General features: G+C 42.6%; 8 protein-coding genes across 8 annotated transcripts in view; 5 read left to right on the top strand and 3 right to left on the bottom strand.

Moving 5' to 3' along the window:
- Nucleotides 1–57,957, top strand: part of ank3a (ankyrin 3a) — a 145,236-nt gene extending 87,279 nt beyond the window's left edge. Inside the window, exons 8-46 of the mRNA XM_038960615.1 lie at nucleotides 1–33; nucleotides 649–747; nucleotides 980–1,177; nucleotides 3,754–3,852; nucleotides 4,063–4,161; nucleotides 4,552–4,650; nucleotides 4,775–4,972; nucleotides 8,147–8,245; nucleotides 9,441–9,539; nucleotides 13,155–13,352; nucleotides 14,055–14,153; nucleotides 14,898–14,996; nucleotides 15,299–15,397; nucleotides 15,779–15,874; nucleotides 16,797–16,881; nucleotides 17,098–17,154; nucleotides 21,045–21,168; nucleotides 26,813–26,915; nucleotides 28,559–28,665; nucleotides 30,433–30,657; nucleotides 30,786–30,940; nucleotides 31,081–31,292; nucleotides 31,575–31,782; nucleotides 31,968–32,064; nucleotides 32,749–32,977; nucleotides 33,095–33,220; nucleotides 33,638–33,760; nucleotides 34,267–34,296; nucleotides 35,364–35,445; nucleotides 36,397–43,512; nucleotides 44,426–44,500; nucleotides 45,968–46,099; nucleotides 47,976–48,119; nucleotides 52,297–52,387; nucleotides 52,653–52,839; nucleotides 53,715–53,798; nucleotides 53,987–54,109; nucleotides 55,052–55,137; nucleotides 56,015–57,957. The exon at nucleotides 1–33 is cut by the window's left edge and continues 66 nt beyond it. Of these exons, the coding sequence (XP_038816543.1) occupies nucleotides 1–33; nucleotides 649–747; nucleotides 980–1,177; nucleotides 3,754–3,852; nucleotides 4,063–4,161; nucleotides 4,552–4,650; nucleotides 4,775–4,972; nucleotides 8,147–8,245; nucleotides 9,441–9,539; nucleotides 13,155–13,352; nucleotides 14,055–14,153; nucleotides 14,898–14,996; nucleotides 15,299–15,397; nucleotides 15,779–15,874; nucleotides 16,797–16,881; nucleotides 17,098–17,154; nucleotides 21,045–21,168; nucleotides 26,813–26,915; nucleotides 28,559–28,665; nucleotides 30,433–30,657; nucleotides 30,786–30,940; nucleotides 31,081–31,292; nucleotides 31,575–31,782; nucleotides 31,968–32,064; nucleotides 32,749–32,977; nucleotides 33,095–33,220; nucleotides 33,638–33,760; nucleotides 34,267–34,296; nucleotides 35,364–35,445; nucleotides 36,397–43,512; nucleotides 44,426–44,500; nucleotides 45,968–46,099; nucleotides 47,976–48,119; nucleotides 52,297–52,387; nucleotides 52,653–52,839; nucleotides 53,715–53,798; nucleotides 53,987–54,109; nucleotides 55,052–55,117 (11,595 nt within the window). The 3' untranslated portion in view covers nucleotides 55,118–55,137; nucleotides 56,015–57,957. The remainder of the gene's footprint in view (nucleotides 34–648; nucleotides 748–979; nucleotides 1,178–3,753; nucleotides 3,853–4,062; nucleotides 4,162–4,551; nucleotides 4,651–4,774; nucleotides 4,973–8,146; nucleotides 8,246–9,440; nucleotides 9,540–13,154; nucleotides 13,353–14,054; nucleotides 14,154–14,897; nucleotides 14,997–15,298; nucleotides 15,398–15,778; nucleotides 15,875–16,796; nucleotides 16,882–17,097; nucleotides 17,155–21,044; nucleotides 21,169–26,812; nucleotides 26,916–28,558; nucleotides 28,666–30,432; nucleotides 30,658–30,785; nucleotides 30,941–31,080; nucleotides 31,293–31,574; nucleotides 31,783–31,967; nucleotides 32,065–32,748; nucleotides 32,978–33,094; nucleotides 33,221–33,637; nucleotides 33,761–34,266; nucleotides 34,297–35,363; nucleotides 35,446–36,396; nucleotides 43,513–44,425; nucleotides 44,501–45,967; nucleotides 46,100–47,975; nucleotides 48,120–52,296; nucleotides 52,388–52,652; nucleotides 52,840–53,714; nucleotides 53,799–53,986; nucleotides 54,110–55,051; nucleotides 55,138–56,014) is intronic.
- A 6,226-nt stretch (nucleotides 57,958–64,183) lies between these two features.
- On the top strand, nucleotides 64,184–81,068 carry LOC120017689 (coiled-coil domain-containing protein 6-like). The gene is made up of 9 exons (XM_038960614.1): nucleotides 64,184–64,499; nucleotides 65,566–65,715; nucleotides 67,081–67,209; nucleotides 71,547–71,650; nucleotides 71,880–72,040; nucleotides 73,798–73,954; nucleotides 74,188–74,288; nucleotides 76,466–76,587; nucleotides 80,104–81,068. Exons 1-9 carry the CDS (start codon nucleotides 64,245–64,247, stop codon nucleotides 80,290–80,292), a joined length of 1,368 nt encoding a protein of 455 aa, XP_038816542.1. The 5' UTR covers nucleotides 64,184–64,244; the 3' UTR covers nucleotides 80,293–81,068.
- Nucleotides 81,069–91,102: 10,034 nt separating this feature from the next.
- Nucleotides 91,103–100,589, top strand: LOC120017947 (monocarboxylate transporter 9-like). The gene is made up of 6 exons (XM_038960906.1): nucleotides 91,103–91,291; nucleotides 93,269–93,493; nucleotides 95,499–95,642; nucleotides 97,615–97,710; nucleotides 98,109–98,972; nucleotides 99,250–100,589. Exons 2-6 carry the CDS (start codon nucleotides 93,289–93,291, stop codon nucleotides 99,432–99,434), a joined length of 1,494 nt encoding a protein of 497 aa, XP_038816834.1. The 5' UTR covers nucleotides 91,103–91,291; nucleotides 93,269–93,288; the 3' UTR covers nucleotides 99,435–100,589.
- Nucleotides 100,590–101,687: 1,098 nt separating this feature from the next.
- Nucleotides 101,688–106,606, top strand: LOC120017688 (protein FAM13A-like). The gene is made up of 4 exons (XM_038960613.1): nucleotides 101,688–101,903; nucleotides 103,765–103,948; nucleotides 104,126–104,335; nucleotides 106,268–106,606. The coding sequence occupies exons 1-4, from the start codon at nucleotides 101,874–101,876 to the stop codon at nucleotides 106,450–106,452; spliced, it is 609 nt and encodes a 202-aa protein (XP_038816541.1). The 5' UTR covers nucleotides 101,688–101,873; the 3' UTR covers nucleotides 106,453–106,606.
- Nucleotides 106,607–142,484: 35,878 nt separating this feature from the next.
- Nucleotides 142,485–159,709, top strand: LOC120017686 (protein FAM13C-like). The gene is made up of 14 exons (XM_038960610.1): nucleotides 142,485–143,369; nucleotides 143,619–143,754; nucleotides 144,674–144,765; nucleotides 146,661–146,712; nucleotides 147,829–148,000; nucleotides 153,438–153,651; nucleotides 153,788–153,929; nucleotides 154,907–154,988; nucleotides 155,215–155,423; nucleotides 157,495–157,578; nucleotides 157,706–157,813; nucleotides 157,924–158,126; nucleotides 158,254–158,355; nucleotides 158,752–159,709. The coding sequence occupies exons 2-14, from the start codon at nucleotides 143,725–143,727 to the stop codon at nucleotides 158,873–158,875; spliced, it is 1,614 nt and encodes a 537-aa protein (XP_038816538.1). The 5' UTR covers nucleotides 142,485–143,369; nucleotides 143,619–143,724; the 3' UTR covers nucleotides 158,876–159,709.
- Nucleotides 158,473–176,807, bottom strand: LOC120017687 (phytanoyl-CoA hydroxylase-interacting protein-like). Its single transcript, XM_038960611.1, has 5 exons — nucleotides 176,579–176,807; nucleotides 164,872–165,068; nucleotides 163,037–163,211; nucleotides 162,780–162,897; nucleotides 158,473–161,266 (listed from the first exon to the last, which is right to left on the bottom strand). The coding sequence occupies exons 1-5, from the start codon at nucleotides 176,682–176,684 to the stop codon at nucleotides 160,720–160,722; spliced, it is 1,143 nt and encodes a 380-aa protein (XP_038816539.1). The 5' UTR covers nucleotides 176,685–176,807; the 3' UTR covers nucleotides 158,473–160,719.
- Nucleotides 176,808–187,102: 10,295 nt separating this feature from the next.
- Nucleotides 187,103–263,538, bottom strand: LOC120017685 (protein bicaudal C homolog 1-A-like). The gene is made up of 21 exons (XM_038960609.1): nucleotides 263,164–263,538; nucleotides 237,712–237,758; nucleotides 227,472–227,541; nucleotides 221,517–221,596; nucleotides 219,145–219,306; nucleotides 215,144–215,197; nucleotides 211,896–212,078; nucleotides 208,597–208,848; nucleotides 207,691–207,822; nucleotides 206,411–206,600; nucleotides 205,493–205,636; nucleotides 205,168–205,355; nucleotides 204,904–205,045; nucleotides 203,786–203,957; nucleotides 203,318–203,477; nucleotides 203,150–203,189; nucleotides 202,873–203,045; nucleotides 202,484–202,646; nucleotides 201,203–201,366; nucleotides 200,290–200,404; nucleotides 187,103–190,142 (listed from the first exon to the last, which is right to left on the bottom strand). Exons 1-21 carry the CDS (start codon nucleotides 263,354–263,356, stop codon nucleotides 190,015–190,017), a joined length of 2,952 nt encoding a protein of 983 aa, XP_038816537.1. The 5' UTR covers nucleotides 263,357–263,538; the 3' UTR covers nucleotides 187,103–190,014.
- Nucleotides 263,539–267,404: 3,866 nt separating this feature from the next.
- On the bottom strand, nucleotides 267,405–270,717 carry LOC120017683 (ubiquitin-conjugating enzyme E2 D4-like). Its single transcript, XM_038960608.1, has 7 exons — nucleotides 270,428–270,717; nucleotides 269,247–269,310; nucleotides 269,028–269,059; nucleotides 268,597–268,674; nucleotides 268,372–268,477; nucleotides 268,087–268,180; nucleotides 267,405–267,822 (listed from the first exon to the last, which is right to left on the bottom strand). Exons 1-7 carry the CDS (start codon nucleotides 270,449–270,451, stop codon nucleotides 267,777–267,779), a joined length of 444 nt encoding a protein of 147 aa, XP_038816536.1. The 5' UTR covers nucleotides 270,452–270,717; the 3' UTR covers nucleotides 267,405–267,776.
- Between the last annotated feature and the right edge of the window lie 17,641 nt (nucleotides 270,718–288,358).

Below are 288,358 nucleotides of genomic sequence, written 5' to 3'. Positions count from 1 at the left end.
GACAGAGGATCCAAAATAGATGCCAAGACCAAGGTGAGTGCCTTCACAGAATTAAATGCAGGTTAGCATTTATTGAGATTACTCATGTACTGGATGCAGCTCTGCAGAGTGGTCATTAGCTGGCACAGCCACAAAGTCATACAATCTGATTTTAAACCTGACCGTACCCTTAACCCTTACCGCACAGCTAACCCTGATGCCTAACCCTACCCTTAAATTAAAACCAAAAAGCACATTTTTGTTTTTATGAATTTGAACAATAAAGCCAATTTTGACTTTGCAGCTGGCCCATCTAGAGGAAATCTCTCAGTTCTGCCTCCAGGGCAAGACTCATGACAATAAACGTCAACCTGCAAATGAAATACAGCACTGTGTATATATGTCTATATGAGGGCCTTCCCTTCTATATGAGGCCTACAGGACTTGTTGTTAGTGGTAGCAGTAGGCATGTTGTCATGTATATACCTAACTACCTAACATGCACTACTTTGTCATTGTTATATTTTTTAACTCTGTTCTATTACAGTATGTATGCGTTCACTTAAATATTATCAAGATATGCGCTTTTCTGCATTCAGTCCATAGTGGGCTGAATGTTTCATAAGCTCCACCGCTCTGTGTTCTTATTGACTGTGTTGTTGTGTGTAGGACGGACTGACACCTCTTCACTGTGGAGCAAGGAGCGGTCATGAACAAGTGGTTGAGATCCTGCTGGACCGCGGAGCCCCCATTCTGTCCAAGACAAAGGTAGCGCCTTCTCTTAACATATACTTGGTTACTAAAATGATAACACTTGCATCTACCTTATTGTTAAACACATGTTCATCCAGGTAACATTTGCAGAGCATTGATCTAAAGTTGTGTTTGCAAATATCTCCTACCACTGATAGAATTGTGATTGTCACAGAACATTGCTGTAGTCTAACATTTTCAGCTGCTACAGAACATTGACATACCATTATGTCTGTAACCCTTTCAGAACGGGCTGTCCCCCCTGCACATGGCCACTCAGGGCGACCACATCAACTGTGTCCAGCTCCTCCTTCAGAACGATGTCCCCGTTGATGATGTCACCAACGACTACCTGACAGCGTTACACGTGGCCGCCCACTGTGGACACTACAAAGTGGCCAAACTCATAGTGGACAAAAAGGCCAACCCTAACGCTAAAGCACTGGTGAGAAAGGGGTGGAGAGAAAGTCAGGGTGTACAAGTTCAAAATACTATTGTCCATTTTAGTTAGAAATTGACATTTATAGACAGCATAATAAATAGAGCACCACCGTAAGTGTTAGTTAAAAAGCAGCTTTCAGTGCCACATGACACCGGTCCACATTTCAGTGGTCTCCTTTTGTTTGCTATTTAGCTGTGTAATTGCTGTGGGTAATCTTTCATAGCAGCATTTCCGTGCACACAGAATCGTGAAACTGCGACCTGAGAGGTGGGAGAAGGTGGGACGGATTCTTCCCGTCATTCTGCTGACTGCTCTTGTTTATTGTTCCAGGAGTTGTCTGTTTGTGTCCTCAGCCCCTGGGTGGGGTCGGCAACTGTCTTTTTCTTCAGCCAGGCTCACTTCCTGACTGCAGTAACTTCCCCTTTTCATACTGATAAAAGTCATCAGAGCTGTGACAATGCACGTCCGTCCTTCAGTACTGTACCATTCACAACAATTCTTAGATTCTTAGAGCTCGCATTATTCTAAAATTGATTACATTTTTTTTTAAATGTCATCAATCTACACACAATACCCCATAATGACAAAACGAAAACAGGTTAAAAAAAATTACGTATTTACATTAGTATTCGGACCCTTTGCTATGAGACTCGAAATTGAGCTCAGGTGCATCCTGTTTCCATTGATCATCCTTGAGATGTTTCTACAACTTGATTGGAGTCCACCTGTGGTAAATTCAGTTAATTTGACAGGATTTGGTAAGGCACACACCTGTCTATATAAGGTCCCACAGTTGTCAGAGCAAAAACCAAGCCATGAGGTCGAAGGAATTGTCCGTAGAACTCCGAGACAGGATTGTGTCGAGGCACAGATCTGGGGAAGGGTACCAAAACATTTCTGCAGCATTGACAGTCCCCAAGAACACAGTGACCTCCTCCATTCTTAAATAGAAGAAGTTGAAGTTTGGAACCACCAAGACTCTTCCTAGAGCTGGCCACCCGGCCAAACTTAGCAATCGGGGAAGAAGGGCCTTGGTCAGGGAGGTGACCAAGAACCCGATGGTCACTCTGACAGAGCTCCAGAGTTCCTCTGTGGAAATGGGAGAACCTTCCAGAAGGACAACCATCTCTGCAGCACTTCACCAATCAGGCCTTTATGGTAGAGTGGCCAACCAACTCAATGCACCATAGTACACATGTTAATCAGAAGCTCTGCTTGGGCAGTCCCAGCAGTTGTCTTGTATACGGCTATACACAGACAAGTTATATTTGCATGATTTAGTAAATTAATTAATCATTACCGTTTTGTTTCATTCATTTGACTGACCAATACTGGTTCATAACATTTGACAAACCAACACCTCACGAGGCTTCTCCTCTCTAAGCTGAGACCTTGAAACTGAGATATCTTTCGTTCTCAAAACAAGGTCTGGGCGTACTGCCAAATTGCAGATACTGATAAGTGAGGATTTGTTAAATCAGTCACTTGCATGAACACAGAATTTGATTATTAGAACACCACATGAATTGAACACAGAAATTAGTTATAAGAAAAGCACAAACATCAAAATTCCATTACAGGCATGTGGCAGCCTGCTTGGAGTTTGCCAAAAGGCATCTAAAGGACTCTCAGACCATGAGAAACAAAAATATGCTCCAGAGCACTCAGGACCTCAGACTGGGACGAAGGTTCACCTTCCAACAGGACAACGACCCTAAGCACACAGCCAAGACTACGCAGGAGTGGCTTCGTGACAAGTCTCTGAATGTCCTTGAGTGGCCCAGCCAGAGCCCGATCGAACATCTCTGGAGAGGCCTGAAAATAGCTGTGCAGCGACGCTCCCCATCCAACCTGACAGAGCTTCAGAGAATCTGCAGAGAAGAATGGGAGATACTCCCCAAATACAGGTGTGCCAAGCTTGTAGCGTCATACCCAAGAAGACTCGAGGCTGTAATTATTGCCAAAGGTTCTTCAACAAAGTACTGAGTAATGGGTTTGAATACTTATGTAAATGTAATTATTTTTATTTTTATACATTTGCAAAAATGTCTAAAAACCTGTTTTTGCCTTGTCATTATGGGGTATTGTGTGTAGATTGATGAGGACATGTTTTTATTTAATCCATTTTAGAATAAGGCTGTAATGAAACAAAATGTGGAAAAAGGGAAAGGGTCTGAATACTTTCCGAATGCACTGTACATACTCCCTTCAAATGGCTTAGGTTTGATAATCTGCAGAGCTACGTTGTGTGTGTTTGAGAGTGTATGTGTGCGCGCCTGTGTGTATGTGTGTGTGTTTTGAGAGAAAAGACTGTCTTGGCACACATCACTAAGTATGTTGTCATGCTTTGTGGTGACTGAAACCATGGGTGTGGTGACTGAGGTTTACTGGCAAGAAGAAACTGTGTGGACCGTTGTAACACTATTGGGGCATAAAACTCAGTTAGGTTAACAATAAGATGTTCCTCTATCACATGTTTATACTACAGAAAAAATAGGGGTAAAAGGAAACTGCTGTTTTCCTTAGAAACTAAAACCTGTGCCAAAATACCTGAGGAGTTGAGTGGTTTTTGTTTATAGAACGGCTTCACCCCGCTTCACATCGCCTGCAAGAAGAACCGCTCCAAAGTGATGGAGCTGCTGCTGAAACACGGAGCATCGATCCAGGCTGTGACAGAGGTACTCTAGGGTTAGAGGGCTGGGCTGTGCCTGGGGTAACACAGGGCGTTAGGGGTAGGAAGAACAGACTGGGCTGGGAACGTCAAAGATCATAGACAATGAATCATTTTGTTTAGGTACAGCTGTGTGTTTCCCTTACTCTAAGACATACTGTAGGTACAGCTGAACCCAGGCTATTGATTGTTGACTATCATTGTGATTTTCTTGCAGTCTGGACTCACTCCTATTCACGTGGCAGCTTTCATGGGACATGAGAACATTGTCAACTCACTGACGCATCACGGCGCTTCGCCCAACACCACCAACGTGGTAGGTGTTACACTACACTCAGCTCTTCAGAAGTTAAACCCCAAACAATTAGCTAGTCAAAATAGAGTAATACATACCATGCAGGTTACGTGTGTGTGTGTGTGTGTGTGTGTGTGTGTGTGTGTGTGTGTGTGTGTGTGTGTGTGTGTGTTTTACTATCCTAGTGGGGACCAGAAGTCCTCACAAGGATAGTAAAACAAGAACAATTCGGACAAGTGGGGACATTTCGCCTGTCCTCGTAAGGAAAAAGGCAATTTTAGGGTTAGGGGTTTGGGGTTAAAGCTATGGTTAAGATTAGTTTTAGGGTGAGGGAAAATAGGATTTTGAATGGGAATCAATTGTTTGGTCCCCACAAGGATAGTAAAACAAACGTGTGTGTGTGTTTTCCAGAGGGGCGAGACAGCGCTGCACATGGCAGCCCGGGCGGGTCAGGCGGACGTGGTGCGATACCTGCTGCAGAATGGAGCTAAGGTGGAGACTAAGGCCAAGGTGAGCAGAGGTTAGGGGTCAGGGAGTCCTTCGTTGTCTAACTGGGCTGTGAAACGATGTGGTGTCACTTTTTTTACATTGTGAAGTGAATAGACAGAGTATAATAGTGTTTGTCTCCCTCCAGGACGACCAGACGGCGCTGCACATCTCCAGCCGGCTGGGGAAGGCCGACATCGTCCAGCAGCTGCTGCAGAGGGGGGCTTCTGCTAACGCTGCCACCACGTCAGGCTACACACCCCTCCACCTGGCTGCCCGCGAAGGGCACGAGGACGTAGCCGCCATGCTGCTGGACCAGGGTGCATCGCTGTCAGCCTCCACTAAGGTCAGTGTGATTGAGTTAGGGTCCAACCAGAAAATGAAAAGCCAGCACTCACAAATAAAGAATTACATGTATTATTATCAGTTCAACCATGGTGGTTTAGTCAGTTGATGATCAGCAGAGTCAGGCTAAGGACAGTGTGGATTGCACATTACTACTATTGATTGGAGAATAATAGTAATTTGAAGTTGCTGTTCCTCACCACTGGTGTTTCTTGTTCATTTCCTAAACCTTATCAGGATGAAAATGACATGGAAGCTAATTTCCTTGCGCTTCCACACACATAATTGAGCTACAGATGTAGGATCTTATTTTGACCTATATTGTTACAGACAAATAATCCTGCAGCAACAGGGTTTGAACATTTAGTCCATAATGTTGCTTGATCGGTGGTTAGGCTATTAGCTGGCCAAAAACAGTCTACATGAAAAGTGCAATACTGTTAATATAACCATGTGTTAGTATGGGTTTTCAGTGAATTTATGTAAATCACAAAGCTCATGCGGTGCAGGAAAATTCTCACCAACAAAAGAGTGATCAAATTAAGATCCTACATCTGTATGATCTTCTTGAAGGTCAAAGAAGAGTGTTTCGTAGACTTTGGGGAATTGGTGTGTGCGCATGTATAATGTGGCAGTGTATATTGCAGAAGGATGTCCTTGAAGGTGACACCCTGTCAGAGGAATAGATTAATGAAGGGTAAACCCCACTGTGCCTCTATCTCTCTCTCGCTCTCTCTCTCTCTCTCTCGCCCACTCTCTCTCACACCCTGTCTGTCTGTCTGTCTGTCTGTCTGTCTGTCGGTCGGTCTGTCGGTCGGTCGGTCGGTCGGTCGGTCGGTCGGTCGGTCGGTCGGTCGGTCTGTCTGTCTGTCTGTCTGTCTGTCTGTCTGTCTGTCTGTCTGTCTGTCTGTCTGTCTGTCTGTCTGTCTGTCTGTCTGTCTGTCTGTCTGTCTGTCGGTCGGTCGGTCGGTCGGTCGGTCGGTCGGTCGGTCGGTCGGTCGGTCGGTCGGTCGGTCGGTCGGTCGGTCGGTCGGTCGGTCGGTCGGTCGGTCGGTCGGTCGGTCGGTCGGTCTGTCGGTCTGTCGGTCTGTCTGTCTGTCTGTCTGTCTGTCTGTCTGTCTGTCTGTCTGTCTGTCTGTCTGTCTGTCTGTCTGTCTGTCTGTCTGTCTGTCTGTCTGTCTGTCTGTCTGTCTGTCTGTCTGTCTGTCTGTCTGTCTGTCTGTCTGTCTGTCTGTCTGTCTGTCTGTCTGTCTGTCTGTCTGTCTGTCTGTCTGTCTGTCTGTCTGTCTGTCTGTCTGTCTGTCTGTCTGTCTGTCTGTCTGTCTGTCTGTCTGTCTGTCTGTCTGTCTGTCTGTCGGTCGGTCGGTCGGTCGGTCGGTCGGTCGGTCGGTCGGTCGGTCGGTCGGTCGGTCGGTCGGTCGGTCGGTCGGTCGGTCGGTCGGTCGGTCGGTCGGTCGGTCGGTCGGTCGGTCGGTCGGTCGGTCGGTCGGTCGGTCGGTCGGTCGGTCGGTCGGTCGGTCGGTCGGTCGGTCGGTCGGTCGGTCGGTCGGTCGGTCGGTCGGTCGGTCGGTCGGTCGGTCGGTCGGTCGGTCGGTCGGTCGGTCGGTCGGTCGGTCGGTCGGTCGGTCGGTCGGTCGGTCGGTCGGTCGGTCGGTCGGTCGGTCGGTCGGTCTGTCTGTCTGTCTGTCTGTCTGTCTGTCGGTCTGTCTGTCTGTCTGTCTGTCTGTCTGTCTGTCTGTCTGTCTGTCTGTCTGTCTGTCTGTCTGTCTGTCTGTCTGTCTGTCTGTCTGTCTGTCTGTCTGTCTGTCTGTCTGTCTGTCTGTCTGTCTGTCTGTCTGTCTGTCTGTCTGTCTGTCTGTCTGTCTGTCTGTCTGTCTGTCTGTCTGTCTGTCTGTCTGTCTGTCTGTCTGTCTGTCTGTCTGTCTGTCTGTCTGTCTGTCTGTCTGTCTGTCTGTCTGTCTGTCTGTCTGTCTGTCTGTCTGTCTGTCTGTCTGTCTGTCTGTCTGTCTGTCTGTCTGTCTGTCTGTCTGCTGTCTGTCTGTCTGTCTGTCTGTCTGTTCTGTCTGTCTGTCTGTCTGTCTGTCTGTCTGTCTGTCTGTCTGTCTGTCTGTCTGTCTGTCTGTCTGTCTGTCTGTCTGTCTGTCTGTCTGTCTGTCTGTCTGTCTGTCTCTAAAACACACACTGTATATGAGGGGACAGTACCTTAGACAGCTGTCCAGAGAGATGACGTCAGGTCACAGCTGTCCAGTTGGTTGGCTGTGTTGGTACTGCACAGTACAGTGACTGCAGAGAGCACCAAACCGAACACACAGTCATTTTGTTCCATTTGGCTTTGTCAGTGTAACAACTTGTTTTAACAATAACACCATGGAGGATCGGAGGATCCTCTTTGGACCAAGAAGTAGAATACCTTTGGAGATGTTAGAAAATAAACAATGGCATCTGAAGAAAAGTTGGCCAAAACGGGATATCAAAATCACATGGCAGTATGGAGCGTGAATTACGACATAAGGACAATTAGGCCAAACGTTGCTGTGTGTGAAATGGGAGTTATCTGTGGGAGTTCCACATCACTCTGGAAAATATGACCTAATGTCTTAAAATACTTTTCCTAACACAGAGGGACTTAACAAAGAGGGACGCCAAGATTAACATGATCACGTTATGCGCTATCCTTTTATAGATGAGGAATAGGATATGAGAAACAGACCCAGTGACATATTCTCTCAGGGTGAAACATCCCACTGAGCAAGACAAACACCTTGTCCACCCACTATACTTTCTTTCACATGGCCATGAAGATAAAGTGAACGAGACCCTACTCTAAGATTATTTAACAGTGTCCCGTCCCGTCCTTTCCTGTTATTGAAAGGTTTGCAACGTTGCACAACCTTACACATCTTGAACGCTCTCAGCTCTCCTTTATAACAGATAGTGCTATCAGTTAGGTTAGAGCTACCCGGGATCCTTGGGATGTCCCTAACCTAAACCCTAATCTTAACCATAACCCTTACCTAACCTGAACCTTAACCGTTTTAAATTTAAACTTCAATGGGATGATGTCAGAGTTGGATGTCCCAAGAATCCCATTTAGACTTTTCCCTGTCAGTTAGGTTGTTCTCTGTTCTCCCTGGCTGTCTCAAGTTGATGATGTGTCTCCTGATGTCTTCTACAGAAAGGGTTCAGTCCTCTTCACGTGGCAGCCAAGTATGGGAAGATGGAAGTGGCCAGCCTGCTTCTTCAGAAGAGAGCAGCTCCGGATGCAGCTGGAAAGGTGGGATGTGGGAAGACGGCAACTCTTGAAATCCAATAACATTCGCTTGGCCATAGAATTAGAGTTGCTTCTAGTTCTATGAGATTGGTTGTGATGTTTGAGACAATATCATTCATTCTAATAGAGTGAGTGAAATAGTAGAGCTCCACCCTCCCCTCTCCTCTCTCTCTTCCACTCTCTCCTCCCCTCTCCCCTCCCCTCCACTCTTCCCTCCCCTCCTCTCTCCCCCTCCCCTCCCCTCTACTCTCCCTCCCCTCCTCTCCACTCTCCCCTCCCCCCTTTGTTCGAATGGATGTCATACGTCATCCTGTGGGCCTTTGGCCTCCTTTCCTAGTCTCATCCCCGTCCCTCTGAAAAGGAACAGAACACTACTGAAGATAGAATGTAGGAGCTGCAGCTGGACTGAGGGAAATCACGACTTCTCTCAAGATGGCACAGCTTGCAGATGCTTTTCCTCCACTAAAACATTATGGCATGCACTCGTTCACCCTCTTCTAAGACACACAGATGCGTACAGACAGACACATACACACACAAACACACACACACACACACACACACACACACACACACACACACACACACACACACACACACACACACACACACACACACACACACACACACACACACACACACACACACACACACACACACACACACACACATCATACTTATGAGGAGCCTACTGGTACTAATTATGTGTCAGATCAGTGTCTGTGTCCGTGTCCAGCCATCTGAAAGTGCTTAACATAATGGCAAGCAGGTATGGTAATGAAGAGGAGGAGACTCCTAAAAATACATGTTTGTGGTTTAACAGTTCTCGGTGGTGTCACACTAAAACAAGTCCCCATCTGATGGTGTATCCAAACTGCAGCAAAATAATATGCAGGCTGTCAGGCACACACAATAACATAATTCGGTTTCCAGGGTGCCTATGTCACTAGAAATAAAAAAAATTGTAGAAAATATTTCTGTTGAAGTGTTCTGCATTTTGCTAGTTGTGTGGATGCGCTGTAGATGGGCTTAATTCAGCGTTGTGTGCTCATTGGTGTCATGCTTAAACTGATTCCCATCTGATTGGGTCCCATCGGCTCCATAGCTTTCCCTCCTGTTTTGTTTATGTTCTGGCTTCCTCCCTTGTGCTTTGGTGTTTGGGCTCCTTCTAACGTTGTGTTGTTTGTGTGTGTTTTAGAGTGGGCTAACTCCACTGCATGTAGCTGCTCACTACGATAATCAGAGAGTGGCTCTACTGCTTCTGGATCAGGGAGCATCGCCCCACGCCGCCGCCAAGGTACTTCACTCGGACACACACACAGTGTCATACACCGTGTGTCACACACACACACCAGATCAGGCATAATGTGACTAGTATCATACTGGTTTGGGTTTATTGATCTGATTAAAGCAGGCATGAGGTAGATTTTTGACCTTTTGGCCCATAGTACCAGCTGATAAACATTACGGTACCAGCTGATAACACACTGATTAACCATTAACTCATGTGTGTCTCTTATATGCTTTTTCTTTGTCTCTTGTCCTTGGCCTGTTTGGATTGGCTTAACTCTAAAGACAATTACTTTTTACTGAAGTGTGTACATCCTGTTTTAACCAACGAGGATGAGAGCAGAACAGGAGAGGATAGAAGTGATTTAACTTTCATTGCTGTCTTTCAAAGAAGAACCATGGATGTACTGTAGACTAGCCTAGTATGTGGTAGTGTGTCATAGGATTCAGTGCTCGTGTGTGATAGGATTCAGTGCTCGTGTGTGATAGGATTCAGTGCTCGTGTGTGAAAGGATTCAGTGCTCGTGTGTGATAGGATTCAGTGCTCGTGTGTGATAGGATTCAGTGCTCGTGTTTGATAGGATTCAGTGTTCGTGTGTGATAGGATTCAGTGTTCGTGTGTGATAGGATTCAGTGCCCGTGTCTGATAGGATTCAGTGCCCGTGTGTGATAGGATTCAGTGCTCGTGTGAAAGGATTCAGTGTTCGTGTGTGATAGGATTCAGTGCTCGTGTGTGAAAGGATTCAGTGCTCGTGTGTGAAAGGATTCCGTGCTCGTGTGTGATAGGATTCAGTGCTCGTGTGTGATAGGATTCAGTGCTCGTGTGTGATAGGATTCAGTGCTCGTGTGTGATAGGACTCAGTGCTAAGTCGACTGCTTCATACTGCTTTTTTGTCATGACTGTCACAGGCTTCTGTGTGGTCCAATAGAAAAGCATGGTAACTTAGTTACTGCTGTTGTTGAACCGCATAACAATCAGACAAAGCTCTAAATGTGCCAGAGTGGACCATGCCCAGTGACTAGGGTCACCTTGTTGTTGGCTTGCGGTCTTACAGGCCCTGTTGTAGTGTTGAAATAATGCTCAGGTTGTCCAATCACATCCAATAAAAATGTCTTGAAATGGGAAACATTGAAACCTTGTAAAATCAATCTCCCCCCCACCCCCTCTCTCCTTCTATAAAGTTATGTTTGCAGGCTACAGTCGGTGTCTCTTGTCTACTTTCAGTGTGCCAGTGTTTTGGAAATAAACTAAATCTTCTCTTTGAGGCCTAGGCTTGGTGAGATGTGGAGATGCAGAGTTATAAGTCACATGACAGGAAACAGTCGATGTCTTTCACAGCTGCCTGTCCCTTTGTCTTCAGTCATGACAGACAGACAGACGGACAGAGACAGACGGACAGAGACAGACGGACGGACAGAGAAGGACAGAGACAGACGGACAGACAGAGAAGGACAGAGACAGACAGACGGACAGAGACAGACAGACGGACAGAGACAGACAGACGGACGGACAGAGACAGACAGACAGACGGACGGACAGAGACAGACAGACAGACGGACGGACAGAGACAGACAGACAGACGGACAGAGACAGACAGACAGACGGACAGAGACAGACAGACAGACGGACAGAGACAGACAGACAGACGGACAGAGACAGACAGACAGACGGACAGAGACAGACAGACAGACGGACAGAGACAGACAGACGGACAGACGGGCAGAGACAGACAGACGGGCAGAGACAGACAGACAGACGGACAGAGACAGACAGACAGACAGACGGACAGAGACAGACAGACAGACGGACAGACGGGCAGAGACAGACAGACGGGCAGAGACAGACAGACGGGCAGAGACAGACAGACGGGCAGAGACAGACAGACGGGCAGAGACAGACAGACGGGCAGAGATAGACGGACAGAGACGGACGGCAAGATGGAAAACTGGAAAATTATACTGTCTGGAAAAGCTTTGTCAATGACCCAAAACAGTCATAGAATATAAAATCTGGTGTAATGCATGAAATCGTACTGTGTCAACTGTGGTATGATATGCTTGTTATCAAGGTATGAACTAATATTACAGAGGAATGGCTAAAGGCACATTTTCCCTGTTCTGGACTCCTTGCTCTGAGTTACCTTATTTCTTATATGACAGTTGAAGTAGGTGTCAAGAGCTTGTCTTGCTTTTCCACATCTGCCTACTGCCTCTACCCATGGTCTCAGCTTTGTAGAGATTTCTTAGGAGCAGTTATGCATTAAAGCTGTTAAAAATAATGTTTTAATCCCACAGGACTATTACACCCCCCCCAAACCCCACCGCCCTGCACCCCCAGGACTATTACACCCCCACTGCCCTGCATCCCAGGACTTTTACACCCCCTACCGCCCTGCACACCCAGGACTATTACACCCCCACTGCCCTGCATCCCAGGACTTTTACACCCCCTACCACCCTGCACACCCAGGACTATTACACCCCCACTGCCCTGCATCCCAGGACTTTTACATGTCCACTGCCCTGCATCCCATGACTTTTACACCCCCAATGCCCTGCATCCCAGGACTTTTACACCCCCACCACCCTGCATCCCAGGACTATTACACCCCCACTGCCCTGCATCCCAGGACTTTTAGACCCCCTACCACCCTGCAGACCCAGGACTTTTACATGTCCACCGCCCTGCATCCCATGACTTTTACACCCTCAATGCTCTGCATCCCAGGACTTTTACACCCCACTGCCCTGCATCCCAGGACTATTACACCCCACTGCCCTGCATCCCAGGACTATTACACCCCCACCCCCCTGCATCCCAGGACTATTACACCCCACTGCCCTGCATCCCAGGACTATTACACCCCCACCGCCCTGCATCCCAGGACTATTACACCCCCACCGCCCTGCATCCCAGGACTATTACACCCCCACTGCCCTGCATCCCAGGACTATTACACCCCACTGCCCTGCATCCCAGGACTATTACACCCCCACCCCCCTGCATCCCAGGACTATTACACCCCACTGCCCTGCATCCCAGGACTATTACACCCCACTGCCCTGCATCCCAGGACTATTACACCCCCACTGCCCTGCATCCCAGGACTATTACACCCCCAATGCCCTGCATCCCAGGACTATTACACCCCCACTGCCCTGCATCCCAGGACTATTACACCCCCACTGCCCTGCATCCCAGGACTATTCATGGAGTTAAAGCCCCACTGTAGTGTCATACCGCCAGTGGAGCGCCACTAAAGATCCTCTCCAGGGAAACCCTTTGGGAATGTTAGGATGGATCCGGCTTTAACACCCAACCAAAGACTCTCTTTCTGCCTGCCTGGGACTTTTGTTGTTTAGTAGTGTGTGTCCAGTGAAGGGAGAAGAGGGTGAAACATGTTGTTTCTGTTAACCAAGGCCTTAAGCTAAACCATGCAACTAGCTAAGACTATGGGATGTTTACAGTGTACTGTGTGTTATCATCTCTTTATCTAGAACCCTAATGAGGTCCCATACACATACATATCTGTAAAAATAATAGTAGTAGAATAGACTAGACTAGAATAGAGGACACATAGAGTGCTGAATACATTTTCTCTGTGTCTCTCTCTCCTCTCAGAATGGCTACACACCCCTCCACATAGCTGCCAAGAAGAACCAGATGGACATCGGGACCACCCTACTGGAGTACGGGGCGGACACCAACGCTGTGACCCGCCAGGGCATCAGCCCTGTTCACCTGGCTGCACAGGAGGGCAGTGTGGACCTGGTCTCTCTGCTGCTCACCAAGAACGCCAGCGTCAACATGGGCAACAAGGTAACACACACACACACTGTGTATACACAGCACAAACGGTTCACTGTACTGTGTTCACACTACATTCACATAAACACATACACACACGCACACACCACAAACACACACTCTCACCTGGCCTCACAGGAGGGTTAACTTATGTGGAAATTATAATTGTATAACTCATAGGCCTTAAGACCATACATCATCAACACTGAAACTAACACACTCATACAGAATACTACTGTTCACATACACACATGCACAACCACAGACACATGTGTTACCAAAGGCGCATACACACACACCAATGGCCAGGCTGACTTAAGCCCACTGATATGAGCCTAGAGGGCCTGTGTCATCCTAATGAGTTGAAGGCAGATGACACTTCTCTGTATAGCGCCGTCTGTAGCATGGCGAATCAGACCACAGCTGAGTCTCTCATTTTCAAAAGGAGTTCAAAAGGAGCCGCTGGATTTACCAAGTCCTTTAAAAACAACCTCCTAGCTAGCTAACTATCCCTGTGACTCTTTCAAAACAACCTCCTATCTAGCTAACTATCCCTGTGACTGTAAAAACAACCTCCTATCTAGCTAACTATCCCTGTGACTCTTTAAAAACAAATATGAATAAAGAGCCATTGCTTTGACAAAGCTATGATACCCCCCCGGCATGGAAAATGAATTCTAAATGTGTGTGTGCGATTGCGCGTATCTCTTTCAGAGCGGTCTCACACCTCTCCACTTAGCGGCGCAGGAGGACAAAGTCAACGTGGCGGAAGTCCTGCTCAACCAGGGGGCGGACGTCGACCCCTCGACAAAGGTGAAGGTCACGCTGTTTCCACGGCAACCACAGGGAACAGACTGTACAGACTATCACAGTGAAAGACTGTGGGACAGAGAGATGCCCTTGATTTCAACTCTCCTTATCAATGATAGACCAGGGGTTGTATATGGTTAATTCATGTGTTTAGAATAGTGATAAAGACCCACAACACAATGAAGTTACAGACATAATGTATTGATGTTACGTGTGTGTATCTATTGTCTCCACCATTCTATACACTGGTCGATAAAATGTTGAAGGAAAGATAAACACCTGCTCCCACACACACTTGGCTGCAGCACTGTGTTCTCAGGTGTGGGATGAATAAAGGATTAGAAGACACCTGAGTGGCAGGTGTTTGTGTCTGTATGTGCGTCACTACCAGTAACCTCCCCTGCTTGATGCAGCAGACTGCCCATCGGCTGCTCACGTTCACTAGACAGGGACACAGACAGAGAGAGATCTGCAGTAGCACAAGGTTACACACTGTGTTGTGCTGGCAGCACACTGGTTTACAGCCAAGGCTGTTCATTCATTCATATTTTCTCTCAGGTGTCTCTATTAGAGAAGTGTTATGAAGTTCTTGTTGTATAATAGGATTTTTGTGTCACACTTGTGTAAATGTAATGTTAGTTACTTCCTGGTCACACAAGGGCTGTGATGTCACAGGACGAGAAGTAACAAGCTCACATCTTCCTTTCTTCTCTCTCTCTCTCGGTCCCTTGCCCTTGGGTAAAACAGATGGGATACACTCCGCTGCATGTGGCTTGTCACTATGGCAACGTCAAGATGGCAGACTTCCTCATACAGAACCAGGCCAGAGTTGATGACAAAACAAAGGTAAACAACTGAAAGTCTGTCCCATGTGGTGTTCATGTGAGCTGAGCTTATTTACCTTTGTCAGTTTGTGTGTTTCTCGCTGGCTCTCGCTAGCACTCTCTTTGTTTTGGTACCACTCCCTCCTTCCCTCTGTCCCTCACTCCCTCTCTCCCTCCGTCACTCTCTTGCTATCCTCCTGTTTATATTTTCTCCTTCATGTTTTCACTTTGCACCTCCTTTCCCCACTCCCCTCAATTTCTCTCCATCTCGTTCTTCCTCTCACTATCATCCCTCCCTCCTGTTCTCTCTGTCGCTGTCTGCAGAACGGCTACACGCCCCTCCACCAGGCGGCGCAGCAGGGCCACACCCACATCATCAACCTACTGCTGCAGCACGGAGCCTCTGCCAATCAGCTGACCGTGGTGAGTGAGGCATGATGGGAAAACCTGCTGTCTCAGCAGCTCTCTTCCAGAGGCCTGGATCAGCAGGGCTACACAGAGCAGCAGGACACATACAATAGTATACAGTACATACATAGTAATGGACACACAGACACAGACACACACACACACACACACACACACACACACACACACACACACACACACACTAAAAACAGACTTCTACACAGAAACACACACACATACATATACAGTATCATTGTACATTCACAAAGCACAGAAATACACACCCACACACAGCACTAAATACACCCCCACATACAGCACTAATGTTGCCACACTAACAAAGTAAAAACAAACACATATTACAACCTACATAATTTCTTTCCCCCCTCTTCGCAGAACGGGAGCACAGCCTTGTCCATCGCCTGTCGTCTTGGTTACATCTCAGTGGTGGACACTCTCAGGCCAGTGACTGATGAGAATCTGAACTCTGTGGTAAGACGCCATGTATGTCTCTCTGTCTGTCTGTCATTGGTCTGTATATTTATGTTTCTGTAGGTTTGTTTGTCTGTCTGTCTGCCTGCTCGTCTATGTATTTTCATGTGGACCAGTGGGGCCTAGCCCCAATGTTACAGCTTGTCTTTGTCCAGTGAATATTGCTTCTGGCGCTCAATTTGACTGTAACTCATGAAATGGAGAGTCCACTCACCTGGCATGAACACAGGCCTTTATCTCAACTGACACCGCAGCGGTGGAAGACTTGATTTGTGTTCCATTGCTGTACAGGTAGTAGGTGTTGATCACAGGTTCACACACCCAAACAGTAGGCCGGGTACCACTCTTGAGGCAGTTTGCAGTACATAGCATGCTGATCTCTGCTTGTGTGTTATGGTGACGCAAAGCAAACGGTCGATTTTCATTCCTAGTGGTTGAAAAAACATGCCAATCCAGACTAGTGGTCTGTCTCCATGTACAGTATGTGTTTCTGTCATCTGACCATGTGCTTGCAGTTCACTGACCTTGTGTGTGTATCTGTGTGTGGGGATCTGAAAGTACATAGTAAATGAATAAACAGTTGTTTATTCCTCTGATGACATGTGGCCGAATCCTAACATGAGGTGTGCACATTGTGTACAACTCAAACCATGACATCACTGGATGAGTTACTGTATGCGTATCTCAAATTAGTACTTGGCCCTGAAACGGTATACAAGAGTAACTGCATGTGATTCCAGGAATGTTCTCTCACATGCTTAACTGTGTGAAAAGCCCAGGTTGAATATCTTGTTGCTCCTCAAATAGATCTGTCGACGTGTCAGGAGGGATTTAATAATAGTGACACCCAGGGCCAATCAGGGGCCACTGGGCACAGTAAGCATTCATCTGCATTATTCATGTCGGACTCTTTTATCAACAGACTGCGACAGAAAAACACAAAATGAACATCCCCGAGACCATGAACGAGTTTCTGGACATGTCTGACGATGAAGGTATGAGTATAAGTGGTTGATATGACTGTATCAAAACTTCGCTTATAACCTAAGCCGTGCATTACCCCATAAGCTGACAGTGAGTTGACCGATTGGGGTTAACCTGTGTTTTGTGTATTCAAGGCATGTGATTCATATAGTATGCGTTGCTGCATCTCATATTAGTGAAAGTGTGCCATTTGATGCCTTATTAATATTCCATTAACTGTATGTATTCAAATCACACAGCTAAGGCTAATGCGCCGGAAATTCTCAATGACGACTGTATTTCAGATGTTGACGAAGGTATTTGCCCCATTTTTCTACGCAGTAGTTTTGTTTTTGTTTCACTCTTTTCACGTAACCCCATTCCTTCACCTGCACCTCACCTGTTGGAAAGCTAACCATCTCACCATCATTGCTGATACGCTGCTTCACTGACTGTCCGCTGTTGCTAGGAGTTTGTCTGGCAATCTGGAACACGCTAGCCAGAACCCACCTCTTTCTCTCTGCTTCCTACACTGAAATGCAGCTTTCTCTGAGTATCTTGTTTGATCCACATATCAGTAGTTGATGTCACCAAATGTAAATCAGCAGAGAATGTAAGTCTCGGACACAAATTACATTTGTGTTTGAGCTTTTGGACTTTTATTTAGCTTGCGATAAGATACTGTTTGTTTGGTGTGATTTATCCACAGTCATTCTGGTTACACTGCATGTAGCTAAGTATTCAAGCCCTAGAGCAATTTGTGCTTTGAGGGACAGGCCTTCCTTTTACATGTTGTTTTTATTTTTACATATTAGTCATTTAGCAGACACTCTTATCCAGAGCGTCTTACAGTTAGTGCATCTTAAGACAGCTAGGCGGGACAACCACATATCATAGTCATAGTAAGTACATGTTCCTTCAGTAAAGTAGCTATCAGCAATGTCAGAGCTAGAAAAGGGGAAAAAAGTGAGAGTGTCAGTTCACAAGCCTTTTTTGGGGGGGGGGGGGGTTCTGTGGGGTTATTGAAGAGACTCTTTGAAGAGATAGGGTTTCTGGTGTTTTCAGAAGATGGGCTTCCTACTGTAGTAAAGCTGAGTCTCTCCACATTCATTATGGTGCTTTTAACTTTGTTGCCAAAATACCATGCATGGTAGTTACATGGTATTTCAATATCTTGGGTAAAGATAGAGTAATAAATTACTATACATTACTTGTAACTACACAGTTACACTACTTGTAACTAGTAAAGTGTGTGGGACAAGTGTTGCTACAGGTTACCGATCTCAAGTTGCACTCTTTTGCTGGCTGTTTGAATACCAATGTATGAGTAGTTGTCAGGAAAAACTTTGTTATTCATTGCTTCAAAAACACTGGGTGACAACTGAAATGCACTGAAAAAAAGTGAAATCTAAGCTAGCCTAAATAGCTTATATTGAGTGATAATTCGTTTTTTTCTTACCAAGCTAAATTATCCAATGTCATTGGCTGTTAAAAAATTAAATATTATCTTAAAAAAGGCTTAATACAAGAAATGTATCTTATTTCAAGATATTTTTCAAGATATTTTACCTTAATATCTTTTTTTATTTTTTATTTAACCTTTTTAACTAGGCGGGACAATAAGACAATATAAGATATTTAGTCTTGCTTAGATTTCACTTTTTTGCAGTGCATTTCAGTTGTCACCCAGTGTTTCGGAAGCAGTTAACGGACACTACTGTAAAATGGATACATTTGTCCATGGAGTGTTGCTTAGGTAACTGTAGAGAGGGGTGTGGAGTTTCTGTGTCAGATGATACTGTTGGACTCAACAAGTTCCACACACTCACCTGCTGACTGATCAGAGATGGTGCTTACTGTGTCTACATCAGGGCTGATAAACACACACTGCAATGATTACTGCTCTCCATGTTCAATGCTTTCCACATTGTAATGGCCTCTCATACAATACTGTAATGCTATAATCAAATTGGTAACAAATAGTTTACCTCATGTCAGCTGTTGTGGTTATCCTCACAGTTTACTACATTGCTATATGGCCTTAGGTGTAAGATTGACAGAGGCAGATATGGTCCCGTGTGGCTCAGTTGGTAACGCATGGCGCTTGCAATGCCAGGGTTGTGGGTTCGATTCCCATGGGGGACCAGTACATAAAAGCACAAAAATGTATGCACGCACTACTGTAAATGGCTCTGGATAAGAGCATCTGCTAAATGATAAAACATGTAATGTAAACTCTATGCTGAAAACCTATCCTCTGGGAATGTGTCATTGACAGTCTTACTGAATAATGGTGTTACATCTGACCATGCATTACACCAGTAATCTGTCCACAGTGCATGCCATCTCTCAGTCGCCTTATGGAGGGCAATCCAATTGGCCATGACAGGTCACTCCTGTCCTGCTGTAGTCAGAGTGCAGTGGCACGCTGATCCCACTAAGCATTCCTTAGATCACCATGTCTAAAAGAGATCACTAGTCATGATTTCAGAGGAGTAATGGTTTATGGAGGTATATGTAGGCTACTTTCTTTGAGAGACAAAAAGATGAACCAATTATCCATTTTGGGGGGCAGTTTTGGTCCACCCATTTGGATTGCAGCCAGTTTTCCACTGTCCTCCCCCCTCCCCAGGAAAAAACCTAGTGGGTTGTTCTTCAAAGACTCTTTCTCAGTTCAGTCTCCCCAAACTGTTTATCCTGTGTCCTAAAATAAGTATTTGTTTACATTCTGGATTACACTCAGATTACTGCGCAACAGACAAACCACAAACATTATTCAAACGCGACCTCTCTATCCCTCTGCCACTGTGTTTTCGTTGCAATTCAGATTGAATTGACGAAGATGCTATCCGGACTGGTGAACTTTCTCTCCAAATCCAATGATATGAGCTTTAGCTGAGCCGAAAAGCAAAGAAACCTCTTATCGCGAATTTAAATGGCTTCTACTTTTACTTTTTCGCTCAGGGATGTGCTCTACCCGGAAAACTCCGCATAGTTTAAACTTTGTTTGCAGCAAGAGACGGAACGGCAGCGGTGCAGCCAGTCCCTGCACTAGCAACAATTGCAGCAGTTACAGTAGGCTTTCGGACAGACCCTGGCTGGAAGGACAGACAAACGGGACAGTTCGATTTCGAGTTCTTTCAGCCGCAACCACATGAATGGATTGTAATTTTTTTACGCCTCTCGTCTCTCTCTGGATGTATTGGTGGGAGTTAACTGTTCTGCAGATAATTGGAAAATAAAGACAAACACGGGAATATAATAAGAGTGTTGACGGACATGGCTGTTTTTCTATGTAAGTCATAAAGGCCATATTTATGGAGAAGTGTTGTCGAATGGAGGTGATACAGGGAACTGGTGCATAAATTTCGTACGCAATCGAGTTATTGTAGGCTACAGTGTAGCTGAGGCGGGAGAGAGCCGTGTGAGTGAGAGAGAGCTGGGAGAGGGAGAAGAGAATCGCTTGCTTGCTATGACGTACAGTATAGCCTTCAGTACTGCATTGGCTTTGAAAAACATTACTCACCTTTGACGTTCTACAGTCAGTGTGTGAAAGCGAGCGTGTTTGAAGGAACCAGTGTTGCAATGTAGCAAAGAGCTGTAACGACATTGTAGCCCATCCGAGCAAAAGTGCGGCATTATCTGAGGTACTGGGGCTGCCGGGGGAGGGGCTGCGGTGGAAGATTGATGTGTTGCAGGCTGGGGTCGGTCAGAAGGGGGAAAGGGGATACATTGTCGCGGCAAGGATTGCTGTTTTTTTTCACCTTGATAATCTAGGTGCTCTTGCTGCTTGAGTTCTGCTAGCGTTTAATTACACCCAGCGCTTTTTGGCTTGAGTGTCAATACAAACTGCGTTTGGTTTTACTGGACAGAAGAGCTATGCTGCAAGTAGCTTTTGTCTATCTCCAAGCTAGTGGACTTCGTTAGCCTATGAATAGATTGTAACGGATTTATTACCATGTCATTCATTTCAAGTAGCCTAGACCTATGAGTGTTGATGCTGCTATTTAGCTTCACTATAGCCCAATGAGTAGCCTACCAACTGAGCATAGGGCCTAGTACTCTGGCCCACTAGTTATCAGAGTGACACTGATTAATTATCCGAGGCCTGTTATAATGAAGTGGTGGTAAGATTTTTCTAGGAGTACTGCAACACTCTTCTTGCTCGGATTGCCTTTGAAGTAATGATTGGGGACTTTTCCACCAGGTGAGGATGCAATGACCGGCGACACTGACAAATATCTGCGGCCCCAGGACCTCAAGGAGCTGGGGGACGACTCTCTTCCACAGGAGGGCTACATGGGGTTCAGCATAGGAGTCCGCTCAGCGAGGTATGTGACACTATTATGACATTATATGCTCTTGACCGCGATGTCATGTTTGGCATTGCCAGTGCGTTTGTTTATCCTATACACACAGGTTTAAGATGTGCTGATATGTTGATGATACTGTATGGGAGCAGTGAAATTGTAAGAAGTTGTGGTGAGTTAAGTGTCCTTCATAGAAACATATGTTATGAAGATGTAATAGATATGTTATTACCACTTGGTTCAGCATGGCATCATGATTCAGCAGTTTGAGTATTTTACGGGCCATAGAATGACTATTGATCAACGTCACTGATACCTACACGTATACATATTGCCTTTGGTCAGATATGTATACGTTTTTGCCCACTACAGTATTCAAAGAGAGGATGACCAGCTGTAGGCTAAGAGTTGAGTACCCAGTAGAAAACTGGCAAGCTTGGGAGAAAATACATAATCACATTAGATGAGTATTGTATAACCCACAGCACATCATTGGCCATCTATTGTGGAGCCCCTGACAGCTGGCAAATGCATGGGGAGGGTCGACTGACTAAAAACAACGACGGTGTCAGGCAGCAGCACACTATGGGGGAAAAACTGCCTAAAACAGAACCACTGTTTTACAAATCAAGAAAGAGGAGTTAGATCAGATTTTAGGCTATAATGGATGGTGTGAGTTGTTTAACACATCATTTCAATATGAAGCGTGAACTCATTTCAGCTGTTCCTGGTTTGATGAATCAAGTCCGGGTGTTTGAATAAGGCTGTGTCACTTTTATCATCTCTAGAGAAGCTTTCGGAAGTTCATGTCACCAATTCCCAAAGCCATGTGACAAATGTATTGACGGCTGCTTAGTCAGTAAAAGTTAGTGATGATGTCTAAATCAAGGACTTTCTCTGATAACGTTTTGCATCTATAAACTATGTTACCATGTACTATCCTGTATACTGTGCTATGATACACCTGTGTCATTATGCTGTTATTTGAATCGCAAAGTAAACTGGTTGAATATGTGTGGTGAAAAGATATTGCTGACATGATTCTTTGCAGTCCTGGAAATGTTCTGCTTTTGTATTGATTGGTTAATGTATGGTACCGAGCAGCTGCTTTCTTTTCCCCTTACCTTTCTGTTCATGACATTGGCCTTGCATGGTTTGCTCTCGGACTGGGCCACACACTAGTCTATACACACACACACATACATTCGTAAACTATTCAGACCCCTTCTCTTTTTCTACATTTTGTTACGTTACAGCCTTATTCTAAAATGGATTAAATAAATAAAAAATGTACATAAGTATTTAACCCCTTTGCTATGAGACTCAAAATTGAGCTCAGGTGCATCCTGTTTCCATTGATCATCCTTGAGATGTTTCTACAACTTGATTGGAGTCATTGGACATGATTTGGAAAGGCACACACCTGTCTATATAAGGTCCCACAGTTGACAGTGCATGTCAGAGCAAAAACCAAGCCATGAGGTCGAAGGAATTGTCCGTAGAGCGCCGAGACAGGATTGTGTTGAGGCACACATATGGGGAACAGTACCCAAAAAATGTCTGGAGCCTCCATCATTCTTAAATGGAAGAAGTTTGAAACCACCAAGACTCTTCCTAGAGCTGGCCGCCCGGCCAAACTGCGCAATCGGGGGAGAAGGGCCAAGAACCCGATGGTCACTCTGACAGAGCTCCAGAGATCCTCTGTGGAGATGGGAGAACCTTCCAGAGGGACAACAATCTCTGCAACACTCCACCAATCAGGTCTTTATTGTAGAGTGGCCAGACGGAAGCCACTCCTCAGTTAAGGCACATGAAAGCCCGCTTGGAGTTTGCAAAAAGGCACCTAAAGGACTCTCAGACAATGAGAAACAAGATTTTCTGGTCTGATGAAACCAAGATTGAACCCTTTGGCCTGAATGCCAAGCGTCACGTCTGAAGGAAACCTGGCACCATCCCTACGGTGAAGTATGGTGGTGGCAGCATCATGTTGTGGGGATGTTTTTCAGTGGCAGGGACTGGGACACTAGTCAGGATCGAGGGAAAGTTGAATGGAGCAAAGTACAGAGAGATCCTTGATGAATACCTGCCCCAGAGCGCTCAGGACCTCAGACTGGGGCCAAGGTTCACCTTCCAACAGGACAACAACCCTAAGCACACAGCCAAGACAACGCAGGAGTGGCTTCGGGACAAGTCTCTGAATGTCCTTGAGTGGCCCAGCCAGAGCCCGGACTTGAACCCAATCGAACATCTCTGGAGAGACCTGAAAGTAGCTCCCCATCCAACCTGACAGAGGTTGAGAGGATCTGCAGAGAAGAATGGGAGAAACTCTCCAAATACAGGTGTGCCAAGCTTGTAGCGTCATATCCAAGAAGACGATGCTGTAATAGCTGCCAAAGGTGCTTAAACAAAGTACTGAGTAAATAGTCTGAATACTTGTGTAAATGTGATATTTCATTTTTCTATATATTTTTTTTTATAAATGTGCAAAAATTTCTAAAAGCTGTTTTTGCTTTGTCATTATGGGGTATTGTGTGTTGATTGATGATGGGGGGGGGGGGGGGGGGGGGACAATTTAATCAATTTTAGAATAAGGCTGTTTACGTAACAAAATGTGCAGAAAGTCAAAGGGTCTGAATACTTTCCGAATGCAGACACACTTTCCGACACAGACACAGAAAGAAAAGAAAGAAAGACTATAAGCCCAGGCTTGGAGCATACCCCATGCAAAAGCAGAGCATCGATGTCACATGAAAATAAAAACACCTCTCTGCTTGGACGTTTTCAAAATGCTTTGCTCTTCACCACTCTCTTCTACTTTCCTTTTTTTTCTTTCTTGCACTCTCTGTTTCTCACTCTAGCCCTAGGATCAGGTAAGAGCAGAAAGCACATTTCACCAAACATATTTCCCTCCCCTGACTCATCCTCTGTGCGTTGTGACTCCATGAACCATAGTCAGTCTTTCTGGTATACTTTCTCTGAGTTTTTTGGTGACTTTATTTGGGAAACCTTTTTCGAGCTCACTAATATTTTTCATCACCTTATTTTCTCATCAGTCAATATAAACCCCTCATCATTTGCAAATAAACCAAGTAATATTTAATACAAGTTATGAATAGAGTACATGAGAAAATGAATGTGACTGTTTTGTGTTATGTCTTAATAATAGCAGGTGCTTTGGTTAGAGTTGATTAACCCATATTTTTGTACGGTGTGGTTCAAGGTGACACCCTCCCCCTTTATAATTTCTTTGAAGGTGTCACTTTATGTAACTTCCAGGGATCAATATGTTTCAGTCCATTTTCAATCAGTATCAATCAAACAGTACTGCAGTATTGCTTACAAAGGGATTGGAGATATTATAATCCTTAAAATTACCCATTCTGGTATGCAGAGATGGAAACCTCAAGGCCTCAATGGCTTGTTGTCTAAAAATCCCGCATTGACCTATCTGACAGACACGTGCACACACACACACACACTTTACCTTGGATCTATCTGATGATTGACAGAGCAATCATCCGCACAACCAACTCTTTAAACTGACACAGATAGGCAAATGTTAACTTTCTTTCCAGATCAAATAACACTGCTTCATCTTAAAATGTAGGCTATGTGGAGAGACAGTAAGAGTGAAATAGAGATGGTGAGAGAAAGCAGAATGCATTGAGGGAAATAGGCATGGCAGTGTTTAGAATAGCAACGAGGGAAGGGGTGAGGGACAGAGGCAGATTGATCAAAGCCACTGAGAGGCATGAAATGGTACAGAAAGAAGCCGGAAGGAGAGGGTAAGGGAGTAGGGAGGGAGGGAGTGAAGGAAAAGAGAGGAGACTTCTGGTAAGTGCACCCGTGAAAATGTAACTGTGAAGCAACTCTGCACAAATAAAACAAAATGGAATTGAATTGGCAAGAGAAAGATTGGCGGAGAGGAGGAAAGAGATGGAGGGGTAATAAAGAGGGAGGGAGGAGAATTGTGAAGAGCAAACACAGGCAGCAACACAGAGAGAGTAGGCAAAGCAGGTTTGGGATGCCAGACCATTCAGGCTGAGTGGAGTTGCTTAGAAACTTCAGCTGCAGTGCTGAATAAAGGGCTTCTCTCTGTGCTGAATAGCATGCTCACTCAAACACGCTGAGCTCTGCGTTTTTGCTCTCCCTTTCTCCACACACACACGCGCGCACACACACACAGTTCATACGCATGGGCACACACACACACACACACACACATACACAGTGCAGTCCCACACTCGTGACTAGGTTAAACACACATTTATTCTAAAAGAACATGGCTACATTGTTTAAAGGCCCAGTGCAATCAAAAACGTGTTTTATATATATTTCCACACTATGAGGTTGTAATAGTTCTCTGAAATTGTGGAAATTATGATAATGCTCTTTTAGTGTAAGAGCTGTTTGAAAGACCACTTGAAATTTCTGCCTGTTTTGGTCGGACGGAGTTTTGGCCTGCCTGGTGACATAACCAGGCGGTAAATTAGTTAATAGACCAATATGAAAGAGTTCCAAACCTCTCTGTCAATAACAGCTAGTTTTTCACTCAGATGTATTTTTATACACCCAGACGACTCTCAGAATTTTTCTTCTCCCACTCAGACCACTCCCAGACATTCCTAACAAAATTCTTGATATAGAAATTGCTCTTGGCTAACAAGCTATTTTTGTTACTGTTTGACCATTTTAATTAAAAACAATCACATTAAGGTACTTAATTGTTAACCAGAAAGGATTTTATAGTTGGATTTTTTTTTTTAAACGGCTGCGTTGGACCTTTAAAACAATCAAGTAAGAAGAGTTTGAGAAAAAGCCAAAGGGTGCAACCAACTGCATTCAGTCAGTATGTCTGCAACACCAGGAACACATCACAGCACAGCTGAATGCAGTAAGACAGAGAGGACCATCATCTCTGTAGCACCCAAACTAACACAGATAAATAGTACACATTTGGTGGGTGCTTATATTTGTCATATTTCACACGTGCAGATGTGTTTTATTACGGATGTGTGAATTGCCTGCCGCCCTACCTGCCAATCCCAAGTCATTTGAGAATTTAAAGACACAGAACTTTGCCCATCCTAAAACGAATATTTAATTGAATGAGCTACATTACTTTAACTGAATACGAAATAGGATACTTCAAAGTAGTTTGAGATTATTTTTAGGGACCGTTACAACTAAATCTTTATTTAATAACCATAACGAATCTGGATGTTTTAGTTATTGAATTGAGTTAGTTCCATACTCTATGTAGTGTATAGTTACCACCTTATTGTTTGTTAGTAGATCAAAAGTGATTCTTCATCCAGTTCCTCTCTGAAACATCTAGTCAGGCTCTATTTGACCTCTTATGTCTGTGTTCGTGATAAACAGACACACCTACAACTCCTTTATCTCTCTCTCGCTGTCTCTCTCTGTTAAAACTGACTGACCTCACTCTCATTTCCATCTCTGAATAACTCCTACCTATCCGTCTATCCCCAGCTGTGGGACTCTAATCTTGCTCTGCACTATATACGGTACGTTGTACGGTGCGATTCAGTTCCCTGGAGGTTGCATGTAGTAATGGATTTGTTTTACTTTTGCTTTTCTTTTGGTTTGGGCCTGCTGTTCATTGTCACCCGCTGTGTTGCGTGGTAACATTTAAACACCCCAGCCTCCGCTCCTTCAGTTCGGATAGGTCTAACACCCTCAACCGCAGCTCCTACGCGCGAGACAGCATGATGATAGAGGAGATCCTCGCCCCGACCAAGGACACGGTACGTCCTCCTAACATTCCTTTACCCCTTTCTTGTATCTCTTTTTCTGTGGTCTCTCTCTCGGTTTCTCTGTGCCTGTCTCTTTCGCCTCTCTTCTCCTTGCTCTGTTTCTGGGTATTGCATGAAACGATTAACATTTTTATGTGAACTCTGAGATGGGGTCAATGATGGATTTAGCCTCCCCCTGGATTGTGGTAACAGTTTATTTCCAGTGCCTATTTTGGGCTTTTTTGTTAGTTTGGTTTATGTTGGACACTTGTAGTGCTGTGTCCATGTAGGACATTTTCTGTAAGAGTTGTTTCAAACTTCCCTGTGGCCACTGAAGGTTTCCAGCTGCCTTGGGAAAACCAAACAGCAGTGTCCTGATTTGTCTTGTTTTGGTGATCACTGTGCAGGATCTAAAACAGGAACATTAACCTGATGTACCATAAATAATATTGCCAACTTCACTGACATAATGTTCAACAAACAAATTCCCAGGATTCGTGACTATAGAAAGCGAAAATATGCACAACTTCCATTACCTCTCTTGCAATGTAAGCAAAGATGTTGGGTCAAAGAGGAGCCTTGTATTGGAATGCGTGTAAATCTTGTTTTCTCAAATAGTAAAACATTTGTTTCCTCAAACTTGGTCGTAAAAACTGATTAAAGCGACGTGTCCTGTGCTTTTTCCACGGCTTGAGGCATCATAGAACGCTCTGTCGTTTATCTGTTTCATTATGATGATCACATGTTGCATTCTTGGTGTTTTGTGATGTTTGTGGCACAATCAGATCTACTTATCAGAAGTAAGGTTGTCTTTATGAAACATTAAAAGGCCACTCTTTGCTAAAGACAATCTTGTGGTAAAAGCTACTGCAACATCTTCTCCATGTATGAGTTGTTAGCCAATGACTGCCCACTGGGCACACATTGGTTGAATTGAAGTTGTTTCCATGTCATTTCAATGAAATTACGTTGAACCAATGTGGAATAGACAACGTGTGCCCAGTGGGTAGGGACTGGTAGAAAAATCTCAAGGCTCTTCAAGTCCCATTTGTGATTTCTCATCTACCCTCTAAAGCTTCAGAGTGTCTGTAAAGACCTTTCCTACTTGATTGACCCTCTCAATAAGGTATATGATGACATCAATACAGGGTTACCTCGCTCTGCTCATGCTCTATGACCATCTCTCTGGTTTCAATCATGTTTGTTTGTTTGAGCTCTGAAATTCCCATTCCATTCATTGGTCCTCATCTCAGTGAGGTAAATAGTTGTTTATTTTCCCATGCGACTTCTGGTCACTGTAAATTCCCATGATTCATTTTTATACAAACAAATTATTGTTTCATTTGGACTTTTGTCACTTGTTGTGGTTAAATGGATAATCATATTTAGCATGTTTCATTGAAGTGATGTTGAATGTTTTAGATGACAATAACATGTTTCTGTGAGACTGTATGAGTCCTGTTAGATCACTTCTCTGTAGGCGTAAGGTGTTTTATTCTCTTATTGTGTGTTAGAAATGTAGACGGTCACAAAAGGTATCACTTCTTCTGTCTGTCTGTAGATCAGTGAGTGTCACCGTCAGGTTAGGTCGTAAACCATTAAGTCTCCTTCATAACTCACCCATTGACCCTCCTCCTGCATGTGCTTTTTCACAGCACCTGGCTGTAACTCGGGACTACGATGCAGAGTGTCTGAGGCGCTACAGCTGGACCCCAGACACAATAGATCACAGTAACACTGTGTCCAGCCCCATTCACTCAGGGTAAGAACCAGGCCTCTGCCAGCCAGTCTGACACCCAGCCACAGTTAGCTCTAGCCATGCCAGACTACAGCTAATCCAGACACAGGAGAATGTTACTCTTCATACTCCATTTCACCAGCCCAAGAAAGACCCAGCTAGCAGTTGTCTGCAGTGAAATACTGTTATGAGGTTTTCCTTTCTGCAGTCTGTTGTGAAATTTTCATTTGCTGAGCCACAGGGATGAATAGTAATGGACTTGCACTGTAGACTACATGATTTAGTCTTATTGGAAATGTACTTGACAGTCCAATGTCCTGCCCTGGGCTCAGTACAGATGGAAGATATCGTGTTTAGGGTTTTGTCAGGGCTCATGTACTGGAGTTGAGTGAAAAGATGACATCTTCCTTTCTAGTTGCTTTAATTTGAATACCAGCTAGGCCAATCGCTGTTGTAAAAGTGAACTTTGGTCTTTCAAATGAACCCTGCAGTGTTTGCTTAGAATTTCATGTGAAGTGCATATGATGAAGTGTATGTGCAGGAATCAGTCTTGTCCTTTTTGTTATACAATCCTTTTTCTGTTATCTGTTATGCCATAAGCATTTATTCATTTCTGCCCCTTCCAATGCCCTCCATTTTTCCATTTCAGTCTCACCCTTTTCATCCTTTCCTTTGCCTTACATGACGAAATACATCAGACCCTGAAAAACTAAATTGATTGTGCTGTATTACTAAATCTAGTTTTTTGCCTCCTGCACTGTTTTGGTTTTTATTTTGCAGCTTGTCCTCCCCGCTCCCTCAGTATGACTCCAGGTGATGATTGTGTCTGGTGATGTCACCGTGATGTCACAGTTTCCACTATTTCCTCTTTGCTCTCCGTGCTCGTGTCATCTGTGCGGTCTGGTCTCTCATCTGCGCTGTGTAGCTGTAGTACTAGTGATGTGTTTGGGATTTTCTCACTAAGGTGCCTCTGACATTGCATATATGGATGAAGCCCCTCAAATATATGAGCAGGCCTGCCGAGTGAACACAGACGATGCCGAGCCTAGGCAAACATACAGTACTATGTAGACAGTCAAATACACCACTGCACTGTACATAACATTGTGTATGGTGTTAGGTTAGAGACTATTCCTGTAACAACTCAGCCAGATCAGCCATGTATAGTATCTTTATTATAGTGCCTTTATCTTAGGTAAGGTTTTATGGCTTTATTGCACCTAAACAGCTGGCATACTATACGAGGCATTTCACTTTAGCATTCCCTTGTTTCCTCTACTAATAGCTTACTACTACCAGTGCCAGTTTCCACAATTCATGGGATGCCCAAACTGCATTTATTTATTAGAATGGAACACGTCATGTATTAAACACATTCTTTCATTTGTGAATTAATTTACTTTCTACTTGGGGTGAAACATTTGTGAAGGTGTTTAATATCAGTCACTAATCACTGCTTCAGAGGGATTGATCTTGGCAGGAAACTCCCCTTTACCCTCTATTACATCACCTCTTAGTTCTTTACAGATTCAGTGTCTTAAAGGTTGTTCTAAGACATTGTTAAGTGTCAGAGGTGAGACCTGCCAAGTTTGAGAATTCGAAGCACCATATCCTATCTCTGTCTCTCTCTCTCTCTTGTATTTTCTTTCTACTATCTCTCTTTTCGGAGTGTTTGGGTGTAAGGTGGTCACAGCATGGGATTCGTCCGTCTCACGTGTCAGTGGTTATTGCCTCTCTCTCTTTTCCCGCTTCCCACTTCCTGGTCTAATATTTGTATTTCTGCGCCGGCAGATTCCTGGTCAGCTTCATGGTGGATGCCCGTGGGGGTTCCATGAGAGGAAGTCGAAGCAACGGCATGCGTATCATCATCCCGCCCCGGAAGTGCACGGCTCCCACCCGCATCACCTGCCGCCTGGCCAAGAGGCACAAACTGGCCTACCCCCCACCCATGGTGGAGGGAGAGGGCCTGGTCAGCCGGCTGGTGGAGGTCGGCCCCGCAGGAGCCCAGTTTCTGGGGTAGGTTTTTCCTTTCCCTTCCCGAAGCCACGGAACTCTATTTAATTTTTGCTCTTTGAATGTGAAGATCCACCATTTTGGCTCTATGGGGGCTCTGAACTCGCTCTGGGTGTTCTGCTCCATTCTAGACCTGTGATCGTGGAGATTCCTCATTTCGGCTCCATGAGGGGAAAGGAGAGGGAGCTGATCGTGCTGAGGAGCGACAACGGTGACACATGGAAGGAGCACCAGTACGACTGCCATCCAAGTGACATCACAGACATTCTCAACGGGATGGACGAAGGTACGTTACACACAGGTCAACATTGCTAATATAATTGAATACCCTCTCTGACACATCCAGTCATTCCTTCGTCATTCACACATACATAACTTATTGAATATCCTTCATCCATCTATGTTTGGTAATGTGTTTTCCAACAGAACTGGACAGCAATGCTGAGCTGGAGAAGAAGCGTATCTGTCGGATCATCACCAGGGACTTCCCCCAGTACTTTGCGGTGGTGTCCAGGATCAAGCAGGAGAGTAACCACATGGGTCCAGAGGGTGGGACTCTGACCAGCCTGACCGTGCCCATGGTCCAGGCCTCCTTCCCACAGGGGGCGCTCACCAAAAAGATACGCGTTGGCCTGCAGGTCTGAACATCAAGTCAATCAGTTAGCTGTACTGTTTAGGAACTCCTTTAGTCTCTGTTTTGTGTTATGCTTTAAGCTTTGACCTAATTTCCCAACGTTTTGGCTAAGAGCATGGTTTTGATTCATGATGAATTGGCTACTTTCATTCTATTGCAATTTCTTTACATGACATTCTTGTAAACGATAATGTTTTTTCTCAGTACTACATGTATTATGCTAATTAAAACAAATGAGAGAACATTGATTCACTTCTTTCATCCCTCGTTTCCCCCTTCCCTTCAGGCTCAGCCCGTCCCAGATGACATGGTGAGGAATCTCCTCGGCAACAGGGCCACCTTCAGCCCTATCGTTACCGTGGAGCCCAGGAGGAGGAAGTTCCACAAGCCCATTACCATGACGATCCCTGTACCGCCCCGATCGGCAGAGGGCCACCCCAGTGGACCCAGGGGAGACTCCACCCCCTGCCTGCGCCTCCTCTGCAGCATCACAGGCAAGTCCATGTTCTGAACAACCTCTGTGGCTGAGAACATACCTCCATTGAAATTGGTTCAGACCTTCAATGATAACAAGGTTCACTCCTACTTGGAGACAGGATGGGAGGACAGGGTTTGCAGTAGGTGGAAAAGAGGCTAACCAGGGATGGGGATTTGTCTTTTCTCGTGGTTTTCCATCCAGGTGGAACATCTCCTGCCCAGTGGGAGGACATAACAGGGACCACTCCGCTGTCCTTCGTCACAGACTGTGTTTCCTTCACCACAAACGTGTCGGCCAGGTAAGGCCGTGCTTTCTCACATGCTCCCAACCAGTTAACACACTACCCAGGTATTGATTTACCTCGCTAACAAGTCCTAACTAAGTGGCCACAGTGAATTCTGGGTTACTGTAAATAAGGTCCTGTGAATTCTAACAGGATGGGAAGCATATGGCCAGTGTAGAACCTGATATTACCAGAGAGCACTGCTTGGCTTTAGTCAGTAGATTCTTTTAGTCATGTGCCTCAGCACTTTTCAATGTCAGACCAAACTGATATGATTTACACCTTAGACCTTCATTGAGAGGGTTGCTAGGCTGCAGAATGTCCTCTGATTTGATAAACATGGAGATTTTAAATATGTAGTGACTATTTTTGTGCGAGCTGGTGAAGATATTTTAGAGCATAGAATGGAGGTGAACATTTCAGCTCAGAGCAATATACTATCACCCATCTAAACATTACGTGCCATTTGATGTAGTAAGCACCAATTCTTCTTACTCCAAGAGTAAGTTATAATACTCTGTTGAAAGTGTAGCCATCCGCTCATTGGCAAGTCTGTGGATTTAGGTCAGTAGTTATCAACAACGTTTTGTGAAGCTTTTTTATGCATTATAATGTTTATGGCCCCATCAACCTTGCCAAAAAGACACTGGTTGGCTTCAACATATTAAGCGTTGCCCTCTGTTTCTTCCTTACCTTCAGGTTCTGGCTTGCAGACTGTCACCAGATTCCTGAGACGGTCGGTCTGGCCTCTCAGCTATACCGGGAGCTGATCTGTGTGCCGTATCTGGCCAAGTTTGTGGTGTTTGCCAAGATGAACGATCCTGTGGAGTCACGCCTCCGCTGCTTCTGCATGACGGACGATAAGGTGGACAAGACTCTGGAACAACAGGAGAACTTTGAAGAGGTGGCCAGGAGCAAAGACATTGAGGTGGGTCTGACTTGCACCAACACACTCGTCTGCACACATAAACAAAATATGTTGACACAGGTCACAGATACATGGTTTATCTGAATTGACATGCTCTTGTTGATAATGATTTTACAGGTCTTGGAGGGCAAGCCTATCCATGTGGATTGCTATGGCAACTTATCTCCTCTTATCAAGAGTGGGCAGCAGCTGATCTTCAACTTTTTCTCTTTCAAAGAGAATCGGCTTCCTTTCAATGTGAAGGTAGCGTCACATTTTCCTCCTCTTCTTATATGTAATAAGGTCACACTTTTCTATTATAGAGGTATGCCAGAGTTTGATCGTCCTTCAAACCTACTGACATGTTGTAAGCTCTAATGCTCATTTCCATTTTTAGCACGTATTACTTTTTTAAGCACCAAAAAAAGAATGTCAGTCTACTCTAGGGCTGTTCAATGTCGGTCCTGGAGGGCCGAACCACGTAAGGTTTTAATCCTCTCCTTCTAATCAGGGACTGATTCAGACCTGGGACAACACATGAGTGCAATTAACTTCCAGGTAGAAACAACAAACAGAAGTGTCCCTCCAGGACAATAATTGAATAGCCCTGATCTACTCTATTGTATATCTTGTATAGAAATCAATTAATGTTTTTATTGGACATGTGTTGTTGATCCTTAGGTCAGAGACATGGGCCAAGAACCATGTGGTCGACTCTCATTTTTGAAAGAGCCGAAAACCACTAAAGGTCTTCCACAGACTGCCATATGCAATTTGAATATCACACTGCCAACTCATAAGAAGGTAGGTGGATATTTGAATGATATCTTCTCTGGGCCATATCATGTCATCCTCATGTAAATGAATTGAATGACCGAGTACAGTAACAGCAGCGATGCCAGAGTGGAGAGGTTGACCTCCGTTTGGTTAGAATGCCTGCTGCTTGTGTCTTTTATTGCCAATGCCAATTATATTCCCCCACAAAACACACATTCAGTCATACACATGATATTCCTCATTTGCCTGGCTCAAATTGTGGGAGAGTAATAGACCTACATTATGGAGGCATTTCTCTATGTGGTGTTCAAAAACTCTGAATTACATTGCTGTGCTTTTTGCTGCTTTTCTGGATCTTTGGTGGGCTGTGGACTATTTCATTCTATGGTTTTGTCCAAGCCCATATGGTTTGCTGCCCTCAGCTTCTACATTTTCATTTCCTGATGTTTATTTCCAACCACACCCATTATAAACCACCCGCTGTCATTGTGTCATCTTTCCCCTTCTCTGCAATGCATCTTGGGAACAAACAGGACATGATCGAGTCTGATCCTGATGATGAGGTAAACACATGATTGTTCATCGCATGGACTGCTTTGAGGTTTTTCCGTTGCTTTATTATTGTGAACGCTAGCATCAAAAGTGTATATGAATGTATGGTGATTATTGTTATTTGACTGATGATATATAGAGGCTTCTGCAGCCGATATGGATCTATATCATTGCTTAGAAGTCAAGTGACTTTGTGTAATGCATGAATGACAGTTCAATTCAACGGGTTTCATTATTATTGTCCTCATCCCAAGCCAAGTGGAGCAATTTGTGTACCACACCCTGGCTTATTTTCCATATCTTTCTTTCCATATGTGTTCAGTAGGTAAGGCTAGTAGGAAACACCATCCCTCCACACTATTTTCAGAGAGCGTGACATACAGTACATGTGCTTTCGGAATGGCAGATAGAGGATAAACCGCGCCGTAGTGCATAGTACTCCAGCTTAGTTGTGGTTTCAGCCATCTTCTGCCAGTGTTTTGTTCACACCTATACAAGACCAATGAGTTATTTGTTGCATGAGGAAAACTCAACATAACCTAGTCAGCAAAAGATGACATGAATGTTTCATGTTTTATAGCTATAGCTCAGAGTGTTTTCCTTCATTTACATTACGTCTCATGATCTCAAAAGAACATTCATCCATGACTAATGGAGTGAGTCCTCTTTAAGTCATTTATTTTAGAGATCAGGTGCATTCTTAGTGTCAGCTTGTGGACATCTCACCAGAGTTCTCCAAATCTAATAATCACATATTGCATGTGTTTCTTCAAAATTAGAGAGATAAATACACTTTAAATCGCACCACCAATGTCACACTTAATCTATCCAATCAGAGGAAAGCATGGATATTTTAGTCATCAGCCGAAGGTGACATACAACACAGTCACCTGCAGTGCCTACTATCTCAACAACATGGACTTCAGAAAATATAAATGCATCATCTTGATTTTATTTCAAAACCACAAAATGGGAGAAATTCTGGCAGTAGTGTGGAAAAGGGGAAGATACCTTTTTGGCCTTTAAATCCAATCTATATTTTATGTTAAAACATCTTTTGTTGTTTTTGTTGTTGCAGACTGAAAAACCAGACCGACGTCATACCTTTGCCTCCTTAGCTTTGCGTAAGCGCTACAGCTATCTGACCGACCCTGCAGCGAGTGAGTTTAACATTTTTACTTTCATAAATCTTCAATTGATGCAAAATATCAGTAACGTTGTACAACTTCATATGCAGTGTAAGATATTGCCTTTATGATATATCCATACATCCATAGTGTAGAATTATGAGCACTTTGCATACTGTCATCATAGACGTCATGATTCATATCCATCCACGACAACACTTGCATGGTTTACTGTGTCTTATACTTTGCAGACCCTCTCCATTTTGTGAAATTTATTTTCCTGTTTTTTGTTGTCTCATCACATTTGTGGGAAAACAACTGGCATTGCAACATCCAAATGTTAATTTATTAATTTTGAAATAGATTTTGAACCGTCAAATTAAATGATTGTCTTGTATCTTTTTCTTTCTTTTGAAGAACAGCTCACTCTTATGGGCTTTGCGATTGTTCAGGGCCTTCTTTCATTTTGTGTGAACCAATCAATAAGTGAACCCTTGAGACAGTTATTGCACCAATAATCTACCAAAAGGATTGTGGGATCATTTTTGGCATTTTTGGCATTGAAAACATATGATCATGAAGTGCACCAAGCATATAAAAGGCACTGTAGCAAAAAGGCAAACAGACAAAGCACATCGAAAGTCACACATGGTTAGAATGGTTGTTGTTGTTGTCTTGGTACATTTCTAATATTTTCTTCTCCGCTGTTAGCTATCTCAAGCATTTCGTTGCCTCATATGCTTCATCATGTGTTATCTTGTATCTTTTCTATTTATGACAGATCATTGACCTCGAAAAATCACTTTTCATCCAACCTTTGTTTAGATAGTAATTGACATTGCATAAATTCACCATTGTATTATTCTTACTGCTTTGATTAATATTGGCCTACTGACGCCAACTTTCTCTCTCTGGTTTTTCTGTTTTATTATTTCAATTATTTTTTGTTGGATTTATGTTCAATCTTTGGTTTGGTTATTCAAGAAACAACTGATCGGAGCTCGCAGAGAACACAGCCTACTGGCTACGCTTACAAACCTGTCTTTTCAACGAGATCTTATCAGGCGTGGTCGGCTGTTCCTGTCTCCGTCCCTGAGCAAGCCAAGTCTGGGTTCGGTTCCCACTCCAGTTCATCGTCCAACACGCCCAATGCCTCTCCACTGAAGTCCGTGTGGTCCATCACCTCGGCGTCCCCCATCAAGTCCAACATAGGCGGCTCACCGGCTCATTCCATCAAGTCAGTCAGCGACGTAGCATCCTCCATCAGGTCGTACAGGACAATTTCATCCCCAATTAAGACTGTAGTTCAGCAGACCCCGTACCCAGTTCAGGTCACCCCCAGTCTCCTGTCATCGCCAGTCAGAAGCGTTCCAGACCCCGTTTCCATCAAGGGACTGGTAGCATTGTCTTCTAGAACCTCTCCCATCACCACTGGTGTGGGGTGTCTGCTAGAGAGGTCATCAATCGCCATGAGCCCACCTGCTTCCCCCAAATCCTCACTGAACATGTACAGTTCAACTCTGCCATTCAAGGGTGTCATGGTGGGCACTGGCACCACAGCATCGTCCTCTCCTATAAAAACTGTTCCTGGCCTCTCCTCTGTCCGGTCCACTGCAGACCCCTTAAGTCTATTTTCCTCCCTTTCCTCACCAATTAAATCCAACACTCCTCCTAGTGCTGCAGCTCTGATCAATGGAACAGTATCCCCTACAAAGTACCGCTCCTCCTCGCCCACGTCCCTACTCTCCAGCAGCTTACAGGAGAGGATACAGGCAACCACCAATGCAGCAACGACGAGTGTAAATGCAGCCTTTGACGAGGTTGAAAAGACTTTCAATTCCTGCTCTGCCTCTGGATATGGCACTCTGAAGTCCATGTCCTCCTCAGCGTCATCATCTTACCAATCCATAAGATCCTCAGCCTCTAGTTCCCTATATGCCACTCTAAGGTCCCCACCAAACTCTACCACCACTGTCACATCTGGCACCATAACGGTCCCAGTGTATTCAGTTATAAATGTGTTGCCAGAGCCCCAATTTAAAAAGCTCCCTGAAGTGTCAACACCAGCTGCTGCCCTCTCATCCTCTCGAAAAACTATGCCTGCTGAGACAAACTCAGCCCAGTCTTCCTTTGCCAGAACTCTGTCACCTGTCAAATCCCCCTTATTTATGCCCCCGACTGCCCTGAAATCCACCACCTCATCCCCGCTGTCCTCCAGCCAAGAGATACTGAAGGACGTGGCAGAAATGAAAGAGGACTTGATACGGATGTCTAACATCTTGCAAACAGAACCAAGTTCAGCCTCCAAAGGTTTCCAGTCTGACTCTCCCAAAGAGGCTAAAATAGAGGACGAGGAGCCTTGCAGAATTGTAGAGAAAGTTAAACAGGACCTGGTCAAAGTTAGTGAGATACTGACAAAGGATACGGTCAAGGATAGCAAGACGGCTATTAAAATGAATAAAACAGATGAGGCACAGTGCTCTAAACAAGCACCAGTGGATCCCCAGCCAAGCAACTGGAGTTATCCACCAAGATATGAAACAGTGGTTCCTCAAATCAAAACTAAGACAATACCTATACCAGACAGAGATTTTAATCTATTGAAGGTAGTAGACTACTTGACAAATGACATTGGCAGTGGCTCTATCTCAAAAACTGCAGATGCAAAGCATAGATCCGATGAGGTTAGAAGGGAAGGAGAGGAGAAACAAAAACGAATGCTTAAACCTGAGCACAAGCTGAAAATGCCACCCCCAAACATGCGGTCCTCTGCCTCAGAAAAGGAGCTCTGTAAACTAGCAGATGTGCTATTTGGGCCTGATGCCATGTTAGAATCTCCAGATGACATCTCACATGACCAGGACAAGAGTCCCCTCTCAGACAGTGGCTTTGAGACGAGGAGTGAAAGGACACCCTCTGCCCCACAGAGTGCGGAAGGCATGGGACCCAAGGCACTTTTCCAGGATATTCCACCAGTAATCACGGAGACAAGGACTGAGGTTGTTCGTGTTATTAGGAGTTATGAGTCTCCTGAAGATAACAAGCAACCAATGATGGAGGATACAAGGGCAGTTCGATACACTGATGCAGAACCCAAAGGTCTGAATGCATCCAATGTGGACCAAACTAAATCATTTCAGATGAAAATCAGCCCGGACGATGACTCAATAGGCAAGAGCATGCGTGTGAAGGAAGAGACCCACATCACGACTACCACACGAATGGTGTACCACAAACCACAGAGTAAAGAGAATACATCCGAGAGGATGGAAGAATCAATGTCAGTGCATGATATCATGAAAGCTTTCCAGTCAGGCAGGGATCCCTCCAGAGAACTTGCTGGACTGTTTGAGCACAGGGCTGGCAATGATGACACATCGCAGAGGGATATAAACTCAAAGCCCAAAGTTGAAAGAATAATCGAGGTTCATATTGAAAAGGGCAACAAAACTGAACCAACTGAGGTTATCATCCGGGAAACAAAAAATGACCCAGAGAAGGAGATGTACTTCTACCAAGGGAACAGTGGACTGTCACGACAGGGAGAAGAGGAGCCTGAAGAATCGCTCCCCTGTTACCTAGAGTCTTCCAGAGTAAACACGCCCATGTCACAGGAAGACGACAGTCGTCCAAGCTCTGCACAGCTCATGGCAGATGACTCGTACAAAGCCCTGAAGCTTCTCAGCCAGCAGTCAGTGGAATATAATGATGATGAATCATCAGAACTCAGAGGGGAGTCCTACAACTTTGCAGACAAAATGCTTCTCTCTGAGAAACCAGACTCTTCTCACTCTGACACCGAGGAGTATTTGAGGGACAGGTCTCATTTTCACTCCCCAGATAGGAGTAGTTATAGTCAGGAACGGTCTAGTGGATCAAGGCAAGAATATATTTTGAGGTCATCAAACATTGACAAATCAGGTCAAATTGCCAATGTAGATGATAACTTTGACAAACTAACATTATTGCAGTATTCCTCAGAACCTGGTAGCCCAAAGCACTCTGTTTGGATGCGTGTCACTGATGACAGACAGAACCAGAATAGAGAAAAGCTAATATATGAAGACAGAGTAGACAGAACTGTTAAGGAAGCAGAGGAAAAGCTTAGTGAAGTCTCTCAGTTTTTTCGTGATAAGACAGAGAAACTGAACGATGAGCTCTCATCCCCTGAGAAGAAGTCCCGCAGGTCAGACTTTAGGGAAACACGATCTGGGCCTAGCTCTACGCACAGCAGTCCTGAAAGATCAACCTATAAGAATGGGAGCAGTGGTGAGGAATGTAGAGAACGTTTCAGGGACAGGTTTGGCTCCAATGATAGAAAATGTGCTAGTTTACCGAGCAGCCCAGAGAGGAGAGTGTTACTACAGTATAATGATGACAATAGAAAACCAGGTGATGGCACTTCACAGGGTAATGCAGGTGACGCCTCTAAACCATTTGAAATGTCATCCTCCAAAGTCAGCGCTGTTAGGCTAAAATTTGAACAAGAGGCTCAGAAGCAAGAAAAGGGTCCACAATGGGGACAAACATCAAATGCCCCAGTAAGAAAACTCCAGGAAAGTACGCTGCCTGTGTATCAAGTCTTTGCTGGCTCAGATATCCCCAAATCACCAGACAGTCCAGGAAGTACCAGGAAAGTTATAGATAGTGAGGTTAGAGGATCTAGTGGACCAAGCCCCAGTGCTAATAGGTATATATGCTCATCTCCTAAACACGACACAAACGGAAATGAACATGAAGAAAAAAAGTCCTTCAAAACTTGGGAATGTCATGGAAATGGAAACTATAAACCCCAAGTGTCAAAACTAGCTCACACGTTAGTTCAAGATGCGCATGGCAATGACAGAAATTCACAAAGAGAACTGCAGGGCTTTAGAGATGGAATAACCAGTAAAGAAGAGACAACCAAGAAAACTATTTACACAGAGTTTGTGGTTCGAGAAAACCCAAATAGTAGTGATGTACGTACCGGTAGTCTAAAAAAAAACTCGGAATCGCAAATTCCTGTTAGAATGCCGTGTAGTTTCTCAGAGAATCATCAATCCACATCATTAAAGTTAGATACCTCTGTTAAACTGTGTGAAAGGGCAGGATCACAAATACCTACTTTAGCTAGAAATCGGTTACATGGCAGCTCTGAAGCCAACAAATCTACAAACGACTCATCAGTAGAAAAATCCTCAGATTCTTATGATAGTAGTCAGTCAACTGTAGTATGTAATGGTATAGATAGCGACCAAGTAGAATACTTGGAAAACATAACCCCTGTAGTTGTCACTGAGGGTTTCAAAGACATCAAACCATTGCCAGTTTATGTAAGCATCCAAGTGGGCAAGCAATATGAAAAAGAAACATCTGGGCTGCTGGGAACGTACCAAAAAATAGTGAGTCACGAGAGCCGAACAGTGCACGAGACACGGGGAGCATTTTATACTGTCAAACAAAAACAGCCCCCATCTCCTCAAGGCAGCCCAGAGGATGACACTCTAGAGCAAGTCACTTTCATGGACAGCTCTGGCAAGAGTCCTGTTACTCCTGAGACACCAAGCTCTGAGGAGGTGAGCCTTGCCTCCAGAAAGACAGATTCCGTGATTGGATATATGCCCGGCATGCCCAGTCCAATAGCAGAGGAGTCTGAGGAAGACGAAGGAAAGACCTTCATCTACAGGGAGTCTCTGCCAGAGAAAACCAAGCCTGCCTCATCAGAACCCTCCAACAGAAACCAGGAAACATTGAAACAACCCAAAGAGAAACGAGTCGCTTACATTGAGTTTCCCCCACCTCCGCCTTTAGAGGCAGAGCATTCTGACCCTGAGAAGAGGGGGTCTTGTGCCTCCTCAGAGGCTGAGACAGAGATGATGGAGGTGAACCTCCAAGAGGAGCATGATCAGCACCTCCTTGCAGAGCCCATCATCAGGGTTCAGCCTCCGTCTCCAATTCCCCCTGGAGCAGATGACAGCAACTCTAGCGATGATGAGTCTATCTTCCATCCCATCCCCAACAAAAAGTACACCTTCAAGATGAAGGAGAAGGAGGAAGGAGAGAAGCGTCTGAAACCCAAAAAGCCTGAGAGGAACGGAAACAACAAGGAGCCAGGTACTAATGGCGTTGTAAAAGCAGAGGAGGAAGACTTGGAGCAAAATGACCAGTCAATCACAGACTGCTCCATAGCCACAACTGAGTTCTCTCATGACACAGATGCTACTGAAATAGACTCTCTCGATGGCTATGACCTTCAAGATGAGGATGATGGGTTGAGTGAACAAGACCCTAAGACATCCAGCCTGTCCAATGACGGCAAGACATGTGATCGTTCCTTTAGTCAATCAAAGCTTGAAGTCATAGAGGAGGAGAAAACACCAAGTGAGGATGGAGGGGATAATGGGAAAGCAAACTCAGATCAAAACATTGGAGATGAAAAAGACTACACTCTCGAAGGAAGACATCCAGATAGACAGGGCGATAGACAAGGCTTTGCAGATAACTTCTTTGGCTATCAACTCGAAGAGGAGTTAAACTCTACCTTCAAAACTGTCGCCACGAAAGGCTTAGACTTTGACCCCTGGTCAAGCAAAGGGGGTGAAGGAGTTTTTGATGCCAAAGCGAAAGAAGAAGATCCCAAGCCTTTCGGCTTGTCTGTGGATGACAAGTCGCAAGCCACCACTCCAGACACTACCCCTGCTAGAACCCCGACTGACGAGAGCACACCGACTAGCGAGCCTAACCCTTTCCCCTTCCACGAGGGGAAGATGTTTGAGATGACGCGCAGTGGTGCAATTGACATGAGCAAGCGGGACTTTGTTGAAGAGAGACTTCAATTTTTCCAGATTGGTGAGCATTCCTCTGATGGGAAATCAGGGGACAAGGGGAGAGGGGGTAAGAGTCCGGGGGTAGTTACCTCTCAGTCAAAAACAGGGGAGAGGGGTGAAGGGGTGAAGGTAGAGACTGCCACAGACAGCAGCACATCAGCAAAGTGCAGCCCTGCACAGACTGGCACTGGCTGTAGCGATGCTCCTTCTGGTGTCACTGTAGCCGAGACCACATCTTCATGCACCATTACGGCCTCTAAAGTTGACCCCAAATTACGCACCCCCATTAAGATGGGAATAGCCGTCTCCATTACAGTGAAAAAAGACTCTGGGGATCTCAAAGAATGTAAGGCAGAGAGGTCAGAAAGTCAGATGGCAGAGTACATTAACTTGGAAGACCAGTCAGCGGAGAGTCAGTCTAGCAGATACACAGACCCAAAGCTGTCAGAAAGAAGAGATTACCCTGCAGAGAACTGCAATAACAACAATAACCTTGAGTCCTCAAGCGTGCAGGCTAACTATATACAGTGTGGCAGTGTTGTGTTTAATTTGCAGTCGTCTTCTGAACCCACACTTCAGAAAGCCAGTAGGATTGAAGCTTTGTTCTGTAGTGACTCTGTAGAGAGAGTAGAAGAAAGCAGTGTTCAGGCTGAACAAAGAGAAAGTGAAGCCATCAAGGAAGATGAGACAAAGCAGCAAAAGTCTAGGCTGCCTGTCAAAGCGCCAGGGTGGTCTTTTCGTACACAAGGCACAGCAATAGGGAAGCAAAAACCCAAACAGGTTGTCAAGGCTGAGGTCAGGAGAAGAGCAGAGCCTGTCATTGCCAAAGTAGAGCCCAGGTCTAGAATCCCAATCAAAGATATTAAAAAGAGCAGCACAACCAGCACCCCAATATCAGTGCAGGTAACAGCTCAGTCTACCAGGGAGAGAGTAGCCATACAGTTACCCTCCAGGTTCTCCATTAAAAACAGATCTCAGGTTAGCTCGGCAGGTGAGACAAGTAGGGAAAACGGCAGCGAGGTTTGTAAACGCACCATCGAGTACTTTAAGGGCATTAGCGGGGAGACGCTAAAGCTGGCCGACCGCCTGTCAGATGAAGAGAAAAAGACACAGGGAGAACAGTCCGAGGAAGACAGCACCTCCAGGAGCACCTCTCTGTCGGCCCCCTCTCAGCCCTCCCGCTCGTCGAGGTCTGGTAGAGGCTCGAGAGCTGAGGCCGGGGCCTTGTCCGTAAGGGCTAAGGTCGACAGGGCCTCCGGCAGTGAAAGGAGCAGGAGGAGTAGGCGGACTGGTGGGAAGGAGGGCAGTCAGGTTGCGGGGCCTCGGGCGCCCCCCGTCGCGGAGATCAAGCCTAGTTTGTAAAACTTTCACACTTGTTAAAACCTTAGTTGCATGAAGTCGTTGTGATTGATTGCCTGTGGCGTGTTTATTCTCTTAAAATAGTAGCCGTCATTCTGTCATCGTCATCTATGTACTGTGTACTGTACTTGTCCTTGTCAGACTCTCCTCCTTCTAGCCCCAACCCCTTAGTTGTCAGATACCTCAGCATGCCAGAGTAGTGACTGGTGCACTGGCACAGCCAGTTTCTTGTTGACGGCTACTGAGTCTGTCTATCTGTCTGTCTGTGCAGGGTGGCTACTGAAAACAGCAGTTGTAGTTTATTCTATTTCATGTTCAAGTTGTGTCACTGAGCTAATTAGCCTTAGCAAAAACACAAAGGTTGTCCGCATGTGTACTGTCTAGTCCCATTAAGAACTGTGAGTCCACTAGAGCTCCTACGAGTACATGACTCTTTTGACCGATGTTTTTAATTTATTTTGTTTGTATAGTTCTTATGACAATTACTGCCTGCTTTGAGGATACATATTCACAAACATTCACAGAGCACCTGTGTCCAAATAACACACTGTAGTCCGTCATATTGTGTTTAGTCTGCCTTTTCTTGCCATTCTGGAAACCAAATCTGAAGTGTTGTCAGCCTAACCAACCCATTGAGTAATACAATTCACATTCACAGTAAACCTGTTGATTAAACATGTCTATATCAAACCCAGAGGAGAGGCTGCAGAACACTCCGTATGAATTTATATCATTTGGAAAATTCCACGCTTGGCCAGAAAAGGAAAGAGTCCTCTGTACTCCAATTTCAGTCAGTAGAAAAGATACTGAACAGTGTTGATTAATAGATGTTCTCTGCCCTTCAGGTCCTCAGAGTCCCTGTGAGCGAACAGACCTGCGGATGGCCATCGTGGCTGACCACCTGGGACTTAGCTGGACTGGTAAGGAAATGGTGCTCCCTGGTCTTAGTGCCATCTGGCTTCATGGCCCTCTATCCTCCTGCTTTCCCCTCTCTCAAGAAACCAACACTGTATTATTGTGAGGAAACAGTGCCCTCTTCAGAGTGACACTTCCTGCACTGCTGCTCTGCATACTTGTGTTTATTTTATTTTTATTTCACCTTTATTTAACTAGGTAGACCAGTTGAGAACAAGTTCTCATTTACAACTGGCCAAGATAAAGCGAAGCAGTGTGACAAAAACAACAACACAGAGTTACACATAAACGTACAGTCAATAACACAAGAAAATAAATAAAGATCTATGTACAGTGTGTGCAAATGTAGAAGAGTAGGGAGGTCGGCAATAAATAGGCCATAGAGGCGAAAATAATTACAATTTAGCATTAATACTGGAGTGATATATGTGCAGATGATGATGTGCAAGTAGAGATACTGGGGTGCAAAAGAGCAAGAGGGTATGTAATAATATGGGGATGAGGTAGTCGGGTGTGCTATTTACAGATGGGCTGTGTACAGGTACAGTGATCGGTAAGCTGTTCTGACAGCTGATGCTTAAAGTTAGAGAGTGAGATATAAGACTCCAGCTTCAGAGATTTTTGCAATTTGTTCCAGTCATTGGCAGCAGAGAACTGTAAGGAAAGGCGGCCAAAGGAAGTGGGGATGACCAGTGCAATATACCTGCTGGAGTGAGTGCTACGGGTGGGTGTTGCTATGGTGACCAGTGAGCTGAGATAAGGCGGAGCTTTACGTAGCAAAGACTTATAGATGACCTGGAGCCAGTGAGTTTGGCGACGGATATGTAGTGAGAGCCAGCCAACAAGAGCATAGAGGTCACAGTGGTGGGTAATATATGGGGCTTTGGTGATAAAACGGATGGCACTGTGATAGACTACACATCCAGTTTGCTGAGTAGAGTGTTGGGGCTATTTTGTAAATGACATCGCCGAAGTCAAGGATCGGCATGAGTGAAGCATGAGTGAAGGAGGCTTTGTTGCGAAATAGGAAGCTGATTCTAGATTTAATTTTGGATTGGAGATGCTTAATGTGAGTCTGGAAGGAGAGTTTACAGTCTAACCAGACACCTAGGTATTTGTAGTTGTCCACATATTCTAGGTCAGAACCGTTCAGAGTAGTGATGCTAGTCGGGCGGGAGGGTGCGGGCAGCAATCGGTTGAAGAGCATGCACTTAGTTTTACTAGCGTTTAAAAGCAGTTGGAGGCCAAGGAAGGAGTGTTGTATGGCGTTGAAGCTTGTTTCGAGGTTTGTTAGCACCGTGTGCAAAGAAGGGCCAGAAGTATACAGAATGGTGTCGTCTGCGTAGAGGTGGATTAGAGAATCACCAGCAGCAAGTGCGACATCATTGATATTTACAGAGAAAAGTAAGTATGATATAGAAATGGATGTCTTGAACTGATGTGATGTAATGTGCTTTTTGATGTGTTTGCAGAGCTAGCTCGGGAAATGGACTTTTCTGTCGACGAGATCAACCACATCCGAGTGGAGAACCCCAACTCCCTGACGGCGCAGAGCTTCATGCTACTAAAGAAATGGGTCAGCCGGGACGGTAAAAACGCAACGAGTGAGTGTCCCTCTTTCTCCCAAAAGTATTTATACCCCCTGTGGCTTTCTATTAACAGTTATTATATCACATGTCTCACTTTATTGCACTTGTATGATTGTGTACCACAGAGCTTCACAACCCGGTTTCATTCCACTCTCCTTCTGAACTCTCTCTCTCCAGCTTAATTTGTACCTGTGAAGGTTTCATAGTAAATTACATTCTGAGATGACTTACAGTACCAGTCAAAAGTTTGGACACACCTACTCATTCAAGGGTTATTTTTAATTTGTATTCTTTTCTATATTGTAGAATAATAGTGAAGACATCCAAACTATGAAATAACACATATAGAATCATGTAGTAACCAAAAAAGTGTTAAACAAATAACATTTTATTTTAGATTCTTTAAAGTAGCCACCGTTTGCCTTGATGAAAGCCTGTCACTCTCTTGGCATTCTCTCAACCAGCGTCATGAGGAATGCTTTTCCAACAGTCTTGAAGGAGTTCCCACATATGCGGAGCACTTGTTGACTGCTTTACCTTCACTCTGTGGTCCAACTCATCCCAAACCATCTCAATTGGGTTGAGGTTGGGTGATTGTGGAGGCCAGGTCATCTGATGCAGCACTCCATCACTCTCCTTCTTGGTCAAATAGCCCTTGCACAGCCTGTAGGTGTGTTGGGTCATTGTCCTGTTGAAAAACAAATGATAGTCCCAGTAAGGGCAAATCAGATGGGATGGCATATCGCTGTAGAATGCTGTGGTAGCCATGCTAGTTAAGTGTGCCTTGAATTATAAATAAATCACCAACACCATCACACCTGCTCCTCCATGGTTCACGGTGGGAACCACACATGTGGAGATCATCCGTTCACCTACTCTGTGTCTCACAAAGACATGCCGATTGGAACCAAAAATCTCAAATTTGATCTCATCAGACCGAAGGACAGATTTTCACAGATCTAATGTCCATTGCTCATGTTTCTTGGCCCAAGCAAGTCTCTTCTTATTATTGGTGTCCTTTAGTAGTGGTTTCTTTGCAGCAATTCGACCATGAAGGCCTGATTCACGCAGTCTCCTCTGAACAATTGATGTTGAGATGTCTGTTACTTGAACTCTGAAGCATTTATTTGGGCTGGAATCTGAGGTGCAGTTAACTCTAATGAACTTATCCTCTGCAGCAGAGATAACTCTGGGTATTCCTTTCCTGTGGCAGTCCGCATGAGACACAGTTTCATCATAGCGCTTGATGGTTTTTGCGACTGCACTTGAAGAAGCTTGAAAAGTTCTTGAGATTTTCCAGATTGACTGACCTTCATGTCTTAAACTAATGATGCTGTCGTTTCTCTTTGCATCTCAAATATAAAATATATTTTGATCCGTTGAACATTTTTTTGGTTACATGATTCCATATGTGTTATTTCATAGTTTTGATGTCTTCACTATTATTCTACGATGTAGAAAATAGTAAAAATAAAGAAAAACAGTTGAATGAGTAGGTGTGTCCAAACTTTTTACTGGTACTGTGTGTAGAAGCAGAATGGCCTCTATGTTTATTAAGATTCCTAGTGCAGCTGTCTTTCAGCTGCATATGAAGTCACCTGTCCTTGTCATGCTCCAGCAGTCTTTTAGAACTACTAAGTACATTATGTTCAGTACAGGAAAATTTGACCTATTTTCCTGGTACAAGAGAAGAGGACAACGGCAATCCTCTTTCCATCTTCACACACTGCAGTATGATAGTAAACTATTTATATTGATTACCTCGCAAGAGTTAAGACAATGAAAACATCTGGATTAACGACCAGTGCGTATTGTACAAACAACTGCCATATTGTACAACAGTGTCTTGTCTTTGTTTGACTGACTTCCTGGTTGTCTGTTTCTCTTACAGCGGATGCCTTAACTGGAGTGCTGACCAAAGTCAATCGGATGGATATTGTGACTTTACTGGAGGGGCCGATATTTGACTATGGTAACATTTCAGGCACGAGAAGTTTTGCCGATGATAACGCTGTTTACCTGGATCAGGCTGATGGTAAAGTTTAGCTCCATCTAGCTGACCTCTTACCTCTGCTGCCACTCTTTTTTTTTTTGCATTAGAACTGTAGCAAAAATAAGAACAAATTGCCTGGCTATACTATTGAATGCAATTTGCCTATAGAGACTACAGTACCCTATCTTAGATAGGGTGATGTCTGACCCTTCGTTTTATGGCTTTATTTCCAGCTTGAGTATGCCCATTTTCTGACATGCACTCAAATGAGTGTGAGGAAATGTTAGCATGCAGAGTACCATGGGTTCACTTTTAACCTAGTCAATTCAGGAAATTGATTATAATTCACGTTATGAAATGACTGGGTTACTATTAAATTGACACCAACCCTGATGATGAAGGTAGCATGTCAAACCCAAAACGTTTCTAAAGAGGTCTTAATTGACATGACCCGATCACCACTTTGATATTATTTAAGCCCTCTAAAAATCTAATTGCATTTGTGCATGAAGGGTTTTGAAAGATGAATTGATGACAAACACTAAAACAATCCATGATGCTAACCAGTTGCATTCTGTAAGACACTGTTTTTACCTGATTACCTTGTACCTTTAACAGGACACTACTGTATAAACCCTTTGTTCCCTAATGCATGCAGTAGCCATAGACTCAACCGTCTGAACTCATCTATACCTCTAGATCTGTTTACTTCTCTAGTCTCCAGTACCTCCAGTTCCTCTGAGCCGTCCCTGGATAGAATGACAGAGCTTCCTCTGTGAAACCAGACTACCTTCCTCCCCTCATGCTCTCGTCCATCGCCACAGCCCAACCTCCAGGGCAGCTTATAACAGCTCTTAAGCGCTTATTAAGAGTCTTGTGCTGTCATCTCTGCTCTTCCCAATCCCTTTCCCTTCCCTGTTTCCTAATCTCTCAAAATCACCTCTGTCCTCTCATTCATAATTGTCTTGTGTTGCTAACACGTTTTTGTATTTTGTTTGATTTTTTTGTATGTCTTTGTTTCTCTTTAATCGTCTTGTTTCCTCGCCTGTAGCATGCTTCGTTGTTCCTGAGAGCTCCTCCATCTCTTCATTCCCAGTTTCTCCCTCGATTGAGAATCATTCCCTCAACCCTGATTCCCCCTTGGTCTTACTAAGTCTACACCCCCACATCGTCCATTATCTCCCAGCCGATCCCCAAGTTAATGGTCCTCTGTCTTACTCATGGACCTCACACCTTTACCCCCGTCCCCACCGCCTGATCCAGCAACCTCTCCTCTTCCATGTCTCCTTCTCGACCCCCAGTCTTCAACTCTTCAACCCACTGGGGACCCCAGTCAACCCACACACCTGTCCTCTACTCCTATACCCCAGCTAATTCCCTCATTTCCTGCTCAGTCACCAAGTTTTAAACCTACTGGGGACGCCACAGCCCTCTCCTCTACTCCCACCCCCTAGCTGTCTCCCGATGTGACCCCATGCCGGTCCCAATTTCCCCTTTCGTCCCACCCCATCTCCTTTGCCGTCCTCCCCCTAATATCAGCTGCATGGTCTCACTGCCCTAGTCCTGGCCCTACCTCCCCTCCCATCCATTCCCAGTCCCCCTTTCCTGTGTGTCAGTGTCCCTGTGTGTCTCCCGTACCTTCTCTGTACGCCTATGTAGATATTCCATAACAAATTATCTTCTCCTCTCCCTTGGGATGGCATCGACCTCTCTATCCTGGAAATATGAATCTAGGCCCCCTCACCCTCTCCTCTCTTCTTTTATCTTTCTGTGTGAGCATGACTGAACACACACTCAAATCTCAACTAGTAAAACCCACTCATCGCACATATGCAAAATCGTATTCCTGGCATGCCTCACATACACTACCGTTCAAAAGTTTGCGGTCACTTAGACATTTCCTTTTTTTTGAAAGAAAATCAAATTTTTTGACCATTAAAATAACATCAAATTAATCAGAAATACAGTGTATACATTGTTAATGTTGTAAATGACTATTGTAGCTGGAAACGGCTGATTTGTTATGGAATATCTACATAGGCGTACAGAGGCCCATTATCAGCAACCATCACTCCTGTGTTCCAATGGCAGGTTGCGTTAGCTAATCCAAGTTTATAATTTTAAAAGACTAATTGATCTTTAGAAAACCCTTTTGCAATTGTGTTAGCACAGCTGAAAACTGTTGTTCTGATTAAAGATGCAATAAAACTGGCCTTCTTTAGAAATTGCCAAGAAACTGAAGATCTGGTACAACGCTGCGTACTACTCCCTTCACAGAACGGCGCAAACTGTCTCTAACCAGAATAGAAAGTGGAGTGGGAGCTGCCAGTTGAGGGCTTGTGAGGCGTCTGTTTCTCAAACTAGACACTCTAATGTACTTGTCCTCTTGCTCAGTTGTGCACTGGGGCCTCCCACTCCACTTTCTATTCTGGTTAGAGACCGTTTGCGCTGTTCTGTGAAGGGAGTAGTACACAGCATTGTACCAGATCTTCACTTTATTTCTCAGAACAAGAATAGACTGACGAGTTTCAGGAGAAAGTCCTTTATTTCTGTCCATTTTGAGCCTGTAATCGAACCCACAAATGCTGGTGCTCCAGATACTCAACTCATCTAAAGAAGGCCAGTTTTATTTCTTCTTTAAATCAGCACAACCATTTTCATCTGTGCTAACATAATTGCAAAAGGGTTTTCTAATGATCAATTAGCCTTTTAAAATGATAAACTTGGATAAGCTAACACAACGTGCCAATGGAACACGAGCGATGGTTGCTGATAATGGGCCTCTGTACGCATATGTAGATATTCCATAAAAAATTGTAATTTACAACATTAACAATGTCTATACTATTTCTGATCAATTTGATGATTTTTAATGGACAAAAAAATTTGCTTTTCTTTCAAAAACAAGGACATTTCTAAGAGTCCCCAAACTTTTGAACGGTAGTGTATATCATTTATTTATGTTTTCTTATCTCATCTCAAAGGCTGCATATGAATCCATCCCTTTAACAGAAGAAAATAAACTTGTGATTAAACTGTTCAAAGCTGCCACGGACATAAGTATTGATCGTTTTTGTCCGTGTAAATATAATTTGTTTTATCACAACTTTACCTTGAATTTCTCTAAGATAGCTCTCAATTGAATCAAAAGTGCTGAATATTGTGCTGGTGATTTGTGACACCAGTGTCCCCTCTGAGTGTTACCACAATTAGTGGGTGTTTTTCGTTGCATGCTCTATTGTCCGTCTCTGTGCATTTGTCCATGTCACTCAGTCCATGTGGTGTGTGTTTTATGTGGGATTTCTTGTGTCAAGTGCTTCCATGTGCTTATATCATCTCCCAACAGATTATCACAGCATCCTAGCGGAGCTGCAGTCCCCAGTCCAACTGCACTCTGACCCTCCCTTCACGGAGCTCCACTCTGAACCCCCTACCCTCACCATCGACCCCACCCCTGTCCAGCTCCACCCACACCCCCCTACCCTCATCCTCACCCAGTCTGAGCCCTGGACTGGCCACATGGAGCCTAGTGTGGACCTTGACACCTCCACTAGAACCACCCTTAGGCCCTGGGAGCTGTCCCTGTCCATTCACACCCTTCACTTAGATCCCACCGCTGCCACCAACACAGGAATGGCTGAAGGTGACCAGGTGCTGATGGTACAAGTGGAAGAAGAGAAAAAAGAAGTGGACATAAGCCTCCAACAGCAGGAGGACAGCAGACAGACAGGGGCATCAGTGGTGGTGGCTGAGGGGGAGGCTGAGGAGGTCGTAAAGGGAGGTAGTGAAGAAGGGGTAGAGATGGATGAGATGGGTGAAATGGCAGAAGAGGGGGATAAAGTGGTAGAAGCAAAGATCGGGGCTAAGGTGGTGGAGGGGGGTAAGGTAGCGGAAGAGGGGGCTATGGTGAGGGTGGAGGGGGCTAAGGTGGGGATGGAGGGGGGTAAGGCAGTAGAGAATGGGGCTGAAGTGGTGGAAGAGGGGGGTGCATATCTCTCCCCCCAGGCCTGGGCTGAGGCGTTGGGGGAGCAGGGTGTGTCTGGTTCCACCGAGGAAGAGGATGAAGACGAGAAGACAGAAGATAAGTTAAAGTCGCTATTGGAGGATATTCATTTGGAGGAAGGCTCAGAGGAGGAGGACGAGGAAATGACGGAGGCCAGGGTTCAGGAGATTCTTAGTCAGGTGCAACAGGCAGAAAAAGACGTGTGTTCACTTCCAGGTTGGCATAGTGACACATCCAGCGTCAACGTGGAGCCGCCCACACCCGGCCGCAGTGTGAGCTCAGACCTGCTAGACCGCCAGGAAAATAGGTACACAAAACTAAATTATTCCATCACAGTTATGGATTAAGGATAAATACACTTTCATGTAAATCTACAACAGGGATTTAATATCTTCGCCTCAGTCTTTCTGCCTTCGTCACAATTTATTCATTCAATTTGATACCAATCCCATCCTATTCTCAATCTAACTCTTTATCTTAATCAATGTTGATCTCAATCATAATCCTAAACCATTCATCTGAATTTTAATCTCAGTCTCAAATGTACCCTTTTTCCTAATCTCTCCCCACAGCCAGGAGAACTCCAGTGACTCCATCACCTCTTCCTCTAGAGGGGAGCTAGCGAGGTCTAGGCACAATGGCGAAAACACGGAGCTACCACCTCAGGACGGGTCACTTCCTGTATTGCAGGACTCAGCCAATGGAAGAACTGGACGTGGGAAGGAAGAAGGCACGCTTGTATCTGAGAGGAAAGTCCAGGTAATTGCAAAGACTATGCAAAATAGTGTACTGTAAATGTTTTTTTTAGAATGTGTGTTTACTACAGTGAATACTGCTCATCAGGTGGATCGCTGCTCCCTTTTTACAGTGACACATGAAGTGGATGTCTATACTTTCAAATCAACTGTAAATTTAACTGGAACAATTTTTCCAGATGTGACATTGTTTATTTTTGTAGGTGTTAGAAGATCCTTGGGATTGTGTGAAGCAAAAACTATTCTCTACCACCTACGTATTTTGTGTTTCCATCCCCTTCTCACTGTATGTAATGTTACTTAACTGCATTCATCAGCAGCATTTTAGTGAGTCCGGCTCTGACGAGGAACGGACTGTCACCACCAGGGTGTTTCGGCGCCGGGTCATTCTTAAGGTACCCTACTGAGACTGGGTGAAGTTTGGTTTAGGTTGGCGGTAGATAGTTCATCTGACTTTGCCTCCTGGTGTGCAGTGGACTGGTGTGGCTCGCTTAACTGACAGCAAGCGGTGGGAGTTAAAGGAAACGTCTGAAATGTGTGATTGCGAACAGTGTGTGTACAGTGTTTGAATGGTGTGCGTGCGAGCGTGTTAGTGTGTCCTGGCCTGGTAACCTGCTTTCATGGCTTGACTTTAATCAAGGAACATTCTGTGTCTCACTGTTGCCTCTGTGATGCCATTTAAAGGGACACTTCACTTTCATTTTGATTTTGCTTGAGTCAACAACTCTTGGGGAATTCAAAGATATTCTGTCTTCTCTAGAGGTTTGCTTGCAGTTTGATGGTGCTGGTGATGTAAAGTGTGTTAATGGTTTGCTGTTACACTGGCTGAGATGAATTTGGACCAGTTCTGATTGTAGTCCTAACCATGAACACTTACAGGGAGAACAGGCAAAGAATATTCCGGGCGAATCAGTGACAGAAGAACAGTTTACTGATGAAGACGGTAACATCATCACTAGAAAAGTAACTATCTGCCACTGCCTTCACTCTGATTCACCGTCTTCCTAAAAACACACCTCTGAATTATCATACCCACCTCCTCTAAACTCTCCTCCCAAAATGACCTATACCCTATCTTTGTGTTTGTGCGTGTATCTCGGTCATACTCTCTCCTTCTTGACCATGATCACTATCTCCGCCCCATTTCCCAGGTCATCAGAAAGGTCATCCGTCGGGTGTCCACGCCCACGCCTGACGACCAGGGCGGGGACAGGGGGAGTTGGGACCGAGGAGACCCCTGGCCCTGCCCTTTCTTACTGGAGGAGGAGTTAGAGGTTGGCATGACGACGGAATAGGCTTCATAGAGAGTTGCTCCAGGGGTGGGTTCTAGGGTTCTGAGCCTGAACAGAAAACAGGCGGGTCAGAACCTTTGGACCTTTAACTCAGTATGGGGTGTTGTGATCTGATGTGGAGTGCTGCGGCCAATGCTACCAGTGTGTGTATGTCTGTTTTGAGTGTCTGTGTGTTTGTGCGTCTGTGTGTGTGCATGCAATGGGTGCTCAGTGACTAGGATGTTGCCCCAGCTATTGTTGCAGGTTGACATGTATTGTCATGAGTCTTGTCCTGGAGGCAGAACTGAGCAACTTCCCTGTAGATAAGCCAGCTGCGAAGTCCAAATTGTCTGTATTGTAAAAATGTATGGGGATAAAATTAGCTTTTTGGTCTTAATTTAAGATTAGGGTTAGGCATTAGGGTTACCAGTGTGGTTAGGGTAAGGTTTAAAATCAGATTTTATGACTTTGTGGCTGTGCCAGCTAGTGACCACTCTGTAGTGCTGACTTCAGGGCAAGATTCATGATGTTAACTATTGTTAACAGCTATTGTTTGTGGCCCACATTCAATTGGAGAACTGATTGTTCTGACATGAACCAGGTGCACACTGCCCTGACACTTTATTTTTTCTTGTTTCTGGTGATATAACTCCTCTGGGCTATTCTTTTATTTCCAGGAATTTGCCTCTAGGACACATGCCTCCAGTATGTTGTGTGCTTTCACTTCATGGTATCCTGCTAACTGTGTGTAATGCTAACATTTGCTTCTATGGTGGGGTTTACTGCTTTCAGGTTGATGGTTTCAGGTTGCTATTGTTACAACATCTCACCTCTGGTCTAGCTGCACTCGGGTTGCTGTTTCAGGTTGCTGTGTTGGGTTTCTGCTTGTCAGGATAGGGTTCTGAGATTGGCTTTGCCTCACTCGTATGTGTATGTGTGTTTCAGCAAGGAGATGGAGCTAAAAGCAGGAAGGAGGAGAGGAGGTCGGGAGAAAAGAAGCTTCAATCGTAGGGGTAGCTGTGCTCCACCAGGTACTTTACCAAGTAAAGTGCTTTAATCCCCCCACTTCTCTAATAAAATCATAATTTTTATACCCCACACTGTTCAGTGGTAGTGCTCAATATTTTCTGATCCATTCCATGTACATGTGTAAACCTGGTGCAGCTCTGCTCCGTTTCACTATACTTGTTCTGTTTTCTTCTGCACTGTTCTCCACTCTACATTCCTGCACTGATTAATGTACTTCATTCTACTCCAAATAGTACACACACACAAGCAGACCTTCATGTTTCCAACTGAAAGTCTGACTCTTGTCTGTTTTGATTCTGGCTGCGTTTTGTCCTGTCAGCTGTGTGGGTGACTAGTCACAAAGGGAACGTGGATGATGTTCAAAACACACCTATTGTCACACAGATACTCTCTCTAACTCTCTCTTTGTCCATTAAATCCCCCCCACAGGCCAGCTCATAGACAGCCCATTGTGTGGGAATTACATTACAAAGAGAAGTGGCTATCTGATTGGTTACTGTTAATCCCTGTAAGGTGTTGTTAACTATTTGCATCAGTGAATTATTCAGTTTAAGCAAACCTGAGTAAAAAGAGTAGTGGCACTCTAATGAACTGTGGCTCAACTGGTGGTTTCCATGACAACCAGGGTGACCATGACAATTGTAGCCCACAGACCTCTTGATGCACTCTAGCATCGTCGAGTGATTGCTCCCGTAGATTTGTGGGTGGCTTGCAAAATGGAACTTGTAAAAGTCAGCAAACTGAATTTGTAAAAACTAAGGGACTCGTAAGCATTAGTGAATGCATGGGCTATGTCCTCTATAATGGCTCCCTTCTTTCAAACAGCTGCCCAAAATGCTGCCAATATCTGATATATTGTAATATTTTCTTAATTTTCAGGTGTGCAGGAATTCTTCTCATCTGTTTCCAGGGCAGAAAGTTACAAACTGAAAAACTCAAGAAATTTCAGCCAGGACTTGATCCGTCTGATTTCAATATGAGCATGAAAAACTCACTCCCTGTCAATTGAGGGACCTGGAAGGTTCTCACCGTGGAATCTGAATTCTAATTGTATGGCTCTCACATCCTGTGGTCTATGGACCAGGAGAATTCTGCTTCCTGTTTGTGACTCGTAACGTGCCATTGGTGTCGTGAGAGCTTTTGAGGAGCATTGTGGTGACAACAAAAAGGACTCCATCACAGAAAAACTACAGGTGCAACTGAACATACACCTGTGACCAAAGATGGCGCAAAAGCTCAATTCTAGTAGTAGGAGAAAGAAAATCAACAAAATTACACAAAAACTAGAGGAACACTTCTGATCCACCTCCAACACTCGCCTTATAGTTTTTTCTTGGACCCATAAATGTCAGGTTGTAAATTGCTGTGGGGTTTGTTTTCCTTTTTAAAACTAAAAATAATACACGGCTTTTTCCTGTATATAAATTACAATGTGTACAATAAAAAAAAAGATGAGTTACAGGATGATAATGCACAGGAGAGAACTTTACAAGTGCTTTCAACATTATTATCAAAATGGTTCCACTTTTAAGGAAGATTTGAGTGTAACTTCACACGTTCTTGTATAATTCATTATTATAACAGGTATAATGTTTGTATATGAAAAAAGCTGGTTAGATTTTAACAGAGGACATTTCCAGAAAATCTTCTGCGAATTTAAGTGATTCCTAAAAAGGGGATGTATCTAATTCTGCAAAAGCAGAGTACTCATATTTTCATGCATGCCGTTCACATTATTTTAAGTACAATTTTTACAAGTTTGCAAACACTGTATTAAAATGAGAATTAAAACCCTTTATCTGTGTACACATATAGTCCTTACATTTGTCACCAGTTTTATATTTGAAATGAAAAAAATACCATAAAAGCATTTATTGTGTCGGGGGACTAGGAACAGTATGAAGAAAATTTGTTCTATAGCTTCTTGAGGGTTTAATGTAGTCTACCGTTTGTCTATGTAAAACTGAACGGCAGCTTCTGCAGGCATTAGCATAAATGCTATGAGAAAGAAGTTATCTGAATGTATATGCTAGTAGACTGGCTCGCCGTAAAACTATAACTGTATTGTGTGTATTGGCTATAAGGTGTAGAGTTCTCTGTACGCTGTAAGACTGTTTGTAATCATTTTAGCAGTGTGTCATTTGGTTTTATGAAGGCTGCTGTGGTTTTAAAGAAAAGGTGTAATTTCCTTTTGGGCTTTGGTGAAGTACTTCCTTAAATTTAATCTACTCACATAAAGACATAAGACATTATTTGATTGTAGCTCTTAATAGAATATGTATGACAAAAACACTGGATGGTCAAACGATTATTTAAGCATCAAATGAATTGTGTGATCTTTCTTGGCTTGAGAATCTGTATGCAGTGTCTAACTAGCATTCATTTGATAGCTCATTGGCGATTACTTTGCATTAGATCTTCTCTTTGTATTGGTTTGACTAGAGGCCCATGTAGTTCAAGTGTGGTGTTATTCTGGTGTGAAGGCTCAGACTTAGTGTGATGATGTTTATGCTGTGGACATGACAACCATGTAAAGGACTTTTTTTTTTGACAAGTGAAGTCATTTAGGGTATTGTATCATATCTCCCATCCTACATGTCAATCAGGGGGTAGAGGCTAATTTGATCAATTTTGTTTGATATGTGTTTTCACTTGAGCTAATTTTTTGATGTACAATTCTTACTAACAGAGTGAAGCCATTGAAATGTAACTATTCTAGCACTTTGGTTATTCAAAGTCTTCTTTTAGAGGCTATAGCAGTAATGACGCCACCACAATGTTTCAATTTAAAAACAAAATAACAAAATAAAAATGCATTGATTTTGCAATCAGTTGTTTCTGTTTTATCTTTGTGTTTGTTTATGTGATGTTGAATCTCTTATGTTTGGAAGAAATTCCAATGGATTGAGAAATGTTTAGGCTAAGGGATAAGAGGTTGGCAGATCAAGTCAAATTTTATTGGTCACATACACGTTTATCTATGATGTAATGTATGATTGAACAATTAGCTGGACACAAGAAGAGGTAGTATATCAACAATAACAAAATTACATTTTCAAGAATTGAAATCTTCTATAAAGTGTCTTTCGAAGCCTCGTTTATACAACACCACAGTGAGAACCTGCTATTAGCACATTCATTATCCTTTTAAAGAAGTTAGCCTAAATGCAGAAAAAATTGCAAAATTCAGTAGCTAAGCCAGAGATTAACTCTTAAACTATCATAGCCTTGGCTAGGTGGGGTGGGTTCTCAGGCTATAGTCTTTTCAGATCTACAAAACCCAAGAAGCCATCAAGAAGTGTCTATTATATAGGGAAGGGCTGGAGGGAGTTTCCACTATTGTTAAATCCATGCGAGAAAGTGTGGCAGTGCACACTTTGGGAGAAGGGTGGAAAATCGGGACTAGGAGTTTATTTAAAATGTTGTCGCAGACATGACTGGTAAGATGATATAAGGGGTCATATTCAATCAAACCCACACTGCAGAAACATACTGTTCATGTATTGTGCCTTTTTGTTAGACTACTGTTGGATAAAGCTAAACATCAGTGGTTTTGGTTCCCCCCAGTAATATTGTCCACTTAATTGCAATATACTACATATTTACTGTTCTTTATATACTTTTCTGTATCCTATGGCATCAATGAGCATTAGCACAAAATAAGACTGAGCTAGCTCTTCTTCTTCAATGAGATTTAATGGCGGTTGGCATCGAATAAATGTTGCATTACCGCCACCCACTAGACTGGAGTATAACTCCCTTATACTTTGCTTATTTTTTTTATATCAACACATTTTTTTGTAATACAACAAATACTCTACCATCTAACACTACATTAATAGTAAATACAGTACTCCACTATATAAATCTATTTAGTCCTACTTCAGGCCAACAGCCTGAAAGGATGAGACACCACAACTCTTCTGATGTCAAGTCTCGCACACCCAAATACCTCTCTGCAGCTGCCACCACAACCTCTATTTTCTGCGACTTAAGTTCCATCCCTGCAGTACAGTTGATAACCATTGCTATAAATGCCAAAAATCCAATATTACTTAAACATATATCACTTGTTGGTTTATCCCTATGTACTGGATACTCACACCACTCCTCTCAGGATCCCTCCCCCTTGACCCATCTTCCTCTATTTTCTTCACTGCCTCAGCATATGACAACTTCTGCTCTACTCTAACCCTGGAAACCTCAACCTGCCTCTCTTGCACTGGAGATTTCTGATCCCCAGCCCCATGGGCACCTCTACAATTAACACATACCACTACTTTCCCCAATGCTACACATTCCTTTGTCTCATTCCCTTCTGCACACTTCTCACACCTAGGAACCTCCCTCCTACACACTGTAGCCACATGCCCAAAAGCTTGACACCTGTAACAACGTAATGTAGTCGGCACAAAAGCTCGTACAGGATAACTTATACAGGTGAAGTCGGAAGTTTACATACACTTAGGTTGGAGTCATTAAAACTCGTTTTTCAACCACTCCACACATTTCTTGTTAATTAACAAACTATAGTTTTGGCAAGTCGGTCAGGACATCTACTTTGTGCATGACACAAGTAATTTTTCCAACAATTGTTTACAGACAGATTATTTCACTTATAATTCACTGTATCACAATTTCAGTGGGTCAGAAGTTTACATACACTAAGTTGACTGTGCCTTTAAACAGCTTGGACAATTCCAGAAAATGATGTCATGGCTTTAGAAGCTTCTGATAGACTAATTGACATCACTTGAGTCAATTGGAGGTGTACCTGTGGATGTATTTCAAGGCCTACCTTCAAGCCCTCTTTGCTTGACAATATGGGAAAATCAAAAGAAATCAGCCAAGACCTCAGAAAAAACATTGTAGACCTCCACAAGTCTGGTTCATCCTTGGGGGCAATTTCCAAACACCTGAAGGTACCACGTTCATCTGTACAAACAATATGCCGCAAGTATAAACACCATGGGACCACGCAGCCGTCATACCGCACAGGAAGGAGATGCATTCTGTCTCCTAGAGATGAACGTACTTTGGTGTGAAAAGTTCAAATCAATCCCAGAACAACAGCAAAGGACCTTGTGAAGATGCTGGAGGAAACAGGTACAAAAGTATCTATATCCACAGTAAAACGAGTCCTATATCGACATAACCAGAAAGGCCGCTCAGTAAGGAAGAAGCCACTGCTCCTACGGTTTGCAACTGCACATGGGGACAAAGATCGTACTTTTTGAGAAATGTCCTCTGGTCTGATGAAACAAAAATAGAATTGTTTGGCCATAATGACCAGCGTTATGTTTGGAGGAAAAAGGGGGAGGCTTGCAAGCCAAAGAATACCATCCCAACCGTGAAGCACGGGGGTGGCAGCATCATGTTGTGGGGGTGCTTTGCTGCAGGAGGGACTGGTGCACTTCACAAAATAGATGGCATCATGAGGGAGGAAAATGATGTGGATATATTGAAGCAACATCTCAAGACATCAGTCAGGAAGTTAAAGCTTGGTCGCAAATGGGTCTTCCAAATGGACAATGACCCCAAGCATACTTCCAAAGTTGTGGCAAAATGGCTTCAGGACAACAAAGTCAAGGTATTGGAGTGGCCATCACAAAGCCCTGACCTCAATCCTATAGAAAATTTGTGGGCAGAACTGAAAAAACGTGTGCGAGCAAGGAGTTCTACAAACCTGACTCGGTTACACCAGCTCTGTCAGGCGGAATGGGCCAAAATTCACCCAACTTATTGTGGGAAGCTTGTGGAAGGCTACCTGAAACATTTGACCCAAGTTAAACAATTTAAAGACAATGCTACTGTAATATTTGTGTTGTGGAGAAATGACCAGGCAGGAGACGGGAGTACAGTTAAATTTCGTTTAGTCAAAACCTCTCGTGCTCTACAGTTCCCGGCACAATAGTGCGCATGTGCATTTCCTATTAGGTGTAGTAACGTAACACTGTCGTAATACATCACTGCTTAGTAACAGCATAGTAACTAATATAAACAGATGTAGATCCCAGATACTACACTCCTCCCCCATAGTGTTTAACTCCCAGAGAACAAGGTAAATATGTTAGGGAACTACTAATGCCATATCTGAACAATGCATTCTTAAACATTTTTCAACTACTGGGTTGAAGCAGACTTTTCAGAGCCCAGCACAAATCCAGGGGATTATTCTGCCCCGAAGATGGAGTTTGTGTCCTAATAACTAACCCAGGTAATGTCCCTTTTCTTTCCTTTTATCTAGGACATATTAAAGTGTTTGTTTGTTTTACTGTCTGTTACCTCCTTAAACAGCTCAACTCACAGGTCAAGCTTTTGAGGTGCCCTTCGCTGTCGAATAGGATATCTCCGCTCCTCCTGGGCTTCCGGTGGTGGGCCAGGTTCGGGTGGAAGGTCAGGCTCTGTCTCTCCCGTACGTCCACAGTCAGGAGAATAGTCCTGGGGGTCGTTATTGTTCTTGTTCTCTCGGCATGTCTCTGCTGGGGCATTGGACCGTAGCAGATGATCCACATGACCGTTGACCTGGCGATGACCAATTTGGACTTGGTAAGTCAAAGGTCCTCTGCGTCTCAGATCACACCTGAGTTCCACAGGCGCTTGGGGTGTCTGAAATCACGTACCATCACCCTCTCTCCCTCTTTGAATTCTCTGACAGTCTTTGAGTGTCTGTCATGAGCTTTCTTCTGCTGTAGCTGGTGCTTTGCCACAGTGCTTGACAAGTCTGGTTTCAACAATGTCAGGCGGGTACATGGTTGGTGTCTCAGAAACAGTTCAGCTGGTGTGCATTCCGTTATTGTGTGTGGTGTGTTACGGTAAGTAAACAGGAACCGGGGAAGCTAGTTCAGGCCTTCTTAAAGGTTTGCATGGCTCTCTCCGCTGCTCCGTTTGATGCCGATTGGTAAAGTGCTGACAGGATGTGCCTTACTCCATTGTTCTTGAGAAACATTTCAAAATCGTTTGACGTGAAAGGAGGGTCATTGTCCGATACGAGCTCCTTGACTAGTCCAACGGATGTGAACAGGTGTCTGAGAAGATTGATGGTCTTCTCAGCTGTGGTCAGTTGAGTAGGGAACACTTCCATCCACTTGGAAAGGACATCGACGACAACAAGGAAATGTTGCTTGTCAATCTCGGCGTAATCCACATGGATGCGTTCCCAAGGTGTAGCAGCCCAGGACCATGGATGAAGAGGTGCAGCAGCAGGCTTGTTGCGAACAGCTTCACAAGGTGAGCAGTGGCCAACATGCTGTTGAATGTCCTGATCCAGTCCAGGCCACCACAGATAACTGCGAGCGAGTGCTTTCATTCGAGTGATCCCTGGATGTCCCTCATGCAGGTCAGATAGCAGTCTCCTCTGGAATTTTTGAGGTACCACCACCCTTGATCCCCACAGAACACATCCTTGATCAGTGGACAACTGGTCTTTCTTGTCGATGAATGGACGAAGGTTACCGTCATTTACGAAGGTTGGCCAACCGCCTAATGTTAAATCCAAGACTTTGGAAAGCACTGGGTCTTTCCTCGTTTCCTCTGCTATGTCTGAAGCAGATATGGGCAGTTCGTCAATGAGAGAGATCTGGAGGACTGCTCTATTATCTTCACTGTCTGAGTCACTATTGCATGGTACTCTTGATAGTGCATCTGCATTTGCGTGATCACTGGATCGTCTGTACTCAATCTCGTAGTCGTAGGCTAACAATATCAGAGCCCAACGTTGCATTCGAAGTGCAGCAAGGGTTGGTATAGCTGATTTTGGTCCAAGGATGGCCAACAGAGGCTTGTGATCTGTCAGCAGTTGGAACTTCCTTCCGTAGAGGTATTTGTGAAACTTCTTCACTCCGAATATTATGCTCAGGGCTTCCTTCTCAATTTGAGCATAATTTGTCTCACTTGGTGACAGAGTCCGTGATGCAAATGCAATAGGGTGTTCTTCACCTGACGATAGAACATGTGAGAGGACAGCTCCTACTCCGTATGGAGATGCATCACACGCGAGTCTCAGCTTCATCTATGTGTTGTAGTGGGCAAGCCACTTGCTCTTTAGCAGACGCTGTTTGCAAGTCTTGAATGCTTCTTCGCATTGTGGGGACCAATTCCACTTTGTATCGGCCTGCAGCAGTTGGTGAAGCGGATGCAACAATGTGGACAAGTTTGCCACAAACTTTCCGTAATAGTTCAGCACTACTTAGACCCTCTCTGCCTATCCTCTCCCCTCCATTCCTCCTCCCTACTCGAAGTATAACTCTTCTCATGATAATACTGCACTTCTCCTGACATACATCTTCTTCTTGCCTTGTCAAGGGACGCCATTTAACCAGCTGTCACAATCTCCGTACAATCAACATGAACCCCTCGGGATGAAGCGCTTGCATCCCACCTGTAAAGCAGCTGCTTTGTCTTGATGTTCTTCTTTATCAATATCTACCACAACGCTTTTCCATTTCAAACAAGCGCGCTTTGTTTTTCCACAGAGCTATCTCCACAAGGTGACGCTATTTTAACACGCGTGTGGTTGAAACCCAGAGCAAGGTCACACCAAAGATATAACTAACCAGATAGTTCATCTGTGTCGTTTTCAATGGGAGCAAATTACGCATAGCGAGCGGAACAAACAAGTATGTGGGCAGAGCCAAGCACGAGCTAGCTAGCGAAATCCTATTGGTGCGTTCTAGCATGAATTTGCATATTTCCGTTAGAGAACGACTTCTCTGTGAAGTGCGCGTGTGCAGTAACTAAATTCACCCTTGCACTCCTTGCAATTAAAACTTTTTTTTGTCAAGGGATCACGTCTACAAAACGTAGTGTACTCTGTTCGTAACATATTTTAGTTTTGCGACAGAAACTGTATTGAAATCGGGCTTTTGTTCGATGAGAAAATCAGCAGACACTCAGTCCAGTTCCATCTCAGTCACTGCCGGCTACTGGGCTTCATCTCCTCGCCATATTTGGTGGGGAGTGGAAATTCCATACGGATGCTTCAGATTTATACATCCGGTGAAACATCTTGCTCCATGTTCAGTCTTTGGTCACACCACACAGAATGTTCGTAGGCTGATGTACTACAAACACTGCAGATCCCGTCTCCTCCACACTGTCGCACACAGCTATGGCGGACAGTGCAAGCGAGAGCGACACCGACGGAGCAGGGAGTAGCTCGGTTACCCCGATGTCATCCTCAGCCTCAAATTCGAGCAAGCCGGGAGTAGTCATTTCACAGTTTCGATTAGAGGAGTTAACGAACAGACTAGCCTCACTACAACAAGAGAACAAAGTTCTTAAAATTGAGCTAGAGACGTTCAAACTCAAGTGCAAGGCGCTACAGGAGGAGAATAGGGACCTGCGTAAAGCTAGCGTCACCATTGTGAGTAACTGTTGTTTTTTTGTTGTTGATTAGCCTAGCTAGCTAGCTGACATGAGCTACATTTAAAAAATGCATCTAGACATGTACTTTAAACGTACGAAATTGCAACTAGGTTAACAAACTAATGTTAATTAACTAACTAGTAGCGAAATAAAGGCAACGGACGTAGCTAGCCATGTTAAGAAGCTAGCATTAGTTCGCTTAGAGTGATAGCGTAGCTAGATGGTTAACTAGCTAACCTAAATGTTAGCTAGCCCGTTATGTTTTGGTGTTGCTAGCTAGTTAGCCAATGCCAGGTTCATTTGCTAATACCAATCGATCCATTTGAACAGTCAGTGGTGACCAAGAAGTTGACGTTTGTATCAAACGTTAGTTAACAATTTATTTATTTTTTATTAACTGAATCCTTTGCTGAGGCTTGGTGTTTCCGTTGTTTTTGTGCTTAACTTTACAGCTAACCCTTGACACAACTGTTGAATTTATAATAAATCATTACATACAGTAGCTATGTAGCTTAGTTGAACAACACCTACTCTGCCTGTCCAATGCATCGGTATGACTAGCATGGTTTTGATTTAATTTCTCCTTGTTCCCCTGTTTTGCGCCCCCCACCACCCCCCTTTCTGTCTCTTATTTCGTAACTATGACTATTGACAGTAAAACACAAAATAGCTCGTTCCTCACTCCTTCAGTTACTGCAATGGGCTACTGCTTGAGTCATTGGGGGGGGGGGGGGGGGGGGGGGGGGGGCGGACTAACTGCTTCCTCCAATGCAGCAAACCAGCACCGTGTTATTCCTTGTTTTTACACAGATGCTACTGCAGTCAATTAAAAGTCTTTAACAATAGGAATACCATATTTTAGCACAGATACAGCTGTGAGCTCTCCCGAGCAGTGTGGTAGAGGTTGACATTAGATTGGCAATGACATGGTGCCATTGTTACCCATTCCAACATTTTTGAAGCATCTCTTAACACAATTAAGACATGTTTTATTCAGTGAGCCATCTTGCTGTGAATGCTGCACTCATCTTTTCTGTAAATGTTACCTTTCTCTGTGACTGCAGCAAGCCAGGGCTGAGCAGGAGGAGGAGTTCATCAGCAACACCCTGTTCAAGAAGATCCAGGCCCTGCAGAAGGAGAAGGAGACCCTCGCTGTCAACTATGAGAAAGAGGAGGAATTTCTCACAAATGAACTGTCAAGAAAACTCATGCAAGTAAGTGACAGCCAAAAGAGAACTGGCTCTGGGGCACTTGACTTATGCCAAGTATTTGTCGCAGAGTGAAAATGTAAGGATTTGTGTTTGGGGTGGAGCGCATAACAGCAGTAATGGTTCTTGCCTTAAGTATTTTATTAACCGACTTCATTGCGACTCTAAATTACTCTTGACTGACTCCTCCTATTCCTTGGTTAGGCTATTTGGTCTCTCTTGCAACTGACCCACATGTGGCCCCGTGGCAAATATGAGCTGTTGACCTTTTGTAGTACTGACTAATGGTTTGATGTGGACCACTCATGTGTTTTACCAGACCCTTGTTAAAGGTCAAACAGTCTGGAGGCTATTGTTATTGGTCCTGTTTCCTAACATGAAACAGACCTACTTCTGCTCCTATTCTTTAGTGTCGACAGACGCTCGCTCCTTTGCCCCCCCCCCCCAAGTGTCCCTATAAAATGGTAGTTGTGGTAGTCATGTCTGTGGTAAGGAGCCACTTCTGTAAACATGGAGAAATGCCTGACATAGTTTTTCTTGTAAAATGTATTCTAAGGCACCAGGCTAGAACAAAGCTAATGTGAATTTGTACTGGAAACCCTGTTCCATCACACCCCAGGCTTCAACAGTAAATGGTTAATAGTATTAGTATTTTCAGTGGTATAGGCTACTACTACTATAAGGAGTGGGTCACCTATACCCTAGATGTCCTGTATCCACCTTCAGACACAGGTCTCTGGCGCTGCCCATTTCTAAACTGTTGTGAGGCTTCATAAATTATGTTTATCTTCAAACAAAACTCATAGCTCTTGTCAGTAAGATGGTATGCATAGCAGTTAAATACCAGAGCGTTTTTAGGCTAATTTAAGAGAATGTTAACACTTGATGTGGCCTGAAGCTGTTGATCATCTGAGAATGTTGGCTGCACAACTCCAGTCTGTTGTGGTGTTTCTATAACCGTCTGTGCCCCGAGAACAGAGGAACGTGAGGTTAGACTGTCAAAATGAACTCTAGCATGCAACTAAAATAGCTCAACCCCCTCTTTCTTAATTGTCCTATGTTTTATTTTGATCTGATGATTAGTCAGTGCTGGGTATTAGTCACAATCGTCTCATTTTTAACAACCTATGAGCCACACCCTTTTTATTGGTAGATGGCCAAATGTGGTTACTTTGGTTGCTTTTGGCAATATCAAGCTGCACCGCCGCCATTTCACAACACATTCTTCTCCAGATCACAATCATTTTAGAGACAAGCAGCACCAACCTATTACCACCTCTATAAAAAAGATATATCAACATCTAACCCCAGTGCTTTAATGCAAATATTTTCATTAGTTTCTATTAGTCACATTGATTTCTGCTCCCACAGTTACAACATGAGAAAGCTGAGTTGGAACAGCACTTGGAGCAGGAGCAGGAGTTCCAGGTCAACAAACTGATGAAGAAGATAAAAAAAATGGAGAATGACACTATATCAAAGCAGCTCACCTTGGAGCAGGTACAGTGACATAATGACACTATGTGAAATGACATTGACAGTTTCTGAATACCCATACTTGCATTCTAAATAGTCGGCTTGGGCGGTATCCAGATTGTCATACCTTCATACTGATCTTGTGCCAATATTGGCACTGAACACAAGGGGTGCTATTTTCAAACCCCACTGAGCCCCTGTAATCCAAAGGTTAGCAATGGTAACAAGCACATGTAAAATCCTATAGAGAATGCGAGCTAAATGTTAACGATCTCGCTGCAAACATTTTATAGTCTCTGACCTAAACTATTGCAGGACAGACATCCCAGCTCAAAGTTATACAAGTAACTCAAAATGGCTACACAGTTTTCTGCATGCACAAAACAGATATTAAACAGCAAGGCTCTTGATCCAGGAGGGTCTTCTCTGCTGTTACCAAGCAGAGCTTGATTTTGGAAGAAGCTAACCACTTAGCTAGATAGCTAGCTACCTACTAAATTAGCAAACCAAATGCACAACTGCAGAGAATTTAGCACATTTTAGACAGTTAACTTAATAGTGATAAGACGTCTAGCTGGCAAACATTTAGTTGTGAATTCCATACTGTAACTAGATCACATGTGAGTGACAGGGTCTCTCGTAGTTTTGTGCTTGTAAACAAACACCACCTGACGGGACTACCGGTAAGCTTCATAATTAAAAAGGATTTGATGGGTGAAATGAAGAACGTGATGTTCTTTATCTCCTAATGTATTGCACAAGTTAATTACAGGTATTTACTTAAAAAGTAGCAACAAATATTCACAAATATCCCCCCCCCTGTGGACAGTTGCGCTAATGTGATTAGCATGATGTAAGTAACAAGATAATTTCCCAGGACATAGACATGTCTTATATGGGCATAAAGCTTAAATTCTTGTTAATCTAACTGCACTGTCCAATTTACAGTAGCTATTAGAATGAAAAAATACTATGATATTGTTTGAGAGTGCAGAACAACAAAACTTTTATCACGGCAACTGGTTTGATACATTCACCTCTGAAGGTAAATAATATACTTGCATTCAGTAATCTTGCTCTTATTTGTCATCCTGAGTGTCCCAGAGATAATGTACCATAGTTGTGTTCTACAGCTTGTGTTCTACAGTGTTCTACAGCTTGAACCCTTGCTGTGTCTCTAACCTCTGATGTCTTCTCTATATATGTTCTATATAGTTATGTACTTGAAAATGTATCCATTTGGCACATTTGGGCAGACTTGATGCAACATTTTGAACAGTGTGTAATATTCTCCTACATTAATTTCACATTTCCACAAACTTCAGAGTGTTTCCTTTCAAATGGTATCAAGAATATGCATATTCTTGCTGCAGGTCCTGAGCTACAGGTTTGGGTTTGACATTTTAGGTGACATTTTAGGTGACAATTGGGGGGAAAAAGTCAGATCTTTGAGAGAGAACTTCAAGGAAATGTAAATAGCCCAATAATGTTGAAGCTAGAGGTCGACCGATTGATCGGAATGGCCGATTAATTAGGGCCGACTTCAAGTTTTCATAACAATCGGTAATTTTGGACACCTTTATTTAACTAGGCAAGTCAGTTAAGAACACATTCTTATTTTCAATGACGGCCTAGGAACGGTGGGTTAACTGCCTTGTTCAGGGACAGAACAACAGATTTTTTCCTTGTCAGCTCAGGGATTCAATCTTGCAACCTTACGGTTAACTAGTCCAACGCTCTAACCACCTGCCTCACGAGGAGCCCGCCTGTTACGCGTATGCAGTAAAAAGCCAAGGTAAGTTGCTAGCTAGCATTAAATGTATTTTATAAAAAACAATCATAATCACTAGTTATAACTACACATGGTTGATGATATTACTAGTTTATCTAGCGTGTCCTGCGTTGCATATAATCGATGCAGTGCGCATTCGCGAAAAAGGACTGTAGTTGCTCCAACGTGTACCTAACCATAAACATCAATGCCTTTCTTAAAATCAGTACACAGAAGTATATATTTTTAAACCTGCAAATTTAGCTAAAAGAAATCCAGGTTAGCAGGCAATATTAACCAGGTGAAATTGTGTCACTTGCATTCATTGCACGCAGAGTCAGGGTATATGCAACAGTTTGGGCCGCCTGGCTCATTGCGAACTAATTTGCCATAACATTGAAGGTTGTGCAATGTAACAGGAATATTTAGACTCATGGATGCCACCCGTTAGATAAAATACGGAACGGTTCCGTATTTCACTGAAAGAATAAATGTTTTGTTTTCGGGATGATAGTTTCCGGATTCGACCATATTAATGACCTAAGGCTCGTATTTCTGTGTGTTATTATGTTATAACTAAGTCTATGATTTGAAAGAGCAGTCTGACTGAGCGATGGTGGGCACCAGCAGGCTCGTAAGCATTCATTCAAACAGCACTTTCGTGCGTTTTGCCAGCAGCTCTGCTGTTTATGAATTCAAGCCTATCAACTCCCGAGATTAGGCTGGTGTAACCGATGTGAAATGGCTAGCTAGTTAGCGGGGTGCGCGCTAATAGCGTTTTAAACGTCACTCGCTCTGAGACTTGGAGTAGTTGTTCCCCTTGCTCTGCATGGGTAACGCTGCTTCGAGGGTGGCTGTTGTCGATGTGTTCCTGGTTCGAGCCAAGGTAGCGGCGAGGAGAGGGATGGAAGCTATACTGTTACACTGGCAATACTAAAGTGCCTATAAGAACATCCAATAGTCAAAGGTATATGAAATACAAATCGTATAGAGAGAAATAGTCCTTTAATTCCTATAATAACTACAACCTAAAACTTCTTACCTGGGAATATTGAAGACTCATGTTAAAAGGAACCACCAGCTTTCTCATGTTCTGAGCAAGGAACTTAAACGTTTGCTTTCTTACATGGCACATATTGCACTTTTACTTTCTTCTCCAACACTTTGTTTTTGCATTATTTAAACCAAATTGAACATGTTTCATTATTTATTTGAGGCTATATTGATTTTATTGATGTATTATATTAAGTTAAAATAAGTGTTCATTCAGTATTGTTGTAATTGTCATTATTACAAATAAATGTAAAAAAATAGGCCGATAAATCGGTATCGGCTTTTTTTGGTCCTCCAATAATCGGTATCGGTGTTGAAAAATCATAATCGGTCGACCTCTAGTTGAAACTATGCTAAACAAAAATATAAACCCAACGTGCAACAATTTCAAAAATGTTACAAAGTTACAGTTCAGATAAGAAATCAGTCAGTTGAAATAAACGTATTTGGCCATAATCTATTGATTTCACGTGGCTGGGCAGGGGTACAGCCAAGGGTAGGCCTTGGGAGCTGGGCCCACCCACTGGGGAGCCAGGCCGGGCAATCAGAATACGTTTTCCTCACAAAAGGGCTTCATTACAGACAGAAATACTCCTCAGTTTCATCAGCTGTCCGGGTGGCTGGTCTCAGATGATTATGCAGGTGAAGAAGCCGGATGTGGCGGTCCTGTGCTGGCGTGGTTATACTTGCACAGTCTGCGGTTGTGAGGCCGGTTGTACATACTGCTAAATTCTCTAAAATAAAGTTGGAGGTGGCTTATGGTAGAGAAATTAACATTAAATTCTGGCAACAGCTCTGGTGGACATTCCTGCAGCCAGCATGCAAGTTACACGCTCCCTCAGCTTGAGAGATCTGTGGCCTTTTATTGTCCCCAGTACAAGGTGTACTTGTGTAATGAGCATGCTGTTTAATCTGCTTCTTGATTTGGCAAACCTGTCAGGTGGGTGGATTATCCTAGCAAAGGAGAAATGCTCACTAACAGAATTGTAAACAACATTTGAGAGAAATCAAATGTTTGTGCCCATGGAACATATTATCTCAGCTCATGAAACATGGGACCAACACTTTACGTGTTGCGTTTATATTTTTGTTCAGTATAGTAGATTATTTTTTTTCGCCGTATTTAACAACAGTTGTTAATCAGATATGGTGACGCGCTGTACCAAATTGAACAAATGGTGGGAATCAACGTTATTGCACATTAGATGATGCGTTCTCAGTATGGATGAGCTTAGTATGTTAATATTTTTTGCATACTGCATTCGATTTTACTTATCAGTACGTTCTAAATAGTATGTAGTACCATTAGTACACAGTATGCAGTTTTAGTAAGTGGTAGGCAAGACAGATTTCAGAGACAGACATTGTCTTGGTGCAGCTGAGTCTCTCCTGAGGACATCATGTCGGCACTCCCACTTAAGGGCATGTGCATTACCATGATGGAGTGTAGAATTTTGTGTGTGGGTGCACATTTCTTTGTGGAAGGTAAGATGTTTTCAAGCTGAATATCTCTTTGCTGTGTTCCCTTTGTTTCCAGCTAAGGCGTGAGAAGATTGACCTTGAAAACACATTAGAGCAAGAACAAGAGGCTCTTGTCAATAGACTGTGGAAGCGCATGGACAAATTGGAGGCAGAGAAAAGGTAGGCTTTTGTTCTGTAGCAACCATATATTCTTTAGGAGTAGAATGTTTAGATCTAGAAAAACCTAGGTGCTGGAGTCTGGGAATGGTTGAAAGTAAACAAAATGAACCTTCACACTTGTATGCTCTCTATTGATTCTCTTTATTAGAACAGTAGGAATAACCTATACAATGGTAAAAGGTTGACTTTTCCCTGTGTTGATTCATTGGAGCTCACTTGTCTTTGACAGAATCCTCCAGGAGAAGTTGGACCAGCCTGTGTCTGCTCCTCCCTCCCCCAGGGATGTTTCCATGGAGATTGACTCTCCGGAGAACATGATGCGGCATATCCGCTTCCTGAAGGACGAAGTGGAGAGGCTGAAGAAGAGCCTCCGTACCACTGAGCTGCAGCGTGAGTTTCAAAGGCCAATGGTCAACAGTGAATTTATCATGACGTGACCTGTTTACGTAGAACCCATAAAACTAGATGCAGTAGTCTTTGCCACAATTCGGAAAAGATTTGGTGCTGAAGGAGGCTTTCAAATGGCTTTGCTGTAGATTTACAGTCAGTTATTTTAACTAATGTGTTTTGTTCAGATTCGGAGTGTTTAATAGTCACATGGACATGGTTGCAGGTGCGATTGCAGGGTACAGTAAAAATCTTAGGCTCCAACATGCATGTCTAAATTAAATAAAATAATGAAAATGGTCATAAAAAAACAACAATAGAAATAGAACTATATACATAACTGTAACCATGATGAATAAATAAATATCCATTGGGATGGAGGCAGAGTAGACTTGAGGGGGTGCAGGGAATGACCGTGGGGGAGCAGCATGACCATTGAGGGGGTGTGGGGACCAAGTGAAATAAAACATTAACAACTGAAACAGAGATGAATGTCGTTGGGGTGGGGGGCAGAGTAAAAGTCTGTTGGGTGGGGGGAACATGTCCATAGGGGGAGTAGCGGGTGGAGCAGCTACTGGTGACTATTCAGCATCCTGATGGTCTAAGGGTAGAAACTATTGGCCAGTCTTCCAGTTTTTGACATGATGCTCCTGTACTGCCCGTGTCTTGGTGATGGAGTTGGCGGTGGAGTTGCCGTACCATGTGATCTTAGAACAACAGTGGTAGTGGGTCACGGTAGAGTGCTCCTCTTTACAGATGCATGTTCAATTTGGGAACGGTGGTAATATTATCACTCAAACAAATGTGGACATGCACAGTTTCACCCTCAGACCGAACAGGCACTCACATTTCCAACGGCAGGTTCCAAGTAGACCATAATCAAGCTCTTTTTCAATCCCTTGATATTATCTCTGCGCAGATCTGTCATTTCTTCTCAAATATCCTTAACTTTCTCAGTGAAACCTAACTCTGTTTTAGTAGTTGACCGGTCCAGAGTCTCAGAAATCCTAGACCTAGGCCAACGGCATGGAACATTGTTTACATTTTGGGAGGCAACCTGTTGGCCTAGGACAGGGGTCAGCAACAGGCCAAAACTGGCCAGCGAGTGATCTTGTTGCAATGTAATCAATATATGAAATACAATCTATTTTTGGGCTTAGTTGTGGTAAATTTTCCATGTACAGATTATTATAATTGTGTTCTGGCCCCCCGACCATTCGCTCTGACAAATATCAGCCCGTGGCTGAATCTATTTGCATACCCCTGGCTTAGGGCAGTGTTTTCCCAACTCCAGTCCTTGTGTATCCTCAACAGTACCCCATTTTGTTTTAGCCCTAGGCAAGCACACCTGATTCAACTTGTCAACTAATCATCAGTCAACAACAACAAATGTGTGCTGTTGGGGAACACTGGCCTCAGGAGATGAGTTCAGCAGAAGGATGCTCTGTTTATATATTTGGCCACCAGAGGGAGCTGTCATATCAATCTATTCTGTCTAAAGCTCTTGGACCAAAATACTAACAAGCTGATGAAATCATGGACTTAAATACCAGAAACCTCTGTTATTAGAGACCAGACTTGACCTATTTAGGTGCAATAGCTGCTGTACTACAGCAATAAAGAGCATAGACTTGTACTTTTGGAAAATACTGTTGCATCTTTGCTCTCTCAGAAAAATACATTGTTGTGTAATGACTCGTTGTTGTGTAATGGTGTTGCATTGGTTTTTGATTCAACTTTATTTGTCCGTCCCCTCCCAGACACAGAGAAGCGGGCCCAGTACATTGAGGAGGAGCGGCACATGCGTGAGGAGAACATCCGTCTGCAGAGGAAGCTGCAGAGAGAGATGGAGCGCCGTGAAGCCCTGTGTAGACAGCTGTCTGAGAGCGAGTCCAGTCTGGAGATGGACGATGAGAGGTAGACATGAAACAACAACCCACAAAACCCTCTGGTCCAACTTCACCATCTCCAACCAATGTCTAGTCTCTGTTCCACTGTCATCCATGCATAACCAACCATCCAATAAGCAACCCCACCCCACACTCTCACTTCCTTTCTGTTTCAGACAGCAAATCATTGCTCAAGGGATTTGGGAGTGATATTTAGAGACAGAAGTTAATTGTCTAAACTATGGTCTTTTCACCCTTCAGGTACTTCAATGAGATGTCAGCTCAAGGCCTGCGAGCACGGACAGTGTCCAGTCCCATCCCATACACTCCTTCCCCCAGCTCCAGCCGACCCATATCACCGGGTAGGGTATAGTTACAGGAAGTCCATAGCCCATGTCCAACACCTCATAACCACTACACTCTGTTTTATGAGTATCTATTATGTCACTGGGTGAAGGAGAGAAAGGTCCACATACAAAAAGAGCACCTTTGACTCTGTTGTATATTGTATTGTAATATGAATAGATGTATTCCGTTAATCATTAAGTAACATTGTATCTAGCTGTGTCTCTGGAACGCTCTGTTACAGGTTGATAGATCCTTACTGATAATTGGGTGAATTTAAGGTCCCCTTGGTACAAGTCCTGTCTCGGTTGCAAGGTCTCTGCTTGTTTTGAACGTCAGGTCAACAGGTCTATCAAAATATTAAATCTATTCTTAAATTCAATTGTAAACAGATTCAGGTAGCGCATGGCTTATCCCCTGAAATGAAATGCTATTTACAGTGCTTTTGGAAAGTATTCATACCCCTTCACTTTTTCCACATTTTGTTACGTTACAGCCTTATTCTAAAATGGACAAAAAAATAAAAGTAAAATTAAATAATTATCATCAATCTACACACAATACCCCATAATGACAAAGTGAAAACGGGTTTGTAGAATTTTTTACAAATGTATTCGGAATAAAAAACACCTTATTTAGATAAGTATTCAGGCTCTTTGCTATGAGACTCGAAATTGAGTTCAGGTGCATCCTGTTTCCATTGATCATCCTTGAGATGCTTCTTCAACTTGATTGGAGTCCACCTGTGGTAAATTCAATTGATTGGAAAGGCGCACACTTGTCTATATAAGGTCCCACAGTTGACAGAGCATGTCAGAGCAAAAACCAAGCCATGAGGTCGAAGGAATTGTCTGTAGAGTGCCGAGACAGGATTATGTCGAGGAACAGATCTGGGAAAGGGTACTAAAAATGTTCTGCAACATTGAAGTTCCCCAAGAACACAGTGGCCTCCATCAGTCTTAAATGGAAGAAGTTTGGAACCACCAAGATTTCCTAGAGCTGGCTGCCTGTCCAAACTGAGCATTCGGGGGGGAAAGAGCCTTGGCCAGAGAAGTGACCAAGAACCTGATGGTTACTCTGACAGAGCTCCAGAGTTCCTCTGTGGAGATAGGATAAACTTCCAGAAGGACAACCATCTTTGTAGCACTCTACCAATCATGCCTTTTTGGTAGAGGCCAGACAGAAGCCACTCCTCCGTAACAGGCACATGACAGCCCACTTTGAGTTTGCCAAAAGGCACCTAAAGGACTCTCAGAACATGTGAAACAAGATTTTCTGGACTGATGAAACCAAGATCGAACCCTTTGGCCTGAATGCCAAGCGTTACGTCTTGAGGAAACCTGGCACCATCCCTATGCTGAAGCATGGTGGTGGCAGCATCATGCTGTGGGGATGTTTTTCAGAGGCAGGGACTGGGGGTCTAGTCAGGATCGAGAGAAAGATGAACGGAGCAAAGTACAGATGGATCCTTGTTGAAAACCTGCTCCAGACTGGGGTGAAGGTTCGCCTTTCAACAGGACAACAACCCTAAGCACACAGCCAAGACAATGCAGGAGTTGCTTCGGGACAAGTCTCTGAATGTCCTTGAGTGGCCCAGCCAGAGCCTGGACTTGAACCCAATCGAACATCTCTGGAGAGACCTGAAAATAGCTGTGCAGGGAAGCTCCCCATCCAACCTGACCGAGCTTAATAGGATCTGCAGAGAAGAATGGGAGAAACTCCCCAAATATAGGTGTGCCAAGCTTATAGCGTCATACCCAAGAATACTCAAGGCTGTAATCGCTGCCAAAGGTGCTTCAACAGAGTACTGAGTAAATGGTCTTATGGTCTTATAATTTACTTATGTAAATGTGATATTTCAGTTTGACATTTTTTATAATTTATTTAAAAATGTTTATCTATTTTTGCTTTGTCATTATGGGGTATTGTGTGTAGATTGATGAGTTTAAAAAAACGATTTAATCCATTGTAGAATAAGGCTGTAACTTAACAAAATGTGAAAATCTAGGGGTTTGAATACTTTCCGAATGCACTGTATATCCCTAACCACATTGTTTTCCCTGAAAATGACAGATATTTCTTGACAGTTTCCAAAGTTAATACCAATTGAAGGAGACATTAGTCTGTTTCGGTGACATCCTTTGCCAGCAGCAAGTTCCTTTGAGTGATCCTCCTAGCACATCCTGTTATGCAGGTCTGTCGTACGGCAGTCACACAGTTGGGTTCACTCCCCCGGCCACCCTGTCCAGAGCTGCCATCGCTCACTTCAACGCCCCCGCCCTGCACGTCCATGGAAGTGCCTCCCACGCCGTAGCGGTAAGTCTGCTCCGCACCTATCAAGACCAGCAATGGACATCTGAACCAGTTTGGTTTAATTTACAGTGCACTTAATAGTGCTATTTAAGTGTTTTATGAGATGTTAATCTAACTCCTAACAGGCACTACACTGGGGCATTGCTAAAGCAGGAGTTAAAAAAATAAATAATTAAGTATTACTTTTGGGCAGCGCAAGCAGAGGGTGAGCCACTTTATTCTATTGTTCTCGGTTGTGAGCTGCTCGTTGACATCTTGAAAATGGAACCAGATTGTAATTTTACGCTTATGCCTTAGGTTTCATTGAAATGAATAGGAGCGTCTCACGGTTGGCAAGTTACGCCCGAACACCCGAACTAGTGTAGCACCCGAACTAGTGTAGCAGTTCGGGTGTTCTGTAGTGAATAGACCTAGTGTTTGGCTAGGGTGTTGATCAGGACTGTGAGTACTGCTGGTTATTTTGTGCCTCGGGATACATTCATCTTCAGTATCAGATTATTTCTCATGGATTTTACCATGACACTGCCAAGAAAATAAATGGGGTTGAAGTGTAGATGGATGAATACCAGTTGTCCTCTAAAATGGCTCAATGGCACTAACCCAAAATACCCCGACTGTGGATATCATGGGAGTGTACATTGAGATGTAGCGTTAGTTGATCTCCTACCAACAACATGGAGGAGGGCTTGGAGTATGTGGCCCATTAATCTTTGTTGTGTTTATCTAATCTGGATCACATTGTGATTTGTTTGCTCCTGTGTCAGTCATTTGACATAACTAGCCTGTATGGTATTCCACATGACTATATAAATCAAATCGGGTCTAATCGATCGGCATATAGAATTTTGTCCAAATAGCATCGTTGTGCTTGTATTGCTAAACCTATTTAATACACCTATGATGGACAATGTAGACACTCTCAAGTCCATTGATAAGGTAGTAGAATGCTCTTGATTTATACTGAACAAAAATATAATTGCAACATGCAACAATTGCATTGATTTTACTGAGTTACAGTTCATATTAGGAAATCGGTCAATTTAAATAAATAAATTAGGCCCTAATCTATGGATTTCACATGACAGGGAATACAGATATACATCTGTTGGTCACAGATACCTTTAAACAATGGGCCTCAGGATCTCATGGTATCGATAAAATGCAATTGTGTTATCAGCTTACACCTGCCCATACCATAACCCCACAGCCACCATGTGGGACTCTGTTTACAACGTTGACTTAAGCAAACCGCTCGCCCACACAACGCCATACAAGTGGTCTGCGGTTGTGAGCCCGGTTGGACATACTGCCAAATTCTCTGAAAGTATGGAGGTGGCTTATGGTAGAGAAATTAACATTATGTTCTCTGGCAACAGCTCTGGTGGTCTTTCCTGTAGTCAGCATGCCAATTGCACGCTCCCTCAACTTGAGGCATTGTGTTGTGACAAAACTGCACATTTTAGTGGCCTTTTATTGTCCCCAGCACAAGGTGCACCTGTGTAATGACCATGCTGTTTAATCAGCTTATTGATATGACACACCTGTTAGGTGGATGGATTATATTGGTAAAGGAGAAATTGCTCACTAATCAGGATGTAAACACATTTGTGCACAAAATGTAAGACAAGCTTTTTGTGAGTATGGAACATTTCTACTATATTTTATTTCAGCTCATGAAACGTGGGACCAACACTTTACATGTTGCGTTTTTATATTTTTGTTCAGTGTAGTATATTTCAGTTCCATAGCCTATATGCCCAAAGATGACCTTTTCTCATACCATTGGTAACAATCTTGTGGGACCTCCCTGCCTGTCTTTAAGTGTCCTTCCAGTGCCTGTGTTAAACTCAGCAGGTCTTCTCCCAGTGCCAGAAGGACCTGCGTGTGTCTGCCGTTCCATCTCTCTCATTACCACAGGCTTTAAGACGTTCCGTTCCCTCGCACCTCCCTATGCAGGTCACTGTCCCATCATTTGTTCCATTGCTGCACAGACAGACCTGGGAGCAGGCTAGAGCAATATGGATTATTCATTGCAAATGGACACAAATATACAAACGTTCTGAGTAGGAGACTGAGTAGAACATCTTGTGATTACATCAGTGACTTTCTGCTGCTGACTCCTCCCGGCTCAATGTCAACATTGTCTCTGTAGAGTGAAGCCATTCCCTGTGGTTATGGAGACAGGTTAACCAACGTTGTTTCCATGTGTCTGACTGGCTGCTGGAAGGAGACACAGGAGTTTACCCTCCTCTCATCAGGTACCAGGAACACCCTGGGGTTGAAACCAGTTTCAGCTCAGTCAGGGCTCAGAGAGATTACTCTGAACTGAAGATTTTTTTCTCCAACTGAAATTATTTTTCGGTTTCCCTGCGATCGCCCATAGGAAAAGGGACAAGCGCTCTTATTTTTTCCTGAGTGTTTCCATGGTAACACTGAGTGCTCCAGGGATGAGTATGTCAGCGTGTGCCTCTGAAGTGTGTTAGTTTCTGGGTGGCAGCCGTCATTACGAAGACCCTAGAGCTCATTAGTACTAAGTGGTGGTGACTGGGAGCTTCAGGCCAGCCACCCGGACACTCATCAAAGCCAGAGTCTGTTCACCAGCTATTTGCCAGCACTTTGAATTTGTTTGACTTGCCAATGCTCACACAAGAGGGTTACTGTTTACGGAAAAGTATTTGATGGTGTTCGATTTCAAATACTGTAAAACTTCAATTAATAGCCCAGGAGTTTATTTGCTTTAAATCACTGAACACAACAGGAGCTTATTAGAGACTGGCTGCTATTTCCTTAACACACAGCTTTTGCTCATTTGCATAGTTAATTGTTTAATTCCAGCATTCACTTCTAGCATTTTAATAACACAGTGAAGGAAATTATATTTTTTTATCAGTTGATACATTGTCACGTTTCTTTTGTCTTAGTATGCCTTTGTTTTAAAAAATAAAAAACTTTCCCATGACAGAATAATTATTAGATTGAGAGGTTGGGTTAAATGTGGAAGACACATTTCTGTTGAAGGCATTCAGTTGTACAACTGACTAAGTATCCCCCTTTCCCTTATTCTCTCTTGACTGTACATTTTCAGCAGTTCTTACTTTAGCCACTAGAGGGCGATCAACCCATTTCTGGGGTCTGTACTCCCGAAGTTGACTGTTTTTGTGCTTACAAGTTAGCTAGCAATTCTCTAGCAGTTTCTTACTGGCGATTTAAAAACAGATGTTTTTTGAGTCATTACTAAATTATTTAATGTAAAAAATCAATCATTAAACCTCGTAAACATGTCATGGTAATTCATGGTAACTTCGTTAACAATTCATTTAGACCCAGCGTATATTTTAAACAGGTTTTGATGTTTGATATGGGTGCCGTTGCCCAGCTTTTAAAAGGGATATTTGAGACTGCGTTTTTAATTGAAGTTTTTTGGTACAAGCTTTTGAGAAGGGGATATTTTGAAAGAGAATTGACTTAACTGAGAATGTTTCTCATCTCCATCTGTCTTCCCTCTTTTCTTCAAAACAGAGGCCCTCCCCGAGAAGAAGCAACAGCCCCGACAAATTCAAACGTCCAACACCACCGCCCTCCCCTAATACACACTCAGGGGCGCAGCCTCTGCACCCACTCCCCCCGCCGGCCCAGCCGATGGTCCAGTCCATGTCCTCTCCAGCAGCTATGTCGCAGCATGCAGCGCATCCCCCCTCCCAGCCTTAACATGTGTGCTATTTCATGCTACGCTACTTCGACAACCTGGGAGTTGAAACCCCACAGAGCAAGTTTCTATGAGCTGGCAGAAGACCTGAAGCAACACAGGACGTCCTATGAGGAATTGACTGACTTTAACAGCGCTTCTGGGATTTGTAGGCCCATATCTGTTCACCTTGTCTTGTACATTTGTTTTTTGCTTAGAACTGTTGCCGATTGGAATTGTTATTGTGGCGCTGACGACCAACACGTATGGTAATGTCTGTAGTGGTGTTTGTGGGCAGGGTGTGTTGGATCCCTTCCATGTCTACAATACCACATTTCAACTGCATTAATGTGCCCCCCCCCCCCCTTGTTTAAAAGCAACTTGAGCAGTTGCATCCCAGTAAGAATCGCTTAAGTCAGATGTATTGTATCCCAGATGATGATCAGTGGGAGCTAGCGCAAATATGTTTTGTTTTTTTTGAAAGAATTTTAATGCCACACTGCTCGTCAAAAAAAGAACCACAACAAGGAAGATGGACACTGGTACATAAAACACAGATAAATGTTGCCTATTTGAGGTGTTAAAATGTAGTCTGAGGTGTTACAATGTATGTAGTCATGTACTCGTTTCTGTCTCTCTCGCTCTCATGTAGTTCTAGAAGCTTCTATCATTTCTGTGGATATTCCTCGTCAGAAAACAACATAATTCTCTTTACACTAAGTATACTGCTATAACATTCTAAATGAATGGTACTGTTGAACTACATTTCTATGTATGATTAAAAGCTCTTGAAGATTTATTCTGATTTGAGTGTTTGTTTTGCACAATATGTGGCATCTCTTGACTGTTCATGTTTTACTGGAGGTTGTTGTGTGACAATGTATACAGGTAACTGCCAAAATAATGGAAGTGCTTGAGTAAATTAGGAATACAAAGTATAGTGTAAGAAGGTGCTTCTGCATAGGTTTGGTTCCTGAATTGAATTAAGCAATTAACATCCTATCATGCTTAGGGTCATGTATAAAAATGCTGGGTAGGCCATCATTTTGACTACCATAGGATGACAATTCCTCCATCCACAGGGCATGAGTGGTCACTAAATGGTTTGATGAGAATGAAAACTATGTAAACCATATGCCATGGCAGTCTGTCACCAGATCTCAACCCAATTGAACACTTATGGGAGATTCTGGAGCGGCACCTGAGACAGCGTTTTCCACCACCATCAACAAAATGCCAAACAATGGGATTTCTTTTGGAAGAATGGTGTCGCATCCCTCCAGTAGAGTTCCAGACCCATTGAAGCTGTTCTGCTCGTGGTGGCCCAACGCCCTATTAACACAATTTATCATGCTGTTTCCTTCGCACGCCTCCCTTTTGCTCACAATTGTATAAAGTTGACTAGATGTCCTTTGGATGGTGAACCATCCTTGATACACATGGGAAACGGTTGAGTGTGAAAAACCCAGCAGCGTTGCAGTTCCTGACACATACCGGTGCCCCTGGCACCTACTACTATACCCCTTTCAAATGCACAAATATTTTGTCTTCCCCTTTCACCCTCTGAATGGCACACACACACAATCCATGTCTCAATGGTCTCAAGACTTTAAAATCCTTCTTTAACCTGTCTCCTCCCCTTCGTCTACACTGATTGAAGTGGATTTTAAAAGTATCATCAATAAGGGATCATAGCTTTCACCTGCTCAGTATATGTCATGGAAAGAGCAGGTGTTACTAATGTTTTGTACACTCAGTGTATATCCCTCATTCTGACAGATTTTAGATTTTAATACAAGCATTGAATACACATAACCGTGGCTTATCTGAAGTATGCACTGTTCTGTAAAATGAATTTCAGTCCTTCTCGTTTTTGGCATAATCCTGAGCTGAACTTATATTACGTAAAATGAACCTCTAGCACTAATAAAGTAATTGACTGGAAATTATATTTCCAAAGGTGTGAATGTGCTGTGTGTGTCAGTGTTAATTTGAGGAGAATTATGTGTAATGTCCTTAATGTCTCAGCCTTTGAGTCCTGAAAACATTCCAGTGTTTTCTTGGTGGCACAGCAAAAGCAGAGGACAATGGGCAAGTCAATCGTACACTGGCTTCAGTCAAACGCTATCCCACTCTGGCGAGGAACTATGTTATTCCCAATACCAGAACCACTCAGATTGTTGAGTAATCCCCTCTACATTTGAGCCGCTGTGTGTGTGTGAGATACTAGATAAATAGCCCAGCTTTCTCCTGTTACCCCTTAGCACCCTAAACTAGATGTTCATCTAACTTAAAATATTTAATTTCAAGCAGCTCTCTCAATAGCTCGCCTCTCGCCCCCTGGCTGTGCACCCACACCCAAACGTCAAGTCTGCCTGGTTTGGACTGGTTCAAGCCAGTGGGGAAAGCAGCTTTTCATGACTCCACTCTCCAGGGAGATTAAATATGATTGCAATAACCCCAAGGACTGGGCGGGAACTTGATCCTACAGATTTCGGCCTCAGGTTGGGTGGACAGGAGATGACTGATTCACATTCACACATTTGGACCAAAAAAAACATTAAAACAATGTATGCGATAGCCATAGCTTTTCTTTTTCTTTTACATGTGATATGATAGACACTTCTGCGTGTAATTTTTTAATCATGCCGAGCTAAACAACTCAAACTAATCCAAGCAGGAATCCAGATTGGACTCTGAAAGGAGCCATAGTGAGAGCTTCGTGCCCTTTAATCCGGGCTCTCGGAACCTGGTGGCAGAGCATACACTAGCGTTTATTCACCCTACGGGGAATTTCTGTGTTTTCAACAACAGACCCGCTCACCATGATGGGTTTCATGGAACTGAACAGCTGGTTGCTGCTCTTGAGGTCTCCGTTAATGTGAATGTGGACAGAGGATGCTGCGAGAAAGGGATAACATTTAGCCTCTCTAAAGGTGTCAGTCTTGGTCATCTTCCCAGAGCTGCTGGGAAAAGTGTGTAAGTATGTTTTCCAACTAAAGTTATAAGAGGCCTACATTTGCTGAAATATCAATCACCACTCCCCCTTGACCTTTGGAGGGTCATATCAGCAACATAATGGAGATCTCCATAGCCGGTTTTCAGACCAAACTAACATTGGTACCTCATGTCCAGAAGAAACGCATATACTGTAATATCAAAATGACACAAATCAAGTCCTTAAATATGGCCCATATGTAAGAACTTGATTTGGTTGGTTTTGGTATTACAGTATATGCGTTTGTATTAGCCTGGCTACCAGTCTATTTCTGATAACATTCCACTCCTTGTACTCTGTGTCATCTGCCAAACACGCATATGACACGGAGAACAAGGTGGGGAATATCTAAACCGACTGATACCCAGGCTACGTTTGTATGATATTGGTTGTGTAAGCGTCATTATTTCTCCATACAGTGCATTCAGAAAGTATTCAGACCGCTTGACTTTTTCCACATTTTGTGACGTTACAGCCTTATTCTAAAATGTATTAAATTGTTTTTTCCCCCTCATCAACCTACACACAATACCCCATAATGACAAAGCAAAAAAATGGAAATATCACATTTACATAAGTATTCAGGCCCTTTACTCAGTACTTTGTTGAAGCACCTTTGGCAGCGATAACAGCCTTGAGTCTTCTTGGGTATGACGCTACAAGCTTGGCACACCTGTATTCGGGGAGTTTCTCCCATTCTTCTCTGCAGATCCTATTAAGCTCTGTCAGGTTGGATGGGGAGCTTCCCTGCACAGCTATTTTCAGGTCTCTCCAGAGATGTTCGATTGGGTTCAAGTCCAGGCTCTGGCTGGGCCACTCAATGACATTCAGAGACTTGTCCCAAGCCACTCCTGCGTTGTCTTGGCTGTGTGCTTAGGGTTGTTGTCCTGTTGGAAGGTGAACCTTCGCCCCAGTCTGAGGTCCTGAGCACCCTGGAGCAGGTTTTCATCAAGGATCTCTTTGTACTTTGCTCCATTCATCTTTCTCTCGATCCTGACTAGTCTCCCAGTCCCTGCCGCTGAAAAATATCCCCACCTCATGATTCTGCCACCACCATGCTTCATGGCAGTGATGGCGCCAGGTTTCCTCCAGACGTGACGCTTGGCATTCAGGCCAAAGAGTTCGATCTTGGTTTCATCAGACCAGAGAATCTTGTTTCTCGTGATCTGAGAGTCCTTTAGGTGCCTTTTGGAAAACTCCAAGCAGGCTGTCATGTGACTTTTACTGAGGAGTGGCTTCTGTATGGCCTGATTGGTGGAGTGCTGCTGAGATGGTTGTCCTTCTGGAAGGTTCTCCCATCTCCACAGAGGAACTCTGGAGCTCTGTCAGAGTGACCATCGGGTTCTTGGTCACCTCCCTAACCAGGGACCTTCTCCCCCGATTGCTCAGTTTGGCCGGGCGGCCAGCTCTAGGAAGAGTCTTCATGGCTACAAAGTTCTTCCATTTAAGAGTGATGGAGTTCACTGTGTTCTTGGGCACCTTCAATGCTGCAGAAATGTTTTGGTACCCTTCCCCAGATTTGTGCCTCGGCACAATTCTTTCTAGGATCTCTAAGGTTAATTCCTTCGACCTCATATCTTGGTTTTGCTCTGACATGCACTGTCAACTGTGGGACCTTATATAGACAGGTGTGTGTCTTTCCAAATGATGTGCAATCAATTGAATTTACCACAGGTGGACTCCAATCAAGATGTAGAAACATCTCAAGGACACATGAGCTCAATTTCGAGTCTCGTAGCAAAGGGTCTGAATACTTAAGGTATTTTTGTTCTTTATTTTTAATACATTAGGAAAAAAATTCAAAAAACCTGTTTTCGGTTTGTCATTATGGGGTATTGTGTGTAGATTGATGAGGACATTTTTTTATTTAATTCATTTTCGAATAATGCTGTAACGTAACAAAATGTGGAAAAAGTGAAGAGGTCTGAATACTTTCCGAATGCACTGTAGGCTAGTCAGAGATCAATATTGAATGTAACATGATTTTATTTTATCATTGCTGAATATAAACAATATATAAAAATAATGTATTTTAAAGCTTTATTGAACTTTCTTTAATATAGTTTATTAAGTCAGATCAGTTAGCTATCACAGGAAACCTGGTCAGAAGTAACATGTCATTGCAATGCCGGAGAAAAATGCAATTAACTGTACTCCACTCTCAGTACTTCCCTCTCTTTTCAAGGAGAAGGGGATTACGAATTCTATGTTGTCCCGTAAGACCCCTCAGTTTGACTGTCGGAAACTGCATCAAAGTTGCTTTGGAACATGAGGTACTACAGTGTAAAAAACCTTGCCTATATCTCCACTCTTCCCAAATCCCTCAAGAGTCGGGACTATAACCCAGAATGGAGCTGTAAGCTTTCCACTGGCCTTCTCTGGTGTGGTACAATTGTTGCAATACTGTGCATTCAATTTGTGGTGAGCTGAGGAAAGAATTTGCTCTTGAAGGACACAATTAAAAGTCCTTATCATCAATCAAATGTAACATAGTTGCTGGAAACTAACTTTCTGCAAAACCAATGACAGATCTGGCTGATTTGTGATTATCGAACGTGTGCATAAGGAATACATCACATTATTGGTTATGGGTGTAACTTGAGGCATTATCACTAAATGACCCTCATTATGTTGAACCAGGATTTTGCTGACTCAGTATAACACTATTAGGTTTAATGTCTTGAAAACTTGCTTGAATATGTTGTGTGTTGCTAATTGCCAACATTCCTTTCTAGATGCCCCTCAAGCATTTCAAGTTACCTGTGGGTCAATTTTGAAGTGCACTGCCTGTCAATCTAAGGCTGTGTTTACATAGCCACCCTAAGAACCCCAAACTGATTTTCTTTCTATATCCAATCTTTTTTTCTGGTTGTCCACAGTCCACACTCAGTTTTACTTGTTACCCATATCAGATTTGCACATTCACACTGATGTAGCTTCTGAAGTAGCACACAGATGCAATGCTCATTTCCTGTCACTGTTCCTTTAATTTTGGGGGTGGTTGTCATGGTAACATCAGGTCATATGCAAAGGAATATTGACTTAACTTGAAACAACATTAGAAGCAAAATTTGTTTTTCATTAAAAAATATATTATTGTTAGCTATGACATGACGTAATAAAGGAATTTGAATATGTCGCAAAGGAAAGATAATTTGCCTTTATTAAATTTGCCAGATAATTTTCCATCAATGGATGTCGATTTAACTTGTTTGACTGCTATGATTAAGCAATAAGGCACGAGGGGGTATGGTATATGGCCAATATACCATGGCTAAGGGCTGTTCTTATGTACGACGCAACGCAGAGTGCCTGGATACAGCCATTAGCCATGATATATTGGCCATATAGCACAAACCCTAGAGGTGCCTTATTGCTATTATAAACTGGTTACCACTTGTTTATTATCTTTGCATAGTCACTTTACCCCTACCTACATGTACAAATTACCTCGACTAACCTGTACCCCTGCACACTGACTCGGTACCGGTACCCCATGTATATAACGTCATTATTGCTCTTTTATTGTGCTACTTTTTAATTTATTTTTTACTTTAGTTTATTTAGTAAATATTTTCATAACACAATTTTCTTAAAACTGCATTGCTGGTTAAGGGCTTGTAAGTAAGCATTTCCCGGTAAGGTCTTCACAGGTTGTGTTCGGCACATGTGACAAATAAAATTGGATTTGATTATCATGGGTTGCTAATATGACTAGGATAATTGCATTTGGCTGCTAGACAATGAAAGAAAGATGAAAGAAAACCAATAGAACAGGAGAACGCATATGAGTAAATCTTTATAAAAATAATTGCCTCCACGTTTATAAAGAAGCCTATAGCCAAATGTGAAATAATATTGAATAAAACGTCCAGGTGTCAAACAATTAAGGAATAGGAAAAATATAGTAATGCTGATGACAGGTAGATGGAAAGGCTTTCCCCAAAACCTTCTTATTAAATGTTAACTAGCTACAAAGCCTATGCCTACCAGTCAGAATGATACCATGATTATTTGCATCAATCCTGTGTCCATTTCCTTTGCCTATTCCATCTCATGTGCAACAGAAACACAGCTAACCAAATAACAGTGCTAGGTGCCTGCACACTTGAATTAAAGGGTAACTAAACTAAAAAATCTACATTTCTTAGATTTTTCCCAGACCTCAAAAGTGGTCTCCTGATGTTGTTTGAGCATTGTTATGGACTTAGAACATATGATTTAGTTGTTTTTCTGTTAAAAAAGTGTGAATTTGAGAGCCCCCCCCCCCCAAAAAAATTGGGAAAATCTGAAACCTGTGAATTTCAAACTCAGTTGACAGTCTCATTTATCTGTTTCAATAGTGGGCCTACTATTAGCCCACTTGCAGCTTGGCTTGGCCTGACAGTGAAAGACCAATATGGGATTCATAAATTTAGGTCACTGTTTCTCATGGAATTTTTTACACAGGGCGCCCTTCCTTTGCAGGGTGGGCCATTAGAATTTTGGGGGCAAAATTGGAGTATACCTACTTCTCCAGTCACCACTACACCACTGGCAGCAGGTCACAGGGAAATAGATTTGTATTTTTAAGAAAAATGCTATGGCGGTCGCGGTGCAACTTAGAACTAAGCAGCCCAAAAACCAACAACCCGCAACCAACACATTTTCACCCGCGACATAATTTTGTAAGTAGCCAAATTACAGGAAAACTAGAAAAATGGCAACCCTGGCTATGACCCTAAGTGACCAGGGGAATCCTGAGGTGGGCGGGGCCTGTATGTTGCTAATGAGAGGATTTGATTATCTGGCCCGGGTTACCCCAGTGGGAGGAGTTTACATGGTTGAAAAGTGATTGCCTTTCGTTTTGGAACCGGGCTGCCTCCCGGGCCTGAGCCAGGCTAGATTAAGCAGCCTAATGAGTAGGATTCTGCCCGACAGCTTTTGATGAAGACTCTTTATCTGCCGTCCCAATGAAAACTAGTTTGAACATATATTTTATGGGAAATAGATTTTGGACGATGCACCATGCTGCCTTGTTGACAACATTACCTCTTTTGCCCGTTCATGTCAAGGGCCATAGGCCGGTGCACCGCGGCTCAGGTTAATAGAACTCCGTCATTGTTAGGCTATTTTTGCCATCAAATAACCAGTTCTGACTGGACCATACGGAATATAACAATGTTCCCGGCAATTATTGCTCAGACTTCACACGCCAAGCATCACCGGCAAAATAACTGTCTTTACTAAACTCCAGAGGATCCCAGTACTTTTCGTTTAGATTAGAGTACTAGGGGGTAACTAGCCCCTACTAAGAACAATGTTTAATTGCTGTCACAAAAAAGCAATGTTTGGGAAAAAATTGGTATGTGGATGAATGTCATGCTTAGGCGAATAAACTAGAAAGGGAAATAAATGACTACAGTTTACACTTTTTTTTGTTATTTCATGAAATGTTGCCCCTGGGGGTGCCAGTTACCCTGGTAGAAGATTATGGGATAGGGTTTCACTCAAGTGTGTTAAAATCCATTTATTCAGTTTTATTTAGAAATGATTTAGTAAGTAATACTTAAAAGCTAAGTCTAGTTTTCTTATTTTAATTATTTAAATAAAATATAGGGAGGGAAATGGTGTTGCACATGTCACAATTAATATCTGCACTGTGATGAGATTGATGTAAAGTCTCTCTTTTTATTTATTTATTTCACCTTTATTTAACCAGGTAGGCCAGTTGAGAACAAGTTCTCATTTACAACTGCGATCTGCACATTCATTTTCTTTGTTCTTTCTACATTGTTCCTTTTCTATACAATCCATTATGTACAATTGCACTAAATATTATTTGAATAATGCAAGATTTTAAATCCCAGCAGTCTTTAAAATGACATTCAGGAGCAAAAGGTTTTCAATAGTTGTTTTTAATTCATTAAAAAAATGGAATATAATATTGAAATGGAATATAACTTAGTAACATTAAATAATATTGGAATATAACATTTAATAATAACTGACCTGATTAATTCAGTGTAACATTGATGTGACATCTTATGCTCTGCTATTGCACAATTCTAATTTGTATATAGGTCACAAATAAAGCTATCCCCAGCAAAATTGGAGCACAACTCATGAGCCCACCCATCTGTGACTGAAAACAGGGGATGCCAATTGAAAAGCTGACTTAAAATGTAGCTATCTATCTAGCTATATTACATAAAATGCTGTGTAAAATAGCTAAAAGGCTATAAAGTAACATTAATGGTAAATCAGTCACTAGTGGTAACATTTACAACTGCAATTAAGTTACGTTATCTTTTTAATGTATTTTACCTCAGATGATCTGGTAGTAAGGTTGATAGCTAGCTGCCTAGAATTTACTGCAGGTGAATTTGCTAGCTAGCAAGTTAGCATAAACTAGCGCTAACTGGACTAGTCATTGTTTAAATGACAGGTAGAAACACATTCATAACCATAAAGGGGTAACTAGTGTTGATAATGGGATATGGAGAAGGGCGAGCCGGTCAAGGATCGATTCAGACAAGGTGATAAATTGTATGACAAGCGACAGTTTAATTATGAGTAAAGATATCTGGTACAAGCGTATACGGTCTCGTTCCTTTGGCTCATAGAGAACCTCCAGAAAAAGCCCAGATAACAGAATGCATAGACATTTTATACAACACAGAAAGTAGGTTGAGTCTGGAAGTTCTGGTCCTTTGGTTGGTTCTGGACAGGTTGTTGTCTTCTCAGATTGGTCCTGATGAGCTGGGCGTCATCCTTCTGAGTCTTATAGCAAAAGTTCTTTGTTATCAAATGTTCAGCTAAAACAGGAGATTTTGTGTGTGCGTAGTCAGCCCTCTGTCCTTGAGTATGTGTGTGTGTCTCATTATTTCGTGAAATGCGGACCCAAGCACTCTTTTGATCAAGGCCTTTCCTTATCAGTGTTTATGAAGGGTCTGTGCCAGCCATCTGTCTTTGGGTGTGTGAGAAACCCTGCTTAGAAAGAAGTTAGTTATAACAATGTAATAGCAATATGCTTGTGTTATTTTAAATGGTATTTATTACACTAGCCCCAGGGGCTAGTTACCCCTAGGTGGGTGGGGGTGAATTGCCCCCAACACACTCATCCAACATATTACTACTTTTCTCAAAAAATATAAAAATGTCTCTCTAATCAAGTGCATTATTTATCTTTAGGCTTTCCTACTTGTATATTTAAAAATCCATTATAGATCTAAATTCATTGGAAAATATGTTAAACTTTTCCCCCCCAAAAAATGGATAGCAAGAGAAGTGGCAGCCAGGAAAAGTGTTTGGAAAATAATTTGGTAAATCGTGTGGTCTTAATGTGAATTACATGTAAAGAGAAAAGAAACAGCTATTTTCATTAGGATAACAAATAATTACTACATTTAGTTATTACAAATTCAAAGACGGTGATTTTACAGTAGACTATTTGAGACGCACATTCAATCTGATTTGACTTGAAATACTTTGAAGTGCTATCTGATCATCAGGTAGGCCAATTACAAATTCTACATTTTGGAATTGATTGGCAAGTCGAGTCTTTGTATGCAGTCGAAGAAACGTTTACATGGTTCCCACCCCACCTATGACCAGTATTATCATGAATTGATAGGGCTTCTCAGTTGTGTGTACTCTGTGGCAATGGGGAGCAGTGCGTATTGTTTTCTATAGCTTCACACAGTCGCGCATGATGAAGAGGCAGCAGAGTTTCCTCAACGTAGGTAGCGGGCGTATAAAGCCCGACCAGCAAAAACAGCTTTAAACCGGTTTGTTCTCCGGCAAATAAACCGTATAAAACGGATACTGTACGCGTAGAGCTTCTGGCACCCGGGTCTGCTCACATCTCAGATATAGCCTTGCGGAAGCTCGGCATCTGCATGTGATGTCTGTTAATTAAAAAATATATAGATTTAGATTCTATACAAATAGTTATTATAGGGAGACCATCCTTCATGGCAACTCCCTGTAGGCGAACGCACCCTTATCCTGCAGTTGTGCATGTGGCTGTTGTTGATGTTGAGGTAAGTCGCATGTATTTCCTCTTGTTAATAAAATAACAGTAGGCTACTATATCACAACATTATAGCATAGCAGGCCTATGGCTAGATACAGCATTATATATATTTTTGGCTATGTGTAATGGGTGACGAATATCAGTGTAGTTCCTTTGTTGCAGATAAAACCCATATTGTTTCATGAAGAAAATAGGTAGCTACACTACATGTGTATATGGACACTTGATCATCGAACGTCTCATTCCAAAATCATGGGCATTAAAATGGAGTTTGTCCCCGCTTTGCTGCTATAACAGCCTCCACTCTTATGGGAAGGCTTTCCACTAAATGTTGGAAGATTGCTGTGAGGACTTGCTTCCATTCAGCCACAAGAACATTAGAGGTCGGGCACTGATGTTGGGCGATTATGCCTGGCTCGCAGTCGGCATTCCAATTCATCCCAAAGGTGTTCGATGGAGTTGAGGTCAGGGCTCTGTGCAGTCAAGTTATTCCACACTGATCTCAATAAACCATTTCTGTATGTATTATGTGTGCACCTCATTGTGCACGCGGGCATTGTCATGCTGAAACAGGAAAGGGCCTTCCCCAAACTTTGCCACAAAGTTGGAGGCACAGAATCGTCTAGCATGTCATTGTATGCTGTAGCATTAAGATTTCCCTTCACTGGAACTAAGGGGCCTAGCCCAAACCATGAAATATAGCCCCAGACCATTTTTCCTCCTCTACCAAACTTTACAGTTGGCACTGCATTGGGGCATGTGGTGTTCTCCTGGCATCCGCCAAAGCCAGATTCGTCCGTCGGACTGCCAGATAGTGAAGCGTGAGTTATCACTCCAGAGAATGAGTTTCCACTACTCCAGAGTCCAATGTCGGTGAGCTTTACACCACTCCAGCCGACACTTGGCATTGCACATGGTGATCTTAGGCTTGTGTGCGGCTGCTTGGCCAAGGAATCCCATTTCAAGAAGCTCCCGAACAGTTCTCGTGCTGACGTTGCATCCAGAGGCAGTTTGGAACTTGGTAGTGAGTGTTGCAACCAAGGACAGACAATTTTTACGTGCTATTCACTTCAGCACTAGGCTATCCCGTTCTGTGAGCTTGTGTGGCCTACCACTTCGCGACTGAGTCGTTGTTACTTCTAGACGTTTCCACTTCACCATAACAGCACTTACAGTTGACCGGGGCAGCTCGAGCAGGGTAGAAATTTGAGGAACTGACTTGTTGGAAAGGTGGCATCCTATGACGGTGCCACGTTGAAAGTCACTGAGCTCTTCAGTAAGGCCATTCTACTTCCAATGTTTGGTGATTGCATGGCTGTGTACTTGATTTTATACACCTGTAAGCAACAGGCGTGGCTGAAATAGCCAAATCAACTAATTTGAAGGGGTGTCCACATACTTTTGTGTATATAGGGTATGTGTAGATGGCATGGTGTTCCTCCATATAATGGTGTTTAGCCTACCTGCAAATTGATAGATGCACAACTTTTGCTTTTAAAAACTCATAGGTAGAAGAGAGGATGCTGCAGTAGTGCTCATATGAATGGTGATTTTTATTTCTTATTCTTGTTAGCACTGGAAAGCGTGGGCCTCTAAAAGTTCAGTGTTTCGTGCCAGAACTGAGGGGAGATAGGCAAAAGGCAGGTTAAAGTCGAAGGTAGGCAGTCCAGATGCCAAACTCCCCTCCAAGGTGTGGTCTTTGTGATGGTCAGCGCAGGATGAGAAGGTTACACTCTGTTTTAAACAGATGACCTGCCTGGTAGACCAAACAAGAGCAGCATCAACATCAAGACGTGAGTGTTTATTTGGCATTTATCTACGACTTTAGAAAGTAGCTTAGGACATTTATCATTTGTCTCCAAACTTGCTTGTGATTTATTTTGTCTGTAGTTTCATGCATTTGGTAAATTGCAATGTTTCATTGCTTTTCCATTCCACCTGTGCTTTTAACACTTTTTTGCTTTTTCTTTCCTGTTTTCCCCAGGAACCCTCCCTGTTGACAGCATGAATCTTCAGAGCTCAATGAATGTGCTGGATGGAGGTTGGGGATGGGTCATTGTTGTGGCCTGCTTCATGGCCCAGTTCCTGGCCTACGGCTCCCCCCAGTCCGTGGGCGTCCTGTACCCGCAGTGGCTCCACGCCTTCCAGGAGGGGAAAGGCATGACAGCCTGGGTTGGCTCCCTGGTCTCTGGAGTGGGACTCATAGCCAGTAAGTATTCTTCAAACACCTTTGTTTATTTATTTAGATACTGTATGGGTATAGGCTAATGCTCTCATCCAAAGACAGGGAATACCTTCAGAGCTCACTGTTCTGTGACTTTACTCATAATGCCACCATCGTTGTATGTGTTTATAGATATGGTATTTTAGTTAGTTGATTTTTATTTAATTTAAATAAATAACAATTGTGATGTTCTGATGCGGAGTTGAATACATCTCTTCAAGCTTTCCATGTTGATTTGCTTGGCATGGCTTTGAATTGATATGCTAAACATCATGTCAGTAGTTAGACCTGAATTGACTTATCAATGCACTTTACAGTTGCAGCTACATTGTCTTGAAATTAGTCTCACCTGGTATGCATGTCTGACATCTGTTGTATAATTAAAAAGCAACTGAAGGCAATAAACAACTTTTCTGGTAGAAAACGGACTATAAACACACACAACGATGGTAGCATTATAGGTAAAGTCACAGACCAGTTATCTTGCCAAGTAATCTTGTTTGGAGGGCAGAGATGGGAAAATACGTGTTTTGCCTGGGACATATCAACAGATGTGAAAGTGCAGTGCTGACTTTGTCTGACTTGTCCTAAGTAGATGAAGGGAACTGTGCAATATGGATGCACTTTGTGGTGCTCTTAACACTAAGTTGTGCTTATTGATTTCATCATCTACAAGTCAGCACGGTCATACCTGCAGGAGGAGCACTTAGGGGAGAGGGAGGGAGAGATTCACTGCATGGCTGTCTTAAAGTTGGTTTGAATTATTTTGGCAAAACAGGATCATAGATGGTATATCATGGTCTTGGTTCACCGCCAGGCTAAGCCTCCCTTCATGTTGTCACTTTTTCAAAGAGGTCAGGTAAAAGTCATGACTAGACTGATGGCTCCCAGTACACGTGTGGGGCTTGGCAGCTGAGCTATGCAGCCTTAAACTATGGGCTGTTTTAATTGGTGGTGAAATGGAAAGGAGGGTGAGAGAGGGTTCAATACGACACCCTCGGGTTTTCAGTGGTCTGACCAGGAATTCAATATGTCTCTGCACAACAAATAGTTTGACACTGCTGAAACAAGTTGTCAATTTTAATGTGCATAAAACACAAGGACCTATACAAACAGTGCAGTGTATAGCTTTGGAAGCAAATCGGATTGGGCTGCATTTGACTTGGCATGATGCTAAAGAAACATAGCAGTCTTTAATAAATTGGCAGCAGATGATAACATCTTCCAAAGCTTGGCCCAAGTCCTCGCTTCTGTCCACTGAAGGATCCAATTTGTCCTAACTAGACCTCTATTTCCCTTGTTTGAAATACACAGCCAGACCTTTTTACTGTCCCCCCTAAAAGGTCCATCAATCAGGATAGAAGTGGTCCCATTTGCCATAAATAGATATATTTCTGTAACTCTGTGTGCTTTTAAATTTGTTATGCTGTGAGGATGATGAATGAGCATCAAACGCTGTCCTTTTCCCTGACCCGTAACCTCTGCTCAGGTGTCTAATAACTAGCTAGTGCTGCATTTAGGCCTCAGGGGAAATGTGAGGAGAACAAGTAGAGTCACAAACCTAGCCAACCACACGCCTATGGCAGAGGCTAAAGAGCACAGATGAACACACTGTCCTAAATAGGGACCATAAAAAAGTGACAATTATAAGGTCAAAATAATATCAGGGCAGAAAAGGGGACCATGTCACAAGGTTAGTGTTGATACAGTACATCATGTTTCCCTGCCAATAAATAACCCCACATGTACAGTACACTTTGACTGGGATCACTTTCCTTTTGGTCAGTTTTTTATTGTTTAGTAAATTCATCTTGCTTACACCACATGGATCCTGAAAGCACCATATTAATTCCATCTTATGTCTTTGTTTGTGTCATCACATTTTTGCTCCTCCCTAAGTCTCTGCACTTATTCAGCAACGTACACTCAACTCTTCCACACACACACACAATTAATTCACACTTCCTCTCTGTCCTGTGTTCTTCCCCAGGTCCGGTCTGCAGTGCCTGTGTGGATAACTTTGGGGCGCGCCCTGTGACCATCTTCAGTGGGGTCATGGTGGCAGGGGGCCTGATGCTCAGTGCCTTCGCCCCTAATGTCCAGTTCCTCATCTTCTCTTACGGGATCGTCGTCGGTAAGTGAGAACCTTATGGTGATCTTTTACTGCTGAAGCAGATCTGCGGTTTGTATGGGCCACTATTAGATATCGCTAGGTATTAGCTAGGTAGCCATTTGTTGTTCACCTATTAAAATTGAACTTCAGTTCATGAAAAGAAATAGCTAGCCAGCTACTAGACCCTGTTGCCCAAAGCTAAAGTTATAAGCAGCCAGCTAGATTCATGAGGCTCGACCGGACCAGGTTGTGAAGCTAGCCACAAGTGGACTTTGCGTTTTGCCTTGAAAATAAAAGTATGTCATCGACAGTGACTCAAATACATATAGAAGAATTATACCATAATTGAATAGATCATGCTAAACAAGGTTGGAATGTTATATAAAATCAACAAAAGACAATAATTTGTTAATTTGACAAAAATCTGTTGAAATCACAATGGATGTACTAGACTTTAGAATTGCATTGGGGGCATACTTATTTCATTGTACAGCCTTACCTATGGATTGTGGATCAATGACATGGGGTGTCAGTCTACTCAGTGACACCCAGAGAACATTAGCGTCTTAGTTCTTATTGTGGGACTGAAACAACTGTGAATTAAGCCACATTTATTGTCAACCTATGTGTATTGAACACTATTCCAGAGGAAAAACAATATTGCGTGGATGTTTTGGAATTTGATAACTCTGAGGAGGACGTTGTGAAAAAATATCTTGGGTATTGAGTAGACTGATACCCCATTTCATTGTTCCCCAATCCTTAGGTAAAGCTGTACAGTGCAATATCGAGCCTCATGAAGCTAGCTGGCTGCTTATAATTTTAGCTTTGGGCAACAGGGTTTAGTAGCTGGCTAGCTATTTCTTTTCATGAACTGAAGTTCATTTTCAATAGGCGAACAACAAGTGGCTAGCTAGGTACCAAGCTAAAGCTAGCTAGCTACCCCAGAAGTTGCGGTCCAGCACAACATTCGACAGTAGAACAGTGTTATTTTGACATGTCAAATAGTGTTATTTGACGTGTATCTTTTTTGACACGAAAAGACCCAAACGGCGTTCCATAGGAGTGAACTGTTTTTAACTCACCATAAATATTACACAATAACCAGTCTTTCACTGATAGATCAGACAACTTCCTCAGAGATAAGAATTAACACATAAAGAATTAAGTTGGAGCTGTAAGTGAATAGGTTCATGCCTATGCTCGAGCACACATGCACTGAGGGTATGTGTAGAACAGAGGGGGCTGGTAGGGGAGGACGGGCTCATTGTATTGTCTGGAATGGCATACATGGAACTGAGTGGTTTCCATATGTTTGATTTGTTTGCTACTGTTCCATTAATCCCATTCCAGCCATTACAATGAGCCTGTCCTCCTATTGTTCCTCCCACCAGCCTCCTCTGGTGTTGAATGAGGGTATATGTAGGATGTATTCAGAGATATAAAACAAGGCAGAGTCAGATTCCCAGATGCCTCTGGTGCCCCCCAAATAGTTTGACGGCCCCATTACAGCCCCTTATCTAACACCCAGTGACAACTGTTCCATGCTGATGGGATAGAGCCCAATAGACTGCTACTGTCAACACTGCCTGTGGCATTGACCTGAGAGCGAGGCCATGCATATTTGAAGAAAGGCGTCTATTTTCAGACCGTAAGGCTCAGTACCCACCCCCCACCCTCGTCATCCTTTGTGGATCAAATTACCAGAGTCTCTTGAGGTGATTTTACACAAGACAAGATTTGTGTTGTGAATAATATGTAACGACTTTATCGAGAGCAACAGAGAGCAACAGATTTTCAACATGGTGAATTTATTACAGTACATGACCAAGATGGCCTTAGTCAGAGTTTTACATTTTAAGGTACACAGTTTACTGTGCAAGGCTTTGTTCAGAACGTTAAATATATTCTTCATCGTGGTTAAGGTACTGTAGCTAAATGCTCCTCTACAATGTGCTAATAAAATTACCTCTGCTGTTTTTGTTGTCCGCAGGTCTTGGCTGCGGTCTTGTCTATGCTGCCACATTGACCATCACCTGTCAGTACTTTGACAAGAGACGTGGCCTCGCCCTCGGCATAGTCACCACAGGTACCTCAGCCCCCCTCTGCGCTTACTGGGTTCACACCAAGTCTCCATGCTCAGTTCTTTCTTGTTTCAGAAGATGGAAGTCTTGGAATGCCAAGGTAAACATTCTAGTCTAAAAACAGTGCAGCCTTGTGGTTAGGGAAGTGGACTGGTGACAAGGAGAACACTGGGAATACAACGCAGTTCTGGGGCATTCTGTTTTTGTCCCTTTGAGGAAAACACATTCAAATCTGAAGTGAAATTGCCTTAGAGAATATCCAGCAGTATCAATGGAGAACAGGGAGGGTAGCTTTAGGCAAAGATGTGCCACTAAGCAAAGCTTTTATTGAATGAATATAAATGTATTTCTAATGGATTATTCTTGGAATGCCAACACTAAATCATTCCTTTCTCTCATTTAGGCACAAGTGTGGGAGGGTTCCTCTATGCCACAGCTCAGAATGAACTGATTCTTCTCTTTGACCTGGACGGCTGCCTGCTGATCATCGGGGCCTTGGCCCTCAACCTCATGGCCTGTGCCGGCTTCATGAGGCCTCTGAACATGCCTGCCTACTACCTCAAACAAAAGGCTGCTCTGGAGCGCACAGAGGAGCAGCTCTTTGAGAACCCGCCTGCTGACGACCTCAAGACTACACCAGGCATCGGCGAGAGAACCTTGACGGTCAAGGATCTCCTGATCATCATTGACGCCAAAGACATCACCATCACCACAACTAACAAAAAAGGGGGCTTCATGGCAGGTTCAGCCATTGTGAAAATTATCAAGGAGAAGCATCAGGCCTACTCAAAGTACATGCACTCCACAGCTGACTTCCTGCACGACAGAAACTTCATGGCCCTTTGCATCGCCATCTTCCTGTTCAGCCTGGGAGCCTTCCCTCCAGTCCTCTTCATGGAGGACGTGGCCCAGAGTGAGGGCCTCATCGATGAGGTCAGCATCATCCCCCTGGTCTCCATTGTAGCAGTCACTGCCGGCATGGGCAAGCTGACCCTGGGCATACTAGCAGACGTGAGGTGGATCAACAGTCTGTTCCTGTACGCCTTCACCCTGCTGGGGACTGGGGCGGCCCTTCTGCTCATCCCAATCTCCAAGAGCTATGTAGGCCTGCAGATCCTCTCAGCTGTGGTGGGCTTCTTCTCTGGGAACTGGTCCCTAACATCATACATCACCACCAAGATCGTGGGGCTGGACAAACTGACCCAAGCCCATGGGATCCTCATGTTCTTCGGTGGATTCGGGATCGTGCTCGGGCCCCCTGTTGTTGGTAAGAAAGATCCCACTTCTGACACCTTTGGTCAACATCATTGCGGAGTGTGTGTGGTCCTGATTTAGTTTTTAGTTTAGAGATGGTACAGGTTCATATTCATGCTTTTACAGAGATTCACTCTGCCAAATGTCAAAACATTTTACAGATTGTCAACTTAATGTGTGAGTGAGAATGTTGAACTCAATATGTTTGCCTTTAGCTAGTCTTTAGCTGACTCATGCTTTGTCGAGAGATTGTTTCTAATTAAAACCATTTTTCTTTTTTTTTGTTCAAGGGTGCTTTTTTGACTGGACCCAGTCCTATGACCTGGCCTTTTACTTCAGTGGAGGCTCTGTGCTCCTGGGTGGGGTCACGCTCTTTCTCTGTGCTCTGCCCTGGTGGGACAAAAAGAAGGCTGATATCGACAGGTTTGACATTCAGTACACCAGCAACTGTGACAAAGTTGCCTCTGTAGCCTGAACACCAACTTTCACATCAACCTTGCTCTCCAGTGTTCCCAGGAATTTTTGCTGATAAATGTTATACCCTTCAAGAGGTTGTTGAGAAGTATTCCTAGTGCCAGATTTCACATACCTGAGAAGAGTATTGAAGTAGAGTAGGCCTTTTCTTTACATCTTTAGTGTTTTTAAGACTTCTTACATTATACTACAGAATTTTGAAAGATACCTATGTTGAACATTTTAATTACGGTCTCATTTTAAGAGGCATATTCAACTAAATGTTTTTTAAACAAATTAAGCTGTTTTTTTACATTTCCGGATCTTTACTGGGCTCAAATGGAAAATACTTGTCTACTTTGCCTGTGAGAATTTACCAGGTATTTCCTCAAGGGAAAAATACAGGGATTGGAGAAAAAAAACGAGGGAATGCACTCTTTTTAATTCTAGCCGAACAAACTGTTTGTTTCTATCTTACCAAAGCACCAGGTTGGTGGATGTCTGTCAACACGTTATGCCTGATGAATACAAGCCTTGCTTTTAAAGGATGGATAGATCTTGATTTTAAATTCATTGGCATTGTGATGTATTTTACTTGTACTCTCCAAACGTGTTTGTTTGAGTTCGGGAGGTACTGAACACCTCATTTTGTCTTGACCTGACTAAGAACTTGCTGAAAAATATGCTGTGCAAATACCAGAGACTGTACCGGAATAAAGCCCAGTTCCTCTAATGCATGCTGGTTCTGTGTGGCATGACCGGTTTCCTGCATTTGTTCAGCAGGCTGGTTAAAATCTTGTTTTTCTGTCTGTGGTTTTTGTTTTTTAATAGCACTATATTTTGTAGTTATGATTTTATATTTTTAAAGAATTTAATGATTGTGATTCCTGCTTTGTTAGTCACTTGAACATCTGATTTTTGTATGTAAACTGTACCACAATATATAATAATATTGTTTTATTCTCAGTCAAGTGTCGTTGTAGAAGTATTTACAGGGTATAAAATACAAAATATATGTGATCCAAAAAGGCTAGAAACAGTAGAGCTGTCACTTTTTATATGATGTTGAACCACTTTCTTCTTATTTTTTTAATGTAAGTGTTACAGATTTATGTTTGCAATATTTCTCTTCTATTTTGTTATTTTCAACAAAAGTGCCAATACAATTTAAATTCAATATTGTGATTCTGGATGTGTTTTAAATGCTGTCTGACTAACATAAAATATGATTCACTGAAGACTTCTCTTGACTTCAGCACATGTGGTGAGCATTTTGGTGAGGGAGCACTACTTGGAAAGTTTGACATAATTCAGTCATTTGGCAGTACACCATCCTCCCACTAAAAAACTTTGCATCATCTCAGTGGAACTGAAAAAATATATAAATGCAACAATTTTAAAGATTTTACTGAGTTCCAGTTCATATAAGGAAATCAGTCAATTGAAATACATTCATTAGGCCCTAATCTACATGACTGGGAATACATATATGCATCTGTTGGTCACATTCATACAAAAAAAAGGTAGGGGAGTGGATCAGAAAACCAGCCAGTATCTGGTGTGACCACCATTTGCCTCATGCAGCACGACATCTACTTCGCATAGAGTTGATCAGGCTGTTGATTGTGGAATGTTGTCCCACTCCTCTTCAATGGCTGTGTGAATTTGCTGGATATTGGCAGGAACTGGAACGCTGTCGTACACTTCGATCCAGAGCATCCCAAACATGCTCAATGGGTGACATGTCTGTGAGTATGCAGGCCTCCCTTAAAACTTGAGACATCTGTGACATTGTGCTGTGTGACAAAACCGCACATTTTAGAGTGGCCTAGTGTCCCCAGCACAAGGTGAACATGTGTAATGATCATGCTGTTTAATCAGCTTCTTCATATGCCACACATGTCAGGTGGATTATCTTGACAAAGGAAAAATGCTCACTAATCGGGATGTGAACAAATTTGTGCACAAAATGTAAGAGAAATACGCTTTTTGTGTGTATGGACATTTTCTGGGATCTTTCATTTCACCTCATGAAACATGGGACCAACACTTTACATGTTGCGTTAATATTTTTGCTCATTGTATATTTGGCTACATGGTAGCAGAAAATAAAAAAACAGGTAGTATGCACATGCAGGCCGCCTATAATACCACTACCATGTTTCAGTTAGGAGGAAATTAACCGCATTCTGACGGGCGGGAAATTGAATGCACCCTCTGTGGAATCTCCATAGTTACAATACTTGTCACATGACACAAACATGTAAACAGAATACTAGCCAAGGCCTACAGTAAAATATTTCTTATTTCTTTTGCTGTCTGTAAAGCTAGGTATATTTCTTCATATCTGTAAATATACACACGTGTGTGGGCGATGGATTTTTTAAAATTTGCCTCAAATATCAAACTTTTTGATAGATATCGGGAGGAAGAACATTCCAATGAATAAAATCGACTTGAGATGGGAACAAGTGCCTCGATATCTCTCTGTGTAAGTTTGAGTAATTTCTTATTTTACAAGTCCTACAGTGCAATTCAGTATTGGATATAGCTTGTTAGTGAATAAAAGACAGGCAAGCGAAAACTGAATTGTCAGTGAATGCATCAGCCAAATTGGGAATTCTCAGCTAATGTATACCATCTGTTTTACAGGAAATACAGTAAACGTTACGTAACTTCAGACAATTTTCCCATTTGAGCAGACACTTTGTTCCTCAGTTTGTCACTTAATTGTGGAAATCCTCTCTAAAAGTCCTAATTGTGTAGGCTTAATGTTAATTAAGTGCAAGTTAAGCAGTAACCCAGAGAGATTACACTTTAGCATGGCTTTCAATGGCTTGAATAAAGGGTAAAACCATTTTAATTCGATCACTTTTTGACAGCATCCCCTTTGATTTAAATACAACTTTCCATACACGTTTGCCTACGGAAAAAAGTGGTCAGAAAGGGAATTTTTGGGCCTGAATGCCAAACATTCAGGAGGTAAAGGTGCTCAACGTTGAACCATTTTACGTACAAACATACCATGAGACATCCATGTCTTCCTCGCTGGAAAATATAAACAGTTGAGTTTGATATCATTTAAAGTTTACAAACAAGGTTGTCAAACTATTTAATAACTTCTTCAATTATTATACTTTTTTAATAAAAAATATGACTTTTTTAACCATAAAGCTGCAATATGTAACTTTTGGGGCTACCCGATCAAATTCACATAGACATTTCAGTTCTAGATATGTCATTCTCGTTTAAATCAAGTCTAAGAAGCGTTAGATCTGTTTTATGTGCGCTGTTTGTATGCTTCCGGTTCTTACGTTTTGTTTTTGCATCTTCTACTTTCGGTTTTGTACAACAACTTCAAACAGCTGAATATGCAATATTTTTGGTCATTGAAAATATATTTCACAGCGGTTTAGATGGTACAATGATTCTCTACACTATACTTGCTTGTTTTGTCACATAAACTGAAATAGGCAAACTATTAGTATGTTTGCAACCAGGAAATGGCGGAGCGATTTCTGTATAGTACATCTTTAACATCAATTATCTAAAAACGGGTAAACTTTCATATTCGCATATGTTGTAACTTAGACCCTACCTTACATCATATGAGGTTTTCGTGTTGTGCCCGCCATTGGTTGACACAACATGCTCTTGAATAAGGGTGGGTGTCATTTCAAACATAAAAATAGAATTCATAGAATAGACCTATCCCTTCAGACCCATACAATTTAACGGGTACACCTTTGGATCCCCAACCATCTTTGTGGTACCATTTGAAAGTAGACATTTTTATTTTATTCCCATTTTAGTAAATGTATCAGCCAAAACTTGACACCCACCCTGTATTCAAGAGCATGTTGTGTCTCAACGATTGGCGTGCACAAAACAAAAACATCAGATGATGTAGAATAGAGTCTAAGCTACAACATATGTAAATATAAAAAAAACATCTGAGTTTACGCGTTTTCAAGTAATTAACATTTCAGGTTAACATTTTTATCTGAATTTGATATATAATGTTTTTAATTCAAGAAATTATACAAATAGTTTGACAACCCTGTTTGTAAGATTTTAAATTATAGAAATCTCAACCGTTTATCTTTTCCAGTGAGGAAGACATGGATGTCTCATGGTATTGTAGGGTTTATATCAAAAAGTGATTGAATTCAAATGGATTTACCCAAAATTAAAAATGAGGAGTTACAATTGTGGATTGGCCTGTGGGATAACTGACTCTTATACTGTGTTGACGACTCCATCCAGTTGCCTCTTATCCTAAGCCTCAGGAAATAATGATAAGAAGGACAAAAATGCCTACAGCTTAAAGTTTTGGTGTCTTTTCTATGCAGAGCGACTCATCTGCTGTGAGAATTCGGAAGCACAATGCGAAGATCAGCCCTGAGCCGACTGTTCCAGGCCCTGACACCAGTCCTGTCTTTGGGGTAACCCTTGAGAGGCTGAGGGAAGATGGACAGCTTGTTTGTGGAGTGCCCCGCATGCTGCGACACATGGTGGATTTCCTGGACAGAAATGGTAAGGCATCACACTGCCACACACACACACACACACACACACACACACACACACACACACACACACACACACACACACACACACACACACACACACACACACACACACACACACACACACACACACACACACACACACACTACTTTGTTCACAGTCCATCCCCTGCCCTTACTCCAGGTCTGCAGCAGAGGGGTCTGTTCCGTCTGTCTGGCTCTGTGTTAAGGACCAGGCAGCTGAGGCTGATGTGGGACAGGGGAGAGAGAATGGATCTTGAGGTGGAGGAGGGTGTCTCAATTGTGGCCTCCCTGCTCAAGCTCTTCTTCAGGGAGCTGCCCAGCCCCATCATACCAGAGCCTCAGCGCAAGGATCTGGTTCTCAGCCTCACAGGTATGGCGATTGACCCTTCGCTAGGGCCCGCTCCAGAATTTGGGGCAACCCCTCGCAGCGATCCAATAGAGCTCGCCAGCTTGTAGTCCTAAAAAATTTAAATGTGTTAGCATTTTCTACTTCTGGTTCTTTCAGCCATTCATATGGATGAATTGAATGGGCAAAGAATGGGGTTTTGGGATAAATGATGAAAATAAGGTTAACACAACCTTTTATACGTTTGTTCTCTGAGATACGATCAGACAGTTAACATGAACTTTATGAATTATGAAGCCTTTATGTGCTCTATGTGCTTGTTTTGATTACATAAATGCTTCAAAATTCAGAAAAAGTGATGTTAGCTGATGAAATAGATCTCATAAGATCTTCGAAACCTATGTTTACCACATACCTTATTTTCTGCATTTATCCAAAACCCCTCCAAAAACCCCACCTCTATGGATAGTAACTGTTTTCAAGTCCGACATCTCGGACAAGATCACTTTTTAAAAGCATGGAAGCCGTAGAGCCCCAGAGTGGGGGTGTCATAATACCCATAAAACCTAGCGGTCAAACAGGGAAATGGTTCCAATCGTTTTTCGACCACTCATTTTTCCCATAGGGGATTTTAGAAACACTTAAAATAAGGGCTGTGTTTCGTGTAGGCTTACCCTGGCGTGACCTTTTGATAATCGTGTAAATGTTGGACAAGGTGATATTTATCATGCACAGATTTTATCACTCAGAGTTATCTCATGCCATATACTGTATGTTAAATCCAGGTCACAGTTTCCATATGATTTGTGTGTTTCTGCTAACCTATAGCTGACATAAGTAGTGAGACCAGGACACACATGGGGAAAATCGCAGATTGTTAATCTATCACAGTCTGACCTTTAGTCCCCACAAACATGCTTCCCCACTGTTCTCTGCAAATTTTGCTTTATGATGTGGGTAAAAGATCTCAGCAATGTGCACCACTTGTTTACGTGCGGTTCAAACACTACTCTGAAAATAAGTAATGATAAATACTTTTATGGTGTGCAATTGGTATTTCCAAAGATTAAGCCTAGATTTTCTACAGAATGATGCTATTGATGTTGATGCTATCAAATCAAATCAAATTGTATTTGTCACATGCGCCGAATAGAACAGGTGTAGACCTTACAGTGTAATGCTTACTTACAAGCCCTTAACCAATGATGCAGTTTTAAGAAAATACAAAAAAAAAAAAAAATAAGAAAAAAGTAAGATAAGAAAAACAAATAATTAAGAGCAGCAGTGAATAACAATAGCGGGGCTATATACAGGGGCTACCGGTACAGAGTCAATGTGCGGGGGCACCGGTGTTGAGGTAATAAAGATAATTGTGTACATGCAGGTAGGGTTGTTAAAGTGGCTATGCATAGATAATAACTAGAAGCTGTTTAGAAGCCTCTTGGACCTAGACTTGGCGCTCTGGTACCGCTTTCCGTGCGGTAGCAGAGAGAACAGTCTATGACTAGGGTGGCTGGAGTCTTTGACGATTTTTAGGGCCTTCCTCTGACACCGCCTGGTATAGAGGTCCTGGATGGCAGGAAGCTTGGGCCCGGTGATGTACTGGGCCGTACGCACTACCCTCTGTAGTGCCTTGCGGTCGGAGGCCGAGCAGTTGCCATACCAGGCAGTGATGCAACCCGTCAGGATGCTCTCGATGGTGCAGCTGTAAAATCTTTTGAGGATCTGAGGACCCATGCCAAATCTTTTCAGTCACCTGAGGGGGAATAGGTTTTGTCATGCCCTCTTCACAACTGTCTTGGTGTGCTTGAACCATGTTAGTTTGTTGTTGATGTGGACGCCAACGAACTTGAAGCTCTCAACCTGCTCCACTACAGCCCCGTCGATGAGAAGGTATTGAATTTTGATATGAAGTGTTGCTAATGTTCATGTCAAGATTTTCTTTATTTTTTCTAGAATGTAAGAATGAGGCAGAGTTGAACGCGGCTCTGAAAGAGAAACTCAGCAGCCTACCTGTCGACAACCACAGCATCCTGTCTTACCTCCTCCACTTCCTGTCAAGGGTGGCCTCTCACAGCCAATCAAATCACATGCCTGTGGAGAACCTGGCCACAGTCTTTGGACCCTGTATATTCCAGTGAGTCATTGCCAATAGCAACCCTATTCATCACATCATAGATCACCCCAGAGACATTTTCAGGGCATAGAATTTAGGCAAACATTACAAGGGGGAAATGATCAGTCATAATAGCTAGTTGTCTTAATAAAAGAGACAAAAACATTATTCCACTGTATTCAACTGGTTAGTAACCTACACAACTGTAGTCCTAGTTCAGGTTAACATTAGTTTATAACAATTAAACATGACTTGCAGTTCCAATCCTCACAGATTAAATCAAAGTTTATTGGTCGCTTACACAGTTTTGCAAATGTTTATTGCAGGTGCAGCAAAATGCTTATGTTTCTAGCGCCAACAATGCAGCAATATCTAGCACTACAATTACAATACACACATAATCCAATAGTAAAAAAATACCAAGAAATGAAGACATATCAGAACAGTTGCACAATTAGGAGCTGGAAAGGGTGGAGGGGAGTTGACACAATTGAGGAAATGGGTGTGGAGTGGGGCGATAGAGCAGGACAAGCAGTGGCCGACAGAAGTTCTTGTATAGCTGTAGTTCACCAGTTTACAGAGCTCTGTAAATAATCTCATGGACAAAAATATTGGTCCCTGAGCGAATACTCTTTTAACAAAGATAACTGCAAAAAAAAGTTTCTTGTAGCTATCCGTTTGCTGCATCTTTCTAATGGCAATTTGTCCCACTCTTCAGTGCAAACTGCTCAAATTCTTCAATGTTTGAGTGGTGCCTTCCACCAACTGCTGTTTTCAGATCTTGCCATAGGTTTGTGATGGTATTCAGGTCTGGACTCATCGCTGGCCACTCCAGAACAGTCCAGTGTTTATTCTTGTACCATTCCTGGGTACTTTTTATGTGTGTTTGGGTTGTTGTCCTGCTGAAAGACTAACAACCTTCAACAGAGACCCAGTTTTTGGACACAGTTGAACACTGCACTCCAAAACACCTGCTACCGTAATTTCATGATGTCTTGCACGTTCAAGGCCCCCAGTGCCAGAGGGAGCAAAGCAACCCCACAGCATTATCTAACCTCCCCCATGTTTGATTGTTCTTTTCTTTGAATGCTTAATTTGGTCATTGGTAAACATAGGACGACCCCACTGCTGAGACACAAGAAGCCCTATTGAACTTTGCAAAAACCCACCTAAACAAGCATTAAATCCTGGGGAAATGTTCTGTGGACCAATTAAACAAAATTAGCGCTTTTTGGCAGTACAGATCAGTGATATGTTTACAGATGACCAAATTAAACATTCAATCAAAATAACACCCTCCCTACAATCAAACATAGGAGAGGTTCAATAACAGAGTGATGAGTCCAGATCCCATCAAAAACCTATGACGAAATCTGGAAACAGTAGTTGGTGGAAGGCACCACACAACATTGAAGAATTTAAGCAGTTTACATCTGAAGAGTTGGCCAAACTGCCAGTAGAAAGGTGCAGCAAGCACATTTTTTTACATTTATTTTTTATCATTGCCAAAGGCTGTTTAACTAAGTATTAGCTCCAGGGTGGCAATAATTTTGTCATTGCCATTTGTTCGAAATTTCTTCATTAACATTGTAAACTTAAGCCCCCCCCCCCCCCCCCCCAAAAAAAATAGGTTCTGCAATGTTGACAATCCAATAACAACGTGTTCAATTTCCAATTATTTTAGAAGAAACAAAGAATTGTTTAGGACAAGTGCAATGGTGCCAATATACAGTATTTGGCTGCAACTGTTATGGCAGTCAGCACCCCCATATCCCCCCTCTCTCCTCTCACTCCTCTCATACGTTTGTCTGAGTACTGGAAATAAGAGTGAAGTGTCTGGCCTGCAGAGTTTGTTGTACATTTTGGGATGCAAGAGAAAATGACAACAGATTGAAGTAGGGAGGGGATAGGAGGAGTAGGAAGTCCCGGTCCGGACGTCCTGCGCTATCAGCCCACCAGGGCAAGACTGGTAAGAAAAGGCAGAAAAGAGAGAGAGAAGGAGAAAGATAGAAAGAAAAGCAGCAGCAGCTGTCACAAGGGTATTCCCATTTAGCGACCCACCGCTTCACCCCCCCATACTTTCACATTTTCCAGTCACACACTCAGGGTTTAAAAACCTTCTTGTCCCCCATACTTGGCACATGTGCTTGTACCTCATGTTCTTGGCTTACCTCCTCTTTAACTATCACGCTGTAATCTGGTCCTTTCAAAAGGGCTGGTACCACCCCCTTTGCGCTCACACAACATATGTCTGTCTCTTGTTGCTTATACATCTGTTATGTAACTGGCATGACATTATAGTCATGACCTGTACCTGCTTCGGCTCCGCACAAACAAACTCTTTACACCCCAATGTTTCACATTCTCTTCCCTCCGTTTATTCTAAAGTTGTGCCATACAGTAGGGAGAGTGGGGTAAGTTTAGCAATTTTTTTACATTCAGGATCACTACGTCAAGGGAAATATAGTATTCTTCTAACAAAGATATCTGGATATATTTCAAGATGTTGAGATAATCAGAATTCATGTAAACATAAAAGTTTAGAAAACATATCTTGTCCAAAAAAAGTGGTCTCTTGGTAAGTTGAGCATAGGGGCAGGATAAGTTGAGCCGCCTTGGGGTAAGTGGGTGATGGTGTCCTGTGACAGTGGGTGATGGTGCTTGTAGGTTAATGTTTAATTAATGGAATGTGGTATCTTGCATATGTGGTATCTTGTATCTCTTAAATGTTTGCCTACATTCAGATATAGATCTCTCTGTTCAATATCACTTACCCTGGCATTGCTTGACCAGTTGTCAGGGACAGGGATGTTGTTTTGATGTGCCAATTTGTCGGAAAGTTCTCTGCATTTGAGGCTACTAAGCCCATGAAACTGGTTCTTGAAATTGTTTATATGTTTAGCAAGCTCAGACTCCATGTCTTCAGATAAGACCTTGTGTTCCTATGCTACTCTGTCATAGCCTCTCTTTCACACAGGTACATGTTGGTTTTCTTTTTGTCAATGTACATATCAGTGTCATTCAGTCTATTTATTCATCCTTGCTGCTGCTCCAATCAACTTCTTCCCTTCTCTCACTTCCTTGGCTGCTCTCTCAAGAACATCAAGGAAGGCTAGGCCCCTGCTTCTTTTACGTTTGTATACACGGGCATGATGATGTCTGCTCTGTAACAATAAACATGCACTATCTTGAGTTCATATGCATGACACATTGCAAAAATACTAGGCATAAAACTGACAAAATGTCATGATCATTTGTATAGGCCATTGGCTCAACTTACTCTAATGCAGATGTTTTTTTACTATATTAGCCCACACAGCTACAAGGATGCACTTTCATGCTAGGTTTAGAACCTCATATTGTATCCTATAGAGACCCCAACTGATGTATAAAACAATCTTAAAACTATTTACTTTGGTTTAGATACAAGCATCATGAAACCTATAACAACAAATTAATTTAACTTTGAAAATCAGTTTTTTGGACCTACCTTGCTTACCACTTTTTCCTTGTGGTTTCTTCCTTCACAGACACCCTGAAATGATGAGCTCTTCCTAAATCTTTGATCACATGATTCATTTTGTGGATGGTTTCCTAGAAATGGGGTGGCTCAACTAACCCTTTGGCTCAACATAATCTACTCTCCCCTACGGTTCTGCTGGACCTGAGCTCCCCAAAAAAGATACAAACAGATGGTAACAGCAAAAACATTCTAAGAAAAACAAAAAGACGTAAAAAGAGAATGTTTCCAGGTAAATTGATTGATTGGACTTATTGTATATACAGTGTCTTCAGAAACTATTCACACCCCTTGACTTTTTCCACATTTTGTTGTGTTAAAGCCTGAATTTAAAATAGATTAAATTGGGATTTTTTGTCACTGGCTTATACACAATTTCTAAATTTTTACAAATGAACAAGGAAAAACTGAAATGTCTTGAGTCAACAAATATTCAACCCCTTTGTTATGGCAAGCCTAAATAAGTTCAGGAGTAAACATTTGCTTAACAAGTCACATAATAAGTTGCATGGACACAATAAGTGTTTAACATGATTTTTGAATGACTACCTCATCTCTATACCCCACACATACAATTATCTGTAAGGTCCCTCAGTCGAGCAGTGAATTTCGAACACAGATTCAACCACAAAGACCAGGGAGGTTTTCCAATCCCTCACGAAGAAGGACACCTATTGGTAGATGGGTAAAAAATAAAAAAGCAGACATTTAAGGTCCCTTTGAGCAAGGTGAAGTTATTAATTACACTTTGGATGGAGTATCCATACACCCAGTCACTGCAAAGATACAGGCGTCCTTCCTAACTCAGTTGCTGGAGAGGAAGGAAACTGCTTAAGGATTTCACCATGAGGCCATTGGTGACTTTAAAAAAGTTACAGAGTTTAATGGCTGTCATAGGAGAAAACTGAGGATGGATATACATAATTGTAGTTACTCCACAATACTAACCTAATTGACAGAGTGAAAAGAAGGAAGCTTGTACAGAATAAAAATATTCTAAAACATGCACCTAAAGTAATACTGCAAAAAATGTGGCAAAGCAACTACATTTTTGTTCTGAGTGTTACATTAGGGGGCAAATCCATTACAACACATTACTGAGTACCACTCTCCATTTTTTCAGAATAGAAAATAAACGGAATGGCAAAATCCTAGAGGAAAACCTGGTTCAGTCTGTTTGCCACCAGACACTGGGAAATTAATTCACCTTTCAGCAGGACAATAACCTAAAACACAAGGACAAATCTACACTGGAGTTGCTTACCAAGAAGACCCTGAATATTCCTGAGTGGCCGAGTTACTGTTTTGACGTAAATCTACTTGAAAATCTATGGCAAGACCTGAACATTTAAAAAAAATAAAAATAAAAAATGTAAATAATGAATAAAAAAAAGAATGTACAAATATTGTACAATCCAGGTGTGCAAAGCTCTTAGAGACTTACCCAGAAAGATTCACATCTGTAACCAATGCCAAAAGTGCTTCAATACAAGGTATTGCATTCTTATAGAATGAGATATTTCTGTAATTAATTTTCTATAAATTTGCTAAAAAAATCTAGAAACATGTTTTCCCTTTGTCATTATGGGTTTTTCTGTGTAGAATTTTTTTTATTTAATCCATTTTGAATTCAGGTTGTAACACAACATGGAATAAATCAAGGGGTATGAATATTTTCTGAAAGCACTGTAGCACTTTTCTAGACACCCAAAGCACTTTAATAGTATGGGGAAGCTTACCTCATACAACAGCAATGCGTAGCACCCACTTGGGTTACGCATAGCAACCAATTTGCACTAGAACACTCACCACACATCCGCTGGAGAGTTAGGAATTAGATTATGTCTCCATCACTGCCCTTGGGCATTTATCTTAAGACTAGAGGGAAGAGAGCTCCATACTGGCCTTCTAACACCACTTCCAGCAACATCTGGTCTCCCATCCAAGGACTGACCAGGACTGACCCTGCTTAGCTTCAGAGGCAAGCTAGCAGTGGAATGCAGAGTGGTATGCTGCTGGAATGTTCCTGCCCGGCATTCAAGTTCCTTCATTCTGGAAAGGTTGGATGAGCTAATCATATCTCTGAAATGTAGGACACGTGGAGGCTGTTGAAAGGATTCGTTTTTTGGAATTGAAAGCTCACGGTGAAAACTTTGGAACCAGGTCAAGTGTTCAGTAATCCTTGTTAAAAGATATTTGGCTTTACAAGATAATCCACATTGCTTTTAGAATTTCTTAGTCTGAACTGTGTGGATTTTAATTTTCCACTTAGTTTGACACAACAAGTACTCAACACTATTTTACGTTCCATGGCAAACTGCACTACATGTTGAATTTCACTAGGGGGAACCATGAAGTAGATTCACATGACGCTTACTTATGTGTTGTTTCCAGTTATAAAGTTTTCAGCAGGGCCGGCTCCAGGCATAAGCCACATAAGTGGCCCCCATTTACTGGTGAGAGTTAGAATAGTAGAATACACAAGGTGCAATTTAGAAAATTTGTTGCGCATCAGCAGTTTTATCTTGTTATGTTAATCATTGACAGTCACTCAATTAGACATGGTCACAGATACCTTTTAAAAAAAGGTAGGGGAGTAGGTCAGGAAACCAGTTAGTATCTGGTGCCTCATGCAGCGCAACACATCTCCTTCGCATAGAGTTGATCAGGCTGTTGATTGTGGCCTGTGGAATGTTGTCCCACTTCTCTTCAATGGCTGTACAAAGTTGCTTGATATTGGCGGGAAATGGAACATGCTGTCGTACACATTGATGCAGAGCATCCCAAACATGCTCAATGGATGACATGTCTGGTGAGTTTGCAGGCCATGGAAGAACTGGGACATTTTCAGCTTCCAGGAATTGTGTACAGATCCTTGCGACATGGAGCCATGCATTATCATGCTGAAACATGAGGTGATAGCAGCGGATGAATGGCACGACAATGGGCCTCAGGATCTCATCACGGTATCTCTGCATTAAAATTGCCATCGATAAAATGAGGTTGTGTTCGTTGTCCGTAGCTTATGCCTGCCTATTCCGTAACCCCAACGCCACAAAATTTGAGAGAAATGCTGTTTTTGTGCATATGGAATATTTCTGGGATCTTTCAGCTCATGAAACATGGGACCAACACTTTACATGTTGTGTTTATATTTTAGTTCAGTGTAGTAATCATGGCAGAATACCGACCGGGCATGCAGGGGGCCCCATTGATTTTTTAGTCACTCTCACTCATATACACTGCTCAAAAAAATAAAGGGAACACTTAAACAACACAATGTAACTCCAAGTCAATCACACTTCTGTGAAATCAAACTGTCCACTTAGGAAGCAACACTGATTGACAATAAATTTCACATGCTGTTGTGCAAATGGAATAGACAAAAGGTGGAAATTATAGGCAATTAGTAAGACACCCCCAAAAAAGGAGTGATTCTGCAGGTGGTGACCACAGACCACTTCTCAGTTCCTATGCTTCCTGGCTGATGTTTTGGTCACTTTTGAATGCTGGCGGTGCTTTCACTCTAGTGGTAGCATGAGACGGAGTCTACAACCCACACAAGTGGCTCAGGTAGTGCAGTTCATCCAGGATGGCACATCAATGCGAGCTGTGGCAAAAAGGTTTGTTGTGTCTGTCAGCGTAGTGTCCAGAGCATGGAGGCGCTACCAGGAGACAGGCCAGTACATCAGGAGACGTGGAGGAGGCCGTAGGAGGGCAACAACCCAGCAGCAGGACCGCTACCTCCGCCTTTGTGCAAGGAGGTGCACTGCCAGAACCCTGCAAAATGACCTCCAGCAGGCCACAAATGTGCATGTGTCTGCTCAAACGGTCAGAAACAGACTCCATGAAGGCCCGACGTCCACAGGTGGGGGTTGTGCTTACAGCCCAACACCGTGCAGGACGTTTGGCATTTGCCAGAGAACACCAAGATTGGCAAATTCGCCACTGGCGCCCTGTGCTCTTCACAGATGAAAGCAGGTTCACACTGAGCACATGAGCACATGTGACAGACGTGACAGAGTCTGGAGACGCCGTGGAGAACGTTCTGCTGCCTGCAACATCCTCCAGCATGACCGGTTTGGCGGTGGGTCAGTCATGGTGTGGGGTGGCATTTCTTTGTGGGGCCGCACAGCCCTCCATGTGCTCGCCAGAGGTAGCCTGACTGCCATTAGGTACCGAGATGAGATCCTCAGACCCCTTGTGAGACCATATGCTGACACATGCACATTTGTGGCCTGCTGGAGGTCATTTTGCAGGGCTCTGGCAGTGCACCTCCTTGCACAAAGGCGGAGGTAGCGGTCCTGCTGCTAGGTTGTTGCCCTCCTACGGCCTCCTCCACGTCTCCTGATGTACTGGCCTGTCTCCTGGTAGCGCCTCCATGCTCTGGACACTACGCTGACAGACACAGCAAACCTTTTTGCCACAGCTCGCATTGATGTGCCATCCTGGATGAACTGCACTACCTGAGCCACTTGTGTGGGTTGTAGACTCCGTCTCATGCTACCACTAGAGTGAAAGCACCGCCAGCATTCAAAAGTGACCAAAACATCAGCCAGGAAGCATAGGAACTGAGAAGTGGTCTGTGGTCACCACCTGCAGAACCATTCCTTTTTTGGGGGTGTCTTACTAATTGCCTATAATTTCCACCTTTTGTCTATTCCATTTGCACAACAGCATGTGAAATTCATTGTCAATCAGTGTTGCTTCCTAAGTGGACAGTTTGATTTCACAGAAGTGTGATTGACTTGGAGTTACATTGTGTTGTTTAAGTGTTCCCTTTATTTTTTTGAGCAGTGTATCATTAACATCTTGGCAAATGTGTAGAATTACAGGAAATTAGCTTTAAAACTGCACACATTTCCCTCCACCACACTGCAAAATTGGTATAATTGCATGAAATGGGCTGTCATTTTTTTTTTCTCTCTGCACCGTGTCAAAATGTGTAGAATTGCAGAAAGTTTGCTTTAAAGTTGCAACATTTTCTCTACTCCCCATGGTAAAATGTGTAGAATTGCAAGAAATGTACTTTAAAACATATTTTTTTTAAATCTCCACCGTCAAGAGGGGGGCCAATCAAATGTTTTGCCTGTGAGGTGGGGGGGCCCCCAACCAAATATGGCCGGCTCTGGTTTTTAGTATTGACATTGAATTGCATGGAGAAGCAAATCTCATTTTACAGTAATGGTGTGAATGAAATAGTTGTAAATGGCATACAATCGCTGAGTCTCCATTTCCTCTGATAAGCACAGCATTTTACTGAACACATTTTCATTGACGTTTGGTCTCCCTCTCTCTGTACAGTGTTCCATCAGGGCCTAGGATGCTGGAAGAGCAGAGTGTGTGTAATGCCCTGTTGCTCCACCTCCTGAGACATCAGTCTGTTGTCTTTATATGTCCCCCGGACCTTCCACACCCCCCTCCTAGCCAGGATACCCCATCACCCCTCGCAGCCCTGTCCCATTTTAAGGTGAGACATGATAATGAATTCCTTTCTCCACAGTGATTTGTACTGTACATCTCTCCTTGGCGTCTGAGGATAGGTTTACAGAGGTTCATAATGTTTTCACTAAATTAACAATAGCCCTGACTCTGACCTTAACCCTTCAAATGCTGTTATCTTTAAGAAATGACAGGATATCCTGCTTCCCCTGACCCCTGTGAAGACAGGTGATGGGTTTCATTATGCATCATCCCACCCCAGTGAACTATGTTTACTTTGCAACAATATATAATATCATACAGTATTATGGCATATTTCCACCTGAAACTTACCCCAGTGTTTTACCATAAAGGCTCAGCCTTTTGTGTTTCCACCTCCACGGCCCAGCTCCAGTGTCTCCCAGGGCCATGGCCTCAGTGGACCTGCTCTGACTTAGGGCCAAGGCCAGGCCACTGGTACTTTTCAGCTGTCATTCACATAACAATGGCTAAGCAACTCACAAAGGGGCAGCAGGTAGCCTAGTGGTTAGAGTGTTGGACTAGTAACCGCAAGGTTGCAAGATCAAATCCCTGAGCTGACAAGGTAAAAATCTGTCGTTCTACCCCTGAACGAGGTAGTTAACACACTGTTCCTAGGCTGTCATTGAAAATAGAAATTTGTTCTTAACTGACTTGCCCAGGTAAAAAAAGCAACTGTCTTGATAATGCTGACATTAACATGACACACTGGTGTGGGTTAAGTATTGGTAGGAAATTCCCCATATAAGTCACAAACCAAACATCTCCAATATTATGTTTGATAGCATCGTATAGTGCTGTGTCATGTACGGTAAGAGGACATTTCAGGGAGTAATGTGTCATTATAGTCCCGGCTGCAGGAGAGACTGGGGGGTCCTCCCAGCACCTCTCGGTCAGAGGAGAGTAACAGTGTGGGAAGGTTTGACGGAGACAGCACCACGTCAGAGACAGGAAGTCTTACTACCAACACACCCAGAAAGGCATGGACGCCATCTAACCTGAACAGGTACAGTCCCCTGCATAGTATCACCTGGACGTCTCTGAAAGAGCCCATATGAGAGCAATTCGAGAGATGGAATAATATGAAAGTGTAAAGCAACAACAAAAGTGGTGAAATGTTGAGAATGTCTACACAAGGTAAACATACAGTGTACCCGGGATGTACAACATTCCTTTCTAAATGGCCATGCCAGGTATGTGCACTTATGCAGTAATATATGGAACAATCATGCCACATTCTCTGTTCATTGTTCTGGATAATTCAGTCACACATCTTTACAAGCTGTGTCACACCTCTTAGAACATATAATTTCTCTGCTTACATCATGTACTTGTCACTTGTCAGCTGTCACTTTTCAGCTGAATGTAAAACATTGTTATTAGCAATAACTGTAAACAAGCATTTCGGAACTTTGACCTTACCTCAATGCACACTATGAAGCATTTATATATTTGTATCATCTTTTTATGAAGTTTGGTAATTGGTATTGCAAAAGCTTCAGCTACTCTTCCTGGTGTCCACACAAAACATGAAACATGACATAATACAGAATATTAATAGACAAGAACAGCTCAAAGACAGAACTACATCAATAAAATAAAATAAAATAAAAAGGCACATGTAGCCTACATATCAATACGTACACACAAACTATCTAGGTCAAATAGGGGAGAGGCGTTGTGCTGTGAGGTGTTTCTTTATCTGTTTTTGAAACCAGGTTTGCTGTTCATTTGAGCATCTCTTTATTATGGACAGACCTCTCCCCATCTTTACAACCATTGAATATATATATTTTTGACCATGACAGTTTACAATCAAGGTAACACCAAGTAATTTATTATCCTCAACTTGTTCAACAGCCACCACACCATACATTACTAGAATCAGCTGAGGTCTAGAAGTGAAATCAAATGAAATTGTATTTGTCACATGCGCCGAATATAACAGGTGTAGACTATACCGTGAAATGCTTGCTTAAGAGCCTTTCCCAACGATACAGAGTAAAAAATATATATAAATAAATAATAATACAAATAATAATTTATGATTCCATTTGAGGACTTCAGTTGTGTACATTATATAATTTTATGATTGTTTTGATAACTTTATTAGTGCAGTGTCCGAGGCCACTCCTGTGTGTGCGTGTGGATGTTAGGCTTTGGTTCCTTGGATGTTGTCACCAAGCATGTTATGATGTCTGATCAGCAGTCTGGCTTTGTGGCCCCAAAAACTCAGGGAAACATTTGTATTGTGTCAGTTGATTTGCTCTGACATTGGTCACAGGAAGTGTTAGAAATCCCTCACCTGACACACCAGGACTCTACGCTGACCTTTTTTACAAGGAGCACGTGTGCGCCTAAGGGGAAAAATGTAGGCACACACAAATATTTTAGGTAATAAATCCTTAATTTTAGAATCCTTAATTTTTCTGCGCGCACGGGTGCTACTAAATAAAAATTCCAGGATCTCACAGATATATATTTAGGCACATATACGAGTAAAATGGTCACACTTGGGCCTCCTGAGTGGCGCAGCGGTCTAAGGCACTGCATCACAGTGCTAGGAGTGTCACTATATCTGTATCAAACCGGCTGTGATCGGGAGTCCCATAGGGCGGCACACAACTGGCCTAGCATCGTCTGGGTTAGGGGAGGGTTTGGCTGGGTGAGCTTTACTTGGCTGATCGCACTCTACTGATTCCTTGTGGCAGGCCAGGCGCCTGCAGGCTGACCTCGGTCATCAGTTGAACAGTGTTTCCTCCGACACATTGGTGCGGCTGCCTTCCAGGTTAAGTGGACGGGTGTTAAGAAGCGCGGTTAGGCGGGTCATGTTTCAGAGGACGTTTGACTCGACCTTTGCCTCCCGAGCCCGTTGGGGAGTTGCAGTGATGAGACAAGATTGAAAAAGGGGGTAAAATACCAAAAAAAGTTGCACTATAGAGCCCTGACTTTTTGCAGTTTCAAAACTGTAAGTAGATCCACATACCATGCTGCACTACTGTACGGGATGCAGGTTGACGTTTATTATCATAAGTCTTGTTCTGGAGGCAGAACAGAGTGATTTATTCTTAGATAGGCCAGCTGCAAAGGCTATATTGTCAAAATTCATGAAAGCAAACATTTTCTTTAAACTTAAGGTTAAGCATTAGGGTTAGCATTGTGGTTAAGGTTAGAATCAGATTGTATTACTGTGCCAGCTAGTGACCAATCTGCAGAGCTGCCTCCAGAACAAGATTCATGGAGAGTTGATCTACAGCTATTAATTTGTTCTCCTATCCAGGGTTTTAAACAAGCCATGCTTAGCTTTTATATTTGTCACTGACTACTACCAATATGCTATTGTGAGAATGATTATTAAGATACCTCTTAATAACTAAATATATTCACTGTTACTATCAAAGTCATTCCAAGGGGTAGGTTTAACAGCGCAAATACATATACAAAAGTATGTGGAAATCACTTCAAATTAGAGGATTTGGCTATTTCAGCCACAAAGTTGCTGACAGGTGTATAAAGTTGAGCGCACAGCCATGCGATCTCCATAGACAAACATTGGCAGTAGAATGGCCTTTCTGAAAAACTTTCCAAGAAGTCAGTTTGTCAAATTTCCAAACTGCCTCTGGAAGCAACTTCAGGGTCAGCACAAGAACTGTTCGTCGGGAGCTTTATGAAATGGGTTTCCATGGCTGAGCATCTGGACACAAGGCTAAGATCACCATGCGCAATGCCAAGTGTCGGCTGGAGTGGTGTAAAGCTTGCCACCATTGGACTCTGGAACAGTGGAAACGTATCCTCTGGAGTGATGAATCATGCTCTACCATCTGACAGTCCGATGAACGAATCTGGGTTTGGCGAATGCCAGGAGAACGCTACCTGCCTGAATGCATAGTGCCAGCTAGGCCCCTTAGTTCCAGTGAAGGGAAATCTTAACATAATGGCATTCTAGACGATTCTGTGCTTTCAACTTTGTGGCAACAGTTTGGGGAAGGCCCTTTCCTGTTTCAGCATGACAATGCCCCCGTGCACAAAGTGAGGTCCATACAGAAATGAGTTGTTGAGATCAGTGTGGAAGAACTTGACTGGTCTGCACAGAGTTCTGACCTCAACCCCATCGAACACCTTTGGGATGTATTGGAATGCCGACTGCAACTCAGGCCTAATCGCCCAACATCCGTGCCCGACCTCACTAATGCTCTTGTGGCTGAAAGGAAGCAAGTCCCCGCAGCAATGTTCCAACATCTAGTGGAAAGCCTTCCCAGAAGAGTGGAGGCTGTTATAGCAGCAAAGGGGAGACAAACTACATATTATTGCCCATGATTTTGGAATGAGATGTTTGACAAACAGGTGTCCACATACTTTTGGTAATGTAGTGTATATCATCAATAATACTATTTATGCCTATATAGCATTTGCAAAGTCATCAACAGATATTGTTTCAATTCAACCCAGGGTTCAACTAAAAATAGACAATACATATAAGCCTAGGGTTTCAAGCTTTGGTTGATTTCAAATGAATGGTTGATTTCAAATGGAATCTTCAAGTTAATCATTAATACGTTGCATTCACCTCTCCATCTCAACCAAAAAGGAAAGTTAAAGCATAGGATTTCAATCAAATCAAACTTTATAAAGTGCATTTAAAGTTTGATTAGATTAGATGTAGTCCTATTCTTTAACTTTGACTTGTCGACAAGTTAACAAATTATATGTTTGATTCATGTCTCCAACTAAACCAAAAATAAAAGTTAAATTAAAGGATTAACATTTACATTTTAGTCATTTATCAGACGCTCTTATCCAGCTAATTAAATCCAGTGGCTCAGAGTGACTTACAGGAGCAATTAGGGTTAAGTGCTTTGCTCAAGGGCACATCGGCAGATTTTTCACCTTGTCGGCTCGGGGATTAAAACCTGTGACTTTTCTGTTCTGGCCCAACGCTCTTAACCGCTAATTAATCCAGTGGCTCAGATGAAATTATTCTGCGTTGTCAACCAAACATATTTCAATCATCTTTTTGTAATACAGGAAATAGCCTAAAGATAAGGCTATCTTACAAACTAATGCAACAGTATTTATTCAACCTTAAAATTAGTAACACATCCATGGCCACATTTTGAGGTTAGCCTCCTGTAACTATACATGTCTTCTTATGTAATCATAGAAAGCGTGGAAGTTCAAGACAGCATGCAAGGGTTGCAGGTCTGTGGAGATCTTCACAATTGCTATAATAATCTGTGCAGAATCTTTAACTGCATTTATCACTTATACTTTAATGTAATCTCAACTACAATCCAGGTAATTTGGCTCTGCTATTTGATGAAGCACAGTGATAACACATTAAGTTGTTGTATAAATACTAAATATCTGACATTGTAATCCCGTTTAACCTTTTTTTTAAATAATTGAAAGTGCAGATTTAGATGACAACTAAATGGAAAAATCATGTTGTTTTTCCATTGGAATTTGGTTGTGCTTAGATGGTTAGTGATAGTGGTTAGCATAGTGATAACACATTGTGAATTCAACAAACTTCTTATTTTTCAGTTGGTGAATAAAGGTTGAAATCTCATTAACGTCAACATGTCAAGAAAATATTACCCAAACTTCCATGTTGAAATGACATGGTGTGCTCAGTGGGAAGGAACTGCTTATAGTCAATCTTTTTTTTATTATTTATTTTTTTAAATGTTTTTTTACCCTACCCCCTTTTCATGGTATCCAATTATTAGTAGTTACTGTCTTGTCTCATCGCTACAGGCTCGGGAGAGACGAAGGTCAAGAACCATGCGAACCATGCGTCCTCCGAAACACAACCCAACCAAGCAGCACTGCTTCTTAACACAGCGCGCATCCAACCCGGAAGCCAGCCGCACCAATGTGTCGGGAGGAAACACCTAGCGACCTGGTCAGCATGCACTGCGCCCAGCCTACCACAGGAGTCACTAGTGTGCGATGAGACAAGGATATCCCTACCGGCCAAACCCTCCCTAATCCGGATGACGCATGGACCTCCCGGTAACGACAGAGCCTGGGCTCGAACCCAGAGTCTCTGGTGGCACAGCTAGCACTGCGATTCAGTGCCTTAGACCACTGCGCCACCCGGGAGGCCTTTCTTATAGTCAATCTTAATTATACTGTTCCTCTTTGGATTAGATACATTGAAATATGATGTCTTTACCGGATTACCGTTATCAATGGCTTCAGTTTTAGTGAAACATGCTTCTGCCGCAACACATTCATTTGACATTTGTCCTAGTTAACCCTGGTCTCTTCGAAAGACCTCTTCGCCACACAGGAGAGATGACAAGCAGCTGAAAACGTGTTCACACTTACAGGTGGAGAAGGACACATGCAGAGCCATGGAGAAAGAAAGAAAATATATAGTCAATTAACCTTTCTCAATACATCCAGTGAGAAAGATAATGGACCTATTCGCATCTGTAGCAGACTGTAGTTTCAGAATTCCACTCCTACATTAATTGGACAGCAAAAGGCGTAACGCTCGCTCACCAGGACGTTTCGGCCTTGACCTTCTTCAGATTCTTTCAATGACCTTCTTCAGATTCTTTTGTCTAATAAAAGTATGCATTTTTAATGGGTGAGCGAGCGTTGCGCCTTTTCCTGTCCAAAGATGTCTACACATTTGAAAGTTGCACCTCTACTCACGTTGGTTGAGCACCTACTTCTTTCCTCCTACATTAATAAAAATTGTCTCTGCCTCACTATTGGAAAGTGTAGAAAAGTGGGAAATTACTAATTACTTTCTAAGAAAAATATACATAATACAGCCATCTGTTTCAACGTAAGGTTTCCTCACCGAACTGAAGAGGCTTTGCCCCTTAGCAAGTGGAAACATCTATTTTGGAGACTTGGATGCGGGTGCGAAGTATTTTGGATGCAGTGAGAAAGGTTCATTGACTATATTTTTTATTTCTTTCCCCATGGCTCTGCATGCTAGGTTAATATTAGCTATGAGCGATTTTGTGCATGTGTGTGAGAGCGGCGTAAGAGCTAGTAGAAAAGAGAGCGAGACCCTGCTGTGTGTTTGTGCATGTATGAGAGAGAAACTGAGGTAGTCTTTCCCTCTCTCTCTCACTCCCCCTCTCGCTTTCTCTCTCTCTCTAACTCCCCTCTCTCAGCTTTCTCTCTCAATCCCTCTGTCTCGCTCTCTCTCACTCCTTCGCTCTCTCCCCTCTCTATCTCACTCACTCACCCACCCACTCTCTCTCTCTCTCTCTCTCACTCCAACTCTCTTTTTGACATACATTGTGAATGGATACAGAGGAGTACCACGGTTCAGTGCCCTCTCACTGAGGTCTTATAATGATACGATCTGATGGAAGCTTTACTCTTCACATAGCTCCTTGTAAGGCTCTATTATTCCTGTTGTAAACCAAAGAAAGCTTTATTTAGACAACCGGTATGTACAATTCAATGTACTACACCAGCGAAGGTTCACTGATGGTTGTATCCATTCACAATGTAACTTGTGCCAATGTCTGAAAGTATTTACTGAAATCATGTTAGTCTCACAGTTCTGTTTTGAAAAGTACTATTCATATATTTTGTTTATTCCCAGTCATCAAGGATATTTGATATATTCCTTAAATCAAATCAAATGTATTTGTCACATGCTTCGTAACTACAGGTGTAGAATAACAGTGAAATGCTCACTTACGGGCCATTCCCAACAATGCAGAGAGAGAAAACAAGAAATAATAGAAAAATAATAACACGAGGAATAAATACACAATGAGTAACGATAACTTGGCTATATGCAGGGTACTAGGTAATTGAGGTACTGTACATAAAAATCTAAGTAGTGAAACATTAAAAAAGTTATAATTTTTACTGTAGATAAAACTATACTAAATATATTCACATCACCAAATAATTGATTAAAACACAATGTTTTGCAATGAAGGTCTACAGTAGCCTCAACAGCACTCTCTGGGGTAGCATGACAACTTCTGGAGGACGTCCTCCAACCTATCAGAGCTCTTGCAGCATGAATTTACATGTTATCCAACCAATCAAAGTATAAGAGAATGAATCTAGTACTGAAAGCATAGGCTACAGCTAGCTAGCACTGCAGTGCATAAAATGTGGTGAACAGTTGACTCAAAGAGAGAGCTGACGTCTTCTCTGAGGAAGACGTCAGCTTGATGTTGAAATGTCAGTCACCTGTTCGGATCCTGTACAATGGATTACAGTGAGCATAAAGAAATCAATCTTTACATTTTTTTGTTGAGTGCTCCAACTCCTTTTTACCTCGAATTAGTCCTTTTGGAAAATTTTCTTTGCAAGCCATTCTCACAATAGTTTAACAGTTTTTAACAAATTAATTTACTGAAAAATGAGAGACAGAGAGAGATTTTGTTAAATGTTTTCACTTTTATGTAACGTTACTTAGCTTGTGGATGCAGCTAGCTAGTTTAGCCTACTCAAACACCCGGCTCGAACAGAGAGGGATGCTATGTTAGCTAGCTAGGTCTGGATATCCAACACTGGAACTCTTCCAAGTCAAGGTAAGCTTTTGGTTTTATTAATTTGTTGCAACTGGGGCCTGCCAGTGTAACTGCTAAACTGCTTGCTGTACACTGTACTGCATGATTGTAGCGGGTTTACTAATGCGTTAGAATCTAGTAGCTATGTTAGCTAACATGGTGACAATGATGTAGGTTGTGTGTTGCGGTTAGCGGTTATGGTATGAAGGTTTGGCTTGGAAAGTTTTTTTTGCCTGGTCACAGCTGTTGTGTTGTGCACTGAAGTCCACAAGCAAAGGGAAATGGTGAGAGGAGAATAGCGCGTAGATGCGAGAAGGAATTATACAACGAGCAAAGTGATCATGCTGTTTGTATGTGGCTGCTATGAAAGTGAACTGTGTTTGTTACGACTTTTACTTCCTCTAGATAGTCAAGTTTGATCGTCTTCTCTTCACCCCTGATCATTCAGCCAGTTCTATTGAAAAACTTTTCTTAAACTGAAGCAAACGGAACAAAAACGGGGATAAACATAGCTGAATTTGTCCAATAGACACTTTCATTTGCAACTGTTTGGACTAATGATTACACCCTAGATCAGCTAGATGCAGGCAAGAGTGTGCAAGGCGGTATTGAATGTGTCACTGTCTGTCACCTTGATTACTCAAGTTTTTCTCTCTACCTGTGCACCTACAGTGCATTCGGAAAGTATTCAGACCCCTTGACTTTTTCCACATTTTGTTACGTTACAACCTTATTCTAAAATGGATCAAATAAAACATTTTCCTCATCAATCTACACACAATACCCCATAATGACAAAGCGAAAAAAGGTTTTTATATTTTTTTGCAAAAACCCCCCAGAAATACCTTATTTACATAATTATTCAAAAACTTTGCTATGAAATTTAATTGATTGAACATGATTTGGAAAGGCACACACCTGTCTATATAAGGTCCCACAGTTGACAGTGTATGTCAGAGCAAAACCAAGCCACGAGGTCGAAGGAATTGTCCGTTGAGCTCAGAGATAGGATTGTGACGAGGCACAGATCTGGGGAAGGGTACCTAAACATTTCTGCAGCACTGAAGGTTCCCAAGAACCCGATGGTCACTCGGACAGAGCTCCAGAGTTCCTCTGTGGAGATGGAAGAACCTTCCAGAAGGACAACCACCACTACAGCACTCCACCAATCAGGCCTTTACGATAGAGTGAACAGACGGAAGCCAGCTTGGAGTTTACCAAAAAGCACCTCAAGTACTCTCAGACCATGAGAAACATGATTATTTGGTCTGATGAAACCAAGATTGAACTCTTTGGCCTGAATGCCAAGCGTCAAGTTTGAAGGAAACCTGGCACCATCCCTACGGTGAAGCATGGTGGTGGCAGCATCATGCTTTGGGGAGGTTTTTTAGCGGCAGGGACTGTGAGACTAGTCAGGATCGAGGGATAGATGAACTGAGCATTGTACAGAGAGATCCTTTGATGAAAACCTGCTCCAGAGCGCTCAGGACCTCAGACTGGGGCAAAGGTTCACCTTCCAACAGGACAACAACCTTAAGCACACAGCAGTAGCGGAGAGAACAGTCTATAACTTGGGTGGATTTTTAGGGCCTTCCTCTGACACCACCTGATATAGAGGTCCTGGATGGCAGAGAGCTTGGCCCCTAGTAATGTACTGGGCCGTATGCGCTACCCTCTGTAGCGCCTTGCAGTCGGATGCCAAGCAGTTACCATACCAAGTGGTGATGCTGCCAGTCAAGATGGTCTCAATGGTGCAGCTGTAGAACATTTTGAGATGCTGAGGGCCCATGCCAAATATTTTCAGCCTTCTGAGGGGGAAGAGGCGTTGTTGTGCCTTCTTCACGACTGTGTTGGTGTGTGGACCATAATAATTCCTTAGTGATGGGCTCCCAAGGGCTGCAGCGGACTAAGGCACTGCATCTCAGTGCTAGAGGCGACACTACAGACCTGGTTTAGATTCCAGGCTGCATCACAACCGGCCGTGACCAGGAGTCCCATAGGGCGCCGCACAATTGGCCCAGTGTTGTCCGGATTAGGGGAGGGTTTGGTCGGGGGGGCTTTACTTGGCTCATCCCACTCTAGCGACTCCTTGTGGTGGCTCCTTGTGGTGGCTGTTGGCTAGCGGAACCCCTCGCCAACAGCCAATAAAATTGCAGGGCGCCAAATACAAATCAACAGAAATCTCATGAATCAAATTTCTTAAGTATTAGGCACCATTTTAAAGATAAAATTCTCGTTAATCCAGCCACAAGTGTCTGATTTCAAAAATGCTTTACAGTGAAAGCTCCACAAACAATTATGTTAGGTCACCACCAAGTCGCAGAAAAACCCAGCCATTTTTCCCGCCAAAGAGAGGAGTCACAAAAAGCACAAATAGAGATAAAATGAATCACTAACCTTTGATGATCTTCATCAGATGACACTCATAGGACTTCATGTTACACAATACATGTATGTTTTGTTCGGTAAAGTTCATATTTATATCCAAGAATCTTATTTTACATTGGCGTGTTACGTTCAGTAGTTCCAAAACATGCAGTGATATTGCAGAGAGCCACATGAATTCACAGAAATACTCATAATAAATGTTGATGAAAATACAACTATTATATATGGAACTTTAGATACACTTCTCCTTAATGCAACCGCTGTGTCAGATTTCAAAAAAACTTTACGGAAAAAGCATAATCTGAGAACGGTGCTCAGAGCCCAAACCAGCCAGAGAAATATCCGCCATGTTGGGTAGTCAACACTATTCATAAATAGCATTAAAAATATTCACTTACCTTTGATGATCTTCATCAGAATGCACTCCCAGGAATCGCAGTTCCACACTAAATGATTGTTTTGTTTGATAATGTCCATCATTTATGTCCATTTATGTCCATTAGCTTCTTTTGTTAGGGCGTTTGGTAAACAAATCCAAAAGCGCGATCTTTGGTCCATTCGGACGAAACGTTCAAAAAGTTATATTACAGGTCGAAGAAACTTGTCAAACTAAGTATAGAATCAATCTTTAGGATGTTTTTATCATAAAAGTTCAATAATGTTCCAACCGGAGAATTCCATTGTCTGTAGAAAAGCAATGGAACGAGAGCTACCTCTCAAGTGAAAGCGCGTGACTGAGAACGAGGCTGTAGGCAGACCCCTTAGTCAAACAGCTCCCATCCGGCCCCCCTTCACATGAGCAGCCTGAAACAACGTTCTAAAGACGGTTGACATCTAGTGGAAGCCTTAGGAAGTGCAAATTAACCCATATCCCACTGTGTATTCGATAGGGGTGAGTTCAAAAACTACAAACCTCAGATTTCCCACTTCCTGTTGTCACGTTCTGACCTTTATTTTCCCTTGTTTTGTCTTTATTTAGTATGGTCAGGGCGTGAGTTGGGGTGGGCAGTCTATGTTATTTGTTTCTATGTTTAGGTTTGTTCATTTAGCCTGATATGGTTCTCAATCAGAGGCAGGTGTTTTGCATTGTCTCTGATTGGGAGCCATATTTAGGTTGCCTGTTTTCACTGTTGGTTTGTGGGTGTTTGTCTTCCGTGTCAGTGTTTTTCGCCACACGGTACTGTTTCGGTTCGTTCACATTTGTTATTTTGTTATTTGTGTAGTGTTCAGTTTATATTATTAAAACATGGACACTTACCACTCTGCGTATTGGTCCTCCAATCCTTCTCGCCTCTCCTCGTCAGATGAGGAGGAAGAGATAGACAGCCGTTACACCTGTTATGATTTTTTCTCAGGTTTTTGCCTGCCATATGAGTTCTGTTATACTCACAGACATCATTCAAACAGTTTTAGAAACTTCAGAGTGTTTTCTATCCAATAATAATAATAATATGCATATATTAGCATCTGGGACTGAGTAGGAGGCAGTTCACTCTGGGCACGCTATTCATCCAAAAGTGAAAATGCTGCCCCCTATCCCAAACAAGTTAAACAATGTTTCCTCCGACACATTGGTGCGGCTGTCTTCCATGTTAAGCGGGCGGGTGTTAAGGAGCGCGGTTTGGCAGGACACATGACTCGACCTTCGCTTCTCTCGAGCCCGTTGGGGGAGTTGCAGCGATGAGACAAGATTGTAATTGGATCGCAATTGGATATCACGGAATAAAACATTTAAAATAATGAAGAACATTCATCTGCTTAACACGGGGTGTAGAGCCTAACTGGCATACATAAGCAGCACGTGAGTTTCAAGTTTGGGGAAGATCATTTTCACCATAAAAATGCTCCTTTATAAAAGAAGCATTACATGCATAATTGCATTTGCGGTCACTTTTGATAATGGTGTTTTCCCGCTAATGGAACATTTGCGCTTATAGCCTTCTGCCGTGTGTGCATTGCTGCGCTTATAATGTGAAGAAATAGCCTAATAGTTTAGCACATTTTAAGCTAAAACTTTTGATCTGTTGTGTCAGCCTCATTGGGTAAAAACGTTTTTTTGATGCTAGTGGTTGTATTTAACTGTCCCAGACTATGTTTAGAATATTTATTTATGGCACAGAATATGTAAACTTTTGTACTATGGGTGGATTGACATAGGCTAGTGCTTTTGCTGTTCGTTAGGGCTACTCATCTTTTTGGCTGACGAAAAGTAAATGTGGATAGTTCTTCCAATATCTTCAATATGCACCTCGGAATTGGATAAGGACGCGCGCAGTTGCGTTTCTGAAGTGTCTGTCTTCACTTGCAGCCTGTGAGAAAGACCTGATCACGTGATGGAGAGCCAAGTGAGTGAGAGGTGCTCCGGAGCTGGCAGCACTCAGGGAGAAGGGAACAACGGCAAAAGGCATGGATTTTTTTAGGGTGCATTACGGCCACACAAAGGGGATACTGCCTGGAAATTTGAGGCATTATCAATTGCTTGTCAAGTTGTGAAAGAGAGACTGATGAAGTGTGTTCAGCCTGCGCAAAAAACATGCCTTTCAAGCTACTTTTAAAAAAATCTTTTTTTACTCAAATCATCATTAGAGTCGCATCATGCAGCCTTATAATGTATTAAAAATCAAAACGTATAGCCCAACGTTTGTAGAACAACTAAAGTTACATTAATAACTCTAAATTAAGCATATAGGAGTACCTATTTCTTTGTTAACCGCTCCAAACAGAATAGCCGTATGTGCGCACTCCCTCAAATAATTTGGAGAAAATATCCTTTCTATTTTATTCAGCCTTGTTGAATTGTATTCTTCAAACTATAAAATAATGCCACGTAATTCTAACCAAACCTTGTCTGCTAAATGAACTAGTGTAGCCCACAGCCATATGGCATAGCCAGATCAGGACCTAACATAAGCACAACTCAGAGTATGCTATTCTGTTCTTCTGAAATAGACTACATTTTCTTATAATCCTGTTTCTTTAGACCTGTCTAAAATAAATTTGGGATTTATTGTGAAGTTGTAGACTATATTACATGGATTTATTCAACTTTTTAAAATGTAGATGTTACAAAGGTCTGCATCAGTGGCTTGTAGCCTATGTGTGGAAGCCAGGAGATGCTAAATGTGTTTATGTTAATTAACGGTCAATTACCGTGAGACCAACAGTTATTTGCTTGACAATCACCGGCTGACAAAATGTTGTGACCGCCACAGCCCTAAATAAGGTCAATTGAAGTTGTGTGTGTTTGGGAAATCATGTGTATCAGAGGGTAACTGGACCATACTAGAACTCCCAATGTCAGCAGTGGCCTCATCCTTTGCCAGATAGCCTAGAGGAGGGGTATGCAAATAGATTCAGTGGATGGTTGGAGGGCCGGAACATAATTATAATAATTTATACACTGAAAATTGACCACAACTAAGCACAAAAAGAGGTTGTGTTTGAAAATAACAATAATTGTATACCTTGATTACATTGAGACACGATCACGTCTATTTTTTTATTCACAGAAGTGCTTGGGAACAGATTTGCTAAATTACACACATTTTTTGCTAAATTCCTGGTGATGTTAGTCTATTTTGACCTAAAATCCCCTCCAAAAATCACTCGCAGGCCGCCTGTTGCCGACCCCTGACCTAGATGCTCACTTGACACATGGTAGGGTCAACACACTCTCTATCGGTCAAAGAGTTCACCTTCCTTGTGCGTGTGTGTGTTGGTTTGTGTCTTTGGTGTGTGGTGGTATGTGGACATGGTCGGTGTGGGTAGCTACCCATGCTCCCAGACCACTGCCACCTGCCACCCTCTCTGGGCTGGTTGGGGATCAGGTTGTCAAAGGACAATTTAAAGTCAGACAACACCGTCTAGAACTAGTGTAATGAGATGCCTCTCATTACACTAGTGAGAGGGGCTTTGTAAATAGATAAGATATCATCATGAGATACTTTATATTAAGGGATGATATTTGTTATAGAGCTGTATCCTAGTCAATTGCATAATGATGTTGTGTCTAGATATGTGGACTCTTCCTCTTTGGCTGTTCAGTATGTAGTCTGAATCATATCTATCAAAGATCTTTAGGAGAATCCCTCTACACAGACTATATATTATTAAATCCCTTCTGTCCCTTGTTACATTGCATTGAGGGTAGTACTCAGCAGGGATTCTGACTGAGGGTCTGGGTAAGAGGTGTTGCTTTCTCTCTCTCTTTGACAGCCTCTGACCTACTTCCACCTGCGTTTCACAGCTTATAATGGTTTACCCTGAGCAGCATATCCAATTGCTAATTGCGCTCTGAGGCGAGTGGGCCATCCTTAGTGTGTGCGCATGCACACTGTGTGTTTATGTGTGACTGGGTTGAGGGGGCAGTACATCAGATGTACTCGGCTAGTTGGTTAGTTAGTTGGTTGGAATTGGTTGAGTGTCCTAAATATTCTCCTGTCTTTTCTGCTTCAGCATCACAGGAAAAAGTAATTGAGCTACAGTGCTTTGCGAGTAAAGACTGAATATTTACAGTGAATAAAACTTGTTTGGTTGCATGTTTAAAAATTGCAATGTTACACTGCATTCCTAAAAATGTATTTGTTAGTGTAATTACTATCCTATTTTTAGATTAGGCTAGATGACTGTTCTTGAAAAATGTTGTAGGATGCTTTTAAGACATTCTAGTAGCATTTCTACAATGCATACAGTATCAGTCAAAAGTTTGGACACACCTACTCATTCAAGGGTTTTTCTTTATTTTTACTTTTTTCTACATTGTAGAATAATAGTGAAGACATCAAAACTACGAAATAACACATATGGAATCATTTAGTAACCAAAAAAGTGTTAAACAAAACAAATATATTTTATATTTGAGATTCTTCAAAGTAGCCACCCTTTGCCTTGATGATAGCTTTAAACACGCTTGGCATTCTCTCAACCAGCTTCATGAGGAATGCTTTTCCAACAGTCTTGAAGGAGTTCCCACATATGCTGAGCACTTGTTGGCTGCTTTTCCTTCACTCTGCGGTCCAACTCAGCCCAAACCATCTCAATTGGGTTGAGGTCAGATGATTGTGGAGGTCAGGTCATCTGACGCAGCACCAGCATTCTCGTTCTTGGTCATATAGCCCTTACACAGCCTGGAGGTGTGTTTTGGGTCATTGTCCTGTTGATAACAAATGATAGTCCCACTAAGTGCAAATCAGATGGGATAGCATATCGCTGCAGAATGCTGTGGTAACCATTCTGGTTGTGTGCCTTGAATTCTAAATAAATCACAGTGTCACCGGCAAAGCACCCCCACACCATTACACCACGTCCTCCATGCTTCACGGTGGGAACCACACATGCGGAGATCATCTGTTCACCTACTCTGCGTCTCACAAAGACACGGAGGTTGGGCCCAAAAATCTCACATTTGGACTCATCAGACCAAAGGATAGATTTCCACCGGTCTAATGTCCATTGCTTGTGTTTCTTGGCCCAAGCAGGTCTCTTCTTATTATTGGTGTCCTTTAGTAGTGTTCTTTGCAGCAATTCGACCATGAAGGCCTGATTCACACAATCTCCTCTGAACAGTTGATGTTGAGATGTGTCTGTTACTTGAACTGTGTGAAGCATGTATTTGGGCTACAATCTGAGGTGCAGTTAACTCTAATTAATTTATCCTCTGCAGCAGAGGTAACTCTGGGTCTTTCTTTCCTGGTGCGGTCCACATGAGAGCCAGTTTCATCATAGGGCTTGATGGTTTTTGCGACTGCACTTGAAGAAACTTTCAAAGTTTTTGAAATGCTCCTGATTGACTGATCTTCATGTCTTAAAGTAATGATGGACTGTTGTTTCTCTTTGCTTATTTGAGCTGTTTTTGCCATAATATGGACTTGGTCTTTTACCAAATAGGGCTATGTTCTGTATACCACCCCTACCTTGTCACAACACAACCGATTGTCTGAAACACAGGAAAGAAATTCCACTTTTAACAAGTCACACCTGTTCATTGAAATGCATTCCAGGTGACTACCTCATGAAGCTGGTTGAGAGAATGCCAAGAGTGTGCAAAGCTCTCATCAAGGCAAACTTTGAAGTGGCTACTTTGAAGAATCTAAAATATATATGAGTAGGTGTGTCCAAACTTTTGACTGGTACTGTATGTTTTGCTACTCAGTTGAGTTGAATGAGGTGAACTCAGTGTGAAGTTGCTGCTGCTAAATAAAATAAGTAAGGTAGACCGGGGTTGGTTGTCACAATTTTTATTTCTCAGCACCAGTATATCTTACCAGGCTTTTTTCAGTATTAATAGAAAGACCAAGGTATTGGTTTGAAATAGGAATTTTTTTTATCCTCACATCTTATTCCAACATGGTGTTAGGGCTGGGCGATATGGCCAAAATATTATATCACGGTATTTAAAAAAAAAAATTGGACGGTATCAAATCAAATCAAGTTTATTTTATATAGCCCTTCGTACATCAGCTAATATCTCGAAGTGCTGTACAGAAACCCAGCCTAAAACCCCAAACAGCAAGCAATGCAGGTGTAGAAGCACGGTGGCTAGGAAAAACTCCCTAGAAAGGACAAAACCTAGGAAGAAACCTAGAGAGGAACCAGGCTATGAAGGGTGGCCAGTCCTCTTCTGGCTGTGCCGGGTGGAGATTATAACAGAACATGGCCAAGATGTTCAAAATGTTCATAAGTGACAAGCATGGTCAAATAATAACCAGGAATAAATGTCAGTTGGCTTTTCATAGCCGATCATTAAGAGTTGAAAACAGCAGGTCTGGGACAGGTAGGGGTTCCATAACCGCAGGCAGAACAGTTGAAACTGGAATAGCAGCAAGGCCAGGTGGACTGGGGACAGCAAGGAGTCATCATGCCCGGTAGTCCTGGCGTATGGTCCTAGGGCACAGGTCCTCCGAGAGAGAGAAAGAAAGAGAGAAGGAGAGAATTAGAGAGAGCCAAGATTTTCAAAATGTTCATAAATGACAAGCATGGTCAAATAATAATCAGGAATAAATGTCAGTTGGCTTTTCATAGCCGATCATTAAGAGTTGAAAACAGCAGGTCTGGGACAGGTAGGGGTTCCATAACTGCAGGCAGAACAGTTGAAACTGGAATAGCAGCAAGGCCAGGTGGACTGGGGACAGCAAGGAGTCATCATGCCCGGTAGTCCTGACGTATGGTCCTAGGGCTCAGGTCCTCCGAGAGAGAGAAAGAAAGAGAGAAGGAGAGAATTAGAGAGAGCCAAGATTTTCAAAAAGTTCATAAATGACAAGCATGGTCAAATAATAATCAGGAATAAATGTCAGTTGGCTTTTCATAGCCGATCGATAAGAGTTGAAAGCAGCAGGTCTGGGACAGGTAGGGGTTCCATAACCGCAGGCAGAACAGTTGAAACTGGAACAGCAGCAAGGCCAGGTGGACTGGGGACAGCAAGGAGTCATCATGCCCAGTAGTCCTGACGTATGGTCCTAGGGCTCAGGTTCTCCGAGAGAGAGAAAGAAAGAGAGAAGGAGAGAATTAGAGAGAGCATACTTAAATTCACACAGGACACTGGATAAGACAGGAGAAGTACTCCAGATATAACCAACTGACCCTAGCCCCCCGACACATAAACTACTGCAGCATAAATACTGGAGGCTGAGACAGGAGGGGTCAGGAGACACTGTGGCCCCATCCGATGATACCCCCGGACAGGGCCAAACAGGAAGGATATAACCCCACCCACTTTGCCAAAGCACAGCCCCCGCACCACTAGAGGGATATCTTCAACCACCAACTTACAATCCTGAGACAAGGCCGAGTATAGCCCACAAAGATCTCCACCACAGCACAAACCAAGGGGGGGGCGCCAACCCAGACAGGAAGATCACGTCAGTAACTCAACCCACTCAAGTGACGCACCCCTCCTAGGGACGGCATGAAAGAGCACCAGTAAGCCAGTGACTCAGCCCCTGTAATAGGGTTAGAGGCAGAGAATCCCAGTGGAGAGAGGGGAACCGGCCAGGCAGAGACAGCAAGGGCGGTTCGTTGCTCCAGAGCCTTTCCGTTCACCTTCACACTCCTGGGCCAGACTACACTCAATCATATGACCTACTGAAGAGATAAGTCTTCAGTAAAGACTTAAAGGTTGAGACCGAGTCTGCGTCTCTCACATGGGTAGGCAGACCGTTCCATAAAAATGGAGATCTATAGGAGAAAGCCCTGCCTCCAGCTGTTTGCTTAGAAATTCTAGGGGGTATGACGGTATTTGACGGTATTTTTAGTTTTTGAATAATAAAAGTTCTACATTTGCTTAATGAGTAGTGAGTGATCCTAGGGTGGCAACACATAAACTCAGCAAAAAAAGAAACGTCCATTTTTCAGGACCCTGTCTTTCAAAGATAATTCCTAAAAATCCAAATAACTTCACAGATCTTCATTGTAAAGGGTTTAAACACTGTTTCCCATGCTTGTTCAATGAACCATAAACAATTTATGAACATGCACCCGTGGAAAGGTCGTTAAGACACTAACAGCTTACAGATGGTAGGCAATTAAGGTCACAGTGATGAAAACTTAGGACACTAAGAGACCTTTCTACTGACTCTGAAAAACACCAATAGAAAGATGCCCAGGGTCCCTGCTCATCTGCGTGAATGTGCCTTAGGCATGCTGCGAGGAGGCATGAGGACTGCAGATGTGGCCAGGGCAATAAATTGCAATGTCCGTACTGTGAGACGCCTAAGACAGCGCTACAGGGAGACAGGACGGACAGCTGATTGTCCTCGCAGTGGCAGACCACGTGTAACAACACCTGCACAGGATCGGTACATCCGAACATCACACCTGCGGGACAGGAATAGGATGGCAACAACTGCCCGAGTTACACCAGGAACGCACAATCCCTTCATCAGTGCTCAGACTGTACGCAATAGGCTGAGAGAGGCTGGACTGAGGGTTTGTAGGCCTGTTGTAAGGCAGGTCCTTACCAGACATCACCGGCAACAACGTCGCCTATGGGCACAAACCCACCGTCGCTGGACCAGACAGGACTGGCAAAAAGTGCTCTTCACTGACGAGTCACGGTTTTGTCTCACCAGGGGTGATGGTCGGATTCGCGTTTATCGTTGAAGGAATGAGTGTTACACCGAGGCCTGTACTCTGGAGCGGGATCGATTTGGAGGTGGAGGGTCCCTCATGGTCTGGGGCGGTGTGTCACAGCATCATCGGACTAAGCTTGTTGTCATTGCAGGCAATCTCAACGCTGTGTGTTACAGGGAAGACATCCTCCTCCCTCATGTGGTACCGTTCCTGCAGGCTCATCCTGACATGATCCTCCAGCATGACAATGCAACCAGCCATACTGCTCGTTCTGTGCGTGATTTCCTGCAAGACAGGAATGTCAGTATTCTGCCATGGCCAGCGAAGAGCCCGGATCTCAATCCCATTGAGCACGTCTGGGACGTGTTGGATTGGAGGCCATTCCCCCCAGAAATGTCCGGGAACTTGCAGGTGCCATGGTGGAAGAGAGGGGTAACATCTCACAGCAAGAACTGGTAAATCTGGTGCAGTCCATGAGGAGGAGATGCACTGCAGTACTTAATGCAGCTGGTGGCCACACCAGATACTGATTTTGACCCCCCCTTTGTTCAGGGACATATTATTCCATTTCTGTTAATCACATGTCTGTGGAACTTGTTCAGTTTATGTCTCAGTTGTTGAATCTTGTTATGTTCATACAAATATTTACAAATGTTAAGTTTGCTGAAAATAAATGCAGTTGACAGTGAGAGGATGTTTCTTTTTTTGCTGAGTGATTTCAGTGAGTCTTTCTCCATTCTGATTGTTTTATACTGTTCAATTCAACTTCAACCAAAACAAATTTCAGCACTTTTATAATTTCTGCATTTCCTGCACTCAATTGTAGTGGTGGAAAAAAATACCCAATTGTCATACTTGAGTAAAAGTAAAGATGCGTTAATAGAAAATGACTCAAGTAAAAGTAAAAGTCACCCAGTAAAATACTACTTGAGTAAAAGTCTAAAAGTTTTTGGTTTTAAATATACTTAAGTATCAAAAGTAAATGTAATTGATAAAATGTACTTAAGTATCAAAAGTAAAAGTATAAATAATTTCAAATTCCTTATATTAAGCAAACCAGATGGCACCATTGTCTTGTTTTTTAAATTTACGGTTGGCCAAGGGCACACTCCAACACTCAGACATAATTTACAAAGTATTTGTGTTTAGTGAGTCCTCCAGATCAGAGGCAGTAGATGGCCAGTAGATGGATGTTCTCTTGGCAAGTGCGTGAATTGGACCATTTTCCTGTCCTGCTAAGCATTCAAAATGTAACGAGTACTTTTAGGTGTCAGGGAAAATGTATGGAGTAAAAAGTACAGTATTTTCTTTAGGAATGTAGTGAAGTAAAAGTAAAAGTTGTCAAAAATAAAAATAGTAAAGTACAGATACAAAAAAAATCGACTTAAGTAGTACTTGAAATGATTTTTACTTAAGTACTTTACACCACTGTTAAATTGAGATAATGTTCACACTGCCACGTGGGGCTGCAGGATATGGGCAAATAATCTAGGATGTATTTTTAACTAAACGTTGCAATTGCGATTTGACTTGCGAATTAGAGCAAAACTGTTTGAATCATGGAAATATAATGACTATTCAAATTATATAGTTCGAATATAATAGTGGACACTTTGAATACAGTGTTGTTTGAGATGACAACGAAATAAAATGCCAGGGAGGAGTTATTGTGACAGGGTAGGATCTAAAGTGTTGATACGTGTTTCCTAGGGGACCCTATAGGCTTTGGCTTCATTGCATGTTTTCTCTTAGCTACTTCATGTAGCTAACATATTCTTGCTTTGCATATTCCTCATTGATTTAGAAGATGCTGTTGCACAAACAACATGCTGATTTAGATCTACACCATCACTGGTATTATCAGGCTGTATTAGCTAGCTACGTTTGCGCTTACTCAGTACATTTATTAGCTAGCTTTTAGCATTAGCGGCTAAAAATTAGCGTCTCACAAGATGTATGGCAACTTGCTAAGAAAAGACAAACGAGCTGTTTGCTGGTGTAAGAATCACAAACTAATATAGAACACCAGTGGATATATATTAAGAAGCAAGGTGAAAACAGCATTGTTGTCATCAACATTGTTGCATGTGCTGCATTGACCACGCAGACTGAACGCAAGTGTCTCGTGGTTGAGGCTAGGTCTGTGTGGAAAGTGGCACGGAGACAAAGCGCGGAGAGAGATGACTCAAGTAGCGAAGTAAACTATCAAATTTGACATTACACAAGGCGTATCACATTTAACAAACCAAACATTCAAATACCGGTATAGAAGGTAAAGTAAAAACCCAAACCGGTCCCTGCATCAATACCGGTATATCATAAAATACGGTATACTGCCCAACCGTACATGACGTTATAAGCCATCAAACACACTCGGTCCACTAGTGACAACCAGACCCATCGTGGGGTTGGTTGTCAGTGTTTGCTAGTAGCTTCTTCCTGTTGTAATAGGAAATTAACAATATAGTATACAGTCTTAGAAATAGCCGTTCTTGGATATCAACATTCAGCATTTTATGCCTTGATAATAACATGACATGTTGAGCAAATTTGTCTGTGTGGGTATGTGACAGAAAAAGAGGAAATGAAGGGAGCTTTTTATAGCAGAAGCACAAAGGACCTTGGGATTTGTTGTATCCTAGCAGTGGCAGTGTCCCTGAACAATATGGTTACAATGGGTTTGATTGTGACAAGGGTATTTCCATGTAAAAGGCCCCATGAGCACTAACATAGGAGCACATAACATTTGGTGTCAAATGAGCTAAGAGTCAAGACTATATTTTATTTACTAAGGCATACTAAGGCATTTTTCAACCATTTTCCGTCTTAAAAAAATAGGAATAAGCAATGGCTTTTGATTTCAGGTCAAATGGATGGAAACAGATGGAAAAGGGGTCTTAGAAAACAGTATAGTACAGTAGAGTAGAGTAAGTAGAGCACACTAGAGTAGAGTACAATATAATTGACTACTGAACTATACTGTACTGAACTCTACTCTACTGAACTATACTGTACTGTGTTGTGCTCTATGATGCTTTACTGTGCTCTACTGTGATGTCCATACCTGCGAAACATAGATGTCTATGATTGGTACAGACTTGGTGCAGGCTGCCAGTGTGTAGAATAATACCCAAACATGCAAAGGAGGATTCTAAATGTTTCTACCTTGTGTACCTTTTCAGGATGCGTCACCATGAAGAGAATTACATTCGTAATTATGCATTTCTGTATAGTACAGAATAGGGACCCATGATGTCATTCTGTTACCATCATTCTTTTACCATGGAATTGCCCACAACCAACACAATTTTTTAAATAATGGAGTTGAATGTGACAACCAACTCCACATTCCATGAGACACCCATCCCCAATACCCTCAATGCTGATTAAGATGCTAGTTACCACGTGGCTTTAAATTATTTATTTTTATAACCTTTATTTAACCAGATAGGCCAGTTGGGAACAAGTTCTCATTTACAACTGCGACCTGGCCAAGATAAAGCAAAGCAGTGTGACACAGACAACAATACAGAGTTACACATGGAATAAACAAACGTACAGTCAATAACACAATAGAAAAGTCTATATACAGTGTGTGCAAATGAGGTAAGATTAGGGAGGTACGGCAATAAATAGGTCATAGTGGCGAAATAACTACAATTTAGCAATTAAATACTGGAGTGATAGATGTGCAGAAGATGAATGTGCAAGTAGAGATACTTGGGTGCAAAGGAGCAAAAATAAATAAATAACAATATGGAGATGAGGTAGTTGGATGGGTTATTTACAGATGGGCTATGTACAGGTGCAGTGATCTGTAAGCTGATGCTTAAAGTTAGTAAGGGAGATATGAGTCTCCAGCTTCAGTGATTTTTGCAATTCGTTCCAGTCATTGGCAGCAGAGAACTGGAAGGAAAGGCGGCCAAACCAGGAATTGGCTTTGGGGGTGACCAGTGAAATATACCCGCTGGAGCGCGTGCTACGGGTGGGTGCTGCTATGGTGAGCAGTGAGCTGAGATAAGGTGGGGCTTTACCTAGCAAAGACTTATAGATGATCTGGATTTGTGGGTGGGTTTGGCGACGAATATGAAGCGAGGGCCAGCCAACGAGAGCATACAGGTCGAAGTGGTGGGTAGTATATGGGGCTTTGGTGACAAAACGGATGGCACTGTGATAGACTGCATCCAATTTCCTGAGTAGAGTGTTAGAGGCTATTTTGTAAATTACATCGCCAAAGTCAAGGATCGGTAGGATAGTCAGTTTTACGAGGGTATGTTTGGCATGAGTGAAGGAGGCTTTGTTCCGAAATAGGAAGCCGATTCTAGATTTAACTTTGGATTGGAGATGCTTAATGTGAGTCTGGAAGGAGAGTTTACAGTCTAACCAGACACCTAGTTATTTGTAGTTATCTACATATTCTAAGTCAGAACCGTCCAGAGTAGTGATGCTGGACGGGCGGGCAGGTGCGGGCAGCGATCGGTTGAAGAGTATGCATTTAGTTTTACTTGCATTTAAGAGCAGTTGAAGGCCACGGAAGGAGAGTTGTATGGCATTGAAGCTCGTCAGAAGGTTAGTTAACACAGTGTCCAAAGAAGGGCCAGATGTATACAGAATGGTGTCGTCTGTGTAGAGGTGGATCAGGGAATCACCCGCAGCAAGAGTGACATCATTGATGTATACAGAGACAAGAGTCGGCCCGAGAATTGAACCCTGTGGCACCTCCATAGAGACTGCCAGAGGTCCGGACAACAGGCCCTCCGATTTGACACACTGAAATCTGTCTGAGATGTAGTTGGTGAACCAGGCGAGGCAGTCATTTGAGAAACCCAGGCTGTTGAGTCTGTCGATAAGAATGTGGTGATTGACAGAGTCGAAAGCCTTGGCCAGGTCGATGAATATGGCTGCACAGTATTGTCTTTTATCGGATATGATATCGTTTAGGACCTTGAGTGTGGCTGAGGTGCACCCATGATCAGCTCTGAAACCAGATTGCATAGCGAAGAAGGTACGGTGGGATTCGAAATGGTCGGTGATCTGTTTGTTAACTTGGCTTTCGAAGACCTTAGAAAGGCAGGGTAGGATAGATGTAGGTCTGGGTCTAACAGTTTGGGTCTAGAGTGTCTCCCCCTTTGAAGAGGGGGATGACTGCGGCAGCTTTCCAATCTTTGGGGATCTCAGACGATACAAAAGAGAGGTTGAACAGGCTGGTAATAGGGGTTTCAACAATTGCGGCAGATAATTTTAGAAAGAGAGGGTCCAGATTGTCTAGCCCAGCTGATTTGTAGGGGTCCAGATTTTGCAGCTCTTTCAGAACATCAGCTTTCTGGATTTGGGTGAAGGAGATATGGGGGAGGCTTGGGCAAGTTGCTGTGGGGGGTGCAGAGCTGTTGTCCGGGGTAGGGGTAGCCAGGTGGAAAGCATGGCCAGCTGTAGAAAAATGCTTATTGAAATTCTCAATTATCGTGGATTTATCGGTGGTGACAGTGTTTCCTAGCCTCAGTGCAGTGGGCAGCTAGGAGGAGGTGCTCTTATTCTCCATGGACTTTACAGTGTCCCAGAACTTTTTGGAGTTTGTGCTACAGGATGCAAATTTCTGTTTGAAAAAGCTAGCCTTTGCTTTCCTAACTGCCTGTGTATATTGGTTCCTAACTTCCCTGAAAAGTTGCATATCGCGGGGGCTATTCGATGCTAATGCAGTACGCCACAGGAAGTTTTTGTGCTGGTCAAGAGCAGTCAGGTCTGGAATGAACTAAGGGCTATATCTGTTCCTGGTTCAACATTTTTGGAATGGGGCATGCTTATTTAAGATGGTGAGGAAAGCACTTTTGAAGAATAACCAGGCATCCTCTACTGACGGAATGAGGTCAATATCCTTCCATGATACCCGGGCCAGGTCGATTAGAAAGGCCTGCTCGCTGAAGTGTTTTAGGGAGCGTTTGACAGTGATGAGGGGTGGTCGTTTGACCGCAGACCTATTACGGACGCAGGCAATGAGACAGTGATCGCTGAGATCCTGGTTGAAGACAGCAAAGGTGTATTTAGAGGGCAGGTTGGTCAGGATGATATCTATGAGGGTGCCCGTGTTTACGGATTTGGGGTTGTTCCTGGTAGGTTCATTGATAATTTGTGTGAGATTGAGGGCATCTAGCTTAGATTGTAGGACGGCCGGGGTTTTAAGCATGTCCCAGTTTAGGTCACCTAACGAGCTCTGAAGATAGATGGGGGGCAATCAATTCACATATGGTGTCCAGGGCACAGCTGGGGGCTGAAGGTGGTCTATAACAAGCGGCAACGGTGAGAGACTTGTTTCTGGAAAGGTGGATTTTTAAAAGTAGAAGCTCAAATTGTTTGGGTACAGACATGGATAGTATGACAGAACTCTGCAGGCTATCTCTGCAGTAGATTGCAACTCTGCCCCCTTCTGGCAGTTCTATCTTGTCGGAAAATGTTATAGTTAGTGATGGAAATTTCAGGATTTTTGGTGGCCTTCCTAAGCCAGGATTCAGACACGGCTAGGACATCCGGGTTGGCAGAGTGTGCTAAAGCAGTGAATAAAACACTGACCTAGGAACTCATGGATACTCCCCGATAGCAAACATTTACAAAGATTATTATTATTTTTACCTATAAAAAACAGAAATTCTCCTCACCTCAATGTTTTTTCATGCTGATGTGAATTCACCAGGTGGATGAGTTATTTCAAAGAATTCACACATTTTAACCTTACAATTAATTACAGAGCACCATTTAGATATAGAGTAATTAGCACTGTGACAACCAACCCCGATCTCCACTAAGCCTTGTCCGAACCAGAATGGCCCATAGGGGCAGGAGCCTATCTTGTGTTTCTGTAGTGTGAGACAGCTTGGACACGATGCTAGTTGGTGCTGCTAACCCTGTGCATAAGCGTTAGACCACTTTGGTTACGTTCTCAGACTACTGGCAGCACATGTATCTACCTTGGCAGATCAGTTGTGTTTTGTTTCGTTGAGAGCAGGGAGATAATGACCAATTGGTCACCCAGAAGTAAGAAGACAGTTCTTGATTTTGTGAAAGTCAATCTTTACAAAGGCTTTGGTGTATGCTTAATTTAGCCTAATTCAAGTGGATCTTCAGAATATTGTTGTCCATTCTTGAACTTGTTACTCAAATTTGCACAATGTATATTATTTTGGCTATTATTGGAGGAAAAGGGGACAATAATAAGCATTATGTCCTCCAGCTAAACACAAATATCACTCGTACCTTTAACATTGGACTTGTATGATCCCCTCTGTGTAGTCCTGAGACTTTGGACCTTGGCTCGCACCTCACCACCCACACACAGCACCTGATCCCAGACCTGTTGGAGGATGTTGTGGATGGAGAGCCTGGCTGTGTTCTCACCTGCTCCACGTATCCTGGACTAGCTGGGGAGCCTAGCCAACAGGAGGAGGAGAATCCTGGACCAGCTGGGGAGCCTAGCCAACAGGAGGAGGAGAATCCTGTACCAGCTGAGGAGCCTAGCCAACAGGAGGAGGAGGATGCTGGACCAGCTGAGGAGCCTAGTCAACAGAAGGAGGAGAATCCTGGACCAGCTGGGGAGCCTAGCCAACATGAGGAGGAGAATCCTGGACCAGCTGAGGAGCCTAGCCAACAGGAGGAGGAGGATCCTGGACCAGCTGAGGAGACTAGCCAACAGGAGGAGGAGGATCCTGGACCAGCTGAGGAGCCTAACCAACAGGAGGAGAATCCTGGACCAGCTGAGGAGCCTAGCCAACAGGAGGAGGAGAATCCTGGACCAGCTGGGGAGCCTAGCCAACAGGAGGAGGAGGATTTTGGACCAGCTGAGGAGCCTAACCAACAGGAGGAGAATCCTGGACCAGCTGAGGAGCCTAGCCAACAGGAGGAGGAGAATCCTGGACCAGCTGGGGAGCCTAGCCAACAGGAGGAGGAGAATCCTGGACCAGCTGGCGAGCCTAGCCAACATGAGGAGGAGAATCCTGGATGTCCCAGGGGAAGGTGGGTCTCTGTGGTGCTGTGGCCCGTCCTTCATACCTCCTGAGCTCTCCTGAGCTTTCCCTCCCCCATATGACCCCTGCATCTGTTCACTTACTTTACATGCAGTTTATTAATGTATTAATGCTTCATTGTGATGTCCTTACTGAGAAGATCAAGGTGATCCACCTTAACCTGCATGCTCAAGTCTCAGGTCATTATGGTAAAAGTATTGAGGAATGCACTTCAACTTGGATATTTCTTCCTGAGCAGGACAAGGTCACAACAGGAGAAAGACCCAGCTACCTCCTCCAGCATAAAGGAGGAAGAGGACGAAGAGAAGGAGAGGGGCACAACCCCTTTAGCCGTCTGTGGACTCATGGACCACAGTAAAGAAGACTATTACCAGGTGTGTATAGAGCTCCCTCTCTCTCAATCTCCCCCCACACACTCTCTCTCTCGCTCTCTCTTGCTCTCTCTCTCTCACATCTCTTTCCTCAATAACAATGCAAAATGCATGGCAAGCGGTACCAGAGTGCCAATTCTAGGACAAAAAGGCTTCTCAACAGTTTTTACACCCAAGCCATAAGACTCCTGAACAGGTAATCAAATGGCTACCCGGACTATTTGCATTGTGTGCCCCCCCCAACCCCTCTTTTTACGCTGCTGCTACTCTCTGTTTATCATATAGGCATAGTCACTTTAACTATACATTCATGTACATAGTACCTCAATTGGGCCGACCAACCAGTGTCTGTATGTAGCCTCGCTACTTTTATAGCCTTGCTACTGTATATAGCCTGTCTTTTTACTGTTGTTTTATTTCTTTACTTACCTATTGTTCACCTAATACTTTTTTTGCACTATTGGTTAGAGCCTGTAAGTAAGCATTTCACTGTAAGGCCTACACCTGTTGTATTCGGCGCACGTAACAAATAAATTGATTTGATTTGAAAACAAATGATTGGTGATTCACCCTCAGCTCAACACACTTTAAGTGTATGCATGTATTTACCACTCTATATTATTCAGTGATAGACTAGATGTTAACATCGTCACACATCCAGAGCTATTTCTAAACCACAGTGTTATTATGACGTGCAACACGGCTCCCTATTAAGCAGTCTATAGAAAGAAATAACTAGCTAATGAGCAGAAGTGCACATTCGCTGAGATATGTTTGGTGAAATATGAATTTGTCAGAATGGGTAAATTGCTGCAATAATTTATGCCAATATTCTCAGAGTACATAATGGTTTGGTGTGTTTCATTTAATGAGTCTGTGTGTACAGTCTATTGATAAAGACATTGTCCGTATTGGGTTTTAGGATCATGACCCCTCCAGCTCTGAGCGCGTCAGGTGTGTGGCAGTGAGCTGGCAGGCTCAGGACACCCAGAACCAAGACCAGCACAAAAACAGGTACAAGGCTTTTAGGGAAGATGCACTTTTATTTGTGTCAACAGATATATTACTTTCATGGTAATATCAATCACATGCAAGGGCTGAGGGAGTGGCCAATACAGTAGAGGAAGTAGGAGTAAGTTATTTTGGTAATGATTTAGGGAATAAGGCATGTGTTCTCTCACTGCTGGCTGATTCACAGGCATCACCAAGCCTATCCCAACAGTCCCATCAAATCAAGACAAGTCTTTCTAATGATTGACTATAATGACTCATATGGTATAATACAATTATCGCAACTGAACAATCACCTTTCAATGCTCAACTCTATTTTAATTGGTGTGCTATGAAAGAAGCCTTAACCCGAACCACTTTTTCACCTTCATGTTGAAAACAAACAGATGATTAAGAACCATTTGAGGAAGGTCAGGAACAACAGAGCGGTGGTATCTCTGCTGCTAGAGGAGAGGGAAAAACTGTACTGATCCATCTACTGCTCTTCTGACCCAATCCAAATGTAGCATCTTTAATTCGGACTGGAACAATCTTTCGGCTGAAAACCTCTGCCGTGATGTAGTCCTGAAAGACACGATAATCTTTTAGATATTCCTACAGTAGCAACATGAGCATGTTTGCGGACCCTTGAATGATGTGAGTATCAGTTTTGTTGGGTGAGATGAGGGCAGTGGAAGGTAGGCCCCTAAATGGCAGGTACTGATCTTGGCTCCTGAAGAGTCCACAAAAACACATGATCTTTACACCTGGACTGTCGAAATCGACACAGAGCTCAAGTAGTTGTACACTTTTTATCCCGATTTACATCCACTGACATGCATAAGGGAAACCTGTATGATGTTATTGTAGGTACAGCAAACGTAGGACCAAGATTCCAAATAATGGACCTAGCAACGAACTAGCCTGATTGTCATCATTACAACGCCACAGAAAAGGGATATTAAAACAATTCTACCAGACAATCGTAAATAATGTATTCAGTTTCTGAAGCATTATCCATCATTCTTAATATATTCTTAGCCCACTTAACTAAATAGGTATTAACTGATGTTAAGAATATAAGGACATATAATAATGTATTTGACTTCTATAGCGCTTTTCATTACAGACAAAATCTCAAAGCTCTTCAAAAGCAATAACCAATAAAAACTCGTGACAAGGCTACAACAATTGTAGCTAGGTCAGACATAGTTGTGTAGAAACAGGAGTTCTAAATTTGGACCAGCCAGACAAATCTGTGGCAATGCCTTTTTCTCTGTATGTTGTTTTGAATTCAGCATTGGTGTCCTGCAGCTCAGATTCTCTCCACTAGCTGAGCTCAGTGCTGCAGAAGTAGGTTAACAGAACACAGGAGTGCCTACAGTCATGACTCGGATATGATTCCAGTCCAAATAACGACAGTCATGTCTAGTCACGCGGAACATACACTTACCCAGTACTCTGGCAGGGTGGCACAGCACTGCCTGTAATGTACTGCTGCTAAATGCAGCTAAATGCCTCATTGATTTAACTAATTGTTATTGTATGGATCTAGATTCTTCATTGATTTAACTTATGATAATTGTAGCCATCACCATTAATTGAAAAGCATTCTATTTTTTATCACACAGGGCTCTTAGGCTGCATTTACAAAGGCAGCCCAATTCTGACCAATCACATTAGATCTTTTCACAACAGATTTTTTTCAAAACAGAAAAAAAAAATCTAAATTGGTTGCCAGTGTAAACGCATCCTTCGTCAAAACCACTTAATATAGTCAGATATTGTGATATCCCATTAAATATTATTTTAATATGCCCATTCTGACCTGTAACAAATGGAATCATATAACAGTTTTATTTATTTACTGTGATAACTTTGCAGTTGATTTCTTTCAACGTAAAATGTTTAATTTTCAGCATGACCCGATTACAGATGGCCGATGGAATAAACCTGTCTGACTCTGAAAAGGTAACTATATCCTCTGAAAGTCAAGATAGTATTTCATTTATGACATGAGACACTATATCAAGCTACATCTTATAATTTATAATGAGAAGAGTGACAAATACAACGACAAAAACATGTTGATGTATGGGTATTTTTGAACAGCTCAGAATATAATGGTTCACTTCATTTCTCATATTAGATAATGAGTTAATTAAAGATATGTGTCTTTTTTATTCATACTACAGTATATCTTTTCTGAAGTGGAATACTTTTGCAATGGCTAATGGCTAGTGTGTGTTCATACTGGTTAGTGTGTGTTAGCGTTTGCGTGTGTGTGTGTGTGTGTGTGTGTGTGTTTGAGTAACAGCCCCCTCCCTCTCCTCTTTCTCCTCTCTGACGCACACGGCGAGAGGGAGGTTCTAGAACATCACCAAATCATGATGTCAAACTAAACTAAATGAACCCCTCTTTCCCTCACCCTAGCCCATATTTATGCATAAAAAGCCATTTTATCCTAGTACTGCTGCTCACACTGAGCTAACAACGTCAGCCTCTCTGCTCTCCAGTTAGAATGCTCAGCCTCACAACGTTACCACAGAGACGCCCCCCCACATCATATTCCCACACGCGTGGTTTTCCTGACGTTTCCCTGGCGCTATGAATAATCCATGTGGAGGAGAGCTGGAGCAGTAGAAATATCACTGGGAAAGCAGACAGACCGGGAAAACACATATATGGATTCTACTGAATCAGGGAATAGAGGAGTGATAAGGAGAACACACAGTGATACTACGCCCGAAGGGATCTCACCGTTCTGAGTAACCGGAGAACGCTGTCGCACACACAGGGATCTAACAACTGGGATCACATGTGGACCCAGTTCTGATGAAGCCAAGGAGAGAGCTGAACTGAGACGAGCCCCATTACGTGACCGCTAACGTCACGTCTTACACTTTGATAACTGAGGTGTGGGGCACACGGACACAACACAGGATCGCTTCCCCTCAGGACAAGCCCAGGGCCAGCATCAGGCTTTCTCCAACCACCTTCTCCAACCACTCCACCCACCCCAGACAGAGAGTCAGCACCCTCCCCCAGAACCCTCATTCTGAAGACATGTTCTGCTTCTGTTTCCAGAGCCCCTCCCTCAAGCAGCAAGCTCTGGAGGCTGAGCTGTGCCCCTCGCCACCCGGAACCCCTCAGGAGGACCTGGATCACCCCCCTTGTACCAAGGACTACCAGAGCCTAACCCCATCTCTCCACTCCCTCCCAAAACAGGAACAGGACATCATCAGTACTTCACTGACAGGTAGGAGAACAGCACCTTTCTCTCCATCTTTTTATGAATCTCCTTGTGAGCATATTTGTTATTCTTACATTGTGTGATATCTTGTACACTATGATATATATAGTGCTTGTTTCAGTGAATCAATCGCGTCTCTTCATCTGTCTTCGTTAGTCTTATGGTTAGTATCAGTCTTATGGTTAGTATCAGTCTTATGGATGATATCAGTTTTATGGATGATATCAGTCTTATGGTTAGTATCAGACTTATGGTTAGTATCAGTCTTATGCTTAGTATCAGTCTTATGGTTAGTATCAGTCTTATGGTTAGTACCAGTCTTATGGTTAGTACCAGTCTTATGGATGATATCAGTTTTATGGTTAGTATCAGTCTTATGGTTAGTATCAGTCTTATGGATGATATCAGTCTTAAGGTTAGTATCAGTCTTATGGTTAGTATCAGTCTTATGGATGATATCAGTCTTATGGTTAGTATCAGTCTTATGGATGATATAAGTCTTATGGTTAGTATCAGCCTTATGGTTAGTATCAGTCTTATGGTTAGTATCAGTCTTAAGGTTAGTGTCAGTCTTATGCATGATAGTCTTATGGATGATATCAGTCTTATGGTTAGTATCAGTCTTATGGTTAGTATCAGTCATATGGATGATATCAGTCTTATGGTTAGTATCAGTCTTATGGTTAGTATCAGTCTTATGGATGATATCAGTCTTAAGGTTAGTATCAGTCTTATGGATGATATCAGTCTTATGGATGATATCAGTCTTATGGATGATATCAGTCTTATGGTTAGTATCAGTCTTATGGATGATATCAGGCTTATGGTTAGTATCAGGCTTATGGTTAGTATCAGTCTTATGGTTAGTATCAGTCTTATGGATGATATCAGTCTTAGTATCAGTCTTAAGGTTAGTATCAGTCTTATGGATGATAGTCTTATGGATGATATCAGTCTTATGGTTAGTATCAGTCTTATGGTTAGTATCAGTCTTATGGATGATATCAGTCTTATGGTTAGTATCAGTCTTATGGATGATATCAGTCTTATGGTTAGTATCAGTCTCATGGTTAGTATCAGTCTCATGGTTAGTATCAGTCTTATGGTTAGTATCAGTCTTATGGTGAGTACCAGTCTTATGGATGATATCAGTCTTATGGTTAGTATCAGTCTTATGGATGATATCAGTCTTATGGTTAAGATCAGTCTCATGGTTAGTATCAGTCTTATGGATGATATCAGTCTTATGGATGATATCAGTCTTATGGATGATATCAGTCTTATGGGTAGTATCAGTCTTATGGTTAGTATCAGTCTTATGGCTAGGATCAGTCTTATGGTTAGTATCAGTCTTATGGTTTGTATCAGTCTTTTGGTGAGTACCAGTCTTATGGATGATATCAGTCTTATGGTTAGTATCCGTCTTATGGTTAGTATCAGTCTTATGGTTAGTATCATTCTTATGGTTAGTATCAGTCTTATGGATGATATCAGTCTTATGGATGATATCAGTCTTGTTGTTAGTATCAGTCTTATTGTTAGTATCAGTCTTATTGTTAGTATCAGTCTTATGGTTAGTATCAGTCTTTTGGTGAGTACCAGTCTTATGGATGATATCAGTCTTATGGTTAGTATCAGTCTTATGGTTAGTATCAGTCTTATGGTTAGTATCAGTCTTATGGATGATATCAGTATTATGGATGATATCAGTCTTATTGTTAGTATCAGTCTTATTGTTAGTATCAGTCTTATGGTTAGTATCAGTCTTATGGTTAGTATCAGTCTTATGGATGATATCAGTCTTATGCTTAGTATCAGTCTTATGGATGATATCAGTCTTATGGTTAGTATCAGTTTTATGGATGATATCAGTTTTATGGTGAGTGCCAGTCTTATGGCTAGGATCAGTCTTATGGTTAGTATCATTCTTATGGTTAGTATCAGTCTTATGGTTAGTATCAGTCTTATGGTTAGTATCAGTCTTATGGCTAGTATCAGTCTTATGGTTAGTATCAGTCTTATGGTTAGTATCAGTATTATGGTTAATATCAGTCTTATGGTTAGTATCAGTCTTATGGATGATATCAGTCTAATGGTTAGTGTTAGTCTTATGGATGATATCAGTGTTATGGTTTGTATCAGTCTTAAGGTTAGTATCAGTCTTTTGGTGAGTACCAGTCTTATGGATGATATCAGTCTTATGGTTAGTATCAGTCTCATGGTTAGTATCAGTCTTATGGATGATATCAGTTTTATGGATGATATCAGTTTTATGGATGATATCAGCCTTATGGATGATATCAGTGTTATGGTGAGTATCAGTGTTATGGTGAGTATCAGTCTTATGGTTAGTATCAGTCTTATGGTTAGTATCAGTCTTATGGATGATATCAGTCTTATGGTTAGTATCAGTCTTATGGATGATATCAGTCTTATGATTAGTATCAGTCTCATGGTTAGTATCAGTCTTATGGTGAGTACCAGTCTTATGGATGATATCAGTCTTATGGATGATATCAGCCTTATGGATGATATCAGCCTTATGGATGATATCAGTGTTATGGTTAGTATCAGTCTTATGGTTAGTATCAGTCTTATGGTTAGTATCAGTCTTATGGTTAGTGTCAGTCTTATGGTTAGTGTCAGTCTTATGGATGATATCAGTCTTATGGTTAGTATCAGTCTTATGGTTAGTATCAGTCTTGTGGTTAGTATCAGTCTTATGGTTAGTATCAGTCTTATGGCTAGTATCAGTCTTATGGTTAGTATCAGTCTCATGGTTAGTATCAGTCTTATGGTTAGTATCAGTCTCATGGTTAGTATCAGTTTTATTGGTAGTATCAGTCTTATTGTTAGTATCAGTCTTATTGTTTGTATCAGTCTTATGGATGATATCATTCTTATGGTTAGTATCAGTCTTATTGTTAGTATCAGTCTTATGGTTAGTATCAGTCTAATGGTTAGTATCAGTCTTATGGAATATCAGTGTTATGGTTTGTATCATTCTTAAGGTTAGTATCAGTCTTTTGGTGAGTACCAGTCTTATGGATGATATCAGTCTTATGGTTAGTATCAGTCTTATGGTTATGTAACAGTATAACTTTAAACCGTCCCCTCGCCCCGACACGGGCGCGAACCAGGGACCCTCTGCACACATCAACAACTGACACCCACAAAGCGTCGTTACCCATCGCTCCACAAAAGCCGCGGCCCTTGCAGAGCAAGGGGCAACATTACTTCTAGGTTTCAGAGCAAGTGACGTAACTGATTGAAACGCTAGTAGCGCGTACCCGCTAACTAGCTAGCCATTTCACATCCGTTACACTCACCCCCCTTTCAACCTCCTCCTTTTCCGCAGCAACCAGTGATCCGTGTCAACAGCATCAATGTAACAGTATAACTTTAGTACGTCCCCTCGCCCCGACACGGGCGCGAACCAGGGACCCTCTGCACACATCAACAACGGTCGCCCACGCAGCATTGTTACCCATCGCTCCACAAAGGCCGCGGCCCTTGCAGAGCAAGGGGCAACATTACTTCTAGGTTTCAGAGCGAGTGACGTAACTGATTGAAACGCTAGTAGCGCGTACCCGCTAACTAGCTAGCCATTTCACATCCGTTACAGTTAGTATCAGTCTTATGGATGATATCAGTCTTATGCTTAGTATCAGTCTTATGGATGATATCAGTCTTATGGTTAGTATCAGTCTTATGGTTAGTATCAGTCTTATGGTTAGTATCAGTCTTATGGTTAGTGTCAGTATTATGGTTAATGTCAGTCTTATGGTTAGTATCAGTCTTATGGATGATATCAGTCTAATGGTTAGTATTAGTCTTATGGATGATATCAGTGTTATGGTTTGTATCAGTCTTAAGGTTAGTATCAGTCTTTTGGTGAGTACCAGTCTTATGGATTATATCAGTCTTATGGTTAGTATCGTATCAGTCTTATGGATGATATAAGCTCTCTCAGTATTCGCTTTGGGTGGGTGTGTCTCATGCTTGCTAGTCGAGTCACGATGCACCAGGATACAGTTGGAGCATTGGCCCATATTCACAAAGAGTGAAGGAGTGCTCGTCTGTGATCAGTTTTGTTTCGTGGTATCCAATTGTTAGGTGTTACTGTCTTGTCTCATCGCTGCAACTCCCGTACGGACTCGGAAGAGGCGAAGGTCGAGAGCCATGCGTCTTCCGAAACACAACCCAACCAAGCCGCACTGCTTCTTAACACAGCGCGCCTCCAACCCGGAAGCCAGCCGCAACAATATGTCGGAGGAAACACCGTACACCTAGCGACCTGGTCAGCGTGCACTGTGCCTGGCCCGCCACAGGAGTAGCTAGTGCGCGATGAGACAAGGATATCCCTACCGGCCAAACCCTCCCTAACCCGTACGACGCTAGGCCGATTGTGTGCCGCCCCATGGGCCTCCCGGTCGCAGCCGGCTGCGACAGAGCCCGGGCTCAAACCCAGAGTCTCTGGTGGCACAGCTAGCACTGCGATACAGTGCCTTAGACCACTGCGCCACCCAGGAGGCACTTGCTGGACCATGTTGACTCCAATGCTTTTCACAGTTGTGTGAAGTTGGCTGTATGTCCTTTGGGTGGTGGACTATTCTTGATATACACAGAAAACTGTTGAGTGTGAAAAACCCAACAGCGTTGCAGTTCTTGACACGCTCAAACCGGTGCGCCTGGCACCTACTACCATGCCTCGTTCAAAGGCACTTAAATCATTTGTCTTGCCCATTCACCCTCTGAATGGCACACATACACTATCCATGTTTCAATTGTCTTAAGGCTTAAGAATCCTTCTTTAACCTGTCTCCTCCCCTTCATCTACACGGATTGAAGTGGATTTAACAAGTGACATCAATAAGGGATCATATCTTTCACCTGGATTCACCTGGTCAGTCTATGTCATGCAAAGTGCAATTCCTAATGTTTTGTACACTCAGTGTATAATATAAAATATGCCATTTAGCAGACACTTTTATCCAATGTGACTTACAGTCATTCGTGTATACATTTTACAAATGGGTATTCCCAGGAATCAAAACCACTATCCTTGTGTTGTGAACACCATGCTCTACCAACTGAGCTACAAAGGACCAAAGTGAAGGACTGAAGTGAAGTCAGTTGTTTTTGACATAGACACAGACTGACCAGGTGAATCCAGGTGAAAGATATGATCCCTTATTGATGTCAATTGTTAAATCCACTTCAATCAGTGTAGATGAAGGGGAGGAGACAGGTTCAAGAAGGATTCTTAAGCCTTAAGACAATTGAAACATGGATAGTGTATGTCTGCCATCCAGAGGGTGAATAGGACAGGTGCACAATTACATTGCTAGCTTTTCTATCATTTCAAACCTGTTGGTCTTCATTTAATTTATGTACTTTGACCACTGTTGTCTCTTTCCATCCTCCCTCTCCTCTCTGTCAGAAGCTAGTCCGGTCCAGAGGCCCCCCGTGTCTCTCTCTGAGGGCAGTAGCAGTGAATGTCTGAAGACCCCTAGTCCCAGTCCTCTCCTTCAGCGCCTTGCAGTGGGTGACTGTCCCGTACCGTCCCCCCGCAGCCACAACCTCAGCTTGGGCCATCGCTTCAACACGGACCCTGAAACGGCCCCCTCCCCACCCTGCTCACAACACATCAGGATGTATGAGACTGTGTCCAAGTGTTGTGTGTTTGTGTTCAGTTTTTGTATTTGTGTGTGTGTGGTGGTGCTGGACGTGTTTGTACGGTATGTAATGGATAATGGTAATTTACCGTTCTAGCTCTCCCTCCCTCCTCAGGGCTCACTACACAGTGAGGACTGAACCAGCAGAGGGCGCAAACAAGGCCCCATCGGTCACGACGCTCAACAGACACATCCAGAACGTGAGGAAGAGGATCAGACGCTTCGAGGAGCACTTTGAGCAAGAGAGACAGTACAGGGTGAGACAGTGAAACCGTGAAACATTATTTACAACCCCATTATAGCCCAGAGCCCAACCTTTTAGTTTCTGAATGAATCCATAGTTTGACTGATGATGGTTTTAGCGCAGACTGTCTCATAAAGACAAAGGAATGTATTTCCTTCTGCTGAGTGAGAGAATCAAAGCCACAGACAGTCATATCTCCTCTCCCTCTATGCCAGGCCAGTTTAGACTGATTCAAATAACGCTCTCTTTCTATCTCTCTGTCTGTCTCAGCTGTCTGGGGCTGAGAAGCAGACTTGACTTCAGTTTCCTTTCCTAAAGCGCAAAGTCAGCCCAATACCAGCTGCACAGAGCCTTTGGAAACTGAAATCCAGCATTTTTTGCGACAATGTTGTAGATTTTCAAAAAGTTCAGCTACAAAGGTGCAGAATTATGGGGAATACACATCAAATATTATTCCTGATAAAAAAACATAATAAAAAATAAGCACATTGTATGCGGAGACAGTGAACACAATTACACACATTTCTCTTCTGATGAAAACAATGTGTTATATTCTGTGTACACTTAACATTGCTTTTTTCCCCCACTGATGACATTTAAAGTTTTGTGAAAGGTGTTCTAAGATATGCAAATCAGGTACTAAGGCAAGACAATTATCAGAAGTTCTGTAAATGTATTCAAGCATTTGATTATTGCTGTTCTATAGATACGTTTCAACACAGATCCAAAAATTGCTTGTACGCAAATGAGAAACTGTAGACCGATTAAAGGACAAGACTTCACCTACTGGACGTTTACAACCATTACACTTCTGTCTTTTCCAGGGCTGAACTTCTTAATCCAGTATAGCGCATATATTTAGTGTGGCTCCACCTAGTGTTTATGGACTGATAATAACGATAGGATATAATTTGCCAGATACAGTATGATGAACATACTTTTTTCTATGTGTAATATATTCATGAGGTGTGTGTTGTTTTTCTGTGACAGCCAGCACACAATGATAGGACTGCCCATCATGAGGTGTCTAGACTGATGCGGGACCTCACCAAGTCTCGAAAGCAGCTCAAAGGTGAGTCCTTGACGAGGTGCAATCAGATGTGTTTAGAAACCCCTGTGTGAATAGAAGCTGAATGTAACACCGAGACACACCACCTGGTGGCTGTAGAATGAATGTTGTTTATATTCGTTATTTATGCCATTTTGATGTTTTTTTCTTTGTGGAGGAAGGACATGTATTCTGAATCTATATTGATATTTGTATGGATGTTGTATATTATCAAATGGAACCTGTGTAGAGCTGAAGCTGAAACAGTGTGCAGAGGGGCTCAGAGAGCAGCAGAAAGGGGGAAACACAGGGACATGCAGGTCCACAAGTGAACCCAAGGGGGCGATGGAACACTACCACAACAGTAACAACAAACCCTCACTGGAGGAGACCATTGATAGCCTGATGAAGAGACTGATGGAGAAACGAGAGGAGGAGGGACTGCCTGATAACATCAAGGTAAAACCCCACATAGTGGTAATGCGATGGAAATGTACATATAGGCTGTGAAAGGACCTATTCTCTTATAAAGATTAGGCTACTCTTGATTAGCTCAAATCAAATGTTATTGGTCACATACACATGGTTAGCAGATGTTATTGTGAGTGTAGCAAAATGCTTGTGCTTCTAGTTCCGACAGTGTAGCAATATCTAACAAGTAATCTAACAATTCCACAACAACTGCCTAATACACACAAATCTAAGTAAAGGAATGGAATAAGAATATAAAAATATGGATGAGCAATGACTGAGCGGGATAGGCTAGATGCAATAGATGGTATAGAATGCAGTATATACATATGAGATGAGTAATGCAAGATATGTAAACATTATTAAAGTGGCATTATTAAAGTGACTAGTGATGCATTTATTAAAGTGGCCAATGATTTCAAGTCTGTATGTAGGCAGCAGCCTTTCTGTGTTAGTGATGGCTGTTTAACAGTCTGATGGCCTTGAGATAGAAGCAATTTTTCAGTCTCTCAGTCCCAGCTTTGATGCACCTGTACTGACCTCGCCTTCTGGATGGTAGCTGGGTGAACAGGCAGTGGCTCGGTTGGTTGTTGTCCTTGATGATCTTTTTGGCCTTCCTGTGCTGTAGGTGTCCTGGAGGGCAGGTAGTTTGCCCCCGGTGATGCGTTGTGCAGACAGCACCACCTTCTGGAGAGCCCTACGGTTGTGGGCGGTGCATTTGCCATACCAGGCGGTGATACAGCTTGACAGGATGCTCTCAATTGTGCATCTGTAAAAGTTTGTGAGGGTTTTAGGTGACAAGCCACATTTCTTCAGCCTTCTGAGGTTGAAGAGGCGCTGTTGCGTGTTTAGTTTGTCTGGAAGCAAGACGTGTAGTTCGTAATTGTCTGTAGACCCTGCCACATACATCTCGTGTCTGAGCCGTTGCGACTCCACTTTGTCTCTATACTGACATTTTGCCTGTTTGATTGCCTTGCAGAGGGAATAACTACACTGTTTGTATTCGGCCATATTCCCAGTTATCTTTCCATGGTTAAATGCGGTGGTTCGCGCTTTCAGTTTTGCGCGAATGCCGCCATCTAGCCACAGTTTCTGGTTAGGGTAGGTTTTAATAGTCACAGTGGGTACAACATCTCCTATGCACTTCCTTATAAACTCACTCACCGAATCAGCGTATATAAATCAATATTATTCTCTGAGGCTACCCGGAACATGTCCCAGTCCGCGTAATCAAAACAATCTTGAAGCGTGGATTCCGATTGGTCAGACCAGCATTGAATAGTCCTTATCACGGGTACGTCCTGTTTGAGTTTCTGCCTATAGGAAGGGAGGAGCAAAATGGAGTCGTGGTCAGATTTGCCGAAAGGAAGGGCGAGGGAGGGAGGGCTTTGTATGCATCGCAGAAGATAGAGTACAATCAATATGCTGATAAAATGTAGGTAGCCTCGTTCTCAAATTTGCTTTGTTAAAATCCCCAGCTACAATAAATGCAGCCTCAGGATATATGGTTTCCAGTTTGCATAAAGTCCAGTGAAGTTCCTTGAGGGCTGTCGTGGTATTGGCTTGAGGGAGGATATACACGGCTGTGACAATAACCGACGATAATTATTTTGGGAGATAATATGGTCGGCATTTGATCGTGAGGAATTCTAGGTCAGGTGAACAGAAGGAATTGAGTTCCTGTATGTTGTTACAATTACACCACGAGTTGTTAGGCATGAAACATACATCCACGCCCTTCTTCTTCCCGGAGAGATGTTTATTTCTGTCGGCGTGACGCAAAAATAATCCCGGTGGCTGTACCGACTCCGACAGCATATCCCGAGAGAGCCATGTTTCCGTGAAACAGAGTATGTTACAATCCCTGATGTCTCTCTGGAAAGCAACCCTTGCCTTAATTTCGTCTACCTTGTTATCTCTGGATTGTAACATACTGGACATGAGCTAGTAATATACTTGGAAGCTGTGGGTGTTATTCTGTCAGTGTAATTGTGGTGTTGTGTATTAGTTTGGTTCTGGCCTGGTGTCTGACTGTATTACCACTGGTGTGTTCTTGCAGGAGATGACTCCAGCTCAGATGGCTGTGGAGAAGGTCACCCTGCAGAAGTGTCTGCTCTACTTTGAGAGCCTGTATGGGCGACCGGTAAGACTGCCCAGTGTTCCTTGTAAATGTCCTATTTTGTGTAGCTTCTTTATTTTGTGTAGCTTCTCAATGACAATTGCATATTGTTCCGAGTTTTTTTTTTAACCATGTATGTGTGTGTTTTCAGAGCACCAGACAGGAGAAGACTCTGATGAAGCCCTTCTATGATCGCTACCGCCAGGTCAAACAGCAGCTCCTGTGTTCACCCACCACCATCCCCGTCATCACCACCATAGTGAGTCTCTCTCTGTCACACACACACACACACACACACCACACACCACACACACACACACACACACACACACACACACGTCTCTCAGCCTCTGTGCTGTTTCCCTACAGGAGGAAGAGGAGGGTTCTGATGAAGAGTGTGTGAAGGACAGCACCTGGCTACCTCATACAGCACTGCGTTGTGTGTCTTCAGATGAGTCACTGCGTCTGCCGCATAGTGAAGTGGCCAATATGCCCCTGGTGTCACCTCTGGAGGAGATCAAAGGTCTACAGCCGCCCAGTGTCACCACTGCAACACTGCACGAGGCATCAAGGTATGCTCTCCCAGGTGTAACTTCTCTCGCCAGTGCAAAGGGGTTGATTTGGGATTGGGCAAGTGAAGTGTTGAGGCCTTGCTGTATGTATTCAGTCCTCTCCCTGACCACTTCTACTGTACTGTAGGTCAGAGTTACTGGAGCAGCTGAGGGTGACGCGAGCTGAGAAGAAGAGACTCCGTTCAGCTCTCCGAGTCTTTGAGGACCACTTCTACACACAGACCGGCCGGTAAGACTCGTTACACTTCACTTTTTGCTTTTCCTTTAATTTTCTTTTAATAAACTGGAACATTTGGTTTTCATAGTTCAACAATGCCTTGTGAAAAACAAAACATCCACCAGAAGAATTAATCAGAATCACACAACAGCATGATACACATTTACTGACGTTAATACGACACAAAGAAGTACTTGGGAGAGAGACGGAGAGATAGAGACAACTGCTCTGAACTATACACATATTTTGTACATGTAGCGGTTTTTGAAAGTAAAATAAAATGTTCCGATTACAATACTTACTGTACAAAGTTATCTGAATAAGGCAACACAGGGACTATACCAGTAATGAAAGCTGCAGCTTATCTGAAATGTTAAGTTAGTATTTTTCTCTTCCTCGTCTTTAAAGGGCTGCCCAGAAAGAGGACCGTGGGCCCATGGCAGAGGAGTACTGCGAGTACAAGAACTTAAAAGCTAAACTCCGTTTGCTGGAAGTCCTGCTCAGTAAACGGGATAGTCCGAAGACTGTTTGAGCCTCCTTCACAGTGGGACTTTTATTTTGAAACAGGTTTTTTTTGCTCACTTTATTGGATTTTTTTTTTCCCAGAACAAATTTCAAAGTGAGATAGCGGTACTTCTGGTAATGTTTCATGCGATGCTTACATGGTGATGCACTTTAAATGACTTTGATGTTGACTGACTCTCACTTTGGTTAAGAGTGATGGCAAGAGTGCCACAAGAATTGCTGGGCCACATCCAGCTATTTTTAGTCCCTTAACAAGTCCTTTGTTATTCATGACAAATTATACTTTTTGTATGCTACTAATGTAATTATAATATTTTATGAAACTGATGTAGCGAGTGTAACACTTTCATTTTAAGGAAAAAAAGAGAACAAATATATATCACAGTTGATGTTAGATAAATGTTATTTTATGCTATTCTAAGCTATTTTATGGCACTTTATTGTTACTTGCATTTTGTTCTTGCCAAACTAATGTCGATATAACAGGTACGTAACGTGGTCTACTACGTTAAAATGCTGCTCTTTGAAAAGTGCAATCTTGGCACGGGGGATATGTCATCCGAATACACAATCCGACGATCCTGTAGAATGTTTGTGCATGTCAATCAGTTTTTAGTCCCACATTGTACTATGATATGTAATAGTTCATAGTTGATATGATGAATTGTGGAAATTCAAGTTATACATTACCTTGGAAAAAAACTAACTTGTGAATGTTGGCATAGTGCAAGTTACTCAAATCTGTGTTGTTTTCTCCTGGTTGTGTTTATCATCCAAAAATGTCATTCTTTACTAGGATCAGAGCTCTTGACATTGTGCACTTCTGGTTTATATGTGTATATATCAGTAAAAAATAAATATTTTTTCACATTACTTTACTAAACACAGTTTATGGTTTCCTTATAACTAGAATAAATCAAACGTAACATTGCAGAAGGGTAGCTGTGGTAGAGTGAGACGTCACCGCCACATAACATTGCAGAAGGGTAGCTGTGGTAGAGGAACTGACAGACTCAGTTTTCAAAGTCATGCTGTACATACTGCATCATGCTCTTAATGGTTACCAAGTAGTTCAACTTGATCTCCGAGTTAATATGCTTTAAGTGGCTGTTGCATTAGTATTGTTATTCTACAGCAAGTTATGTCCTTTTGTGTTACCTTTGGCTTAAAGATGATGACACTGCAGCCCTAAATTAGTACCAGTCTCTGCCTGACAGAGGGAGGGAGTAACTTAGATCTGTCGGATCTGAACCATTCTAACGCCTTCCAGGAGAGATGGGAAAACAGGAACACAACCATCTGTCTACCTGGACTGAAGTGAACAACAGAACATTTGAAGAGGTCAACGGGAGAAGGAGACGTTTGAAAAACAACAGGAGAGAAAATCAATGAGAAAAGCTGTGTGAATACATGCACGGAACAATGTTTGGTTAGAACATTTAAAGGGATCAGTCAGTGTTGGCTAGCGGTTTGGATGATGCTGACCAAGGCTTGTTAGGATCCCACACTTCAGCTGTAGATCTTTCAGTTGGGGCTCCTCCCTCTTTTACATGGTTTCTCTTCTGATGGGGAAGGCGGGAGGGATGAATAGAATGCCACACTTTTGGGAGGGTGGTTCCTATGAGGTTGAAAAGGAAAATGGATGATGTGTGTGTGTGTGTGCGTGTGCGTGTGCGTGTGGACTGGGAATTCTAGCACCCTACCCTGTTGTTAAATTTCTTTCACAGTCTGGGTCCCTCTCCTGCAATGTTCTTCTTTTGGGAGGGTGGTCCTTTGTGGATATAAAGGTGGGTAAAGGTTGGGGTTGCGTGTGTGTATATCTGTGTAGCACAGGTGCAGTCCAGTCTCCCACTAGCGTCCCACGCTGATGTTGCAGGTCTTGCAACTGGGGTCCTTCTTAGCATTGACGGTAGACAGGCTCATGAGCTGGTGCCCGCTGATCTCTGCCACCGTGCCCAGCGCCAGGTCCACGGGCTCTGTGTAGATCACCTCCAGGATCACATCCTGGGCGTGCCGGAAAACCAGCGCCCCGTCGCCCGCCTCCTCGTCCACCGTGCAAGTCAGGAAGTGGTTGTTGGTGACGTCGAGCGCTTGCAGCCTTGCCTTACAGAAGTCATCGCCGGGCGAGCCCTGTGGGGCCAACACTAGGATGACGTAGTGGTAGGCTGTGTACATGCAGTAGAAGTCCCCGAAGTAGAGGTTAGTTTTGGGGTTGAACAGGGCCTCGGCCTGGATCTCGAAGCGTGTGCGGCCGTAGGGGGAGTCCTGGGGGGGCTTGCCTGTGTTGAACTCTGTGTTGCAGCTGAAGTAGAGGCCCTTCAGCTTCCCGCTGATAGGTGAGCCATGACTTCCACTGTTGTCCTTCACAGCTGGCAGCATGTGGTTCCCATGCACCTCCCTGGAGAGGAGACATGGACAACTGTCTGAGTAATCACTATACTATAAGTTATTACAATAAATGTATCATCGATACAACCAGGGATTTGGGTAGCAGCTGAATCCTACTGAAAGCTTGTCAATGTGTCTCTTGACTACGCAAACAACCTATTCAGAAAGGATGCATTTCGGGAAACAATGAGTAAAAAGACTGATCTAATCAATGTCATCTAGTTAATCTACTATAAAAATGAATTGCTCCTCAGTTTTCTCACTGGCAAACAGACCTTTCTTTGCCCCTAGACAGAACTCAGACAAAAAAAACGGACAGATAGATTGTATTCGGCAAGATCTCTGGATGCCAACAAATGAATAGCAGAAACTTGAAAGCACCTTGTGAGGTTTAAATTGGCAGTCATATCCTATGATGCAAATCTGAGCTCCAAAGGCTTCAATTATTGGCGTAATTACATTGGTAACACTTTAAAGGTTGCCATTATAACCATAATTGTCTCTTTGTCATGGTAACTATCTAATTATTAAGGTCCCATCCGGGTCATCATAGGAAAGGCCTCATTTTACTGTCCTTGGGTGTATTCTCCACGAGATGAAGCCGTTTCTGTATAGTTTTTCACCATGCTACACCACAGAGAAATTCAAATACGAGAAGATAAAACTAAAGAACAGAAAGTGCTCTTATCCCCCAAGAAGAAAAAATACATAATCGGTTAACACATCAGCAAACAACTAAAAATACACCAGACTTCTCTCCTCTCTGTCTCTCTCCTCTCTCTCTCTCACTCTGTTCCTCTCTCTTTCCCCCTTTTCCATCTTGCTTTCCAGTCAGGTGCTTGCTACACACTCAGCTTCCTCTTTCATCAGAATATACTTTAAAAGGCTTTGTATCCAGCAATTAAAGCTGCTACGTTTTAAGACTGGTCCAACGCATGCAGTCATTGGGGAGGTCATTTGTTCCAGCAAACATATGCGCAAATGCGAACCCAAAAAATTCTACCTAACTTGTGCAAGCTGCTGTTATATAAAATAGTAATTCAGAGGTTTCCTGACCATGGTACACTTCTAGTTCCGAATGCAGAAAATCCTATAAGTAAACAAATATCCGGAACGGCTGTTTTACCCAAATATAATCTGCTAACCTAGATACTTTACTTGTTGTATGATGCAATGTAAGCAGAGTTTTTTTAATGGATTTGGAGGCAGTTTTTTGCAATAATACCTTTCTGTTGAGCTTAGACTAACTCCCCAAATACAGAACTAGACTTACACATGCACAGCCTATACTATCTGAGTATATATTAAAAACAGCATTAAGCCATACCATCTGGACCACTGCCTTTGAGCTTTGAGAAAAGCCTATGACAATTTCAGTTACAAGGGAAGGAGGTACAGCAAAGGGTCATGTATCTCTATATTACGTGATTTCCCCGTATTATACCGTTTTTACATACTGTATCATAACGTCAGAATAAAACTGTGCTGGCTGTTAGGGCAGTTGTGCCGACGTTCGTACGTACCTGGCCTGGTCAAAGTACTCTTTGTTTTGATTCCTGTAGAACACAGAGAAGCGCAGCATCCTGCCTGCGATGACCTTAGCCTTCTCCAGCAGCTGGGTTAGATGCACCGTGGAATAATCTGGAAACAGGGGTTAGGATTAGCCATTAATGAGAGAATACAGCATGTAGGCCTATATCAAATAAAGATAGAAGGTTTTAGGGATAGGCCAAAAAATAAATGCTTTGTTTCCCTGTCCCTCTTCTGCCCCCTGCCTTACCGGCGGTGGTGAAGTCGATGATCTCGCTCCACTCTGACACGGCGTAGTCTCCGTCACTCTGTTTGGAGGCAGTCTGGACGGCCACGGTGTACTCCGTACGCGGGCTGAGGAACCAGTGACCCCTCACTGTCATGGGCAGAGGCACTGCCTTCGCCACTAGCTTGGTGGGGACATCCTGGACAGGGACACCGGCAGACAGAGCTTAAACTCAACATACACAAAGTTTACAACTCTACATACAAAACACAAACTCTGAATAAACACATTATTCACCGTTCAGCTGCAAAAGCAACATATCAGTAGTGGCCTCATCACTATTGATACAGTATATTTTAATGCCACGCACAGACCAAAACACTAAATCAGCATAAATACAATGCTTAGTGTTAAAGGCCCAGTGCAGTCAAAAACGTGAATTTTCTATGTTTTATATATATTTCCACACTATTAGGTTGGAATAATACTGTGAAAATTATGATATTGCCCTTACACTGTAAGAGCTGTTTGAAAAGACCACCTGAAATGTCTGCCTGTTTTTGTGGGATAAAGTTTTGGCCTGTCTGGTGACATCACCAGGTGGTAAATTAGTTAATAGACGAAGAAGAAAGAGTTCCAAACCTCTCTGCCAATAACAGCTAGTTTTCAGTTTTCCCCTCCTCAGTCAGACCACGCCCAGACAGTCACAGAACAATTCTTGCTTGAGAAATTGCTCTTTGCTATGAAGCTATTTTTGTTTATTTTTGACCATTTTAATTGAAAACAATCACAATAAGGTACTTCATTGTTGCCCAGAAATTACTTGATATTGAGAAAAAAAACGTCTGAATATGACCTTTAAGCTGCATATATGACATGTATAGACTCCTGTGGCGTTCCCCTTCCCCCATCTCCTCAATATTGATTTAATGTATGCCATGGAGCCTAGTACTTCCTGTCTCTATGCATTAGCAGGACATAGATTGGGCCCGCCCTGCAATATTACACCAGCCCTGTGTAGCGACAACAGCAGTACATTAATGCACAACATTGGCCCTGCGTGCTGTAATGAAAATAAATGCATTCTATCTATGTATATTCACACAGAGAATGGGAAGAAAACCACTTCCTTTGGGGGGGGGGGGGGGGGGGGCTTTTATGTTCACTCCACCCAGAGTGTGAATGGGAGACTGATGAAATAGATCTGCAAAAATGTTACATTAGATGCATTAGATTAAAGGCTGAAACAGCAGCCATATTTGTGCAATTAGTCTCTGCTAGCGCTGTGTGATATCATTCATGCTCAGGGCTTAATCTGTTAGAATACAAAAGGTTCCCTAGTGTGGGAGTGTCAGTTCTGCTTCTGAGCTCTGGTAAAAGGTTATCTATCCTTTGTTTACATTTCGATTTGAGTAATTTAGCAGATGCTCTTATCCAGAGCGAGTAAGCTGGAAAAAAGTAAAGTGTGAGTGTTAGTTAAGCAAAAAAATTGTGGGGGGATTGATGAATTATTTAAGATACTCTCCGTTTATATACTCATTACGCCTGTTACACAACTTGTTTGGGGTATAAAGGTTACGATGTGGGTACATACTGGTTGGTGTTATAGCTCAAACTAAACAACTGGCCTTATCATGTAGAAATTATTTTAGAGACAACTTCAGGCTCTAGGGAGTTTTTTCTAGTCTCTGTGCTTCTGCATTGCTTGCTCTTTGGGGGTTTAGGCTGGGTATCTTAATAACTTTGTGCCAACTGCTGATGTGAAAAGGGCTTTATAAAATACATTTGATTGTATTATAAACTGTGAGTTCTTCCTTTGAAATAGCCTAGTTGTTGTTGTGTGCGTGTTAATAGTTTACCTTGTGTTTGAACTTGTTGGAGTTCTTGTTCTCTTTCTTGTTGAGGTCGATGAAGTAGTGAGTGATGCGCTCCTTGACCCGGGGCTCCATGTCCCAGCAAATCTTGAAGGAGTCACATGTGATGTTGCTGATCTTGATGTTCTGAGGGACAGGAAGCTCCTCCATCTCTACGATGCCGCTGTCCTGTGATTTATTGCCTGTGGCACAGGGACAAAAGGATTGGTTGGGCTTTAATGCTTAAGGAGATGAGAAATGTCTCAATTATATTTTACAATTTAGAGAACTACTGACGTTTTTTAAAATTTGAGACACCTAATACATAAGATAGGGCCCTACAGTCCCCTACAGGGAGCACTTCCACCACTCAGCTGCCTCTGTGCTCTGTGGAGCACTTACCAAAGAGCGGGAGCTCCACCGTGTATCTGTTGTCATGGCAACGCTGCAATCCCCTCAGATTACAAGCACATACGGTGTTAAATATTTCAAACGCTGATGATTATAGTGACTCAACCCAACACAGATGGATCTCTTAATAAAGCCTCGCTTTTCTCTTTCATGGAGGACATTTTTCTTTTGTCACACACAAAGAAAATGAAAGTAGATAGAAGATTGCTCTGATAAGCCTTTTGTTCAGGGTTTGTCAGACCATGTTCCTCAGTATCTAGTCCAGCACTCCCTATTTTGAACAGGTGTGTGTAGCAAGGAAAATTCACAATTTCCTCACTAAATGCATGTTTAGACACCTTTTGGTGCTACAGAATGTCTACGTGTTCATGAAAATGTCATAACACACACACAAAGACGCACAGGAATAGAAATAGCCTTATACACCAAAACAAGTGAGTGAATAAGAGCTTTGTAACATGGCCATGAGAATCCACTACACACTAAAACACCTACTCAAGGCATGGCAACAATTTGTTTTCTGTGCAAGCTCTGAATACAGGAACTAAATACAAGAGCAAGAATGTGGAATTCTGGGGTAATGCATGGGACTCAATTATCAATGGGAAAAGCAGCGGACCATGGAACGCCTATCTCGGACCATGAGTTTTGAGGCGAAGTGATAATTGAGTAATTCCACAAATTGGTTCATATGGAGTTTTTACAAAACATATAAACCATATCATTCATACTGAGGTTATTGAACTAGGCATGCAAAAATGGGTTTCTGTCAAGGGGCATTTTTCAACACAGGTCTTCTGCTCTGTGCTAAACAAACTTCTGTAACCGCTAGGCTATCTGCAAACACTGAACACTGGTTTGAGAAAATTAAGTGTTGGCCAACAGCAAAGCACAGAGTAAAACCCAACCAGCTTTTGGATGGCTGTTTAGCACCCATCCCACACAGCCCAAGCCACTGTGCCAGAATGCTGATTTAGCTATTCAGCTGTTTACACTAATCCCACCTCATTAACCTGCAAATAGAGGAATTACACTGGCACTGGCATGGTACTACGACTGTGATAACGGTTGTCTCCCCTAGCTATCTTAAGATGAATGCACTAACTGTAAGTCACTCTGAATAAGGGTGTCTGCTAAATGACTAAAATGTCAAATGTAAGCCTGGCTAATGCTGTCAACGTTTGCCCACATAACAGCATTACAAACTGCTTTCGTTAGCCTATGGCGATCTAATCACACAGAATTAGGTCTAGGCCTAGTATGACTAAACTGTGATAATGCTGTGCTAAATTACTCAAAATGTGTGGCAAATTATGTCCAACTAAAGGGACACACACAGCTCTGTAAAATATTATACCTTTGTTTCTAAAGAAGCTGATACCAGTAGGAAGGTACTTGCTGAGCAATATTGAATTATTGTACATTTACTAAACTAAATGGGTACCAACTAGTCAACCACTGAATTACGTAGGCTATTTCCTCCTGACAAATAGGCCTAAATGCATGATCCTTTTGATGTGATCCATCTTCACAGTCTGTGGAGGTTCTTTACTTTGTCTGGCCCTCTCCCCTGAGAAAGAGGGATAAATGGAAGCAGGAGGAGAGGGTCAGGTGATGATGGGATTAAAGACCTCTTTGCACAGAGGAGGTCTAACAGACAGACCGTGTTTGACTCAGCAGCAGCACCAGCTCCTTCTGCCTTCCTCTCCAAAGGCCCTCCTGTGGGGCTGCAGTCTGCTCAGCCCTGGACCTAGATTCACCACACCAAAGCTACTGGTAACTAACCGTTCTATCTGTGACTACACTATACAGTCCAACAGAACATCACTCATTATAAACAGCCTCTAGAAATGTAAACACAATTCAACCCATGTAGTCCCACCCGGCCTAGAAGATCATAATCCCAGTCAATGTGAAGGTGAGTCCATTGGTTTAATTCAAATGAAAATGTAGAGCTAGGTATAGGCCTAACGTTATACTTGGGACAATTTGCAGGATATGCCCACCCCCCAACATGGAAATGTGATGGATTTCGTATGAACATTTGTCCCCCAAGCTATGACAGTTAACGTTAGCTAGCTAGCTAGTCAGAATGCAAGAAAAAGCATCTAATTTCCAATCCTATTTTTTACTTGTTTCCACACAAACCAATGAAGCAATGCAGGCGGCAGGCCAAGCCAAGTTGGGCAGCTAGCTAGCTATCCGCTCCAGTCCGGATGTAAGGAAGTTAAGTAAACATACGAAATAACTACCCAGCAGCATTTATACGTAGCTAGATTGTGGGCAGGGTCCCACTAACGGACTATAAACTTTCATCGTTTTACCGCTATATGTAAAAATGTAACAAGGTCGAGCTTGTTAGCTAGCTAGCCATGTGCGATCAAAGCACGTGCACGGGTAGGCCTACTCAAATGAGTTATCAAAGTAACAAATGCGCTATTTACGTTTGTCAGAAGTGCAGTAATTTACCCCGCAGCTAGCAAGGTTGTGGCATGAAATAAATTGAGCTAACAATACAAAGCAGATGACTCAAATCAAAGAAGGTAAAGACAGAGAGCTGGACCTCCAAAGTCAACTGTATGAGACTACTTTTGAAAGACATTGATACAGTTCCAGCAGACTTTTAGGCTGGGTATCTGTAAAGCACTTTGTGACAACTACTGATGTAAAAGGGGCTTTGTGAAATACATTTGGCTGATTGACTTTGGTGCAGCGAGGGAACAGCTGCTGCGATCTGTGGTTGCTGATTTGGGGCGCCTAATCCATAGCTAGCTAGCTAAAGTAGTTAAGAAAATGTACATGTAGGTCTATATAACATACGTTTTGTGTAAGTTTGTATTGTGATCAGCAGCATGCTCTGTCTATACATCAGGTAGAGGCATTACTCGTATAATTCCTATCTTCCCTGTGTCTCTCACTCTCTGTCTGATCAGGGGCAGTATGTATTTCCTGTCGCCGCATGCCACTGGCCACGAGACACACTAGTTGGCGCTGTTGGATACCCAAGACCCTGCCTCCCTGTTGCTGTGGGTCATCAGCCTCCTGAAGAGAGAGGATAAATCATCATGGTGAGAGCACATCTGTCAATAAACAATACACAACAGTGATTTCTCCTCATTAATTTCCTGTCTTTTCCTGTTGCTTAGTATCTGAATGTTTCTACATTTCAGGTTTGATTGAAAAAGTAAAAACAACAGCAACAACCAACAATCACATCCATAGAATGAAGGTGGAGCAACAGCGGTGGGTAGTGTTCTTCTTCCAATGGCAGAAAGGGAAAGGGAGATACCTAGTCAGTTGTACAACTGTATGCCTTCAACTGAAATGTGTCTTCCGCATTTAACCCAACCCATCTGAATCAGAGAGGAAGAGAGGCAGGTGCAACCATCCCTTGGTTCTGCTGATCCCACAAAGTTCTACTACTGTGAAGAACTCTGTGTTCATTATACATCTGAAATAGTTTGCTCAATTGAATGTTTGAATTGATGTTCTATATAAAAAAGAAGTTCATAAATATTTCTAAATCCCAAAACATAACTATTATACAGTGTGGTTATAGGTAACCACACTGTGAATACAACTAAGTAACTAAGTCTTTGACCACACTACGCGGTTAATTTGGTGAGTAAAAACTCATCCTACCTACCCATTAATGTTCTAATAAAACATAGTCGAGCATTACCTAATGGATTCAACATTCAGTATTTTGTTATCATTTTACTATACTGTATGAATCATAGAACGCTCGTCTTGCTTTGATGGAGCTGTCGGCCTGTTTGGCCCAGGCCTTGTGGTACTGTATCTACGTCAGCCAGGACTGCCGTAGTTGAGTATTATAGGTGTTCTCCCAAGCTAACCTAGTGCGATGGTGATCCTAGCCTGAGGCCTAAAACTAGCTGGCTTCCATAATTAACATCAAGCAATGGTCACAGACAATTTGTGTTTAAGGCCTGTTCCGTTCGACAGGCTTGGAGGTCATTGGAATCAATATGCCTATTAGGTAATGGAGGCTGTGACGTAGCCTCTCAGATGGACGGGTTGCCTCCTACAATGTATTAATGTTCCAGCATACACCCTAGGTCTGGAATTTCCCAAACTAGCCCTGACTGCCAGACTAATGGTGAGCTCACATAGTGAGCATAATGATGTTCAGTGTTAGGTCCTTAAAAAGGCATTTACCAATGCAGCATAACTCAGACAGCTCAATAGCTCATCAAACCCAAGAGAAAGGAAGCCGTGGAAAAGAGAATTATGCCTGGTGGGGAGACGAGCCTATGGAAGGACATACTGTATACATTATTTCCATTTCTGAAATGGCATGCAATATATTGGTCCATCATTTCAGAGGATTATAAATGAGTCTTGTCATACTGAAGGCTCTAAGCCAGCCAGCTGTCTGGTCTGTGAAGACACAGCTCACAGTTATGTCACCAGCAGATTGCAAGCTTATTCACACAGGTGCAGCAGGGTGTTTATCACTTTGCCACATTTTGAAATAGAAACATTGGCATGATGCAGGTCTCAATGAAATCCGCATTGCCGTATTTATGCAGTAGCTTTCAGAATACAATCTGTCTGCTCTGTAAATAAGACAGTGGTTTGTAAATAAATACATGAACATTGGTATAGCAGGTTGCATTTAATTAATTGAATCCATGGCTCACAATCTCATCAATTACATAGAAGGCCAGGTAGCATGGCCAAGAATCGCAGTTTGCTGCAAATGTGTCCTTTACTTTAACCTTGTCAAATGAAACTAATTGAGTACTGCCCTTTAATTTGAGCAATATGGGGAAGTTAAACAAAATCAACAATCAATATCAACCTACTTAACATATATACATGGCTTGTCTTGTGATTTGGGCGAGGAGTTTTCCTGAGTGTCGACATGACCCATAGGCTATAAATCACAGGAGGTTGGTGGCACCTTAATTGGGGAGGCTGGGCTCGTGGTAATGGCTGGAGCGGAATTGGTGGAATGGTATTGTCGTGGAAATTCACCACTAAGGACTCAAACTCAATGTAAATGAATCAATCTTTATTATCACGGCCGGAGATGTTCACAAACTCAATCCTAGCTTGATGAAAACTCTGACAAGGGCTTTCCTTCTCAGTCCTTTTATACTGCTACACAAACAAGTCATATAAGCATGATTTACATTATTCATTATTAATGTTGGTTCCTGCAAGTGACTGACGAGGCTTCATCTCTCAAAACTGGGACCTTGAAACTGAGATACTTCTTTTGGTTCGCAGAACCGTGTTCTGGGCGTACTGACAATTGGTTTGAGAAGGATGTCACAGTCACCTGCACGAACCAAGATAGAATGAAAGGAGATGCTGTGTACAATTCAATGCTATCACTTCAGACAACAACATTTTCCCTCACAGTATCAAATACATCAAACACGTCGTTGCCATCTGTTTGAAGCTATTCCATTCGCTCCATTCCAGCCATTGTTATGAGCCGTCCTCCCCTCAGCAGCATCCACTGCTATGAATTCAAAGTCGAAGCATTATAGGTGGTTGGAAATCCGGAGGTACTGTCTAGACAGACCATTTGTTTTTGGTTCATTCTCACGCTAAAAGACTCCAACACAACACTATAAACACCAAGTACGATTCAGTGCAAGACTTTCAAAATACACTGGCAAGATAGCACAAGCTGAGAGTGAAAGCGGTAACATCTTACTAGAAGTGAAACACAAAGCTCTGTTCATATGGCTCCATACAGATACTGTGTGTAACGCATTACTCCAATAAAATCACAGGATAATTGAGCAACAAAGAAAACAATAAAATAGAAACAAAAACAGAAAACAATGAGTAAGAATGCAGAGTGAATGACTAAATAAAAAAAAAAAAATATCATAAAAGAAGTTCAGCTCTAAATATACCCAGCTGTTCTAGCAAATTCATTAAATCCAAAAGGCCTCTTAGGGGAGGATGAAGAGGTGAGTCATTGTGTTTCGTTTGCATAGAATTAGCATGTTTAACCAGAGTGAGAGGAAATTATGTTAAATCCCTCAACAGAATACTTTGGCGTAAAAATCAATCTTTTATGGAACTGTTTACATAGCATTGTTGATATACACGTCATTTATAATTTTTATCAAGAAGACCCTTTTACCTAAATAACCATTTCAATTCCAACATAATTTTGTCCCCCCAACTAGTTTACACAATCTGTTCACAGCAAAGGGTTAAATCCCCAGAGAGCTGGAAGTGCAGTGTCTGGTCTGGATGAGGTGGAGAGCAGCAGCAGTGTAATAAGCCCCGTTTACACCTAGTGCTAACATGCTTTCTTTGTCCTGATCTTGTGCACATTCTGATTGTGCCCACATTTTGATACAAGTGTGGATGATTAAAATACACATTGTGTACCTCCGGAGGTAGTCAGGGACCCATTGTATCTGGATATCAATCAAGTGTAAACAGATCTTGATAGTCAAACCATTTAAATTATCATTATACCGGCCTCTAAAATAATTGACAGGTAGCACCATTGACTTATGGCATCAATAAAATGCCATAAAATAAATACATATTACATTAATATTATTCTGAAAGAATATCAGTCAAATAATTTCCATACAGGACGGCACCAGGAAATCTGGCCACAATGTGGACACAGTGGACGGATAAGAGACACATTTTAACATTGACTAACTAACTGTTCGGATTGAGCAGATCACGAAACCCACATTTTAGTGCAATGTGTAAACAAGGCTACTGCCAGACACAGACACAGTCATGGGGCAACTGTCCACACAAAATATGTGCTCTCATGCCTGCTTACTCAGATGAGTTGTCAGAGTGCCAGGACAATAAATCATAACAAATCTTTAAAATTATTTGTAAACACTACTGGTATGGTATCAAGAGTATGACTCCATTTCCCCTTTCAGTTCCTGGATTTCTCTCATAAAGGCTTCTCCATGGTTTCCACTGGCTTTTAGGGGATTTGAGTCTAAGCCTCTTGTTTAGTGTTGTTAGTATATTTTAGAAAAACAAATGGCATCAGGCCTGAGATAATGTTTGGTAATATTGGGCTCTTGGGGAGGGGGCTTATGGCTACTGTTCATTTAGTTGGTGCTGCTGAAAGACAGATGGTAGGCTCAACTCACACATACACAACCAGTGTCTGACAGTGAGGCTAGCTAGGATGGTGTCACAGCTGGAATGGGAGGATGGCGGTTGGGAGGTCTCTTAGAGAACAGACACAGCTACTTGGTTAAATTAATGTCACCCATCCATCATGGTAACTTATTGAATTGGTGACCACTGGACATAGACGGAATACATATAAATTGAGATTAGACCTGGTTGGCACACATTTGATTTGGTAGACAAGTGGGCCTGAATTTCTTATACAGCATTCAAAATGGATGTTTGGCTTTTTAACAAAGAATAACAGCTCCTTCAGATGGTGATGTCAGTTCCAGTTATTTTATTTCTCTATGCAGTTCTCAGAGCTCCTCTTGAGACAGAGGGGAAAGGCTCAGTCACGTGTGCCTTCTCACATACACTACATTACCAAAAGTATGTGGACGCCTGCTCGTTGAACATCTCATTCCAAAATCATGGAGTTAACCCCCCCCCACTTTGCTGCTATAACAGCCTCCACTCTTCTGGGAAGGCTTTCCACTAGATGTTGGAACATTGCTGCTGGGACTTGCTTCCATTCAGCCACAAGAGCGTTAGTGAGGTCGGGCACTGATGTTGGGCGATTAGGCCTGGCTCGCAGTCTGCGTTCCAATTCATCACAAAGGTGTTCGATGGGGTTGAGGTCAGGGCTCTGTGCAGGCCATTCACGTTCTTCCACAACGATCTCGACAAACCATTTCTGTATTGACCTCGCTTTGTGCACAGAGGCATTGTCATGCTGAAACCAGAAAGGGCCTTCCCGAAACTGTTGCCACAAAGTGGAAGCACAGAATCGTTTAGAATGTCATTGAATGCTGTAGCGTTAAGATTTCCCTTCACTGGAACTAAGGGGCCCAAACCATGAAAAACAGCCCCAGACCATTATTCCTCCTCCACCAAACTTTACAGTTGGCACTATGCATTTGGGCAGGTAGCGTTCTCCTGGCATTTGCCAAACCCATATTTGTAAGTTTGACTGCCAGATAGTGAAGCGTGATTCATCACTCCAGAGAACGTGTTTCCACTGCTCCAGAGTCCAATGGCGGTGAGTTTTACACCACTCCAGCCGACACTTGGCATTGCGCATGATGATCTTAGGCTTGTGTGCGGCTGCTCGGCCATGGAAACCCATTTCATGAAGCTCCCGATGAACAGTTCTTGACATGACGTTGCCTCCAGAGGAAGTTTGGAACTCGTTAGCGAGTGTTGCAACCGAGGACAGAAGATTTTTACATGCTACGCGCTTCAGCACTCTGCCGTCCCGTTCTGTGAGCTTGTGTGGCCTAACACTTCGCGGCTAAGCCGTTGTTGCTCCTAGACATTTCCACTTCACCATAACAGCACTTACAGTTGCCAGGGGCAGCTCTAGTAGGGCAGAAATTTGATTAACTGACTTGTTGGAAAGGTGGCATCCTATGATGGTACTATGTTGAAGGCCACTGAGCTCTTCAGTAAGGCCATTCTACTGCCAATGTTTGTCTATGGAGATTGTATGGCTGTGTGCTCGATCTTATTCACCTGTCAGCAACGGGTGTGGCTGAAATAGCCGAATCAACTAACTTGAAGGGGTGTCCACATACTTTTGTTTGTATATATATATATATATATATATATATATAGTTTATATCTGCTGCTATCCACCCCCACTTTATACACATCACAATGCTAACATATGGGATAGGCCTCTGACGAAGCCATTTGCTAGTCTGGGTTGACTTGGGAATCCTCACGTTTGTGTTGACGATTAAATATTGATCATATGCTAGATCATTTGACAGGTTTGCAGCACTAAAATAAATATGAAATTTAATGTTTTATAAATACATTGGGGAACATTTCCAAGAGAACTGAATGTATTGTATTTGTAGACAGCAAACAGTTCGTAAAAGCTTGGGCACAGTCCCTACATTTGAACAAGCCTAAGAAAATGACATGAAAACATAACCTTGAAGATTTAAAATGATACTAACCCATCAAAACAGCTTGCTTCAAGCTTTAGTCTGTCAAAGCAGAATAAACTACATGTGATGTTGAGGTATAAGACCTCAAAGCTGTCTGTGGTGTTAATGAGAATGCTTTTTCAGGAGATCATCCTGTCCTACACCTGATTTATTCTAAAACCATGATTTAAACTGCTTTCATGTTTATATGGTCTGTCTAGTAGGTATGGTTTTATTGTTATCATGGCATTGGCCCTATCATCAGTGACCCTGGATCAGAGATATTGAAATCTACATGGAAATAGGAGTGTTGAAAAACACAAACCCATGATGCTGATGTAGGCTATATCAAGCATCATCAAAGCCAGTGAAGAAGTAGCCTGTCTTGGGAAAAGAGCTTCATACTAAAATGACAATGTTGTGTAAAGGATGCAGACGCCTGATTATAATCCTGTCATTTCCCCTCAGGATCTGTAAAGTAATGACAGAGATTGTTGTGATATTGTACTATAAACAATGGGCAGCTCAAGGACACTTAGCCACTATTTACCCAGTATTGCCTGACAAATAGGAGAGTGCTTGTTTGCTGCAGAGGGGCCAATACAAGTACAAAGCACAGAGCTGGCACCAACAACTACGTCCCTCAGAAAGTCCAGCGTATACCATTACTAAAATGACAGCTTTTAAATCAGGCCAGAGTTGTATAAGAGGATATCAACTGCATCCCACTAAGCAGCAGATGAGAAAATGAACCAGTGCAAAAGATGCTGGCAGGGTCTAACTGCCCTGCTTGTGTGGTCCTGTGAAGACCACCATTGACTACACAGGCCCTAGACAACACCCCCTATGTACAAATCAAAAGCTCAGTTTAAGATGCTCACTACCAACATTTTTCTAAAAACACATCTTTAGTATTTCTGTGACTAGGCCATACCTTATAGTTTGTCGATTATTGTCTTGTAATGCAATGAATGCATTGAGTATGTGTCATCTAGCATATTATGGAACAAATGGATTTGTCCATGTTCTTTCTCCCTCTGTTGTAAAATGATCTAAGGAATTAGAGTGAAGGGTGTGGATGCTCCATGTCCTGCTGCACACTCCTTTCTATTGGTGCAGCCATCTTTGAGCCCAGTCTTCCAGTGATCATGACTTGCTATTTTTTCCATTCAAATCAGCCATCGTAGGATATAGGCCTACACTTAGAGAAAAGTAGCCTAGGCTAGGCCTAGCAACAGCTGGCCTCCATCTGCATGTATTTCTCAAAATGATCTCAATGTTGCAAAAATAAAAATCCATCCTGGTAACATATAGGCCTAGTAGGCTAACTTAGGTCCTAGGCTACATCATGCATTTGACATCCAGTATTGAAATGTTCACATACAATTGTCATATTAAGCTACAATTAATAGGCCTGGTATCGAAATGTGAACTTCAACAAAGCCTTTTAATGATCAGACCATAATGTTTGAGCCATTGTAAAGCGATTCCTCTGTAGCATACATAAATAGTTGTCTTCTCAACCAGCTAAATCATCAAATCATGTAGCTTTTCTTAGTCAGAGCCTGTTAAATAATGCAATTCAAAGCTATCCTTGTATTGGGCTTGTGGATGTGGTTTCTGAAATGAAAACAGCTCTAACGGTAGGCTACTTCAATATAGACTATATATTTGTAATTTTAAGCTTTGTTCAGAGCTGCACCAGGCAATAATATCCTTATCTTAGTCTATATCCATTGGAACCTGTGTAAAAGCGCTTTGCCGACTGCTGTCCACGTCCATGGTTCTGAAATGGTGAAACCCCACCGTTGCGCCAAATTGCTTTCCTAGCATTTTTCTGATATGACCATTTCGTTTCGTTGTGAAAACCTAAATGCATAGGCTCCATAGATAGGGTAGGTTATGTGAAGAAAAATCTGTGCATTGACGCCCTCGCCTATGCCGCTGATGCAGCAGCGCACCGGTCTCCATCCAATCCAGATAAACTGTAAACATGCCCATATTGTTACACTTTCATCATAAAATAAGGGCCAAACAGAAGCGTTATGCACTTCTTGGACACCTATTCAGACATTGTGGCACTACTATAGAGGGCTATCATCTTTCATTATCTGATGTCAGGGAATCTTCTAATGCACAAAGAATGAAATTTGTGGAAAGGGATGGGGGTGATCATTGGAATTACAACGCCTAAACTACATGTATTTTGTGCTTACCCTCTCGCTCGCATAACTGTATCGCATCCAAGCTGAGGTTCTTGATCATGCCCTCACACGGACTCATCGGGCTAGTTAGGTTGTGTCCCAAGTTTGGAACCTCCATTTCTGCAACAGAGCTGGGATGCCTCTCCTGGAATCTCGCTGATTTTTGCCGCAGGACTTGCCTTCCTTCACATTCGGTGAAGAAAGCGAGAGAGAGAGTGACCGGTTCCCAGCCTCTTTGCTCTCTCGCAGCTTCACTCGGGGGAGGGGGGGGGGGGGGGGGGGGGGTAAAGGCGCGTCAGCAAATCGTCATGAGCGCATAGCACACTGCCGACTTGACGCTGCAATGTGATAGGAATAAATACTACGAAGATATGCCAATCCTTTTAATGTTTGGCTATATAATTTTTTCCCAAAAAATAGGTCCCACGCGCGCGCTATTTTCAATGAAAGCCACAAGTGTTTCGCCTATTCAGCCGCAGGACAGTGGAACATGAATACCGGATTAGGGGCGAGTGAGCAATTTCTAAGGGCTTTTATGTAACCAGATTACATCTTCCACCCCCTACGGTTTAAAACGCAATTTAAATCTCTATACACATTCTTTATTTTGCGTTCCGTTTCTGCTAACGCCAGCCAAACGAGGTGGTCCATATATATATCCTTATTTGGAGCTCTCTCCGCGACTCGCGCTCTCCACTGGAGCGCAGGTGCAAGTGGCCCATGCGTTAATGAAGCGGTAACGACCCCTCACCTATCATGACAAGAAGAATAATGTATTTTAAACAGCCGTGGCCCATCTCTGCCACAATCCTTTAGCCACGGGCCCTTTCTCGAGTCTAACGTGACACAGGCGGGATTTACTGGCAAACAGATGGCGTCATTCTACATGTATGAAGACTACAAATTATACATGTATTGATCCATGTAATTGCCTTGCGATGATTAATAATGACCTAACATTGGTCACTCCCTGTGTGTGTGTATATATAATCTCCCCAGTCCCCACACCCAGTCTATCAGTGGGCCACAGTGACAACAACGCCCACTGAGCTGGCTATAATGACACGGTCGCTCCAGGTCACAACGTCAAGTGCTGCTACTGATGGTGCTTTCACGACAACTGGGAACTCGGAAAAATAGGAGGTCAAATCATGATCATTATTTTCAGGTCGGAAAGTCGGAGCTCATGAAATGGCGCGTTCAAAACAACTCGAACTTGGAATTCCGAGTTGGGTGTCCGTTCGACTGTGAACAATTGTTTTGGAGTTTGTTTTTTTCAAGTTCCTAGGTGTCTTGAACGCACTGAAGTCTGAACGCGGAGATTTCCGAGTTTCGAGTTGCCAGTTGTTATGAACACGGCATGATAGTAGCCTACAAAACATGAGGGTCAAGGACAGTGCTGAAGCAAAACAAAATATGCTATTGGCAATATTATTAAAATGTAACAATATGTTAATAGTTAATTCCAATAGAAAAACTGGAGGCCCTATGTATGATGATCGGCAGACATAGATGTTTTCTGTCGAGCAACCGCCATTGTGAAAGGATACTCTGCGCTTCACGCGACATTAGAGCGCGGTAACACTTTGCATTTCACGGTTGGCTTGAGCGTCATGGGGTATTTGGACAAAGATGTGTGGTATCTTTTCAGCAGGCCCGGGCTGCTCTGTCTTCGTCTGCGCCGATACTGATAGGACTACTGAGTCATTCTGCAGAGAAGGCAGAGGAAGTAACTGCAGCGTATATGTAATTTATACACTTGGAAATAGGGAAGCCCTAAACCCCCCTACAGATACACGCAGGCATGCACACAAGGATGCGCGTGTGCTTGTTAACACACACTATGTGGAAACACAAAACAAAGTCGCATGCCAATTTTTGCAGCAGATTCAATGTCAACTGAGGATGTGTAGGTAACAATGTCTATTATCAATGTGTTTCTGAATTTTGGTCCAATACAGGGCATATGAACACTTCTGGAGAGCTTTAAAGGACAAATAGTTTGCCTGCATATTAAAATGGATTCATTTTGAGGAGGATTACTTTGTGGGGTTATGGGCAGGCGAATTAAACACCCATAAGCCCATAATCACCATGGCATTACAAATGCAGCACACTCTGATGAGATTCAAACTGTATACCTCACTCTGATTCAGTAAGGCCAGTTCTCCCTTTTTAGTAGCGAGATTAACTGGTTTAAAACCGACCCGGCGCTAGAATGAATCAGTTGGAGTGCATTTGATTTCCATAGGCGGGTCCGTTTTTTTCACGGGACCTCCTATCACGGGACCTCCTATCACGGGACCTCCTATCACGGGACCTCCTATCACGGGACCTCCTATGTGTCGCGCACTTGCGGTTTCACAATTTTTTAAATGGGTGTATTGGTAAAGACCATAAGCAGATCGTGAGTTTGAAGTTTGGGGAAGTTTACAAGTTATCCTATCATTCATACCGATCTGCGTGCCATTTATGATTATTTTTATATGCACATTTTCGTGGAACAGTTTCATTTCAATAATAACTAGCCTCTGCCATATGGACACATTACTACGCTGTGATCCATTAGCGGCTAAAGAAATTAGAGCATAGAACTCATGGATAGCCTATAGGCCAATGCAGCAGAAGGCTTATAACTTCCATCATCAACTAAGTCAAATATACTGACCAAAAATATAAATGTAACATGTAAAGAGTTGGTCCCATGTTTCATCAGCTGAAATAAAATATCCTAGAAATGTTCCATACTCACAAAAAACTTAGGAATGTCCACCAGAGCTGTTGCCAGAGAATGTAATGTTCATTTCTCAAACGTCGTTTTAGAGAATTTGGCAGTATGTCCAACCGACCTCACAACCGCAGACCACGTGTAACCACGTCAGCCCAGGACCTCCACATCCAGTTAATTCACCTGCGGGATTGTCTGAGACCAGCCACCCAGACAGCTGATGAAACCGAGGAGTTAAAAACTCATTCTGATTGACTGGGCCAGGCTCCCAAGTGGGTGGGCCCATGGCATTTTCAATTGACTGATTTCCTAATTTTAAGTGTAACTCAATAAAATCATTGAAATTGTTGCATGTTGCATTTTATATTTTTGTTTCTAGGCCTAAAGCTGAGAAAAAATAACTGAAAATATCCTGATGAAAATTCCACTTCTTTCTATCTGTCTTGACTTGAGCTGTTGCTAGTGAAGTTCAACATTGTATCAAATTATCACAGAAAGCTGTTTTTATGAGGTTTCCACTGGATATAAGGGATCATCAGATCATGATATTTTGCTATTTCACACAGAGACTTGGTGATTATCACGGCTGGGAGTGTTGGAAAGATTTTTCAAATACTGAGGAACTATCATTCGCAATAGATATTAAAAAACACTGTTGACTTGTGTGAGGCTAAGAAAAAAATGGTGGTGTAGCCCACTTGGTGAGTTAAGACAATCAGAAATAAGACATTGACAAATGGGCACTTTCCTACATATGCATGCATTCTGGAGAGAGACGCACCACATCTTCTTCTTGATGCAGCCTTTGATATTATGCTCAAGACACATATTTTAGACGCTTTTCACTAACAGCCACAACTCAATCAGCTAGGCCAGTGGTTCCCAAGCTTTTTAGTCCCGTACCCCTTCAAACATTCAACCTCCAGCTGCGTAACCCCTCTAGCACCAGGGTCAGCGCACTCTCAAATGTATTTTTTTTTGTTGCCATCATTGTAAGCCTGCCATACACACACTATACGATACATTTATTAAACATATGAATGAGTGAGTTTTTGTCACAACCCGGCCCGTGGGAAGTGACAAAGAGCTCTTATAGGACCAGGGCACAAATAATAATATTATAATAATCAATAATTTTGCTCTTTATTTAACCATCTTACAAAAAAAACGTATTCGAAAATTGTGAATAACTCACCACAGGTTAATGAGAAGGATATGCTTGAAAGGATACACATAACTCTGCAATGTTGGGTTTTATTGGAGAGTGTCTCAGTCTTAAATAATTTTCTACAGACAGTCTGTGCCTGTATTTGGTTTTCATGCTAGTGAGGGCCGAGAATCCACTCTCACATAGGTATGTGGTTGCAAAGGGCATCTGTCTTAACAGCACGATTTTCCAAGGCAGGATATTCTGAGCGCAGCCCAATCCAGAAATCTGGCAGTGGCTTCTGATTAAATTACATTTTCACAGAACAACTTGTTCAAATTTCGATGAGGCTCTCTTGTTCAGATATTGTAAGTGGACTGGAGGCAGGACATGAAACGGATAAGAATCCAGTTGTTTGTGTCATCCTTTTTGGGAAAGTACCTGCGTAATTGCTCACCCAACTCACTCAGGTGCTTCGCTATATCACATTTGACATTGTCCGTAAGCTTGAGTTCATTTGCACACAAAAAATCAAACAATGATGGAAAGACCTGTGTGTTGTTCTTGTTAACGTGCTTCTACACCTGCATTGCTGTTTGGGGTTTTAGGCTGGGTTTCTGTACAGCACTTTGTGACATCAGCTCATGTAAGAAGGGCTTTATAAATACATTTGATTGATTTGATTGATTAACGCAGACAGAGAAGAGCTCCAACTTCTTAATCATAGCCTCAATTTTGTCCCGCACATTGAATATAGTTACGGAGAGTCCCTGTAACCCTAGATTCAGAGAGTCCCTGTAATCCTAAATTCAGAGAGTCTCTGTAACCCTAGATTCAGATCATTCAGGTGAGAAAAAACATCACCCAGACAGGCCAGGCTTGTGAGAACCTCGTCATTAGGCAAGTGGTCAGACAAGTGAAAACTATGGTCAGTAAAGAAAACTATAAGTTCCTCTCTCGATTAAAAAAAAGTGCCAATACTTTGCCCCTTGATAACCAGTGCACTTCTGTATGTTATAAAAGCATTACATGGTCACTGCCCGTATCATTGCATAGTGCAGAAAATACACAAGAGTTCAAGGGTCTTGCTTTAACAAAGTTAACCATTTTCACTGTAGTGTCCAAAAGTCTTTCAAGCTGTCAGGCATTCCCTTGGCAGCAAGAGCCTCAGTGGATGCTGCTGTGTACAGTTACCAATCCACGATGTCTCCCTATCATGGCTTTTGCACCATCAGTACAGATACCAACATGAGCAGCAGCTACGTTTGGCTACATACGGACCGTTAGTCGAATTCCCACGAGAGAGTAACGGTTAATGTGATTGGATGTTAATTATTTGACTAGGATACCTGTATTTGACATCATGTTGTTATTTTGCTGAACACTAGATGGTTTAATTTTATTTTTGACAGTGAAACGAGGCTACTCAGGCGTGAAAAAAACCTCACGCAAATGTATAGCCCAGTTGGAAAATATCAATGGACTGTTTTATAAATGTGAAGAATATTATTATTATTATTATTATTTATTTATTTTTTTGGCGTACCCCCGACGGCATTACGCATACCTCAGTCTGGGAATAACTGAGCTAGACCTATTGCCACGTGCACTACCTAAATTGTGGGGTTCCCAAACACACTTGTGATTTGAAACAATCCATAGCATTTTATTTAAAGAAGCTAATGATCCCGGTTGGCTAAGTCATGCTCCCCGGTGAAGTATTTTGAATGATTTTATTTAGACAGGAGTAATTATATAATTTTGGTGAAACATCAATTTACTTTACAGCAATCCATCAACCTAACAGTGCACTGTGCACTCGCCAACTTTCCTTTCCAATTCGCAGGAGGCTGAAATCAGAGATCTGTATACAATGATGAGATGCTCATGTCTCCGTCCTAACAATGGGAGTCTTTGTCCCAAAGGCGGGAAAGGTCTGCATGTTCTCATAGAAACGTATTGGGCTTACACTGGACATATTCTGGCAAGAGTGGGCTCTCTCGTTTCGCCTCTTCCTCTCTGCTGAAACTATATCACCGGAGAAAGCATCCGCTCGAGCGAAACAGCGCCCCTCTATATGTAGCCCGTGTCTGATGCTGACTGGCCAGAAATAGTATGACATGCCATACTCTTTTGGCCCGGACATCAGACACATGGTGTACACATACTGAGACAGAGGAGCGCTGTTTCTCTCGCTCGGATGCTTTAACTGAGATTGATGCCTCTTTCTGTTGGTGCGCGTCTCGGTCAAATATATTATTTGGACTAGCAAGGAGGTACGGTAGGTTGGGCCAGGCCCCCTAACGCCCGCCCTGGCCAAAAATATATCTCATTAAAATTGAAGGTTTTATTGCTCTCTCTACAGCTATTTGTATGAGAAAAGTTGCTTGGGCAATATTACTCTCAAACCAAGCTATTAATTCAAATATAACCAAATACATACAGTGTGTGTTATGACGTGTGAACACTGGCACATCATATCAACTGGAGTCCTACTACACTAGCCTCTTGAGTGTGGTCTAGACAAGTAGTTTCTGTGTGTTTGTCCACAGTGTTAGTTTATATCAGGCCAGTGTTTGTGAGACAATTGGTAATGAACCCATGTTGTTTAATTGCAGTGCTTTAATTAACAGAGAAAACAGATTAAGACAGCATCTGTTTCGGATTTGTCTGTTCACATAACAATTCCATGTAATTAACTAACAGTTAAGTCATCTACAGCCAAACAGCCATTATAGCCTCTACTAGCTAAGTTAACTAATATGATTCTCTCGCTCTCTCACTCATCTGCTTCTAGAGAGGAGGGAGATGAGGATGAGTGATTATGCAGCCCTCCCACCCGTAATCCTCCCTGCAGCCCCCTTCCCATGCTAACCCCTAGGGGGAGTCATCCTGCGTTAGCATCAGAGCCTTACGTGGGAGGTGATTCCGCTGAGCCTTCCACACTGATCTGTGGCCACACCAGTCCGTCCACCCCCTCTCCCTCCCCCTTTCTTCTCATTGCAGAGGCTCTTACTAAATGCACGCTTGCGTAACACAGCCCGTGTGTTTGTGTGTCATATCTTCATTCTGTATTGTCATATTGCTCACTCTGTGGCACTTAGATCAGAGCCCACGTGAGACCATGGTGACAGAGAGAGGAGAGAAACACAAGGGAAAAAAGGAGAGACTCACCAAGCCATAGTGTGGTGGCAGGTAACCTAGTGGTTAGAGCGTTGGGCCAGTAACCGAAAGGTTGCTAGATCGAATCCCTGAGCTGCCAAGGTAAAAATCTGTTGTTCTGTTAACCCACTGTTCCTAGGCTGTCATTGTCAATAAGAATTTGTTCTTAACTGACTTGCCTAGTCAAATAAAGGTTAAATAAAAATAGTAAAAAATATTTGCTAGAGATTGAAGGCTGTGTGTGTTGGCTTTAGGCAGCCTGACATGGTTGGTTTAAAGAGGGATTGGGGTGTTGGTATGTGTATCTAAACATGTATGTTTCTATGGACTGCTTTAATGCCCATCTCATCTTGGTCTCATCTGGACCAGAGAGCTAATCTGGTCCTTTCACACACACTGTGGAGACTGGCAGGAGCCCAGCAACTGCACTCTAAGGGTGTAACACTTCACTGCCTCCCCTGGGGGTGAACACCGGACATGCAATGGGGTCACAGTCGTGTTGTGCTGTGTTGTGACAGGGCCTAACAGTTTACCAACACAGTCCGTCCAAATGGTGGTAATGTGTGAGTGAAATGGAGCTTGTCATCGATTTGCAGTGAGCTCAGTCTGTGCTGTTGGATTAATGGCCATGCACAAAGTGAGTTGACAGTGGTCATTCCATCCAAGTTATGAGTGGACATCTAGTAATAAGCAGCTATAAATAAGCAGAGAAAGACAGATGCAAGGAAGATTCTCTGCGAATAAATGCTTTTATCACAATGAGGGTGAGTCATTCACTTCCTAGGATTGAATGTGGGAGTAAATTGAAATGACATCATTTCAAACATGACTATGAATCATGAGGATGGTCTTGGTTTAAATTAAATGTAGACTAAATAAACGTGACCTTGTCTTAGACCAATGTTACCCAACTCCAGTCCACCAGTACCCCCCCACAGCACACATTTTTGTTGTAGCCCTGGACAAACTCACCTGAGTCAACTCATTGAGGGCTTGATGATTAGTTGACAAGTTAAATCAGGTGTGCTTGTCCAGGGAAACACTGGCATAGATGCTGACAGGACAACTTTGTGAGCCAGAGCTGATGAGGACAGAATCAAAGAGCACTGTTGCACAACATACAGTGATTTAACAGTGAAGTGAAGCCAAGTGTGTTTGTGATCTTCTGACTAAACAATCTCATGGCCAAATCTGATTATCTGCTCTAAGAATTCTGGGAATTACATCAAAGGAAAAGGAGTACTGTAACTATAGTATCTAAATGCACTGCATAGCCTAGTATACAGATTACATTGTACTTGAAATGAACACCACCCAAATACCCATCTCCTTTCTGTCTGTCAGAGTAGTCTGGTGTGGGTATGCTGCTGTTCTTTAAATAGTAAGAGCCAGGGGATTCATTCAACACATAGTTAGATTGTAATTAAAATACCTTTAAGTCTCCATGGTTTCTTCTGTGATGCTAATGTAGGACTAGCAGAAGCAGTTTCTCTCTTTGGAACAGCATTTCAAATGGACATTTTCACACAAAGAAAATGTTATTGTTCTGCCTGCAGCAAGGCAATTACCTGAAGAGAGTGCGAGAGACTTTTAGTACAACAATGTAATAACTCCTGCAGTCCTGCTGCTCCATTATGTAATACCGACTTCAGAGTTAGGATTAGACATTTCATTCATGTGGCACCTGCCCAAAATAACATATTACTGGTCTAAAAAAAATGTAGCTCTCAAACGCAATATACTGTCGAGACCAGGGTGTAAGTCAATACCATTTCAATTTCAATCAATGTATCCTCATAGATGTTGCATAGAACATGCAAAGGATTTCTACAACAGTCAGACATTCTGACAGTGAAGCTACTAAGGTGACAATAGGTGAGGTGACAACACCGCCTGGAAACCCTTCTGTCTGTAACCATTCTCAGTGACATTTTGCGAGGGAGAAAGTATTTTTGGATGGCATCTTTTTTTACTCTTATTTTTAGATGCCATCACACCATCTTCATTGATGTCTAAATGGCAGCACTGTTTACAGGACAGAGAAAACTGTTTTCTAATGTTAATGAAATAACTTATTTCAAAGAGTAACAATTCCAGGATAAATTTCTTCTTCACAACACATCCTCACAGAACAACCATTGGACATTAACTTTACATATAGATTTACATGAAAGGCAGTGATATATTGTTCAGCTTTCTCTCCCCAGCAGGGCTCCTATTCAGATAATGATGCTTTATGAGATAACGAGGAGAATCATAGTCTACGCGCTATGCTTGTTCAGAAAACATTTCAATGAGGCCAGCTGTTTCTGCTGTGAATGGAGAAGGTCCATTTGCATTGGATGAACGATTTCTACATCAGAGCGCATACATCTGCTATGGGGAAAGAGAAGGGCAATGAATATGCCTCAGACTGTTTTACAGCCTCAAATTAAAAGAAATAGTTCAATAGACTAAGCTAAATGAGATGTACCATAAATAGGTCTATATCCAAGAATTTGAAATGCTCACACCAATAAAAGGTTGAGCCACTATTTCCTCTTAGAAGCAATTTTCTGTAAAATCCTAATAAATTCAAGGAGCATGTTCTAATAATAGCCACTAAGTAAAGCTGAATGATTCAAATAAATGTTTTTCTGTAATTTAGCTCAATACACCGGTAGGCCTAGTAGAGGAGTTTTGTTACTGTAGTGCCCCCTGGAGGAGATAAACACATCTAAATATTCAGTCAATAACATGGGATTTACATAGTGTTTTTTTCCACCAGGTGCCCAAAGGGCTTTACATTACATGCAGCAGAAACTCCCTGCATCCACCACTAATGTGTAGCACCCACCTGGGTAATGCCATGGCAGCCATTTTGCTCCAGAGAGCTCATCACACATCAGTTGGAGCAAGACAGAAAGAGTGATACAATAGATTGGCAAAGTGGTAAAGGGTAAGTATATAGCAAAAACACAATACAGCTGAGAATGTAGCTGTGACCTGACTGGAAGGGTGATGCATTCAGTAGAGAGTAGAACAGCGCACCCACCATTGACCCTAGGGCCACTTAATTACATGGGAATGGATTACATTTGCCAGCTGCTGCTACTCCCTCTCCCTCCTCTACAGTGAATCTGAGGGAAGAGGGAAAGAGAGAGAAGGGGGCGGAGCGTTACATTGGAGAGACAATACATTCCTTATTTAGTACGGTGGTGATACAGGCAGGATGGTTGGTATGGGTTAGTGTTTCCTAGTGCTCTGTCGATTCATTCTCTGGGATTAGATAGATCCTGCCTCGGGATTAGTGGACATGTCAGCTTTGGCACCAAATTGGACATACCAAGAGTTGGATTATATTCCAGATTATGGGAGTGTGGGCCTCACACAGGCTTTCCTCAACTATGGTTACCATAGTATTGTATCAAATTCACTGTCTTCACACATTGAATATCATTCTTCACTATAACAGTCAAAATGTATGTGCTATGAACAAAAACAAAAGGAAACATTTTACTGCATACATTTATTTCCTTTGTAATAACATTTGATAACTCCTCAAACACTTTTTATCTGTACTATATTTACAGATTTAACAACAGAGCTAAAACAATGTCCTGCTCAACAATCCTATCAACAAAAGGAAAATAGCTATGGCACTGTACCTTTCTCTCACAGGAAACTGGAGATATACTGCTAAAAAACAAGCATGGCTGCACAGGATAGAAACGCAAAGCAATACATACATAAATTCCTTAGTGGTTTACATTCATTATAAATGTTGTACCATTTGATCTCAGTACAAAGTAGACCCCTTCAAATGTATCCCTTTAGGAATAACAAGGACTAAACACAAAAATTAAAGACAATTGCATAACGGTTCTGTAAAGGGTGTGGGGAAAGGAGGTTGGTGGTAAACTGATTGCAAATGACTCCCTTCATTAAACTAGATAAAAGGCATCAATAATTCTCACTTTAACATTCACTTGACAGAAAACAATCTCTATTGCCCTCCAAACAGACAAATGACCAGAGGCTTTACAGAAGCGAAAACAAACACTGTCGTCTGCACTGTAGGTACATGGGTCGACATAACTGCACTGACATAAATCAATGCTGAACAGCTTCAATATAGTACCATTATAAAGGGTTAAACATACCCCATATTTCTTTGTGGAGTAACAAATCCCTTTTAATATCCTGTCTCTTTTTAAAATGTCTAAGAAAATGAACCACTACACTACTGGTCGGAAATGACAACCATGTCAGAATATGTTATATTAATACAACAACGACATTGAGAATGGCTCAAATCAGTTAGGAAAGTGGTATAGTGTAAACAGATGAAACAACAGATGGTCAAGAGAGAAAGCATGCAAAAAGAAAAACAAATGACTCTCTGTGCTTGATTACAGAACGGTTGACGCTAAGAGTGATGTTGCTGCTGTGCGGAAACACATTTAAGAACAATTTTGACATGCAAGTTGCTTTGAAATGTCCTCTCCATCTACTTCAACATTCTGAACCTAGAATCTAGTTTGAAGATTGAGTGGCCTCTTTAGACTCACACCTTGGGCTCTACATAGAGGTCACTGCATTGTCAGTCAAATGCTGTACCATCTACCAACAAGCGTTCTGCACATGAAGATGGTGAGTACTTCACACGAACACTCTGTATATGATAGAATGCAAAAGACTCAACTTCCAGGCTTAATCTGGGGGTTCAATCTGAAGCAGTTATAGCAAATACACATTCCAGAGTCAGCCAACATTAACAAAAAGCTATGAGTATACTGTGCCACTATATGAACCCGAACATAACACAGCGTGAGAGTGAGCCCATCCTTTGATAAGCAGCACCACTGCACACATAATCCTGTTACTTCATCAAATATAGCTTTACAAGATTCCCGGATATCTGATTTCACAACCGATACTGACAATTGTATATTTTCACTATAGTTAATTTAATCTAGAATAAATGTTATGAAGACTTTAGACTCTTCCATGAGGACACAATCTTGGTAAATGTCGAGAAACGTGTCTAGGCTAGGGGCTGTCACATGAAACAAAGTTGAGTTTCCACTGACGTTGTGGTGTATCAACCTATGTGAGCAGTAGTGTCAGTCCTGTTCAGAAAAATGGCAATATTCTAATAGAAACAATTCCCTGCTGAGCAACTTACTGTAGAGAGAAGTAAAGGCATTCTATACTGTAATAGTGTGGAGGCATTCTACATTGTAGTAGGTTCTTGCTCTGTCCGCAGCTCTAAAGGCAGTCAAAGTGAATGGAAAGATAAAAGCACACAGTCTGGGAATAGTGACTGGTCTCCTGAACCGATAGAGGAACACAGTGGGATTCAACATAGAGTAGAGACCACAGAAAGGTTAACAGGAGACATAATGACAAGGACTAAAAAAAACATAGGAGGCCAACAAACAGAATCACTTCTGACAGATTGCGCTCTCACTCTCTGCTGCTGTCTCATGGCACAACCTGACCGCTCCACAGATTATGGGGCAAAAGTAATTATCAAAGAGACTAATAATAAACAAATTACAAACCATAGGAACTCATTCATGAATGTATAAAATAATGAAAACATAAAAAAATACATGTACACTGATTATCATTAAAACCTCCCCCCAAAAATGATGATTTAAAAAAATAATCATAATGCAAATACAAAATCATAATTGTCTAAATACATATGACCTTGAAAGACTGCTGCCCAACTGCTGGTGGATACAACACTGACCTTCGTGGAATGTCCATCAATCAAAACACTGAGGGGTCAAAGGTCATTTTTCTAGGTTCTGTGTTTAGTTGATGATGTCACTTGTGCACTTTGACCTTTGAACCTAATTAACTTCATTACCCCATCTCACTAAGTGCTTACATTTGGCTTGGTACAAATACATCTGTGCTTTGAGTTAATACAAAATGCATAGGTATTCCAATATGAGGAATCAGGCTTTCACAGGCAAAATTCTAGTATTGTTAAAGTGCATGTCATTGATACAACAGCATACTACGAATGCAGACGGTATCAATGTAATTATTTCGTACTAATCATTTGGCCTGTTCCCTTCAACAAAAAATTACAACTATTAGACAGTACCTGTCCTTCATAATTAGTCAAATACCCTTCATGTGTAGATACTCCACAAAAACATTTTAGCACTACGTGGAGTGAACACTGGACTTTCTATACCACGGAGATCTCGTTTTTGGCACTTCTGGTTAAACTATGGCTTTTTGTTATGGCCCCCCCCCCCCAAAAAAAAAAGAGTTTAACAGTCATTGTTAAGCATAAGATGGAGGGTGGACCACTGAGACCCAGAGAGGCTGGAGACTGGGCTACAGAAGCCCAAAGAGAGGCACTGAAGGCTGGGTCTCTGTCGTGTTAGGTTCTGGGGGAGTGGAGTTCTACCACCGGCCACTGACACTGGCCATGTCAGCGTTGAACTGACGAGACAGACGCCCGCTGGCGCCCCCTTCCAGGAAGGAGGACCTGATAGGAGGCTCAAACAGCTTCCTTCGGTTCTTGTTCAGTTCTGGAAAAGACAAAATAACATACAACTGTATAATTGCAATTGTTACAGATATGTTCAATAACATACTATGTTTTTTCATCAAGAGTCCGACAAGTCAATTCAAACTGTAAACAAAATTGGAGGGAAAGTACAGATTATTAGTGTTTCGATGCAGTCAAGACTAAATCAACAATGACAGGAAAATGTCAACAAGACCTCTCTTTGAACATCAACAAGACCTCTCTTTGTGACCCATTGGTTTGCCAGGCAGATCACCCATCTACTGAACAGAATTATTTAAAAATGTGTCAATAAAATGGTTCAGCATCTTTAAGTGAGGAGAGGAGGATGGGGGGGGGGGTGTTCCTGTTTTGGAGCTCACTGACTTCTTCAGCAGAGATTAGAGTTGATCTGAGCTTGGCAACGGAGTGCAGCAGTGGAACCAACTCTCGCCTTAAGCACTTCTCACAACAGAACACAGACCACCTCCATCTCCCAAATTCAATGTGACCCCTACTGCATCAGTAAGACAGACCACCTCCATCTCCCAACCTCAATGTGACCCCTACTGCATCAGTAAGACAGACTACCTCCATCTCCAAACCTCAATGTGACCCTACTGCATCAATAAGACAGACTACCTCCATCTCCAAACCTCAGTGTGACCTAGGCTTGGGCGGTATACGGTATCTATCGTATACTGGGGTATTTGCAAAAACGATGCATGGCTATCATATTTCTAATGTTTAGGCCTATTATAGAAAGAATGTAGCCAGCTACATTTCCTAATGTCTTGCTTTAAAGTTAATCTGGCATCTTACCTGAGAAAAATAGTCTGGCTACACAGAGAAAAGTACTGGAGAAAAATAGCTACACATCAGTCAGAGCCCTGTCTGCTGCCCGTTGGTGAATTCTCAGAGTTTAGAAGTGCAACTGAAGCACAAAATGAGTCTGATGCCGAGCAGAAATCACAATAAGAAGCATTTTAGATCTGTGTTTACAAAACGCAGCAAGAGATTTCTTATGCGTTTATCTTTTTTTCCTGCTTGAAAAACGGAGAATTCTGCGTTTACATGACCACTAAGTTTAACTTGCTATCTAGGTAAGTGGCTGAATTAATAAGGTGACGGGGCAACATATTGTGTTCGCTTTCTGCCTGCTCCTCCCCCCTCTTCTCCAAGCAGAGCAGGCAGGCCTGTTGCCCTAGTGACTTCAGACTCCACACAGACACCGCCCAACCCTGTGACCTCCTACTTTTACTTTTTTTTTTAAATTTAAATTGAACCTTTATTTAACTAGGCGAATCAGTTAGGAACAAATTCTTATTTACAATGACGGCCTACCAAAAGGCAAAAGGCCTCCTTCGGGGACAGGGGCTGGGATAAAAAATAAAAAAATAAATATAGGACAAAACACACATCACGACAAGAGAGACAACACAACACTACGTAAAGAGAGACCTAAGACAACAACATAGCATGGCAGCAACACATGACAACACAGCATGCTAACAACACAACATGACAACAACATGGTAGCAACACAACATTGTAGCAGCACAAAACATGGTACAAACTTTATTGGGCACAGACAACAGCACAAAGGGCAAGAAAGGTAGAGACAACAATACATCACGCAAAGCAGCCACAACTGCATCAGTAAGACAGACTACCTCCCTCTTCCAACCTCAACGTGACCCCCTACTGCATCAGTAAGACAGTCTACCTCCCTCTTCCAACCTCAACGTGACCCCCTACTGCATCAGTAAGACAGTCTACCTCCCTCTTCCAACCTCAACATGACCCCCTACTGCATCAGTAAGACAGACTACTTCCCTCTTCCAACCTCAACATGACCCCTACTGCATCAGTAAGACAGTCTACCTCCCTCTTCCAACCTCAACATGACCCCCTACTGCATCAGTAAGACAGTCTACCTCCCTCTTCCAACCTCAACATGACCCCCTACTGCATTAGTAAGACAGTCTACCTCCCTCTTCCAACCTCAACATGACCCCCTACTGCATTAGTAAGACAGTCTACCTCCCTCTTACAACCTCAACATGACCCCTACTGCATCAGTAAGACAGACTACCTCCCTCTTCCAACCTCAACATGACCCCTACTGCATCAGTAAGACAGACTACCTCCCTCTTCCAACCTCAACATGACCCCCTACTGCATCAGTAAGACAGTCTACCTCCCTCTTCCAACCTCAACATGACCCCCTACTGCATCAGTAAGACAGTCTACCTCCCTCTTCCAACCTCAACATGACCCCCTACTGCATCAGTAAGACAGTCTACCTCCCTCTTCCAACATGACCCCCTGCTGCATTAGTAAGACAGTCTACCTCCCTCTTCCAACCTCAACATGAACCCCTACTGCATTAGTAAGACAGTCTACCTCCCTCTTCCAACCTCAACATGACCCCCTACTGCATTAGTAAGACAGTCTACCTCCCTCTTCCAACATGACCCCCTGCTGCATCAGTAAGACAGTCTACCTCCCTCTTCCAACCTCAACATGACCCCCTACTGCATCAGTAAGACAGTCTACATCCCTCTTCCAACCTCAACAAGACCCCCTACTGCATCAGTAAGACAGTCTACCTCCCTCTTCCAACCTCAACATGACCCCCTACTGCATCAGTAAGACTGTCTACCTCCCTCTTCCAACCTCAACATGACCCCCTACTGCATCAGTAAGACAGACTACCTCCCTCTTCCAACCTCAACATGACCCCCTACTGCATCAGTAAGACAGTCTACCTCCCTCTTCCAACCTCAACATGACCCCCTACTGCATCAGTAAGACAGTCTACCTCCCTCTTCCAACCTCAACATGACCCCCTACTGCATCAGTAAGACAGTCTACCTCCCTTTTCCAACCTCAACATGACCCCCTACTGCATCAGTAAGACAGACTACCTCCCTCTTCCAACCTCAACATGACCCCCTACTGCATCAGTAAGACAGTCTACCTCCCTCTTCCAACCTCAACATGACCCCCTACTGCATTAGTAAGACAGTCTACCTCCCTCTTCCAACCTCAACATGACCCCCTACTGCATTAGTAAGACAGTCTACCTCCCTCTTCCAACCTCAACATGACCCCCTACTGCATTAGTAAGACAGTCTACCTCCCTCTTCCAACCTCAACATGACCCCCTACTGCATTAGTAAGACAGTCTACCTCCCTCTTCCAACATGACCCCCTGCTGCATCAGTAAGACAGTCTACCTCCCTCTTCCAACCTCAACATGACCCCCTACTGCATCAGTAAGACAGTCTACATCCCTCTTCCAACCTCAACAAGACCCCCTACTGCATCAGTAAGACAGTCTACCTCCCTCTTCCAACCTCAACATGACCCCCTACTGCATCAGTAAGACAGACTACCTCCCTCTTCCAACCTCAACATGACCCCCTACTGCATCAGTAAGACAGTCTACCTCCCTCTTCCAACCTCAACATGACCCCCTACTGCATTAGTAAGACAGTCTAACTCCCTCTTCCAACCTCAACATGACCCCCTACTGCATTAGTAAGACAGTCTACCTCCCTCTTCCAACATGACCCCCTGCTGCATCAGTAAGACAGTCTACCTCCCTCTTCCAACCTCAACATGACCCCCTACTGCATCAGTAAGACAGACTACCTCCCTCTTCCAACCTCAACATGACCCCCTACTGCATCAGTAAGACAGTCTACCTCCCTCTTCCAACCTCAACATGACCCCCTACTGCATTAGTAAGACAGTCTAACTCCCTCTTCCAACCTCAACATGACCCCCTACTGCATTAGTAAGACAGTCTACCTCCCTCTTCCAACATGACCCCCTGCTGCATCAGTAAGACAGTCTACCTCCCTCTTCCAACCTCAACATGACCCCCTACTGCATCAGTAAGACAGTCTACATCCCTCTTCCAACCTCAACAAGACCCCCTACTGCATCAGTAAGACAGTCTACCTCCCTCTTTCAACCTCAACATGACCCCCTACTGCATCAGTAAGACAGACTACCTCCCTCTTACAACCTCAACATGACCCCCTACTGCATCAGTAAGACAGTCTACCTCCCTCTTCCAACCTCAACATGACCCCCTACTGCATCAGTAAGACAGTCTACCTCCCTCTTCCAACCTCAACATGACCCCCTACTGCATCAGTAAGACAGTCTACCTCCCTTTTCCAACCTCAACATGACCCCCTACTGCATCAGTAAGACAGACTACCTCCCTCTTCCAACCTCAACATGACCCCCTACTGCATCAGTAAGACAGTCTACCTCCCTCTTCCAACCTCAACATGACCCCCTACTGCATCAGTAAGACAGTCTACCTCCCTCTTCCAACCTCAACATGACCCCCTACTGCATTAGTAAGACAGTCTACCTCCCTCTTCCAACCTCAACATGACCCCCTGCTGCATTAGTAAGACAGTCTACCTCCCTCTTCCAACCTCAACATGACCCCCTACTGCATTAGTAAGACAGACTACCTCCCTCTTCCAACCTCAACATGACCCCCTACTGCATCAGTAAGACAGTCTACCTCCCTCTTCCAACCTCAACATGACCCCCTACTGCATTAGTAAGACAGTCTAACTCCCTCTTCCAACCTCAACATGACCCCCTACTGCATTAGTAAGACAGTCTACCTCCCTCTTCCAACATGACCCCCTGCTGCATCAGTAAGACAGTCTACCTCCCTCTTCCAACCTCAACATGACCCCCTACTGCATCAGTAAGACAGACTACCTCCCTCTTCCAACCTCAACATGACCCCCTACTGCATCAGTAAGACAGTCTACCTCCCTCTTCCAACCTCAACATGACCCCCTACTGCATTAGTAAGACAGTCTACCTCCCTCTTCCAACCTCAACATGACCCCCTACTGCATTAGTAAGACAGTCTACCTCCCTCTTCCAACATGACCCCCTGCTGCATCAGTAAGACAGTCTACCTCCCTCTTCCAACCTCAACATGACCCCCTACTGCATCAGTAAGACAGTCTACATCCCTCTTCCAACCTCAACAAGACCCCCTACTGCATCAGTAAGACAGTCTACCTCCCTCTTCCAACCTCAACATGACCCCCTACTGCATCAGTAAGACTGTCTACCTCCCTCTTCCAACCTCAACATGACCCCCTACTGCATCAGTAAGACAGACTACCTCCCTCTTACAACCTCAACATGACCCCCTACTGCATCAGTAAGACAGTCTACCTCCCTCTTCCAACCTCAACATGACCCCCTACTGCATCAGTAAGACAGTCTACCTCCCTCTTCCAACCTCAACATGACCCCCTACTGCATCAGTAAGACAGTCTACCTCCCTTTTCCAACCTCAACATGACCCCCTACTGCATCAGTAAGACAGACTACCTCCCTCTTCCAACCTCAACATGACCCCCTACTGCATCAGTAAGACAGTCTACCTCCCTCTTCCAACCTCAACATGACCCCCTACTGCATCAGTAAGACAGTCTACCTCCCTCTTCCAACCTCAACATGACCCCCTACTGCATTAGTAAGACAGTCTACCTCCCTCTTCCAACCTCAACATGACCCCCTGCTGCATTAGTAAGACAGTCTACCTCCCTCTTCCAACCTCAACATGACCCCCTACTGCATTAGTAAGACAGTCTACCTCCCTCTTCCAACCTCAACATGACCCCCTACTGCATTAGTAAGACAGTCTACCTCCCTCTTCCAACCTCAACATGACCCCCTACTGCATTAGTAAGACAGTCTACCTCCCTCTTCCAACATGACCCCCTGCTGCATCAGTAAGACAGTCTACCTCCCTTTTCCAACCTCAACATGACCCCCTACTGCATCAGTAAGACAGACTACCTCCCTCTTCCAACCTCAACATGACCCCCTACTGCATCAGTAAGACAGTCTACCTCCCTCTTCCAACCTCAACATGACCCCCTACTGCATCAGTAAGACAGTCTACCTCCCTCTTCCAACCTCAACATGACCCCCTACTGCATTAGTAAGACAGTCTACCTCCCTCTTCCAACCTCAACATGACCCCCTACTGCATTAGTAAGACAGTCTACCTCCCTCTTCCAACATGACCCCCTGCTGCATCAGTAAGACAGTCTACCTCCCTCTTCCAACCTCAACATGACCCCCTACTGCATCAGTAAGACAGTCTACATCCCTCTTCCAACCTCAACAAGACCCCCTACTGCATCAGTAAGACAGTCTACCTCCCTCTTCCAACCTCAACATGACCCCCTACTGCATCAGTAAGACTGTCTACCTCCCTCTTCCAACCTCAACATGACCCCCTACTGCATCAGTAAGACAGACTACCTCCCTCTTACAACCTCAACATGACCCCCTACTGCATCAGTAAGACAGTCTACCTCCCTCTTCCAACCTCAACATGACCCCCTACTGCATCAGTAAGACAGTCTACCTCCCTCTTCCAACCTCAACATGACCCCCTACTGCATCAGTAAGACAGTCTACCTCCCTTTTCCAACCTCAACATGACCCCCTACTGCATCAGTAAGACAGACTACCTCCCTCTTCCAACCTCAACATGACCCCCTACTGCATCAGTAAGACAGTCTACCTCCCTCTTCCAACCTCAACATGACCCCCTACTGCATCAGTAAGACAGTCTACCTCCCTCTTCCAACCTCAACATGACCCCCTACTGCATTAGTAAGACAGTCTACCTCCCTCTTCCAACCTCAACATGACCCCCTGCTGCATTAGTAAGACAGTCTACCTCCCTCTTCCAACCTCAACATGACCCCCTACTGCATTAGTAAGACAGACTACCTCCCTCTTCCAACCTCAACATGACCCCCTACTGCATCAGTAAGACAGTCTACCTCCCTCTTCCAACCTCAACATGACCCCCTACTGCATTAGTAAGACAGTCTAACTCCCTCTTCCAACCTCAACATGACCCCCTACTGCATTAGTAAGACAGTCTACCTCCCTCTTCCAACATGACCCCCTGCTGCATCAGTAAGACAGTCTACCTCCCTCTTCCAACCTCAACATGACCCCCTACTGCATCAGTAAGACAGACTACCTCCCTCTTCCAACCTCAACATGACCCCCTACTGCATCAGTAAGACAGTCTACCTCCCTCTTCCAACCTCAACATGACCCCCTACTGCATTAGTAAGACAGTCTAACTCCCTCTTCCAACCTCAACATGACCCCCTACTGCATTAGTAAGACAGTCTACCTCCCTCTTCCAACATGACCCCCTGCTGCATCAGTAAGACAGTCTACCTCCCTCTTCCAACCTCAACATGACCCCCTACTGCATCAGTAAGACAGTCTACATCCCTCTTCCAACCTCAACAAGACCCCCTACTGCATCAGTAAGACAGTCTACCTCCCTCTTCCAACCTCAACATGACCCCCTACTGCATCAGTAAGACTGTCTACCTCCCTCTTCCAACCTCAACATGACCCCCTACTGCATCAGTAAGACAGACTACCTCCCTCTTACAACCTCAACATGACCCCCTACTGCATCAGTAAGACAGTCTACCTCCCTCTTCCAACCTCAACATGACCCCCTACTGCATCAGTAAGACAGTCTACCTCCCTCTTCCAACCTCAACATGACCCCCTACTGCATCAGTAAGACAGTCTACCTCCCTTTTCCAACCTCAACATGACCCCCTACTGCATCAGTAAGACAGACTACCTCCCTCTTCCAACCTCAACATGACCCCCTACTGCATCAGTAAGACAGTCTACCTCCCTCTTCCAACCTCAACATGACCCCCTACTGCATCAGTAAGACAGTCTACCTCCCTCTTCCAACCTCAACATGACCCCCTACTGCATTAGTAAGACAGTCTACCTCCCTCTTCCAACCTCAACATGACCCCCTGCTGCATTAGTAAGACAGTCTACCTCCCTCTTCCAACCTCAACATGACCCCCTACTGCATTAGTAAGACAGTCTACCTCCCTCTTCCAACCTCAACATGACCCCCTACTGCATTAGTAAGACAGTCTACCTCCCTCTTCCAACCTCAACATGACCCCCTACTGCATTAGTAAGACAGTCTACCTCCCTCTTCCAACATGACCCCCTGCTGCATCAGTAAGACAGTCTACCTCCCTTTTCCAACCTCAACATGACCCCCTACTGCATCAGTAAGACAGACTACCTCCCTCTTCCAACCTCAACATGACCCCCTACTGCATCAGTAAGACAGTCTACCTCCCTCTTCCAACCTCAACATGACCCCCTACTGCATCAGTAAGACAGTCTACCTCCCTCTTCCAACCTCAACATGACCCCCTACTGCATCAGTAAGACAGACTACCTCCCTCTTCCAACCTTAACATGACCCCCTACTGCATCAGTAAGACACACTACCTCCCTCTTCCAACCTCAACATGACCCCCTACTGCATTAGTAAGACAGACTACCTCCCTCTTCCAACCTCAACATGACCCCCTACTGCATCAGTAAGACAGACTACCTCCCTCTTCCAACCTCAACATGACCCCCTACTGCATCAGTAAGACACACTACCTCCCTCTTCCAACCTCAACATGACCCCCTACTGCATCAGTAAGACAGACTACCTCCCTCTTCCAACCTCAACATGACCCCCTACTGCATCAGTAAGACAGTCTACCTCCCTCTTCCAACCTCAACATGACCCCCTACTGCATCAGTAAGACAGTCTACCTCCCTCTTCCAACCTCAACATGACCCCCTACTGCATCAGTAAGACAGTCTACCTCCCTCTTCCAACCTCAACATGACCCCCTACTGCATCAGTAAGACAGTCTACCTCCCTCTTCCAACCTCAACATGACCCCCTACTGCATCAGTAAGACAGACTGCCTCCCTCTTCCAACCTCAACATGACCCCCTACTGCATCAGTAAGACAGACTGCCTCCCTCTTCCAACCTCAACATGACCCCCTACTGCATCAGTAAGACAGTCTACCTCCCTCTTCCAACCTCAACATGACCCCCTACTGCATCAGTAAGACAGTCTACCTCCCTCTTCCCACCTCAACATGACCCCCTACTGCATCAGTAAGACAGTCTACCTCCCTCTTCCAACCTCAACATGACCCCCTACTGCATCAGTAAGACACACTACCTCCCTCTTCCAACCTCAATATGACCCCCTACTGCATTAGTAAGACAGACTACCTCCCTCTTCCAACCTCAACATGACCCCCTACTGCATCAGTAAGACAGACTACCTCCCTCTTCCAACCTCAACATGACCCCCTACTGCATCAGTAAGACACACTACCTCCCTCTTCCAACCTCAACATGACCCCCTACTGCATCAGTAAGACAGACTACCTCCCTCTTCCAACCTCAACATGACCCCCTACTGCATCAGTAAGACAGTCTACCTCCCTCTTCCAACCTCAACATGACCCCCTACTGCATCAGTAAGACAGTCTACCTCCCTCTTCCAACCTCAACATGACCCCCTGCTGCATTAGTAAGACACACTACAAAAATGAGCAGCAAACTTTGATATAGATATGATCCCTTCTCTCTAATACAATACCACAAAACCATTAAATGATCATACCTGCGATGGTACAAAACATGTTCTAAGTCCTATTCTACAGGAATTTTTATATATTCAATCAAAATGCCACTTCATTGAATCATGTTCACTCCTGGTTGAGGAAAATTATTACTCCTGTAGTTCTGCATTTATAAACAAGGATTAGTTCATGTCACAACAAACATGTGGGGCATTCGTTGCCTTGGAACAGTATGAGAGGATCTGAGCTCCTCTCTGTCAGCCAAAAAGAAAAACACGACTTGCACCACTGACTACTGAAACCAATGGATGGCAGTAGAGATTGATTGCAATGAATGTTCAGCTATGGGGCCTGGCTATAGTTGTACCACGGCCCATCAGCTCGCTGGCTGTCAGACTGGCTGCCACTCAGGCAAGTGGCAGTGCCAGACAATAGAGGCCTAATGAAAATAGAAGTCAATTTCACACTGCCGCCATCAGGAGAGGTTCTGGCACGGCCCGACACTTCTGACAGACTTCTGACAGGAGCTATTATCACCACATACAGCCCAGCAGGACCAGCCTGATCTCACACGTCATTGGAACTGGGTTCACACACACGCTCATACACACACACACACACACGTTTGTACATTACCATAGTCATTCACACCCGAGATGGCAAGCAGCATTTTCCTGCGTGCTCCGAATGTGGTGATGCCCAGCTCTTTCAGGTCCTGGTCTGTCAGAGTGAGGAAGGTCTGGAGATCGATCTGAAAAGAGTGCATGTTCACAGTCAATATCTTTATTATGCCACTTCACACTATACACCAGGGTTCCCCAACTGGCGGTATTAGAAACATTTGGGATTTTATTTGACCCACCCAAGTTTTCTGAGCAAAAAAAGAATACGAAAAACACCAGAAAATCATCCACTCAAGAAGAAATCGAGTCGATGATCCCTGCTATACACTATAATAAATATATATATTTTTTACAATAAAATCCCCCATTACAACATAAAATAACTAATGCCCATCCCTTATCAAATATTTGCCATGTGCTCTAATATCAATAAAGCTATTAGTTGGATATAAATATAAGTCTAGTCACTAGCCCATGAAGTCCACTGCATAATATGTTGCTAAAAAGCTTAGCCTAGCTGCAATAGGCAGCTAAAAAGTTGAATACCACCATAAAAAGGACTGACCCATCCATCCATAAATTCTAGCCAACGCTTAGGGTAGCATATCTCTATTATACTGAAGTCAGCCAAGCAGGGATGGATGAAGGCTCCTGCTCCTATGTTAATGTGGTTAACACATGCTGCATTTTACATTCACATTTTAGTCATTTAGCAGATGCTCTTATCCACAGCGACTCACAGTTAGTGCGTTAATCTTAAAATAGCTAGGTGGGTCAACAACATCACAGTAAGTACATGGTTCCTCAACTATCAGCAAAGTCACAGCTAGTAAAAAAAATTTTTTTTAAAGTTACGTGCGAATGTTAGTTCACGAAAAACATTTTATTTATTATAATTTTTTGCTACGGCGGCTGTAGGCCAGTACCTCCTGTTGTTGGAACACGTCAGTGTATTTCCCCAGGCCCAGCTTGCTGAACAGCTCCGGCAGGTCCGACCCTTTGAGAGAGGACTGGAGACTGCAGCCATTGCTCCCGGTGACCGAGGAGATACAGTCCATGTAGTTACTGCTGCTCAGATAGTGCTCCGCAGCTGTCAGTCAAAAGCAGTCACAGGAAGATGAGACAAGTCAATGACTTGTTTTTTTCAATGACAATTGTTTTGTTTTTTTACTTTTACCACCTTTTCTCCCCAATTGGTAGTTACAGTCTTGTCTCATCGCTGCAACTCCCGTACGGACTCGGGAGAGGTCGAGAGCCATGCGTCCTCCGAAACACAACCAAGCTGCACTGTTTCTTGACACAATGCCCACTTAACCCAGATGTGTTTCGCGTTAAGCGGAAACACATCCAGGTAAACACCAATGTGTCGGGGGAAACACCATACACCTGGCAACCGTGTCATGCACCCGACCCGCCACAGGAGTCGCTAGAGCACGATGGGACCAGGACATACCTGCCAGCCAAACCCTCCCCTAACCTGGATGACGCTGGGCCAATGGGTCTCCCAGTCGCGGCCGGCTGCGACAGATCCTGGACTCTAACCAGGTTCTCTAGTGGCACAGCTAGCAACTGCGATGCATTGCCTTAGACCACTACGCCACTCAGGAGCCCCAGACAGTCAATATTAAAAGAAGATTTTCATAGACAGTTATCATTGTAAAAAAAAATAGATTAATTCAACATAAAATAAACCCTTACGCATCTTGCTGCTGAAACGTTGTTGTGACTTAGACAGTTGTATCTATTAAAGCAAAAGTATGCCATTTGATTGTCTTTAATGTGTGCAATACAAGCCAAGATACTGTAGAATAAATGTGTGCTTCTCTACAGCATTACCGGTAGTGATTGGCTTTGATGATAACAAATCATTTGATACAAGGGTAAGAACATGAGTTGGAAATGAACAGACGTATCTGGTCTCTTGAACTTTGCTGAGTGCAGGTGTGTAGGAGGAAGGAACACTTAAACACATCTACTCCCACACACTTATACACATTTTAATGAACAAGGCAATCTTCACACAGCATCTGCTGTTCAAGGTTAGACTTTGTTCCCTTTCTTTCTTACGTCATCATCATAACTTTCTCTCATCAACACTTTTGAGAGAGTTGACTGAGTGGGTGTGTTGATTTTCTTCCCTTTCTCTTCTCCTTTTGATTTCATAAAAAAAAAAAAAAGTTCAGACAAATATCTGCTGGGTAGCTCACCAGATTTGTTCTGCTTCCTCTTGGGACTGCTAACAGACGCTGGGAATTCGGCGTGGTTGACAAGACCGTTCCCAACCCCATTCCTGTCCCTCCAGTTGTCAGAGTCACTGCCGTTGCCCACGCCCTCTCTGCTGCCGGAGCGGGACAGGGACAGGGGGGAGCCCTGGAGGAGAGAAGGGGGATATCAGATCCTACTGATAGATACATGTGCTGCAGTTATAAGCTCTCATTAATGGTTCAATTCAGTTAACTTTTTTGCTTTACAGATTCATCTTTTTTTATTTGTATTCATTATGATGTTTCATATTAGTCTTCACATAAGCTTTCATATCAGGTATGTTAGTAAAAACACATTTTCTTCAACAGTTGAGTGGTCCATTTGTGTTTACCTCATAGTCAGAGTTTACTTCGTAGGTGGTACTCATTGTGGGTTTGTAGGAAACGTGGTTGGCCCTGCGCAGCTCCTTGATGGTCTCTGCTGGCATGGACTTGGAAAAACCCAGACCACTCCACGTGTTAGTTGGGGTCCGTACCTCAGTCACAACAGGCTTCTTCAACATAGCTGGACACAGGCACAGATAAAGCCTGTTACCAGAAAGGTCTGAAAAAAATGAACACAGTATCCCTTGAGACTAGACAGGAACTGCCCGAAAGTTTGACACTTACCTTTGGTTGCTAACAGTTTTTTCTGTTCATATTCAAGCGCCTGAAACAGAGAGTAAAGTAAGGTCAGTGTCAGTTTTTCTACCTGTCAAATTCACTTGAGCCATCCGCTGATGTGTGAGTGCGTGTATGTGAGAGAGAAAAGTGGAGTTGGAATACCTCTAGTTGTACCTGCATGTTGGCAAAGGAGGAATGTGGTGCCAAGCGGATCCTGTCCCTTTCGTTCTGCTGTGCTGCCCTCTCTGCTGCCCGCTCACTGCCCGGCGCCCTCTTATCTGTCACAGGGCCGTCTGAAGCACTCGACTCTGGGTCTGACAGGAGGCAGTCTGAGCTGTGGGGGGACGACAACAGAGAGCTATGATCATATTAGAAAGCTAGCAAGGTACAAACCCCATCACAACAGAGAAGCTTTCAGCACAGACAAGACATACAGGACAGTCTATTTACTATTATTTTCTTACCAACCAATCAAATATATTTTATAAAGCCCTTTGTATATCAGCAGTTGTCACAAAGTTCTTTAATTTTCTATTCTATGAATGTATGGGAGTCATACCCAGTGAATCAGAATGAGTTCTAGTTGTATTGTCATACCCTTGAGGCATAGGAATGAAAGAGTGAGGACATCTATAGTCTTACTGTAGCTCTGGACAGACATACTGGAGATGGGAGTTCTTGGTCCCCTGGAGGAGCTCCACCGCATGCCGTTTCCCTGACGTCTTACAGGAAGCCAGCATCTGTTTTAGCTCGTTCCCATTGGCTGAATGAGATGGGCTTCTGGGCATGCCCACTTCCACAAAGGTGTCAGAGCCTGGCAGAGAGAAAGTAAAAGAGCATTTGTGAAGAAACAGTAACGTGGGATATTATATTCCTTCCTTCGTGAGTTAATGAAGTTAGTCAATAGGCTATATATCTGACTGTATGTGCTATTATACTCTTTACATTCTTGTAGAATCCCTGTGCTTGACAACCAAGTTTTTGTTCTTCCAAAGCAACCTTTTCTTTCGAGTGCCTTGTTGCTCAGCTTTCCATTGTCTGTCATGTATACATTTCAGTACATTGTTTGCACCTGTAAGTCACTCTGCATGATGGCTTGAGCGTGACTAAATGTAGCTGCTAAAACGTACAGTTGGCCCCGGTGTTAATAAAAAACAGAAGCAGTCTAATGAAGGAGCTTTTCTCTTCTTTTCCCACTCTTCCAGGCAGTAACCCGGCCAGCAGAATAGGATCTGTGTGTGTGAGAGTGTAGGCCTCCTCGATATGCTTTTATTTGGTTATTTCTCCCTGGGCTTGATGGTTATGGGGAGCAGAGCCAGTTGGAACAGGATGGAGAACACAGGAGGAGGTCAGGGAGAGGAAACAGTTACTACTGTGACCAGCCAGGCTGGAGGCGGAGGCTGGGGAGCCCACTGAGCTCCAGTTCCAACAACACGGGAATGTGAGGAGTGTGAGAGCCAGGCTACACTCAAACCACACATGTTAGAGATGCAGGAAATTAGGGACCTCAACCACTGGAATACCAGCCATCAATGTCACCCTGTTGCAACCTTAGAAAAGTTGTTTGAATAGGAATTGGACCTGGACCGCATATTGATCTACGTATAAGAACAAGACAAATATATTGTGGTAAAAATTCACTTACAGGTAATAAGGCCAAATACCAAGGCTTTCTTTTGAGTATTATAAACCTTTTTAAAGTATAGCTACAAGAGTTACACATTTCCATGTTGTCTGTAGGTGCGGTGTGAACGTGTTACCTTCGTCTTGGTTGGACTTGCTGGAGCGGGGTTCTGACTGACTGTGTACGCTGGCCTCCTGAACTGAGTCACACTGATTGGGGTTCAGAACCGTGTCTGCCAGAGATGCACTGGACATCCTTCCATAGACTGAGCCAGGGTGCTGCACACAAACACACACACACACACACACAATGTAGCCCTATACAGAATACTCACTATAGGCAAGGTATACATACATTCAATGTAACAGTTAGTGAATATGTGTCTATAAAAATCCGCCACCTTTACATGTCCATTCAGGGTACAGGGGCCTTTGGAGCAGTCAGGGACTCCGTTGGTCTGCTTGTCGATGGGGGCGAGGCCGGGGGGAGGGGAGGGGGTGTTCTGGGTGTACCCCTTGACCCCAGAGAGCAGGATACTGCTCAGAGTGGCCTGGGCTACAGGGTGCATCATCAACTGAGACGAGAAGCCTGGACACATGAGGGAGGAAATCCTTCGGCGTTATCGTAACACTTTCATCATATCAATCCCTTCTAGCTATTTGTGATCAAGGTGAGACCTCAAGGGGTGAGACCGTGAGCGATTGTGCACCAGCCAACTAACTCACCTTGTGTGCTGGTGAGAGAGCTGGGCCACAGTGAGGGGGAGGGAGACGGGGGGTTCTGCAGGGGGCTCATGGAAGAGTTCAGACTGTTGAGGACAGGAGCCGGGGAGCTACTGAGGGAATGGGGCGCTGAAGGCCCCAGGAGGCCTGGAGGAGAGAAAAACACAGTATAAGACTGTGTCTCATTACAGTATCACTCTACAATTCATTTCTTCCCACACCAGTAATAGATATTATTGCATACTACCACCATCACTCACCAAATCCTTTCATATCAGTGGTCAGGATTGAAATAAGAGAGAGACATTTGAGAGAACTGGGCCTTTGAAAAATATAACTCAACACAGTCAATAACTTAATGCTAAACTATGCTACTTTCAACCCAAACATATCAAAGCAGACTGAAACAGGTTTGTGGGTTTGACAAACGGCTCATTTGACTCCAGAAATAAGGCTTGGATTTCTCTGGCAGGCTGAGCTGTAATCTGATGGAGAGGGATGTAGTAATTAACTACAGGCCGAGCTGTGGAGGCCCATATCTTACCCATGGGCATTTGGGTTCATACTGTACACCCCAGGAAGAGATGGCTTAAGCAAGACAATCATTCGCACTGTCAATGTGATCAGTTTCCAGACATAAACCTCCTACACACAACAGTTTATCCCATGATAGAGAACTCATGATTCATTCTGCTGTAAAGGGGTTTGTCTCTTATTCATTATTGTAATTTTGTCTCCTTTCACAAGATAATAAAGTTGGATTACATATTACACTCAAGCCTCTTTTTCAATCACTGATCTATAAACGTGTGTGGGAAAGGGCCTTGGGTTGACCTTGTACATTTGTAGAAAGGCACCATCGATTTTCTTAAAGAATTCTCATAATGGTGTAAGAGGCTGATGTAAAGAGAACTCCATTACCCAGACTGCTCAGCCCCAGGCCAGCTGAGGCCAGGATGTCCAGGCCGACGGGACAGATGAGAGTGGGGGAGGGGCCGATGGTTGAGGGGGACAGGGCTGATGACACCCCGTTGCTTTCCAGACCCAGCAGAAACTTCCTGGCCTCATACATGTTCACTGCATTCCGCTCCACACTCTTTACGATCACAGACTGGGAAAGAGAGAGTGGAAGAAAGAGAGAGATGGAGAGACAGAGGAAAAAAGAGAAAACGAAATGGCAGGTTGTTGTCAGCATAAAATGCACTTCAGCAACGTAATTTGTTTTTTCTTTAATGGAATGAACAGTGGAATCAAAAAGGGATTAGTAAAATGTCAAAACATCATTTTTTATAAAGTGGTTCATTTCAATTCATGTGTGAGAAAGAGAGTTGGAAGTTGGAAAGGATATTCAACTTTCTCCAGTTCCAGCATTACCATTAAGAGTGCTTAGAAAACAGCGAGGAATAAAGAATGAACATGCACACAAATCATTTCTGTGGTCCTAAACTTGCCAAAGTTGGTCCTGCCAAATCGAGTCCAGTTACGATTTTTCTGACTCCACACCCTTCTTTATGGAGTAGCCAAATAGCCAGAAGCAAAGCGGTGTTTGGAAGGCCGTTTGGATTAGTAGTGTCACCTCGTTAAAGAAGAGAGGTCTGGGTAGGGCTGCGTTTACACTGGCACCACACCACCGTTCCCCACTGGCCTGTCTGGGTTTGGGCATCATGCCGGGCACACTGAGGAAAGGGCACCTGGCGAAGGTGGTTAGGCTGGGGCCCAGCAAATTTGATGTGCCTACTATATTGTTTGGATTTGGCTGATGACGCAAGGTGCTTTGTAGTTAGGTAGGGCTGGGAATTGCCAAGGATAGGATAGGATATGTATTGTGATTTGTTACGGTGATTTGATGTTCCAAACATATTGCTCACCATATGTCTGCTGCAGAGAGATGAGAGAGCATGAGAAAACGAGTTTTGACCAGTCAGGGAAATAAAAGTGCTGAAAACATGTTGGCTCACTATTTAAAAAGAAGATGAGAACAAGCTATAGGATGACAAATACCAGAGTCTTCGAGTCAAATATCAATATATTGTCCAAAAATAATATCGCTCTATGTAACTGTATCGATTTTTCCCAGCACTATAGTCGGGGCCAGGAGAAAAACCTTGGATCTTAGCTGTAGCATTACCCTGGTAAAGTTGCTTCCTGGATTTGTGTTAAGGCCACTGTAACATACTAGATGTTCATGTTTAGTGTGGTACCTTGCTGGGCTGCTTTGGTTTGGGCTTGATGCTGATGAAGACATCCAGCTGCTCCATCAGAGCGGTGATACACTGGGGCTCCACCTCGATGTCTTCTTTAATGTCAAACATCAGCACCAGCGGTAGACAGCCCTGTGGAACACACACATCATCATCACGTTCCATGAAACAGACCCTTGTTACAGAACTAACACTCATAGAATACAACAGGGACAGTTTTTCCTGACCAGACATTTCAATTAAGAGCGAAAGCTCAGTTGAAAAACCACTACTTGAGAAATTCCAAAACAATTGACCAAAAAAGCCTGTTTTGCATGATCCCACCACAACCTCATTCCTACGTTATATTCAGCTGAGCGATAGAGGCCTTCCCATTGTGTGTAATTAAACCAGTTGGGCCAAGCTGGTGGTGACAGGCCGGGCCGGAGCTGTAATTTACAGTCCGATGGTCTAAACATGGCTCTCTGTGGGGGAGGCTCATCTCCTCGTCAAATGACTCGGTTCTCCCAAGGCAGACCAGAGGGGCCTCTTCTTGTGTGTCCCACGTACCAGACAGAAAAAGTTATGTTTACAAAAGGACTTCTGCATTTTTCAAGAGTCTTTGGGCAAAACTGCCACAGACAAAGGACATCAACACTAGCATAGCTGCCTTATATTATGATTAATGTTACATTAATCAGGATGCCAAAATCTTTAAATGTAATGTCTTTGACATCTTGCTCAGCAATTGTTTTTACCCAAAGACAATTAAATGAATAACATTTTACCAAGACACCCACATAGCTGAAAGTGTCTTGGTCAGGGTCAGAACACAATAAAACTCCATATGCAATCCATATGCAGGGTCATTCTCCAACAGAAACAAGGCAATTACTTAATCTATACAAACCAAGCATGGACACATACCATGAGGTACTGGCGCGCCACGCAGACAGACTCGATGATTCCCTGGATGTAGACAGTAGATTTCTTCTGGGGGCTGTTGGGGTCAGGGAAGTGGATCTGGGCTCCTGTCCTCTGGGTGATGTGCTTGATGTTGCTGCCGTTGCGGCCCATCATGAAGAGGTGGTGCTGGGGGGCGATGTCCAGGTGGGTACTGACTGAGATGGCACTGGCCAGGCTGCCCGCTAAGTGCTCCAGCAATATGGCAGTGCCTCTCTGGGATGAGATGAAAATCAATCAATAAATATATCAATACAATCAGTCAATCTGCAGAATCTAGCAATATTTAGATTAGTATTTTCTTATAGTGTGCAGACAAAAGCAAAGGCTAGCCTTTTAAAACAGAAATGTGCATCCTGTTGTTTTAACTCCAAAAAGTTTTTGGACACTGTAAAGTCCATGGAGAATAAGAGCACCTCTTCCCAGCTGCCCACTGCACTGAGGCTAGGTCACCACCGATAAATCCACGATAATCGAGAATTTCAATAAGCATTTCCCTACGGCTGGCCATGCTTTCCTCCTGGCTACACCAACCCCGGCCAACAGCTCCGCACCCCCCGCAGCTACTTGCCCAAGCCTCCCCAGCTTCTCCTTCACCCAAATCCAGATAGCAGATGTTCTGAAAGAGCTGCAAAACCTGGACCCGTACAAATCAGCTGGGCTAGACAATCTGGACCCTCTCTTTCTACAATTATCCGCCGCCATTGTTGCAACCCCTATTACCAGTCTGTTCAACCTCTCTTTCGTATCGTCCGAGATCCCCAAAGATTGGAAAGCTGCCACGGTCATCCCCCTCTTCAAAGGGGGTGACACTCTAGACCCAAACTGTTATAGACCTACATCCATTTTGCCCTGCCTTTCTAAAGTCTTCGAAAGCCAAGTTAATAAACAGATCACTGACCATTTCAAATCCCACCGTACCTTCTCCACTGTGCAATACGGTTTTCGAGCTGGTCACGGGTGCACCTCAGCCACACTCAAGGTACTAAACGATATCATAACCGCCATCGATAAAAGACAGTACTGTGCAGCCGTCTTCATCGACCTGGCCAAGGCTTTCGACTCTGTCAATCACTGTATTCTTATCGGCAGACTCAACAGCCTTGGTTTCTCAAATTACTGCCTCGCCTGGTTCACCAACTACTTCTCAGACAGAGTTCAGTGTGTCAAATTGGAGGGCCTGTTGTCCGGACCTCTGGCAGTCTCTATCGGGGTACCACAGGGTTCAATTCTCGGGCCGACTCTTTTCTCTGTATATATCAACGATGTCGCTCTTGCTGCGAGTGATTCCCTGATTCACCTCTACGCAGACGACACCATTCTGTATACTTCTGGCCCTTCGTTGGACACTGTGCTAACCTCCAAACGAGCTTCAATGCCATACAACACTCCTTCTGTGGCCTCCAAATGCTCTTAAAACGGCAGTAAAACCAAATGTATCCTTTTCAACCGTTCGCTGCCCGCACCCGCCTGCCCGACTAGCATCACTACTCTGGATGGTTCTGACTTAGAATATGTGGACAACTACAAATACCTAGGTGTCTGGCTAGACTGTAAACTCTCCTTCCAGACTCATATTAAACATCTCCAATCCAAAATTAAATCTAGAATCGGCTTCCTATTTCGCAACAAAGCCTCCTTCACTCACGCCGCCAAACATACCCTCGTAAAACTGACTATCTTACCGATCCTCAACTTCGGCGATGTCATTTACAAAATAGCTTCCAATACTCTACTCAGCAAACTGGATGCAGTCTATCACAGTGCCATCCTTTTTGTCACCGGAGCCCCTTATACCTCCCACCACTGCGACCTGTATGCTCTAGTCGGCTGGCCCTTGCTACATATTCGTCGCCAGACCCACTGGCTCCAGGTCATCTATAAGTCTATGCTAGGTAAAGCTCCGCCTTATCTTCCAGTTCTCTGCTGCCAATGACTGGAATGAATTGCAAAAATCGCTGAAGCTGGAGACTTATATTTCCCTCACTAACTTTAAACATCAGCTATCTGATCAGCTAACCGATCGCTGCAGCTGTATATAGCCCATCTGTAAATAGCCCACCCAATCTACCTCATCCCCATATTGGTTTTATTTACTTTTCTGCTCTTTTGCACACCAGTATTTCTACTTGCACATCACCATCTGCTCATCTATCATTCCGGTGTTAATTTGCTAAATTGTAATTACTTTGCTACTATGGCCTATTTATTGCCTTACCTCCTCACGCCATTTGCACACACTGTATTTAGACTTTCTTTTTTCCCCTATTGTGTTATTGACTGTACGCTTGTTTATTCCATGTGTAACTCTGTGTTGTTGTTTGTGTCACACTGCTTTGCTTTATCTTGGCCAGGTCGCAGTTGTAAATGAGAACTTGTTCTCAACTAGCTTACCTGGTTAAATAAAGGTGAAATTAAAAATTAAAAAAAATATCCAGACACTCTGTTCAAAGGAGCTAGCAAAGGTGAGTGAGTGACTGTGTGGACAGCACTCTCAACTAAAGTTACCCTCTGGGGGAAGGGAAAACACAGTAAAAAAGGAGATTCATTTTGCACATCCAAATATGTCAAAAGAGCAGGAAGAAAAACCAATGAAAAGAGTGTCCACTCTGAGCTAGTTAACCAACAACATTTCAACCATAGTTTACACCACAGTAAACCACTGTTTTTCAATGCCACCTGGCAGCCAACAGAATGGTCTGATTCTCTGCCTCCGCAAACAATTATTGGATGAATTAGAAGGCCTTCCAATGGAACTCCAGCCTGAGGCCAGCACAGTAATCCACAGTGGTTTTGGCAGACCCCTTTTACAGAGCAAGGTCTCTCACTACATAGCATACATACTCCCCCCAAAACCCCAGCCCCAATCTGGCCAGCATCCCAAGTTAAAATGACGCCGTCCACTAACTCCCCTAGGCTGGGTTGTACTGAAGGTCAGAGTGCGGGTGGGTCAGTGTTAGGTGGGTGGGGGGTGTTGGGTTGAGTAGTGAGAAAGGTTCCAGGGAACCAGCCACAGCTCTGAGGCCCAGGGGAGAAGGAGAGGGAGCGCCAGACAACTTATATTAGACATTTACTTGCTCATGGGCTAGAGAACAGTGCTTGGTTTTAAAGGCAACAGTACTGTAATTCCCACTAGGGAGCTGACCAAGCAACCCTCTGGTCACAGCAGTCCACTTCTCTAACCACTAGGCCCCAACCCCTGCTGTTCACTAAGTACTGTGGTATGTTTGTGGGTAGATGTGAGGGGTGTTGCTGGGCCTCACCTTGACGGCACTAGAGTTGTTCTGGGAGCCGCGGACCACTCCGGTGGTCCCATAGAGACGTGTGGGGGGCTTGAAGGAGACGGTGAGGTTGTATGTCTGGGAGATGTGCTGCACTGTGGGGGAGCCTGGGTCAGGCTGCACGATGGCCGGCAGCTCAAACGACAGAACCAGAGGGAGCAGCTCCTGAGAATGATAAAGATGAATAGAGAGAGAGAGAGAGAGAGAGAAAGGGCGAGAAAGGGCGAGTGGTGTCAGTGGTGTAAAGTAAATAAGTCAAAATACTACTTAAGTTGTTTTTTGGAGGTATCTGTGGTTTACTATTTATATTTTGGACAACTTTTACCTCACTACAGAAAAGATGCACTTTTTACTCCCATACATTTTCCCTGGCACCAAAAAGTACTAGTTACATTTCAAATGCTCAGGTAGAACAGCAATATGGTCCAATTCAAACACCTATCAATATAACTTGTTGCCATCCCTACTGCCTCTGATCTGGCGGACTCACTAATCTCAAATACTGCATTTGTAAATAATGTCTGAGTATTGGAGTGTGCCCCTACAAAAAAATATATATAAATAATAATAAATTGTGCTGTCTGGTTTGCTTAAAAGGTGTACTATGCAGAAATCACTGACATTTTCTGGTTGCTAAAATTCAAATAGTATAGTGTAGAGAATCGTTGTACCATCTAAACCGCTGCAAAATATATTTTATACATATGCAGCTTTAATATAAGGAATTTGATGTACAGCATTGACTTTTACTCAAGTATGACAACGGAGTACCTTTTCCACCACTGCCTACAGTTATTGCCATTACCATCATCATACTATCATTTTGCCACAAGTGCAAACTTTAGGCAATTTCCCTGTAGTATGTAATGGAGTCCATTTGAATAGTGAAACAGTAAAGACGTAGGAGTGCAAACGTTGAGAGAGATCTCTTTACATAGGGTTGGCATGTACACATCTACACAGACATAACATGTCTCACTTCAGCCGGGAGTGGCCAAACATGGCATAGACATGTTTTAACTCAATAAAACCACTGACTGCTGTCTATCACAATGGGTTCAACTGTGCCAGTACTCAGTAGGGACCGGAGACGTTACGCCCTTCATCACACACATGCTACAGCAGACTTCCATTGGGAGCTGATTAAACATACAGTACAACACTGTAGCAGCAGATCATGTCTGCTCCTAGACAGTCTGTTCATACTCAGACTGTGAATGTTAAGGTAAAGTCACTAAATAATACATCAAGTCAAGCTATCACAGAGAACAGAGACTAAAAGTGGACTCCATCACTCAAATCACAGCAGTCATTCAAACAGCCTAGATGGAGGCCAGGAGATTTTGCTGACAAGTTCATACATACACATAAGTCTACTCATGTATGTGCGCACACACACACACACACACACACACACACACACACACACACACACACACACACACACACACACACACACACACACACACACACACACACACACACACACACACACACACACACACACACACACACACACACACACACACACACACACACACTTATCCAAACACTCAGTCTTGGGCAGTGCGCCATAGCTTAGGCTGCCAGAGAAGGACAAACAGCATGAATTACTCCAACCAAAGAAATGCACCCATGATTAATCCCATATGTTTCTGGGCCTAGTTTTATATCATGTTGCAGGAGTTCCACTGTAAAGTCAGAGTCAGTGAGTATGGAAACACAGAGGGGACAAACAGAATGGCCCAACCAGGCGCTCTGAATGAAGAACAGCTTAGATAGAACTACCATAAACTTTTTAAAACGGGTCTTCCAGGCAACTTTAAGCTTAATATGTATTCAATCTGGAGGTGTGCATGAGTCCTGCAGACAAAAGGACAGAAAGGCAGATATTGTATGAAGACTGAATAACAACTACACAAAGACTAAATACAGACTAAAGTGTTCATTACACACAATCAAGTTTAAGGGTACAACTCAATCTGAGCCTTCCCTTTAAAACAGCTAGAAGACCAAAGTTCTGGCACAAACAAGGGATGTTCCACATCTGCACTTCAGGGAAGGGAAAACTCATCAAATCCATTCAATCATTGTTTTGGTCCCAGGCAAAGACAGATGAGGCCACCCAGGATCATGTACTGTTAACCAAAACAGCACAGAGGCTGCTCCGGAACAAACAAACTATGAAAGGTCTTCTCTAAACCCTGCTGCTAGAGGATAGTGTATATCGAAGTGGCGACGATTCATTTATTTTCCATTTTTTTTATGGCAGCCAACATCAGTACGAAGCAGAGTAGGGTTTTTATTTGGGTGAAGGGGTGGAGGGTTGTTGGACGTTTGGGTTAAGGGTAGCTGGGTAGGTGTTAATACCGTATGTGGGGTGTCTGTACAGATGTTGTCATATGGTTGGGCAGTATGAAAAGAATATGCCAAAGGTTACAGGTGTGAATAGTTGTACTTAGTGGCATGAGTAAGGACAGAGTACAGGTTTGGGTAGTAGCTGGGCTGCTGTTTGGGGCGAGGGGTGCTAAGTGATTGGGTGGACTGGTAGAGTATGGATGCTAGGTGTTTGGCTTCGGGAGGCGAGGAGTCCTGCTTGGACTGACAGAAGCAGGCAGGATGTCAGAGGAAAGTGGTCTTTGATCCGCCCCACTCATCCGCTGGCTGCGTGTTTTTTGGAGGGTAGAATAGATCATGTGGCTATTACAGCTTATTTTATAAACCCCTTCCTAAAACAACGGTACCCTCAAATGCTACTTCCAAATTCCATTTGTTAACTTTTTTATCAAGGAAGTGCATGAACTGGGTTGCGCCCTGTTGTCTGTGAAAACACACTCCTTCGTGCACTCTCGCACTCAGCTTATTTGTCTTGGTCCACTCGGAGAGGGAGCACGTGCGTGCAAAGAATTGTGATGGCGGAGAAACAAGTGGAAGGTCTGGACCGCAGAGGCTCACACGAGTGGAATGGCCCTCCTCCCTCTGAGATGGATCAGGAGCTCTACCAAGCCAGACGCACTGTGTGCTGGGCTTGAACCGTTTGCTCTGTACCCTGTTCCACATGGGCTATGGCCAGAGCATTACCACAGAGTTCACAGGCTCCACAGCTAACACATGCAGTTAAAAGACAACTAAAGGATGACTGTAGTGACACATGCTTACAATAACAGCCTGTTCAGAGTTCTATAGCTCAGACCTCAGAGAGACCTCCATAGAAATGACATCCAACTTACCCTGATTTTGGATCGAGCTGCCTCTACCCCTCCTGGCTGGCCTGCAATGGACACCTGTTCAGATGGACAGACAGAAGTCATTGTTATAGTTTAGCTATTACCGTTACATCAAAACTGGAATCTAAAGCCGTGAAAAGAGAACCTTAGGCAAAATGTCCATTTAGACCCATCATTATCGTTTCCTTTACATTTTTGTCATTTAGCAGACGCTCTTATCCAGAGCGATTTACAGTTAGTCCATTCATCTTAAGATAGCTAGGTGGGACAACCACATATCACAGGCATAGAAAGTACATTTTTCCTCAGTAATGTAGCTGTCAGTAGAGTGAGAGGTAGAAGGGGGGGGGTCAAGTACAAGTGCTGGTTAGGTGTATTAAAAAAATCCCGCCCAAAAATGGTTGTTTTTCATCACAACCCAATCAGAATAACACCATAAAGAGGAAGATGGTTTGGAGACTCTTACCATCTTTAAGAACCCAGACCCACTATTAAAAACACAGACCCACCCATTTCCTTTCATCACTTTACATCCTGACTGTGTGCCTGTGATTAAAATAATTGTGACATAAATAAAATAAAAAAGATAAAAGCCTTTATTAGATATCCTGCCAGCGGATCGGTAATCTCTCTCCTCCTCTCTCCCTTTTCAAGCCCTTCATCTGTAACTCACCATAACGGAGCAAACCAGGCTTTGGCCGACAGAGTCATCACTCCGGAATAAATTTAATCAGCACTTCTGAACAAATTAAGCCCCAGTCTGGTAACAACAAAAAAAGAGGGGGAAAAAAAGAAATGGCCATAGGAAAGAAACCAGAATAACTCGATCTACAGCAATCCTTTAAGTGAACCACAAAAATATTAAATACATAAGATGCTTAATGAGTGACAACAACAAATATATAAAAGGTAACTTTATCCCATTCCTTAACAATATCAAAGCAGATCTACTTAGATGGAACAATCGTCCCATAAATCTTACAGGTAGAATAAACCAACGTTTTCAGACTTATTCTCAGTAATACCAATGAAGACATTCTTTAAAAAAGTATACTCGGTCATAACAAACTTTATATGGGCAAAAAAAACTCATAGAATAAAAAGGAAAGTTTTACATCTTCCCAAGTCAGAGGGTGGTTTTAACCTTCCAGACTTCTATCAACTCGCCACCCAAAGCTTTAACTTGCGACATATTGTTAAATGCACTAAAGAGGAACAATGGAGTACATAATGAACATGCACATGCTCACCCCCTGAATCTTTTCATGTCTATCTTCAATGGATAAAGCTAAGAACATTAACTTCAATCCTTGGATAGCTTTTTAGAATTCTCTGATAAATTGGTCCACATGGAAAACTAAAGGCATAGAAACCATAAATGACTTGGTAATAGGAAATACATTTTTTTTTAAAGCCATTTTTGACTGACCAATGTAGATATTTTCAAATACATGCAACATAAAAGTTTAATATCACAACATTTTTTTCTAAATCTTTTGTATATCCAAGCAATCTTGAGGGAATCATATTTGAGTCAGAAAAGGATATTCATATGATAGGTAAGATATACAAAACCTTGCAGAGAGCCTATCCAACTGACAATCTGTTAGAAAATATAAACTATTGGAACAAAGACTTAAATATAACTGATATTGTTACAAGATGGAGGGAATGTTGGAACATATCTAACCAAATTACAGTTAAAGAAAATGCATGCTTAATCAAGTATAAACTAATGTATAAACGAATGAAAAAATTCACAATTTCTACAGCACAACGGCAGAGTCGTCTCTTAAGTGTAAAACTAACAATGATTCAATAATCCATGCCTTCTGGGAATGTTATAAAGTCCAAAAGTTATGGGCGGAGTTCAAAAATTGTCTGTCAGAAGTATTACAATGTCAATATACTTTGAATCCGTCTGTCTGCATATTTTTAAAGACATGGCATATGAGAGGGCAGTGAGATACCCGATGAGTTGGAAAATACTTTTCTCGATAATCCTCCATCTATAACACAATGGAAAGGTCAAATGCGTTATTATCTAAATGTTGAAAGTGCTTGAGTGACAGAGAGAAACAAAATGGTGTAGTTTGAGGTAATGCGGGCGCTGAGGGCGTGAGGTGGTGGGTCTGGGCAGGTGTGATTTTGTTGATCTTTGTGAGCGTTTGTATGCTGTCGTTTGTATGTTTTGTATTGTTAAAAAAATGATAATCATTCAACAACAAATAAATTGGCAGCTTGCCTCCTCCAGAGGTGTATGTAAATGGTAATTACAGCTGGTTCCTACTGCACATCTATCCAATCCAGCCCAAACACACTGGCTTCCTATGGTGCAGCCAATCAAAACAGCCAATGACAACGGCTCTCTGCAATACTGCCACTGAATGCCACTCTAGCAACTAGCAAATGGGACATACTCAAATGAGGACATACAGTTGAAGTCGAAAGTTTACATGCACCTTAGCCAAATACATTTAAACTCAGTTTTTCACAATTCCTGACATTTAATCCTAGTAAAAATTCCCTGTCTTAGGTCAGTTAGGATCACCACTTTATTTTAAGAATGTGAAATGTCAGAATAATAGAGATTTATTTCAGCTTTTATTTCTTTCATCACATTCCCAGTGGGTCAGACGTTTACATACACTCAATTAGTATTTGGTAGCATTGCCTTTAAATTGCTTAACTTGGGTCAAACGTTTCAGGTAGGCTTCCACAAGCTTCCCACAATAAGTTGGGTGAATTTTGGCCCATTCCTCCTGACAGAGCTGGTGTAACTGAGTCAGGTTTGTAGGCCTCCTTGCTCGCACACGCTTTTTCAGTTCTGCCCACACATTTTCTATGGGATTGAGGTCAGGGCTTTGTGATGGCCACTCCAATACCTTGACTTTGTTGTCCTTAAGCCATTTTGCCACAATTTTGGAAGTATGCTTGGTATCATTGTCCATTTGGAAGACCCATTTGCGACCAAGCTTTAACTTCCTGACTGATGTCTTGAGATGTTGCTTCAATATATCCACATCCTTTTCCACCTCATGATGCCATCTATTTTGTAAAGTGCATCAGTCCCTCCTGCAGCAAAGCACCCCCACAACATGATGCTGCCACCCCCGTGCTTCACGGTTGGGATGGTGTTCCTCGGCTTGCAAGCGTCCCCTTTTTCCTCCAAACATAACAATGGTCATTATGGCAAAACAGTTCTATATTTGTTTCATCAGACCAGTGGACATTTCTCCAAAAAGTACGATCTTTGTCCCCATGTGCAGTTGCAAACCTGGCTTTGACTTTTTTATGGCGGTTTTGGAGCAGTGGCTTCTTCCTTGCTGAGCAGGCTTTCAGGTTATGTCGATATAGGACTCGTTTTACTGTGGATATAGATACTTTTGTACCTGTTTCCTCCAGCATATTCACAAGGTCCTTTGCTGTTGTTCTGGGATTGATTTGCACTATTCGCAGAAAAGTACGTTCATCTCTAGGAGACAGAACACGTCTCCTTTCTCAGCAGTATGTTGGCTGCGTGGTCCCATGATGTTTATACTTGCATACTATTGTTTGTACAGATAAACGTGGTACCTTCAGGTATTTGGAAATTGCTTCCAAGGATGAACCAGACTTGTGGAGGTCTACAATTATTTTCTGAGGTCTTGGCTGATTTCTTTTGATTTCCCATGATGTCAAGCAAAGAGGCACAGCGTTTGCAAGGTAGGCCTTGAAATACATCCACAGCCTATCAGAAGCTTCTAAAGCCATGACATAATTTTCTGGAATTTTCCAAGCTGTTTAAAGGTACAGTCAACTTAGTGTATGTAAACTTCAGACTTCAACTGTATACCAGTTCCATGTGGTTAAAAAAAAGTAAATACAGCCTGTGCAAACAGAGAACCCATGACAGTTCCACACAAATGTGGTTGGTGATGGCACAGCACATTAACTAGTATTCAGTCTATCAGATCCAGTATACATTGTTAATTGTACATATACGGTGGTATATCTCTCTGTACCTGGTTGCTCTTCTCCGCCTGGTTGTTGCGGTTGGAGTCGGGGAAGTGGATGTGGCAGCCCGTGTCCTCCATCACCTTCTTGATGTTGTTGCCTCCCTTGCCGATGACGTGGGAGTGCTCTGTGTGGGACACGTCCATCTTAAGGGTTACCCTGTTACTCTGCTGGGGAGAGGAAGGAGGGGCAGACGCACTTCTTAAGCAGGCCTGCCAGAATGTTCACTTAATAGTGAATGATATGACAGAAATCTAACATGCGTAAATATTAAATTCTATAACAACATATGACTGTAAACCATGACAATATTGTGAATATTGACACAGCTTAAATATTGGGGCTCCCGAGTGGCACAGCGGTCTAAAATAAAAAAATATATTGACATTGTTTATTAGCCGAGGAGCATTCAAGCTAACGGGCCAGAACAAAACTAGACTATCAGTCTATAATAGTAGAATGACTTTGAAGACAAATAGGATGCATCTCTTCCACCCACACCCACGGCTCTGGTACAACACCACTGCCAGGCAGATGGGTCCACCACGAGAAGCTAATACCAGTCCCCAATGCTCCACTTAGAGGCATGAGGAATATAACCAATCACATCCAATTACATGGAGCTGAAGCAGATAAGCCTAAAAGTATGTTGTTTACAAAAAGTTTCACTTGACAAATCCATTGATATTAATGACAGCTAATCATAGTTGTTTCATATTCAACTCATTGGGGTGCAATATGTAGCCAGCCAACCATGTGCTAGAGGTCTTCATGGGTCAAAAAAGTTGGACCTGTTCCGAAACGGACCTGGGGCTTTCTCACCCGGACCCTATATGCATAAATGTATTTAAAAAATATAGAGACCCATTCCGAACTGACCCAAGGACAAGTAGACCCATTCCGTAAAGACCTGGTTGGATCCAGACCCGGTCCGATTCAAGTGAAGGAAGCAGCAGAAAAGTCATTTAAGCTACTTTATTAACCAGAGCTGATACAGCGTGAGAGGAGGGAGGGAGAGGTGCCGCTCTAGCTGGCGGGGATGGGCTGTACTGTAAGCGAGTGACACGGAGCAGGGAGGGAGAGACCGCAACCAACCAAGCCGACTCGCGCTATAGTAGACTAATAGCTGCCATGGCTAGGTTATTTATCATCAAATATGATTACGTATTACCGGTCTTGACTGCATCAAACCAGGAGAAGCTAGTTAAGCTAGCTAACGTTAGCTAGCTAGGCTAATTGAAGCTGCAGTGCATACGCTTTCTCATCCTACAGTTACAAATGACAACTCAGAATATTAGCTAAATAGCCAGTGGTGTAAAGTACTTAAGTACTACTTAAGTCGTTTTTTGGGGGTATCTGTACTTTACTATTTATATTTTTGACAACTTTTACTTCACTACATTCCAAAAGAAAATAATTTACTTTTTACTTCTTACATTTTCCCCTGACACCCAAAATTACTCGTTACATTTTGAATGCTTAACAGGACAGGGAAATTGTCTAATTCACGCACTTATCAAGAGAACATCCCTGGTCATCCCTACTGCCTCTGATCTGGTGGACTCACTAAACACATATGTCTGAGTGTTGAACTGTGACCCTGGCTATGCGTAAATTTAAAAAACGAAATTGTGTCATCTGGTTTGCTTAATATAAGACCTTTTAAATGTACTTAAGTACATTTAAAACCAAGTATTTTTACTCAAGTATTATTTTACTGGGTGACTTTTACTTGAGTAATTTTCTTTTAAGGTATCTTTACTTAAGTATGAAAATGTGTTACTTTTTCCACCACTGTAAATAGCAGTCTCTCTCTCTCTCTCTCGTTCTCTCTCAGCAGTTGCGTTCAGATCTGTACGGGCCCTTCCGAACAAGTCAGTTAAAGTTACACATAACCGTGACGATCAGATCTGACCCAGACCCGTAACATTATTTACAATTCTGGATCCAAACCCGGTTGGGTCCCGGATCGGGTCTCGGGACCTAGAAAAGCAGGTATTCGGTTACTGCTAGATTTGTGAAGCCCTCTACCGTGTGCAGAGAAAATACTTTCGAGTGTTATGATAAAACCCGCCCACAGGGGGTGCTATGGTGTGCCCATTTTAGGATGAGGATGTTTGTTGCCATAGAGACAAGACTTGCACCATGCCAAGCCATTACACACTCAGGAAATTAAGCACTGGACACCTTGGTGGCAAGTCATATTACAAGTCTGAGATTCTCAAATTGAAGAGGAAGCAAACCAAGGCTTTCTAGAGCATAAAATAAGACACTCATTGGATCCATCTGTGTCTACCATCCTCTAGCTGATCATTTTGGGAGGTCAGTGTTGGTGTTGCCATGACAACAAAACAAAAACCTTTCCATCATTCATACATACCTTTGTGTCGAGGACTGACATGATTCGGTCTTTGGCTTCCCGCACGTTGTCTCTCTTTCCACAAACCTTAATGTGCGGATCTGGAGGAGAGAGAGGACAGGTTGAGAGAGAGAACAAAAAGAGACATAGAGAAAATGGTGGAGAGATCAAGATCTCAAGAAGAGACTATTTGAACACCTTTTCCCAAGCCTATGAGTTGATGGGATCCGTTATGACATCAGGTAAAGCACTACCGTAAATGCTCCTTTCAGATGTGATGACTCTCATTATAGGCTCTTACACAGCAATGTTGTATCACTATCAGTCAGACAGTACTGGATACAAAGACAGAATAATGACCCCTTAAATTAGCCCAGAGATAAAGGCAGTCCCATGTGTTTCACTTCATTCCTACAAACCTCATCCAGTCGATCAGTGCCAAAGGCGTAACACTGTTCCTCTGTCTGTCTGGTTAAATAGATGAAATCCTCCTCCAGTGGTCAAACATCAAGGTTGTGTCCTTTGAGTCAAGCTAAACTAAATACTACCTAAATGGCTACACATGTGTCTACTACATCACAACTGTTCAGTTCAAAAACTGCAGAGAAAATATAAAATATCTGCACATCATAATACATTATCTGGGCAAATGTGTCAATTATTTGAGTAAACTGCACTTGTAGAGACCCTCTCAGCTCTTGTACAGCAACTCACAACATAAATACACAGTGCTGCTAATGCTTATGGCTGTAGAGTCCATCTGGGCATGCAGTGAGCCAGCTCCTAGGAGCCCCCCTTTCTTGACTGTACGGAGGGGCAGGATGTCAGTTAAGCGCCTTCCAGGAACCCCCCTCCCCACACACTCACCCCAAATAGCTACGATTTACTTTGTATACTCTTACAGAAGAAAATATTTATATTCAGAGTTTGTTTACAGACACTTTATAAAACCCATTGACATTGGTTGGGTTTAGATTTTAGAGGTAATGAGCAGGAAAATGCAGGTAAAACCGTATAATGTAAAACAGAAGAGTTCATCCAAATGTAAACTATTACTGAAACCATCATTCAAAGAAACAGAACAGTCCGTTATTGTATCCTGTGCTGTATAGGCCGAACACCACATCAAAGCTCCAATTACACAACCAAACAGAAACTCTCCATAGAGTCACAAAACAAAAACTAAGAGGAAAGCACATGAACTGGCCCTGGTCCCTACTGAGGAGAGATCTGGGTTGGCTAGGCTCTGGAATGCTGCTGCAGGGAAGTGTTTAGGAGCCTCAGTGTTCCATTTTTTAAAAAATGGGCCTGGGGAGGGATTGTGGGAGCAGTGGAAGGCCGTGTGGATCTCGTCAGTGCGACATGGGACCTCCGTGGCCTCAACGCTGAAACAAGATCATAGAAGAGTGAAAAGAAAAATGCTGTGAGACAAAAAAAACGAAACAAAAACAACCCAAATGCCTCAAGTCCACATTGGGTTACATCAAGATAGGAGTGGGCGCAGTCAGACAGAAAAACAAAGGAAAAACACAGCAGTATTAGAGGTGACTGACACAGCTTTGGTTCTAGGAAACATTCCAAACACACAGCTGTGACTAGAGACTGTAAAGTCCACATCTACTTCCTCTGGTGGCATCTCACCAGCAGAGGGCGTGTTGGCCTTCCACTGGCCTAACCTGCACATCTGGTACTCATTAGTGGGGCAAAATGAGTGTTGCTATGTGTGACGTGGAACACCCACACATTTTTTAAGTGAGCGGTGTGTACTCATATGATTGACTGTGGAACACCTTAAGTGTTAATTTGACACACAAAACACCTAGAAAAGCAAAAATATGGCAATACAGCTAAGAAGAAAAGTCTTGGTAGTTGACACTTGACAAAAAATTAACAATTTCTGAACCCTCTGCTTACTGGCAAATACTTTTTTCCAGCATGGGCTTACACCCTGAAGTATCACACAAACGCTCAGAATTCAAGTCAATTTGGATCTAGGTACCGCAGATGTTTAACATCTGTAAAATGACTGAAAGACGAAGAAAGATTGGTGAAAGAATGGCGGCTGAACAAACATAACAAGTTGGAAGTCGAGTTCAGGTTAATGGTCTTGCTGCTGTCCCGATTTCCAGAAAAGCAAAACATTTTCCAAATGATTCCCGCATGTAAAGAGTGCCCGCCTTGACCGAATGCCATGAACTTGGACTACTTGCACAAAAGATAAATACAGTGCCTTCGGAAAATATTCAGACCCCTTGACTTTTCCCACATTTTGTTACGTTACAGCCTTATTCTAAAAAGGATTAAATTGATGAGGCGAAAAAACTATCTACACACAATACCCCATAATGACAAAGCAAAGAGGTTGAGAAATATAAAAAAAAAATTACACATAAAAACTGAAATAGTACATTTACATAACTATTCAGACCCTTTACTCAGTACTTTGTTGAAGCACCTTTGGCAGCGATTACAGCATCAAGTCTTTTTGGGTATGATGCTACAAGCTTGGCAGACCTGTATTTGGGGAGTTTCTCCCATTCTTCTCTGCAGATCCTCTCAAGCTCTGTCAGGTTGGATGGGGAGTGTTGCTGCACAGCTATTTTCAGGTCTCTCCAGAGATGTTCGATCAGGTTCAAGTCCGAGCTCTGGCTGGACCACTCAAGGACATAAAGAGTCCCAAAACCACTCCTGCGTTGTCTTGGCTGTGTGCTTATGGTCATTGTCCTGTTGGAAGGTGAACCTTCACCCCAGTCTGAGGTCCTGAGCGCTCTGGAGCAGGATTTCATCAAGGATCTCTCTGTACTTTGCTTTGTTCATCTTTGCCTTGATCCTGACTAGTCTCCCAGTCCCTGCCGCTGAAAAACATCCCCACAGCATGATGCTGCCACCACCATGCTTCACCGTAGGGATGGTGCCAGGTTTCTTCCAGATGTGACGCTTGACATTCAGGTCAAAGAATTCAATCTTCGTTTTATCAGACCAGAGAATCTTGCTTCTCATGGTCTGAGAGTCTTTAGGTACCTTTTGGCAAACTCCAAGCAGGTTGTCATGTGCCTTTTACTGAGGAGTGGCTTCCGTCTGGCCACTCTACCATAAAGGCCTGATTGGTGGTGCTGCAGAGATGGTTGTCACTTTGGAACGTTCGCCCATCTCCACAGAGGAACTCTGGAGCTCTGGTCACCTCCCTGACCAAGGCCCTTCTCCCCCGATTTCTCAGTTTGGCTGGGCGGCCAACTCTAGGAAGAGCCTTGGTGGTTCCAAACTTCTTCCATTTAAGAATGATGAAGGCCGCTGTATTTTTGGGGACCTTCAATGCTGCAGAATTGTTTTGGTACCCTTCTCCAGTTCTGTGCCTCGACACAATCCTGTCTCGGAGCTCTACGGACAATTCCTTTGACCTCAGGGCTAGGTTTTTGCTCTGACATGCACTGTCAACTGTGGGACCTTATATAGACAGGTGTGTGCCTTTCCAAATCATGTCCAATCAATTGAATTTACCACAGGTGGACTCCAATCAAGTTGTAGAAACATCTCAAGGATGATCAATGGAAATAGGATGCACCTGAGCTCAATTACAAGTCTCATAGCAAAGGGTCTGAATACTTATGTAAATAAGTATACATTTGCAAAAATATATATATAATTTTTTTTTTTTTAAATTCACTTCGTCATTTTGGGGTATTTTGTGTAGATTGCTGAGGATTTATTATTTATTTAATCCATTTTAAAATAAGGCTTTAACATAATAAAATGTGGAAAAAGTCAAGGTCTGAATACTTTCCGAAGGCACTATGTCTAACCTCTCCAATGTTGATTAGAATAGAATGAAGCCCTGCATAAAGTTCTACCTTCGATTACATGTTGCCTGTGATCACTGTCAGAACTGAAGAAGCAGGATACAAATATGTTTTCCTAAACTTTATGTGCGAGCATGGCCATAGGCCACTTCAACATAAGGAGAGGAAACTACTACATGCACTACTAACCCAACACTGATGTTGGGTGCCGTTTAACTGCCCAACTTCATAATGAGTAGAGCAAATTAAATATTTTCCTTGATCACGAGGCTCGGTCTGACCTACAGTAGGCGCTGTTGATATGCTCTACCGTTCTTTTATATTGACAACTTGTGATGTCTATCATATATATATTTATTTTTACATTTGTATATTAAAGGTGTAAGTCACTACTCTGTGGCTATGTGTCGAGAGTAGTGATAAAGACCAAAATGTTGTTCAAAAAAGCCTATCCATGAATGAAGTCTTCCATTGTCATGCAAGGATGTATTTAATTAACTGATAGGCTACTATATTGCATATTCTGAACAGAAAGTGTATCGGTGAAATGGGTAACAACCAAGTATAAAATTATGTAAAAACCAAACAAACAGTTAAACAATAAAATGCTGTCAATTCAAAACATATCCTAAGATGGATAGTCGGAGCATTTCCCACTGGTCATACATATAAATGTGTAAAGACATTAGCCATTTATTCTCATGGTGACATGTTCTGGTAAAGTGTAATATGAGCCTGCCTGCCTCTCAGAGATACTGTTCTGCTATGAATCACCTGACGGTATATTGATGACGGCCTGTTCTAGGGGCCGGACTATGGTCTTATCACACTGGTGCAGGTGGTAGTGGTGCTAGCTGAAGGTGTTAAGGCCTGACACTTTGATGGAGAGGCTGAGGGGACCTGCACGGAGGCCTTGCAAACAACTCTCACATTTGCTCATGACTCACAGGCATTAAGAGGGCAGAGTAAAATACTACAAGCGTCGCTTTTCAGAGACAACGGCGACACATAATGATTACATAAAGTGGGACAAATAGTTTGAGTTTTAGCAACCTCCAATTTGTAAATGATTGACTTTCATAATGGTAGTTTAATGTTCCAAATATCCAAGACATAAGAGAGTGGAGAAGCAGAATGGAAGGGGATTGATGGCTATCCTCAGGTCAAACTCACAGGTGTAGGCTATCCAGTCATTCTGGGTAGATTACAGGGTTGATTATAGTACCAAGAAGTACTCTCTCCCCTCTGGTTGTGAAGGACACATGACCACAAATACATGTGTTTTTCCTCCAAAGGCACAAAAATGCAGTGCATGCACTCATGAGATAACTGGAAGACATTAGTGGAAATTGTTCATGCCTCTTCTTGGTTTACGTAATACTAAAAGGCTGACACCCAACAAATCATAGGACGGAAATTAAATGGACAAACTGCTCTCTCAATGGAAATTAGATTTGTGAATGAAGTTGGGAGGATGGGTGGGGCACACTCTAAATCGACTGGGGGTAGAAGAGCTGTTAAAAAGTTTCCAGGAAGTTACATCAAGTTATGGGATTTTACATTTGGCATGAAGACACACTGGCATTCCCTTGAGGACAACAAAGGGGGCAGGTCAAAACCAACCCTCCCCCGGACAAGCTTTAAATAGCTGTAGTGTTTTATTGGCAACAGAGCAGTGGAACAACAGAGCAGTGGAACAACAGAGCAGTGGAACAACAGAGCAGTGGAACAACAGAGCAGTGGAACAACAGAGCAGTGGAACAACAGAGCAGTGGAACAACAGAGCAGTGGAACAACTCAGCCATTACATGCACATAACTTCTAACTCAAGTGCCCTCAAACAAACTTACAAATTGGTGTAAAGTCTGAAATGACTGACCAGAGAGAAGAGTAAGTGGTCAAAATATGAATATACTGCTGTGACCTTTTTCTTGATTATAAAAATGACTTAGGGGTCTTTCAGAGGGAAAACAAACAAGCATACGTTGTCCTTGAAAATAAACTGATTTATACTCTTCATGTATAGACATAATCAGCATATATCTTCCACAAACAAACCTAAAGACTTACATCCGGAAATGAAAAAGCAACAGTGGAGTGAATTGTAGGGCAGTAAACAGGAGGGATGTTCTTTTTTATATAACTACAGCTGATCTGTACAATCAAAACAAATATTCACCTTTTTTGGACTTGGCGCCGATCTTCAGTTTGGAAGGCCACGCTATCTGTGTTTTGGTTTCATCCATGACCTGAAATAGATATTGGTCATATTCAATAAAAGGAAAAAGAAAGTGTTATTACATATCTTAGTTCAATAGTACAGAAATGGAGATCAGAAAACCGATAATTGCGCCATGATTCTTCTTGAGAGTGCCTATACTGTAGTCTGTTTAGATGACCAATTTTACATGACAGATGGTAACTGCATGGTACACATTGCTATAAACACACACACATCTTAACACAGGTGTCATTTTAAACAATCTCATGTGGGCAGATTTTGCATGTAGACTGAAGATTCTGCAGGGACTGAATGCGATGCATGAGATAACTAGCATCATTACATTTTGGGGGTTTTCGTCACTGGTTATTTGGACGCTTCAGGATTGGGCGAAGGGGGTGCTTAAACTGCTTCAACTCCAGTGCTTTGCGCATGTGTGTGGGGGGGCTGAGAGTTTCCTCTTGAGAGGGTGGAGACTTCATTTTGCCGGAGCTCACAATTTCTAACATGTACGAACACAAAGGTTAATCACGCAGCTGACCAAATTATGCAAGATTTTACTTCAGGGTTAAGAGAGATTATTTTAAACATAAGAGATCCAGCCTCACTTCAAATAAACAGTATTAAATGAGGACCACGTTCTAGTCAGCGTTGGCCAGAAACATTCACAATTCTGCTGTTTTAATGGCTGATTGAATGTGGCTCGAGGCTTGTCTAAACTTGGGACAATGCCTTACACCTCCTCTAACGTCTTGCCATGCTGACTTTGGAGAGCACCTACGAAGAGAGGTCTACCATCAACAATTTTCTAAAAAGGCCTTGCACTCTGAAGGAGAGAACGTGCGCGAAAGTCAAACTCAAAAAAGGAAACTGGAGAAATGAACCAGAACGGTGGAGAAATGGTACGATCAAGCCAAAACATGCCTTTTGATATAAAAACTTACTGAAACAAATGTTTCCCGGCGGTACTCAGTGACGAAAAAAGCCGACGTCTACATATTTTCTGAAGTGGACTGGATGTTGTTGGTTTAGGACAACATGAAACGTGTCAGCTGCATTCTGTGAGAGCCTGTTGACTAGCCTACCCATCGTAACCAGGAGCATTTGCACAAATGTGAAACAAAAAAGAACCCCAAAAAAAGAAAGAGCAAAGTCTGAGAGGACAGAGTATGCTATTCTGAGGTACTACACTCCTCATCCACACGCTCATGAGGCCGCTCACCTTCACCTAACTTCCTGAACATTGACTGGGGATCACACAGTTAAGCCCTGAGAAACATGAACCATCTGCATCGCCTTATGGAGACCTGCTGACTGGTGGTTCACATTAGAAATGAATATTTCTGAAAACCATTCATCTCCAAAACACAGAGATCTGTCCTTGTCATCAATTTCCTTGTTTTTACAAAAGGTCCTGTCGTGATTGTTTGCTTTAACGCGTACCGGGGGCTCATGTTTTTGGATGGAGAAGGAATGAACTCAAGACTGGCTTGGACACGTGAGCGCCTTATGACTGTTCCCTCATGCAGTATGAAGCTGATCCATGTTTTTCCTGGGCTTCAGTGGTTATGCAAGGGCCTCACATGGAAACCCATGCAGAGAGGGACAACATGCTTACTGTAAATGTCCCTGTCTATGGTCAGGATTGTACAGTACTTACTCATTAGAGTAACTGTCACATTGCTGGATCTATGGTCCCTATTTATGTATTGAACTGCATTTCTAAGAAAAATACTAAAGAACAGCCTTCATTCTACAATTTCCTATCTTCATGCAGCACAGTATTCATAGGGGAAATGTCCAAATTCCTCCATATGTTTGGGAAGTGGGCCTGCATGGCATCCTCTAAACACCCTCCAAACTGACTGACAGATTTTCCTGCACCAGTCTCAAACACCAGTAGGGCAGTGCTAGTTGAACGTGTGCATTTTCACTCCGGTATTCCACACTGTTAAAGACCACTGATGGTTGAGTGGACGGCCCTTCAAGCCTCACTGAGTTCCTCAAACATACTATAATCACACACAAATATGGAAAGTGAAGTGGAGCATAAAGAAGAGAGTGTGTGCGTTGGCTACATAATAATGGGGTACTTGCATGCTTCACAATCTTACTTTGAGCTTGCAATAAGATTGACAAAAATATTGATCCTAGTTATTGCAGGGCCCCATGTAAACATACATAACAATATTGAATTTCAACAATTTCAAATTCAACTGATCTAGTCAATTCAATTGCAAAGGTAAGATTTATTGTATCTGTGAAAAAGTAACCTATACAAAATAAACTCAATATCGGGTAGAGGTTGGGCTTAGTTATTAATTTCCAGTGTTTACAAATCACAGATGGACTGATGCATCCACATAGTTCTTCTATGTAGCATCACTGATTGTGGAGCCTATTCACAATACAAAAGCTACAAACTTATGTTTTGGGGAAAAAACAAGTTACTCTTTTTATGAAAAGTCTCAATTTAGTCTGGTTGTTATGTCTCTGCCTTCTTCATTGAAACCAATAAAACAAATCCACTACAGTATTGGCAGCCAAAAAAACACTTCCACAATATAAATCACATTCCTACAGTATAACAAATGTGTCTTGTTGAGTTGCATTTTTCCCTTTCTCACTAAAGACCTTGGCTCATGTACTGGTCTTGGGTATTATCTTCATCTAATAGCAGGAAAAGCCCCTGCCAAGCTGGAGTTCTCATGAAAGCTCGTGGCTGTGACACTTCTAACCATTTCACAGGATAATACCAATAAAATAGAGATCCAGGAAGGTAGTCTTTTGGGTGAAGGGAAAATAAACATAATTTTGGATGTATTTCCTTCCTAACAAACAGAATAGAGCAGTTTGTTTTCTGAATCGGACAGATACTAATTTACCGGATTCTAACATGCTAGGACTTTGTGGAAACAATGTTTTGCTTCCAACTATGAGGACGACATAGTATACAGTTGACCTCTAATAATTGTGGACTCCACTCCGTTGTACCATTTTACACTGGAAAATCTAGCCCCAGGGATATCCAAATCCAAGATTTGCATCAGAGATTTATCTCCGTTTCTCTCCCACTTTCTAGCACATTGTCTTCATCATGATACACAAGTTAGCATCTTATCGTACATTTTATATGAACCCCCCGTAGACTTTTCTTCTATAAACACGTGCTCCCACTCAACTGTATAACGAAAACACATCTCTAGAACATTTTGTTCTTCATGTTGTTCAGGAATTTCGGCTCTGATCCCCTCCCCCATTTGGACCTTTCCCTCCCCAATTGTATCAGTCTCATGAGCCAATAAATGGGGTTTCTGCATTTTGTCACCGAGGTATTCATATTAATTCCACAAAATGATTGTCCCGGTGAAGAAACCCAACTCGTCTTTTTACTCCATGTGGCATTTAAGTTCTTCAGCTACACCAGTACATAGATATGTAATGCATTTCTACCAAAATATTGACATTGGCAAAACTACACAAAATCCAGGAATGGCCAGGGAATGGGCTATGATCAGATACTGTATGATATAACATGATAAAATGGATACAGGAATTGTATAATGTCGCATAGCAACATGCAAGGCAACACAATAGTTATGAGATGACCACTGGCCGTTGTTGCGTCCAATCAGGAAATGTATGCCTCAGTAAAGGCCTGGCATGTTTGGAAAGCCAGATAATACAAAGCAGTGCAGAACCCTATGAAAGTGATGTCAAATGATTGAAATTGTGATGAAACACACAACGTGTGTTTATAGAGGTATATGCAATTATATAGTTTCCAAAGTCCAAACTTTACGGCCCATTCAATTTATTTCTCTCTATAGGGTCTTGTTCAGGAACTTTCTTCCTCTTCATAGTTGCTGTTCTTGGCAAGGCCATACAGATGGGAGTGATTTCAGACAGACCACACACCATTTTAAGGGTGGATGGAGTTTATTTTTATGAAGGCGCCAGCACATACCTCTCAAATGGGTCAGATATTTGCACAAATTAGGTTAACTATACATTTAATGTTCCACTCTTTAGTCTTTCTACTACCACACCCTTTTCAAATAATGCATACGTTTAGTGTTATGATAAGTTTCATAATAAATTATGATGATTGGATCTTGCAGGAGGTGCAGTTACATACTGTAACCCAAATCGAACAGGATGTCATTATGGCAATGTCATAAAAACAGCCACATGTGCTCGGTGCACGTGAGTTTATACATGTGTGTGTGTGGCACGATGGCAATCAACATGGATGGAGTGGACTTTCTTCCTGTATTGCATTGGTGCAGCAGTGGATTCAGATTGTGTGTGTGTATGTGTGTGTTAGAGAGAGACAGAGGGTTTAGGAAGGTAAAGGGATGTGGGCGGGAATTGAGAGATAGTTCTCCTGTTTCAACAGAAGCTGAGAGCAGAGGGTCTTAGTTAATGATCCATCCACGGTTTTCATCCAATGAGACTGATCGGATGAATTGAACGTGTGCCAACAATCCATGTGCTAACTCTCACAAGCTCCATTATGTTTGGGGAAAAGACATTTACCTTAAGGCGTTCAACTAATATGTGCATAGTTCAAAAGATAATCCAAAATTAAGAGCTACTGCACAATATCTTCTACTGTTTAAAACCAGAGACTATACAAATACTCTCGTCACAGTCATTGAGTTTCAGAGTGTTTGTACTTTAAGTATTTTTCAAAGTAAGTCATTTAACTTTTACTTGAGTATGTTTTGAATGGAGCATTTTATTTCGCTATCTTTTAAAAATAATCCGTTACAGAGTATAATTTTGGAGGCTATTCATAATAGATGATTATGAGGGCATGGAAAGATTGCTAGTCCCTTGGAGACAGATATATATATATTTTTTTATCATTGCCCAATCAAATCCAAATTTCACACATTGTGCCAATACAGGGTCAATCAAATCAAGCTGTGCATACAAACTGAACGATGATGGTCGAAAGATTTTCAAAAAGTCAGAAAGAACTTAGTTTAGTTTGAGACATATCGTGAAAGGGAGGAAACGTTTGAATTTAATCAGAAGCCACTGCCAGATTTCTGGATTGGGCTGCGCTCAGAGTATCCTGCCTTGGCAAGTCGCGCTGTTAAGACACTGATGCCTTTTGCAACCACGTACCTGTGTAACCTGTGTGAAATGGCTAGCTAGTTAGCGGGGTGCATGCTAATAGCGCTTCAAATCGGTGACGTCACTTGCTCTGAGACCTTGAAGTAGTTGTTCCCCTTGCTCTGCAAGGGCCGCGGATTTTGTGGAGCGATGGGTAACGGTCCTTCGAGAGTGACTGTTGTCGATGTGTGCAGAGGGTCCCTGGTTCGAGCCCAGGCAGGGGCGAGGAGAGGGACGGAAGCAAAACTGTTACATATGTGAGAGAGGATTCTCGGCCCACACTAGCATGAAAACTAAATACAGGTACAGACTGTGTGTGGAAATGATTTAAGACTGAGACTCTCTCCAATACAACCCAACATTGCAGAGTTATGTGCATCCTTTCAAGCACACCCTTCTCATTAACCTATGGTGAGTTACTCACAATTTTCGATTAACAAATAAGGTTTTATATGTAAGATGGTTAAATAAAGAGCATTGATTATTATTATTTGTGCCCTGGTCCTATAAGAACGTTGTCACTTCCCACGAGCCGGGTTGTGACAAAAACTCACAAATTTTTAGGTTTAATAAATGTATAGTATAGTGTGTGTGTGTGTGGCAGGCTTACAATGGCAAAAAAAAAAACATTTGAGAGTGCGCTGACCCTGTGCTAGACAGGGTATGTAGCTGCAGGTTGAATGTTTCTAGGGGTATGGGACTATAAAAAGTTTTGGAACCACTGCTCTAACGAAACAGGCAGGGAGTGCGACTCGACCCCTCAACCTTCAGTCCCGAAGCCCAGCGCGCCAGCGACGGTTCCACAAAAGCATGCTCAAGTGTGCGCTTATAAACCAGGGTCACTACACTACTACCTTCATGCTAGACCTCACAGGACGCAGTCTTGCAGGAGCGTGCTCACCGGTCAAGCACACGTACTGTCGTGGATGCGAGGTCCGATCACTTCCGACACCAATTTATAGTATTGAAACAGGCATGAAGTGCAGCTCGAACCCTCAACCTTCTGGCACCAAACCCAGCGCGCCAACTACTCTGCCACAAAAGTGCTTATAATCCAGGGTCGCTGCAATACGTTACTGTTAGCCTAGTTGTCTAGCATGCAAACATTAGCAAACTATCCTTGCAGTTAAGGTAGCTACATGGCTAACCACCACCCGATGATGATAGCCGTTATGGCTAGCACGTCTATATCACTATGTGTGGTGGTGGCTAGCTAGCTAGTAAGTTATCTGGGCTAGCTAACAACATTAGTCTAACATCCATAAGTGAGGTAGCTAGCTAGCTAGTTAACGTTGGCTTGCTTGGTCATGACATACAGTATTTAGAGAATCCTAGGATATTTTGCTATGTACTGTAGCTATTTGGTCTGTGTAAATTAGAATATGGTTCATCTAAAAGCCAGAGACTCAGTAAGTCTAACTGTGCATAATATACCTGTGTGAGTGTACACAGTAGGTACAGCTAGACATGGACTCATCTCAACATTAGACAACTTTTTAGGTCTGAGAACAACTGACAAAGTCACTCTAGTCACAGTAACTGGGAATAACAAGAATAGAAAGTCTGTTTGGGCTATTATAATGTCAGTGATATGATTAACTAAGTTGCCACATAAAGCAGAATTTGTTGAAATATTCTATGTGTATTTGACACTATACAGATTTGGTCGATCTGAAGCATCATCTTGACACAATGACAGAGTTTGAGACAGAGCAACAAAGGCAGCATTCATCTGATGAAGAAGGTGCCGAGAAGGTTACAAGGTACAGGGGAGATGGATGGGTACCTTGCCTGTGTGTCAGACCAGATGGACATGCTTCATTCTTTTCCATACATAAAGAAGCTGTCCCTCAAACTGAACACAGGCCTGCCTGCCTCTGACGCTTGTGAGTGTCTTTTTAGCTGTGTTGGACTGCTTTTAATGCAAAGCGAGCCAGGATAAACTCGGTTCACAAAATCAGCGCCTGATGAAACTGAACAGCAAGTTCAGAGAAACGTGAGAGCGTTAGAGCATAACGCCTTTGTTTTTGCTCAAGGAACACTACATCACCTAATGTACTCTGTATGTAGCCTATATATAGTTAATCAATCTAATACAATATCTATAGCCCCCAACATCGATAGCCCCTTCTCTATTTCAGGGGGGTTTTCTCAAACATATTTATTTCCATGATGTTCTGTTATTACCTTCAGAGCTAATTTGACATCAAATCCTTTAGGTATGTCCAGTGTGTCCCAGCACTCCCCATTTGGCCTTTGTATGGGTGAGTGAGTGAAAGGGGAAGTGAGTGAGTGAAGAGCGTAAATGGGTGATTTTTTTGTTTATGTACTTTATTTTGTATAATTCATCAATACATGATTTATTTTCAAATATTAATAGTATTGAAATCCAGTTATTTTCTATACAGATGTACCTTGCTGCAACTCAAGCAATAAAATGAACTTAGTTCATACTGGTACATTACTTTTCTCTTACTTTTTCAATGTATTGCATGGAAAATATCATGTGTAACAACGTTCAGGTAACCTTAGCGAAATTAGCTATAAAGGTCAATGTTTTTACTTGAGTAGTTTTTTTTATACTAGTAGTTTGCTTGAGTAAAATTTCATTAAAGTAACAAATCAAATCAAATTTTATTGGACATTACACATATTTAGCAGATGTTATTGCGGGTGTAGCGAAATGCTTGTGTTCCTAGCTCCAACAGTAACAGTACTTCTAGTGGAGTAGGATATATCAGTACTCTTTTCACTTGTTACAACATAAAAAGTGACTAGGTATCTACAGAGGAACGAACCAATTTAGATGTCTATTGGTTTGCTGCAATGGACACTTCAAAGTCATAACTGATTGCTTCACTGCAATGTGATGACTCATTTCACGTTTTCTCCTATTTCTTCCTCTCTCTATCCCTCTAGTTTCTACAAAAATTATCTAAATAGTTTCCTTTCACACTAGCTTAACAGCACACAACTACAGGGCTGCGTTGTACTCCTAAACTAATGAAGTAGAATCCTCCTGGCCTCAGATCACAGTGAATCAGTGCTCGTATATCAAGCTTCCGTTGTTTACAGAACCACAGGCGAGGGATAAGGAGGGAGGGACTGGCTCAGCACTGAAAGATGTTTGACAAAAGCCTCCACTAAAGTTCTGTGGTCCATAGTCTACCATTCCAACTCTTCACGGTCCGAAATTGGATGGCCTAATAGCCTGTTGAACTGTTCAATGGTCCATGGTCTTTGAGTTAAAATGTCACCCGTCTTTCAGATAGGGAAATCAGTGGTCAGTAAAGATCCCATGGCACTTATCGTAAGAGATGGGGTGTTAACCCCGGTGTCCTGGCTAAATATCTAATCTGGCCCTCATACAGTCATGGCCCCCTAATCATCCCCAGTTTCCAATTGGCTCATTTATCCCCCTCCTCTACCATGTAACTATTCCCCTGGTCGTTGCTGTAAATGAGAATGTGTTCTCAGTCAACTTACCTGGTAAAATAAGGGTAAAATATATATATTTTTTAAATGCAGTTCCACATTTTATTATAGCTAATCTTGGTTACCCAGAAGTAGAATTCTCACAGTCTGTCAATTCCTGTTTTACACACATAATCTGTCAATGAGAGATTATATAATAGCCTACACATAAAGCATGTTGTCCATCAGTAAAATACACCAAAGATCCATATAACAAAACATTACAAATGATCTAATACAGTGATCTGAGTGGGAAACAATGCTTGGACCCAGCATGAGATGCAGAGGGGGGGGGGGGGGGGGGGGGCTGAGAGCTGGCCTGGACTGAACGGAAGACAAACAGACAGTGAGTAAGAGGGTGATCTACCACAGGCAAATCCCTGCAAGTGTTTAGTTTTTTTCTTTGCAAACTGCTTACCTCAAAAAGACGATGTGCATGTGTGTGTGTGTGTAGTGGAGGGGAGAGAGAATCATTGTGTGTGAAATATGAGGACCTTCATGGGTATGTTTGAGGAAGGAAAGGGTCAAGTTACACTTTACATTTTCATCGACTTCAAGGTAGTCCACACAAACCTCATACATTTTCTTTAAAATAAAGCGTTCCAGATCTCTACAATGTTTATTTTACTGACATTAATTGGGTCTCTGTGGTTGTCATGCTATCGGAGGAAAATTACAGACCCATTTGAACGGAAATTTTTCAATAAAAACGTCACTGTCTGTGTTACTAGTCTTTTAACTTCTGACAAGCATCCATTGGAATGGAAAGTTGGCGTAGGGAGGATTGCATGTGAACTGTGAAGACAGGGCAGTGGCTTTGGAAAGGCATGATTGGCAAGCCAAGGCACCACCTACATTTATGTCAGATAAGTTTAATTGACTGAGCTTCATATTTACAGAGACAAAACATGTCTAGAATTTATGGTAAAAAATAATTATGGGATGACGCATGGTTTGCATTCTTGGTTTTGAAATGGCTGTAGGGACAGTTAAATTGCCTCCTGCTTTTACATTTAAATAAACTTGCCTCAAAACCAGACAAAGAATGCTAAAATAAAATAATGTCCGTCACTTAGTTAATTAAAGGCCATTAACATACTATGTGGAGGAAGTTGAAACACTTCAGGAAACAGCACTTTAGACAGGAGCAGTGCAATCAAAGACTTTTCCATTTTCTTTCAGGCAATTACTTAGGTTCCTATGCAATAGCATAGAGCAGACTAGTACAAACTAAACTGAGTCTTAGAAAAATATTTAATGCTAACAAAGTATGACAACAAAACAGATGAATGTGTATAGTGTATGAATGCATATTGCATCCGTCTCTGTCTGTACATGCCCTAATTGTGGAGAGTGGTCCATCTTTGGTCTATCGAATGTGCAGCCTCAGCCTGTCAAGCACATGCCTGACTAGTACAAGGTCCACAATAATATCAGGTACAATAGTTTCAACAAAAAGTAATACTAACTTATTTGAAAGTCTTCGTTCTGTTATCAGGACCCTATTAGGGGAACACCTGACACTTTCTCTAATTTCATCACCTGAGTGTTCTCCTCTGGACATCCAAACACAATCCAATAATACAGACTCGAGACTTACCTTCTGAAAGAAGTCCTCGCCACCATTGACTCTTCCCTCAGTTGCCGCTGTAGGAGAGGAAAAAGGAACAATTCATGAAACCACCAACTGTTAAATATACAGTACTGTATAACATTCACAGAGCCAAATCACGCTCGGGTTAACTAATGTCCTGGGAATGTGTGGATAACAGGACTAAATCCCCAAAAGTATCTCATTTTTGGATTTAGAAAGAAGTCAAACTCATTCTTGATAAACCTTATAATTAGATAGGGCTTCTTTCTAACAAATTGCTGATCTTTGTATAAAAGATCTCAGTGCTATACTACCATGATGGGAGATCCATCTTTTTGGAATATTCACACTTTTGACAGACAATGTCTCCTCCTGCATTAATATGGTATCATAAGGCTGGCATTAGAAATGTTAGCTACAAGAGAAATTACTGACATATCTGGCAGAGCACAAGCTTTTGTAGGGATATCCCTGAGTATAACAAATATTATTTTAAAGACTTGCAATGAAAAAAAATACTCAAGACCTCTGTAAAATATGTCACGGAACAGTTTCCTAACCACAGTGAAAACAATACTTTGTTTATGATACAGATACATCTGCACATCCATTTGTCTGGCCTGTGGCTTTTCTGTTGATGTAAAATACATAGTTGTTCTCCGCAGTGCATTCACATGTTCATCCGTCATTTAAGGCAGTTGATGCAAAGCTGCTAATGATGCGTTTCTCTATTTTCTTGATAGATTTACCACATTTTCAGAGAAACTGGGTCAGGAGCACCACAGCACTGGTGTACAGTGATACGTATTGGCCTTGGTGTAATAACAAGAATGATGTTATGGTTAAGGGCAATTCCACAGTAAAAGAGTGACACGAAGACTGATTTTTCACTTCAAAATCTTGGTCAAGCAAACCAATGATTGTAAAGTTAAACAAACCATACAATTCTATGCACAAGAACTACTTTAACAATTTCCACTGAACATTTTACAAAACACATTTACTGGAAGAACAGTGTATATGCAAAATCTGGTAACAGAATTTTGGTAAAATCTCCCTATTTTTTATGTGACCAAAACAAAAAAAAATACACTACATGACCAAAGGTATGTGGACACCTGCTCGTTGAACATCTCATTCCAAAATCATGGGCATTAATATGGAGTTGGTCCCTTCTTTTCTGCTATAACAGCCTCCACTATTCTGGGAACGCTTTCCACTAGATGTTGGAACATTGCTGCAGGGACTTGCTTCCATTCAGCCACAAGAGCATTAGTGAGGTCAGGCACTGATGTTGGGCGATTAGGCCTGGCTTGCAGTCGGCGTTCCAATTCATCACAAAGGTGTTTGATGGGGTTGATGTCAGGGCTGTGTGCAGGTCAGTCAAGTTCTTCCACACCGATCTCGAAAAACCATTTCTGTATGGACCTCGCTTTGTGCATGGGGTCATGCTGAAACAGGAAAGGGCCTTCCTCAAACTGTTGCCACAAAGTTGGAAGCACAGAATTGTCTAAAATGTCATTGTATGCTGTAGCGTTAAGGTTTCCCTTCACTGGAAGGGGCCAAGGCCGAACCATGAAAAACAGTCACAGACCAATTTTCCTCATCCACCAAACTTTACAGTTGGCACTATGCATTCGGGCAGGTAGTGTTCTCCTGGCATCTGCCAAACCCAGATTAGTCCGTCGCACTGCCAGATGGTGAAGTGTGATTAATCACTCCAGAGAACGTGTTTCCACTGCTCCAGAGTCAAATGGGGTTGAGCTTTACACCACTCCAGCCGATGCTTGGCATTGCACATGGTGATCTTAGGCTTGTGTGCCGCTGCTTAGCAGTGGTGTAAAATACTTCAAAGTACTACTTAAGTCGTTTTGGGGGTATCTGTACTTCACACACATATATATATATATATATACATATACACACACACAGTTGAAGTCGGAAGTTTACATGCACTTAGGTTGGAGATTAAAACTCGTTTTTCAACCACTCCACAAATTTCTTGTTAACAAACTATAGTTTTGGCAAGTCGGTTAGGACATCTACTTTGTCCATGACACAAGTAATTTTACCAACAATTGTTTACAGACAGATTATTTCACTTAATCACAATTCCAGTGGGTCAGAAGTTTACATACACAAAGTTGACTGTGCCTCTAAACAGCTTGGAAAATTCCATAAAATGTTGTCATGGCTTTAGAAGCTTCTGATAGGCTAATTGACATCATTTCAGTCAATTGGAGGTGTACCTGTGGATGTATTTCAAGGCCTACCTTCAAACTCAGTGCCTCTTTGCTTGACATCATGGGAAAATCTAAAGGAATCAGCCAAGACCTCAGAAAAAAAATTGGTTCATCCTTGGGAGCAATTTCCAAATGCCTGAAGGTACCACGTTCATCTGTACGAGCAACAGCAAGCAAGTATAAACCCCACCCTAATCGCCCAATTTCTATTACCAGATTTTGCATATGCACTGCACTGTCTGATGAAACAAAAATATAACTTTTTGGCCATAATGACCATTGTTATGTTTGGAGGAAAAAGGGGGCGGCTTGCAAGCTGAGAACACCATCCCAACCGTGAAGCACGGGGGTGGCAGCATCATGTTGTGAGGGTGCTTTGCTGCAGGAGGGACTGGTGCACTTCACAAAATAGATGGCATCACAAGAAAGGAAAATTATGTGGATATATTTAAGCAACATCTCAAGACATCAGTCAGGAAGTTAAAGCTTGGTCGCAAATGGGTCTTCCAAATGGACAATGATCCCAAGCATACTTCCAAAGTTGTGGCAAAATGCCTTAAGGACAACAAAGTCAAGATATTGGAGTGGCCATCACAAAGCCCTGACCTCAATCCTATAGAAAATTTGTGGGCAGAACTGAAAAAGCGTGTGCGAGCAAGGAGGCCTACAAACCTGACTCAGTTATACACCAGCTCTGTCAGGAGGAATGGGTCAAAATTCACTCAACTTATTGCGGGAAGCTTGTGGAAGGCTACCCGATACATTTGACCCAAATACGAATTGAGTGTATGTAAACTTCTGACCCACTGGGAATGTGATGAAAGAAATAGAAGCTGAAAAAAATCATTCCCTCTACTATTATTATGACATTTCACATTCTTAAAATAAAGTGGTGATGCTAACTGACCTAAGACAGGGAATTTTTACTAGGATTAAATGTCAGGAATTGTGAAAACTGATTTTAAATGTATTTTCCAATTGGTAGTTACGATCTTGTCTCATCGCTGCAACTCCCCAACAGGCTCAGGAAAGGCGAAGGTCAAGTCATGCACCCTCCGAATCATAAAAAGCAGCGCTGCTTGGCTGGTTAACACCTGCTAACCCGGAAGCAAGCCGCACCAATGTGTCGGAGGAAACACCGTTCAACTGACGACTGTGGTCAGCTTGCAGGCACCCGGCCTGCCACAAGGAGTCGCTAGAGTGTGATGAGCCAAGGAAAGCCCCCCGGCCACACCCTCCTCTAACCCAGACGACGCTAAGCCAATTGTGCGCTGCCCTATGGGACTCCCGGTAACGGCCGGCCGTGACACAGCCTGGGATCAAACCCTAGTCTGTAGTGACGCCTCAACACTGACGTAGTGCCTTAGACCGCTGAGCCACTCGGGAGGCCACACTATTTATATTTTACAAATTATTTACTTTTTACTCCATACATTTTCCTGGACACCCAAAATGTACTTGTTACATTTTGAATGCTTAGTAAGACAAGAAAATGGTACAATTCACACACTTCAAGAGAACATCCCTGGTCATCCCTACTGCCTCTGATCTGGTGGACTCACTAAACACACATGCTTTGTTGGTAAATTATGTTGTCTGAATGTTGCAGTGTGCCCCTGGCTATCCGCAAAAAACGAAACAAGAAAATGGTGTGGTCTGGTTTGCTTAATATAAGGAATATTTTTTTATTGATACTTAAGTATATTTTAGCAAATACATTTCAAACCAAATACTTTTACTCAAGAAGTATTTTACTGGGTGACTTTTACTTGAGTCATTTTCTAGGTATCTTTACTTTCACTCAAGCGTGACAATTGGGTCATTTTTCCACCACTGCTGCTCGGCTATGGAAACCCATTTCATGAAGCTGCTGAAAAAGTTTTTGTGCTGACGTTGCTTCCAGAGGCAGTTTGGAACTCGGTAGCGAGTGTTGCAAACGAGAACAGACGTTTTTACGCGCTACGCGCTTCAGCCCTCGGTGGTCCCGTTCTGTGAGCTTGTGTGGCCAACCACTTTGCGGCTGAGCCGTTGTTGCTCCCCGACGTTCACTTCACAATAACAGCACTTACAGTTGACCGGGGCAGCTCTAGCAGGGCAGAAATTTGACGAACTGACTTGTTGGAAAGGTGGCATCCTATGATGGTGCCACGTTGAAAGTCACTGAGCTCTTTAGTAAGGCCATTCTACTGCCAATGTTTTCCTATGGAGATTGCATGGCTGTGTGCTCGATTTTATACACCTGTCAGCAACGGGTGTGGCTGAAATAGCCGAATCCAGTAATTTGAAGAAGTGTCCACATACTGTTGTATAGTATATCTGCTCCAAATTAAGATTCAAATATGTCTGCAGAAAGAATGGGAACTCAACTAAGGTGTCATGTCAAAAATCGATTTTGGTTATTGAACTACAGTAGGTGAAGTGGATTTACACCCGGTGACAGAATTGCAGTAACTGAATTCATGGGTCCCTGATCTGTACTACACAGAAATGCATAATTATGGATATTCATATCCATCATGGTGATGTATCCTGAATAGGTACACAAAGGTAGAAATATGTAATATTCTCCTTTGCATATTTGGGTATTATTATACACACTGGCTATTATTTTAATGAGTTCCACCACTAAACAAGACCAAATTTGGTTAGTCCCGACCAAATCTGAACCAATCATAGTCTACGTCCATGTTTCACAAGTTGACATCAAAATACATCACAGTAGAGTACAGTAAAGTTCAGTACAGTAGTTTCTTACCAAACAAAGTTTGGTAAGAGAATAACGGAACAATCAGCACAAACCATCATTCTGTTGCCATGTGTTTTTGTAACATTTCAGTGGAAACTGTCCTTTGCGCATAGAGTTGTATGGTTTGTTTAACTTTGCAATCATTGGTTTTTGTTTGACATACATTTTGAAGTGAAAAATCTGAGTCTCAGTGTCACTCTGTTACCATGGAATTGCCCTTAACCTAACCCAATGTTCTGTTTAGTATTACCTCTGGAGAGCAATGCATTTTCTATAGAAAAATTACTGAAAAGGTCAACATTCAGAATGATTAACTGGCTAGAATTGGTCCATGGAAACACGCAGTATGTGTTCTTTGGAAAAAGACTGCAGGACAATGTCATATAGTATGTCACCATGATTTGCTATTGAAATGAAAGTACTTTTGCTTTCTTGATATCAACACAAATGCAGTTAATGTTGTGGAGGGGTTGACAACATGACAGAATATCAATATATAATGATCCTGAGATTGGCTAGGTTGTAGGGAACCAACCTGGATCACAGTTTCATTAGACCTTAATATGCAAACATGTGCAAAGGTACCTCCTTCATTCTCCAGTCAGGATCACCATGAGTTGCATAATGTGTGGTAAAATGCAATACTAGTGTCTTGACATGATTTGAAGGGAAAAATGGATTTTGCTTTCCTTTCTCAACATAACATGTCCTGGGTAAGCACAAATGTAAGCATTAGATAAGCGAACAAATGCCCCCAACTGGTGGTGTTAATGTCCAGACAAACTGGCCCTTGGCAATGGAGTAATGCCTACAGAAAGTAAGTTTCACACATCCTTGTACTTACTCCCCCGCAAACACGTCTGTAAATGTTTCACAAGAGAGCCTGCTTCACTCAGAAGAATGTGGCCCATAAATTTCACATGAAATACTATTTCTACACTCACAGTCCCCGACTAGTCTGAAATTGGAAAACAAATGAGATTACAGGGAACATAATTTAAAAAGAGAATACCAAAGGTTAATGATGTTTGATGTTTTCACAGAAGTAGGAGCAGGTTGAGGCCAGGGGTCAGGACGTCCTGTGGGAGTTACAGGTCATTGTGGTGAATCACACCGTTGAGAGGCGGGAGTATTTCTATTGGAAGCCCAAGGGATGAGGTGGATGAAACAACCTATTTGGGCCACACTAGGAGATTGGATGATACTGGGCTAGCATGTGTGACTTTGGGAAAGATTAAGCCTCTGGTAGTGGGTGGGTAACATACAGTACCGAATGATAGCTTTCAGTTGGTTTAATTCTATACTGTCAAAACAATATACACTCTGCTTCACCAAAATACTAACATTGCCTTAGCTCTGTAGGTTGTTATGGGACAATGGAGACATGCACAGCAGCAGGTGTACTTTAGCCTAGCACTTTGAGATTTAGCCTACAGCTCTTCATGACATACAGAAACAAGAAAGAAATAAAGCACACTGTTCTGTCATGTTCTCAATGAGACAATTTGTTAATCAAATCTCAATGTCCATAACATTTGAGTTTTTATTCAAGTGGTACAATCAGAATTTACAACAGGGGTCAAAACCCAGGCCCTGGTAGAAGGAAAGCCACTATCTCAGTGACAGTAACTATATTATCATCAAGTTTGCAGACGACACAACAGTAGTAGGCCTGATTACCAACAATGACGAGACAGTCTACAGGGAGGAGGTGAGGGCCCTGGCGGAGTGGTGCCAGGAATCTAACGTGTCCCTCAACATCAACAAAACGAAGGAGCTGATTGTGGACTTCAGGAAACAGCAGAGGGAGCACGCCCCTATCCACATCAACAGGACCACAGTGGAGAAGGTAGAGGTTCCTTGGTGTACACATCACTGACAATCTGAAATGGTCCACGCCTCTTCAACCTCAGGAGTCTGAAGAAATTTGGCTTGGCCCCTGAGACCCTCACAAACTTTTACAGATGCACAATTGATGCACACAATTGAGTATCACTGTCTGGTACGGCAACTGCACCGCCCGCAACCACAGGGCTCTCCAGAGGGTGGTGCGGTCTGCCCAACACATCACCGGGGGTATACTGCCTGCCCTTCAGGACACCTACAGCATCCGATGTCACAGGAAGGCCAAAAAGATTATCAACCACCCGAGCCACGGCCTGTTTACCCCACTATCATCCAAAAGGCGAGGTCAGTACAGGTGCATGCATCAAAGCTGGGACCGAGAGACTGAAAAATAGCTTCAATCTCAAGGCCATTAGACTGTTAAATAGCCATCACCACCCTGTTACTCAACCCTGTACCTTAGAGGCTGCTGCCCTATATACATAGACATGGAATCATTGGCCACTTTAATAATGGAACACTAGTCCCTAATAATGTTTACATACTGCTTTACTCATCTCATATGTATACACTATTCTATTCTACTGTATTTTAGTCAATGCCACTCTGACATTGCTCATCCTAATATTTATATATTTCTTAATTCCATTGTTTTACTTTTAGTTTTGTGTGTATTGTTGTGAATTGTTAGATACTACTGCACTGTTGGAGCTATGAACACAAGCATTTCACTACACCCACAATAACATCTGCATGTGACCAATAACATTTGATTTGAAATGATGCAAAACTGCTAAACAGTCTGCAGCAACACTGTTTTCTGAAGATGCTGGCAGGCAAAGATGAACAGATGAAGATGCTTTGACATTAAAAGCCTACCAATCATACAAGTGGGTATGTGTTGCACTTCATCAACTCATTCTCAGTGGATGAATACAAACCAGTGTTTTCTAACATTCCTTATTTCCTAATAATAACATTAACACATGTACTGTATATGGAATGCAAAACAGCATTTCCAGCTAGAGGAACTGAAATGAACCTCTCTTGGTGGAGTATTTTTTATTTTTTTATTTAACTAGGCAAGTCAGTTAAGAACAAATTCTTATTTACAATGACGGCCTAGGAACAGTGGGTTAACTGCCTTGTTCAGGGGCAGAACGACAGATTTTTACCTTCTCAGTTTGCGTTTCGATATAGCAACCTTTCGGTTACTGGCCCTACACTCTAACCACTAGGCTACCTGCCGCCCCAGTATGAGTGGAGACAGTGGTGTACAGATGTAGGATCTTAATCTTAATTTGACCACCCTGTCGCAGAATAACTTTTCTGTAATGCAGGAAATGTAAAACATGTAGTATATTTGCAGTTTAAAAAGGCTTCTGAAGTTTATAATTTCCACTTTAAAATTTCAGACCTGATTTCCCCCAACAAAAATGTTCATTAATTATAATCCACATTTCCTGCTGCTTTTACAAACATCTGTAGAAGAGGACATGAGGGCAATGCAAGGAGTGAAAAACATCCTGTCAGCAGATGCATGGCATGAAGACGGGCCGTGGGAGAACCAGGGGAGGAACGGGTGGGCGCCCCACGAACCTCTGGGGTTTGTTATGGGGGTGGAGAATATCAGTACTTCAGCTGAGTCTAACAACATGTCACAGTTGCATAAATCAGTTGCTTTAGATTGGCGTTAGCCGTCTTGACGACCTTGGATATGCTGATCTGTTATGGCATACTTGTGACAGCATAAAGTAATATGTTATCATTATATGCCAGCGTGTTACACAATAACAGAACATCTCATGAGTTTCATATTGACATTGGCACCACTATGTACTGCAGCAGGCAAGAAAGGAGGAGGAATCTATGGGTTTCAACATTGAGACCTCGGAGTACAAACGGGATGTTGCAACCAATATGTCTGGGGTGTTTGTGAAATATGGAACAAAATATGAAGTCAATTTATGAGTAGTAATCTATGTTGCCATTTCCCAAAAACCATCAAATAGGATCTAATGAATCAAACCCCTACACCTATTAGTTCAAAACTTAGATACTATATACACTTCACCTAATCTTAAGCAAGGCATCCATCCTGTCACTATAAAACAGCTCCTGGAAGCAGTATGGAGGATGCAGCCTGGACAGATGCATTTAGCCTGGTACGAGACAAGATGGCGCCGATAGAGATGGAAGCTTCACTTCTAGTCCTTAGGAAACTGTGCAGTATTTAGTTTTTTGATGTATTATTTCTTACATTGTTAGCCCAGAAAACCTTAAGTATAATTACATACAGCTGGGAAGAACTATCGGATATCAGAGACGTCAACTTAACAGCACAACCAGCACTACGACCAGGAATACTTTCCCAAAGCGGATCCTTTGTCTGCACCTCCCAGGGAATTTGAACTGATTCCAGAAGCTGACCCAAAACAAACTGCCGGAGGAGAGGATGCCGGAGCGGTCTTCTAGTGAAGCTTCGGATGCGCGCACACCACCCATCGCTTCCAAGTATATTACTCGCTAATGTCCAGTCCCTAGTTAACAAAGTCGACGAAATCAGGGCAAGGGTTGCTTTCCAAAAAGATATCTGGGATTATAACATACTCCGTTTCACGGAAACATGGCTAGCTTGGGACATGCTGTCGGGAGTCAGTACAGCCAATTGGATTTTTAGTGCATCGCGCCGATAGGAATAAACATCTCTCCGGTAAGAAGAAGGGCGGGGGTGTATGTTTCATGATTAACGACTCATGGTGTAAATGTAACAACATACAGGAACTCAAGTTCTTTTGTTCACCTGACCTAGAATTCCCCACAATCAAATGCCGACCGTATTATCTCCCAAGAGAACTCTCCTCGGTTATTGTCACAGTATATCCCCCCGCAAGTGGATACCAAGACGGCCATCAAGGAACTTTACTGGACTTCATGCAAATTGGAAACCATATATCCTGAGGCTACATTTATTGTAGCTGGGGATTTTAACAAAGCTAATTTAAAAACAAGGCTACCTAAATTCTATCAGCATATTGATTGCAGTACACGAGCGAGTAACAAGCTCAACCATTGCTACTCTAACTTCCGCGATGCATACAAGGTCCTCCCCCACCCTCCTTTTGGCAAATCTGACCATGGCTCCATCTTGTTGCTCCCCTCCTATAGGCAGAAACTAAAACAGGAAGCACCAGTGCTTAGATCTATCCAACGCGGGTCTGACCAATCGGATTCCATGCTTCAAGATTACTTCGATCACGTGGACTGGGATATGTTCCGGGTAGCCTCAGAGAACAACATTGACGTATACGCTGACTCGGTGAGCGAGTTTATAAAGAAGTGTATAAGAGATGTTGTACCCACTGACTATTAAAACCTTCCCTGACCAGAAACCGTGGATTGAGGGCAGCATACGCGATGGCAGCAAATCTCGTACCACCACATTTAATCATGGCAAGGCAACTGGGAATATGGCCGAATACAAACAGTATAGTTATTCCCTGCGTAAGGCAATCAAACAAGCAAAGTATCAATATAGAGACAAAGTCGAGTCGCAATTCAACAGCTCAAACAAGACATAGAGTATGCGACAGGGTCTACAGACAATCACGGATTATAAAAAGAAAACCAGCCCCGTCGCAGACATCAACATTTTGCTTCCAGACAAACTAAACAACTTCTTTGCGCGCTTTGAGGACAATACAGTGCCACCGACACGGCCCGCTACCAAGGACTGTGGGCTCTCCTTCTCCGTGGCCGAAGTGAGTAAAATATTTAAACGTGTTAACCCTCGCAAGGCTGCCGGCCCAGATGGCATCCCTAGCCACATCCTCAGAACATGCGCAGACCAGCTGGCTGGTGTATTACGGACATATTCAATCAATCCCTATCCCAGTCTGCTGTCCCCACGTGCTTCAAGATGGCCACCATTGTTCCTGTTCCCAAGAAAACTAAGGTAACTGAACTAAATGACTATCGCCCCGTAGCACTCACTTCCGTCATCATGAAGTGCTTTGAGAGACTAGTCAAGGATCATATCACCTCCACCCTACCTGTCACCCTAGACCGACTTCAATTCGCTTACCGCCCCAATAGGTCCACAGATGATGCAATCGCCATCACACTACCCTATCCCATCTGGACAAGAGGAATACCTATGTAAGAATGCTGTTCATTGACTATAGCTCAGCATTCAACACCATAGTACCCTCCAAACTCATCATTAAGCTTGAGTCCCTGGGTCTTGACCCCGCTCTGTGCAACTGGGTCCTGGTCTTCCTGACGGGCCACCCCCAGGAGGTGACGGTAGGAAACAACATCTCCACTCCGCTGATCCTCAACACTGGGTCCCCACAAGGGTGCGTTCTCAACCCTCTCCTGTACTCCCTGTTCACCCACGACTGCGTGGCCATGCACGCCTCGAACTCAATCATCAAGTTTGCAGACAACGCAACTATGGTAGGCTTGATTACCAACAACGATGAGACACTCTACAGCACAGGTGTCAAACTCATTCCACGGGGGGCCGAGTGTCTGCGGGTTTTCGCTCCTCCCTTGTACTTGATTGATGAATTAACATCACTAATTAGTTAGGAACTCCCCACACCTGGTTGTCTAGGGCTTTATTGAAAGGAAAAACCAAAAACCTGCAGACACTAGGCCCTCCGTGGAATGAGTTTGACACCCCTGCTCTACAGGGAGGAGGTGAGGGCCCTCGGAGTGTGGTGTCAGGAAAATACCCTCTCACTCAATGTCAGCAAAACAAGAGAGATGATTGTGGACTTCAGGAAACAACAAAGGGAGCACCCCCCTATCCACATCGACGGGACAGCAGTGGAGAAGATTGAAAGTTTTAAGTCCCTCGGTGTACCTATCACAGACAAACTGAAATGGTCCACGCACACGGACAGTGTGGTGAAGAAGGTGCAACTGCGCCTCTTCAACCTCAGGAGGCTGCAAAAATGTGGCTTGTCACCGAAAACCCTCACTAACTTTTACAGGTGCAGAATCGAGAGCATCCTGTTGGCTGTATCACCGTCTGGTACAGCAACTGCACTGCCCACAACTGCAGGGCTCTCCAGAGGGTGGTCTACACAAGGCATCACCAGGGGCAAACTATCTGCCCTCCAGGACACCTACAACACCCGATGTCACAGGAAGACAAAAAAGATCAAGGACAATAACCACCCGAGCCACTGCCTGTTCACCCCGCTATCATCCAGAAGGCGAGGTCAGTACAGGTGCATCAAAGCTGGGACAGAGAGATTGAAAAACAGCCATCACTGGCACAGAGAGGCGGCTGCCGACCTACAGACTTGATATCATTGGCCACTTCAATAAATGGAACACCAGTCACTTTAATAATGCCACTTTAACAATGTTTTCATATCTCGCATTACTTATCTCATTTGTATATACTGTATACTACACTATCTATTCTATACCTGTTAGATAGTGCTTCACTGTTGGATCTAGAAGCATAAGCATTTCGCTACACTCGCAATAACATCTGCTAACCATGTGTAAGTGATCAATAACATTTTATTTGATTATGTGTACAGAGCGAGAGATGCTTACTTGTTTTGGAGGGTAAGAGGAATGTAAATAGTGTTGGAGCTGTAGAATTATGGCCTCATTCGACATACGATGAAATCAAAATTCTAATCAAATTATCCTCTGTAGCGCCATACGGTCAGATGCCGAGCAGTTGCCATACCAGGCGGTGATGTAACCAATCAGGATCCTCTTAATGGTGCAGCTGTAGAATTTTGAGGATCTGGGGACCCTTGCCAAATCTTTTCCGTCTCCTGAGGGGGAAAAGGTGCTGTTGTGCCCTCTTCACAACTGTCTTGGTATGTTTGGACCATGATAGTTCGTTGGTGATGTGGACACCAAGGACCTTGAAACTCTCAACCCACTCCACTTCAGCCACATCAATGTTAATGGAGGCCAGTTTGGCCCTCCTTTTCCTATAGTCCAGGATCAGCTCCTTTGTCTTGCTCACATTGAGGGAGAGGTTGATGTCCTGGCACCTCACTGCCAGGTCTCTGACCTCCTCCCTGTAGGCTGTCTCATCGTCATCGATCAGGCCTACCACAGTCATGTTCTCTGCAAACTTAATGATGGTGTTGGAGTCGTGCGTGGCCACGCAGTAGTGGGTGAACAGGGAGTGCAGGAGGGGACTGAGCACGCAACCCAGAGGGGCGCTCCTGTTGAGGGTCAGCGTGGTGGATGTGATGTTGCCTACCCTCACCACCTGGGGGCGGCCCGTCAGGAAGCCCAGGATCCGGTTGCAGAGGGAGGTGTTCAGTTCCAGGGTCCTTAGTGCCCTCCAAGCTCATCACTAAGCTATGGTGTTGAACGTTGAGCTGTAGTCAATGAACAGCATTCTCACGTAGGTGCTCCTTTTGTCCAGGTGGGAAAAGGCAGTGTGGACTGCAATAGAGATTATGTCATCTGTAGATCTGTTGGGGCGGTATGCGAATTGGAATGGGTCCAGGTTTTCTGGGTTGATGTGAGCCATGACCAGCCTTTCCAAGCATTTCATGGCTACAGATGTGAGTGCTACGGGGCAGTAGTTATTTAGGCAGGTTACCTTGGCATTCTTGGGCACAGGGACTATGGTGGTCTGATTGAAACATGTAGGTATTGCAGACTGGGTCAGGGAGAGGTTGAAAATGTCAGTGAAGTCACTTGCCAGCTGGTTAGAGCATGCTAGGAGTACCTGTCCTGGTAATCCGTTTGGCCCTGCGGCCTTGTGAATGTTAACTTCTTTAAAGGTCTTACTCATATCGGCTATGGAGAGAGTTATCACACAGTCGTCCAGAAATGCTGGTTCTCTCATGCATAGTTCAGTGTTGCTTGTCTCGAAGTGAGCATAGAAGGCATTTCGCTTGTCTGGTAGGCTTGCGTCACTGGGCAGCTCACGGCTTGGTTTCCCTTTGTAATCAGTGATAGTTTGCAAGCCCTGCCAATACGGATGAGAGTCAGAGCCAGTGTAGTAGGATTCAATCTTAGTCCTGTATTGATGCTTTGCCTGTTTAATGGTTTGTCCGAGGGTGTAGTGGGATTTCTTATAAGCGTCTGGATTAGTGTCCTGCTCCTTGAAAGCGGAAGCTTTAGCCTTTAGCTCATCGCGGATGTTGTCTGTAATCCATGGCTAGTGGTTGGGATATGTACTGTACGTACAGTCACTGTGGGTATGACGTCATCGATGCACTTATTAATAAAGCCAATGTGGTATACTCCTCAATGCCATTGGATGAATCCCGGAACATATTCCAGTCTGTGCTAGCGAAAAAGTTCTATAGCTTAGCATTCGCTTCATCGGACCACTTCCGTAGAGCGCGTCACTGGTACTTCCTGTGATAGACAGCTACGAAGAATATAGACAGCTACGAAGAATATAAACTCTCTCGGTAGATAGAATACTTCATCATAAGTTGTAGACCACACTAACTCAGGCGGGCAAAACCTCAAGACTTCCTTAATATTAGAGATCGCACTGCAGAACGGAGGGTAAAGGCCAATTATCCACTCAGCGACAGTCTTGCCAGGCATCTGGCTCTACGACTTCTGCAACGGCTTCTCCTCTGCATGCGAATGACCAAGATTTTTGGCCTGGTCCGGGATGAGTAGTATATCCTTCGCGTACGACTCATTAAAGAAAAAAAAAAATCCTTGTCCAGTTAGAGGTGAGTAATTGCTCTTCTGATGTCTAGAACCTTATTCTGTACAAAAAAAGTTTAAAACAACACAAAAAAAATCAAAGGATTTAGATTATGGTTGGAGTTTTTTGGAGCATGAAAAGTGAGGAAAACCCAAAGGCACCATCTAAATCTCTAAATCACAATGCCTGGCTAGACAAATCCTGGTGGGACAGCAGTAACAGAGTGACTTAAGCACAGAGCTCTTAGGACATTGGGGAGTAGACTCTAGAGCAAGGCTTTGGTACTCACAGTATGTTTATGGACATTAGAACTAAAGCAAAACACATAAAACTATCTTTGCTCTGACACAAACAGGAAAATATACTCTGACCAGTAATCACTGGTTTAAAACGGTAACCAGTAATCACTGGTTTAAAACGAGAAAAGAGAAGGACCGTTGTAAATTAATACAAGATAAATGCTTATGGTGGTTAAATTACCAACAGACAATATATCACAGAGACAAGGAAATCACTGTCAGCATATAAAAACCGAGGTGGAACTGCCTAAGGCTGTAGCCAAATTGTTTTTGTTTTGAACCGCTGTCCAAATTTCAGGTTTCCAAAATGTCTGTCCAAACTCTCTTGCATGTACTTGTGAAAGTTAGCTGGCTTTAAGTCCTTAGACCAGCTGTGTGAAATAGCCCCTTAGGACAAGTCTGAATGAACTACTACCACTCCCAGATAGAATGGAGTGGAATATAGCGAGAGCAGGATGTTCTTACCATGTTTCTCCACCCACCAGATGCTCTCAAGCAGAACACTATGAGCGTCAGCACCTCTCAGCTGATTCAACATGGAAATGACAGTGCACCCGGGGGAGTCTTTAAAAAACACACACACCATCTGCGTGCATGCCCAAACCGCGCACGCACCACTTGAGTTATTGCTTAAGACAAGTTTGGTGAAATCATTCACCATTTAGAACTGTGCTGCACGCAATACTACGCCTCTTGAATCTTGCCATCCCCATCAATCTCTCTGAGAAATGGTACGACAGTGGGCGGCATAAAAGGTTTAAGATTGATCTAGCTCTATAAGAAAGGACCACTGTAATGTTTAGACGATAAACAGAAGGATGTGTTTAACACTAACGATTTCTGCCAAAAACATTATTTTTCATTGACAAGCCTGTTTAAATAAATCAAGTCTAAATGAGCAGGATGAAAGCTGTGATGTTTCCATCCAGTATATCACCTTTCAACAGACAAGTTGCTGGCAGCACTTGAGAAAACAGATACGGACAGAGCACTATTGAGTCTTCCTCTATGTGGTCCTCTGGCAAACCATCACACAGGTTAGCATCCATTCACTAAACTTCAGTTCCTGAGTAGCTCTCGACTCCCGCACTATCCACACAATCGTATCTAAATCAGTAAGGACGGAAGGACCCAGGAAGTAGTAGCTACAGCCAGACAAGTTGTCAACAACCTCCGGTCACTGCTGCTGGCCAAATGTTGGAGAGACTCAGAGTATAACCATTACATCCATGGCCATGCCAATTTCTTTTAAGCCCTCCATATTTGTTATTTCGTCTGCTTTTGTGGAACCTCTTAAATTCGTAATCACTTATGCACTTTGTAAGAAAGGCAACAGCTGTTAGAAAGGCAACAGCTCAAACAACCCTTATTCTTGTGTTCCTGTCCAGAACACAGGCTGCTGTCGTCTCCGAATGACTTCTTTCACAGGAGAAAAAGGCATGTGCAGTTGCCAGGCAACTGTGAAATAATAAATGAATAAACAAACTCCCAGATGTGTAATGTTGCAGTGGAGTTGACAGAATGCCAGTACTGGGCCCGTATTCACAAAGCGCCTCAGGGTAGGAATGCTAATCTAGGATCTGTCCATACCATCTTACTCATTATGATCTAAAAGGCTAAACTGATCCTAGATCAGCACTCCTACTCTGAGATGATTTGTGGATACGGGCCCTAGAAAATAAAATATGATACAGAAAGCTTACACAACTCACAATCCATAAAACACTAGACAGTTTAAGACATACCACATAAACAGTTAAGTATAAAAAACACTTAACAAATTGGTCCTTTTTCTAAGTAAAAATACAAGTCAAATAACAAACAAATAGGAGACCCAGACAAACTAATTTACAACCACTGAGTCAGTCTGTTGGTTTAATTGCTAAGTAGAGGCATTAGAATGAGGTGCAGGAATGATGCTTTATCACATTGTGGGTGTCTACCCATCTCCTCCCATTGGTGAATTGTGGGTGAGTTGTTGCAAACTTGCCAGAAACATTTCACAACCTAAGCATTCCCCTTGTACCTGGTATGTAGTGTAAGAACCTACTCCAGAGGGGCTGGAAAAGTCCATTTCACTAAAACAGATGGAGCCATAGTACCCTAAACACAGCTAATAGCCTACAGTAGAATTCATATCCCAAATTCACTCACATAAATAACCATCTTTCATCTACACTTATTTTTTGTTTGTTATTTGAATGTGTGGGAATTCATTCCTTGATGACTTTGACGAACGGCATCCGCAGTCCACACTGACACATCCAAATCAACAAAGTAACTCAATTAGGGCCTTTTTGAAATGACCACCGTCCAGCCCTCTCCATCAAACTAAACATAACGTTTCTGTTCCCTTTCTTTCCATTTTCTTTTATCCCATTGAAGAATATTCTAGCAACAACCAGGACCAGGTCCACCAACCAAGAGCACTCTCTCCAATCAGGGCAATGTGGAGAAAAAGCAGATTGTACTAAATGTTGAATGAAGAGAAAGAACAACTAACCGAGGTCCTCTTAAGAAAACACAACACTCAAAGGGGAGAGTGGTAGTTCAAAAAAAGTACAATTATAGCAGCCGCAAACCAGCCAGAATGTAAATCTGCACTTTAAAGGTGCAGAAGAAAAAGGTGAAGTAAAAAAATATAATTTTAAAAAAGGTATTAATTTCACAGTTTCAGAAGCAGAGAAATGGGTCAGAGAGCTCGAGTCAAGTCGGACCGTTGAAACATGATTCCAGGTTTTATTTAGTAATAACATGCAGGTTTTTCCACAAGAAAAGACCTCAATTATATTAGAGCTCCTGAACACTTCATCATGCTTGGGATGAAGGAATTCAACGTGTAAGCAAAGTTGAATATAAAATTGTTAAATTGTATCAGCGTGTTTCAGAAAAGGTTGGAAGAGAGGGGAGCTACAGTATACAGGGAGGAGAGCTATAGGATACAGAGAGGGGAGCTACAGCATACAGAGAGGGGAGCTACAGGATACAGAGAGGGGAGCTACAGGATACAGAGAGGAGAGCTACAGGATACAGAGAGGAGAGCTACAGGATACAGAGAGGAGAGCTACAGGATACAGAGAGGAGAGCTACAGTATACAGAGAGGAGAGCTACAGTATACAGAGAGGAGAGCTATAGTATACAGAGAGGAGAGCTACAGGATACAGAGAGGAGAGCTACAGGATACAGAGAGGAGAGCTACAGGATACAGAGAGGAGAGCTACAGGATACAGAGAGGAGAGCTACAGTATACAGAGAGGAGAGCTACAGTATACAGAGAGGAGAGCTACAGTATACAGAGAGGAGAGCTATAGTATACAGAGAGGAGAGCTACAGGATACAGAGAGGAGAGCTACAGGATACAGAGAGGGGAGCTACAGGATACAGAGAGGAGAGCTACAGTATGCAGAGAGGAGAGCTACAGTATACAGAGAGGGGAGCTACAGGATAGAGAGAGGGGAGCTACAGTATACAGAGAGGAGAGCTACAGTATACAGAGAGGAGAGCTACAGTATACAGAGAGGAGAGCTATAGTATACAGAGAGGAGAGCTACAGGATACAGAGAGGAGAGCTACAGGATACAGAGAGGAGAGCTACAGGATACAGAGAGGAGAGCTACAGGATACAGAGAGGGGAGCTACAGGATACAGAGAGGAGAGCTACAGGATACAGAGAGGAGAGCTACAGTATACAGAGAGGAGAGTGATAGTATACAGAGAGGAGAGCTACAGGATACAGAGAGGGGAGCTACAGGATACAGAGAGGAGAGCTACAGGATACAGAGAGGAGAGCTACAGGATACAGAGAGGAGAGTGATAGTATACAGAGAGGAGAGCTACAGGATACAGAGAGGAGAGTGATAGTATACAGAGAGGAGAGCTACAGGATACAGAGAGGAGAGCTATAGGATACAGAGAGGGGAGCTACAGGATACAGAGAGGGGAGCTACAGGATACAGAGAGGGGAGCTACAGGATACAGAGAGGAGAGCTACAGCATACAAGAGGCACAAACACTTTATCACATATTGTTTTGGCATAATGTCTGCTTGCCATGATGTTGAGGAGCAGAGTATAGAGTGATGTTAAAGCTCCAATAGAAAAAACACTTGAGTAACATTATACCCGAAGTGTATTCAAGTTTACACCACATACTTGACATACTTTGAGCTCCCCCATGATGAGTCCCTGTAATGTCCTCAGTAAACACCACTTAAAACAGCCCATTAGTTTAATAGTATGTGGTTCTGGAGGTTGAAACAGTCCTGTGTTCTCCTACAGTAGAGAGTGGTGCCTGCAGCACATTCCCCCACACAACACTCACTTCCTGTCTGAAGCTCTTACTCAGCACCCAGGAGGAAGACGAGGATGGGGGCCTATACCCCATCCTACACTATTTTAGGACAGAATGTGGACGTGCCGCAGAGAGAAGACCCTTTTTCTGCTTTTCGACCCAGTTTGTGAGTCTGCTTCTTTCCATACAGGATCAGTTTTTACATTGCCTTCAATGTACTCAGTTCCATCCCTACTGGGGGACAGAGTGTATAATGTTGCAAGGCATAACCTACTTGGTGACATTGTACGGTTAGCTAATGCCGTTTGTTTAGGATGCATGAGAATACTGACGTAAACCTGTAGGCTACAAGGTAGCAGCAAATCTGCACGTTTACTATTTGTTTTCGAGGAGCGCTTTTACACCTCAAGACCAAGATACAGCTACCCGATAATTGTCAGGTAGAGGTTTAGGGGAGGGAAACAAAATGTTACAATGAAGAAAATTATTAATTTAATTAGGGGTGGTGTAGTTAGTCAGCTAACATATAGTCTGTATACTGTAGGCCACCAGAAGTCTGTACAAAGATCTCACTTAACTTCAAATTAACAATAAAATGTTGTTAGGAAAAAGGTAACCCCAATAACCAAAGGCCAATTGAGAGTCTCCAAATCACATGCCAAATACACATCTGTCTACCTTGCTTGTAACTATAGAAACTACACATACTGTACATGGACATATTCACACACATTTGATTTGGAATATATGACTAAGAGGAAATGTTTTCCCACACTTTAGTGAATAAAAAAACAAATTTGAATGAGATTGGTAGTTTATGTGACCAGAGAACCATAAAGCAGTTTACACTACATTCAAGTTTTCCTCCTGCACCAACACACAAAAACTTGAGGTATGCAGACAGTTACTGAGAGATTTTTACAACCATTTACAGACTTAAAATCATTAACTGACTTAAAACTGGTCATCCATTGACTGCCAATTCAAGACATTTCAATTTGACCATGTAATTTAATTTAGAAGTAGGGCACCAAAACAAATTGTGATAATGTGCAACGGAGGCACTGCACGGGGGGCATGTATTACCATTTCTATTCAGCTCATTATTTCCATATTGTTCCAGAAAGGAACTGTGCTAAACAAAGTGAGTGTTAGTGGATATAGCCTTCTAATGTGGTGATGTACGGTGTAGTCATCATGATGTTTCTAATGTACCCACTGTGTTTCTCTCAGACAACAACCCTTTTCTCCTCCAACTTCAAATCTTACACACTTTCTTCAGCTCAAAGCCTCTAAAACAAACAGCAGGGGAAACAGACAAAACAGAGGACACTATAAAAACTATTGTATCCTCAGCCCCACTTACAGTACACGTCATAGGTAAGAACAGACCTTTGACCGATAGACCAGATCTGTGTGAGTGTTGGAGAATATTGACATACAGTTGAAGTCGGAAGTTTACATACACCTTAGCCAAATACATTTAAACTCGGTTTTTCACAATTCCTGACACTTAATCCTAGTAAAAATTCCCTGTCTTAGGTCAGTTAGGATCACCACTTTATTTTAAGAATGTGAAATGTCAGAATAATAGTAAAGGGAATGATTTATTTCAGCTTTTATTTCTTTCATCACATTCTCAGTGGGTCAGAAGTTTACATACACTCAATTAGTATTTGGTAGCATTGACTTTAAATTGTTTAACTTGGGTCAAACGTTTCAGGTAGCCTTCCACAAGCTTCCCACAATAAGTTGGGTGAATTTTGGCCCATTCCTCCTGACAGAGCTGGTGTAACTGAGTCAGGTTTGTAGGCATACTTGCTCGCACACACTTTTTCAGTTCTGCCCACACATTTTCTATAGGATTGAGGTCAGGGCTTTGTGATGGCCACTCCAATAACTTGACTTTGTTGTCCTTAAGCCATTTTGCCACAACTTTGGAAGTATGCTTGGGATCATTGTCCATTTGAAAGACCCATTTGCGACCAAGCTTTAACTTCAATTGTCTTGAGATGTTGCTTCAAAAAATCCACATAATTTTCCACCCTCATGATGCCATCTATTTTGTGAAGTGCACCAGTCTCTCCTGCAGCAAAGCACCCCACAACATGATGCTGCAACCCCTGTGCTTCACGGTTGGGATGGTGTTCCTCGGCTTGCAAGCCTCCCCCTTTTTCCTCCAAACATAACGATGGTCATTATGGCCAAACAGTTCTATTTTTGTTTTATTAGACCAGAGGACATTTCACCAAAAAGTACAATCTTTGTCCCCATGGGCAGTTGCAAACCGTAGCCCGGCTTTTATATGGCGGTTTTGGAGCAGTGGCTTCTTCCTTGCTGAGCGGCCTTTCAGGTTATGTCGATATAGGACTCATTTTACTATGGATATAGATACTTTTGTACCCGTTTCCTCCAGCATCTTCACAAGGTCCTTTGCTGTTGTTCTGGGATTGATTTGCACTTTTCGCACCAAAGTACATTCATCTCTAGGAGACAGAACGCATCTCCTTCCTGAGCGGTATGACGGCTGCGTGGTCCCATGGTGTTTATACTTGCGTACTATTGTTTGTACAGATGAACGTGGTACCTTCAGGTGTTGGGAATTGCTCCCAAGGATGAACCAGACTTGTGGAAGTCTACAAAAAAAAATGTCTGAGGTCTTGGCTGATTTCTTTTGATTTTCCATGATGTCAAGCAAAGAGACACTGAGATTGAAGGTAGGCCTTGAAATACATCCACAGGTACACCTCCAATTGACTCAAGTGATGTCAATTAGCCTATCAGAAGCTTCTAAACATAATTTTCTGGAATTTTCCAAGCTGTTTAAAGGCACAGTCAATTTAGTGTATGTAAACATCTGACCCACTGAAATTGTGATACAGTGAATTATATGTGAAACAATCTGTCTGTAAATAATTGTTGGGAAAATTAATTTGTGTCATGCACAAAGTAGATGTCCTAACCGACTTGCCAAAACTATAGTTTGTTAACAAGAAATTTGTGGTGGTTGAAAAACGAGTTTTAATGACTCCAACCTAAGTGTATGTAAACTTCTGACTTCAACTGTGCATGGGAAATAGATGCTCATCTGTCATACTGTATATTTCAACACCATCCGGATACTGGCTTAATGGATTTTATAGGGAGGCTTGGAAAGAAGTCACACTGCAATGCAAGCCAAGAGGAGGCCTACATTTGGCTATTCAGATAGGACGACTCATTACTTCACTAAATAAAAGCTTACACACATTCCTAACAGGTGTTTTTTCCCTCTAAATTAAGTCTTCCAAAACTCCTCCTCTATAGTGGAAGTTGAGATGGGAGGAAATGTTATTTGAAGCACCTTTTAACATTAGCAAGGCTTTATGCAGGACCTTTCCCTTTTGCATAATGCAGGTTACACAAGTTTCCAAGCAAGGGAGGCCAGAGATACCGTCACAGCTGATAAAACCTGGAGTGAAAATATACTGAAGTTCCCACACAATGATTTAACTATAGGCCAAACTCTGGGCTGTGTCCACTTCAGGACACTGAGTCCCACATCAACAAAGCCCTCTCCTCCAATGAAAACAGATTTTACAATGCTGACGGTAACACGCAATGACCAATCAAAGCATCCTAAACAGGCTTGGAGTTAAATATACGGTATATTGGTTAATTATGCATTAAAAAAACAACCACACAAGGATGCTCTTACTGCTGATGAAGACTGAATGTCTTAAAGAATGTCTGCAAGCCCTATGGGATAGAGTACATCCTTCAACTCTTCCAGAATAGAGAAAGTAGATTTTTTAAAAGTCTAATGCTGTTTCATGGTTGAGGTTGCACGATCACTCACTCTGAACCACTGGGAGAATCTTCCAATTGGCTTATTCATCCCCCCTCCGCTCCCTTGTAACTATTCGCCAGGTCATTGCTGTAAATGAGAATGTGTTCTCAGGCAACCTACCTGGTAAAATATGGGTTCAATTAAATTAAATCTCAACTGGATTTCCTTAATTCCTCATGTCATATACTCCCTCTCCTCACCTTCTTTTGAAAAAGGTAAATCGAGGAGGCGAGGAAAGGAAATGTGGAAATAAATGTGCCTGTATGAAATTGGACTATCCTTCTCCACTAGAATGTCATTAGGCTAATGACGTTTACAGAACTGGAATCTCCAAGTACCTGTGTAAAGTGGTATAAAATGTTGAGCTAGTTGAGCCAGACATTTTATAGATAAAATTATAAATGTATCCTTTTTTTAAATGTGTGCATGCATTTCTCATCTGAGAAAACAACAGTTGTTTCAAAGGGGGTGTGGGGGATTTCAAAACTCTTCCGTGGTAGGATACACCTGAGCATCTTCCCCCGGAAGAGGCAATTGAGGGAGAGGAGCAAACTCCTCCGTTCCTCTATTAACGAATTGACACTCTCCTTCATGGCCACCACTTATCGGTTTACCGGGTCACGGAGGACAGGACTCGAGGAGAGAACAGACCTTTGCCCAATTGAGAAAGGCCAACGACTGACCACAGACAAAACAAATAGTAATATTCACTTCATGCCACTGACTGAATGTTAACATGGCGAAATCCTGCCATGATCATAGAAACTACTAGAAAACAACATGTTAAAGAGATGACCTCTGCCACACACACTCAGGCACACACACACAGTATGTCCAGGAGACTTCAGTTTAGGGACGGCCTCTGGTTAAGTTGTTTTCCTGGAAAAGGAAGGGATGACATGGAGCTTTAAGGACTGCAGAGTAGCACAGCAGCAACGGGGCCACAACCATGAGGAGCTGGAAGTGTGGGTGAAAGAGAGAGAAAGACAGACAGAAAACCTATAACAGTTTTTTCTTCAACTTCAAAACACAGAACTACAGAGCAGGTTTGATAAATATGCTCCAATTAAACAGGCATTTTTATAATAATGTCCACCCACACAGATCTGGATTATCTTGGGCATACACGGAGGAGAAGTTTGGAACAACATTCATCGGAGGTTAACTCATTATAATCAAAAGAGTACTGTAATGAAATAAAATATTATCAAAGGAGAGTAGATCAATCAGTAGCCCACTGAGTAGATATCCAACAGGATGAGAAAGAAGTGTCAAGACAGACAAAGACATGGGTTGTCTCGTGTCAAGCTGAATAGGAAACCCCTTGTTTTGCATGATATCTCAGCTTCCATGGGTTGTTTTCATTGGGTTCATTATCTCCTGTTGTTAATGTTCCCTGTATGGCCTTGTTGGGCTGTTTCTCCAGCTGATGGCAACTCACGGTCTTCCTGTGGGATTGATAAAGAGTCTTCAGTTACATAACCCTGGTTTCTTCTTCTACAAGATGCGTTTTGCAATAACTGATGAGGATCTCACCCTTTACATTCCAAGGGACTTATGTCAGTCGTTGAACTGTTCACAGACATGACGGTGACAGAGATTGTGCTGGAGTAGCTACGAATGGGAATAAAACTTTATCATCATCTGGAAAACAGTGGATGCAAATACGCTTTGTATCTCAGACAGATCATTGACTATAGGTTTGTACAGTACTGCACATACAGACTACATGAGATATTGACAAAATAGTATTCTTAAACACTTTTAATTAGGTTAAATAACCATAAACAACGTGGGCATTTGCATCGTTATAGGTTACCAATGACCAGGAAATATTTTCAGGATCGTTTGGTTTCATCGATAGAAGTGTTTTCAGCTATTGAGGTATCAGAACGTAAAACTTCAGCGATGACCATAACACGTGCTCATAGCGACTCCTATTGGTCGAGTCGTGTTCATGCTTCTCAACTGCTGACCATAGCACAAACATTATAAATGCATGTGAAGTGACCGAGACTTCAGTCAGAATTGAATGACTAGTTTTGCATAAACAATTGTACCGTGTCTAACGTTTGTTTTAATGCATGTAATATTGAGGCAACTTTCTACAGAAGACTATGCCCATCCTAGAAAAAATACATGACATTGATTACATCTCAATACCAACCGAGCAGAGGGAACCACAATGTGTAATTTGCTTTCGGTGATCAAAAGAAACTACAAAGAAATGTTTCAAATTATGGCCAAAATTCTTTGAACCGGACAGTCTCTGAAGACATCAAAAACATGTAAACGAGCGACAAAGTAACATCAGGCCTACACATTCCAGGACAAGGCAGACACGAAATATAGCCAAATAATGTTAATGGGAAAAAAACTGCCAACACCATATGAAGGGGGAAAATTTGTTTTTGGGAGCATACAGTTGGCATAGTTCCCATTCCCATAACAAAGGAATGTTTTAAAATGTAGTCAAAGTTTTAAAAAATGTAGCAACACAGAGCACCATTTGTCTATGTTTTTTCTTTAGGCCTACCTAATAACATGATTTCCAGTTTCTTGCGGTCCACTCGAAATCTCTCCTCCGTCCACTCCGGGTCTGGTAAGGCATGGGGTCCGCTCAAGTCATCCTCGGAGCCGGGGACCGGGGAGTCAGTACTGCGCTCGCTGTTCGAGCCCTGGTCGGACTGTTGCAAGTATCCGCTCAACGAGTCGCACTGGGCAGCCATTGCGCTGCGCAGAAACGTTTCCAGTGGCCACTGCGTTTCGAACTAATTGTAAACTACCAAATTGTGGATTGTAAAAGCTACTTCCCTACATTTATCACTTCGAGATTGTGTTCAGACTCATTGTTGCGCAGTGACTTATTCCTCGACCGTTTTCTCGAGCCCCCTCTGATGTCCCCATAGAGTACCGCTCTAAAAATAGTCTGATCCACAGTTTATTTTCTGAGTCTAGAGCACAAGTAAAAGTTTCACGTGTCAGGCACAACTCGAAGACGTGGGACTCCTCCCAAATGTAGTTCATTGCAATCCTTCCCATCATTTGTCTAAATGAACCCTTTTTAGATCATCATTATTGACTATCATGTATGAAAAGCATAGGCAGTGGTGGAAAAAGTACACAATTGTCATACTTGAGTAAAGGTAATGATACCTTAATAGGAAATGACTCAAGTAAAAGTGAAAGTCAGCCAGTAAAATACTACTTGAGTAAAAGTCTAAAGTATTTGGTTTTAAATATACTTAATATTTCTTATATTAACCAAACGGCACAATGTTCTTGTTTTTTTTATTCATGGGTATCCAGGGTCACACCAACAAATGTTTTTTTTCGCTCATCAATCTACACACAATACCCCATAATGACAAAGCAAAAATAGGTTTAGATTTGTTTTCACACTTATTCAAAATTTAAAACGGTAATGTCACATTTACATACACTACCGGTCAAAAGTTTTAGAACACCTACTCGTTCAAGGGTTTTTCTTTATTTTTACTATTTTCTACATTGTAGAATAAAAGTGAAGACATCAAAACTATGAAATAACACACATGGAATCATGTAGTAACCAAAACAGTGTTAAACAAATCTAAATATTTTAGATTTTAGATTCTTCAAATAGCCTTGATGACAGATTTGGACACTCTTGGCATTCTCTCAACCAGCTTCACCTGTAATGCTTTTCCAACAGTCTTGAAGGATTTCCCACATATGCTGAGTACTTGTTGGCTGCTTTTCCTTCACTCTGCGGTCCGACTCATCCCAAACCATCTCAATTGGGTTGAGGTCGGGGGATTGTAGAGGTCAGGTCACCTCATGCAGCACTCCATCATTATCCTTCTTGGTAAAATATATTTTACACAGCCTGGAGGGGTCATTGTCTTGTTGAAAAACAAATGATAGTCCCACTAAGCCCAAACCAGATGGGATGGCGTATTGCTGCAGAATGCTGTGGTAGACATGCTTGTTAAGTATGCCTTGAATTCTAAATAAATCACAGACAGTGTCACCAGAAAAGCACCCAAACACCATAACACCTCCTCCTCCATGCTTTACGGTGGGAAATACAGAGAGATAGATAGTCCGTTCACCAACACCTCGTCTCACAAAGACATGGTGGTTGGAACCAAAAATCTCCTATTTGGACTCCAGACCAAAGGACAAATTTCACTCAAAGACATTCAAGGACATTCAAATCAAATTATATTTGTCACATGTGCCAGTGAAATGCATACTTACAAGCCCTTAACCAACAATGATTTAAGAAGTTAAGAAAAATGTGTTAAGTAAAAGAAAATAAACCAAAAAGTAACAAATAATTAAACAACAGCAGTAAAATAGCATTAGCGAGGCTATATAAAGTTACCAGTACAGAGTCAATGTGCGGGGGCACTAGTTAGTCGAGGTAATTTAGGTAATATGTACATGTAGGTAGAGTTAAAGTGACCATGCATAGATAATAAACAGATAGTAGCAGCAGCGTAAAAGAGGACTCTGTGTAGCCCTTTGATTAGCTTTTCAGGAGTCTTATGGTTTGGGGTTAGAAGCTGTTAAGAAGCCTTTTGGACCTAGACTTGGTGCTCCAGTACCGCTTGCCATGCGGTAACAGAGAGAACAGTCTATGACTAGGGTGGCTAGAGTCTTTGACAATTTTTCAGACTTGTCCCGAAGCCACTCCTGCGTTGTCTTGGCTGTGTGTTTAGGGTCATTGTCCTGTTGGAAGGTGAACCTTCACCCCAGTCTGAGGACCTGAGCGCTCTGGAGCAGGTTTTCATCAAGGATCGCAATGTACTTTGCTCCGTTCAACTTTCCCTCGATCCTGACTAGTCTGTAAAACATCCCCACAGCATGCTGTTGCCACTACCACCACGCTTCACTGTAGGGATGGTGCCAGGTTTCCTCCAGACGTGACACTTGGCATTCAGGCTAAAGAGTTCAATCTTGTTTCTCCTGGTTTGAGTCCTTTAGGTGCCTTTTGGCAAACTCCAAGTGGGCTGTCATGTGCCTTATACAGAGGAGTGCTTTCAGGTCTTGCCACTCTCCCTTAAAGGCCTGATTGGTGGAGTGCTGCAGAGATGGTTGTCCTTCTGGAATGTTCTCCCAGTCTCCACAGAGGAACTCTGTCAGAGTGACCATTGGGTTCTTGGTCACCTCCCTGACCAAGGCCCTTCTCCCCTGATTGCTCATTTTGGCCAGGCAGACAGCTCTAGGGAGAGTTTTGGTGGTTCCAACCTTCTTCCATTTAAGAATGATGGAAGCCACCGTGTTCTAGGGAACCATACATTTTTTGGTACCCTTCCCCATTGATGTGCCTCGGCACAATCCTGTCTCAAAGCTCTACGGACAATTCCTTCCTGGCTTGGTTTTTGCTCTGACATGCACTGTCAACTGTGGGACCTTATATAGACAGGTGCATGCCTTTCCAAATCATGTCCAATCAGTTGAATTTACCACAGGTGGACTCCAATCACGTTGTAGAAACATCTCAAGGATGATCAATGGAAACAGGATGCACCGGAGCTCAATTTCAAGTCTCATAGCAAAGGGTCTGAATACTTATATAAGGTATGATTTTTTAAAATTTTTATACATTTGCAAACATTTCTAAAAACCCATTTTGGATTTGTCATTATGGGGTATTGGGTATAGATTGAGGAAAATAATTTAATTAGGCTGTAATGTAACAAAATGTGTAAAAAGTCAAGGGGTCTGAATACTTTCCAAATGCACTATAGGTAGGTTTATTTTATTAATTTGACTAGGTTTAAAATGTTTACTTAAGTTATGTGTACTTTATTCATGACTCAACGATTCCATGTCACTCTATGGCACCGATGAGATACAGTACATTTACCGTATAGTAAGAGAAGAGCCAGAGGAAGCATTTGAGTTCTAAGAAACATTGAGGAAGCAATTCACATCCTGAGGATAAAATAAGTAACAAGAAAACTACACAATGGCCCAACACCACCCCACAAGAACCACTTCTGTAAGAGTTGATACACTGAGATAAAATGGAGAGTTTCAGTTAAGACAGTTGAGTTGCCTCTAATGTGAAATTGAAACATTTAGTCAATATGCTTCATTTATATGTAGGCCTACAGCGCTATTCCACAGCATACATACAAGGAGACTGAACAAATATTATGCATCTCTTATCATTCGGCTTTAATTCAGATGTTGAAGTTCATAGGGTCAACTTTCATCCTTACGTAGGACTAGAGTGGTTTTGTCTAGATGGATACAGCTTTGGTCAAAATTGAATTTTAGTGGAATAATGTAAAAGGTTAGACTTCACGTAGCAGGTTTGGAGAATTACTTTGGTAAGGAAAAGGGTTACGGTTAGCTAAAATACCAACCCCCCCAAAAATCTGCTTTTGACGTCAATTTGACAAAAGCCGTATTCTATCTAGACATCCCATCTGAAAAGTCAGAACGCACTGTCATAATTAAATCTGATAGTAGCTGAAATTTAACAAAAAAATGCAATTAACTGTGGAGTTATAGATTTGAGAACAACAAGGTAACAGTGTAATCCATTTGAGTATCCTGCCAGATTATAGCCCTAATTCGAATTTGCATTCAACTGAGCCGTGCTCCTGTGTAGTAGGTGAGAAGAGGTAAATGCTGTCATCTAGTGGTGAAATACAAAATGACATGGGAAGAATTTCTGAATTCTACTGCCCTAATCAAAAAAAGCCTTAGCCCAAACCTCCAGGCACTTGTGCAGATCTAAAATAAATAGGTGTCTCTAGAATAACAATTAAGACAGGATCAATTTTTTTTGTTTAACTTTTTAATGCAAAATAATAAAAATAGATTCAGTATAGCTTTATACTATACAATAAAAATCTCTGAAAGGAGAAAAAAACTAAGATGAAGGGGGTGGAGTCATAATTGGTCTGTTTTTATGGGTCATCTCAGAAATAACTGAATAATAATTTATATAACATTGGGAACGTCAAACAAAAGGAAAATAATGACTTCAAAGCATAAAAGCAGTTAATTTGGGGATAGAAAGTGCTTCCCATATACAACACTTCTTCTTGAACCAGTGTGGATGAGGGGTGGCAACAGTACTGTTTTCAGAAGTGTCCATGAAGTTAATTTGCTTAAACCTCTTCCGTTGTCTCAAACTTCAGTCCTTTACATTGCATACTTTTGAGTCCAATCTCTTGCTAATCTGTTGTACCTGTAAAAACAAAATAAAATGTAAACCAGGTTTAACAAAGATTTATTGAGCAATTTACAGCCAAATCTTACATTCAGCCAGTCTGTTTTAAGCATCCACATCATTATACAGTAGATACAGTATCTTGTAGGAGTGTCTACTTTCAGAAGAGATGTTTATTCTATAATTGACTACATGCTGTACACATGAAAGGAATGTCATGTTCATATATTTTTCCTGCTAAAAGAATGGTGTGCATGTGTGTGAGAGAGCGTGTCAACTTACTTTTCTTTGTCCTGCTTGTAGATGTGTGCTATGTCTGGGACTAGGGGGTCATCTGGGTTTGGGTCACATAGCAAAGAGCATATGGACAATAAAACTGGAAAAACAAAAAGGCAGGGATAACCAGGATGAGTTTATTTCGCAATGACACCTGCAATAATATTGTCATTATCAATATTGTCAAGCTTAACAGTTGGAGAACAAATCAGAAAAACATTTGAGATGCATTTTTCAACTAACTTTCATGAGGGTACAAAAGATACAGAAAAACAAGCCAGTTTGTCTTACCTTTTGAAACTGTAAGTGCTGGGGACCACTGTGACCTCAGAATGTCCAGACAGATGCTACCATTACTGTTAATGTTTGGGTGATAGATTTTCGTTGTGAAGGCTACCTATGGAAAGAAAATACATGGAGAAAAAAAAAAAGTCAGGCATACATACTGCATGTGGTTTAGGGTACTCTACACCCAGGGGAAAATTGTGTAACAGGAGCTGAAGAGGCGTTTCTAACCTTTGGCGGTTTGAAGGGATAGTCTGTTGGGAAGTGGATGGTGAGGAAGAACACTCCTCCCTGATATGGGCTGTCAGTCTAAAAGAGGGGTGAAAGGTACCTTGTTAAAACAGTGCTGTGAACCATAAAATGACACCCAATACTCCATAGAATGTTAAAGCCCACAGTCAACCTCCCTTTACTTGTCATTGTTTACAGTAACAGAAGTGTGATGGGGGTTTACTGGAGGTGACACACATCCAAGCAACTCAGTTATAGTAGACTATATAGTAAGACAAGGAAACTAACACTTGTTCCTTTGGTGCAAGAAGGTTGAGCTTATAACAATGGGACCAAAGCAGAATAAATAGCTTCCATCAGAAATCAACACAATATTGACACTATTGTCTACTAAAGATTTATAAACAATGAAAATTTAGAAAAGGGCTTACAGGTCCCATGATTGTGGCTTGCCAATGAAACACTGTAAAAGAAAGATGAGACATTAGATCACATAAAATCATATAACTATTGACAATAATAAAATGCAAAATGGAGCCAAAAGGAATTCATTGACTGAGGTCAATAACCCTTCACTTCCATATGCATCAAATTGTATTTCTGCATTAATTTAAGTTTGAGGTGGCCACAAAAGCTGTAGTGAAACATACAGTCCTCTCCAACTGGTCCAGCAGAGCACTGAGCAGGAGGGTCCCTTTGCAAGTCATGTAGCTCCTGTAAAATAAAATGTAGCACAATGAATTATGTACAGGGGGAAAATTCCATACATATTGTCTACCCAACAATGTTGTTAGCTACTTTGACAAGTCAGTCTTGTGGTCTATATGGCTTTATACGAATTCAAGTAGCTAGCTAGGTGACATGTTGTGCTGTTTGTATTGTATGTTTTACATGTCATAATGTTTATTGACAGCTTCTGCTTTCTTGGCCAGATCTCCCTTGCAAAAGAGACGCTGTGTCTCAATGGGTTTTTCCTGGTTAAATAAATAACAAATAACAAGGTACCTAGCTAGCTACATATATAACTAGGAATTGACCCCCATATATCTATAATTGAGCTACTGCTGAATTTCATGAATTATATAAAGGCGCATTAACGTTAATGTTCTGTTGAAATATACACTGAAAGTAAAACAAGCAAAGATAGCTACAATAGCCCACTCGTGGTGATGAGGATTCCAGAAGCGTTTTTATTCATTGACAGACAGGAATAACCAGAACAGCAACATAACTAGCTTACAAGTTCGAGTAGCTAACAGACCAGTTGGTTAGCTAATTTACGAGTACCTAACTAGCTACTGTAACTAACTAGTTATGGCGTTGACACAATTAACTTACCTAGCTAACGTTACACCGATAACTAGTTAACGTAGTTAGCTAACGTTACTGATTGACTGATGATTATGCTGGTAGGCCAATAGCCAACAGGTAGAATTAACGTTACTAACATTAGCAAGCTTTGATTTGCCAGCCTGACAAGGTAAAACATTAACAGTTAGCTAACGTTTTATTGTCATTATTGCTGCGATGAAAATGTTGTATTTCTTTGGTGAGGAATAACGGACAAGTTAAACCATTGTTGACAAAGTAGCCAATGGTATAGCTAGATTGGTAGCTAGCTAACGTTACATAGCTACGCAGCTAACGTCCAAAGCTAAAATGAGCTAGCTAGCTATAGTATGCTATCGTGGAATTTTGTGACACAGCTAACATCCAAAGCTAAAATTAGCTAGCTAGCTAGCTATAGTTTGCTATCGTGGAATTTTGTGACAGGACATCGACCAACCGTTTATGAACATGACGACGTTATAAAATTAATGGACACACTCACCTTCTGTATTCTTTTCAAAGCCATGTCAGCCCTCCTGAGTTAGGTGTATGGTGTTAACACTGAAAGCTGTCAGTTGTATGCCTGTATCTCTGCCCAGCTCACCAAAATTTGTTTCTAGAAATTTGCGATTTCTTTTGTTTCCGCTTTTTGTTGGTTTTGACTAGATGGGATATGGCTTTTGTTAGATTTGACTTTTCGTAACAGGTTAGGAGACCATGTTACGCAGCAGGTTTGGTGAATGAACGTATGAGGTTATGATAATTACATTATGGTTACGAAAATGCTTAGCTAAAATCCCCCAAATGTTTACTTTTGACGTTGATTTGATCAAATCTGTATCCCTTCTAACCATTACCCTTTTGGCGAGGACTCAAACTACTGTGCATTCTGGGGATTTGAGTTTTTATGTTGAACATCGGCCTGTTAAAGTGACAGTACACTCAAAGATTACGATAATAAATGGTTTATCTGTGGCACATTGCTAATCTCTCGTGGACAGATGCACATAACATAAATGGTAGTATCTTAAAGGGATAGCTACCCCAAATTACCCCACATGACGTGAACAATGCTAATATCGAATTCCAAATAGACAATCATATTTATTAATGCACCATCAACCTACTGAGGAGATGCTTTTCCACACAACTAGATACAATGATATTCTCATAGATTTTTCCTAACTGAGCTAGCCTACTACATTAGATCTCTGCATTTGTAAGCATCAATCAAATAAGGCACATGTGTAGTATTCTAAAACTATGTCTGTTTGTTGTCTAGCAGTAATTCTGATATCGTTGCACTAGTTTGGGCAGTGTTCTGTCTTGAACCACCAGATGGCTCTAATGTTCTTGACTGCGTGACTACTGAACTGTTTATCATCCTCTAAAAAACATAGGCATCTTAAATAAAAGTACATAAGTACATAAGTGCATAAGGGGTGGGGGGTGTCTAAACTGACATATGGAATTGTTTAAGATGGTCATACTGTGGATCATTTAACTATTTGATTTGGAATTTTAGGACCCCTTTAGGTATAGAAAAAATACATATAAGAAAATTATTTGATAAAATATTGAATTTGGCCTTTACTACTATAGCCCACAGAAATGCACTTAATAACACAATTATAAATTGCAAAAAATACAAAAAAAGTATAACTCATAAGAAACAAGGTTTTGAAGTGTTTGTCCTATATCTAGGAAATATAAGAACACTCAGGAAATATATATATATATATATATATATATATATATTATAGATATGTATTTTTTTACACATATTTAACCCCTTTTTTTGTTGGCACGAAACTACCTCCATACATCCATAAGTTTTTAAAACCAGTACCTTCAGACAAGTCCCGTGACACATATTCATTTGTAGCTCAAACGGACTTCAGACGAGTCCCGTGGGGCTTATGGAAGTCATGAATCAAAATAGAGAAGACCATCGTGTTCGTGAGAGTCTCATCTTTCTATAGAGTGCCATGTTAGTTACGGACGTTTTCGTGAGAAGACCGATTTTCAGGTGTCTCCTGGTCTGACAAACAGCGCTGTAGCTCTGCAACTTTCCACTGCAGATAGGGAAGGCCGCATAGGTGGAAGCGCTGGATTGAGATGCAGCCCATGCAAAAAAACTGAAATCTCTATCTCAGACTGACAAATGTTATTATGTTACATAGATTGAAGCACGAGTGCATCAATATTAATAAGGGGAAGGTAATCCAAAACTAACTGAAAGTAATCAGATTATGTTACTGAGTTTGGGTAATCCAAAAGTTACTTTACTGATTACAATTTTGGACAGGTAACTGTAACGGGTTACATTTATAAAGTAACCTGCCGAACCTAGGTCTTGGTGTAGCACATGAGAATGTGTGAAACTCACTCCTCATTCTGAAGTGCCACCAAATAGCAAACTTTTTGATGTCGCCGACTGGTAAGACGCTTTGGGAGGGCGGTCACATGTGCTAGCAAGGCAGAGGTCCTGGGTTCGAGCCTCGGTGTGAGCCTCATCAGGAGGATGTGGTACTTGCTAAGCAAGCAACGTGATGTCTGTTACATTGACAAGTGGGAAAGAAGAAGGCAGGGCATATGACACATATTAAACTTGCAGGGTTTTCTCACGGGATGGGCTCCAGTTCTTAGAAGGGACCTAGGGGGCCCTTGGTTGACCCGGCCTGACTTTGTAGTGAATTCTACTGATGAGGCGTTCAATATAGGGAGATCCCCGGTGACATGCAGTCAATACTGCATAGGGTCAGTGCTTGACTTGGACAGGAGCTTACTGGAACTGAGTACCGGCACCTCAAATAGATATGTAATTATGGGAGAGGGAGAAAGGGTTATAGAGAACTATTCTGCTTGATGAAGGGAGAAGCCCTTTGATATGATTGTAGACAAACTGTTGGTGGTAGATTGCCAGTTCTAGGTAATCTGGGTTAACTGCATGTATTAAAATTAACATTTATAGTAACTTGCTATCCCGAGAGGACATGTACCATAAACATTTCTATGGAAAAGTAGTAGTGGATTTATACACGCCAACAAATGTATCATATGGATTAAGAGTCTTCAGGGACCAAGAGTAGGTGCCAACAAAAAAACAGCGTATCAGATACTTCTGTTTCATCAAAATAAATGCTGGACATAAATGTTAAGCCTTTGAAAAAAAAAAATCAAATATTAAAACTGATTCGATGTAAGGGGAGGTTGAGGAGAAATATGAAAAATGAAAGTGAGATGGAAGAACCTGATTTGGGTTGGGATGAGAGTGACACATGAGTCTTGAAGCTAATTTCTTTGCAAATCCTTTGCGCTCTGACAGTGATGTGCCACCCAGCCAACAATGCTGCATCAAATGAGGCTGTTCATCATTTCTGGATATTCAAGACTGAGTATAATGCATTATTTTACCACAGCAGCAAACAGGACTTGAAGACAAAAAAGAGTTTGGACACAGTGTCACCTGAAACCTGAAAGCTAAGCATACTGTGCATGCATAATGAAGTGAAGGAAGATGTTTTGTAGGCTACAGATGAGAATATCATTATTAGCTCATCTTTATGACAATGGCCATCCAATTAATGACCTAAATGCTAATCAGATATCTCTGTGCTATGTCAATATGATTAACATTCTAGCAAGGTATGCGAAAAAAGACTAATTATAATGACTATTGAATATGCAAAATGTCACAGTGTGTAACAGAAATATAAGCAATACATAAAGACTACACAGATACATTTATTTATAGGTTTTGGTGGGTACTCATTACACCATTACATGTAATTGACTAAATGTGTATTCCCAATTCATCATCATCATCAGTAGTATGCCTGTTTCTCTGCTCAGCTCACCAAAATGTGTTTAAAGAAATGTGTGACCACCATTACTATTTTATAACAACAACACAGTGCTACTTCAATCTGACGGTCCCCTGTAAATGTGCCAGATAGGGGTTTGGATTCCTTGCACGTGATTGGTCATGGATCGATGCACGTTCACGTTATTCTGTGGGTGCCGCGCGCCCGTGCTTTCAGCATCATTTTGGAGAAGAGGGAAGCGGTAACAACCAAGTCTGCATCGAATGCCTGTCTCTTACAATTGCCAATGAATTATCTTCGAATTCCTATGTCTGCCAGTTGACATAGCCTAACCTATCACACGCACTGCACACCAGTTCTGCAAAGAAACAGGATATTCGCAGGCTGTGCGTTTTTTCAGGTAAATCATCAAAGAACGATTGCTTATTTACATATTTTCCTTTTATTCACGATAGATCGAGACAAGTGATCAAGGGAGCGGGGCTTTTTGCTGTAGCTGTCCATGGTGCTGAAATTATAGGAGTCTTGGCTTGATGGAGACACTTCATTGACTATTAGCTATGTGATGATGGGAGCTAAGGGAAGACTAATATATTTACATATGCTATGTATTTTGGAATAATCCTTGAAAGGATGCGGTGGGTGTCGTTTGGGGCGAAGATTAGATACTGAACCTCGGATGCACACAAAATTGCCCTCGATCATTTCTCACCGTTTGTAATGAAAGGGTATTTTGTATACTTTGTATTCACGTTTTATATTTCAATGGCACTAAATTAAATGTATTTTACACATTGTTCTTTACTTTCCCTTTGAGAAACAACCCGAGCCTATTTCGTTAAGTCCCCTACATCCACTGTTTTTGATTTAGAGCTTGCCTGCACGTTTTCTTGCCACCGTGCTGCCTTTTCGCATCTCAGGAGCTATTGAATTCTCCAATGTCAATAAGCACGATAGCAAGGCAGAAATCAATAAGGCCTTTGTGTAAGCTTTCATTAAATCTCGATACTGTGCATATGTTAAACGGGTGGAATACTGAAGGAATGTATATAATGGTAAAATATGAAATGATGATGAGGAGGAGGAGGAGGAGAATGATGGTGATGATTATAATAATGATGATCACATCACTGTAATTACTGCTATTTGTACTGAAATTAACCAGCCAAAACATTTAGTTAATACATCAATTAGTTGATGATATTAACATGTCTACCATGTTAGCCTATGATTGGAAATAGACTCACTTACATCTAATAGGTCATTTTTATGCACTCAAAGTATTCTTCTATTTTGTATGTAGCTTAAAGGTAAGGGACATTTTGTTCCTGTAGGATTCTTCTTTAATGTTTCTATGCCATAATGTTCTCCACTGTCCTATCTCTCTGCTTCAGCACCTGAGCATTACTGAGGCTGTTCACCCTACTGGATCATGGCACAGACCAACAGTGTGGGGAGTAATGGAGTAGCCGATGAATCACCCAACATGATTGTATACAGAAAGGTAAGGTGTGCAGAACAGTTTTCAAACTGGGTGAAAACCCATTCAACCTCAGTGCACTTTTTTTTGTGCTGCACTTCAGTAGCGATAAGACACCGTGTAGGCTGATACAAACCCAATGCTAAAGGACACACATGTACAACTAGAAGGCTTTGACTCTACTGAAATCCATGTCCTTGATTTGGGGTTTGTAGCGTTAGCTAGTTACAGGTATGTGGCATCAAAATGAGTGTATGGCGGGGGTGTCACCATGTGCACTGATGCACATGACTGTACATAAATGCAAACATGCATATCGACACTTGTACTTGCATGCAGACACACTCAGGTTACATGGTCTGGTTTGTTCCAGAGGCTCTGGTTGTGTATGTATGACATTCAGCCATTTTAACCAGCTGAGCTACACGTTTTGGAGCAAAAGGAAGGAAAATGCATTAGAATGTCTAGTATGTTGTCAATGCAGTATTTCTTTAGATTCAGCTGTGAAATCTATCTAGTCCATCAGTGCAACTCCCCCCTGAGAAAGAGAAATGTATTGATGTTCTGTGGGGATATCTTATTAATATATTTTTACCTCAAGCTTCAAAATAGCTTCAAAAAATCTAATGAAAAGTAGGGAGGATAACGAGATTAACTTTTTTCTGTGTATTTTACTCAGTGAATGTGCATGTGCATGTGATTTAGCATGATTTAGCATTTTTCATAGCTGCAGAGTATATGGATAGTGAGGATTTGGATTCAGCTCATTATTTTGTTTTGTTTTATATGGAAGAGAGTATTTATTTGTTTATTTGCTTTGTTTTATATGGAAGAGAGTATTTATTTGTTTATTTGTTTTGTTTTATATGAAAGAGAGTATTTATTTGTTTATTTGCTTTGTTTTATATGGAAGAGAGTATTTATTTGTTTTGTTTTATATGGAAGAGAGTATTTATTTGTTTATTTGTTTTGTTTTATATGGAAGAGAGTATTTATTTGTTTATTTGTTTTGTTTTATATGGAAGAGAGTATTTATTTGTTTATTTGTTTTGTTTTATATGGAAAAGAGTATTTATTTGTTTTGTTTTACATAGAAGAGAGTATTTATTTGTTTATTTGGCTCCCCATTAGCTTTTGCTGAAGCAGCAGCTACTCTTCTTGGATCCACAAAAAACACAAAACATGACAAGTAACAAAACACTGATACACTGATAGACAAGGACAGTCACATACATTTAAAATACAACGATATACAAACAATACAACAACAAAAAATATGTGTTATGTTTTATGTTTGTGTGTGTGTTTGTGTGTGTCCCCTCACAGTTCCCGCTGTTCCATGTGATGTTGTTTAATCCTGTTTTTAAAGGTAATTTTGCTGTTTGCGTGAATAATTAGAAATGGAAGGGAGTTCCCTGCAATCATGGCTCTGTATAATACTGTGCGGTGCCATTAATTAGTTTTGGACTTAGGGACTTTGAAATTACCCCTGGTGGCATGTCTTGTGGGGTATGTGTGGGTGTCTGAGCTGAATGTTATTTGATTATGCAGACAATTTGTAATTTTCATCACATTCACATTTCTCATAAAAACTTGAAGAGTAGCAGTTAATCTCTTGTCAACCCTCAACCAAGAAAGACTGGAATGCATGTTGTTGATGTTATATGGACCAAAAGCCAACTTACTAATTGCACAGTTAAAATGACTTGTGTTTACTGTTTTCTGTTAATACTATTTGCCAGGTTAATGTCAGAACATAAGTGAAGAGGCAGTAGCTGGGGTTTTGTTTTTCTACATTATTCTCTGACACATCTTTTTAGCAGAGAGGTCAGATTACTTACATTGCTCTGTACATTCATTGCTGAGGTTAAATGTGAAAAATGAGGGCTCAATTCAATGTGAAACATATTATGGTACAGTGTAGCTCTTTGTCCCTGGTCAAATGAAATCTCAGTGTTTTTAGAGAACTGTAAGAATTTACTTATACTACCAGGTACTCTCCATAGGTAGATGCTTTCAGAGTGTGTGTAGGCAGTTGGAAACAAAATGAGGTGTAAAAATGACAGAGATGGGCTCAATTGAATTCTAAGGAATTCTGTAGGTAAACATATGACAGATTTTGTTTGAGGACTCAGAGGAAACATGGTTCCCTACAATTTCAATCAACTCTCTGGTACGCGTATCATTACAACGTGAAGCTGATCCTTAGAGACAGCCTAACAGTCACAAACTTCTGGGTATGTGAATTCAATCACATGTGCGAGCTGTTTGTATGTTACCACGTAATCAGAGCAGGAAAGGCTCTGTCTCACGTTGTCAAATCCATCAATAAAGTGATCATTTCCCCATCACAGTCCCTTGTGGTCTGTTCTCTATCGGAGTTTCTTCTTCATTTCATTTCCTTCACCCATCAGTGGATTTTCACATTTCCTCTGCAACAGCTCTTTTTTCTATTACAAAGCAAGAAGAATGTGGGGGAAACTATTCCATGTATTGTCTTTCATAGCTCTGGGATGTTGAGCTATATTTACAGTCCTTGTAGAGAGATTTGGTGGAAGTTTCTCCTTTCATGCTGTAGCTACATGTGAAAAACAAAGGTACAGTACTTCATGTCCTCCTTATACCGCAGCCTCCTACTCCACTGGAAGAGAATGGCATTCAACGTTTGACTATTTGAAAACGGGCAAACACTAAGAGTGAGAGGGTTGGGTGGGTGTATTTGAACGGATTTGTTATTCCTAATTTGGTTGGGAGGGGAATTGTGTTACTTATTCGATTAAATAAAGGAAGTGGTTTGGAGAAACAGTAACATAGACTCCCGGACTTCCTATTGATTTGTGGTCTTTTTGGCAACTCAATTACAGATATGATGTTGCTTCCTTCCTTCCGCTATTGATCTCTTGAACTTTCATTTTTGTCAGGGTAAAAAATTGTTCTGGTAATGGAAATAAATTAGCACCAGTGTATGTAAAATACATTTCTAAGCAACCTCCTTTCACATGGCTGAGATATCATTCATAATGTATTACCAGATCTTTTTCTCAGCTGTTCTATGACTGTGATCTTCCCTGATCTCATCTACTCTTCCATTCGGTCACTTCTTGACTGCATGTGGCCGCTGAACTGCTGGATGACCCACTTACACTTCTGAACAAGATGGTCAATGCAGAGACTTTTCTAAGTGGCCTAATGGCACAGACACACTGGTAGCGTTAGTCGGCCGAGAGTACTTAGCACATGGTTTCCCAAACTAGGGGTCGCCTGATTTGAAAATGGGGCAGCAAGAGAACATTTGAGCTTGGTTCAGTAGCCTCCGGTAGCTGCTAGATGTGGTTGTAATAAACAGAGCGGTTTCTGTTTTCTTCCTACAAATGTGGCTCTATCTTTTGAATGGTTTAAGCTACAAAATATTATGACCCCTTCACTGAAAGATCCTCAGGAACACGTATGTACATACTTTTTCCCTCTAGTTTGCCAACAAGCCATTAGAACTGAGTGGACAAGAGCAGACACTAAATCAGACTTCTACACAGAAGATCATACAACCTTATTGCCTGATAATCTTCTGAACTTCCCAATACCTTTCTGATGCATTTCAGTCACTTCAAACCATACTGTCTTCATACTGTAAAAAATACTGTCAGACTTATTTGTAATAGACTGTCAAATCCCAAATACAAAAAGTAAACATTGGCCGTTGATTACATAACTTTTTTTACATGGTGGGGTCGTGAAAAATAATTTATATTAAAATGGTGTTGCGGGCCAAAAATGTTTTGGAACCCCTGACTTAGCACCTCTGAACACAGTGAAGTCCGTAATTTGCAATTCGAGTGCAAAATGATTCTACATGCACGAAAATGACGGCAATCAGACGCCTACCGGCGGGGTGTTCGCTATTACACTGGAAGGTGAAAATGTCCTAGTTCTTCCATGGCCTGCATACTCATAAGACATGTCACCCATTGAGCATGTTCGGGGTGCTCTGGGGCGACATGTGAGACAGTGTGTTCCAGTTCCCGCTAATATCCAGCAATTTTGCACAGCCATTGAAAAAGAGTGGGTCAACATTCCACAGGACACTATCAACAGCCTGATCAACTCTATGTGAAGGAGATGTGTCCCGCTGCATGATGCAAATGGTGGTCACACCAGATACTGACTGGTTTTCTGATCCACACCCCTACTTTTTTTAAAGGTATTTGTGAATTTATTTCAATTGACTGATTTCCTTAAATGAACAGTAACTCAGTAAAATCTTAGAAATTGTTGCATGTTGCATTTATATTTTTGTTCAGTTTAACATTAGGATGTTGATGAATGTTTTTAATAAAATCTATTTATCAAAAATGTTTCAGATGAAAATCCTTTGAATGTTCTCCTAACATTCACTAAAATATTGTGCACAACATCTGTAACAACCACCACAGAACATTCTCCAAAAGTTTGTATATTTGTGTAAAACATTTGCCTGATGTTGCAAGAACGTTCCTATAACACATTTAATCTGTTCTTTAATGGTTCCCAGAATGCTTCATTAGGTTATGGGAACAGTCTGATGGGAAGATTGTGGAGACATCACAACAGATATGTTCCCAAAACACCATGACTGTCCAGTTGTGTGGATTATTCTACAATGTTTCTTTTAGTGTGCAAAAACATTCACCTGATGTTACAAAAACACTCCCAGAAAACATGAATCTGTTCTTTATTGGTTCCCAGAATGTTTCATTAGGTTGTGGTAACATTGTGGGGACATGACAAGTTCCCAAAATGCAAAAACTGTCCAGTTGTACTGACATTCAGATCATGTTTGTTTCATATTCCTTTGATGTTACAAGAATGTTGACAAAGCAGCCTTTCTGAGTTCTTTAAAGGTTCCCAGAACATGTAATTAGGTTGTGGGAACAGTGTGGGTACATTACAAAACACAAAATATGCTCAGTTGTGATGACATTAATACAACGTTTAAGTTAGGTTGCACATACATTCCCTTAATGTTGTAAGAATGAAATAAGTATTTTTTTATGATCTTCATAGCATATTTGTTTTAGGTTTCATATTCCATTGATGTTCACACAATATACAGCTTACCTTGATATGGAGGTCCTTAGAACATTTCAAGAACATTTAAAAATGTTAGATTTAAGTTTTGCCTAATCTTACCACAACATTCTCAGCATGCAAATTAAAGCACAAGAAATCAGATTGGAATACATCCCCGTTTTGTTTCTCTCCAGATTTCATGACAATTTGCATTTGAGGACTGTATTGTAGGTGATTTAGAGACACATGGCATTTTCATTTTATTCATAGGACATTTGAACAAAATGTAATTATGCAAGCACATCCATATTTTTTATACTTCATATGTTGACACTTCATACGTTGACAATCTGCACATGTGAGTTTTAAACTTGCAAACCCCACATGTGATTAAGAAAGAAAAGGATGGGAGGTTTTAATAACTGTTCTGTGTCCTGATTGACCATATTTGACAAAAAAATTAAATAACAAGGCCACAGCTTTTGTCATGGTGTACATGTGGTTGATGCCATTCCATTTGCACCGTTCCGGCCTTTATTATGAGCCGTCCTCCCCTCAGCAGCCTCCTGTGGTCCCTACAATGTACGCACCAGACTGTTCCCACAACCTAATGAACCATTCTGAGAACCTCTAAAAAACATACAAAATGTGTTCTGGGAACATTCTTGTAACATCAGTTGAGTGTTTTTTGCATCCTAAAATAAACATTTTATAATAATCTGCACAACTGTACAGTTCTGGCGTTTCTGGAACATATATTTTGTGATGTCCCCACATTGTTCCCACCAGACTCTTCCCACAACCCAATGAAACATTCTGGGAACCTATAAAGAACAGATTAAATGTGTTCTAGAACCGTTCTTGCAACATTAGACAAATGTTTTATACAAACATTCTATAATCATCACCCCAACTGGACAGTCTGTGTTATGAGAACAATGTTCTGGGAACTGTTACGTTCCCCAGCAAGGAAACTAGAAATTGTTGCTGAAACAGAAAGGGGAACTAACAAAGAGTTACTGACAACAACCAAAACAAAACAGGTGGGTTTTTAGGAGGGGTTCTGAAAGACACTCATGGGGGTGTCCACTGAAAGTTGCATAGCAACAACAACTGGGACCTAAAGACACCCACCATGAGCGCCCACTAAATTTGCCCACTAAGAGGCAAACAAAAGATAAACCCACACCAAACCTAAAGACACTAAGCAAAACAAAAAGGTGGAGCAAAACAAAATCAGGGAAATCAATGTTTTAGTAGGGTGTGCCTTTAAAGGTGTTAACCCTCCGCATCTATCAAGACAACTGGAGCACTGGGCCAGCCACTCTTAAATAGCACCTTGGCCAGTACAGGTTAAACACCTTCCCACTAATGAGATGGCAACCAGCACAAGTGTAACACATACTGACTAACAAGGTGAATTATGCCTGAGTGTTAGAGTTGCCCCTAGCTGTCAAAAAAGTAATAAAAAAGAAAATTGTGCTGTCTGCTTTGCTAAATATAAAGAATTTGATGTAAAGCATTTACTTTTACGTTGTACTTTTACCCAAGTATGGCAATGTAATACTTTTTCCACCACTGTACTTAAGTACATTTAAAATCGGGTACTTTTGGACTTTTACTCAAGTAGTATTTTTCTGGGTTACTTTTACTTTTACTTGAGTCATTTTATATTAAGGTATCTTTACTTTTACTCAAGTATGACAATTTAGTACTTTTTCCACCGCTGCCTGTAACAGAACCTTTGCAGAACAATTTTGGTTTGCTGGGTATTTTCTTTATTCATTAGGTAATCAATTTCTTTCACAATGTTGTCACAGTCATGCCATTTCTAAGTTGTTTGAAGTCCCTTTTTCAAAATCAATTGTAGGTCATCAAATTAATTTCCTGTAAAGATTTTCATGAGATATTGGTCTCTGCTCACTATTTTAAGGCATCCAATAAATATACACTTTCTGTAATCTGGCCAGGGAGAGTTTTACTGCTGATAGTGGATGGAGGTTTTACAGGGACTCCATTGGGAATAACACTCCATATCCTCTCTCAGCTCTTGTCGTTTACTTCTAATGAAAATGGATGGAAGAGGGGTAGAGGTGTTGACCTGATTACTGTGGAGCTGTGTGTCGCTTTTCCTCCAAGCATATTAATAGCATGTGCTGTGATTACCTGATTTATTCACAACACTCCTGGCTGACACTTAAGTTAGAGCATCTCACTGGGTAAAAGCAAACGATCAAATGCGAATAGAAGATACAGTATGCAGCATCTCCTTTACGATGCTGGGCAGATACACATACTTCAATTCGTGGTGTTTTCAGGCACAACCCAATCATTGCCTACTCCCTGTAATGTACTCTTTCCAGTCACATACAGTATAAAGCATCTGTCTATATCGCTGTTGTGAGTGTGGTTCTCTGAGCTTGGTGACGTGCTATGATGAATAATGCTCTACTGCGTTCTGTATGTGGAACAAAAGCAGCCCCGGTGAGGCGCTCATAGTCACACAGAGGATAGAACAACATCCTCCTCCAGTAGGTGTGTGTGTGTGTGTGTGTGCGTGTGTGTGTGTGTGCGTGTGTGTGTGTGTGTGTGTGTGTGTGTGTGTGTGTGTGTGTGTGTGTGTGTGTGTGTGTGTGTGTGTGTGTGTGTGTGTGTGTGTGTGTGTGCGTGTGTGCGTGCATGCATGTGTCTACTCTAGATGCTTATAGATGCTTAGATTGATCTGAAACATCACAACGGGTGCCTGTCACCAAAATGGCTTTGGAAAGGATGAACAACAGATGAAAGGTTGGGGCTCTTTCATAACATTTGAAACACCTTTGATATTATTGGTCATGCATATCCATTATTTTAACCTGTATGTCAATTATTTGAGTACCCACTTAATCACTTTATAAGCCCGTCCATGCCAGGATTTTAGGTAAGCTTTTATAGCTCAATATAATGGCTGGGGAAGCCTCTGGATCTTTAGTTACCAGGTTTTAAAACTTTGTGTATTTACATCTCAGTATTTGTTAAATTGTCTCTCTCAAATGTTTCCCAAGGTCTGCTTCAGCTTTGTGAGTGACTGTTTGAGGGTGTGAGTGACTGTTTGATGGTGTGAATGACTGTTTGAGGGTGTGAGTGACTGAGGGTGTGACTGTTTGAGGGTGTGAGAGCCTGTTTGAGGGTGTGAATGGCTGTTTGAGGGTGTGAGGGTGTGAGTGACTGTTTGAGGGTGTGAGTGACTGTTTGAGGGTGTGAGTGACTGAGGGTGTGACTGTTTGAAGGTGTGAGTGACTGTTTGAGGGTGTGAGTGACTGTTTGAGGGTGTGAGTGACTGTTTGACGGTGTGAATGACTGTTTGAGGGTGTGAGTGACTGAGGGTGTGACAGTTTGAAGGTGTGAGAGCCTGTTTGATGGTGTGAATGACTGTTTGAGGGTGTGAGGGTGTGAGAGACTGTTTGAGGGTGTGAGTGACTGTTTGAGGGTGTGAGAGACTGTTTGAGGGTGTGAGTGACTGTGTTTTTTTTAAATTTGCATTTTTTCTGTCTCTTTAGCCAGAAGCCCAAATCTGCAGAAAAGGTTTTTCAAGCGGCCTGATCTTGTGTTGTGTGTATGGCAGTTCAGGCTTTTGTTTTTCATGTCTTGGCAGCCAGTGAGTGGAATGGTGAGCTCTTCTCTCCACTCTCTAGAGTATGTGTATGACCATTAAACACACAGCTGAGCAAATGTTATTGTATGATTCCGTTATTGTTATTCTTACTTAATATTGGTCTCATTTATATTATTGTGCTTACAAACCATATACAGCATGTGTGAATTAATTGTACTATTGATTATTGATTTGTTGATTGATGAGAGCATACTGTAGTGTACATGCAGGTTATTATGTAGGAACAAGCCTATAGTTTTGCCTCTGCCATGGTAACACAGCTGTGTAAAACGAATCCCGTCTACAGATATTACAGTGAATCATCAGCTGGGTATCAGGTCTATTCAGACCCTTGCAAATGTACATCATATGAAACGGAGTGAAGAGCTGTGAAGTGCCAAGCTCCCCCAAGCAGCATTCAAATTCATTCAGTGAGAGGCTCATTAATTGGCAGATCCGAGGAATCTTTGTGTGAAGCCCTTTGTGTGCTATGTAGGCCAGCGGAAATGACTACTGCCCACATGAAAAAATGCTATAGTATACTATGGTTAAATACTATAGTATTCACTGTATTGCTTTTGCAGACTTAACTGTAGTAATAAATGTCCTGTTTTTGCGGACTGAAGTCCGCAAAAACACTTCAGTGAATACTGTACTATTAACTGCAGTTTTGCGTACATGATTGTACTATACTGTATTATTTATAGTTTACTATAGTATAAATACTGTGGTAAAAAAAACTAGTATATACAGTTGAAATCGGAAAAGTACATACACTTAGGTTGGAGTCATTAAAACTAATTTTTCAACCACTCCACACATTTCTTGTTAACAAACTATAGTTTTGGCAAGTCGGTTAGGACATCTACTTTGTGCCTGACACAAGTAATTTTTCCAACAATTATTTACAGACTGATTATTTCACTCATAATTCACAGTATCACAATTCCAGTGGGTCAGAAGTCAACATACACTAAGTTGACTGTGCCTTTAAACAGCTTGGAAAATTCCAGAAAATGATATCATGGCTTTAGAAGCTTCTGATAGGCTAATTGACATCATTTGAGTTAGTTGGAGGTGTACCTGTGGATGTATTTCAAGGCCTACCTTCAAACTCAGTGACACTTTGCTTGACATCATATGAAAATCAAAAGAAATCAGCCAAGACCTCAGAAAATAATTGTAGACCTCCACAAGTCTGGTTCATCCTTGGGGGCAATTTCCAAACACCTGAAGGTACCACGTTCATCTGTACAAACAATATGCCGCAAGTATAAACACCATGGGACCACGCAGCCGTCATACCGCTGAGGATGGAGACGCGTTCTGTCTCCTAGAGATGAACGTACTTTGGTGCGAAAAGTGCAAATCAAATCCAGAACAACAGCAAAGGACCTTGTGAAGCTGCTGATGAAACAGGTACAAAAGTATCTATATCCACAGTAAAACGAGTCCTATATCGACATAACCTGAAGGGCCGCTCAGCAAGGAAGAAGCCACTGCTCCAAATCAGCCATAAAAAAGCCAAAGCCAGGTTTGCAACTGCACATGGGGACAAAGATCGTACTTTTTGGAGAAATGTCCTCTGGTCTGATAAAACAAAAATTTAACTGTTTGGCCATAATGACCATCGTTATGTTTGGATGAAAAAGGGGGACGCTTGCAAGCCGAAGAACACCATCCCAACCGTGAAGCTCGGGGGTGGCAGCATCATGTTGTGGGGGTGCTTTGCTGCAGGAGGGACTGGTGCACTTCACAAAATAGATGGCATCATGAGGGAGGAAAATGATGTGGATATATTGAAGCAACATCTCAAGACATCAGTCAGGAAGTTAAAGCTTGGTCGCAAATGGGTCTTCCAAATGGACAATGACCCCAAGCATACTTCGAAAGTTGTGGCAAAATGGCTTAAGGACAACAAAGTCAAAGTATTGGAGTGGCCATCACAAAGCCCTGACCTGAATCCCATAGAACATTTGTAGGCAGAACTGAAAAAGCATGTGCGAGCAAGGAGGCCTACAAACCTGACTCAGTTACACCAGCTCTTTCAGGAGGAATGGGCCAAAATGCACCCAACTTATTGTGGGAAGCTTGTGAAAGGCTATCTGAAACATTTGACCCAAGTTAAACAATTTAAAAGGCAATGCTACCAAATACTAAGTGAGTGTATGTAAACTTCTGACCCACTGGGAATGTGATGAAAGAAATAAAAGCTGAAAAAATAATTCTCTCAGCTATTATTCTGACATTTCACATTCTTAAAATAAAGTGGGGATCCTAACTGACCTAAGACAGGGAATGTTTACTAGGATTAAATGTCAGGAATTGAGAAAAACTGAGTTTAAATGTATTTGGTTAAGGTGTATGTAAACGTCTAACTTCAACTGTACTATAGTAATTACTGTAGTGTTTTTGTGGACATTACTGTAGTATTTACAACAGTGTTTTTGTTTTATTATCTTTTGTTTTATTATCTCCATAGCAGTGGAGGCTTTGGCCTTGAGGAAGCCTCCTGGACAAAATACTAAAAGAGCAAATTTTCTATAACCTGTAGGTAGATAGTACTGAGGTCTGAACGGATATTTCAGAGCTTCTGCTCTTTTCTATAACCTGTAGGGAACACAATATATGGTCTACTGTATACTGTAGTGTTTTTGCGGTTTTTAGTATCTGTAGTATTTATTATAGTATTTTACAGTATATTACACCATTCTATAGTAAGTACTACACATGATCGAGGTATACTACCCAAGTTAAACAATAGTATAGTAGTATAGTATTCAACAGTATGAGTTATTAAGTAAGTACTGTAGTGTTTTATAGTATACTGTAGTATGTTTTCATGTGGGTGTATATGAAAACATACAACCTCTAGTTCAAAAGGGATGAAAATATATTTCACAAGGAAATAGTGAGTTTGATGTTGGATTGCTGGATTGCGTAGGCATTTCTGTCTTGGTGTTTTTCCACTATTGCACATAAGGCAAGGACTCATACAGATGTAGGATCTTAATTTGATCACCCTGTTGCAAGAGAACTTTCCTGCAATGTCTGGCCTTCCTGTGTGTCTCAGGTCGACTGTGTCTTCCTGTTGGACGTGTCTGACAGGCGTCTCCATCCTCTTGTTAAGCCTCTACAGAGGCCCCAGACTTTACAAAGCCTATACAGATGTAGGATCTTAATTTGATCAACCTGTTGCTGGAGAACTTTCTAAACATCAAAGTGTATTTGAGGTTTAAAAAGGCTTCTGAAGTTTGTAATTTCCACTTTGAAATTTCAGACTTGATTTTCCCTTGTGAAAAATGTATCAACCCCTACAAAAATGACCATGAATTATAATCCACATAATAGTTCACATATCCTGTTGCTGCAGGATTATTTTTATGCTGTAGAAAACTGGCTCAAATGAAGATGCTATGTCTGTATGACATCAATCCCAGAAATTATATCTCCTGCTGTCTATGAAAATGGAACAGCTCGAGTTTGTCTTTATAGTCTATGCCAAATGTTACTCCAAAAGTAGGACATTACAGACCACTATCAGTAGATGATGAAAGTATTGGTTAAATATGTATCGTTATTCCTTGGCAGACTGTTGCATATTACTGACGCACCAAATACAGAATGGCCTGTACATCTAGATTACTTCCCTTGCTGGCATGGTATGGCAGTGGGAGTGTCCACACATTTGGCCATCTCTCCTCTCTCTCCTGTGAAAAGCCTAACCGTTGTTGGCTAGCACTATAGTCATACTAAACTGTATTTTCTTCTGTATTATACAAGGGGCTGAGGACGTCTAGGTATTAAAGGAATAGCTGACTCAGGGTCTCGTAGGCCTTGTCTGTCTGTCTGATTCATTTAATTACAACTCTCCATCTAATGGCAGATTAGCAGGGTCTGGCCACACCACTGATGAGCTTAATGAGCTCAGAGATGGTCAGCTCTTAACGACTGCAGGGAGAAAAACTGACGGATTGGCTTAACTGTGTCTCTCTGCTTTCCCCTTAGATCTCAGATGTGTCGGTGTGTCTATCCTGCTTCTTCTCTCTCGCAATGTTCTTCCTTTTATTTATTTCACTCGCTCTCCTCTGTCTGCTACCACCTCATCTCTTCTCTCTGCTTTCTCTCCTTTCTCTCTCCCTCTCTCTCTCTCTCTTCCACTCTCTCTTTCACTCTCTCTCTACCCCCCCAACCCAGTATGGAGTCCTGCCAGCAAACCATCCCTCTCTCTCTCTCCTTTGAAGTCCAGAGTGAGAGAGAGACAAAGAGGGAGCGAGACAGAGAAAGAGTGCGAAAGAGAGAACGAGAGAGAGAATGCATTGAGGTGCTGCGTAGCATAATTATTTTTCCTCCCATATGAAATGTTGATTCACCCGTGATTCACAGCTTTTTTGGTAGGAACACTCTAAATAAGCATGTTATGTTGCAGTCACATCAAAACTCTCT

The sequence above is a fragment of the Salvelinus namaycush genome, chromosome 22 (genome assembly GCF_016432855.1).
Source record: "Salvelinus namaycush isolate Seneca chromosome 22, SaNama_1.0, whole genome shotgun sequence".
In the NCBI taxonomy this organism is placed as follows: Eukaryota; Metazoa; Chordata; class Actinopteri; order Salmoniformes; family Salmonidae; genus Salvelinus; species Salvelinus namaycush.
The sequence above is the reverse complement of the archived record's forward strand: the minus strand, read 5'-3'. Positions and strand labels throughout refer to the sequence as shown.

Bases quoted from the DNA above. Each gene is read 5' to 3' on its own strand.
- LOC120017689 (XM_038960614.1), top strand. From the start codon at position 64,245: ATGGCGGACAGTGCAAGCGAGAGCGACACCGACGGAGCAGGGAGTAGC. The intron at 64,500-65,565 runs GTGAGTAACTGT...CTGTGACTGCAG, and splicing joins GTAAAGCTAGCGTCACCATT to CAAGCCAGGGCTGAGCAGGA. The intron at 72,041-73,797 runs GTGAGTTTCAAA...GTCCCCTCCCAG, and splicing joins CCGTACCACTGAGCTGCAGC to ACACAGAGAAGCGGGCCCAG.
- LOC120017947 (XM_038960906.1), top strand. From the start codon at position 93,289: ATGAATCTTCAGAGCTCAATGAATGTGCTGGATGGAGGTTGGGGATGG. The intron at 95,643-97,614 runs GTAAGTGAGAAC...TGTTGTCCGCAG, and splicing joins CTCTTACGGGATCGTCGTCG to GTCTTGGCTGCGGTCTTGTC. The intron at 98,973-99,249 runs GTAAGAAAGATC...TTTTTGTTCAAG, and splicing joins GCTCGGGCCCCCTGTTGTTG to GGTGCTTTTTTGACTGGACC.
- LOC120017688 (XM_038960613.1), top strand. From the start codon at position 101,874: ATGGGAACAAGTGCCTCGATATCTCTCTGT. The intron at 101,904-103,764 runs GTAAGTTTGAGT...TTTTCTATGCAG, and splicing joins GTGCCTCGATATCTCTCTGT to AGCGACTCATCTGCTGTGAG. The intron at 104,336-106,267 runs GTATGGCGATTG...TATTTTTTCTAG, and splicing joins TCTGGTTCTCAGCCTCACAG to AATGTAAGAATGAGGCAGAG.
- LOC120017686 (XM_038960610.1), top strand. From the start codon at position 143,725: ATGGACCACAGTAAAGAAGACTATTACCAG. The intron at 148,001-153,437 runs GTAGGAGAACAG...CCTCTCTGTCAG, and splicing joins CATCAGTACTTCACTGACAG to AAGCTAGTCCGGTCCAGAGG. The intron at 158,127-158,253 runs GTATGCTCTCCC...ACTGTACTGTAG, and splicing joins ACACTGCACGAGGCATCAAG to GTCAGAGTTACTGGAGCAGC.
- LOC120017687 (XM_038960611.1), bottom strand. From the start codon at position 176,684: ATGGAGGTTCCAAACTTGGGACACAACCTAACTAGCCCGATGAGTCCG. The intron at 165,069-176,578 runs GTAAGCACAAAA...CCTGTGCCACAG, and splicing joins ACAGTTATGCGAGCGAGAGG to GCAATAAATCACAGGACAGC. The intron at 161,267-162,779 runs GTACGTACGAAC...TCTCCTCTCCAG, and splicing joins GAGTACTTTGACCAGGCCAG to GGAGGTGCATGGGAACCACA.
- LOC120017685 (XM_038960609.1), bottom strand. From the start codon at position 263,356: ATGGCTGCCCAGTGCGACTCGTTGAGCGGATACTTGCAACAGTCCGAC. The intron at 207,823-208,596 runs GTATGTGTCCAT...TGTGTTCCACAG, and splicing joins TGGCGCGCCAGTACCTCATG to GGCTGTCTACCGCTGGTGCT. The intron at 205,356-205,492 runs GTGAGTTAGTTG...TCATGTGTCCAG, and splicing joins CTCTCTCACCAGCACACAAG to GCTTCTCGTCTCAGTTGATG.
- LOC120017683 (XM_038960608.1), bottom strand. From the start codon at position 270,451: ATGGCTTTGAAAAGAATACAGAAG. The intron at 269,311-270,427 runs GTGAGTGTGTCC...TTTATTTTACAG, and splicing joins CTTTGAAAAGAATACAGAAG to GAGCTACATGACTTGCAAAG. The intron at 268,181-268,371 runs GTAAGACAAACT...TTGTTTTTCCAG, and splicing joins AGCACTTACAGTTTCAAAAG to TTTTATTGTCCATATGCTCT.